The sequence below is a fragment of the Oncorhynchus mykiss genome, chromosome 5, assembly GCF_057628025.1.
Source record: "Oncorhynchus mykiss isolate SJ-2025 chromosome 5, ASM5762802v1, whole genome shotgun sequence".
NCBI classification, from domain to species: Eukaryota; Metazoa; Chordata; class Actinopteri; order Salmoniformes; family Salmonidae; genus Oncorhynchus; species Oncorhynchus mykiss.
Genome location: NC_143026.1, coordinates 68,599,955 through 68,883,516, shown reverse-complemented (window position 1 = coordinate 68,883,516; position 283,562 = coordinate 68,599,955). Strand labels below are relative to the sequence as shown.

At 41.7% G+C, this 283,562-nt stretch overlaps 2 protein-coding genes across 3 annotated transcripts; one reads left to right on the top strand and one right to left on the bottom strand.

Annotated features, from left to right (window-relative positions):
* Positions 1–72,212: 72,212 nt before the first annotated feature.
* On the bottom strand, positions 72,213–281,200 carry LOC110524404 (ephrin type-B receptor 1). 2 transcript variants are annotated; one of them, XM_021604004.3, is made up of 16 exons: positions 280,903–281,200; positions 234,875–234,939; positions 213,478–214,162; positions 168,847–169,002; positions 149,244–149,579; positions 132,811–132,935; positions 126,376–126,538; positions 123,091–123,199; positions 122,869–122,933; positions 112,242–112,430; positions 111,386–111,633; positions 100,960–101,175; positions 80,433–80,582; positions 77,830–78,023; positions 77,520–77,675; positions 72,213–75,243 (listed from the first exon to the last, which is right to left on the bottom strand). In XM_021604004.3, the coding sequence occupies exons 1-16, from the start codon at positions 280,958–280,960 to the stop codon at positions 75,135–75,137; spliced, it is 3,024 nt and encodes a 1,007-aa protein (XP_021459679.2). In that variant the 5' UTR covers positions 280,961–281,200; the 3' UTR covers positions 72,213–75,134. The 2 variants fall into 2 exon arrangements, with proteins under 2 accessions (XP_021459679.2, XP_090091797.1); XM_090235671.1 differs by lacking the exons at positions 149,244–149,579; positions 168,847–169,002; positions 213,478–214,162; positions 234,875–234,939; positions 280,903–281,200 and adding an exon at positions 140,492–140,631.
* LOC149983559 (uncharacterized) lies at positions 200,209–202,941 on the top strand. Its single transcript, XM_090236575.1, has 3 exons — positions 200,209–200,322; positions 201,091–201,250; positions 202,420–202,941. Exons 1-3 carry the CDS (start codon positions 200,209–200,211, stop codon positions 202,830–202,832), a joined length of 687 nt encoding a protein of 228 aa, XP_090092701.1. The 3' UTR covers positions 202,833–202,941.
* Positions 281,201–283,562: the final 2,362 nt, after the last annotated feature.

Genomic DNA, 283,562 nt, shown 5'->3' with positions numbered 1-283,562 from the left:
ATTTGTAGAGATCCAAATTTTGCAGCTCTTTCAGAACATCAGCTGTCTGGATTTGGGTGAAAGAGAAGCGGGTGGGGCTTGGGCAAGAAGCTGCAGAGGTGCTGAGATGTTGGCCAGGGTAGGGGTAGCCAGGTGGAAAGCATGGCCAGCCGTAGAAAAATGCTTATTGAAACTCTCGATTATCGTAGATTTATCGGTGGTGACAGTGTTTCCTATCCTCAGTGCAGTGGGCAGCTGGGAGGAGGTGCTCTTATTCTCCATGGACTTTACAGTGTCCCAAACCTTTTTGGAATTAGTGCTACAGGATGCAAATTTATTTTTGAAAAAGCTAGCCTTAGCTTTCCTAACTGACCCATTGGTTCCTGACTTCCATGAAAAGTTGCATATCACGGGGGCTATTCGATGCTAATGCTGAACACCACAGGATGTTTTTGTGCTGGTCAAGGGCAGCCAAGTCTGCAGTGAACCAAGGGCTATATCTGTACTTTGTGAGGAAAGCAGTTTTGAAGAGTAACCAGGCATTCTCTACTAACTGGTCAATATCCTTCCTGTCACGCCCTGACCGTAGAGAGCTTTATATGTCTCTATTTTGGTTTGGTCAGGGTGTGATTTGGGTGGGCATTCTATGTCCCTTTTTCTATGATTTGTATTTCTGTGTGTTTGGCCAGGTGTGGTTCCTAATCAGAGGCAGCTGTCTGTCGTTGTCTCTGATTGAGATCCATACTTAGGTAGCCTTTTTTCCCACCTGTATTTGTGGGTAGTTTTCCATGTATAGTTGCTTGAGAGCACTACTTTGGCGTCACGTTTTTGTTTGATGTTTATTGTTTTGTTGGCGTCATCTTATATTAAAGAAGTATGTACACTCACCACGCTGCACCTTGGTCCTCTCCTTTCATCAGTCGTGACACTTCCAGGACACCCGGGCCAGGTCGATTAGTAAGGCCTGCTTGCAGAAGTGTTTTGGGGAGCGTTTGACAGTGATGAGGGGTGGTTTGACCACGGACCCAGTACACAAGTAGGCAATGAGGCAGTAATCACTGAGATCCTGGTTGAAGACAGCAGATGTGTATTTAGAGGGCAAGTTGGTCAGGAGGATTTCTAAGAGGGTGCCCATGGTTATGGATTTAGGGTTGTACCTGGTAGGTTCCTTGATAATTTGTCTGAGTTTGAGGGCACCCTAGATTGTAGGACGGCCAGGGTGTTAAGTATGCCCCAGTTTAGGTCACCTAACAGTATGAACTCTGAAGATAGATGGGGGGGCAATCAATTCACATGTGGTGTCCAGGGCATAGCTGGGGGCTGAGGGGGTCTATAACGAGTGGCAACAGTGAGACTTTTTGTGGAAAGGTGGATTTTTTAAAGTAGAAGCTCGAACTGTTTGGGCACAGACCTGCATAGTAAGAGAAATCTCTGCAGTAGATTGCAACTCCACCCCCTTTGGCAGTTCTGTCTTGACGGAAGATGTTGTAGTTGGGGATGGACATTTCAGAATATTTGGTGGCCTTCCTAAGCCAGGATTCAGACAAGGCTAGGACACCAGGGTTGGCAGAGTGTGCTAAAACAGTGAATAAAACAAACTTAGGGAGGAGTCTTCTGATGTTAACATGCATGAAACCAATGATTTTACGGTTACAGAAGTCAACAAATGAGAGCGCCTGGGGGATAGGTGCAGAACTGGGGGCTACAGGGCCTGGGTTAACCTCTACGTCACCAGAGGAACAGAGGAGGAGTAGGATAAGGGTATGGCTAAAGGCTATAAGAACTTGTCGTCTAGTACGTTCGGAACAGAGAGTAAAAGTAGCATATTTCTGGGCACGGAAGAATATATTTAAGGCATAATGTACAGACAAGGGTATGGTAGGATGTGTGTACAGTGGAAATAAACCTAGGCATTAAGTGATGATGAGAGAGGTTTTGTCTCTAGAGGCACCATTTATGCCAGGTGAGGTCACCTTATGTGTGGGGTGTGTAACCAGAGGGCTAGCTAAGGCATGTTGAGCAGGGCTGGAGGCTCTACAGTGAAATAAGACAATAATCAGTAACCAAAACAGCAGAAGACAAGACAATATTGACAATAAGGAGAGGCGTGTGTAGCTGAGTGATCATAGGGTCCAGTGAGTAGCTAGGCAAGCTGAAGACACGACGATTCAGACAGCTAGCAGGCATGGGCTAGCAGATGGGCCTCGGGGGACGTCACAACGGAAGAGCCTGTAGAAACCCTCTCAGATGGTCACATCAGCAGACCAATCATGATGGATCGGTGGGGCTCTGTGTTGGCAGTAAAGGGGTCCAGGCCAATTGGCAAAAGAGGTATTGTAGCCCAGGAATTGGCTGATGGATCTCTTCGGCTAGCCGGGAGATAGGCCTAGCTCCAAGCCAGCTCCAGGCTAACTGGTGCTTGCTTTGGGACAGACATTAGCCAGGAGTAGGCACTTGGATAACAGCTAGCTAGCTGCGATGATCCGGTGTAAAGGTTCAGAGCTTGCGGTAGGAATCCGGAGATGTGGTAGAGAAAAAGCAGTCCGATATGCTCTGGGTTGATATTGCGCTGTGCAGACTGGCAGGAATTGCCCGGGCTGAGGCTGGCTGATGTCCGAGTTAACGGTGATGACCGCTAGCAGTGTCTAACTTAGCTGGCTAGCTACTGATGGAGGTTCCCGGTCATAATGTATAAAAAATAGCAGATCCGTACCACAATGGGTGAGGCGGGTTTCAGGAGAATATGTTCAGTCCATAGAAAGAAATTGAGATAAAAAATATATACGAAATATATACGAAGAAAACAATATATACACAGGATGGGACAAGACAAGACAAAAACAGACGTCCGACTGCTATGCCATCTTGGAAAAACCAAGCTATGATGCAAATGTATGCAAATTATGATATTTCCAGACCGTATGCATGGTGGATTGAATAGAAATACATAGGAACATTTATTTAGGGTACATTTCCCCTTTAAGCTTGTCCAGCTTGAAAGACAAAGGCCCCTGTGACACCCAAGGAGTTGTTCGGGCCCTCTGTCCTGCCATGCGGCAGTTGTGTGACATGCTTTAGAAAGTAGGTAAAGCCTTCAACTTCTGCCTGCCTCACAAACCCGGGCCCCATGGCAACCTGTTGGTTCCTGCAGTTAATCACAGCTTTACGGCTGGGAGGGGGCAACAAGCTGGTTTTAGGTGACCTAAACCCCCGGCAGACTACCAATGCCAGGTTAGACCCCTGAACCAGGGCAAACCTGGAGGTGAACAGTCTTTGCTGCTACTGCAGCTGTAGTTAAGTTACCCCCTGGGGGTAAGAGGTGTCGGCCAACCTAGAGCTCAGCCTGGCGGCAGGGAAGGATAGTGTACACAGCCTACAGTGCACACACCTTACCCACTCTCTCAGGTTAAACGTAAGCCATTCAAAACGCTCTGCTCATATGCCTTGGATTCATTACGAGATATCCCAGTTTCTCGGACATACTCTCTGTTCCCTCTGCAGAGTTGTCAGACCCTGGGGTACACATGACACACTTGCACTGTTTCCAAACTCCAGGGGGGCCTCTTTGCTTCAATAGAGACTGTTAGTAATGACAGAAATCTTCCTCTTCAGGAGTCATGGTTGGGATAATGCCTGGATAGTGCCGGGATAGTGCCTGACAGACCATTGATTGAGTGCTTTGAAGTGAGCCTTCCCTATAATCTCTGCTATGCTGCATCAGCACAATGGACATTGTATCTCACTTGAGAAAGCATCTGAGCGAGCAAAACAGCGTCCCTCTGTCTATATATGTGTAGGCCATCTATCTAAGAGTATGACATTGTAGGCCATCTAAGAGTATGACATTGTTGCCGCCTGTAGCACTGAATGCAAGGGAAGGCAGAGAGCATTTGGCCTCCGATTATAAAAAAAGTATATAAACAATAGCCAATCAGCGTTGAGCTAAACTGAGTGAGCTCAACTGTGAATGGTCCTGGCACACCAAAACATTTTGTCAAGGGAAGCCAGTTTGAATTTGGCTTCTCTCCTATCAAGATAACTACATCATTGACAGAAACAACTTGAATTGTTGCATCTCGTTGTGTTGTTGTTCTCTGGTGATTAGCTAGCTAGCTAAAATTGGCCCTTTACTACATTAGCCATGGATTGAGCTAGGGATTTGGACTGATTTTACTTAATTCTCCGTAAGGCCAATGATTGTAATGGTGATTCTACACCAACCATAAATTCATACATTGTGCCCCTGGACTGAGAGGATGGACGTTCAATATGTAGTTAGATGTTAACTACACACACAAATCAGAACCATGGACAGCCACATCATATTTAGCTTACTTTGATTGGACTAAATTGTTTTTGGTATTTTTTAGATTTCATTAGACTAGCATAGGTATTTTGATGATGTTGAAATGTTGAAGTTGAAATGGTGCTGGAATAGTGGAGGGAGCTCCTGTTTTCTTTTCGACTTGTGGTAACTCTTTGTGGTTCTAAATCAATAGCTGTTAAGTAGTCAGAAAATGTTGGAAACGTTTGTTGACCATGCTGTAGGTCATGTGGTTGTTTGTTACATGCAATATGCTTTGTGGACTTTTGTTTCTCTCCGGTTTTGTGATATGGCAAAGGTGGGGTTTAATTGATTCTTTCCTCTGTCTTCATATTGTCTCCACCTTAGGCCTATATATCACTGTCACAAGGTATATGAACTAACAGGTTATAGAGCAAACAATGCAACTATCATAACACATAGATTGTAATAAATGATGGATTTTTTTTTATGGCTCGCCTTCCCCGGTGATTTTACCCCCTCAAACACTAAAGCAAGGATGGTTTGGTAATGAATATACGCTACAAGATACAGTAGATAGGGCGCCTATTACAAACAGCCTATGTGAATGCAGCCGTACACACAGCTGTCAAACCAAAATAATGCAAACTTAATGCTGAAAGTAGTAGCTTAGTTATTCATGCATGCAAACAAAAATAATGAATAGCAGTTTGGCTTAGAATACCGACACTGTGAACTGTGAATGCGAACAAAGGAATGCGAACAGAACACAACAGCGGTATCAAGTAGGCCTAGTAAACAAAATATCAGATCAATAAAGACATGACACAATCTATATTTAGGCTAGTTATATTAACAGTAAACAAATGTGGTAAACAAAAGGCAACTGGAGATCCAAATAGATAAAACATTATTTTGTATTTCACCTTTATTTAACCAGGTAGGTGAGATGTAGCATTGCACAGCTGTCTTGCCAAATGTAACAGTATAGCTTCCGTCCCTCTCCTCGCCCCAACCCGGGCTCGAACCAGGGACCCTCTGCACACATCAACAGTCACCCTCGAAGCATCGTTACCCATCACGCCACAAAAGCCAAAGCCTTGCAGAGCAAAGGGAACAACTACTTCAAGGTCTCAGAGCAAGTGACGTCACAGATTGAAACGCTATTAGCGTGCACCACCGCTAACTATATAGCCATTTCACATCGGTTACTAAAACAAATAGGCCTATAGGCCCGCTTCAAACATGGAAAACCATACTGCTATCCTGTGGAGCCATTATCCTGGCGGCGTGGAAGGGTGGGTAGGCTCTGCATGCCGAGAAAACCGGAGCTCGGCAGCATCATCGCTGCTGGGCTTGGCTGGGGCCACGGTGGTTTGATGCTGCTGCTGGTGGTCATCGTTCTCCTTTAGGCTTTGTTTGGGTACTTTGGCGAAGCCAATTTCTGTTATCTATCATGGCAGTGGCAGATTAACTGGTTTGAGCTACATAGGCTAAGGCTAATAGCACTAAATAGCAGTTTGCGCCAACCTGTCACTCAATCATTTGAACTTTTTTGCTATTTTTATATAGGGACATAACACTTTAAGTTTCACCTTGAGGTTTACCACCTCTGGAGGGCTTATGGGCCATTTTCTCCACAAGAGAGGTGGCTACTTCATGGGCATCTATTCAGAGATTGGTTTGCGATGGTTGTATACTCCTCAAGGTATAGGTATTTTACGGATGGTGCTGTGCTGTCTCATAGCTTACTGCCTTTTTCTCTCTAGGCCTCTGTGGATGAATCTGTCAGGTAACCCTGGCTTCGGAGAGCATTTCTGCCATACAGGACTTGGCTATATGTGTATCCCATAGTTACACATCGAAACGAGTACTTGAAAGAGAACTCAAAGTTTCTCTTGAGTGAGATTTCTCACTGCATTTCCCTGCTCGCAAGAGCTAAAGAAGTAGAGACATGCTTGAGAATAACCAGAGGGTGGGGAGAGTGGTGCCGCAAAAAGAGGGATGGCCTCACCTCATTTGGCACTCGACCTGTCTGTCTCCGACAGACGTTGTGTGATTGGTTCTTCTGTAGTCATCAGCCTATCCAGCAAATCCCATAGTGAGACATCTCACTCATATACTTTTAGAGAACTGGGGTTATGCAAGTAACCTTGAGTTCTGGGAGCGGAGCTCCTATCTGCAGTGCTGTCTTGTCCTCATCCAAAAAGTAACAGCGCTTTGATGGATGGACCACAGTTTTAGTTTAACAAGCTGAAGGTTGAGGCTGCAACAAGACTCACTTTCTACTGCCACCAAAGCAGCATCAGAGGTGCAAATGAAAGAAATTGCTTTTGCCTAAAAAATATTTCACACCACTTTTGGTGACTTTCACTCTAAGAGTATCTGATTATTACACACAGTGATTAGACCATGAGTGCTTTTTATTTGCAGGACATGCACAAATGTAGATACAAATGTAACTAATGTAGGGTTTTATAGCAGATGCAAGGATACAAGCAAAAATTAAAATGCATTGGAAGTTCTGTAAATCACTGGATTAACAACAGTCAGATATATTGTATATCTCTAAACTGTCAACATGAAAGCAACTAAGTGCACCATTACCACTGTGTGCATGCTTCAATGTATTTAGGAAACCCCTTTTTAATTGGGGCTTTGAGAAAACAATAAAAATGAAATACTGTCTTATAGATGAGCTGCATTAAACCAGCTCATTCTTCACTTGGACAATATGTAATTACTCTGAGCTAATAACATTTGCCAAAGCTTTTTCATGGGTTTATTTATCTTAACATTTGAAAAGTGTTCTAGGGGTTCATGTCAAGGGTCCATTTGCGGTTTCCAAAAGCTGTTATTCATATGGATTGATAATATAATAAGATTTTCATATTGGCATCTCTTCCCCTCATTTTCATGCCTTTGATGAATAACTTCTTTAGTTCTTCCCTGATCAAATCAAATCAAATGTTATCGGTCGCAGATATTATTGCGGGTGTAGCGAAAAGCTTGTAATCATAAGGTACTTAAACAAATCAGCAGTCATCAGTGGTCATTAAGTGCAGTCTCCGTCATGCAACCTTCATCAACAGAGATCCTTATTATGCATACAGATACAGCCCATATATTTGTATGACCTTGGATGTTGATGTTGCTATTATTTTCTTGTTTTTTTTTTTAAATGTCAAATGGTTATGCATACTAAATCATCATAAGGAATATGTCAGATTTGCAGTATGCTGTTGGTGTGAACTAGTTTTGATTTGCATCAACCAAACTTAACCATAGTCAGCCATAATGAATTCAAAAAAAAATAGACAGAAGATAGAAAGAGCACAGTTTTAAGTTGTTTCTTATACTTCTTCTTATCTTCCCAGACCCTTTTTTTACTGGCTCAAACGTTGTTGTGCCTTTTTGTGCACTAGAACCTACACTGAATCAAGAAAAAGATAAACATAACAGAAAATTAAGAGAAAGTGCTCCAGGCTGTTTACTCCATTCCAACTACACTACCATTCAAAAGTTTGGGGTCACTTAGAAATGTCCTTGTTTTTGAAAGAAAAACACAAAAAATTGCCAATTAAAATAACATCAAATTGATCAGAAATACAGTGTAGACATTGGCAGCTTCATTAAATGGTAACCGCAAAACACCAGTTTCAACGTCAAAAGTGAAGAGGCGAAACCGGGATGTTGGCAGAGTTGCAAAGAAAAAGACATATCTCAGACTGGCCAATAAAAATAAACGATTTAGATGGGCAAAAGAACACAGACACTGGACAGAGGAACTCTGCCTAGAAGGCCAGCATCCCAGAGTTGCCTCTTCACTGTTGACGTTGAGACTGGTGTTTTGTGGGTACTATTTAATGAAGCTGCCAGTTGAGAACTTGTTCTCTTGCTCAGTTGTGCACCGGGCCTCCCACTCCTCTTTCTATTCTGGTTAGAGACAGTTTGCTCTGTTCTGTGAAGGGAGTAGCACACAGCGTTGTACGAGATCTTCAGTTTCTTGGCAATTTCTCGCATGGAATAGTCTTAATTTCTCAGAACAAGAATAGACTGACGAGTTTCAGTAGAAAGTTCTTTGTTTCTGGCCATTTTGAGCCTGTAATCAAACCCACAAATGATGATGCTCCAGATTCTCAACTAGTCTAAAGAAGGCCCGTTTTAAATGCTTCTTTCATCATCAGTTCTCAGCTGTGCTAACATAAATGCAAAATGGTTTTGTAATGATCAATTAGCCTTTTAAAATGATAAACTTGGATTAGCTAGCACAACATACCATTGGAACACAGGAGTGATGGATGCTGATAATTGGCCACTGTACGCCTATGTACTGTATATATTCTATTAAAAATTAGCCGTTTCCAGCTACAATAGTGATTTACAACATTAACAATGTCTACACTGTATTTCTGATCAATTTGATGTTATTTTAATGGACAAAAATGTGCTTTTCTTTCAAAAACAAGGACATTTCTAAGTGACCCCAAACTTTTGAACGGTAGTGTATGTTGTCTAAAATGTATTACCCATGACATTTGACTCAATCTGAAATTGAAAAGTAGACTGTGCTAATTAGAACAACAATAATATCAACAACTCCAGAAAAGCACGGGGCACAAAACTGTAATGTGAGAGTTGATTTTGAACAGTATATTGTTGACAGGGGTCATGGTAAACAACATCAGCAGATAAATACACAAGGTGCTGTATTATGGCCATGTTTTAGAACTCATCATAAAAGCTCATGTGAAAATGTAATGTTCTCTAGGCTACAATGTGTGCTGTACATTGCTCTGAGATCACCCTCACACTAAAGTAGGCTATACTGTTACTGACACAGACTGCTATATTCCTGTCAAAAAGCTACTGGATTTGTACTAAATAGGATGTATTTGATCTGTCAGATCTCCAGTGAGAAAACATCCAGGTCTTTTAAAATATCTTTACATTGTCTAATGATTCAAGACAAGAGAAAAATATTTTGTAAAGCTTCAACAAGAGATTAAAGAATTCGTAACTATTTCAAACATATTCCTTTGCAGGTTTTATGGATTTAAAGGTTTTGTCATGGATGTGGTCATAGCATTGAGTTTGTGCTTCAACCCACTTAGTTTTAAAGGCTGAATGTATTTTTATTTAATGTAACCCTTATTTTACCAGGTAAATTGACTGAGAACACATTCTTAACATGTGGCTTAAACGTCACTAGAGACATTATCTCTCTCATCATCATTCAATGCCTAAGTTTACCTCCAATGTACTCAAATCCAACCATAATACCCCTGTCTGTACATTAGGCCTTGAATCTATTCTCTCATGCCCAGAAACCTGCTCCTTTTACTCTCTGCTCTGAGAGCACTAAACGACCATTCCTGTTAGCCTTTAGCCGTACCCTCATCCCACTCCTCCTCTGTTCCTCTGGTGATGTAGAGGTTAATCCAGGCCCCGCAGTGCCTAGCTCCGCACCTACACCACAGGTGGTCTCATTTGTTGACTTCTGTAACCGTAAAAGCCTTGGTTTCATGCATGTTAACATTTGAAGCCTCCTCCCTAAGTTTGTTTTATTCACTGCTTTAGCACACTCTGCCAAGCCGGATGTCCTAGCCATGTCTGAATCCTGGCTAAGGAAGTCCCAACAAAAAACTGAAATTTCCATCCCTAACTATAACATTTTCCGACAAGATAGAACTGCCAAAGTGGGCGGTGTTGCAATCTACTGCAGAGATAGCCTACAGAGTTCTGTCTTACTATCCAGATCTGTCTTACTATCCAAACAATTGGAACTTCTACTTTTAAAAATCTGTCACGACTTCCGCCGAAGTCGTTCTCTCTCCTTGTTCGGGCGACGTTCGGCTGTCGACGTCACCGGCTTTCTAGCCACTGCGATCCACTTTTAATTTTCCATTTGTTTTGTCTTTGTCTTACACACCTGGTATCACTCACCCAATTACTTGTTTATTATTTAACCCTCTGTTCCCCATGTTTGTTTGTGAGTGATTGTTCGTTGTACATCGGTCCGTTATTGTGGGCTTGCTATATTGCTTTGCATTCTGTATATTTTGAGTAAAGTACGTTGATTACTCAATCTGCTGTCCTGCGCCTGACTCTCTACACCAGCTACACACAGGACCAGTACAAAATCCATCTTTCCAGAAACAAGTCTCTCACTGTTATCGCTTGCTATAGACCACCCTCTGCCCTGGACACCATATGTGAATTGATTGCTCCCAATCTATCTTCAGAGCTCGTGCTGTTAGGTGACCTAAACTGTGACATGCTTAAGACCCTGGCCATCCTACAATCTAAGCTTGATGCCCTCAATCTCACACAAATGATCAATGAACCCACCAGGTACAACCCAAAATCCGTAAACACGGGCACCCTCATAGATATCATCCTGACCAACTTGCCCTCCAAATACACCTCTGCTGTTTTCAACCAATATCTCAGCGATCACTGCCTCATTGCCTGCATCTGTAATGGGACAGATATAGCCCTTGGTTCTATCCAGACCTGACTGCCCTTGACCAGCACAAAAACATCCTGTGGCATTCTGCATTAGCATCGAATAGCCCCCGTGATATGCAACTTTTCAGGGAAGTTAGGAACAAATATACACAGGCAGTTAGGAAAGGCCAGCTTTTTTTCAAAAATAAATTTGCTTCCTGTAGCACAAACTCCAAAAAGTTCTGGGACACTGTAAAGTCCATGGAGAATATGAGCACCTCCTCCAAGCTGCCCACTGCACTGAGGCTAGGAAACACTGTTACCACCGATAAATCGGCAATAATTGAGAATTTCAATAAGCATTTTTCTACCCATACCTCGGTCAACAGCCCTGCGCTCCCCACAGCATCTTGCCCAAACCTCCCCCACTTCTCCTTCACCCAAATCCAGATAGCTGATGTTCTGAAAGAGCTGCAATATCTGGACCCCTACAAATCAGCCGGGTTAGACAATCTGGACCCGCCCTTTCTAAAATTATCTGCCGAAATTGTTGCAACCCCTATTACTAGCCTGTTCAATCTCTCTTTCATATCGTCTGAGATTCCTAAAGATAGAAAGCTGCTGCGGTCATCCCCCTCTTTAAAGGGGGAGACACTCTAGACCCAAACTGCTACAGACCTACCCTGCCTTTCTAAGGTCTTTGAAAGACAAGTTAACAAACAGATTACCGACCATTTAGAATCTCACCATACCTTCTCCGCTATGCAATTTGGTTTCTGAGCTGGTCATGGAGGGCCTGTTGTCCGGACCTCTGGCAGTCTCTATGGGGGTGCCTCAGGGTTCAGTTCTTGGGCCAACTCTCTTCTCTGTATACATCAGTGATGTCGCTCTCGCTGCTGGTGATTCTCTGATCCATCTCTACGCAGACAACACCATTCTGTATACCTCTGGCCCTACTTTGGACGCTGTGTTAACTAAACTCCAGATGAGCTTCAATGCCATACAACTCTCCTTCCGCGGCCTCCAACTGATCCAAATGCAAGTAAAACTAAATGCATGCTCTTCAACCGATCGCTGCCCGCTCCTGCCCGCCCGACCAGCATCACTACTCTGGACAGTTCGAACTTAGAATATGTGGACAACTACACATACCTAGGTGTCTGGTTAGACTGTAAACTCTCCTTCCAGACTCACAATAAACTTCTCCAATCCAAAATCAAATCTAGAATTGGCTTCCTATTTCGCAACAAAGCATCCTTCACTCATGCTGCCAGACATACCGTAAAACTGACCATCCTACCGATCCTCGAATTCGATGTAATTTCAATGTAATTTACAAAATAGCCTCCAACACTCTACTCAACAAATTGGATGCAGTCTATCACCGTTTTGTCACCAAAGCCCCATATACTACCCACCACTGCGACCTGAATGCTCTCGTTGGCTGGCACTCACTTCATACTCATCGCCAAACCCACTGGCTCCAGGTCATCTACAAGTCTCTGCTTGGTAAAGCCCCGCCTTATCTCAGCTCACTGGTCACAATTGCAGCACCCACCCATAGCACGCGCTCCAACAGGTATATCTCACTGGTCACCCCCAAAGCCAATTCCTCCTTTGGCCGCCTCTCCTTCCAGTTCTCTGCTGCCAATGACTGGAACGAACTGCAAAAATCTCTTACCTCCTTCACTAGCTTTAAGCACCAGCTGTCAGAGCAGCTCACAGATCAATGCACCTGTACATAGCTCATCTGTAAATAGCCCCTCCAATTTACCTCATCCCCATACTGTGTTTATTTATCTTGCTCCTTTGCACCCCAGTATCTCTACTTGCACATTCATCTTCTGCACATCCTACCATTCCAGTCCAATTGCTTTATTGTAATTACTTCGCCCCCATGGCCTATTTATTGCCTTACCTCTCTTATCCTACCTCATTTGCACATGCTGTAGATCTTTCTACTGTATTATTGATTGAATGTTTGTTTATTCCATGTGTAACTCTGTGTTGTTGTATGTGTCGAACTGCTTTGCTTTATCTTGGCCAGGTCGCAGTTGCAAATGAGAACTCGTTCTCAACTACCCTACCTGGTTAAATAAAGGTGAAATAAATCAATCAAATAAATAAAACAATTACAGCAACAACCTGAGGAATAGTTACAGGGGGATGAATGAGCCAATTGGAAGCTGGGGATGATTAGATGGCCATGAGGGCCAGATTGGAAATTTAGCCAGAACACCTGGGTTAACACCCCAACTCTTACGATAAGTGCCATCGGATCTTTAGTGACCACAGAGAGTCAGGATACCCGTTTAACATCCGATCCAAAAGACAGCACCCTACACATGGCAATGTCCCCAATCACTGTCCTGGGTCAATTTTTTAAGTCAGAAGGAATAATGTGGATATCAGTTTCAACAGCCATAGAAATCCTCATGTAAATCACTAAAACAACAAACAAAAAATTATTGGAAATAGTCAAACACCATTACAGTAAATTTCTCCAGAGTAAAACATCCAATGAGCTTTTTAATATGCCCACTTGAGAGGAAAGAGTTTTCTAAAACCCGTTTCCACTTATAGATTCCTTAAGGATCAGTAAGTAAGTCCACACTGACAACACAGCTATCATTCCATGGGATCTCCAGGCCCGAATACAATATCATTGGCAGAGATCCTCCGAGCCAACTCTCATTAAATGTTCATTCCCAGCGTGTTGTAATGATTCCCTTAAATGAAAATCTTCTCATTGATAATTTAGAGGACACTAATGCATTTCTGGCTCCTGCAAATCAGATAGAAATCTGAATTCTTTAATATTTCATTATTTTCTGTTCAAGTTATGGATGTGATTGGATTTTAATGATGATCCACCTTTCTGCACACCTGTAAATAGTTCCTGTGGAGCTTGTTTTACTTTATGTGAAGTGAGTGAATAGATCAACCTATCTCAACATCATCATTAAGTCTACATGTACCGAATCCATACAGAGATCACCTAAATCATACACTGATGTCAATGGGAGATTTGCAAAGAAAGTTCAGTTACTGTGACATTCACGTGCTGTCAGAGTTATGGGAAGTTCCGAGTTCTGACTGGGAAGTTGCACTTGAACGACTCTTCAAATCGCAATTATAAATGGGAAACTACGAGAAAATGTTATTACCTGAGTTGAAACGTTTCACCACTGACATGTCGTTTCAACCAAAGGATGAGGGTGACAATTACAAACTTATCAATGTGGATAATGTAGCTAGTTTGACCATATTGTCAATGTTAAAGAGTAACTAAATGCGCCAATTCCACGTGTTTCTCTGTTGCTCACAAACAAGATTTCAGTCTTGGTGGTGTGGTTCGAAGTGGCAGCTAACGACGTTTGTTCCCCATGAGACACCATTGGAACGAAGACAGTATAACTTCCTCAAAATAGGTTCTGACGAGTGAGAGTAGGCCTACAGCTATGACCAGAAGTGACGTTTTCGTAGAAGGTTAGGACAATTAACATGGTAGGTTAAAAAGTCACTTTCGATCATAGCTATACTCTAACAACCCTCAAAATAGTCTGAATCTAAGATAAGTTGAGTTGACATTTTTGCAAGATGGTTATATTCATGCAATTGTATATCTAGCTAAAGCTGTTTGGTGCCATATTTCTCAAGTAAAATATTTGCACATTCGGATCCGCTGCACTGCTGGGCAGGTCTCTCTCACTGTCTGTGTTCTGCGTGCAATCACTGCAGCTTGTGTTAGTGGGCAAGTCAACACTGTCGAAATCAAAAACCAACCTCACAAACTCCATTTTGGACGGACTTTATGACCATAATTCTCCTATTTACACGTTGTAGTCAATTTTGACACCAGCATAAATGTTTCAGTTGCGCTTTAAGCAAGCTAGCTTTAATATTAGCAAGGTTATTATATTATCTAAAATCTTATTGGTTGAAGAATTGTTCTGACTTCAAAAGCACTTGAACACAATCATGTTGGACTATAAGGGCACAAGACGAGACCCAAATGCAGACACAGGAGGCAGATGGTTTGAGTCTCTGATGTTTATTATAATAAAAAGGGTAGGCAAGAGAATGGCCATGGACAGGCATAAGATCAAAACCAGGTCAGAGTCCAGGAGGTACAGAGTGGCAGGCAGGCTCGAGGTCAGGGCAGGCAAAATGGTCAGGCAGGTAGGTTCAGAGTCCAGACAGGCAAGGGTCACAACCAGGAGGACTAGCAGAAGCAGAGCAAAGGGAAAAAAACAGGAGAATGGGGGAGAACCCACACTGGTTGACTTGACAAACTAACAACAGACAAGCAGGGAACACAGGAATAAGTACCCAGGGACTAATGAGGAAAACAGGTGACACCTGGAGGTGGGTGGAGACAATGACAAAGACAGGTGAAACAGATCAGAGCGTGACACGGACTTCCCTATGGGGAAGTTTCCCACTTCCGACAAGCACATGAATGCCCCATAAGTAGGAGTTAGCCTTATATAACTCATTCAAAGTATTACCTGTTCAGTAAAAAACTTTCAGAACTGTCATGCCCTGACCTTAGATATCTCTGTTTTCTATATGTTTTGGTTAGGTCAGGGTGTGACTAGGGTGGGTACTCTAGGTTTTTGTATGTCTAGGGGTTTTGTATGTCTATGTTGTCCTGATATGGTTCCCAATCAGAGACAGCAGTTTATCATTGTCTCTGATTGGGGATCATATTTAGGAAGCCCTTTTTCCCACTTTCTGGTGTGGGATCTTGTCTACAATTAGGTGCCTGTGTGCACACCAGTAGCGTCACTGGTCGTTTCAGTGAGTTTCAGTTCATTCAAAATATGTGGAACTCTATTCACGCTGCACCTTGGTCTCATCATTATGACGATCGTGACAAGAACAATCAAAAGATTATGAAAATAAGTACCATTGCTTATTGAAAATGCAGATGCATATAATATAATCGAAAATATCACACTGCATATTATATGATGTGGCGTAAAGGGAGGAAAGAAGAGTCTGAGAGGAATGTGTTAATGATTATGCTTCAAATGAAATGACATGCATTTTTGGAAAATCTCTATAAAAGATGATTGGACAGAATATCTGTGTGGTGGAGAATCAAGTCTTGAAGAATATGGTGCTATATTAATTACAATCTGTAAACTAAAGAATCTGCAGAACCTTAAACTTCCCCCTGTACTTAGTAATGAAATATACTGAATGAGGTAGAATGCCAGTTTGATTAAGAATATGGTGCCAACATGGAGCTAAGTCTCTATTGGATGAAGTACTACCTTATACTGGACAGTGTTTTCAATCATTTGAAATGCTAACTAATATGGACCTAGAGGGCCAAAGGGACTGTATGAGAAAATATAATTGGTAATATTGTGCATATACTGTACTTTGTAGGAATACATGAAATGTTAGTACAGTATAGGAAATCCATAATACTACATATTTGATTATGAAACCGGCTAACTGTCAGTGTTTATCCTCCATTCTCATATTGTCTAGACTAGAGCATCTGTCTCTGTGTTGATTTATTAGAGTAACAACAGATAACACCTACTTTACCCCTGCTTGACAGATCTAAAGACACTGTAAGTTACTGTCATGTTTGTCTCCAGAAAATATCAACTTTGACAGAGAAAAAAGGCTCCCTGTAATGAATATGGATGTGTTTCATAAAGGACTCTGGGAATCTTGCAAAACAGACTCATTAGCTCCCACAGAAGTTCATTTTTCTCAAGATGCAGTGGAGAGCTCCATCACATGTCCCTAGCCATTACTCTGGAATGGCTGCTGTGTTCTCTATGCCAACTAGGAGATGGGAATCATTGTCTGTGTATAGGCTTATCACTCACATGGCTTCAGTGGCCACTTTGACACGGATGAGCAGACATGAGCAGATGCCAACCGGAAAAAAGTAAAGTATGTGTGCGTGTATTTTGTGTATTTCAGGCATCAAATAACAACTGTACACATTAAACCTACACCTCATGCAGGTAGTACTGCTATAAATGACACAAGTTGTGGATTTAATTGTATCACGCAAGGTGGGAGGTCTGAATCTGTGATTTAATACAGAAGAGTTACACACACTGAGGTCACAGTAGGCTCCACTGTTAGTGATGTCACTGCATGTTTATGTTTATGTCGTCATTATCGAGTGCTTGCTACAGTATGTGCGCCTGTTTGTGCTCCCCTGTAACATTTGACCATATGGTCCATGACATCTCCGTGCTGGGTTGTGGAAGGGGATGGATTCCTCATGGCCAGGATGATGCAGAGCTCTCTGGGGTTAGCAAGTGAAGCTACTGTCAGAGAAACAGAAAAGAGAGAGGAAATGACGAGTGGGGAGAACATACTAGATAAAGTGAAGATGCACTGACCAGTATGTTGGTATGATGATGGATCACACCATACGAGGCTCATACTTTGAGATACACTGAATAATAAGTACTCTATTGTCACTACCTATGCATACTGGGTTGCTTAAATGGCTTGTTAAAGCCTGTAAATTCAGGCAAATGGATAAAGAGGTATACCAGTTCTAACTGGCCCCTCTTCAGCTATAAAGCTTTCAAATCCAGCAGAGAAATCAGCAACTCTCTCTACCTGATGAGCTATTCAGTCACCTCCTACAGCCTAAGTGCATTGTGCCACTGTGCTAATGCCCACTTACTCCTCAGTTAGACAACTAAAGCAGATGAAACCTGGAGCCATTCTATTACATCTCTAACCAGACAGACACAGATACTGTGCAAGAAACCTTCCATCCCGCTAACATGCATTAAGAAACGTTATTTCAATCTTTTATTGTTCAAATGTCCTTGAATTGAATTGGTTTAAATCAGTACTTTGGTTAGGAAAAGATGAAAGATATATTAAATAGCGATTTAACTATTCAATCTTAAAATCACTTGATTTTTAAAAATGAATCGTTCATAGCAGTCCTGTTCTGTACAAGTTCACAATTTATAATAAGTAGGGTTAGTATAAGAGTAGGAGATCTGAGTGACCTGTGCTAGGTAGATGTTTTTACTCATCGTCTGTCTGAGAGCCAGAGCTATTGACCCTGTGACCTCAACATTCACTTACCGTACAGTGTCTTTCTGCTGATGCCCAAGGGGATACGTGGAGGGAAGGTGGGGCATGGCGTGTCAGTAAATAAACATGCCACTCAGTCAGACAGAGAGTGTGTTGTTGACAGCTGGTGAGTGCTAGGTTGTGTTCAGGGCAGCTCTAGTGTGACAGCAGAACACACCATCTGTCATACAGAAGTGAGCAGGCATGTGGTTAGGGGCTATGAACTCTCTTCTGTCTCCCCAGGTGTGATGAAAAACAGTCATGAACTGAAGTAAGAGGAAGTGAGGATGATATATAAAAAGACCAGAGGTCTTGTTTCTCACTTTACTGTACGTGACCAGAGAGACAAGGTAACATCTACAAACAAACTTTCTCTAGGCTAGACTGGATGGGGACGTATAGGCTAGGTCCATTATTTTATGTTTTTTTAACGCTTGTTTCACTGCACAGTTGTGTAACCTTTTTTTATTCTATCAGTCAACTTTGAAGGACCCCCCCCCCCCCCCCGTACCTCATTGGATCATTAAACTTATTTCATGAGTTCTAAGATGTAATTGCACTCCTTTATGTAGTGGGTAAAGAGCTCTCTGGCTTTTTGGATGTGAAGGGCAGTCCATTATTATTGTTATAACTCAGACGGGGCCCGTGCCATCGGCTACAAAGGTAAGACACAAGTCATTAAATCTAAATGAAGCAATATTTCCGTTGAGCGCATGAAGGGCTCTCACTGTGGTAGATTGATGTTGCAGCATTAACCCAGCTCTCTGTTGCCTCTTTCAGTCGAGGGTGAATAGAGTAAACTTGTAGAGCTTTCATACTAAAGAAAAAGGGCCTAGTAAATTAGTATTCCACTGAAGAAGGAAGATACAGTAAGAGGGGGAAACCTTTACTTTTGGCCCACAGCAGATGTTGTCTTTTGACCCATTATCCTCTATCTCCTCTAGGCTTAAAACAATGAGGCCACTTATTAGTCTTCTCTCATAGAGAGGGGTGGTAGAGAAAGAGAGTGACCTTGTATATTTTATATGGTCAGAGATTAGCCCCTGTCCCGTCCTTATTGTAGACCGTTTAAAATCCTATGTTGTCGGGTCAGCATTGCTCTCAGCACAGTACCATCGACCCGACTATTGATTGGTCTGTTATTGATTGGAGGGAGGTGTTCAACCAGCTGCTTTGATGTGTGTTTTAAATTTCCCTCCATCCGTCGGGTCACACAACACTGTTATCGTCATATAAAAAGCTTCCTCATCATGCATGTCAATTCATTCCAAAAGACTGCAACAAACTGGGACTACCTAGCAGGCAAAGCTGGTTGCAATGACTTCATCTTCCACCACAGACCTAGAAAGAGTAGAACAGACATCCTTATTCAAGTCAATAATACCACAATGGGTGGTTACAACTTATTGTGCTGGCTAGGTACTTTTGTTTTAGACTGGTTGAGTTGGTACTGCCTCTACACTTTGTAGAGGTGTGTGATTTGTGACAGACGTAGACAACAGCACTGAGTAAGACCTCATAGTTGAATGGTGTTTAGGTGGTTCACGTCATAAACCTGCTGATTGTGCAGAAGCTGTCTTCATCTGTTGTGGTGCACAGAAATTATGTAATTTTTACAACTCTTCTCTTTTATGTGACATCATATATTATATTTCATGGCACGGCACAGTGGCACATTTCCTGAAATATTAATGATCTGACTACTTTTAAGGCATGGCATGGCACGCCACTTAGTTTGACGAAGTAGTGTCTCCTATTTTAATTAGATTTATAATAATAATAATGCCCAGAATATCATGTGGATCATGGGCAAAGACATCCATCACCAGACAATGCTTTGTTATTGGTTGATTACGAATGCAAGTGGCATCAGTGTTGTGTATCTAAACATCTTATTTATTTGACATAATGACCTTCAGTCCGGAATGCATGCATTTTTGGAAAGTCCTCATCTCAGGCCAGACATTTTATATAAAAAGCCTGTGCAGTATAAATGATGTCTGTTGGAAATGAGATCAGATTGCTTTCTACGGAGCACTTACTGTATGTGCAAACAGTCCTCAGTGTGCTAAGATCTTAGCCCTATGTGGCCAGATAAACCACTTCACATCTACAGCTCCACATCTCTAGGAAATGAAAATGTAATGTTATATGGCTTCGAAACCTCAGGGCTATAAACACAGGATACAGAGGCTCAGAGTGTCATATAGTACATACATACCATCTTAACATTAATATTTCATAGATGGAAGAAAAAAAAGGCATATTTTTCACAAGAAAACATTGCAGCCTTCTTGAAATACTCACCAGACAATGCTTTTTACCAAAACATACATCAGGTACTGCCTTGACAAAATAATTGTACTAGATTTATGGACAGAGAAACTACCCAGACCAACTCTGACACTTCTGAATATCTGAACTCATTGGTCTCTCTTCAAACAGGAGTAAAATCAGTGGCATCCCAACAGATCTGAGGCCAGTCTTTATCAATATCCCCTTGAGGGTGTTCATTTAACCTTGAATAGAAGTTAATAGAAATTAAATTTACTGGCTTTAGCCACTGGAGGCCTTCACTTTTGATATGCACTTCCTCAGCAGATAACAGATGAAAACCACTTAAAACATCATTACGTAAAGGAGATGCTGCTTTTTGTTCTTTTTGTTCTCTGTCACTAATTTGTCTGCCTTTGTGCTGGACAAGTTATTACAGGAGTCACCATTGTAAATTATGAGCACAAAGCAGCACGGTTGCTGTAATTCTTGTCTACTGTGGGCTTTAACCAACGTAATCAGTTTTTGAGAGCTCGCACTATTCCAAAGAGTAGATAGAGGCTGCTCACTGCGCATCTGATCAAAATCCCATTTTGGTTAGTATTTGACTGATTTGTCAAGAAACATGAAAGCAAAGATTTGGGCACTGCCCAATATGCTGATTACTTAGATCGTATGTTGGTGCTGAATGGACAGCTAAGCTCAAATTTTTGTTGGCTACACTTTATCCCTTACCCAACATTTTCAAAATATGACTTTTAAAGTGTCTAAAAACTTCACCCTAAAGGAAACACAATACCATGGAACAATGCCTGGTAATAAGATACTGTATACTTGAAACTCTTCTCTTGCAGAGTTCTGACTTTACAGTTCACACCACTCAGACACACACACATCTCTCTCTCTCTCTCTCTATATATATATATATATATATATATAAATATATATATATATATATATATATATATATATATAGACCGACAGACAGTAGTCTGGAAGATCTGTTCTGTTGACTCCTGGGGGCTGTGTGTGGAGGCTGCAGGAGCACAGTGATGTGGGAGTCGTTCTTTATCTCTCCCTTCTCTCCATGTCCGGTGGACGTCTCTCTGATCTCTCTCTATCCATCTACCTGGGCCTGCAGCTAGCTATATATCTGTGTCACTGGGGCTTAGGCTGCTGCTGGAATGGAGCAACACAGAACAACCTGCATCAGAAGACCCAGAAGAGAGAAAATATGGCAGAATAGAGAAAAAAAATACAAAATAACACAGAGCAGTACCTTAGTAATGGAAACAGGCTCTGCATGTCTGAATTATTTTGCTTTCTAATAAGAATGAATTATGTTTATTTGTGATCCTGTTACTGGTTCATGGCATGCGCTGTTTTATAACAAACAGAATGCATGTGTTTAAGTATATATTGTCCAGAATGTGAGGAATAGCGGAGTGAGTCAGTGAGTGAAAGAGAATCAGAGAGGAGTGTCTGTGGAGGGTGGCGGAAGAGAACATATGCTGCTTGCGCCTCATTGGCCTTGACATTGAGTCTGAAACCTCATGGATAAGAACAGACTGAATAAAAAGACGTTCGCTCATAAGGTGGAGACGGGAGCGGGGCAAATGGAAGATAATTACACCTATCGAGAGCAATGTCCTTATGTCCTTATGCCTTCTGCCAAAATAATGAAATAAAATATGTCTTCACCAGACAAGTTGGGCAGAGTGGAAAATCCATACCTGCCCACTGTAGAAGAACGGGATCATGTTAGCATTGAATCTGTCACGTTCTGACCTTAGTTCCTTTGTTTTGTCTTTGTTTTAGTATGGTCAGGGCATGAGTTGGGGTGGGCAGTCTATGTTCTTTTTTCTATCATTTGGGATCTCTGTGTATGGCCTGGTATGGTTCTCAATCGGAGGCAGCTGTCAATCGTTGTCCCTGATTGAGAACCATACTTAGGTAGCCTGGGTGATTTATTTCCTTTTCAAGTGTTTGCACCATTCGGGACTGTTTCGGTTTTCATTTTGATTCTCTTGTTGTTGATTCTCTTCTGTATTTTGTATTCATTTTCCTTTAAATGACATTGTGGATACATACCACACTGCATTTTGGTCCTCCAGTTCCTTCCTACTCCTCCTCAGAGGAAGAAGAAACCCGTTACAGAATCCTCATTCAGAAATCAAAATAGGTTAAGGCAGACGGCTTTCCATTCTTCCATTATCTGAGAGCCACGTGATTGTTGACTGGTACTGTATCTGGCTTCATAGATGGTCCATTGTTGTTGATGGTGCAGAGTGGGGGTTCTTCAGGATATGTTGGTCTGGTAACCTACAGCAGCTCAATTCTTATTTTTCAAATAGAGCAGCTCACTCAATACATGCTTTGAAGGAGTATTGATCTTTTGAGACCACTCTCTATTTCAAATGAATTCTCATGTCTCATTTAACCATCCATCCACAGAATGTTCCGCACCCATGCTGAACAAGTCTGTCTTCCTCTATCTCTATTTCCCACTATGTGTTTCTCTCTTTATCTATGGGCACATTTTTTCTTCCTGTTCTGCCCCAGCTTTCTATCTGATAAACCTAACCTTGACAAGTCTAAAGCGGTGACAGTTGGTGGGGGTTATGGGATATGTAGCTGAACAGTTACTTTGTATCCATTAGCGATATAAATCCAGTAGCTGCCTCTTCAACTAACTAGAGCAAAATAAGCTGCCAACGAGAGGCTGGTATCGCAGCGTTCAATGTTCTGCCCCAGGGTCAGTTTAGCGTCTCCCAGCTCATATCCCTCTGTGCCCTCTCTCTGTGCAGGTAGATATGAGAGTTTCAAGTCAGAGAACAGGGAGGAAGAACTGTAACACCTCTCAAAGGTAGCCTGGGGACATTGCAATAGTTGCTTCCAGCAGATTCATACTGCTCAGAAAATTCATCATACTGTAAATGCTAAATAAATGTTTTTCACCCGCTCTACTAATTCATTATTCCCTCTCTCTTCCTCAGTGATTAGCATTTTCTTCCATTTCTTTCCCTCCCGCGCTGTAGACTCCATGCACAAAGAGCAGATTTTATTTGTTATAATGTCGCTCGCCAATATCTCCCTTTTCATTTATTTTCTTTCAAAAGAGACGGTGGTTGTTCCTTTTGTTCAAAGAAGTGATAGAGAGCGGGGATATCCCTAGGCAACGCCTTTGACTGACTGCTAGATCTGTGGGGTGAGGGTAGAGAGATATGTCGTCTCACATGCAAAGCAGCATATTCTACATGCCTTGTAGGTACACAGGGCGGGATGAGGGAGGTGGGGGGGATGTTAAACACTTTTGCTCAAGTGAGTCAAAATGAACACCCTGAAACGACAAGGCCTACTGCTAGTCCATTACTCAGGAGACTTGCTGTTTTAATTTACTACAGGCTCCGAGAAGACAGCTAGGACGAAGGACCTGACCAGGGGGCTATGGTCATCCATATGCAACAAAGGCTTTGCCTAGCTGCTGCTTTCTACTATTTATTCTGTCTTACAAACTTTCCTTATCCTCAGGGATATCAGAAACCACTTCAAGAGAAAGATGGAAAGAGGGACACAATAATTGTGAGGCAATGTTTTAATGTTCTCAGTTTTTGGTAGTCGCTGGGATTTAATGCAAAATTGTTGTGAGTGGATTGTAGGCAGTCAAAATTTATTGGGATATGACTGAGAAGCAATGACGGTAATGTTGAGGAAAAGTTGATTGTAAACATGTAGGCTAATTATGTGTTTTTATTTGCTTGCCAACATGCTAATTAGAAGCCAATCTGAGCAATCAGTGAGGTTAGGGGTAATTCTTTCCTGATTACTGTGCCACTCAGAGGTGTCAGCTGTGGAATAAACAAAACCTGATTGAAATTACACCCTACCTTCTATCTAATTAGAAATTCAGAAACAATTTACCTTTGTCACTAATGTCTTGATCCAATAACAAAATCATGTGCTGCACATACAGTAAAGGAGACCACCCACTGGGCACACCATGTCATTTCAATGTGGATAATTGAGTAATATTTGGTTGAGACAATCAATGAGATTACAACCTACATGGAGTGTACAAAACATTAAGAACACCTTCCTAATATTAAGTTGCACCTCATTTTTCCCACAGAACAGCCTCAATTCATTGGGGCATAGACTACAAGGTGTCGAAAGCATTCCATAGGGATGCTTGTCCATGTTGACTCCAATGCTTCTCACAGTTGTGTCAAGTTGGCTGGATATCCTTTGGGTGGTAGAACATTCTTGATACACATGAGAAACTGTTGAGCGTGAAAAACCTAGCAGTGTTGTACAGGAGTTCTTGACACACTCAAACCGGAGCGCCTGGCACTTACTACCATATTCCATTTTAAGTCAATTAAATCTTTTGTCTTGCCCATTTACCCTCTGAATGGCACACACACAATCCATGTCTTAATTGACTTAATGCTTAAAAATCCTTCTTTAACCTCTCCTCCCCTTCATCTACACTGATTGAAGTGGATTTAACAGGTGACATCAATAAGGGATCATATCTTTATCCTGGATTCACCTGGTCAGTCTACAGTATGTCATGGATAGAAGAGGTGTTTCTAATGTTCTGTACACTCAGTGTATATCCACCCACTCAAAAAGACAGTCAAAAGTCAATTCAATTATCGCCTATGCTTTCAACCATCTAAAAGCACAACAAAATTCCAATGGAAAAACAATGTCTGATTTTTGGTTTATTTATGTAACAGATTATTGTGTTATCACTGTGTGTTTCATCTAATAGCAGAACCAAATGACCTGGATTGCAGTTGAAATTACATTAAAAGTAGGCCTACATGGTGCAAGTGATCAATGCCATTCCAGATTCTGTACAGATTATTACAGGAATTGTGAAGATCTCCACAGACCTGCGGTGACCTATGCATGCTATCTTGGACATGCACGCGTTATATGATTACATAAGAAGAAATGTATAGTTACAGAAACCTCAATGTGTCAATGCAACCAAATCTCAACATTTAAAGGATATGTGTCTTCTGCTTGGATAGTTCCATCTGTACCACTTACATAGTCTGGCTTTATTTTCAGTTTGTTAACAAATTTGTAATTGTTGGATTCATATGTCTCAACCAAAAATCTACTTTAAAGAATAGGTCTAAATCAAATCAAATAAACTTGTAATGCACTTTTAAAAAATAATTATTTGATTTAGTAATATTATTTAAATTCGATTTTTGTTTGAGATGGAGACGTGAATCCAACATATCAATTGTTCATTTGTCGACAAGCTGGAATTAAAGCCAGACTAAGTCAGTGGCACAGATGGAACTATAAGTAGAAGATACAGTACATCTCCTCCAAAAGTTGATATTTGGTTGCTTTGATAACTAAACATAATTCAATATCACAAAATAGAATTAAATCAGAAATCAACCAGAGCTTGAAAACCTAGGCCTTTTACTTGTCTTTCACTGCCATGGCATTTTTGTGCAAATGTTTCTAAAAGAAAATGTTATCTAGAATTAAACATATCAATAATTCCCTCTGGGCAGGTCTGGAAAATAGATCTAAGGATAACCACACAAAATGTGATGAATGCAGATGCATCTGACGCTGATTTCTTTTGTTGTTGATGTGTGGGAATTCAGGAAATGTTAAAGACTAAATTTAGACTACCAAACTACAAATGCCTATTTAGACCTAATCATCATCTCTAAGTTACTAAAGTAAGTTATTAAATATAGTCCAGTTTGTAACACTCTCTATGAAATGGGCTTTTAAATTGTGTCTAATTTAATGTAGTGATATTTGAAATGATTGATGTAAGTCCATTTTAAAGTGGTTAAAATTCATTAAAATGTTGATGACAGTATTATGATAAATTAAAGAAAATATACATTTTCAGCACGTTTTTAACATTTTTATGTTAACTTTTTGAAAATTCTAATATTAATGGACCAAAAAAAGATGAGAGAGGCCTGTAATTTTCATCATAGGTACACTTCAACTATGATAGACAAAATGAGGAAAAAAAATCCAGAAAATCACATTGTAGGATTTTAATGAATTTATTTGCAATAACCTTGACCTTGAAATGCTTCTTACGAAGCCACTCCTTCGTTGCCCGGGCGGTGTGTTTGGGATCATTGTCATGCTGAAAGACACAGCCACGTTACATCTTCAATGCCCTTGCTGATGGAAGGAGGTTTTCACTCAAAATCTCACGATACATGGCCCCATTCATTCTTTATTTTACACGGATCAGTCGTCCTGGTCCCTTTGCAGTAAAACAGCCCCAAAGCATGATGTTTCCAACCCCATGCTTCACAGTAGGTATGGTGTTCTTTGGATGCAACTCAGCATTCTTTGTCCTTCAAACACGACGAGTTGAGGAGCCTCTTAAAGACAAAGTTACAGGTCTGTGAGAGCCAGAAATCTTGCTTGTTTGTAGGTGACCAAATACTTATTTTCCACCATAATTTGCAAATAAATTCATAAAAAATCCTACAATGTGATTTTCTGGATTTTTTTCTCTCATTTTGTCTGTCAAAGTTGAAGTGTACCTATGATGAAAATTACAGGCCTCTCTCATCTATTTAAGTGGGAGAACTTGCACAATTGGTGGCTGACTAAATACTTTTTTGCCCCACTGTAGGTAGATGCAAAAATGTATCTTAACACTCCCTCTCAGAATAGCACATTGGCAATAGCCAGTGACAAATATCATAGCTAAGCAGAGCTAGGCATTAAACCCCTAGATGGGAGACCGAAGTGTAGCTGTAGATATTCTCCAGTAGGAGGTGCTGCCCAGCCTATTGTTTTCTTCTTCTTCTGATAGTGGATATAACATTGAAGATCTGACATTGTTTTAAAGGTACAAATTCAACATATTTTATACAAGGATTGTGTATGTTGAAATTTGGTTTCCATGATGACACAACCCTGTGGTTGACATTTCACCCTCAAAACAACATTTTACGTTGATTACTTTTTTCAAATCCAATATACTACATCTTCCACGTGACAATAAGTTTACAATTGATGATGAAACAATGTAAATTCAACCAGTTTTAGGCATTGCAGCTTTTAAATGCAATTAGCAGCGTTTACCATGAATGGGAGCTCCGCGAATGCGGGAACATTCTCTTTAAAAGCCGCAATGCCTATAACCCGCTATCAAATTTAATTCCGGCCTAACTCTTGATTGAAAGTTTATGCCTCATGAAAATTATGGCTTAAGTAGGCTACTGATGATCCCTCACATACTGTGTATGTATTGATAAGACATCGATACTGTAAAGTAATTGTGTTATTGTGTGCCTCCAAATTTTACTCATGTTCGTGTCTGTCTTGTTTTTAAAATTGTCAAATTAATAAACTAAACTATATGCAGATATAGGCAGGGGTAAAAGTGACTGGGCAGCAGGATAAATAATAATAATAATAGTAGTAGCAGCAGCATACAGTATTTAGGTGAACGTGTGTGTGCATGTATTATGGTGTGTGTGTGTGTGTGTGTGTGTGTGTGTGTGTGTGTGTGTGTGTGTGTGTGTGTGTGTGTGTGTGTGTGTGTGTGTGTGTGTGTGTGTGTGTGTGTGTGTGTGTGTATGAGAGAATGTCAGTATATGGGCTGTATTCAAGCAGATCCGCTTTAGATGACATCCACATAGAGGTTGTTTTGTTGGTGTCGGAGGTGGAACTGAGTTACAGCTGTCAAATCCACAAGCAGCCCCTGGCACCATACCTAGAGGATACATTACCATTGGCTGCACGGAGTCCCATTAAGATAAATCCCATGTTTACATGTTCAAACACTGGAATGTGAGACATGATCTACACCTTGATTAGACTGATCGAAATCCTCATTATTTTGTTTAATGATTTTCTATTTGAGCTTCATTATTTCTATATCCTACACTTTCTAGTTCTGAACTTCTAACGCGAGGGGGAGGTGTGGCTTCATGACAATGATCAGCTGCTCACCGATTTGATGGCTCCAATGCAGTTACACCTCCGACACCGCCAAAACATCAGCTATGCAGGTGTCGACTATCGTCGGTTAACGCTTATATGATTTCATTTAAAGTGTGTGTGAGTGTGTGGATAGAGACCTGAGAGTCAGTGCAGATAGAGTCAAGTAAGTACTTTTTCATAGCATATACTGTAAGTCATGTTTGATTATAAAAATACATGCATTCATCTGTAGAAAACCCCCATTAGGTTTTTTAAGTATGGCAGTTGTGACAGGTCAACGGGAAGCTAGAGCATAAATGCAGTAGATTAATGACCATGCAGTTGATGACATCTGATCTCCAATGTGTCGTATGAACACAGTTAAATCAGACCTGAATATTCAGTGAGCGTTATAAATCAGAGCAGGCCTGTTAGATACTGTGAGTGGTTGTTTCTCAGAGTGAGTATTCTGCAATGTTTCATCAACCAAAGAGGGAATGTTATCACCACAGATAAAAGTGACCTTGAACATTCACTGTACTCTCTCTTTTTCTCTTTGCTGTTAGCACACCCACTCTAACAACTCTGTTGAGAAACAACAACAAAGTAGGCTCTCATTTTCATTTGCCAAATTCTAATCCTCTGTAATCAACTTTGTATGAAATCAAAGCATACAGAAAGACAACAACACAATTCATTCCTTTGATTACAAGAACATGGCTTTGCCTTACAACTTCCTGCCTGCTCCCAGATCCCGGACTCTCAAGAGGCCTGTACACTTCTCTTTCAGAAGAGCTGTGAGAGGAGAAAATGTCATCACTTTAACCTCCTTCACCATCCACCTCTACTCTTTGCCGTGTCCTTATGTTTCATTAGTTGGTATTGTAATTTGTATCAAAGCAGTGGCGTCAGTTAGGGTATGGCAAAGTGGGGGAGGATTTTCACCATAAAATTGCACCATTTATAATAAAGGATTGCATGCATTTATCATCACATTTGCAGACTCATGTAAGATAGGCTACTATGTGATGAGTAGATTGCACAGTCATAATTTAGGCTAATAAAATAACTCAATCACTGTTAACAAAACAGACAGTTCTGAGCAATGCACGCCTGAGCACGTAATGACATAGAGTAGGCCTAATCAGAGACGTTTCTTCTCCTTTCTTTGCACAGGAAAAAAGGTGACCTTTATGAACGGATTTCATACAATTCTACTGCACTTTATATGAATGAAGACATAAGCAACATCTTTTTTAATACGACACAAATGAGTAGCCTACTATGCTGACACTGACAAACAGATCAGTGAAAATGACCTTGTCTTGAATGCAACCATCTAATCTAGGCCTATGAAAAGGGGAGACACAAATTTTACAATATGACTTCCATCTAGCCTGGAGGAGGAAATTATTGTCCCCAAAAACTTTCCAATGGTACTGATCCAATAATAAATGCAGTGAATATGCATGCACACAACGGGGATGTGGCCAATGCTCTCTGCTGGTGCCAATAAGATAGGCTACTGTTCGCTCAATTGGGAGTTGAGAATTTAGATAACTAAAGACAGATTAGGACTACAGAGTGGCGCAGTGTTCTAAGGCACTGCATTGCAGTGCTTGAGGCCATATCAAAACCGGCCGTGATTGGGAGTCCCATTGGGCGGCGGACAATTGGCCCAGTGTCGTCCGGGTTTGGCCGGTGTAGGCCGTCATTGTAAATAAGAATTTGTTCTTAACTGACTTGCCTAGTTAAATAAAGGTTACATTAAATATATATATATTAGAGTACTTTCTTTGTCTTCTCTTTTCAGCAATCGCCATATTCTTTCTAAACTATGTTTTTCCTATGAACCTTTTTGGAAATATTGCGATAGGCCTGTTTAACTGCTTTTCACTGACCGCCGCAACCCAACAATCAGCTATTTGTCACATGCCCTGTCCAAATTGTGCTTAAAACAATCCACAGCTAATTTTTTAAATAAATAAATGATGGTATGTGGCCAAATCAAGCTCTCTAGAGTAGTATTTTGTATTTATTTCTCTATAGGTACAAATATTTATAGCACATTTTATTAAATTTAATTTAGGGGAAGCACCTGGCCAATTGGACCCGCCGCCTATGCTGACATCAATGTGAAAGAGACCGGTACATAAAACAGCTGGCAGTGAGACTTACAAGTCCCAGTTCTAATGCTGACATCAAATTCAAACGGCTGACAGGCAAAGCAAACTGTCTGGCACTGTCTCTGCTCTCTGCTTTTTTAAAGAGAGGAACGCAGCCTGGCAGCTTCTCTCCGAGCGATGCTCCTCATGGTCCTAAAGCCAGCCTTCCAATACACTAAACAGCCATTGCATTTAAATCAAGATTGTAATGATTTTAGTAACCTACTTTAAAATGTTTGGTCTTGAGCTAGGTTCTTGGCCCTCTGTTTCCTGTAGTCCACGATCAGCTCCTTTGTCTTGCTGATGTTGAGGGAAAGGTTGTTGTCCTGTCATCACACTGCCAGGCCACTGACCTCCTGCCTATAGGCTGTCTCATTGTTGTTGGTGATCAGGTCTACCTCTGTAGTCAGCATCAAACTTAATAATGGTGTTGGAGTCATGGAAGTCCAGGATCCAGTTTCAGAGGGAGGTGTTCAGTTCCAGGGTCCTGAGCTTAGTGATGAGCTTGGAGGGAACTAAGGTGTTTAACGCTGCGCTGTAGTCAATGAGCAACATTCCAACATAGGTGTTCCTCTTATCCAGGTGGTGGAGGGCAGGGTGGAGTGTAATAGAGATGGCATCACCTGTGGATCTGTTGAGGCGGTATGCGAATTGGAGTGGGTCCAAGGTGTCTGAGATGATGTTGTTGATGTGAGCCAGGACCAGCCTTCCAAAGCATTTCATGGCTACAGATGTGAATGCTATGGGATCATAGTCATTTAGATAGGTTAACTTGCCGTTCTTGGGCACAGGGACTATGGTGGTCTGCTTGAAACATGTTGGTATTGCAGACATGGATGCCCATGCAGATGCTTTGTCTTTCACTTCCTGCCTCTGACATTGAGTGCTAATCATGGCCATAGAGATGGATTTGCTCACTGTCATTGTGCTGTGGGATACATGTACATAGATTTCCAGACCACTGAGAGAGATTAGCTATTCCTGCCAAAGGCCTGGAATGTGTTTTGATAATTGATGAAGAAGAGGGCTAGCAAAACTAATTTCTCTCCTCAGTTATACACTTCATATGTAATGAAATACGATGAGAAGATTGAGCAACCACAATCAAGGGACATTGTCATTGAAGTCTTGAGTTTGATTGGTTCATTCTGGAAACATTTCTTTTGACTTTATTGATTAAACTAATTTGGTAAGGAAAAAAAGGAAAGCACTCATGCTAATTAAACTCTTCCTCTTTAGGATTTATTACAACAAGCACAGTGTGTACTTATTGTGCTAAAGAGAAGTGGAATATGCAGAATAGAAATAATGTCAAAGTGCAGAGATAATCCATTTTCTGCAATAATGTATTTAATATATTTTTAAATCATGACTGGCATAATCTATAGTTAATTTGTAAACAGCCTACATACAGTAAAGATTTGCTCATATACTTTGCCCTTTACCAATCACTGTTGCGTGATTGTAGCAGTATCTCCTATTTTCTAATTAGATACATTTATTTTTAAAGCTTTTGTGATTTATCATCTCTAAGGCTCTATTAATTCCACTGAAATTGAATGTCTGTTTGAAATAAGGCAAATTATATTCTAAAACCAAAGGCATGATACCACCCCTATAAAAGCAAGTCATAAATCTGTAGTGCCTTGTGGGAGATGGGGTAGGGAAAATAATTCAATTTGATATGAGATGTGTCATTCTCTGCGCCAAATTGCATTTAGCCTACCTTACTGAATTAATGGTAAGCGTTCTACAATGAAATGTTGAGTCAGAATTTTTTCTTCCATGAGAGCAACCTTTCCTTTACCCACAATGCATTTCTAGTACCCACAGTCCATCTCTATTTTGCTGCATGAACAGTGTTTGTCCCAGGAAGACAAATGTTCTAGTATCTCCACGAAATAGTGTGTCGTTTCTCTACCCTGATGTCTAGGTCTGTCCTTTCCTCTCTCTCCTCCCTCCCTCAATCCTGTCATTCACCCCTATCCTCTTTTCACATCCACCGCTCCCTCCTTATAAGGCACTGGCAGTGTCACTAAAGACATTTTTTAAGATATATATTTATACATGTGAAAAGTGTAGTGAAATCTTTCTTCCATGAGCATACAGTATATCATGTGTGAGTTAATGAATAAGATAACAGGTCTGTTTTTAATGGCACTGCTAGAGTTCCAGAGCGTCATGATGAATAGGGCTGATTCTGCCCGGCTATAATTACACTCACATGACGGCACTCATAATTGATTTTTAATCTCTTAAAAGTGAATATATATGAGCACATGCTAACCCCATCAGCTGGGCAACGACAGATAACAGAGTAGGAGAGGAGAAGTTACATGACTTCTGAAAGTGGGCGTGAAAGTCAGAGAGATGTGTGGACTAAGCTGTGTGATACAGAGTCGCTCTACACTTGTATGGACTATACAATGAACTCCTTTACTCCTACGTACCCAATGCAAGAATAGGAGCAAAGATAATTTCATTCCATCAGCCACCAGGCTGCTGAACAGTGGGACAAAGGACAGATTGAGGCCCAATACATGGTCGGACAGTAAGCTGCAGAGGCTTTGAATGTGTGAAAATGTAATTGTGTGACGTGTGTACAATACCCTTCCGGTTTTCTGTACTACATGTAATACAGTATATTGTGTTGTGTTTGTGTATTTGTATGCTGACGTCACAAAATGAATTTACATGTAAATGGACAATAAAGTATATCATATCGTATCGTATCTTACCGCTAAACCCCTATATGTCCCAATCTGTTAGCCATCAAGTCTACATGAACAGTAGAGTAACCGACTGCAGCTGCTCAATGTCTCGATGTGCTTGTACAAAGTGTATCATTCTCCACTGAATCTAACTCTGATCGAGAGGGGCGTTTCCCTCAAGGCTTCAGAGGCTGCGGTACGCCTCAGAGAATGTTTCCTTAGAAGCTCTGACACTACCTCCCTGTATCTACATAAGAATAAAGCATGGATAGGGTGTTCTTTCAGTGAACTGAAAGTCTCGTTATACACCTTTACTGACACATCTCCCAGAACAAGCTTATTTTATGTGAATATTATTCCTAAGAGTAGAGGTTCACTCTTGGGGTAGAGGAAGCTTTTCCTGTGTGACTATGGTTACAGTATCTATTTGTTGCTATCATGAATAATGCATTGTCCTCTCTCAAAGCATTTGAATATCGCTATAGTCTGCTACACATCAAAGAAAGCCACCTGCAACATATTATGCAGTAGTCCTGGTTTGAAGCACCAAATTTAGAGCAGCACTTTGAATTAAACCCCCAAATTTGAGCATTACAACATAAAAACAATCTTACAGAACAGCAACATCAAAAAGCATGAAATCACACTATCCTCAAAATAAAACCTCATAGAGTAATGCTATTGCTGTATTCCATTATGATTATTTTTCTTTCTAAATGCTATTTTAATTTCAATGAGACTTTTCCCGGTAAAACCAAATAAAAAATGTACACAACCGGTCAAAAGTTTCATAACACCTACTCATTCAAGGGTTTTTCTTTATTTTCACTATTTTCTACATTGTAGAAATTGTACATCAAAACTATGAAATAATACATATGGAATCATGTCTTATGGATCCTTGACTTCGGCGATGTCATTTACAAAATGGCCTCCAACACTCTACCCAGCAAATTGGATGCAGTCTATAGATACAGCCCTCAATCTCACACAAATTATCAAGGAAACCACCAGGTACAACCCTAAATCCGTAAACATGGGCACCCTCATTGATGTTATCCTGACCAACTTGCCCTCCAAATATACCTCTGCTATTTTCAATCAGGATCTCAGCGATCACTGCCTCATTGCCTGCATCCGCTATGGGTCCGCGGTCAAACGACCACCCCTCATCACTGTCAAACGCTCCCTAAAATCTTCTTCGAGCAGGCCTTTCTAATCGACCTGGCCCGGGTATCCTGGAAGGATATTGACCTCATCCCGTCAGTCGAGGATGCCTGGTTGTTCTTTAAAAGTGTTTCCCTCACCATCTTAAATAAGCATGCCCTTTTCAAAAAATGTAGAACTAAGAACAGAATTAGCCCTTGGTTCACTCCAGACCTGACTGCCATTGACCAGCACAAAAAAACATCCTTTGTTGGACTGCACTAGCATCGAATAGTCCCAGCGATATGCAAATGTTCAGGGAAGTCAGGAACCAATACACGCAGTCTGGAAAGTGAAGGCTAGCTTTTTCAAGCAGAAATTTGCATCCTGTAGCTCTAACTCCAAAACGTTTAGGGACACTGTAAAGTCCATGGAGAATAAGAGCACCTCCTCCCAGCTGCCCACTGCACTGAGGCTAGGTAACATGGTAACCACTGTCATGCCGTTGGCCTGGGGAGTAGGTTTATGACAGTCATAAATACCTCTTCCCTCCTTTTTCCTCTCTCTACCCTACTGAGGTTACATTTGCAAAACCCTTGGTTAACATAGAGATTCTGGGAACATCAGTAGGTGGGGGGAAATGAACTATATTCTGGTAATCCGAACAATTGAACATATGCAGTGGTACTTAATGAATATGATGTCAGTTCGGTTGTCATCTGAGACATTCTCATCAATGATAAGATGACATAAACTGTGGAAAGTCTACACATCAGAGTTATCGGATTCACATGGAATTGTTGTTCAATTTAAATGTATGAATATGAAATTATTTGTGATAGGATGAAATGTGATTTTAGCTTCTAAAATGTGAGATGTGGGTTTTCATAAGATAGGGCTGCTCAATCAGTGGCCCGCCCTGTGAAGGGACATGGGCTATAAAGCTTTTCAAATACGCCCTCCTCTCCCTTCCTATATAAGCCCTTGACGACAATAGAACTTCCTGTTCCAAGGATGTAGGACGACGGTCCTATGTCAGAATGGTTCAGATAATAACTACAGAACGAAGCCAACATCAGCGTGAGCTTTGGTTGCGAATGGTATGAACTTTGAACTCTTATTCACTACAGAAGTGATACCTCCTAGCCGTTGAGTTAGCAACCGCAGCTGCAAACGCAGGTTAGGAAAGAACAGACAGAGTATCACGTCTACCACACAACAATGTTACTACAACGTATCCAATTGACCACCTGAGACATTCTTCAAAGGACTCGGTTGGGCAACACGGCCTTCCATCTACCACCAACCTACCGAAGCGCAGCTCAGAGTAAATATTTATTGCATTTTCCTTTTCCAAATGGGCGGAAATTTAGAATGCATAAGATACTGTATTAACGATAGCACAGCTTCTTCCCTTTGTTCCTCAGTCTTCCAGCTCTTACATTCAAACCCAGCCCCTTTTCTTTTGTGTAACAAGCTTTTCTTTTGTGTAAAAACGCCCGCTAGGGACGTTTTCCTTTATGATGTAATTGGTAATCAAGTTATGATTAATTGTGTGTATGTGTAATTCTGTGTGATTACAGTGCCTTGCGAAAGTATTCGGCCCCCTTGAACTTTGCGACCTTTTGCCACATTTCAGGCTTCAAACATAAAGATATAAAACTGTATTTTTTTGTGAAGAATCAACAACAAGTGGGACACAATCATGAAGTGGAACGACATTTATTGGATATTTCAAACTTTTTTAACAAATCAAAAACTGAAAAATTGGGCGTGCAAAATTATTCAGCCCCCTTAAGTTAATACTTTGTAGCGTCACCTTTTGCTGCGATTACAGCTGTAAGTCGCTTGGGGTATGTCTCTATCAGTTTTGCACATCGAGAGACTGAATTTTTTTCCCATTCCTCCTTGCAAAACAGCTCGAGCTCAGTGATGTTGGATGGAGAGCATTTGTGAACAGCAGTTTTCAGTTCTTTCCACAGATTCTCGATTGGATTCAGGTCTGGACTTTGACTTGGCCATTCTAACACCTGGATATGTTTATTTTTGAACCATTCCATTGTAGATTTTGCTTTATGTTTTGGATCATTGTCTTGTTGGAAGACAAATCTCCGTCCCAGTCTCAGGTCTTTTGCAGACTCTTCCAGAATGGTCCTGTATTTGGCTCCATCCATCTTCCCTTCAATTTGAATCATCTTCCCTGTCCCTGCTGAAGAAAAGCAGGCCCAAACCATGATGCTGCCACCACCATGTTTGACAGTGGGGATGGTGTGTTCAGCTGTGTTGCTTTTACGCCAAACATAACGTTTTGCATTGTTGCCAAAAAGTTCAATTTTGGTTTCATCTGACCAGAGCACCTTCTTCCACATGTTTGGTGTGTCTCCCAGGTGCCTTGTGGCATACTTTAAACTACACTTTTTATGGATATCTTTAAGAAATGGCTTTCTTCTTGCTACTCTTCCATAAAGGCCAGATTTGTGTAATATATGACTGATTGTTGTCCTATGGACAGAGTCTCCCACCTCAGCTGTAGATCTCTGCAGTTCATCCAGAGTGATCATGGGCCTCTTGGCTGCATCTCTGATCAGTCTTCTCCTTGTATGAGCTGAAAGTTTAGAGGGACGGCCAGGTCTTGGTAGATTTGCAGTGGTCTGATACTCCTTCCATTTCAATATTATCGCTTGCACAGTGCTCCTTGGGATGTTTAAAGCTTGGGAAATCTTTTTGTATCCAAATCCGGCTTTAAACTTCTTCACAACAGCATCTCGGACCTGCCTGGTGTGTTCCTTGTTCTTCATGATGCTCTCTGCGCTTTTAACGGACCTCTGAGACTATCACAGTGCAGGTGCATTTATACGGAGACTTGATTACACACAGGTGGATTGTATTTATCATCATTAGTCATTTAGGTCAACATTGGATCATTCAGAGATCCTCACTGAACTTCTGGAGAGAGTTTGCTGCACTGAAAGTAAAGGGGCTGAATAATTTTGCACGCCCAATTTTTCAGTTTTTGATTTGTTAGAAAAGTTTGAAATATCCAATAAATGTCGTTCCACTTCATGATTGTGTCCCACTTGTTGATTCTTCACAAAAAAATACAGTTTTATATCTTTATGTTTGAAGCCTGAAATGTGGCAAAAGGTCGCAAAGTTCAAGGGGGCCGAATACTTTCGCAAGGCACTGTAGTTAGGTATTTAGTAAATAAATAATTAAACCCAATTTTGTATTGCTGATTCAACTTGTTAGCCAGGGTTCGTGCAGATAAAATAATTTACAACTTTCAGATGAGACTGAATTGAGATGACGATTGATATTGACTGCTATTGATGTAAAATATTACTAGGTCTTTAAGAGTTTATTCAGAAGATAACAGCTCTATAAATATTATTTTGTGGTGCTCTATAAATATTATTTTGTCTCGAGTTAATTACATTTACATGATTAGCTCAATCAGGTGATATTAATTATGGAGAAATTATTTTATAGACTAGCATGTCATATCACTTAATCCGGCATAACCAAAGACACAACACCACCGATAAATCCATGATAATCAAACATTTCAATAAGCATTTCTCTACAGTTGGCCATGCTTTCTTCCTGGCTACCCCTACCCCGGCCAACAGCTCCGCACCCCCCGCAGCTACTTGCCCGAGCCCCCCCAGCTTCTCTTTCACCCAAATCCAGATAGCAGATGTTCTGAAAGAGCTGCAAAACCTGGACCCATACAAATCAGCTGGGCTAGACAATCTGGATCCTCTCTTTCTAAAAGTATCAGGCGCCATTGTTGCAACCCCTATTACCAGTCTGTTCAACCTCTCTTTCGTATCGTCCGAGATCCCTAAAGATTGGAAAGCTGCCGCGGTCATCTGCCTCTTTCAAGCGGGTGACACTCTAGACCCAAACTGTTATAGACCTATATCCATCCTGCCCTGTCCTTCTAAAGTCTTTGAAAGCCAAGTTGGCTGCAGGTGATCACGCTACATCGCTTGGCCTATCTGTGCTGCAGGGAATTTGGTGCTCTCAGTAGTCGACTTGTGACTGTCGTGATGGTACGTCTTGTGATTTCTTTCTTAATATTTTAATCCCTTCATACTTACTATGTCGAGCGAAAAAAGAAAGTGGTTGGACGAATATGTACAATATGGATTCACATGTATAACGGAACGTGATGGGAGTCAGCGTCCTAACTGTATGATTTGCAATGCCAAGTTGAGCAATTCTAGTCTAGCACCGGCAAAACTAAGAGAACACTTCCTTAAGCTGCACGGAGATGGAAAATACAAGAACACAACGCTCGCTGAATTCAAGGTGAAGAGAGACAGATTCGATGAAAAGGCTACTCAGCCTGTTCTCGGCTTTGTACCCATCAACAAACCGATCCTCACAGCATCGTACGAAGTTGCTTACCTGATCGCAAAGCAGGGCAAACCACACACCATTGGTGAAACACTCATAAAACCAGCCGTGTTGAAGATGGTGAATATCATGCTGGGAAAAGAGGCTGAAGTTAAGTTATCCCAAATTCCTCTTTCAAGTGACACCATCAGTGACAGAACAGAGGACATGAGCAAAGACATCTTGGCTCAAGTAGTTGCAGATCTGATTTCAAGCCAGGCAAAATTCAGCCTTCAACTCGACGAGACCACAGACGTTTCCAATCTAAGACAGCTTGCTGTATTCGTGCGCTATGTGAAAGACGACGTGATTAAGGAAGATTTTTTATTTTGTAAGCCTCTTACAACAACAACTAAGGCAGCCGATGTGAAGAAACTTGTGGATGACTTCTTCAAAGACAACAATCTTTCGTGGGACATGGTTTCTGCAGTTTGTTCGGACGGAGCTTCAGTCATGCTGGTAAGAAAGTCTGGTTTTGGTGCGCTAGTGAAAGCTGATGCACCACACGTCATTGTTACGCATTGTATTCTGCACAGGCATGCGTTGGCAACAAAAACCTTGCCTCCAAAACTGGCAGAAGTATTAAAAATTGTAGTGGAATGCGTGAACTATGTGCGAACTAGTGCTTTGAGGCACCGCATCTTCTGTGAGCTGTGTAAAGAAATGGGCTCTGAATTCGAGGTACCTTTGTACCATTCTAACGTTCGGTGGTTATCCCGGGGACAGGTGCTGAATCGTGTTTTTGCCGTGCGTGTGGAATTAGCCCTGTTTTTGCAAGAGCACCAACATTGTCATGCAGATTGCTTCAAAAACTGAGTTAATTCTCATTTTAGCGTACATGGCTGATATCTTCGCAGCTCTCAATCATCTCAATCAAAAGATGCAGGGCGTTGGAGTCAACATCATCGAAGCGGAGGAAAACCTGAAGGCTTTTCAAAAAAAGCTACCATTATGGAAATGACGAACAGAGAACGATAACTTCGCAAACTTTCCCCTGCTGGACGACTGTGTAAGTAAGATCGAAGATGTATCTGGAATCGGAGACATTTCTGTACCCGCGGAACTGAAGCAAGCAATTGCCACGCACTTAGATGAGCTTGCAAAGTCTCTCGACGGATACTTCCCTACAAGAGAGTCATATCCAGCATGGGTGAGACAGCCGTTCACGTTTAGTGTTGAGACAACAGATGTCAATGATGAATACCTCGATGAAATCATTGAAATTCAGCAGAGCCAGGTTCAACAGCAACTCTTCAGAACAACACGCTTTCAATGTTTTGGTGTCAACAAATGGTAACGTACCCTGTTATTGCTAAGAAAGTTCTGGAGATTTTCATACCGTTTGTTACAACATATCTTTGCGAGCAATCCTTTTCGAGGATGCTGGACATAAAAATGAAGAAAAGGAACAGACTTTGTTGCGAAAATGACATGAGAGTGGCACTTGCTAAGGTGAAGCCGCGCAATTCTGAACTGGTCTCTGAAAGGTAACAGCAGAAGTCACACTGATTTGCAGTAAATATTCAATATTATGTTTTGATGATTTTGTTCTTTGAACACAGTGATGTTGATGCACGGTTCATTTTGTGCACCAGTAAAATATATACCTATGTTTAGAATTCGAAAAAATCATATTTTATTTTTCCAATTAAGAAGGGTTCGGTGAATGCGCATATGAAACTGGTGGGGTTCAGTACCTCCAACAAGGTTAAGAACCACTGCTCTATGGGGGTACCACAGCTGACTCTTTTCTCTGTATATATCAATGATGTCGCTCCTGCTGCGGGTGATTCCCTGATCCACCTCTACGCAGACGACACCATTCTGTATACATCTGGCCCTTCTTTGTACACTGTGGCAAATAACCTCCAAACGAGCTTCAATGCCATACAACACTCCTTCCGTGGACTCCAACTGCTCTTAAACGCTAGTAAAACCAAATGCATGCTTTTCAACCGTTCGCTGCCCGCACCCGCCCGCCAAACTAGCATCACTACTCTGGATGGTTCTGACGTAGAATATGTGGACAACTACAAATACCTAGGTGTCTGGCTAGACTGTAAACTCTCCTTCCAGACTCATATCATCTCCAATCCAAAATCAAATCTAGAATCGGCTTTCTATTTCGCAACAAAGCCTCCTTCACTCACGTTGCCAAATTTACCCTAGTAAAACTGACTACCGATCCTCGACTTCGGCAATGTCATCTACAAAATAGCTTCCAATACTCTACTCAGCAAACTGGATGCAGTCTATCACAGTGCCATCCGTTTTGTTACCAAAGCCCCTTATACCACCCACCACTGCGACCTGTATGCTCTAGTCGGCTGGCCCTCGCTACATATTCGTCGCCAGACCCACTGGCTCCAGGTCATCTATAAGTCTATGCTATGTAAAGCTCCGCCTTACCTCAGCTCACTGGTCATGATAATAACACCCACCCGTAGCACGCGCTCCAGCAGGTATATCTCACTGGTCATCCCCAAAGCCAGCACCTCCCTTGGCCGCCTTTCCTTCCAGATCTCTGCTGCCAGTGACTGGAACGAATTGCAAAAATCGCTGAAGCTGGAGACTTACATTTCCCTCACTAACTTTAAACATCAGCTATCTGAGCAGCTAACCGATCGCTGCAGCTGTACAGAGTCCATATGTAAATAGCCCACCCAATCTACCTACCTCATCCACGTATTGTTTACTTTTCTGCTCTTTTGCACTCCAGTATCATTACTTGCACATCATCATCTGCTCATCTATCACTCCAGTGTTAATCTGCTAAATTGTAATTACTTCGCTACTATGGCCTATTTTTCCCTTACCTCCTCATGCCATTTGCACACACTGTATATGGACTTTCTTTTTTTCTATTGTGTTATTGATGGTACGCTTGTTTATTCCATGTGTAACTCTGTGTTGTTGTTTGTGTTGCACTGCTTTGCTTTATCTTGGCCAGGTCGCAGTTGTAACTAGCTTACCTGGTTAAATAAAGGTTAAATTAAAAAAATGAGAGCCAGTTTCATCATAGTGCTTGACGGTTTTTGCGACTGCCCTTTTCAAAATTTCTGGATTGACTGACCTTCATATCTTAAAGTAATGATGGACTGTCATTTCTCTTCGCTTATTTGAGCTGTTGCCATAATATGAACTTGGTGTTTTACCAAATAGGGCTATCTTCTGTATACCCCCTACTTTGTCACAACACAACTGATTGGCTCAAATGCATTAAGAAGGACAGAAATTCCACAAATTAACTTTTAAGAAGCCAAACCTGTTAATTGAAAGGCATTCCAGGTGACTACCTCATATTTTAATTATTTAACTAGGCAAGTCAGTTAACAACAAATTCTTATTTTCAATAACAGCCTAGGAACAGTGGGCTAACTGCCTTGTTCAAGGGCAAAACAACAGATTTCTACCTTGTCAGTTCGGGATTCTATCTTGCAACCTTTCAGTTACTAGTCCAACGCTCTAACCACAAGGTTACCTGCTGCCCCCTCATGAAGCTGGTTGAGAGAGTGCCAAGAATGTGCGAAGCTGTCATCAAGGCAAAGGGTGGCTTTTTGAAGAATCTCAAATATAAAATAGAATTAGATTTGTTTAACACTTTTTTGGTTACTACATTTAAAAAAAATGTTTTATTTCACCTTTATTTAACCAGGTAGGCTAGTTGAGAACAAGTTCTCATTTACAACTGCGGCCTGGCCAAGATAAAGCAAAGCAGTGTGACACAAACGACAATACAGTGTTACACATGGAATAAACAAAACATACAGTCAATAACACAATAGAAAAAAAAGTGTATGTACAGTGTGCGCAAATGAGGTAAGATAAGGGAGGTAAGATAATAAATAGGCCATAGTGGTGAAATAATTACAATCTGGCAAATAAACACTGGAGTGATAGAGACTGGAGTGATAGATGTACAGAAGATGAATGTACAAGCAGAGATACTGTGGTGCAAAGGAGTAAAAAATAATAATAACAGTATGGGGATGAGGTAGGTAGATGGGCTATTTACAGATGGGCTATGTATAGGTGCAGTGATCTGTGAGCTGCTCTGACAGCTGGTGCTTAAAGTTAGAGAGGGAGATGAGTCTCCATCTTCAGTGATTTCTGAAATTCGTTCCAGTCATTGGCAGCAGAGAACTGGAAGGAAAGGAGGCCAAAGGAGGAATTGGCTCTGGGAGTGACCAGTGAAATATACCTGCGGGAGCGCATGCTACAGGAGGGTGCTGCTATGGTGACCAGTGAGCTGAGGTAAGGGGAGCCTTTACATAGCAAAGACTTCTAGATGACCTGGAGCCAGTGAGTTTGGCGATGAGTATGAAGCGAGGGCCAGCCAATGAGAGCATACAGTCCACAGTGGTGGGTAGTATATGGGATTTGGTAACAAAACGGATGGCACTGTGATTTGTTTTTTTCACCTTTATTTAACTAGGCAGTCAGCTAAGAACAAATTCTTATTTACAATGACAGTGGGTTAACTGCCTTGTTCAGGGGCAGAACGACAGATTTTTACCTTGACAGTTCAGGGATACAATCTCAACCTTTCAGTTACTGGCCCAATGCTCTGACCACTAGGCTACCTGAGGACCACCACAGGACTGGAAGACCCAGAGTTACCTGTGCTGCAGAGGATAAGTTCATTAGAGTTACCAGCTTCAGAAATTGCAGCCCAAGTAAATGCTTCACAAAATTCAAGTAACAGACATATTTCAACATCAACTGTTCAGAGGAGATAGCGTGAATCAACTCTGAATCAAATCAGTTTTTTTTACAAAAGTATAGATTTAGAGTAACATAAACTTGGATTTTTTGGCAGGGACATATGCAGGATGCTACCCTCCACACGCACTGTTGGGGTGAGTGACTCTGAACTTACAATGGCTAGCCCCAAGTAATTAAAAAAAAAATCCCAGCCCCCATCCCCGCATGAGGCCTTTGGCCTTTTGGTAGGCCGTCATTGTAAGACTTTGTTCTTAACTGACTTCCTAGTTAAATAAATTTAAAAAGCATTCTGCAGTGATACGCCATCCCACCTGGTTTGGGCCTAGTGGGACTATCATTTGTTTTTCAACAGGACAATGACCCAACACACCTCCAGGCTGTGTAAGGGCTATTTTACCAAGAAGGAGCATGATGGAGTGGTGCATTAGATGACCTGGCCTTCACAATCCCCCGACCTCAACCAAATTGAGATGGTTTGGGATGAGTTGGAGCCCAGAATGAAGGAACAGCAGCCAACAAGTGCTCAACATTTGTGGGAACTCCTTTAAGACTGTTGGAAAAACATTCCAGGTGAAGCTGATGAAGTGAATTCTAAGAGTGTGCAAAGCTGTCATCAAGACAAAGGGTGGCTATTTGAAGAATCTCAAATATAAAATATATTCTTGGGTTACTACATGATTGCGTATATATTATTTCACAGTTATGATGTCTTCACTATTATTTTACAATATAGAAAATAGTAAAAATCTCCTACATTATTTTTTATGATTTGCCTCGTGGTGTAATGTAGACCTGTTATTAATGAAAGGAGATCTTAACATACTAGAATTACTTAAGAATTATAGTGAAAGAGATATTTGTAAGCATGATAGAACGCCTTGTCAATTACCCACTAAATTCAACCAAGACCACGCAGGCTGCAATTCATGTAGGCAAAAGCACATATTGTCCCTACTTCTTTATCTCTCTTTTTCTTCCCCTATCTGATCATCTGAGAGTGAGTCTTATCCTGGGGCTGCTCAATCGAGCTCTGGCCTCGTCAGCAATAAGGCAGCTAAAGAGAGTGAGGAAGATGAATGTTCTTTTAAGGAGAGAGAGAGAGAGAGAGAGATGAGGAAGAGCTGGTAAAGTGGGTTGGCTGCTGGTTGACTTACAGACAGACAGGTCTCTGGGGTGCTGGCTAATTGTCTCCAGAGAGGGGCAGGGAATGAACATGGACTTATTCTAATGATATCCTTGGGAGTGTGTCCGCCTAAGAAAGTTTAAGGTCTGCTTGCTTGTCTGAATGCCTTCAAGTCCCTTCGGGTGAGGCCTTTAGAATCCCCAAAATACACACAAACAAAAGCATGAGCAGAAAGACAATCAGATACTTCTCACGATTTGTTAAGGGCTTTTCAGCAACTTTAATTCAATGTGAAATCAACAAAAAATGTCACCATGTCATTGGATTTAGGTTAACAGTTGGGTGAAAAGAATATGAAATGCCTTTAAGTTGATGACTTTTAGAAAATCCATTCTATTTCCCATGTTGATTCAACATCATCACATAGATTTTTGGGGATGAAATGACGTGGAAACAATGTTGATTCAACCAGTTCTTGCCCAGTGGGTTGTATCACAAAGCCTTTCGTTTATGAACTAGATTATTTAAAAGCAGTATTCTGAGAACTCATCATTCATCTGGCACAAGTATTAGCTCCCTTTTGTGTCAATTGTAACTCACCCCCTTTTCATTTAACCCAATTAAATAGGGAATGTGAATAAAAAGCAGCGCTGATTGGTAGTTACTGTAGGGTACAATACAGTTGATCTAATTGCTTTCCATAAATGTAATTCCGTGGTTAATTTACCCCAGCAGTTCACTAATTCATTCATTCACAGTAGATCAAATATTCTTTTAAGATAAGGGAAAAATCTAATGCAAAACTGAATAGAAAATAAGTCTGTTTTTCTACAGTATGTACTGTTACACATTAAAGCAGATTTGACCATGACATAATCACAGTCTTCTTTGCTGATCTCAATGTCAAATATAAGGTACAGTTGAAGTCGGAAGTTTACATACACCTTAGCCAAATACATTTAAACTCTGTTTTTCCTGACATTTAATCCTAGTAACATTCCCTGTCTTAGGTCAGTTAGGATCACCACTTAATTTTAAGAATGTGAAATGTCAGAATAATAGTAGAGAGAATGATTTATTTCAGCTTTTATTTATTTCATCACACTCCCAGTGGGTCAGACATACACTTAATTTAGTTTACATACACTTAATTTAGTATTTGGTAGCATTGACTTTAAACTGTTTAACTTGGGTCAAACGTTTTGGTTAGCCTTCCACAAGCTTCCCACAATAAGTTGGGGGAATTTTTGCCCATTCCTCCTGACAGAGCTGGGGTAACCTAATCAGGTTTGTAGGCCTCCTTGCTCGCACACACTTTTTCAGTTCTGTCCACAACTTTTCTATAGGATTGGGCGTATGCTTGTGGTCATTGTCCATTTGGAAGACTCATCTGCGACCAAGCTTTAACTTCCTGACTGATGTCTTCAGATGTTGCTTCAATATATCCACATCATTTTTCTGCCTCATGATGCCATCTATTTTGTGAAGTGCACACGATGGTCATTATGGCCAAACAGCTCTATTATTGTTTCATCAGACCAGAGGACATTTCTCCAAAAAGTCCCCATGTGCAGTTGCAAATGGTAGTCTGGCTTTTTTATGGCGATTTTGGAGCAGTGGCTTCTTCCCTGCTGAATGGCCTTTCAGGTTATGTTGATATAGGACACATTTTACTGTGAATATAGATACTTTTGTACCTGTTTCCTCCAGCATCTTCACAGGGTCCTTTGCTGTTGTTATGGGATTCATTTGCACTTTTCGCTCCAAAGTATGTTCATCTCTAGGAGACAGAACACGTATCCTTCCTGAGCAGTATGACGGCTACGTGGTCCTGTGGTGTTTATACTTGCATACTATTGTTTGTACAGATAAACACGGTACCTTCAGGCATTTGGAAATAGCTCCCAAGGATGAACCAGATTTGTGGAGGTCTACAATTTTTTTTCTGAGGTCTTGGCTGATTTCTTTTGATTTTCCCATGATGTCAAGCAAAGAGGCACTAAGTTTGAAGGTAGGCCTTGAAATATATCCACAGGTACACCTCCAATTGATTCAAATTATGTCAATTAGCCTATCAATCAGAAGCTTCTAAAAGCCATGACAACATTTTCTGGAATTTTCCAAGCTGTTTAAAGGCACAGTCAACTGTAAACTTCTGACCCACTGGAATTGTGATATAGTGAATTATAATTGAACTAATCTGTCTGTAAACAATTGTTGGAAAAATTACTTGTGTCATGCACAAAGTAGATGTCCTAACCGACTTGCCAAAACTATAGTTTGTTAACAAGAAATTTGTGGAGTGGTTGAAAAACGAGTGAAAAACCTAAGTGTATGTAAACTTCCGACTTCAACTGTACCTACATAGTGGAACTGATGGCATTAAGTACAGTATGATATGGGTCACACAGCAACAGCATGAAGAATAAAGAGAGGGAGTTATACAAATCTGAGAGGCAGAGTTCAACAGAATACTAGGTGGAGAAGACAAGTGTAGCAAAACATTTTAATTCAAGACGGATCACCCTAAATGAAAATCACCTCATTAAATGCATTCTGAGGAAGACATTGACTTCTCACAACCTCATTGCTCGAATGGGATTTAATTGAGCCACTAATTGGGATGTCAGCGAAAGATGAAAATTGGAACAGACCAGAGGAGCTGAGCTCAGCACGGTTTTGCATACCTCAGGGTTTGGGGGTAACAAATGTTTTTAAGGTACACCGTGCCCTCAATAAGTAAAGTGTCATGGGAGACATGGTGTGATTTTCAAGCATGGCTCACTCCCTTTCCTCTTAATTGGTATAGATGTGTCTAATTGCCAGGCACCTCTCCCTCTGCCAGTTTGCCCTGCGCCCTGCTCTGAGTGAGGCCTCGGCAGGACACTTCCTACCTGCCTGCCGAGATATTCAGGCTGGAGTTAGAGGTCCTCAGGGTGACCACTGACAGCTAGCTGCCTGCTCCCAGCAACTAACATCCTCCCTCTGTTCTGCTGCGAACGTTTCTTTGTTTTCTTACGACCGTATTTTTCTTTCTGCTTGCATTTTGTATTTAGGTTAAATAAATAAAACATCTGAAGGAGATGATGTCAGTAGAATGGATGATGAGAATCCTAATTCTCATCATTATGTTTTCAGCTGTTCTGTTAATATCCCAGTCTGAATCAGCTTATGTCCATGCTTTATTCATCTCTGTCAATAGGTAAGGGTTATTATCTCTCTCTAAAGCTCTTTGCCACTCAAAAAAACAGAAGCCTGCGTTTCTTATGCCGATTCATGACACTCCTGCCTCACTTCTCCATTTCTTCAAGCAAATGCTGCTCTTTAATTTACATTCTGCTCATGACCAATCTATGAAACAACATTGCATTGTTTAGTAGTTTGGAATGTTTAGCGTTGTTTTGGTTGTTTGTGTTGTTTAGTGCACTGATGCAGGCTGTCTGTGTCTCCGTCGAGGCCCTCTGAGTTCCCTATTTTCCGGATGGTTTGAGTGTGTCTCAGCCATGACTGTGTACTACACACCTGAGTGCTAATTGAAATGAGGAGAGTGGCTCACTAATTGAGCTGCTCTAGCGCTAATGCGCTGACAAATAATCAGCACCTGCCGCAGCAAGTCTCCTGTGCCAGACGTGGCTGCCAGCCGACAAGGGGGGGGGGGGGGGGTTAGGACAGACAACACAAGACACTATAACAATCACAAGAACACAGAACAGAAGTGAAACATGGACTATACAAGGGCACAGAGGAAGGACAAATGAACAGGGTACAAAGAGAATTTTCAGAAAACAACTGAAAAGCATTGTCAATTCAACCAGTGCCTGCTGTGCCTGTTAAATATGTGTAATGAAATTTTAATTAGAAAATTTTGAAAGCGATGATGTACAGAACAGAAAGTCTCCCAGCAAAATGGGAGGGCTCTTTCTAAATGTTGCAAAGCATTTAAAATCATATCAAATTCGTACAAACAATTATTATACAGCTTACAGTTTAATGTTAATGTGGTATATAGATGAATAATTATTATTGGAGTGTTCCTAGCCTATATCCAGGGGCATCATGCATGACCTTGTGTTAACCAGGGCCCATGGCAGCCTCGTCTGTCTGTCTGTCTGTCTGTCTGTCTGGATGAGAAACAGCAATCAGCACTCCCTGATTTAGCTAAATCTGATTTAGCTAAATCTGATTTAGCTAGGCCTTCATGCTGTTTCCCATTAGAATGACTGTTCATTCTCTCTCTGACTACCCAGAAAGAGTCTCCTTCTACCTCTCTACATCCCTCTCTGTACTAGGTCAGGAAATCATCTAGGATCACAACCTGGTCTCAGAGCATTTTGTATTATTCTGTACGTTAATCCGAGAGACTCCATTTAGTATGATATGTTACAAATTCTAACTAGATGGCTAACGTCAGCTAACTAGCTAATGTTAGCTAGGCTAGGAGTCAGGGTTAGGGATTATGGTTAGGTTTAGGAGTTAGGTTAAAGGGTTAAGGTTGGAGAAGGGTTAGCTAACATGCTAAGTAGTAGCATGAAAAGTTACTAATTAGCTAAGATGTAATGTCCATGTTTATTTTCAATGACAGCCTAGGAACAGTGGGTTAAGTGCCTTGTTCAGGGGCAGAACGACAGACCTTGTCAGTTCGGGGATTTAATCTTGCAACCTTTTGGTTACTAGTCCAACGCTCTAACCACTAGGCTACTTGCCGCCCCAATGCCATATACAGTACAGTCTATTTTTCTCATTAGGTGGAAGATCAAGAATTAAATACATTTTAACATAGTTTAAAAAAATTCTTATTAAACCCAATAATGGATGCTGTTTGAGGCTTGAGCCTATGCTTATGCATATATATATATATCACTAGCTAGGTTGCCATCCAAATGGTGACAGATTTCCACGCGGAATAATCTAAAATACACATAAAAACAATATGCACATTTTCCCACCAGAGATGTTTTTCAATCAAACTGACTTGTTGCGGATAAAAGGGTTGTGTGTGATTACTTAGTGCAGAAAAACATTTTGCTATTAAATTCGCATGTTTTGAATAAAAATATCTAAGTTAAACGGGTTTTCATTGCATTTACAACTCTATAGATGGTTTAGTCACAAAAACTGTTGAGTTATGTAGCAAATGTGCCCACTCTCATCTTGGAATGTGCGCTCCAGACAACAGCTCACATATACAGCGCGGGTAGGCAGATTATTCTGGATAAAAACTAGATTATTTGTATTTGTCAAACGGCAGCCAAGCATCAATCATGTCACCAGAAGAAGACACTCAATATTTATTGGAAAGGAGCATCAAGCTCATAACTGTATGCCTTCACCAAGTTTACCATAAATATTTTCATCTGTAGCCTAATAAACTGCATACTTTCCCGAGTTGTAGTAGCCTACCCCGACCGCTTGTAGGCGTCTGCATGGTCCTAAAGTACATTGTTTTCATCGTTTTGTATCACATTGCTATTTCAGACATGTTGTTGCACCCTGATGCTATCAATATATACGCATAAAGACAGTGTCGAACTCACCTCTCTCTCTTTCTCTCTCTCTCTCGCTCTCTCTCTCTCTCACACTCTCTCTCTCACACTCTCTCTCTCTCTCTCTCACTCTCTCTCTCTCTCTCTCTCACACTCTCTCTCTCTGACTGTACATAGAAAGCTTTGGAAGCTCCAAATGAAATTGGAGTTAAATGTCAACTTTGTAATGAGAAAATTGGGTGAAGTTGTCCACAAGGCATTCAGCTTAAATGCAAAAATGAAATTCTACAATCTGTTTTTGTCAGAATTGAGTTTCAACTCTTTTAAGAGTAAATGTAAAATACGATAGAAATAACAAGGAGAAGGGGAAGAGAAGAGGTGTTTTTTGCTGAGAGACATGTGGAATACAAATGGTGTTTGGCCAGGCAGGCAGTATTTTGAATGCCAGTGGTGCATGCATGCATTCATCATCTAATTTCTGGTGAATATGGCTCCTCTTCACACTCACATGACAACCTGCTGTCACTTGAAGTCCTTCATCAGATTCAATGATGACCTATGTATCATACAGAGGGGGAGATGGACAAAGAAAGAGGTGTGATGGTAGCATTTGGAATGACCCTCATTGACTGGGAAGGACACACTTTGGGAGTAAGAGCGTAGAGAGAAGAGGAAATGGTGACTGGCTCCCAAAGGTACTAGTAGCTTCATTAGGAAGGCCATAATGAGTCCCAACACAAGTGTGCATCTGAACTGATAACGCCATCCAGCATGAGCAGGTAATTAGACAAATATTGTTAGTGTGGCACAACTGACAGAAACACAGTGTGCAGCGTGAGATAACAAAACTCAACCTGAAAACAGGTTTTCAAACTAAGCTTGCAATACATCTCCATAGGAACTATGAATGTTAGTTTTCATCCATTGATGTCTTGGCTTCAAATACGTAAGACCTTATATCGACTGGATCAACACAGAAGAATAATAATCTCTCTCCTTAGGACGATATATAGGTCAAGGGAGGATGTGTGGTGTTTGTAGTCAAATCAAATCAAATGTATTTATATAGCCCTTCGTACATCAGCTGATATCTAAAGTGCTGTACAGAAACCCAGCTTAAAACCCCAAACAGCAAGCAAAGCAGGTGTAGAAGCACGGTAGCTAGGCCAAAACCTAGGAAGAAACTTAAAGAGGAACCAGGCTATGAGGGGGGTCCTCTTATGGCTGTGCCGGGTGGAGATTATAACAGAACATGGCCAAAATGTTTATAAATGATAATAATCACAGGCAGAACAGTTGAAACTGGAGCAGCAGCACAGCCAGATGGACTGGGAACAGCAAGGAGTCATCATGCCAGGTAGTCCTGAGGCATGGTCCTAGGGCTCAGGTCCTCCGAGAGAGAGAAAGAAAGAGAGAAAGAGAGAATTAGAGAGAGCATACTTAAATTCACACAGGACACCGGATAGGACAGGAGAAGTACTCCAGATATAACAAACTGACCCTAGCCCCCCGACACAAACTACTGCAGCATAAATACTGGAGGCTGAGACAGGAGGGGTCAGGAGACACTGTGGCCCCATCCGATGACACCCCTGGACAGGGCCAAACAGGAAGGATATAACCCCACCCACTTTGCCAAATCACAGCCCACCGTGTTGTAGTTGTAGTGTCAGATGTTTCGAATATACACTGCTCAAAAAAATAAAGGGAACACTAAAATAACACATCCTAGATCTGAATGAATTAAATATTCAAAATTAAATATTCTTATTAAAAACTTTTTTCTTTACATAGTTGAATGTGCTGACAACAAAATCACACAAAAATTATCAACGGAAATCTAATTGATCAACCCATGGAAGTCTGGATTTGGAGTCACATTCGAAATTAAAGTGGAAAACCACACTACAGGCTGATCCAACTTTGATATAATGTCCGTAAAACTAGTCAAAATGAGGCTCAGTAGTGTATGTGGCCTCCACGTGCCTGTATGACCTCCCTACAACACCTGGGCATGCTCCTGATGAGGTGGCGGATGGTCTCTTGAGGGATCTCCTCCCAGACCTGGACTAAAGCATCCGCCAACTCCTGGACAGTCTGTGGTGGATGGAGCGAGACATGATGTCCCAGATGTGCTCAATTGGATTCAGGTCTGGGGAATGGGCGGGCCAGTCCATAGCATCAATGCCTTCCTCTTGCAGGAACTGCTGACACCCTCCAGCCACATGAGGTCTAAAATGTGACCACTCTAGACTTGTCTTGCATTAGGAGGAACCCAGGGCCAACCGCACCAGCATATGGTCTCACAAGGGGTCTGAGGATCTCATCTTGGTACCTAATGGCAGTCAGGCTACCTCTGGCAAGCACATGGAGGGCTGTGCTGCCCCCCAAAGAAATGGCACCCCACACCATGACTGACCCACCGCCAAACCGGTCATGCTGCAGGATGTTGCAGGCAGCAGAACATTATCCACGGCGTCTCCAGACTCTGTCACGTCTGTCACATGCTCAGTGTGAACCTGCTTTCATCTGTGTAGAGCACAGGGCGCCAGTGGCGAATTTGCCAATCTTGGTGTTCTCTGGCAAATGCCAAACGTCCTGCACGGTGTTGGGCTGTAAGCACAACCCCCACCTGTGGACGTCAGGCCCTCATACCATACTCATGGAGTCTGTTTCTGACCGTTTGAGCAGACACATGCACATTTGTGGCCTGCTGGAGGTCATTTTGCAGGGCTCTGGCAGTGCTCCTCCTGCTCCTCCTTGCACAAAGGCGGAGGTAGCGGTCCTGCTGCTGGGTTGTTGCCCTCCTACGGCCTCCTCCATGTCTCCTGATGTACTGGCCTGTCTCCTGGTAGTGCCTCCATGCTCTGGACACTACGCTGACAGACACAGCAAACCTTCTTGCCACAGCTCGTATTGATGTGCCATCCTGGATGAGCTGCACTACCTGAGCCACTTGTGTGGGTTGTAGACTCCGTCTCATGCTACCACTAGAGTGAAAGCACCGCCAGCATTCAAAAGTGACCAAAACATCAGCCAGGAAGCATAGGAACTGAGAAGTGGTCTGTGGTTACCACCTGCAGAACCACTCCTTTATTGGGGGTGTCTTGCTAATTGCCTATAATTTCCACCTGTTGTCTATTCCATTTGCACAACAGCATGTGAAATTGATTGTCAATCAGTGTTGCTTCCTAAGTGGACAGTTTGATTTCACAGAAGTGTGATTGACTTGGAGTTACATTGTGTTGTTTAAGTGTTCCCTTTATTTTTTTGAGCAGTGTATATATATATATATATATTTGTTAAACCTTTATTTAAGTAGGTAAGTCAGTTAAGAACAAATTCTTATTTATAATGACGGCCTATCCCAGTCAAACCCTCCCCATAACCCGGACGACGCTGAGCCAATTGTGTGCCGCCCTATGGGACTCCCGATCACGGCCGGTTGTAATACAGCCCGGGATCGAACCAGGGTCTGTAGTGACACCTCTAGCACTGAGATGCAGTGCATTAGACCAGATATGTATAGCTAAACTGCAGCAGCAGGGAAATTATTATTGTTCACCAATAGACTATAATTTAAAGGAGACAATTAATGAATGTGTATGATGGCTAAAGGCAATGTTATTATGCCTTTGTCACACCTGAGTGAGATCTAAATATAGCCAGGATGCTGCCTGGGAGAGTGGAGGGGATGATTACCTGGGATCAGTGTCACCAGTGGAAGAACGGACAGTCACATAAGCAAGGGACAGGGGGTTTAAATATAGGCCTGCCACAAACCCGTTATTCTCCTGGGCCTACAGGAAAACTTAGCAGTTCAACCAGAGTTCATTTCTACCATGGAAGAGGTGACATCACAGAAAAGAACACATAAGTGTTTCTCTGCTCTTCTCTTTTTAAAATACTAGTCTTGACTCTTTACATTTATACATTTGTAGGATGTTCTCCAAAATATAGAAGATTACTCCCTTCCCTCCAATATCAAACTCACTTTTAAAGGCAAAATGTTTTAGGAAACTCAGCAAATTTATATTGATAGAATTTCCACTAGAAATGAAAATGTGTTTCACAGTCAAAAAAACACATAAGTCAGTCTTGAGCACCTCCTACTCAATTTGAGGGCTTGTTCGTCAGTATTTAACAGCCATTGAAATCCATGGAATGACAACCTTTTTCCATATGCTATGTATGAAAAATAAAACATTTATGGAGGACCAGAAACCCTGCAGCCATCCACTTTTAGTCCATCACTGGTGTTCTATATGTTCTGCTTCAACATAAACTATTTCCCTGTTATCTGTCCATGTTTGTCAAAGATTAAAGGCCAAAAATGGACATGGCATACAATATATTGTACTCTATCAGTAATGACACTGAAGAAACCAAAAATACCACAGAAATAAATATTGACACCCAACTACAGCACATTAGCTACATACCCTGCACCCAAAAACATATCAATGCCTCTGTTCAGCCTGGCATGGAATGGTAGTCTTCAGAGATGGTAGTGAAAGAGAGGCCTGATGACTGAGATGGAAGCAGCGAAGTGTCAGTGCTCCAGTGATTTACAGTTTCATTAATGGACAATTAAGAGGCCTCCTATTAAAAACATTATAATACCAAACACCAACAAACGATTAGTACATAATCACGTCCTCATCTCAAACAGACTCCTTAATATTGACCAATCAGTCCCCGATTTATTCGGCTAATAAAAGTGTTTGCAAACATTTGATTGCTAATTTCAACATGAGCAGGTACTGTATGTAGTGGTGTACTGTAGACTTCATGGTTGTAATATAATTTCATTGAGCTAACTCAAAATATATCTTCAAAGCCATTTTGATTACATTACACTCATCTATTTTCCTTTTCATTCCCTTTATTCTCTGCCTAATAGTCAGTTATATCTGTATAAATCATCACTAAGGTCCACCAAAGAGCAAAAGTGACTTGAGGAAACAGAGAAAAGTTTGTCCCTCTACAGAAATGTTACTCATTTCTACAGTAAAGGGGTTATTTGGTGACAGTCACCCTCTCCTGAAAAACACACAACTGGCACTCAGATCTGCGACTGGCTCCCCTGACGGCCATAAAAAGCATTCATTAACATCAAAGCCTTCTTTTTCTTAATTACCCTTGCGCAGTGCTCACCCTGCCCTTCTCTGCAGCACTACACTGCTGCCTAATTAGATTAAAGCTATTTTTAGCCCCAGATATGGATTTACTCTGTGGTATAGTCCTGGCATTTTGTTTCAGATGTGTCCCCTTCTGTAATTCTTGTAACCTTTATTTAAATAGACAAGTTAGTCAACTTCTTATGGTATAGGGGACGCTTGCGTCCCACTTGGCCAAAAACCAGGGAAAATGCAGCGCGGAAAATTCAAATAAATTGATACAAAAAATCTAACTTTCATTAAATCACACATGGAAGATACTCAATTAAAGCTACACTCGTTGTGAATCCAGTCAATATGTCAGATTTTTAAGAGGCTTTTCGGCGAAAGCATAAGAAGCTATTATCTGATTTGAGGTCAACAGTAAACAAAGAGGGTAGCACATTTCAACCCTGCAGGCGCTACACAAAACGCATATAAAACATGCCTTACCTTTGATGAGCTTCTTTTGTTGGCACTCCAATATGTCCCCTAAACATCATGTTCGATTAATTCCGTACATATATATCCAAAATGTCAATTTATTAGACGCGTTTGATCCAGAAAAAAAACAGCTTCCAAAATGCGCAACGTCACTACAAAATATTTCAAAAGTTGATTATAAACGTTGCCAAAATATTTCAAACTACTTTTGTAATACAACTTTAGGTATTTTTAAACGTTAATAATAGATCAAATTGAATACGGGTCTATCTGTTTTCAATAGAGGACGAGAGGAAACTAACGCTACTTTTCAAGTCTTGGCCAACTCTCAACAGCGTTACCCTTTTCCAGGATGGCCCTACTTCTTCATTGCACAAATTAATAACCTCAACCAAATTCCAAAGACTGGTGACATCCAGTGGAAGCGGTAGGAACTGAAAACAAGTTCCTAAGAAATATAATTTGCCAATGAGAACTCAGTGAACAGACGCAGACCTAAAAAAAAAAAAAGACATTCTGAACGGTTAGTCCTCAGGGTTTTGCCTGCTACATAAGTTCTGTTATACTCACAGACATGATTCAAACAGTTTTAGAAACTATCCAAATCTAATAATAATATGCATATCTTATATTCTTGGCATGAGTAGCAGAAAGTTGAAATTGGGCACGCTATTTATCCAAAAGTGAAAATGCTGCCTCCTATACCTTAAGAAGTTAAGAACAAATTATTATTTACAATGACAGCCTAGGAACAGTGGGTTAACTGCCTTGTTCAGGGGCAGAACAACATACCTTGTCAGCTCAGGGATTCGATCTAGAAACCTTTCGGTTACTGGCCCAATGCTCTAACCACTAAGCTACCTGCCAACCCATATGACCTGTAGTATGACCTGTTGGTTATTATAACTGATTATTCTGATCACCATACCACAATACTAATCTCTCTGACTACATGAATGAAGGGACATAGTAATGATACAATACAATAAATACAGTATATCTGTCACATTTCTGAATGTCTTTAAAATATCGATGACATTGAGAAATGCATTCTAGCCTATAGTTCTAAGCCTACTGTATACTGGTTATGCCTGGACATTGAATTACCCCATCAATTCAATATACTTTTTACTTGTGTTTAATAACGTGTTATCACAGCAGGTTCAAGGATCCAATCATCGGATTACAAACCAGTACTTATATCAACACACAACCATTTATCCAATCATACAGCTATTCATCCAAGATCAACTGTAAGCGCCTTATGACTCAATCCCTAAAGGCTGGGGGATTTCTTGACCTTTGTGAAAGACATGAATGCTAAACTGCTGTACTATAGGGGTGAGTTTTCTGTGCCCTTTAAAGACTCATATCATTTCCTCTGGTGGGAGCATCTCTGTATCTCTGAGTAACCCTGTCCTTGGCTCTCTAGCATAGGTCATATAGATGGAATGGATGCAGAAAAACAGGATTAGAAATAGTGACCAATTTATATGATAATTTTGTCAATGATGCACTATCCTGAGCAACTGCTATTCCTTTCAGCTGCTTGTTTAGCAAGAGCAGAATAATTATGGAGATGAAAAGCGGTCTAATTACCGTAAGCAGCTTTAGCATTCAGAGTATCATCAGAGCAGAGCATCAGTCTTATCAGTGATACAAAAACATAAACATATGTATACACACAGATACACACAAACACATTCACGAACACACACACCTTTCTTTTTTTATCTACTCTAGCGTCTGTACCAATGATATACAGTGCCTTCAGAAAGTATTCATACCCGTTGACTTAGTCAGCATTTTATTGTGTTACTGTCCTTGTTCGGGCGGCGTTTGGCGGTCGACGTCACCGTTTTTCTAGCCTCCACCGATCCACTGTTCATTTTCCATTTGTTTTGTCTTCATTGTACACACCTGGTTTCCATTCCCATAATTAAGTTCTTTATAACGCTCTGTTTCCCCCATGGTTTTGTGCATGTTTGTTCATTGTAAGTTGGTCTCATTTGTTAGCTTGATTTATTTTCCTTCTTGGAATATTTGTTGTTATCAGTAAAGTTAAGTTTATTACTCATCTCTGTGTCCTGCACCTGACTCCACCTTACCTGCTACACCTAGACACCTTACAGAAAACACGCACCAAGAAATGGAGTAGGCAGGTGCACACAGTCCTCCTTTGCTAGTAAAGGAGCGCGTCCAGCAGCACGTGACAACGCTGCAAAGTCTCGGCACAGCTATGGATCGCATGCTGCAAACAATGGCGCGATGGGAGAGAGGAGGTTTTCCAGCGCCCCCATCATCATCACATCAACCCACACCGCTGTCCACCCCTCCTTCACCTGGTCCCAGTGGGATTCGGCTCGCACTTCTGAGGGAATATGATGGAACGGTTGCCGGGAGCTCCAGCCGGGTGCCTACTCCAGCTGGAGCTCTACCTGGCGACCGTCCACCTGGCTCCTTCGGGACGCGAGAGCGTGTCCGCCCTCGTCTCCTGTCTATCCGGGAAAGCTCTTGAGTGGTCCAACGCCATATGAGGAGTGAGCGACGCGGCGTCGCATAGTGGACCACTATGAGCATTTCACCCGCCGCTTCCAGGTGGTTTTCGACCATCCACCTGAGGGTAGAGCAGCGGGGGAACGATTGTTTTACCTAAGACAGGGGACGAGGAGTGCACAGGACTTTGCTTTGGACTTCCGAACCCTGGCCGCCGGCGCGGGATGGATTGACAGGGCCCTGATCGACCATTACTGGTGCAGTTTGCGCGAGGACGTCCGTCGGGAGCTGGCCTGCAGGGACACCACCTTAACATTCAACCAGCTGGTGGACCTGTCCATCCGGCAGGATAACCTGTTGGCCACCCACGTATGTACGGATCGGGGTCTGTCAGTTCCATCCCCCTGCACCTCCGCACAGACACCTATGGAGCTAGGAGGTGCTACTCTTAGGGTGAACGGAGAGGGGGCCATTCCCTGCACCATCTGTGGCCGCAGAGGGCACACTGCTGGTCGGTGCTGGGGAGGTTCCTCAGGGAGTCGAGGCAGCAGTGTCACCCCAGGTGAGTAAGCACCAGACTCACTCAGAGCTCCCTATTGCTCACATGTTTGTGTTTATAGAATTTCCCCCGCATTCCCAGCATAAGGCGCTAGTAGATTCAGGCGCAGCTGGGAACCATTAGGGTCGGGGCTGATTAGGGAGGCCACCGCTCCACTATGCATGGTTACGCAGGAGAGTCATGAGGAGAGAATTGAAATGGTAAAACCACACAGACATCGTGGTGAAGAAGGCACGACAGAGATTCTTCAACCTCAGGAGGCTGAAGAAATCTGTCCTGTCCCTGAGGGCCCTCACAGTTCTACAGGAGCACCATCAAGAGCATACTGTCAGGCTGCATCACAGCCTGGTACGGCAGCTCCTCCGCCCCTGACCACAAGGCAATCTGCACGACCCAATGTGTACCTATCACATCTTCCATAAGAACAAACAGGGCAGGAAGGGATATTGAGGGTGTGCAAATTGTATTTTCTGTTGAAAAAATAAAATTAAATGTTCACCAAAATGTGCATCTTTCCAGAAAGTATCTGATTGCAGTTCTGGATTTGCTATGTTGCATTTTTTAAAACAGAATTGGCAGAGATGCACATTTGGAAATATCAACTTGGACATGACAATGTTTGCCTTTCATTGCCTTGTATAGCTTACTACTGAATATGATGTAAATGTATGCTCAGATATGTCACCTTCATGTGAAGAAGCACAATGATTTTAGACGCCTGAACAGGTCAAATAACTCGGATTTAGCCCATTTTTGATCAGACTAAAATGTCTATGATTCACATATCATGTAATGATATCTATTGAAATTATCTTTTTTTTTTACGGATACATAAATTATCAGGTAATAACTACAGATATGATCGATTTTAGAAAATATGTGGATTCGTTCATGCCTGAGTGTAAAGACCATTTTACAAATATGTAGGCAGGTACACCAACATCAGGTGCGTGTCTTGAACTTATCTCCCCCGCAGATACAGTATTTCCCTGAACTCATATGGTACCAGGGAGGGCAAGGCAGCTCTAACCAACATCTCCAATCTCGTCTCATTGACTGGACTCCAGGTTAGCTGACTCCTGACTCCAATTAGCTTTTGGAGAAGTCATTAGCCTAGGGGTTCACATACTTTTTCCAACCTACACTGTGAATGTTTAAATGATGTATTCAATATAGAGAAGAAAAACACAATAATTTCTTTGTTATTAGTTTAAGCACACTATGTTTGTCTATTGTTGTGACATAGATGAAGATCAGATCAAATGTGATGAACAATTCATGCAGAAATCCAGGTAATTACAAAGGGTTCACATACTTTTTCTTGCCACTGTACGTCTCGTGTTTGAAAAGTTGAATTTCGACTCCACTTTGTCTCTATACATACGCTTTGCCTGTTTTATTGCCTGCAGAGGGAATAACTACTCTGTTTGTATTCTGCCATATTCCCAGTCACCTTGCCATGTTTAAATGCAGTGGTTCGTGCTTTCAGGTTTGCGCAAATTCTGCCATCTATCCACGGTTTCTGGTTAGGGTAGGTTTAAATAGTCACAGTGGGCACAACATCTCCTATACACTTCTTGATAAACTCAGTCACTGTATCAGTATATACGTCAATGTTATTCTCTGAAGCTACCCGGAACATATCCCAGTCAGCGTGATCAAAACAATCTTGAAGCGTGGATTCCGATTGGGCAGACCAGCGTTGAATAGTTCTTAACACGGGTATTTCCTGTTTGAGATTATGCCTATAGGAAAGCAGGAGCAAAATGGAGTCGTGGTCAGATTTGCCAAAAGGGGGAGGCTTGTAAGCATCCCGGATGTTGGAGTAGCAGTGGTCGAGTGTTTTAGCAGCGTGAGTACTACAGTCTATGTGTTGATAGAACTTTCTGCAGGCTTTTTCTCAAATTTGATTTGTAAAAATCCCCAGCTACAATAAATGTGGCCTCAGGATATGTGGTTTCTAGTTTGCATAAAGTCCAGTGAAGTTCTTTGAGAGCCGTTATGGTATCGGCTTGAGTGGGATATACACGGACGTGACTATAACCAAAGAAATTACCTTAGGAGATAATATGGTCGGCATTTGATTGTGAGGTATTCTAGGTCGGGTGAACAAAAGGACTTGAGTTCCTGTATGTTATCACAATTACACTATGAGTCATTAATCATGAAACATACACCTCCGCCCTTCTTCTTCCTGGAAATATATTTAATGTTGTCTGCACGAGGAACTGAGAATCCAGCTGGTTGGACCGACTCAGGCAGTATATCCCGAGAGAGCCATGTTTCCGTGAAACAGAGTATGTTACAATCCATGTCTCTCTGGAAAGAAACCCTCGACCTGAGCTCATCAAATGTATTATCCAGAGACTGAAAATTAGCGAGTAATATACTCGGAAGCGGTGGCTGGTGTGCACACCTCCTAAGTCGAACTAGAAGACCAGAACTAGAAGTACCTCTCCTTCGCCGCCGTTGTTTTGGGTCGGCCTCTGGAATCAGTTCAATTGCCCTGGTGGGTGTGAACAAAGGATCCGCTTCGGGAAAGTCATATTCCTGGTCATAATGCTAGTAATGCTGTTGAGTTACCACTGCTTTGATATCCAATAGTTCTTCCCGGCTGTATGTAATAACACAAAAAACATTCTGGGTTAATAACATAGGAAATAATACATAAAAAAACAAAGGATCAGAGAATGAATCTAGTACAGAAAGCATGAGCTACAGCTAGGTAGCACTGCATTGTATACAATGTGGTGAGTAGTTGACTCAAAAAGAGAGAAAGTCAATAGTTTAACAGTTTTGAACATATTAATTTCTTCCAAAATTAAGGAGAAGCAAAAGAGAAATATAGAGAAAGACACACTTTTTTTCATTCCACCGATTCTGTTGAAAAATATTTAGCAAATGGAAAAAACATACCTGAATTTGTCAATAGAAACTCTTGTTTGCAACTGTTGGACTAACGATTACACCCTATATCAGATGGATGTAGGCAAGAGTGTGCAAGGCAGTATTGAATGCCACTGTCTGTCCATGTGTCACTGTCTGTCACCTCAAATGTTGCTCTCGACTTGTGTGCACCTATGTTGTAAACTTTCATTCATGGGCTAGATTGTAGCAACCTCAAGATGGATATAGGAAAAATTTGAGTTTCATGTCATAGCCTAAACCTATCGCTGTTACATTGAACCGGGTGAATGGAAAATGAATGAGAGTCTTCTGATATGCTGTAATAGAAATAAGGCCATTCTCATGAAAATAAATCATCCAACCTCATCTTAAACGTATAAATGATTGGAGACAGGCGCAGGAGTTCATAATAGGGGGGTTTAATATTTCACCCAAAATATACAACATACCATGAAAAGGCACGGGGACGAAGCCCAAAACAAACACTTATACAAAAACACAGGGATGTAACCCAAACAAAAGAGCGAGATAAAACTTCTAATAAATACACGGGGACGAGACCCGTAATAACAAATGCACAACAATACACAGGACGAGGCCAGTAATAACAAGTGCACAGTACACGAAATAACAAAGCACAGGTATTCACAGACCAATGGACATCGGAACAATAACCGACAAGACAATGGTGAACAAAGGGCACATATACAATTACTAATCAGGGAATTGGAATCAGGTTTGCGTAATGAGACAGTTAAATGATGCCTAGAGGCGTGCTCAGCAGTACCAGGGGAATCCGTGACACATAGGCCTATTTAGGAAGTACATTTCCTTGGAATATAACTGCCCCGTGCTTCTCCGCCCATGCATAGGCTGTAGCCTACTCTATTTAATTGAGATTACACACTCACCTGATCTCATAGATATGTCTACTGAACAGGAAGCAGCAAGAATGATGACATCAACTTTGCATAGGCCTATAGGATATAGCCTACCTTTTCAGGGGACAATTTGCAAGAAGAAACAAATAAATAGGAAATCAATATTTATTGAAAATGAAAAGACTGTGCAGCTCACTGTTCGTAGTAGCCTAACAGATGTGCACATTGTTCCTTTTCAAGGATGATTACATTTTTTGAATGCACTTTGACTCACGTTGGTTGAGCACCTTCCACTTCTTTCCATTATAAATATTTATTTACAGACATTGTATTAAACTACAGTCTAATCATATGTAAGTTAATTTCATATTCAAGTTAACTGCCACGTGGTTCTCCGCCCATGTAGGCAGCCTACTCTATTTCAATGAGACCACACATACCAGGCGCACTTGAACTCACAACCAACTAAAAAAGGGTAGGCTACTGAAGTTGAAGCAGCGAAGTATGTGAATAATGCGAAAAAATATGTGCTTTTAATACAATAGGTAGGCTAACGCATACAAAGCAGAAAGAGGAACTTTTCCAAATAATCTGTGGGGCAACAAAAATATTTTAACCCAAAGTCGTCTGTCTGACCGCCCTCTCCCGCTGCAGCATGAACAATGCTGACCTCACCGCAATAATCTCTTTCGGGTCCGCAAGTCCCAAAGGCATCAGGCAGGAATGCAGCCCTCTAGTGCAGTCAGTACACAAAACTATGCTCATGTTTTAGGATGATCAGATAGTGACAGGGGTCCCAGCAGGGTCAGACCAGTCTACAGAGCTCAGGTGAATTTTGCAGTAGGACTGCAAAATTCACCTGAGAATGATACAAAGTTCCATCTTGAATTGATGGGTAGACCTACAGTAGTTACAGGACAGCAGTTTAAGCTTAAAGCTATAGTCTGTGATCTGGGAATAATGATCATTTCAATTATTGAACCACTGATTCTATTCTTGAATAATATAAAGTATAAAAGTACACCAAGGTAATTCTTTGTCATGCCTCATTTTAGGAGGATCAGATGGCGACAGGGGTCTCAGCAGGGTCAGGCATCCAGGGAAGAACAGTCTGTGGTGGAGTTTAGTTGAATTTTTGCAGAAACCACACTTTATTCTCTCTGTGCAGCAAACACTGGACAAGCCAGATGTTATTTTAAGGCAGTCTGACAAACCTCCAAAGTTTATTTCCAAACTGTATTAAAAATGTCAAACAAAAATGTGAGGAAGACTTGGTTGTCACACCCTGATCTGTTTCACCTGTCTTTGTGATTGTCTCCACCCCCCCGGGTGTCACCCATCGTCCCCATTATCCCCTGTGTATTTATACCTGTGCTCTCTGTTTGTCTGCCTGCCATCCTGCACCTTTGCCTCACCTATCTCGATTACTTACCTCTGCCTACCCTGACCCTGCCGTCCTGTACCTTTGCCACACCTATCTGCATTACTGACCCCTGCCTGTCCTTGACCTGTCTTTTGCCTGCCCCTGTTGGATTAATAAATAAATAGTTTCTCTGCTGGAGGTGTAAAACATGAAAATAATATAATTTGCATATGTTATGGTCTTGTGAAGGCTGGCTGAATTCTGGCAAACAGTATATTATTTTATCCCAGCATGTCTACAGATTCTACCTTCTCCCTTCTCCATGTTTTTGTTTGCTTGGTAATGTTGATGCTGGAGACTGTTATCTGAAGAAACTGAGTTACCAAGTATTTATAGCAGCTAACAAAGGCATTGCCATTAATTAGAAGGTTGGTTATGCTCCCACAATTTCAAGTTATGTATCACTAGATTTTATTTATTACAAGATTACGGGTACACTGGGCAACTTTCATAAGGTCTGGATTAACCTCTTAGAGCTCTAGGGGCGCTATTTCATTTTTGGATAAAAAACGTTCCCGTTTTAAGCGCGATATTTTGTCACGAAAAGATGCTCGACTATGCATATTCTTGACAGTTTTGGAAAGAAAACACTCTGAAGTTTCAGAATCTGCAAAGATTTTGTCTGTAAGTGCCCCAGAACTCATTCTACAGGCGAAACCAAGATGATGCATCACCCAGGAATTAGCAGAATTTCTGAAGCTCTGTTTTCCATTCTCTCCTTATATGGCTGTGATTGCGCAAGGAATGAGCCTACACTTTCTGTCGTTCGCCCAAGGTCTTAGCAGCATTGTGACGTATTTGTAGGCATATCATTGGAAGATTGGCCATAAGAGACTACATTTTCCAGAGGTCCGCCCGGTGTCCTTTGTCTAAATTTGTGCGTAATCTTCAGGTGCAGGCATTTTCTCCTGGGATTCAGGAGAGAAAGCATGTTTCCAAGAACGATGTATCAATGAAGAGATATGTGAAAAACACCTTGAGGATTGATTCTAAACAACGTTTGCCATGTTTTCAGTCGATATTATGGAGTTAATTTGGAAAAAAGTTTGCGTTTTGAGGACTGAATTTATGGATTTTTTTTGGTAGCCAAATGTGATGTATAAAACGGAGCTATTTCTAATACACAAGGAATCTTTTTGGAAAAACTGAGCATCTGCTATCTAACTGAGAGTATCCTCATTGAAAACATCAGAAGTTCTTCAAAGGTAAATGATTTTATTTGAAGGCTTTTATGTTTTTGTTAATGTTGCGTGCTGGATGCTAACGCTAATGCTAACGCTAAATGCTAACGCGAAATGCTAACTCTAGCTAGCTACTTTTACACAAATGATTGTTTTCCTATGGTTGAGAAGCATATTTTGAAAATCTGAGATGACAGTGTTGTTTACAAAAGGCTAAGCTTGAGAGATGGCATATTTATTTCATTTCATTTGCGATTTTCATAAATAGTTAACGTTGTGTTATGCTAATGAGCTTGCTGATAGATTTACACAATCCTGGATACAGGGGTTTTTTCATAGCTAAACGTGACGCAGAAAACGGAGCGATTTGTCCTAAACAAATAATCTTTCAGGAAAAACTGAACATTTGCTATCTGAGAGTCTCCTCAATGAAAACATCTGAAGTTCTTCAAAGGTAAATGATTTTTTTGAATGCTTTTCTGTTTTTTTGTGTAAATGTTGCCAGCTGAATGCTAATGCTAAATGCTACGTTAGCCATCAATACTGTTACACAAATGATTGTTTTGCAATGGTTGAGAAGCATATTTTGAAAATCTGAGATGACAGTGTTGTTAACAAAAGGCTAAGCTTGAGAGCTAGCATATTTATTTCATTTCATTTGCGATTTTCATGAATAGTTAACGTTGCGTTATGGTAATGAGCTTGAGTCTGTATTCACGAACCCGGATCCGGGATGGGGAGATCAGAAAGGTTAAGGCTGTGGTAGTCACAGAATTTTGTCAGCCGGTGATTGTCAAGCAAATATCTGTCGGTCTCACGGTAATTGATTGTTAATTAACATATACACATTTAGCATCTCCTGGCATCCACACATAGCGTACAAGCCACTGATGCTGACCTTGGCAACATCTCAATTTTAAAAAGTCTAATAAATCCATGTAATATAGCCTATACCTTCACAATAAATCCATTATTTATTTTAGAAAGGTCTAAAGAAGCATGACATGAAGAAAATGTAGTCTATTTCAGAAGAACAGAATAGCATACTCTGAGTTGTCCTTATGTTAGGTCCTGATATGGATATTCCAAAAGGCTGTGACAAGATTTGCTTAGAATTCCGTGGCATTATTTTATAATATGAAGAATAAAATTGAACGATGCTGAATACAATAGAAAGGATATTTTGAGGGAGTGTGCACATGAGGCTATTCAGTGTTGAGCGGTTTACAAAGAAATAGGTATTCATATATGCTTAATTTAGAGTTATTAAAGTAACTTTAGTACTTCTACAAATGTTGGGCTATATATTTAGATTTTTAATACATTGTAAGGCTGCATGTAAGGCTGCACTCTAATGATGATTTGAAATGTGGAGCTCGAAAGACATGAGCTCTGCTTAGTTTTCTTTGCGCAGGCTGTACACAGGACATCAGTCACTCAATCCTGAAACAAAAAAAACACAAAAAAACACATACACCTCAAATATACACTAACACACAGAAACAGAAAATCCTCCATATAATTAAACCCATAAGACTAATAGTACTGTAGAGATCTTTTTACTTTCACACAATGTAGCTGGGTCTCCCTGTCCTGTCCCTAGGAGTCCATCACCCTGCAACACCCCAACCCAACACACCCCACTCGGCTTTAGGTTCTTAGTGAAACATTCATTATTGGTTTCGGTTGTGTTAGGCCAAGGCCAGAGTGACAACCCACAGGATGGCAGACCACCAGGGCCAGCAAGGAGAGAGCTTTAGAGGCCCAGATCCCCAGCCAGGTAATGACCCCCCACTTCTAAAACCACCCCTGGTGGTGGTTATGATGCAAACGTTTTTTTTTGCCTGGTCACAGACAGCTGATGTGTTGTGCAGTGAAGTCCACAAGCAAAGGGAAGGTGAGAGAGGAGGAGAGCATGTAGATGTACGAAGGAATTACAACGAGCAAAGTGATCATGCTGTTTGTATGTGGCTGCTATGAAAGTGAACTGTGTTTGCATGTGATCATTCTGCCAATTCGGTTGAAAAACGTTTCTTAAACGGAAGCAAACGGAATGAAACGCGGATAAACATACCTGAATTTGTCCAATAGAAACTATAATTTGCAATTGTTGGACTAAGGATTACACCCTAGATCAGCTAGATGCAAGCAAGAGTGTGAAAGGCAATATTGAATGTGTCACTGTCTCTCAACTTGATTACAAAAAATTATCTTGACCTATGCACCTAAGTTGTAAACCTTCATTCATAGACTAGCTAGGTTGTAGCAACCTCATGATGGGGATAGAGAAATTAGAATGTCATATGGTTGGCTAAATCTACTGTCATAACTCTCCTGTGAAGATCTGAAGGATCAGGTTACAGTGGGTCAGCTCTACAGTGTGCTCTCTCTCGTAGAGGGGGAGAGTGGGAAGTAGGCTATTTTATGGCAGTCATAAAATACGCTGCCTTTATGCTATGTAGTGTTCGAGATTGGACTGTAAATTGTGGAACACAGAGAGACCCTTGGACATTAAACGTTTGAATAATTTAACAATATTTTTCTTTTTGAGAATGTGGGAGTGGTCCGTAGACACTTAAGGGACAGTCACGTCAAGTTTGTTTAATTTGGTGAGCTCATGAAGGACAGGAAACACACATTACTGTGTCTTTGGTTGTGTCCACATCTCAATTATGGGGTTGATGTATATGTATATGAGTACATATGAAACTATTTGTGAAAAGATGAAATGTGATGTTAGCCTTGTAAATGAGAGTATGTGTTTCCATATGAAGGTTTACCGACAACCGCGGAAGCACCTATTCTATGCAACGACCATCTGTACGCCTGACGTAGGCATTACAACAGACACTATCCAGAGCCACTGAGAAAGCTACAACCACAAAAGACATTGTGACTTCTGGGGAAGTTAACCAGAGACTCTGATGAACAAACTCTCCAGCAGATGGACCGGCGATTCCAACAGAGAAAACAACGACGACATACGGGCATACGGGCATAAATATATATTATTTTCAAATAAGCAGCCATTCATGTGCAAAGCATTAACATTTCAATGAATATAATTATCAACGGTGTGTAGTAAATCCGTTTTGTCTTTCCCACTCTTATCTGTCCCCACCCCTTTCCATTGTCTACCAAGCTGTCATATCGGTTTAGCCCACTAGGGACTTATCAATGCATTGTGTTAGTAACCAATAACTATATTGTTGTTTATGTGTTTCTGTGATTTGTTTAGTTGATTGGTAAATAAATAATTAGGCCAATTTGTATATCACTGATTCATTATGGAGACTAGGGTTCATACAGATATCCAAGGGTTTGCAACATTCAGAAATGAGACTGAGGTAATAATGATACATTAATAGAAGACAAATCGATAAGATATGAAAATATCTGAAGAGTTGGTTCGGGAAAGAGAGACTATAAACATTTTCCCGTGTTGCCCCGACTTCCTAGTTAATTAAAGTTTACATGATTAGTTTAATAATGTAATAATAATTACACATAGAGAATTGATTTGATAAAATAACAATCTTCACATTTAACGATAGTCACAGACACGACACTCTCAGTGTTACATTGAGCTGGGTGAATGGAATATGAATGAGAGTCATCCAATATACTGTAATTGTCATGCCCTGACCTTAGAGATGCCTATTATTCTCTATGTTTGGTTAGGTCAGGGTGTGACTCGGGTGGGAAAGTCTATGTTTTCTATTTCTTTGTTTTTGGCCGAGTGTGGTTCCCAATCAGAGGCAGCTGTCTATTGTTGGGATCATATATAAGTTGTCGTTTTCCTTTTGGGTTTTGTGGGATCTTGTTTTCTGTTTAGTGTTTCTGCCTGACAGAACTGTGCGCTTTCGTTTTTACGTTTGTTATTTTGTTTGAGTGTTTTTTGAAATAAAATAATAATGAACACTTTCCACGCTGCGCTTTGGTCCACTCTTCCTACCACCAACGAGAGTCGTTACAGTAATAGAAATAAGGCCATGAACATTAAAAAAATGATCGTCCTCCTTCATCTTAGACGACACCGACCGCCACTGATCCACAGAAATGAATTAAACGTATTACTTAAACTCAACAAAGACATAATAGCAGTGATGGGCAATTTTTAACACAGAGTTAAACACAGAGATAAAATGTCCTCGAAGCCCAGTCTTCTATAGACAGGAGGCCCATTGCTGTGTAAAAAGGGGCCACAATCTACTTCCAGAAAAGCTGCGGACTAGATGAAATAAAATATAAATGATAATTTCCCCACAATATTCCAACATTGGCACCACTGGCTTTTTTCTGCCAGTGGTTTTAGTCTTCCGTGACCACTGGAAGGAGAATCTCTCCCATCTCTAGGAATTTCAGTATGGAGTGCAAAACATATCGCCCTATTAAATCACTGTCTGGCCCCGGATCCTGAATAATGCAGAGCATGACTGGAGAGGAGCTCAGGGATCATGGAAGAGGGGGAGCTGTGTGGTGTTGTGAGTTTCCTGAATTTAACTCCCTCTCTGGGGATTTCATCAACCTTAACCATAATCCTTCCCCCCTCTCTCTTGCCCCCATTTCTCACTCTCTGCACTACATTGCACCTTATTTTCTGACATGTTATTAAAGTGGTCCATGTGTCTTTTTATGTATATTGACTAGGAAAATGCATTTACTAAATACAGTACAGTCATCTATTTCCTTAGCTCTTTTTTTTTAAAGATACCTTGCTCCAGCTCCTGCTGTGTGTGACGTATAAGCATGCTTCACCAAGCTTGACAATTTTTTAGGGAGGCCATTAACATATTAAACAGGAGGGTTCAACCACAGGCAAGACATCATACATATCACATGAAGACCATTTAGTGCATGGGTTCATATTATTGGCCCATTCTGAAAGAGCATTACATGTCATGTTCTTTAATAGACTCAGCATACTCATTCACTCACAGGAACTCTGTTACCGCACACACACACACCTCAACATCCTCAATCACCACCAATTCTAGAGCACCACTATAACATTAATTATTGTACAGTTCGTTAAATACTGTTGTGTGAAATGTATGGAGATCTCAGATTTTACAGTATGTTGCATATTTTGTATACGCAACAACATTTGATATTTACTCAGACTGTTTGACAGCTAAGTTTATCAGAGGGTTAAGTTGATTGATTCATTCTGGTTGCAGACATGACATTCTACAACTGTTCCTCTTTCCTGGAAGATCTGGTTTGAGATAGATTAGTTAAGATTATAGGAATGACAGCACATAGGGAGACGCAGGGTTGCCTCTGGTACATCGTTTTGGCTGCTTCATTGATGTTATTTTTTCATGTTTCTGCTATGCAGCCACGTGAGCTCGAGTAAAACATTTAATAAAAGCCCAGTACATTTAATGATTAAATTAAAATGTAAATGCAATGTGTCACAATGGACACTTCATGGGTAAACAGAAGCTAATGGTGCATTAACGTACACTCACCCACTATGACAAAATATGTATTGTATCTGTCGCTCTGAATTTCCAGATTTCAGCTTTTCCTGCTGGGAAGGCTGGGGATCAAATTCAGCATATTTGAGAAAACTGTGGTTATTTCTGCTGTGCACACATTGGGCTGTCTAAGGGAAGAACTACATAGCAGGTTGCAGTATTATGCTGTAATGCACATTTAAACCTATGTATGCTTATGAATTAGGGTTAGGTGTGGACATCAAGCTAGCCTCATCCTAGTTCAAGCCTAACCTTAGTTTCAACCCTAACCCTTACCCTGCAGCAACACTAACCCTAGCTTCATGTCCACACCACGGCTCAACCCTTACCCTTACCCTAACCGTAACCATAACCCTAACCCTAGTCTAGATCGTATGGTTAGGGTAACTGTCCAATCAGCACCATCTATTGCAGTGAAGAAGCACACATCCAATCTGTTGGATGACAGGTCCATTGTATGTTGCGAGGTCATTTCAATAGTGTAATTTTGTATTCAAGGTCTACAATATGACATTGTGGCCCCCATCATGTAACCAATCATTGTCAAGAGGGTTTTGTTAGCAACGGTTAGCTAATGGACAACTGAATAATCCTTTTGGATTTAACCAGTTCTCAAGGACATGTCCTCCTGTAGAATAATCGTAGCACGCTGCTCTCTCCCTTATTACTTGAACTAACTCTCTGGTTCCTGTTGAACGATAACTACTTGAAATATTGATTGTGAAGTTAAAAGACAGTAATAAACACATGCAATTAAAAAGCAATAGTGAGGGGTTTGTCAATTAACTGTGTACTGGAATTCCCCTGCAGGAGTTCTGAGGACAGATTAGAGAAACAGCCATTTGCCCACCTTGAATGTTGTTTTAAAAGTGGTTACCTAATTCATGTATAATGGCTCCTTCACCGGTAAATGATTAGCCAGCATTTTCATATGAAGTGATTAAAGTTAGCATATCAATTCACATTAAATGGATTTGTGCCACAGAAACTATAGCAACAAGATAATTACGACTATGAATAGTAATTAGAATGGGATAATTGACAATGGGTGTAGTTGTAGAAATGCAATTACAGTGAAGTGTAACCTCTCTTGTACGTCCTGACGCTGGGGATTCCATGTGAATTATAACGTGCCATGTTGATTAGGGCCGATATCCCAGCATGCTGTCCTTTAATGGGATTACTTTGATTAAGTACCTTGTTTAATTGAAGTGGGTGGGCAGAGCTGAGGGGGCAGCATATTCCTAGAAGGAGTCATACTATAATATAGAGTTATAATTATGTATTTTGTTGTGTGTGTTCCAAAGGCTTTTAGTTCAGGAGAATATTCAAGCACCAACCTAATATTGAAACATGGGTAAAAATGAAACGTAAAATCATTTTTTTGCATCCTGTGTCTTTGTGCTGTTGTTGAAGAAACATTTACATTCAGTCCCATTTGAGACAAGAAATATGCCAAGTTTGAAATCCTGCCTCGGTTCGTGATACATTAAAACAGGCATTCCACATACAGCAAGATTACATCTGTGGGTCCCTACACTCTCATTCCATCCCCCTTAAAATCCCATGTCAAATGTGTGATATGAAACTTCAAATAATGTGGTTTTCTTATTGCATTTGGCCATTGTTTATTACTCTATGTTGGATACTGAAGCGTAAAGTAATTTCAGGACCTCTATCGCTCCCACACACTTGATGCTGAGGGTGTCAGCATCAGCAATACTTCACGAAGGGGTTTATTGAAACATAAAAGGCAAAAGTTGTATTCTAACTTCTCAACGTAATGTTTTTTCAAGGGCATGTTAACACAGGCTTGTATTTTCAACTGCATTCACACTGTTCATTTGTTCTCCACAACTTACAAGATCTCACGCAGACTGACGACCTTCCAGGGGAATACATGGACTTGCTTGATTGATTTGTCTTTATTGAGTGCATTTAATACAATATTTCTTCTCAGAAAGTTACAACTACAAACTCTGACATACTCAGCACAATAAACAAATTTGTAACTGTACAATGACACCCCCGAACAAATGAAAAGATCCCTCCTGGTTGTGTCAAGTCTTATTTACAGTAGGTTGGATGAGTGTGTCCGTTCTCATGTCGCTATGTTGTTGCTTTCCAGCCTCAGTCCAGTGACATGGCCGGAGAAAAAAGCCACCAGTGAGATGTCTTTGAAAATGGAAAGGGGCGGTTTCACAATGGCGTACTCTGAAAATGTAGGGGAAATCTGTCTTGATCCAAGCAATCTACTTTTTTTTGACGAGCTGGAAGTATTACATTCCTCAAAATGTAGATAAATACTGGTTTTGAAAACAGACAAACAAACAAAAAAATCAGAGAGAAATTTCTCACAACACTCCAAAAACAGCAATATCCTGGGAGACAAGTTTGTTTAAGTGGCAGGAGAATAGGAGAGCAAGGGAGTGAAAGTTAGCGTTTGGGCCAGGAGGTTTCTTATCTGCTGGTGGATTACTTAAAGTGGCACAATTACAAGGGGAGATGAAGTCAATGTGACAATTAAACAGTCTAGAAAGTCAGCAATACCACCATAAAGTATGTCCACTTGAATAAGGAATGAATCCACTTATAGGAATCTCTAAGTTTGCCTCAATGAGTCTGGGAGTGTCTGCATTTGCTGTTGGACCTTGACTTTTAACGAGACTGTCTGAATTACAGAAAGGCACTTTAAATGCAGAACACAGATAAGAGACCTCACAATGTCAGACTACTTTCACATTCAGCGCAAGTTCTCCAACTTCTCCCAGCTTTCATCTTCAAAATAACAACACTTTTTCCAATTCCACCAGTCTATTACCCGAATCAGTGGAGTGAAGCTGAACACTAACGTCCAACCGTTACCAAATTACTATTATAAAAAGGAAAACTTGAATAAGGACAGCAACTTTTTATGTCCCCACAGAATGAACAGATGTCTAATTTAGAAAGACTTAAAATTCCATAATGACACTTTCTTCTTCAAAGTCTGCTTGAATGCAGGTGATACAATACTCTCAGTATGATGTTATGCATTAGGTACTGTTGAGACAGATTTGGCGAAAGTGTTTTTGTAACACTTAACCTGATGGGCCCTGACATACAGTACAGTCTGCTCTGCTCAATAATAACTCTTTGTTGCCACCAATAACTAACTGTGAGAGGTTACCATGACACTGCTGAAGACAGCTCCTACTGTGATAGTAGTTAGAGAGACAATGATTTGCAATGGCGATGGCAGTTACTCTGTACATAGCTTCACATGCAGTCTAAGGCCTGCTGAGCAAATATGCACACAAATGAACAGTAGACACTTTTTCAAAGGTATTATGTTAGAAGGCTCCCACTTGTTACCCTGTAATCCGTCATATTTGAGCTGGGTAATGAATTTGATGCTTCAGTTCCAGCGTCTAGGTCCCCAGGAGAACACAGCCACCCACTTCAAGCTATTAACCTGCACTGTTTCAACAGCCCCCATCATCACCACACATCATTATGGGCTGATCGCAAATAGATGATGTCTATCGTCAGTAGATATCAACGTAATTAAAAAAGGAGTGGAAGTACAAGGCAATGAAATGTCAGAATCTGATAGGAGAATGACCTGTCTGTAACAATCAGTATTCCCCCAGACGTTTTGAACCTCATTCCTGCCACTTAATGGCTTGGCGTGGGAGGAAGTCACCTGTGTTAATTAAAAGGTAGCTTTACAAAGTCCATCCCTATTACTTATATTCCGACTCTCTCTGTCATAATAACAACAACCTTCACTGACTTACATCGTGCTTTTGACACAGTTCTTTAACGCGCCTCGAGTAGCCCAGAATCAACACAGCATGGTCAACCCAACATGACAAACTGGGAAAGATGTTCTGTTGTCATGTTTGAAAAGGAACTGGAAATGGTAGGTAACGTTCTATTGTAGTAGTGTGGTGAAAGCACAAAGCACTTGAGACTGTCAATACAACTTTCAGATTTCATATAACCTTCACTGTCCCTGTAACATTATTTCTTAGCCTGGGTATTCGATGCACAACACTAGACACTTACTGACTCTTGTAGTTGTATGGGTTCAATGTCAATCTGGTCTCTGAAAGTCTAAAACATTACAAAGAGATATCTTATATGTATATATAAACAGTGTATCCTTTAATACAGAATCAGTCATGTCGGTCTTTACCCCATGGATCTGCCTCCTATTGGGAAGAACTTCCAAGTGCCTCCATAGAAAAGAACCCTTCATGACTACAACGATCCTAAACTATTCAGGTGAAACTAGCTGTTGTTGTTGCAAAAAATGCAAGCATACAATTAATATCCATATAGTATTTACAAATCATCTTCAATATGAAGATTCATTTAAATAAGTCAATCTACTTGTTTTGATTTTAATATCTTTTTTGTATTTTTTTTTAAATTTGGGTGACACCGTTTGATGCTGTTCTTTGGCTAAGTCATCCCATTGATCCTCACATAAAGTAGCACAGGTTTTTTATATTTTATTTTTCGCAATTTAAGACCATCTGTCAGAGCAGGCAAACAAACGCCCTTGCATTTCCACTTGCTCTATTCTTCAGCAAAAAATAAGCCAACTTGATAGACTGCTGTGATTGAACCAGTGAAGTTGTTCTGAGGCAGAATCTTATCTTCTATCCCTTTGTACCTTCAGTAGACTAGAGGGCAGGTATCTTTCCCTCTGGTCTTCAGAAAGTGTGTTGTGGGCGTGAATGTTGTTGTTAGATCAAGGCTAGTGTCTCCACCCTGGTGTATTCTTTAGGGTCATCAGGAGTTGTACTATGGGTTCCATGGTGGTGGTGGTGGCCCCCCTGCAGTCAGGCCATGGAGTTGGGAGACTGGGCCATCTGGTCCCTCATAGACTGGACACTGCTCAGGATCTTCTTCTGATGGCCGGCCAGGGTCACTCCTATCCTCAACAGGTCTCTGACAAACAGGACGAACAGTGTCAACAACATGGCTGAGAGATGGAGGTGTTCACAGTACAGTACCTCATGGCTGTGTGTTTTCTCTTGGATGGAATTATTGGGCTATGGATATTCTCATTGTGCGTGTACTAATACATAGACAAACAATCCCACCATGCACAAACACAATGGTACAATATTTTGTCTGCTTGAGGCAGAGCAGAAATATAAACATGTAGGGATGGTTTCCAGCGCAGTAAACAATGTGCCAGATACACTCCCTGCTAGAGATAAGCACAAAATATTTTTACTGTTCCCATTCATATGGTAATACACTGTTCTATTCACAATGGTAAGCCCAGAATGGACACTATTGGTTGAGGAGTGCTGGGAATTGTTGCTGACTTCTACAGTAGCAGTCAAATGGACAACACTAATCTCAAGGCCATCTATTTGATAACTTTTTTTCCCCCCCACATTTCTTTTAACCAGGTAGGCTAGTTGAGAACAAGTTCCCATTTGCAACTGCGACCTGGCCAAGATAAAGCAAAGCAGTGTGACACAGACAACAACACAGAGTTACACATGGAGTAAACAATAAACAAGCCAATAACACAATAAACAAGTCAATGACACAGTAGAAAAAAAGAATGTCTATATACAGTGTGTGCAAAAGGCATGAGGAGGTAGGCAATAAATAGGCCATAGGAGCGAAGTAATTACAATTCAGCAGATTAACACTGGAGTGATAAATGAGCAGATGATGTTGTTCAAGTAGAGATACTGGTGTGCAAAACAGCAGAAAAGTACATTTAAAAAAACAGTATGGGGATGCGGTAGGTAGATTGGGTGGGCTATTTACAGATGGACTATGTACAGCTGCAGCGATCGGCTAGCTGCTCAGATAGTTGATATTTAAAGTTGGTGAGGGAAATAAAAGTCTCCAACTTCAGCGATTTTTGCAATTTGTTCCAGTCACTGGCAGCAGAGATCTGGAAGGAAAGGCGGCCAAATGAGGTGTTGGCTTTGGGGATGATAAGTGAGATAGATATACCTGCTGGAATGTGTGCTACGGGTGGGTGTTTTTATCGTGACCAGTGAACTGAGATAAGGCGGAGCTTTACCTAGCATAGACTTATAGATGACCTGGAGCCAGTGGGTCTGGCGACGAATATGTAGCGAGGGCCAGCTGACTAGACCATACAGGTCACAGTGGTGGGTGGTATAAGGTAATTTGGTAATAAAACGGATGGTACTGTGATAGACTGCATCCAGTTTGCTGAGTAGAGTGTTGGAAGCTATTTTGTAGATGACATCGCCGAAGTCGAGGATCGGTAGGATTGTAATTTTTACGAGGGTAAGTTTGGCGGGGTGAGATAAGGAGGCTTTGTTGCGAAATAGAAAGCCGATTCTAGATTTGATTTTGGATTGGAGATGTGTCTTGTCATGGAGCCAGAACTGAGTGATTTCTCCTTAGATGAGCCAGCTGCAAAGTCAAAATGTCCTTTTTGGTCTGAATTTAAAATTAGGGTTAGGCATTAGGGTTAGCAGTGTGGCTAGGGTTAGGGTTAAAATCAGATGTTATGACTTTGTGGCTGTGCCAGCTAATGACCACTCTGCAGAGCTGCCTCCAGAACAAGATTCATGACAAAAAACGCTAACCGGCAAACAACCAAAGGAAAGCCAATCATTTGTCCTACTTTAAATAATTTGTATTCGTGCCACTATCAAATCAAAGTGATTAGTAAGACCTTGGCGACGTAGACCTATCCAGAGCTCTGAATGCCTGGTGGATTTGAAGCATGACAGTCCTGAGCTCCTATGGACATTTACTGAAGGGATTATTCCTGTGTCTGAGCCAGGAGCATGATTCCCATTATTCTGAGACAGCTTTTTGAAGGTGGATGTGTGACTGCAATGGCCTGTGTGGCTGGTTGGCTGTCTCAGTGAACCTGATTGAAAATTCATTCCAGCCTGCCCCATTACGCTACATCTAGAAGAGTGCAAATCTAATTATAGGGGGATAATACTTCTGAGACCTTCTGTAATCTGTGACAAATGAGTGTGTTGCGTTCACCCGTTTGCGTGTGTGTGCATGTGTGCAGGCAGGTGTGTGTTTTCCATGACTGCTAGTGTAACACTTCTCAAAAAAAGTAATATTGGGAAGCATCTACCTGATCAAGGGCTGATCAAATATTATATTGCTACAGTGGATAGTGATTGGAGGGTTTTACTATTTGGTGACTCCTCATAAGATGGGGAAATTAGGTGGGATATGACGACGTCAGGACTTACTCAGAGGTGATCTGAGCCACCAGGGGTAAGGAGGTGAAGCCGGACCCCAGAAAGGTGTCTCTGTACTGGCCCATCTTGATGGCACCTAGCCAGTCCTCCACAGAGGTGAAGGTGGTGAAGTCTGGAATGGAGCGGCCCAGCAGGGGCTGAGAAGGCCTATGGAGAAAAAGAGAGGAGAGGGATGAAACATTGAAGGGATGTGGTACAGGAGAGGGGAAACCTGGGACAAGTGTTTCAGTAATATGGTTTGTGTGCTATGAAGGTGATGTATGTGTTCTGTTGAGAGTCAAACCAGTTTTTACAGACGTACACTGCAGTGATGGTGGCCACAGCTTTGAGGCTGGTAGGGTTGCGCATCATCTTGTCCAGCGTATTGACGATGTCAGGGAATTTGGGCCGGGCGTTTCTGTCTTTCTGCCAGCAGTCCAGCATCAGCTGGTGTAGTGCTGTGGGGCAGTCCATGGGAGGGGGCAGACGGTAGTCCTGCTCTATGGCATTGATCACCTGTACCAGGAGGAGAGGAGAAAGAGATGTCACATTTAAAGAGAGGAAAGGAAGGAAAAAGAGAGGGACATAGTAGACTACACTGGGAGACTGAGAATCAAAAGGACACTCCATGAACCTAGACTACAGGGACGGACAAAGGTGTTGGTTTGAACACATTGTTTGACAGCGAAACATACATATGAAACACAAATCTAATATGGAAAATGTCCATTGTGGTTCTAAACAATGGAAGAGCTCATAACCAATTGACAAAGGTTTTTTGATTTCCTGTATGTTTCAAGACACCTGCAACTGAACTGCTTCCAAATTGGAGGTTTCAGAACACCATAACAGAGCAGTGGATGCCCGCTCTAATAGGATTTCATTGGCACACTTCCAATGATATCATCATATCCAATTTAAGCTTCCTTACAGCTTGTCACTGCTTGTATAAGACCTAGCTTTGTGTTTGTGTAAACACTAGCTGTAAGGAGGGGAAAGATACACCGAATACAATGTGCAAAGTTTTGTTCAACTTCACAGAAATTTGCACTCTTTGTGACCCAGGTATCTTCACTCTACATCCAAATCTGTCAATCAAAGTTTACAGTAACATCCCATTTGATTAATCTATTTTCTCTATCCATACGATCCTCAGCAGCTTTTCCCTGGTCTCTGTGCTGCAGCTGAACTTCAGGCAGAACAACGGATACCACAGCTGATAATTGCTTTCAAAAACAGGATGGTCTGAAGGGATTTTGATATATCTCCGTTCCCTGATTTCTCTTTTATCAGAGAGAGGGTGGTCTCTCCAGACAGCCGTCAATCACCACAGCATAAAAGAAGAGACAGCTTTGCTATAGAAACCGGCAGGAGCCAGCTTCCTTTTGGGGGCTGGGGCCTGATTGCTTGTAAAATTGAAAAAAAGGAGAGAGTGGGAATTTAATGAACTATATACCGAGAGCTGGTCTGTGTTAAGAAATCTTCCCCCGCCCCTGACTATTCAACCTTGATTGCAGGAGAGTGGCAGGCGAGAGAGTTGCTGTCTGGGAATTCACTACGGGAGATCTCGTTAGTGTCTGAGGTAGGACTGTTGCAAATGGGAAGCCGTGCATTCACAATAATCTTCTTTACCTATAATCCTCCGTCATCTCTAGGTGGGTTACTCCAAGGATTTACAGAGTGCTGCACTGGTGGAGACTGCAGTGCCACTACACAGGCTCTGAATAAAAACTGCACACAACTACAGAGTCTGGCAGACAGACAGATCCACAACAATTCAGCAGTGTAATATTTGTGATGGAGATTTGAGGAGACCAGTGTTAAGTGTTAGTTTGACATAAAACGAGTATGAATATGAAACTCAGTGTCAATACAGACAAAAGCTCACTAGTAGACACCCGTAATGACATCCTTAAATGAAATAATGAGCCCTGTATCATGGTATTCTCAATTTATTTAATGCAGTCACATACAGTGCACTCAGAAAGTATTCACACCCCTTGACTTTTTCCACATTTTGTTGTGTTACAGCCTGAATTAAAAATAGTATAAATTGAGATTTTGTGTCACTGGCCTACACACAAAACCCCATGATGTCAAAGTGGAATTATTTTTCTTATTGTTTGCAATAAGGCACTACAGTAAAACTGCAAAAAAACGTGACAAAGAAATGTACTATGTCCTGAATACAAAGCGTTATGTTTGGGGCAAATGCAAAAAACACATCACCTCGTACTACTCTTCATATTTTCAAGCATAGTGGTGGCTGCATCATGTTATGGGTATGCTTGTCATTGTCAAGGACAGGGTTGTTTTTTACATAAAAAGAAACGGACTAAAGCCAAGTACAGGAAAAATCCTAGAGGAAAACCTGTTTCAGTCTGCTTTGAAACAGACACTGGGAGACAAATTCACCTTTCAGCAGGACAATAACCTAAAACACAAGGCCACATATACACTGGAGTTGTTTACCAAAATGACATTGAATCTTTCTGAGTGGCTTAGTTACAGTTTTGACTTAAATCATCTTGAAAATATATGGCAAGACTTTAAAATGGCTGTCAAGCAATGATCAAGAACCAACTTGACAGAGATTGAAGAATTGTTAAAAGAATAATGTGCAAAGCTGTTAGAGACATACCCAGAAAGAATAGCAGCTGTAATCACTGCATATGTATTGACTCAGGGTTGTGAATACTTATGTAAATTAGATATTTCTGTATGTCATTTTCAATAAATTTGCAAAAGTGTCAAAAAACATGCTTTCACATGGTACTGTGTGTAGATTGGTGAGAAAAAACAAATATTTAATCCCTTTTGAATTCAGGCTGTAACACAACAAAATGTGGAATAAGGAAAGGGATATGAATACTTTCTGAAGGCACTGTATCTGTTAATACTGCAAGGAAGTTGTATAATACTCACGTCCTGGTTGCTCATGTCCCAGTACGGCCGCTCGCCAAATGACATCACCTCCCACATGACGATGCCGTAGCTCCACACGTCACTGGCTGAGGTGAACTTCCTGTAAGCGATGGCCTCAGGGGCTGTCCATCTCACCGGGATCTTCCCTCCCTGGGGGGAGAGACAGAGACAAGGAAGAAAGAGAGGGAGATGTTTTAGACTGTAATCTTGTGTCTCTTTACACTGGCTGGTTAGACATGACATTTGACCGTTTCCTGCTTTTTAAGGGCAAGGCCCAAATGTAATAGCCAAAGACGAATGGAGAACCATATCTGTGAGCTTCCTCTTATAAATACACTGAAATCACCCCAGCAATCAGAGTATTTATTCAAAACATACCATCTCCATATCAAAAACATATGCAATGGACTTAAAACCACTCTATTTATATAGCATTATAAACATTCTTTTGGAAAACCTTTTTTTTAATCACAAGCTGACTATATTTATTTTGAAAAAATATATTAGTTATGAGTGTACCAACAACACTGGCTCACCATGCAATTATTTTCATTAACATTGATGAACGATGCTCATTACATATTTCCCACCATGCATACAGGACACCCTGGGTGATTTCTCTTACAACTCCTGGAAGAGTGTACTCTTAACAGCACCAAAAGGCCTTGACGTGTATGCTTTTGGATAAGCCTGACTCCAAAAGAACTGCAGGCTTACACAGCCCTCCTCTGGATCTAGCTACATGCTCTACAGGGAACATATTTATGAGTGTGTGCTGTTAGAGAATCACATTGGGCTGATGGTGGATCCCATCTATTGGAGACAGTTGAATTAGAGACCTCTGTAAGCTGGACTGAAAGTCATGAAGCTCAAGTCCTGTTCTGATTGTTCTGGGCAGAGAGTATTGGGGTTGAAAAGCCTGTGCTGTGAATTCACAGGACTGAGAGAAAACCGCTGATGAGTGTTGAGCAGGGAAACCACCAGCAATAATATTCACATGCCATCAACAGCTAAATGGACCTGATGCTTACAAGTCAGTTGTTGATTCAATAATAACACATGTATTACTAAGGATCTATTTTAGAAGGAAGGTTTTTGATGTGGAAGTGTATTCAGTGTGACATCATGAGAAATGAACCATTGTTCAGAAGCATGCTTTGAATCAAACTCTCAGTTCTTGTGCATTTCATTTACAGCGCTTGAGATACTTTCCCTCTGTGTGTTCTTTGGCTCCTGGAGGCGAGCTCAGATGTCTCTTCCACAACAGGATAAAGGAATGCTACAGCAAATACTACAAATCCCAGTATTTCCTGCTGAATGTATTATGCTTCAATGGTTAGCTCGTTTGAGGCTGCATTGCAGATCCCCTATAATTAACGCTATGGGGGAGGCAGCCGAACCGCAGGTTTTTAATAAAGCAAATTTTTGAAATGCAGAGGAAAACAAAAGGCTTGGCTCACACTGTATATTTATAATGAATAGAGTCGACTTTCTCTCTCTACCCAATAAAAACTGTGAGAAGAGAGAATTCCCTCAGGGAAACAAGGAAATTATGAAACTTAAAAGTGTTGACAGTATTACTGTAAGGTCTATAGTCAACAAAGCTTCAGAGCTCCAGACACTGTGTGATGTCTAGTGTAAGGAGTGGAGAAGGCATAATGAATGGAGAGAGATAGTGAAGGGAGTGGAGAAAGGCATAAGGAATGGAGAGAGATAGTGTAGGGAGTGGAGAAAGGCATAAGGAATGGAGAGAGATAGTGTAGGGAGTGGAGAAAGGCATAATGAATGGAGAGAGAGTGTAAGGAGTGGAGAAGGCATAATGAATGGAGAGATAGTGTAGGGAGTGGAGAAAGGCATAAGGTTGGAGAGAGATAGTGTAGGGAGTGGAGAAGGGCATAAGGAATGGAGAGATATAGTGTAGGGAGTGGAGAAAGGCATAAGGAATGGAGAGAGATAGTGTAGGGAGTGGAGAAAGGCATAAGGTTGGAGAGAGATAGTGTAGGGAGTGGAGAAGGGCATAAGGAATGGAGAGATATAGTGTAGGGAGTGGAGAAAGGCATAAGGAATGGAGAGATATAGTGTAGGGAGTGGAGAAAGGCATAAGGAATGGAGAGATATAGTGTAGGGAGTGGAGAAAGGCATAAGGAATGGAGAGATATAGTGTAGGGAGTGGAGAAATGCATAAGGAATGGAGAGAGAGTGTAAGTGGAAAAAGGCATACTGAATGGAAAGAGATAGGAGCCTTTATTAATTCATATAGGAGCCTTTATTAATATCATTAAAAGCTGCTTCGTTTTGGTACTGCGTGTTGGTTACACCATGACTGTTACTTAAATGAATGACAAGAATTACATGTCATAATTTATTGAAGTATTTGAAATGGGTGTCTTCTTTTTGAGGGGTATGCTAACCTACATACAACACATACAGAAATTACCGCTCTCCTGTATCTCTCCATAGCACAAATACAGGCAACCCTCTCTCCTGTATCTCTCCCTAGAACAAACACAGGCAAACCTCTCTCCTGTATCTCTCCATAGAACAAACACAGGCGAAACTCTCTCCTGTATCTCTCCCTAGAGCAAACACAGGCAAACCTCTCTCCTGTATCTCTCCCTAGCACAAACACAGGCAAACCTTTCTCCTGTATCTCTCCCTAGCACAAATACAGGCAACCCTCTCTCCTGTATCTCTCCCTAGAACAAACACAGGCAAACCTCTCTCCTGTATCTCTCCCTAGCACAAACACAGGCAAACCTCTCTCCTGTATCTCTCCCTAGCACAAACACAGGCAAACCTCTTTCCTGTATCTCTCCCTAGCACAAACACAGGCAAATCTCTCTCCTGTATCTCTCCTTAGAACAAACACAGGCAAACCTCTCTCCTGTATATCTCCCTAGCACAAACACAGGCAACCCTCTCTCCCTCTGTTTCCTTTCCTCTCCCTCCCTCTCATGCACGCACACACACACACTCACACAATCTTCATGTAGTATACATTTACACACATATAACGTAAGCTCATAAATCTGCCACAGCAAATCATAAATAGTAATGTGAAGCCTAACCAGATTACTTTGTTTTTCCAATCTTCAAGGATAAATTAGACTATTAATATGGCAGAGGGGTGATGAAAAATGCATTTCATGCCAGCCGGCATAATTTGGTTTATGATCCCATTGGGTGAAGAGAATGGCACTTATTCTGTAAAAAAATACAACTCCAGGGGTATCGAGGGCTGGCTTTTCCCATCTCACATTCTTGCTTTTATAGTACAGTTAAACCCAAATCAATATGGCCCTACTCCAGATATGTATCATTGGGACATTTCAGCAAAGCAGGCTTTTCCCCTCCGTCTCCAGTGACTGTCATCCCTTCTTAAAGCCAAGTGGGTTTCACACTGTCAAAACCATGAGGATATGTATCTACATGACAGGAAGCAGGGAAACCCTGCATTAATGGAAATTTAGAGAGCAGTACAAGTTATATTGATATTTTCTGGAAAAACAGTTTGTGGAAACCGACTGGGTAGATATGGATTGATACATTACAAACAGGAATAGGAACTAATTATCAAGTATTCCTCCCTAACATAAAGCATTCCCATGATTCCTGCATTACGTATGCTCTAACTTCTTTAAATATTGACAAACTTACTTTATATTTGTGTCAATATTGAGATGTTGAAGTCACATACTGCACAAGGGACCAGGAGCTTGGCTTAGATAGGTCAAAGATGATGCGTTAAATGACCTCTATGAAGGACTGGACATAAATTATTAGATGAGAAAATGTAAATGGTGAGCCACCCACTGTGCAGTTCTGGTGCTCTTTGATAGCTTGTTCTGTACAGCTTTGGGCCTCTACATTCTTCTGTCTCAACTCTCACTCCCCATGATGTGTGTGACATTTACAAAGGCCTACAAGTCACTGCACACACTCACACTACAAATCTCCCCTACAAAGGTGAGTAAAAGAGCCCCTCATGGCCAAAGCCATTATATCAGGTTTGTTATAATATGTGTGATATATGTGAAATAAACAATTAGCAATTAGATTGTATGTATGTATAGTGCAATTCATCAGTGAAATCGAACATGCTTTTCAATTAGTAATCTTACTGCCAATGGGTTGCAGTCAGCAACTAAAAGACTGGTTGGAAGTAGGAGAAATGCTTTACCTCTGCAATGTTTTTTTATTTATTTTTTTAATCAGGTGCGGTTAAGAAATAACCTTTTCACCTCAAAAAGCCCTTTCAGAGCCAACCAACAGAACATTGGCTGGAGAACTGGAATTAAAAGGGCAAGCAAACAGAAAGAAATCAATGATGTTGTTTAGCAGTGCAGTCTGAGGTGCTAAGGGTAGAGCTCGTTAGGTGAAAAGGCCGACCCCAGCCCAGATAGCTCTGTTTCCCATTTCAAACAGCAGTGGAGCAGCACAGCCCTGTAATGGAAACAGCTAGCCTGTTGGCCAGGTTCGTTCCTCATGTTGAGTTGGGATATGATGAGAAACTGAAGCATTGGAGCTACCTCTGCCATATTTATCACAGCAAACCCATGTTATAGGAGAAAATATGGCTCTGTACAACGTGACGATCGGGAGTAGGCTACAGTACTAAGAGCTTAACATTTCCACACCCTACATGTATAATTGTAGTCTAACCAACACCCAAATGGAGATTCAGTGAAAATAAAAATCTCATTGATTTGTCAAGACCAGTCCCCATGCTTGTCTCAGAGGAGCACGAAAGGGTGCTGAAATAGTGACCACAGCGGGTAGGCTATTGCTTCAAATCCTATTGCTTCTAACTTCAATATGCTCTTTAAATCATTAAGACCTACACCACTTTTAACCTTTTTGGGATAGGGTGCAGCATTTTCACTTTTGGATGAATAGCGTACCCAGAGTGAACTGCCTCCTACTCTGTCCCAGATACTAATATATGCATAATATTATTAGTATTGGATAGAAAACACTCCAAAGTTTCTAAAACTGTTTGGATGATATCTGTGAATATAACAGAACTCACATGGCAGGCGAAAACCTGAGAAAAATCCAACCAGGAAATGGTACATCTGACATTTGTAGTTTTTCAAAGCTTGGCCTACCGAATACACATTGAGATATGGATGAGGTTGCACTTCCTAGGGCTTCCACTATATGTCAACCGTCTTTAGAAACTGGTTTGAGGATTCTACTATAAAGGAGGGGCTCATGAGACCTCTTTGAGTCAGTGGTCTGGCAGAGAGCGTTGGTCTCATGACGCGCGCTCCCGACAGAGTTACTTCTCGTTCCAGTGCTTTTCTGAAGACAAAGGAATTCTCCGGTTGGAAAATTATTGATGTTTTATGTTAAAAATATCCTAACGATTGATTCCATACATCGTTTGACATGTTTCTAAAGGACTGTAACGGAACTTTTTGAGTTTTTGTCTGGATGAAGTGCCTGCGCCTCGAAGATGGATTACTGGGCTGAACATGATGACAACAAGTGGCTATTTGGACATAAATGAAGGAACTTTATGGAACAAATCAGTCATTTATTGTCGAACTGGGATTCCTGGGAGTGCCTTCTGATGAAGGTCATCAAAGGTAAGTGAATATTTATGGTGTTGTTTCTAACTTTGTTGATTCCAAAATGGTGGATATTCCTCTGGCTGTTTTGTGTTCTGAGCGCCGTTCTCAGATTATGCTTTTTCAGTAAAGTTTTTTGCAAATCTGACACAGCAGTTGCATTAACCTGTTGAGTCTATGGGGGCGCTATTTCATTATTGGATAAAAAAACGTGCCCGTTTTAAGCGCAATATTTTGTCACGAAAAGATGCTCGACTATGCATATAATTGACAGCTTTGGAAAGAAAACAGTCTAACGTTTCCAAAACTGCAAAGATATTATCTGTGAGCGCCACAGAACTCATGCTACAGGCGAAACCAAGATGAAACTTCAAACAGGAAATGAGCAGAATTTCTGAAGCTCTGTTTTCCAATGTCTCCTTATATGGCTGTGAATGCACCAGGAACGAGCCTGCGCTTTCTGTCGTTTCTTCAAGATGTCTGCAGCATTGTGACGTATTTGTAGGCATATCATTGGAAGATTGGCCATAAGAGACTACATTTTTCAGGGGTCCGCCCGGTGTCCTTTGTCTAAATTGGTGCGATTTCTCCTAAACAAATAATCTTTCAGGAAAAACTGAACATTTGCTATCTAACAGAGTCTCCTCATTGAAAACATCTGAAGTTCTTCAAAGGTAAATGATTTTATTTGAATGCTTTTCTGGTTTTTGTGAAAATGTTGCCTGCTGAATGCTAACGCTAATGCTAACGCTAACGCTAAATGCTACGCTAGCTAGCTACTGTTACACAAATGTTTGTTTTCCTATAGTTGAGAAGCATATTTTGAAAATCTGAGATGACAGTGTTGTTAACAAAAGGCTAAGCTTGAGAACTAGCATATTTATTTCATTTCATTTGCGATTTTCATGAATAGTTAACGTTGCGTTATGGTAATGAGCTTGAGTCTGTATTCACGATCCTGGATCCGGGATGGCTAAGTGCAACTGGTTTAAGGAGAAGTCTATCTTTAATTCTGTGAATAACACTAGTATCTTTTATCAATGTTTGTTATTAATTAGTATTTCTGCAAAATCACCGGATGTTTTGGAATCAAAACATTACTGCACGTATAAGGTGCCAATGTAAACTGAGATTTCTGGATATAAATATGCACATTATCGAACAAAACATACATGTATTGTGTAACATGATGTCCTATGAGTGTCATCTGATGAAGATCATCAAAGGTTAGTGATTAATTTTATCTATAATTCTGCTTTTTGTGACTCCTATCTTTGGCTGGAAAAATGGCTGTGTTTTTTTCGACTTGGCTATGACCTAACATAATCATATGTTGTGCTTTAGCTCTAAAGCATTTTAAAATCAGACACGACGGGTAGATTAACAATATGTTTATCTTTCATTTGCTGTATTGGACTTGGTAATGTGTGAAAGTTACATATAAAAAAAATTAAAAAATGAATTTCGCGGGTGGCCTTTTCAGTGTAAGGGAATACCCCCCTGATTTGGACAAAAACAAATGGCGGTATATTGGCATTGGACAAACCATATACACGATGGTCAATACCACCCAATTTGGCGTTGATTCATGCAAAGTATATTGCAAATGCCATATGGCAATTGCCAATTGTAACACTTCAAAATTCCAATAGGGGGCGTGTGCGTTCCACCGGGGCATTTCATATTGCAAATGGCACCCAAGTCAACATCCAAAAGCCAAATTTTGAAAAATGACATTTTTTAAAAAAAACTTAAAACCCCTTAAAAAAGTGCTTTCTGGACCTTTTTTCGAAATTCTTTCGAGTTTTTTGTCAATTACACATGGGTAAGTACTGTATGAGTATACTTTTGTCATCATATATATATATTTTTTAAGTACATGCGCATAAGGCATATGTTTTGTCCATTTGCAATATGATTTCATAGGAAGTCAAAAGTCAAAAGTCAAAAATGTCAAAATTTGGTAAAAAACTTCACACATCCTTAAAAAAGTGCTTTCTGGACCTTTTTTCAAAATTCTTTCGATTTTTGTGTCAATTACACATGTATAAGAACTTTATCAACATACTTTAGTCATACTTTATTATCATATATATATATTTTTTTTTACTTGTGCATAAGGCATATGTTTTCTCCATTTGGAATATGATTTCATAGGAAGTCAAAAGTCAAAAGTCAAAAATGTCAAAATTTGGTAAAAAACTTCATACATCCTTAAAAAAGTGCTTTCTTGACCTTTTTTCAAAATTCTTTCGATTTTTGTGTCAATAACACATGTATAAGAACTTTATCAACATACTTTAGTCATGCTTTATTATCATATTTTTTTTACTTGTGCATAAGGCATATGTTTTCTCCATTTGCAATATGATGTCATAGGAAGTCAAAAGTCAAAGTCAAAAGTAACGATTTTCCTCCGTGCAACTGATGATCTAAAATGTGCAACAAAATTTTTTTGATTTTTTTTGTTTATGTTTCCTTACTTTTTCAAAGTCACTGTGCATTTGCAATATGTTTTAATGGGCAGATACCATCACGAATTTGTCATGCTCAAAATTCAAACTTTACTTTGCTCAAACTATACCTTGGTCAACTTGTATTACATATTTCTTTTTGTTTTACTTGTGCATAAGGCATATGTTTTCTCCATTTGCAATATGATGTCATAGGAAGTCAAAAGTCAAAGTCAAAAGTAAATATTTTCCTCCGTGCACCTGGTGATCTGAAATGTGCACCTGGTGACCTGAAATGTGCACCTGGTGATCTAAAATATGCAACTGGTAACCCAAAAAAGAAATTTTGGGATGTTTTTTTGTTTATGTTTCCTTACTTTTTCAAAGTCACTGTACATTTGCAATATGTTTTAATGGGCAGGTACCATCACGAATTTGTCATGCTCAAAATTCAAACTTTACTTTGCTCAAACTATACCTTGGTCAACTTGTATTACATATTTCTTTTTGTTTTACTTGTGCATAAGGCATATGTTTTCTCCATTTGCAATATGATGTCATAGGAAGTCAAAAGTCAAAGTCAAAAGTAAATATTTTCCTCCGTGCACCTGGTGATCTGAAATGTGCACCTGGTGACCTGAAATGTGCACCTGGTGATCTAAAATATGCAACTGGTAACCCAAAAAAAAATTTTTGGGATGTTTTTTTGTTTATGTTTCCTTACTTTTTCAAAGTCACTGTGCATTTGCAATATGTTTTAATGGGCAGGTACCATCACGAATTTGTCATGCTCAAAATTCAAGCTTGTGATCTAAAATATGCAGCTGGTTACCCAACATTTTTTGGGATGTTTTTTTGTTTATGTTTCCTTACTTTTTCAAAGTCACTGTGCATTTGCAATATGTTTTAATGGGCAGGTACCATCACGAATTTGTTTATCGAATTTGTTTATGTTTCCTTACTTTTTCAAAGTCACTGTGCATTTGCAATATGTTTCAATGGGCAGGTACCATCACGAATTTGTCATGCTCAAAATTTTTTAGATGTATTTTTTTTTGTTTCCTTACTTTTTCAAAGTCACTGTGCATTTGGAATATGTTTTAATGGGCAGGTACCATCACGAATTTGTTTATCGAATTTGTTTATGTTTCCTTACTTTTTCAAAGTCACTGTGCATTTGCAATATGTTTCAATGGGCAGGTACCATCACGAATTTGTCATGCTCAAAATTTTTTAGATGTATTTTTTTTGTTTCCTTACTTTTTCAAAGTCACTGTGCATTTGGAATATGTTTTAATGGGCAGGTACCATCACGAATTTGTTTATCGAATTTGTTTATGTTTCCTTACTTTTTCAAAGTCACTGTGCATTTGCAATATGTTTCAATGGGCAGGTACCATCACGAATTTGTCATGCTCAAAATTTTTTAGATGTATTTTTTTTTGTTTCTTACTTTTTCAAAGTCACTGTGCATTTGGAATATGTTTTAATGGGCAGGTACCATCACGAATTTGTTTATCGAATTTGTTTATGTTTCCTTACTTTTTCAAAGTCACTGTGCATTTGCAATATGTTTCAATGGGCAGGTACCATCACAAATTTGTCATGCTCAAAATTTTTTAGATGTATTTTTTTTTGTTTCTTACTTTTTCAAAGTCACTGTGCATTTGGAATATGTTTTAATGGGCAGGTACCATCACAAATTTGTTTATCGAATTTGTTTATGTTTCCTTACTTTTTCAAAGTCACTGTGCATTTGCAATATGTTTCAATGGGCAGGTACCATCACGAATTTGTCATGCTCAAAATTTTTTAGATGTATTTTTTTTTGTTTCTTACTTTTTCAAAGTCACTGTGCATTTGGAATATGTTTTAATGGGCAGGTACCATCACGAATTTGTTTATCGAATTTGTTTATGTTTCCTTACTTTTTCAAAGTCACTGTGCATTTGCAATATGTTTCAATGGGCAGGTACCATCACGAATTTGTCATGCTCAAAATTTTTTAGATGTATTTTTTTTGTTTCTTACTTTTTCAAAGTCACTGTGCATTTGGAATATGTTTTAATGGGCAGGTACCATCACGAATTTGTTTATCGAATTTGTTTATGTTTCCTTACTTTTTCAAAGTCACTGTGCATTTGCAATATGTTTCAATGGGCAGGTACCATCACGAATTTGTCATGCTCAAAATTTTTTAGATGTATTTTTTTTTGTTTCTTACTTTTTCAAAGTCACTGTGCATTTGGAATATGTTTTAATGGGCAGGTACCATCACGAATTTGTTTATCGAATTTGTTTATGTTTCCTTACTTTTTCAAAGTCACTGTGCATTTGCAATATGTTTCAATGGGCAGGTACCATCACGAATTTGTCATGCTCAAAATTTTTTAGATGTATTTTTTTTTGTTTTCTTACTTTTTCAAAGTCACTGTGCATTTGGAATATGTTTTAATGGGCAGGTACCATCACGAATTTGTTTATCGAATTTGTTTATGTTTCCTTACTTTTTCAAAGTCACTGTGCATTTGCAATATGTTTCAATGGGCAGGTACCATCACGAATTTGTCATGCTCAAAATTTTTTAGATGTATTTTTTTTTGTTTCTTACTTTTTCAAAGTCACTGTGCATTTGGAATATGTTTTAATGGGCAGGTACCATCACGAATTTGTTTATCGAATTTGTTTATGTTTCCTTACTTTTTCAAAGTCACTGTGCATTTGCAATATGTTTCAATGGGCAGGTACCATCACGAATTTGTCATGCTCAAAATTTTTTAGATGTATTTTTTTTTTGTTTCTTACTTTTTCAAAGTCACTGTGCATTTGGAATATGTTTTAATGGGCAGGTACCATCACGAATTTGTTTATCGAATTTGTTTATGTTTCCTTACTTTTTCAAAGTCACTGTGCATTTGCAATATGTTTCAATGGGCAGGTACCATCACGAATTTGTTTATCGAATTTGTTTATGTTTCCTTACTTTTTCAAAGTCACTGTGCATTTGCAATATGTTTCAATGGGCAGGTACCATCACGAATTTGTCATGCTCAAAATTTTTTAGATGTATTTTTTTTTGTTTCCTTACTTTTTCAAAGTCACTGTGCATTTGGAATATGTTTCAATGGGCAGGTACCATCACGAATTTGTTTATCGAATTTGTTTATGTTTCCTTACTTTTTCAAAGTCACTGTGCATTTGCAATATGTTTCAATGGGCAGGTACCATCACGAATTTGTTTATCGAATTTGTTTATGTTTCCTTACTTTTTCAAAGTCACTGTGCATTTGCAATATGTTTCAATGGGCAGGTACCATCACGAATTTGTCATGCTCAAAATTTTTTAGATGTATTTTTTTTTGTTTCTTACTTTTTCAAAGTCACTGTGCATTTGGAATATGTTTTAATGGGCAGGTACCATCACGAATTTGTTTATCGAATTTGTTTATGTTTCCTTACTTTTTCAAAGTCACTGTGCATTTGCAATATGTTTCAATGGGCAGGTACCATCACAAATTTGTCATGCTCAAAATTTTTTAGATGTATTTTTTTTTGTTTCTTACTTTTTCAAAGTCACTGTGCATTTGGAATATGTTTTAATGGGCAGGTACCATCACGAATTTGTTTATCGAATTTGTTTATGTTTCCTTACTTTTTCAAAGTCACTGTGCATTTGCAATATGTTTCAATGGGCAGGTACCATCACGAATTTGTCATGCTCAAAATTTTTTAGATGTATTTTTTTTTGTTTCTTACTTTTTCAAAGTCACTGTGCATTTGGAATATGTTTTAATGGGCAGGTACCATCACGAATTTGTTTATCGAATTTGTTTATGTTTCCTTACTTTTTCAAAGTCACTGTGCATTTGCAATATGTTTCAATGGGCAGGTACCATCACGAATTTGTCATGCTCAAAATTTTTTAGATGTATTTTTTTTGTTTCTTACTTTTTCAAAGTCACTGTGCATTTGGAATATGTTTTAATGGGCAGGTACCATCACGAATTTGTTTATCGAATTTGTTTATGTTTCCTTACTTTTTCAAAGTCACTGTGCATTTGCAATATGTTTCAATGGGCAGGTACCATCACGAATTTGTCATGCTCAAAATTTTTTAGATGTATTTTTTTTTGTTTCTTACTTTTTCAAAGTCACTGTGCATTTGGAATATGTTTTAATGGGCAGGTACCATCACGAATTTGTTTATCGAATTTGTTTATGTTTCCTTACTTTTTCAAAGTCACTGTGCATTTGCAATATGTTTCAATGGGCAGGTACCATCACGAATTTGTCATGCTCAAAATTTTTTAGATGTATTTTTTTTTGTTTTCTTACTTTTTCAAAGTCACTGTGCATTTGGAATATGTTTTAATGGGCAGGTACCATCACGAATTTGTTTATCGAATTTGTTTATGTTTCCTTACTTTTTCAAAGTCACTGTGCATTTGCAATATGTTTCAATGGGCAGGTACCATCACGAATTTGTCATGCTCAAAATTTTTTAGATGTATTTTTTTTTGTTTCTTACTTTTTCAAAGTCACTGTGCATTTGGAATATGTTTTAATGGGCAGGTACCATCACGAATTTGTTTATCGAATTTGTTTATGTTTCCTTACTTTTTCAAAGTCACTGTGCATTTGCAATATGTTTCAATGGGCAGGTACCATCACGAATTTGTCATGCTCAAAATTTTTTAGATGTATTTTTTTTTTGTTTCTTACTTTTTCAAAGTCACTGTGCATTTGGAATATGTTTTAATGGGCAGGTACCATCACGAATTTGTTTATCGAATTTGTTTATGTTTCCTTACTTTTTCAAAGTCACTGTGCATTTGCAATATGTTTCAATGGGCAGGTACCATCACGAATTTGTTTATCGAATTTGTTTATGTTTCCTTACTTTTTCAAAGTCACTGTGCATTTGCAATATGTTTCAATGGGCAGGTACCATCACGAATTTGTCATGCTCAAAATTTTTTAGATGTATTTTTTTTTGTTTCCTTACTTTTTCAAAGTCACTGTGCATTTGGAATATGTTTCAATGGGCAGGTACCATCACGAATTTGTTTATCGAATTTGTTTATGTTTCCTTACTTTTTCAAAGTCACTGTGCATTTGCAATATGTTTCAATGGGCAGGTACCATCACGAATTTGTTTATCGAATTTGTTTATGTTTCCTTACTTTTTCAAAGTCACTGTGCATTTGCAATATGTTTCAATGGGCAGGTACCATCACGAATTTGTCATGCTCAAAATTTTTTAGATGTCTTTTTTTTTGTTTCTTACTTTTTCAAAGTCACTGTGCATTTGGAATATGTTTTAATGGGCAGGTACCATCACGAATTTGTTCATCGAATTTGTTTATGTTTCCTTACTTTTTCAAAGTCACTGTGCATTTGCAATATGTTTCAATGGGCAGGTACCATCACGAATTTGTTTATCGAATTTGTTTATGTTTCCTTACTTTTTCAAAGTCACTGTGCATTTGCAATATGTTTCAATGGGCAGGTACCATCACAAATTTGTTTATCGAATTTGTTTATGTTTCCTTACTTTTTCAAAGTCACTGTGCATTTGCAATATGTTTCAATGGGCAGGTACCATCACGAATTTGTCATGCTCAAAATTTTTTAGATGTATTTTTTTTTGTTTCCTTACTTTTTCAAAGTCACTGTGCATTTGGAATATGTTTCAATGGGCAGGTACCATCACGAATTTGTCATGCTCAAAAAATTTTAGATGTATTTTTTTTTGTTTCTTACTTTTTCAAAGTCACTGTGCATTTGCAATATGTTTTAATGGGCAGGTACCATCACGAATTTGTCATGCTATAAAAATCCTGCAGGAATGTGAAATTGACTGGCCCGATGAACTCGGGATGGCTTTGCAGTGATTCTGGGTCATCTCAATCGCTCGTTTGGGTTGATTTCAGAATGTCGCTTTTGGTGATGTTTTTTCACTATAGAATCATATTGCAAATGTACAAGAGTCAAGTGGACAAGAGTCCATCAGTCAATTAGATATCATTCTGACCACCAAACTGATACAAACTGACACCAAACCCACTTTTTCCAACTCGTTTAGTAGCCAACTATTACATACTTCAGAGCTGGCCCAAAATTCACAACGCCTTCGGTACAAACCATAAAAAAACCATAAAACACGTAGTTACGTTCTAGCTGCGGGTCCATTTCTTATGTTATGTGTTGGCCTAGCTGAGGCGACCCCGAATCCCAAGTTTCGGCTCGATAGGTCATTTGGTGTCCGAGAAAAACCCTAATTGGTGCTGAAAATCCACTATTTTCCATGACTTGCTACGGGGTCCTTGAATGAGATATCGGACAGAAACGTTGGGGTCTGTCTATATGGGCCGAGACGTTCGCAATGCACCTAGTCTTGCGACTCTGGGACATTTCTAAATGTCGTCATTTTCGTGATGCAAAAATGAATTGAAGTTATTTCAAATGTACGAGGCTGTTTCTCGGTCCGAGAACCTTCTAGAGCCACGTAACTCACCACGCACCATCTACGGGAGGTCTAGAACAGGTTTCTAAAGTTTCGGAACTCTAGGTCCGACGGTTCTTTTTTAGCTCCAACAAAGCTAACTATTGGAGCCACTGTCTGTCTCTACGCACCCCAATACGTCCCTCCATCCAAGTTGTGTTTTAGTGCAATTTTTTTTTCCTTTGATTTTTTTGGGGAAAAATGACTGATTTACAGTTCATGGGGGTTGCCTAATCACACATATGAAGTTTTGGAAAGATCAGACTTTTTTAACCCTTCGAAACAGCCCCTGAGACACCAATTATGGCACTTCCGGTTGGCACAGGAAGTTATAAATCAACACATATCCTCATTGGGGTATGCTGTTACAGAATCCTGAGTTTTAAGTCCTTACGTTAAGAATTGACTGATCTACACAGGGTTGAATGCACTATGTCTATCAAACTGCATGCAGTGTATGGGTAAACACTTTTAGGGGCATTTTAACCACTTCCGGTTGGTCCAGGAAGCTTAGAATCAACACAGGTAGACCTCATAGTGGCCTGATGGACTGGTACCGAAGACAGGTTCATACGGCATTCATAACCCACATAGGCCTCAGGTTGAAATTAGGGGTGCAGGCAATGTATTCCTATGGGGAGAGATGACACTGTAATCTGTGAGATCAAAAAACACTGTTTTACTGTGAAGGGTTAATGCCACACGGTCAAGGTTAGGCTTGTTGAGATCGGGAGGACCTTAGGAACATTCAAGTGGTGGAATTTTTCTTCTCACCCTAACGGTTCTCTCACTGTCACTCAAAAGCAAATTACATTGTGGTGCAGGCTTCATTTTGGGCCTTCTATTCTAATGGTTGCTGCGCCTAGACCGAGCGAGCTACGGTCAAGCGGGATAGCTCGTTGAACTCAGAACAGTCTGGAGACTATGGTGATGCCATTTTTTGTGTTGATTTCAGAATGCCATTTTGGTGATGGTCCCTCTCCGTTTAAACATATTGCAAATGTACAAAAGTCAACTAGCAAGTCAGTGTCCATCAGTCAATTAGATGTCATTATGACACCAAATGGATATCAATTGACACCAAACCCACTTTTTCCTACTCATTTAGTAGCCAACTATCACATATGTCAGAGCAGTCCCATAATTCACAGCGCCTCTAGTTTAAAACATAATAAAAAGGTAAAACACATAGTTACGTTCTAGCTGCGGGTCCAGTTCGGACATTATGTGAAGTCCTATGTGAGGCGACCCCGAATCCCGAGTTTCGGCTCGATAGGTCATTTGGTGTCCGAGAAAAACCCTAATTGGTGCTGAAAATCCACTTATTTCCATGCCTTGCTACGGGGTTCTTGAACGAGCTATCGGACAGAAACTTTGGGGTCCGTCTCTATGGGCCAAGCCGGTTTCAACGCACCTAGCCTTGCGTCTCTGAGACTTTTCTAAACGTCGTCATTTTCGTGATGCAAAAATGAATTGAAGTTATTGCGAATGTACGAGGCTGTTTCTCGGTCCGAGAACCATCTAGAGCCACGTAACTCGTCACGCACCATGGCCCGGAGGTCTAGAACAGGTTTCTAAAGTTTCGGAACTCTAGGTCCGACCGTTCTTTTTTAGCTCGAACAAAGCTAACTATTGCAGCCACTGTCTGTCTCTACGCACCCCAATACGTCCCTCCATCCAAGTTGTGTTTTAGTGCAATTTTTTTTTCCTTTGATTTTTTTTGGGAAAAATGACTGATTTACAGTTCATGGGGGTTGCCTAATCACATATATGAAGTTTTGGACAGATCTGAATTTTTTAACCCTTCGAAACAGCCCCTGAGACACCAATTATGGCACTTCCGGTTGGCACAGGAAGCTATAAGTCACCACATATCCTCATTGGGGTATGCTGTTACAGAATCCTGAGTTTTAAGTCCTTACGTTAAGAATTGACTGATCTACACAGGGTTGAATGCACTATGTCTATCAAACTGCATGCAGTGTATGGGTAAACACTTTTAGGGGCATTTTAACCACTTCCGGTTGGTCCAGGAAGCTTAGAATCGACACAGGTAGACCTCATAGTGGCCTGATGGACTGGTACCGAAGACAGGTTCATACGGCATTCATAACCCACATAGGCCTCAGGTTGAAATTAGGGGTGCAGGCAATGTATTCCTATGGGGAGAGATGACACTGTAATCTGTGAGATCAAAAAACCCTGTTTTACTGTGAAGGGTTAATGCCACACGGTCAAGGTTAGGCTTGTTGAGATCGGGAGGACCTTAGGAACATTCATGTGGTGGAATTTTTCTTCTCACCCTAACGGTTCTCTCACTGTCACTCAAAAGCAAATGACATTGTGGGGCAGGCTTCATTTTGGGCCTACTGTTCTAATGGTCGGTTATTGTGTTATTTCAGAAAATCATAGAAAATCACAGAAATGTCGCAGAGCTCCGCAGCACACTTTAAAAAGATTCGTATGAACACCCTGCAACTGGATCTGTAACCGTTGAAAAAAAAACCCGCCTATTTGTGACCATCACCAATTTGTCATTGTTCCGTTTCTCTTAAATGACGATAGATAAATGGCTGGTTCTTTTTTTATTGACACCGGAGGCTCCTTGGCTTTGACCTGAAGTGGAAAAATAATTTCTCTACTTCCATTTTAAGCCTTTAATCCCAGAAAAATGGCCGTAGCTCAAAAACCGTCGAGGCCTAGACGCCATCCCGTTCGGGGCCAACTGCCCCTTGAGCCAAACCTACGCTCGCCAAGTTTCGGCTTCGAAATATTTTCAGTTTTTGAGATAAGGCCCCGTCGCGATTCGTGATGTTTTGCCAAATTGCCATATGATTCCGTATGCCATCTGGTGGGAGTGTCCGGGACGGCGGAAAAACGGTCCGAAACTTGTTTTTTTTTTTAAACGGGAACCGAAAGTCCGACAAAGTTCATTCGACGACTTCCCGGTAGGTCCGGCCCTACCGCACGGCCCGACGCCGACCGCGAATTTTACAAACGATTTCGGACGTCGGGTAAGGGACCGTACATTTGCAATATGGACTTTCTCACTGATCATACACGAAATGCCGAAATGTTCCCTTAAGGTATGGAATGTTGTCGAGGGGTTCCACTAGCACTAGAAAGGTTAACAGCACATTACTCAACACCTATGGTAGGCCTGCAGTATATCAGATTTTTATTTTTTATGACGTGACCGACAATAATTACATATGGGTCTCCCGGGGGCAGCCGGCACAGTTATCGAACCTACATCTGTAGCAACGCATTTTGCACTGCGATGCAGTGTCTCATACTGCTGCGCCAATCAGGAGGGCTATTATAATACTCTACATGGTGATTTTCAGAATGTTTTTCTCATTTTGTCTGTCATAGTTGAAGTGCACCTATGATGAAAATTACAGGCCTCTCATCTTTTTCAGTGGGAGAACTTGCACAATTGGTGGCTGACTAAATACTTTTTTTGCCCCACTGTACATGTAGGTATGGTAGTGACTATGCATATATGATAAACAGAGAGTAGCAGTAGCGTAAACGAGGGGTTGGCGGGTGGTGGGTGGTGGGTGGCGGTACACAATGCAGATAGTCCAGGTAGCCAATGTGCGGGGGCACCGGTTAGTCGGGCTAACTGAAGTAGTATGTATATGTAGGTAAGGTTAAAGTGACTATGCATATATGATTAACAGAGAGTAGCAGCAGTATAAAAGAGGGGTTGGGGGTTGAGGGGACACACAACGCAAATAGTCTGGGTAGCCATTTGATTACCTGTTCAGGAGTCTTATGGCCAGGAGGTAAAAGCTGTTGAGAAGCCTTTTGGTCCTAGACTTGGCGCTCCTGTACCGCTTTCCATGCGGTAGTAGAGAGAACAGTCTATGACTGGGGTGGCTGGGGTCTTTGACAATTTTTAGGGCCTTCCTCTGACACCGCCTGGTGTAGAGGTCCTGGATGGCATGCAGCTTAGCCCCAGTGATGTACTGGGCCGTACGCACTAACCTCTGTAGTGCCTTGCAGTCGGAGGCCAAGCAGTTGCCGTACCAGGCAGTGATGCAACCAGTCAGGTTGCATGCTCTCAATGTTACAGCTGTAGAACCTTTTGAGGATCTGAGGACCCATGCCAAATCTTTTTAATTTCCTGAGGGGGAATAGGCTTTGTCGTGCCCTCTTCACGACTGTCTTGGTGTGTTTGGACCATTCTAGTTTGTTGGTGATGTGGACACCAAGGAACGTGAAACTCTCAACCTGCTCCACTACAGCCCCGTCGATGAGAATGGGGGCGTGCTCGGTCCTCCTTTTCCTGTAGTCCACAATCATCTCCTTAGTCTTGGTTAAATTGAGGGATAGGTTGTTATTCTGGCACCACCCGGCCAGGTCTCTGGTGTTGGAGTCGTGCCTGGCCACGCAGTCGTGGGTGAACAGGGAGTACAGGAAGGGACTGAGCACACACCCCTGGGATACTCCAGTGTTGAGGATCAGCGTGGCAGATGTGTTGCTACCTACCCTCACCACCTGGGGGCAGCCCATCTGGAAGTCCAGGATCCAGTTGCAGAGGGAGGTGTTTAGTCCCAGGATTCTTAGCTTAGTGATGAGCTTTGAGGGTACTATGGTGTTGAACGCTGAGCTGGACTCAATGAATAGCATTCTCACGTAGGTGTTCCTTTTGTCCAGGTGGGAAAGGCCAGTGTGGAGTGCAATAGAGATTGCATGATCTGTGGATCTGTTTGGGTGGTATGCAAATTGGAGTGGGTCTAGGGTTTCTGGGATAATGGTGTTGATGTGAGCAATCATGGTTGGATGTATATCACGGTTGGAATAATAATAATAATAATATGTTTTGTTGTATTATTTGTTTTGTCTTTTCTGGTGGATTAAACTGTAATTGCAACCAATCACGGTCGGTTGTGATACAGTCAACTCAACTTAGAAATACAGATGTCCTAACCTCACGCTAGTAAGCCTGCAGCAAATAAGAGTGGAGCACAGAGAGTGGAGCGGGGAAGTGGGGCAGACCAGGAGTGGTTAAGACTGTCTTAATTAGCATGCAGCAAACAAAGCATGGCCATAGCCCCCAAGCTTCTCCAGCCCCCCTCAGCCATCCACCCAGAACCACAGGGTCAGCCATCTGGGCCAACCATGACAGGAACAATACACACTGCCTCTCCGACATACTCACCCACATCCACACAGTCAGGCACACTCTCACTTACTATATACCCTCAAACATCCAGACACCAATGGTTTCTTCAGGAGATGATGATTCTAACGGAGGAAATACGAAGTGGGAAATCTACAATATAGAGTATAACTTAAGAGCTTATCATCAAACCCATATGAAATCTAACTACTCTCTGAGGTATAACCTAGCATAAATCTTAGATGATACTTGCAGGGTTGCCTACTACAATGCTCCTGCAAGCACCAATCAATAATTTGCTATAATCTATGACTGTGTGAGAGAGTGTCTTTGCATAGGCAGACATGTACACTCATCTCAGACATGGGTTGATATTCCATTCACAATGCCAATGTCTAGTGTTCCACATTGTGTGATAACTGTCCATATTGCTAACGGGAAAGAGAAAAATGTACTGTTTCCTTTCAAAATGTTGATGTTCTGATTGGAGCTGTTGTGGAGGCTGCCCTATGGGAAACTCATTATAAAGTTATGCCTCCTGCACACAGCCAGACAGACACCCAGAATTGTGGAAAAGTTTTTTTCTATTGAATTTCAGTTTTAACCAAAGAATTGTGAGAAGAGTCAGAACTCATCAAGACTGCAATTCATCAACTTGTGCATTTTGCTTCAGTAGTGCAATATAGCATACTGTAGTTATAGCAAGTTATACTCATACATACTGTAGACTTTGTTATAAGATATGATTCTGGTGAAAGAAGAGTGACATTTGACATCATATAATCCTTATTCACCATAGACACAAATAAATAACCATGGTCAACTATTGAATCACCCAACTCTCTTGACAGACACGGGTACTCACCAGGGAGCTAGTATAGGTGGGGTCTGATGTGTCATCCTGCAGGTAACGGGACAGGCCGAAGTCGGACACCTTGCAGACCAGGTTGCTGTTGACCAGGATGTTGCGGGCAGCCAGGTCTCTGTGGACGTAGTTCATCTCTGCCAGGTACTTCATTCCTGCGGCGATGCCACGCATCATCCCCACTAGCTGGATCACTGTGAACTGCCCATCGTTTTGCTGCAGTGCAGGGGCCAGGGGGCATAGAGGAAATTATGTCACTTTAGAGGTAATAACATAGTAAAGATTCTTGGGAAAATAATACTCCCACTATGTATCTAGAATGTCCTTGTGTTGGAGATGCAAAGGTAAAGTTTCAAAAATTAGTGGAGCGGTTTCTTTGTGCTAATAAAGCTTATTAGGTATACCACCCCATTCACGAAAATGGTTCGCTCCTACAGACAGTGAGCCACATGGCCTGCTATATAAAGCAGGCAGACAGGCATTGAGGCATTCAGTTACTGGTCGATTGAACGTGAGAATGGGCAAATAGAGTGATCTAAGCGGCTTTGAGTGTGGTATGGGCTTTTCAAGCAGTACAGTGGGCTTTTCAGGCATGACAGTGGGCTTTTCAGGCATGACAGTGGGCTTTTCAGGCATGACAGTGGGCTTTTCAGGCATGACAGTGGGCTTTTCAGGCTTGACAGTGGGCTTTTCATGCACGACAGTATCTAAAGTTTATAGAGAATGGTGCATTTTTTTTTTTTAAGTCCAGTCAACGGCAGTCCTGTGGGCAAAAACAGCTCGTTTGTGAGAGGTCGTAGGAGACCGGAAAGAATCATTGAAGCTAACAGGCGGGCCACAAACAGAATGGCGTCTCGGAAGTCACAACTCGTTTGTCCTTTTCACGGATGGGGTATTGCAGCAGAAAACCACACAGGGTTCCACTCCTATCAGATAAAAAGAAAAAGAAGCGGCTCCAGTGGACACGCAATCACATACACTGGTTAATTGAGGAGTGGAAAAACATTGCCTGGTCTAGAGAATCCTGGTTCCTGTTGCATCATACTGACGGCAGAGTCAGGATTTGGCAAAAGCAGTCCATGGCCCGATCCTGCCTGGTGTCAACAGTAAAGGTCGGTGGTGGTGGTGTAATGCTGTGGGGAATGTTTTCCATTAACACGCTAGGTCCCGTGATACCAATTGAGCAACGTTTCCATGCCCCAAAGAATTCAGGCTGTTCTGGTGGCAAAGGGAGGTCGACCCGTTAGTAGACGGGTGTACCTAATAAACTGAAAAATAAGTGTATATACAAACAGTACTAGTCATAACTTTTGACACACCAACTCATTCCAGTGTTTTTCTATATTTTTACTATTTTCTACATTGTGGAGTGTACAGCTTAAAGTGGTCCTATGGACAGATACTCCAATCTCCCCTGTTGAGCTTTGCAGCTCCTCCTCTTTGTTGCCTCACTGATTAATGCCCTCCTTGCCTGGTCCGTAAGTTTTGGTGGGCTGCCCTCTCTTGGCAGGTTTATTGTGGTGGCATATTCTTTCCATTTTTTAATAATGGATTTAATGGTGCTCACTGGGATGTTCAAAGTTTTGGATATTTATTAATAACCCAACCCTGATCTGTACTTCTCCACAACATTGTCCCTGACCTGTTTGGATAGCTCTTTGGTGTTCATGGTGCTGCTTGCTTGGTGGTGCCCCTTGCTTAGTGGTGTTGCAAACTCTGGGTCCTTTCAGAACAGGTTTATATCTAATGAGATCATGTGACACTTAAATAAAGTCCACCTGTGTGCAAACTAATTATGTGACTTCTGAAGGTAATTGGTTGCACCAGATCTTATTTAGGGGCTTCATAGCAAAGGGGGTGAATACATATGCACGCACCACTTTTCAGTTTTATATTTAACACGTTTTTTTTTTCATTTCACCTCACCAATTTGGACTATTTTGTGTATGTCCATTACATGAAATAAAAATACATTTAAATGACAGGTTGTAATGCAACAAAATAGGAAAAATGCCAAGGGGGTGAATACTTTTGCAAGGTACTGTATACACACACACACACACACGCACGCACACACACACACACACACACACACACACACACACACACACACACAGACACAGACACAGACACAGAGTTGAAGTCGGTAGTCGGATATATTTCAACTCAGTTTTTCACAATTCCTGACATTTAATCCTAGTAAGAATTCCCTGTCTTCGGTCAGTTAGGATCACCACTATACTTAAGAATGTGAAATGTCAGAATAATAGTAGAAATAATAATTTATTTCAGTTTTTATTCCTTTCGTCACATGCCCAGGGGGTCAGAAGTTTACATACACTCAATTAGTATTTGGTAGCATTGCTTTGAAATTGTTTAACTTGGGTCAAATGTTTCGGGTAGCCTTCCACAAGCTTCCCACAATAAATTGGGTGAATTTTGGCCCATTCATCCTGACAAAGCTGGTGTAACTGAATCAAGTTGGTAGGCCTCCTTGCTTGCATATACTTTTTCAGTTCTGCCCACAAATTAGGATAGGGTTGAGGTCAGGGCTTTGTGATGGCCACTCCAATATCTTGACGTTTTTTTGTTGTCCTTAAGCCATTTTGCCACAACTTCGGAAGTGTGCTTGGGGTCATTGTCCACATAGGAAGACCCATTTGCAACCAAGCTTAAACTTCCTGACTGATGTCTTGAGATGTTGCTTCAATTTATCCACATAATGTTCCTTCCTCATGAAGCCATCTATTTTGTGAAGTGCACCAGTCCCTCCTGCAGCAAAGCACCCCCACAAAATGACGCTGCCACCCCCGTGATTCACAGTTAGGATGGTGTTCTTCAGCTTCCAAGCCTCCCCCTTTTTCCTCCAAACATAACGATGGTCATTATGGCTAAACAGTTATATTTTTGTTTCATCAGAGCAGAGGACATTTCTCCAAAAAGTAAGATCTTTGTCCCCATCTGCAGTTGCAAACCATAGTCTGGCTTTTTTATGGCAGTTTTGGAGCAGTGGCTTCTTCCTTGCTCATTAGCATTTCAGGTTATGTCGATATAGAACTCATTATACTGTGGATAAAGATACTTCCACAGGTACACCTCCAATTGACTCAAATGATGTAAATTAGCCTATCAGAAGCTTCTAAAGCCATGACATCATTTTCTGGAATTTTCCAGGCTGTTTAAAGGCACAGTCAACATAGCGTATGTAAACTTCTGACACACTGGAATTGTGATACAGTTACTGGCCCAAGTGAAATAATCTGCCTGTAAACAAATGTTGGAAAAATGACTTGTCATGCACAATGTAGATTTCCTAACCGACTTTACAAAAGTATAGTTTGTTAAAAACTATAGTTTGTGGAGTAGTTGAAAAACAAGTTTTAATGACTCCAACCTAAGTGTATGTAAACTTCCGACTTCAACTGTATATATACACATATACAGTTGAAGTCTGAAGTTTTTTTAATGTAAAAAAAATATATAAATAATATTTAGGTTTTCAATCAATTTTATTTGTGGAGTGCCTTTGTCACAACTATGCAACAGAAAACATGTTTTCGAATGTGGTAATAAAAAAAATACCCCAACCACCAATACGCACAGACAGCAAGACGTGTAATTACAGTGCCTTGCGAAAGTATTTGGCCCCCTTGAACTTTGCGACCTTTTGCCACATTTCAGGCTTCAAACATAAAGATATAAAACTGTATTTTTTTGTGAAGAATCAACAACAAGTGGGACACAATCATGAAGTGGAACGACATTTATTGGATATTTCTAACTTTTTTAACAAATCAAAAACTGAAAAATTGGGCGTGCAAAATTATTCAGCCCCCTTAAGTTAATACTTTGTAGCGCCACCTTTTGCTGCGATTACAGCTGTAAGTCGCTTGGGGTATATCTCTATCAGTTTTGCACATCGAGAGACTGACATTTTTTCACATTCCTCCTTGCAAAACAGCTCGAGCTCAGTGAGGTTGGATGGAGAGCATTTGTGAACAGCAGTTTTCAGTTCTTTCCACAGATTCTCGATTGGATTCAGGTCTGGACTTTGACTTGGCCATTCTAACACCTGGATATGTTTATTTTTGAACCATTCCATTGTAGATTTTGCTTTATGTTTTGGATCATTGTCTTGTTGGAAGACAAATCTCCGTCCCAGTCTCAGGTCTTTTGCAGACTCCATCAGGTTTTCTTCCAGAATGGTCCTGTATTTGGCTACATCCATCTTCCCATCAATTTTAACCATCTTCCCTGTCCCTGCTGAAGAAAAGCAGGCCCAAACCATGATGCTGCCACCACCATGTTTGACAGTGGGGATGGTGTGTTCAGTGTGATGAGCTGTGTTGCTTTTACGCCAAACATAACGTTTTGCATTGTTGCCAAAAAGTTCAATTTTGGTTTCATCTGACCAGAGCACCTTCTTCCACATGTTTGGTGTGTCTCCCAGGTGGCTTGTGGCAAACTTTAAACGACACTTTTTATGGATATCTTTAAGAAATGGCTTTCTTCTTGCCACTCTTCCATAAAGGCCAGATTTGTGCAATATACGACTGATTGTTGTCCTATGGACAGAGTCTCCCACCTCAGCTGTAGATCTCTGCAGTTCATCCAGAGTGATCATGGGCCTCTTGGCTGCATCTCTGATCAGTCTTCTCCTTGTATGAGCTGAAAGTTTAGAGGGACGGCCAGGTCTTGGTAGATTTGCAGTGGTCTGATACTCCTTCCATTTCAATATTATCGCTTGCACAGTGCTCCTTGGGATGTTTAAAGCTTGGGAAATCTTTTTGTATCCAAATCCAGCTTTAAACTTCTTCACAACAGTATCTCGGACCTGCCTGGTGTGTTCCTTGTTCTTCATGATGCTCTCTGCGCTTTTAACGGACCTCTGAGACTATCACAGTGCAGGTGCATTTATACGGAGACTTGATTACACACAGGTGGATTGTATTTATCATCATTAGTCATTTAGGTCAACATTGGATCATTCAGAGATCCTCACTGAACTTCTGGAGAGAGTTTGCTGCACTGAAAGTAAAGGGGCTGAATAATTTTGCACGCCCAATTTTTCAGTTTTTGATTTGTTAAAAAAGTTTGAAATATCCAATAAATGTTGTTCCACTTCATGATTGTGTCCCACTTGTTGTTGATTCTTCACAAAAAAATACAGTTTTATATCTTTATGTTTGAAGCCTGAAATGTGGCAAAAGGTCGCAAAGTTCAAGGGGGCCGAATACTTTCGCAAGGCACTGTATAAGTGCCAAGTGTGACAACAGTAAAATAAATATATATATTGTCAGCTCGTGCTTAAAAGGTGTGCATCTTAACACAATGGCATCAGCATGTCCATGTCACATAAACAACAAAAGCATTGCTGATGTATTTTTTAGCTTGAGATGTTGGGTCCCCTCTCTCAGTGGTGACATTTTGTGCTGATAATCATCCCGTAGCATTGTAATGTTTATGTTCTATCCAAATGGTGCCATCCCTTCCTCTCTCCTGTTTCACCATTTCATTTGATGGTGGCATGGGCAACTGCTCAACGCGCAGACCGTTCTGGCTTTTTTTGTGCTTTGCCCTGTAGGTTCTGGCTGAAGCTCAGAATCAGAAGAACAATCATCAGAGATTATTCATTTCTTCCCCACTATCTGAGTCGTTTTCATTCAGATTTTGTAGCAATGCTGATGCAGAATGTGCATTCATTTGTCTTGGTCTTCGTGCCATTGTAAATGACGCCAGAGGCGAGAGTAGAGTAGGCCAGAGTAGACTGATAAGACTGCTTGGATTCAGGGACAGAAGGACAGTTTTTTACCTTGTCAGCTCAGGGATTCGATCTAGCAACCATTCGGTTACTGGCCCAACGCTCTAACCACTAGGCTACCTGCCGCCCTAAGTATATAGGGTACATACCATTTAGAGATCATAATTAGATAAATACAATAGAATGGCCCACCTTGTTCTTCATTCACAATTGGGGATTACATAATACTGTATTTCACCTGTTGTTAGACGTGTGAAATTAGTTTAGATATAGTTTAGGTTCAGTTTCGAGGCAATTATCGGAGTGCTTGTCAATTGGGCACGGCACCTTAGGGGTGATTACCAACTGGGCACAATACCAAGAGAAGGAGGGGATCAGGCCCTACAGTCGGAGGAGGGGGAACCACAGAAAACAATTCAAAAATTACATATCTCCAGTTCTGTTTGTGATATTAAGATTCTAACAATGACAGAATGTTATATAGACTTATGACTTTAAACATTCCAGAGTAATAAAATGTAATTCATGAGCAGTCCAAATGACTGCTTTAGCGGTTCTAGTGGTACTGTGGCATGAGCACAACCAGTCATGATGTTTTCATCACTTCAAAAAGTAGGTTACATTCATCCAAAATACCTCGAGCATCTGAACAAGTGGCTGAAAATATCTTACCGGAGAAAGCAAAGCAAAACAGCACCCCTGTCTTACTATATGTAGCCAATGAATCTGATGCGGTCTGGCCAAAAAGAGTATGACATACCATACTATTTTTGGCCAGACAGCATCAGATACATAGGCTATACATACCGTGACAGAGGGGCGCTGTTTAACTCGTGCAAATGCTTTATCTGAGATTGATGCGTCTTTCTGTCGACGCCTGTCTCGGGCAAATAAATTATAAATATTTAAATATTTATTTGCATGGGCAAGGAGCTATGGTAGGGCGGACCAGGCACCCTAAGGCCAGCCCATAACACCGGCCAGGCGTAAAACTATTGCTGTCCCTGTAAAACTACACATTCCACTGCACCTATCCGGTGTATGTGACAATAAATAAAACATATATGTTAAGCCCCAGTGGCTCCATGTCTTTAATATTTCTCACTCTGCCTCCTTATTCTCATCTTGGCTGTTTATTAGTGGCCCCTACCAAGGTGGATAACCCCCTCCCATGAGTCACTGCAAGTCTGACCCTCCGGTGTGGCCTCAGTGGGCACCTCCAACACTCAGAGCGGGGTGCTCATTCAACTGTGGCTCCCTTCGCCAGCAACATGGGCATGCCAGAAGAAAAACAACCCAGAAATCGATGGCTGCGGGAGTCAAGTGCGGTGGCTCGGAAGAGGGGCCTGGTGAGGGAGCGGACATCAAAGGGGTGTTCAAAGCCCCGCTTCAAACGAGCCCAGGATCAAAGAGAGGAGGAAACAGGTTGAGGGGATTAGAAAACTAGGCCACGTATTGATTGGGTTCCATGTTCTCTGTTTCCAAGGAGTTAGAAGAAGCACTAAACTGTGCCAGGCTGGCACTTTGAATCAGGGCACTGTGAATATATTAGCTACATTGCCTCAGAGCTCTGGGTGGAACAATTGCATTTACGTTAATCTCATGAATTACATTAGGATAAATCAAATGTTATTGATAAATAGAAATCATGCTTACACACACAAGCTTTAGATTCTTTTTCCAATTCATGCCAAGGTTGTTTATCAGATCTCAATTCCCTGCTATATTGAAAAACCTTTATCCTCCAGATAGCTTTAAATCTCTATTGTCATAATCCTTGTCCCAACTATTCTCAACAATCATACTTCACTGTTTGTGTAAGACTGTCAAATTAACTATAAAAGCTTCAGCTGATCGATCAATATGATTCATATAAAGTGCCTTTTTTTTAAATACTTATAAGTGATATGCTTATAAGTACAGTGGGGAGAACAAGTATTTGTTACACTGATGATTTTGCAGGTTTTCCTACTTACAAAGCATGTAGAGGTCAGTCATTTTTATCATAGGTACACTTCAACTGTGAGAGACAGAATCTAAAATCCAGAAAATCACATTGTATGATTTTTAAGTAATTAATTTGCATTTTATTGCATGACATAAGTATTTGATCACCTACCAACCAGTAAGAATTCCGGCTCTCACAGACCTGTTAGTTTTTCTTCAAGAAGCCCTCCTGTTCTCCACTCATTACCTGTATTAACTGCACCTGTCCACACACTCAATCAAACAGGCTCCAACCTCTCCACAATGGCCAAGACCAGAGAGCTGTGTAAGGACATCAGGGATAAATTGTAGACCTGCAAGGGGCTGGGATGGGCTACAGGACAATTGGCAAGCAGCTTGGTGAGACGGCAACAGCTGTTGGCGCAATTATTAGAAAATGGAAGAAGTTCAAGATGATGGTCAATCACCCTCGGTCTGGGGCTCCATGCAAGATCTCACCTCGTGGGGCATCAATGATCACGAGGAAGGTGAGGGATCAGCCCAGAACTACACGGCAGGACCTGGTCAATGACCTGAAGAGAGATGGGACCACAGTCTCAAAGAAAACCATTAGTAACACACTACGCCATCATGGATTAAAATCCTGCAGCGCACGCATGGTCCCACTGCTCAAGCCAGCGCATGTCCAGGCCCGTCTGAAGTTTGCCAATGACCATCTGGATGATCCAGAGGAGGAATGGTAGAAGGTCATGTGGTCTGATGAGACAAAAATAGAGCTTTTTGGTCTAAACTCCACTTGCCATGTTTGGAGGAAGAAGAAGGATGACTACAACCCCAAGAACACCATCCCAACCGTGAAACATGGAGGTGGAAACATCATTCTTTGGGGATGCTTTTCTGCAAAGGGGACAGGACGACTGCACCGTATTGAGGGGAGGATGGATGGGGCCATGTGTCGCGAGATCTTGGCCAACAACCTCCATCCCTCAGTAAGAGCATTGAAGATGGGTCGTGGCTGGGTCTTCCAGCATGACAACGACCCGAAACACACAGCCAGGGCAACAAAGGAGTGGCTCCGTAAGAAGCATCTCAAGGTCCAGGAGTGGCCTAGCCAGTCTCCAGACCTGAACCCAATAGAAAATCTTTGGAGGGAGCTAAAAGTCCGTATTGCCCAGCGACAGCCCTGAAACCTGAAGGATCTGGAGAAGGTCTGTATGGAGGAGTGGGCCAAAATCCCTGCTGCAGTGTGTGAAAACCTGGTCAAGAACTACAGGAAGCGTATGATCTCTGTAATTGCAAACAAAGGTTTCTGTCCCAAATATTAAGTTCTGCTTTTCTGATGTATCAAATACTTATGTCATGCAATAAAATGCTAATTAATTACTTTTTTTAGATTCCGTCTCTCACAGTTGAAGTATGATAAAAATTACAGACCTCTGCAAGCTTTGTAAGTAGGAAAACCTGCAAAATCGGCAGTGTATCAAATACTTGTTCTCCCCACTGTTTGTCAGCTGTGAATCTTTCTTACAAATATAAGTATATTTGGGGAAAATCTAACACATCACTGAGTACCACTCACTCAAACTATCAAGAATTGTGGTGGCTGCATGTTAGGGGTATGTTTGTCATCAGCAAGAACTAGGGAGTTTTTAGGATAAAAAGAAACGGAATAGAGCTAAGCACAGGCAAAATCCTAGAGTAAAACCTGGTTCAGTCTGACAGACACTCTGAGACAAATTCACCTTTCAGCAAGACAATAACCTAAAACACAAGGCCTGATATACACAAGGTATTTACCAAGACACAATGGAATGTTCCTGAGTGGATTAGTTACAGTTTTGACTTAAAATCTGCTTGAAAATCAATGGCAAGACATGAAAATGGCTCTCTAGCAATGACCAACAACCAACTTGATAGAGCTTGACACATTTTTTAAGAATAATGGGCATATATTGTACAGAGATTTACCCAGAAAGACTTACAGCTGTAATTGCTGCCAAACGTGATTATAACATTTATTGACTCAGGGGGTTGAATACTTATCTAATCAAGATATATTAGTGTTTTATTTTCCATCAATTGAAACAATTTATAATAATTTTCTTCCACTTTGACATTACTGTCACGCCCTGACCATAGAGAGCTTTTTATGTCTCTATTTTGGTTTGGTCAGGGTTTGATTTGGGTGGGCATTCTATGTCCTTATTCTATGTTTTGTATTGTTTTGTTTTGGCCGGGTATGGTTCTCAATCAGGGACAGCTGTCTATCGTTGTCTCTGATTGGGAACCATACTTAGGTTGCTTTTTCCCACATGGGTTTTGTGGGTAGTTATTTTCTGTTTCGTGTTTGCACCTTACGGGACTGTTTCCGTTTCATTTATTCTCTGGTTATTTTGTATTAGTGTTCAGTTCAATAAACAAACATGAACACTTACCACGCTGCGCTTTGGTCCAACTACTCTTCCTCATCCGACGACGAAAGCCGTTACAATTACAGATAATTTTGTGTGTATTGTTGACAAAAAAATAACAATTAAATCCATTTTAATCCCACTTTGTAACACAACAAAATGTGGAAAAAGTCAATGGCTGTGAATACTTTCTGAAGGCACTGTATGAAACCACACAGTGGCCCTATTAAGTGAAAGCTGTGCCCGGGGTGGTGTTCTGAACAGAGGAGGTTAAAACATAATAACAAAGCAGTGTTCCCTTTCTCACCCTCAGGAAGGAGTCCAGGGCCCCGTTCTCCATAAACTCTGTGATGATCATGACTGGCCGGCTCTTAGTGACCACGCCCTCCAGTCGGATGATGTTGGGGTGGTCAAACTGGCCCATGATGCTGGCCTCAGACAGGAAGTCCCGCCTCTGCTTCTCCACGTAGCCCGCCTTCAGGGTCTTAATGGCCACGTACAGCTCCCTCTTCCCAGCCGGCTTCAGACGACCCTTATACACCTCCCCAAACTCGCCTGGAGGGAAAGACATGGGATTACTGATTGATTACCTTATTATTATCTTATTACCTTATTACCTTATACCTTATTACGAAGCCAGCTACATGTATGCAAGCTGATGCCATATATTTTAACTTCCTATTCTAATACATATAGCACATGTACAATCAAAAGTCCCCATAAAGATAGAACACTGTATGTGTGACAGACGCAGAGATAATAGAGCCCAGCTTCAGGGTCATAAGACAAGTGCTGTGCTGACAAGTCCGCAGATGTCAAACATCAGCCAGTGAGAGGACCGTTCTTTTGCTGAATGCATGAATATGTCAAGTCAAGTAAAAAATAAATGTCCCCAACAGATAAAATCAGCATGAATTATAGATGAATGGAGGTGGTCCGGTTACTGAGATAGCGGCTAAATTTGCTCTCTGTCAAGAGAGGAGCTCTGTGAAGTGGATATGGTTCTCTATCTAAAAGCAAAACAAATTAGATGGAAAAAGTTTTTTTTTAAAAAATGAATAGATGTGCTAACACCTGGATACTGTACAGGTAAAGAGAAAGTGGAGGAGAAAATTATATAGATTCATGGATGCCGCAGAGGTACTCCATTTCCACCATGTCACCTGCACCAATGACCTCCTCGATCTTCACACAAGACACGTCGATCTCCTTGGCAAACTCTCGGACGGCCTCGTTGGGGTCCTCGTAGGTGAAGGGATCGATGTAGATCTTAATCCCTGGTGAGCCAGAGAAGTGGGTGGGGCATCCCATGGGGGAAGGGCAGTTGGACATGTCCGGTCTCAGAGAGAGTTCTGGAACAAAGGCGGAGGAGGATGAGAGGTTAGGATGAGCACGGGGAAGCTCAAACAAATATATCATCAGTGTTTGTCCGTGTGTGACTATATGTATGTACAGTATGTGTGTGCGTGTCATCTCCATGTTTTTCTTTCCAGACTCTCTCTCTTGCTCTCACACGCACAGAGATGTAAACTATTTCCCGTAATTGCTGTGGAAGGCAATTTCCTTGGCTCCTCTCTCCCACCTTCAGGAACTGAGCATAAACTGATAAAAATGACACAATATCACATTACCCTCTGTACAGATGATACGGGTGAGTCACTGACAATAGTAGCTTGGAATCTGAGTGCTCCTGTCATCCGGAGCAATGACCAAATGAGAAATACAGAACACAGAGACCTTACAAAAATATGTGTGTGATTTGGCAAGTGTGTATGTGTGTGAGTGGACATAAATGTGTTTTTTTAGACTGAAGAGTCGATCCTGACTGTTGTCCTGGAACCGATAAAATCAAACGTTATTGGTTGGGTACACATATTTTGCAGATGTTATGCAGGTGCAGTGAAATGCTTATGTTTCTAGCTCCAACAGTGCAGTAATACCTAAAAATACAAAACAATACACACAACCTCCCCCGTTGCCCTCAGAACAACCTCAATTCGTTGGGGCATGGACTCTACAAGGTGTTGAAAGCATTCCACAGTAATTATATAGGATGAGCCTTGACTAGAATACAGTATATACAGTGCATTCGGAAAGTATTCAGACCCTTTGACTATTTCCAACATTTTGTTACAGCCTTATTCTAAAATGGATTTTTTTTTAAAGATCCTCATCAATCTACACACAATACCCCATAATGATGAAACAAAAACAGGTTTTAAGAAATGTTTGCAAATGTATTAAAAATAAAAACTTAAATATCACATTTACATAAGTAGTCAGACCCTTTACTCAGTACTTTGTTGAAGCACCTTTGGCAGCGATTACAGACTCATGTCAAGTAAAATAAAATGTTATTGGTCACATACGCATGTATAGCAGATGTTACTGCGGGTGTAGCAAAATGCTTGTGTTTCTAGCACCAACAGTGCAGTAATATTTAACAAAGGAATGGAATTTAGAATATATGTGGACGAGCAATGTCAGAGCAGCATAGACCAAGATACAGTTGAATAGCATAGAATACAGTATATAAGAGATGAGTAAAGCAAGATATGAAAACATCATTAAAGTGACTAGTGTTCCATTTATATAAGTGGCCAGTAATTTCAAGTCTATGTATATAGACAGATAGTGATAGTGATTACTATTTAACTGTCTGGTGGCCTTGAGATAGAAGCTGTTTTCAGTCGTTTAGTCCCAGCTTTGATGCACCTGTACTGACCTCGCCTTCTGGATGATAACGGGGTGAACAGGCAGTGGCTCGGGTGGTTGTATTCCTTGATGATATTTTTGGCCTTCCTGTGACATCGGGTGCGTAGGTGTCCTGGGGGGAAGGTAGTTTGCCCCCGGTGATGTGTTGGGCAGACCGCACCACCCTCTGGAGAGCCCTGTGGTTGCGGGGGGTGCAGTTGCCGTACCAGGCTGTGATACAGCCGGACAGGATGCTCTCAATTGTGTCTTCTTGGGTATCACGCTACAAGCTTGGAAGACCTGTATTTGGGGAGTTTCTCCCAATCTTTTCTGCAGATCCTCTCAAGCTCTGTCAGGTTGGATGGGGAGTATCGATGCACAGCTATTTTCAGGTCTCTCCAGAGATGTTCAATCGGGTTCAAGTCTGGGCTCTGTTTGAGCCACTTAAGGACATTCAGACACTTGTCCCGAAGCCACTCCTGGGTTGCCTTGGCTGTGTGCTTAGGGTCATTGTCGTGTTGGAAGGTGAACCTTCGCCCCAGTGTGAGGTCCTGAGCGCTCTGGAGCAGGTTTTCATCAAGGATCTCTCTGTACTTTGTTCCGTTCATCTTTCCCTCAATCCTGACTAGTCTCCCAGTCCCTGCCGCTGAAAAACATATCCACAACATGATGCTGCCACCACCATGTTTCACCGTAGGGATAGCGCCAGGTTTCCTCCAGATGTGATGTTTGACAGAGGGTTCAATCTTGGTTTCATAAGACCAGAGAATCTTGTTTCTGATGGTCTGAGAATCCTTTAGGTTACTTTTGGAAAACTCCAAACGGGCTGTTATGTGCCTTTTAGGAGGAGTGGCTTACGTCTGGCCACTCTACAATAAAGGCCTGATTTGTGGAGTGCTACAGAGATGATTGTCCTTCTGGAAGGTTCTCTCAACTCCACAGAGGAACTCTGGAGCTCTGTCAGAGTGACCATTGGGTTCTTGGTCACCTCCCTGACCAAGGCCCTTCTCCCCCGAATGCTCAGTCTGGCTGGGCGGCCAGCTCTAGCAAGAGTCTTGGTGGTTCCAAACTTCTTTCATTTAAGAATGATGGAGGCCACTGTGTTCTTGGGGACCTTCAATGCTGCAGAAATGTTTTGGTACCCTTCCCCAGATCTGTGACTCCACAAAAAAATCCTGTCTCGAAGCTCTATGGACATTTCCTTCAACCTCATGGCTTGATTTTCACTCTGACATGCACTGTTAATTGAGGGACCTCATATAGACAGGTGTGTGTCTTTCCAAATCATGTCCAATCAATTTAATTTAGCACAGATGGACTCCAATCAAGGATGATGAATCGAAACAGGATGCACCTGAGCTCAATTCCGAGTCTCATAGCAAAGGGTCTGAATACTTATATAGGTATTTCTGTTTTTTTATTTGTAATACATTTGCAAAAAAATAAAAAAACCTGTTTTTGCTTTGTCATTATGGTGTATTATGTGTAGATTGATGAGGATTTTTTTTTATTTAATTAATTTTAAAATAAGGCTGTAACGTATCGAAATGTGGAAAAAGTGAAGGGGTCTGAACACTTTCCGAATACACTGTATATATGAAGCATGTAAAACAGTATGTAAACATAATTAGTGACCAGTGTTCAATGATTATGTACATAGGCCAGCAGTCTCTAAGGCGCAGGGTAGAATGCCAGACGGTAGCCGGCTAGTGACAGTGACTAAGTTCAGGACAGGGTACTGGGCGGAGGCCGGCCAGCGGTGACTATTTAACAGTCTGATGGCCTGGAGATGAAAGTAGTTTTTTCAGTCTCTCTGCCCAGCTTTGATGGACCTGTATTGTCTCCGCCTTCTAGATGAACAGGCCGTGGCTCAGACTGCTGAGGTCCTTGAAGATCTTCTTCGGACTTCCTGTGAAACTGGATGCTGTAGATGTCCTTGAGGGCAGGCAGTGTGCCCCTGGTGATGCGTTGGTCTGAATCCGCTAAAACCCTCATACATGCATTAACATTTTATGGCTGCAGGGGCAGTATTGAGTAGCTTGGATGAAAAGTTGCCCATTGTAAACGGCCAGCTCCTCAGTCTCAGTTGCTAATAGATGCATATTATTATTAGTATTGGATAGAAAACACTCTAAAGTTTCCAAAAACTGTCAAAATATTGTCTGTGAGTATAACAGAACTGATTTAGAGGCGAAACCCTGAGGAAAATCAAAATAGGAAGTGGCTTCTATTTTGAAAACTCCATGTTCCATAGCTTCCCTTTGCTGGATTTAAAGGGATATGAACGAGATTCCTTTTCCTATCGCTTCCTTAAGGTGTCAACAGTCTTCAGACATGGTTTCAGGCTTTTATTTTGACAAATGAGCCAGAACAATAACATCGTATCAAGTGGTCACATGAGTTTTGCTCGCGCAACAGAGTTTGGATAGGTATTGCTTTTCCCTCTCCTACTGTGAAAGACATTTGCAGTTGATATATTATCAATTATATATTTTAAAAACAACCTGAGGATTGATTATAAAAAACGTTTGACATGTTTCTTGTGGACATTATGGAAACTATTTGGAATTTTCGTCTGCGTTGTTGTGACCGCTCTTTCCTGTGGATTTCTGAACATAACGCGCCAAAAAAATGGAGGTATTTTGGATCTTTATGGATCAAAAGGAACATTTGTTGTGTAACTGGGAGTCTCGTGAGTGAAAACATGTGAAGATCATCGAAGGTAAACGATTAATTTGATTGCTTTTCTGATTTTCGTGACCAAGCTACCTGATGGTAAGTGTACTTAATGTTTTGTCGTGCGATCGATAAACGTACACAAATGCTTGGATTGCTTTCGCTGTAAAGCATCATTTCAAAATCTGACACAACAGGTGGATTAACAAAAGGCTAAGCTGTGTTTTCCTATATTGCACTTGTGATTTCATGAATATAACTATTTTTAGTAATATTTATTGAATGTTTAGGAGCTATGCTATTCAGCGGTTGTTGATGACACTGCAGCCATAACAAGTTAATCTCCTTCCATCTTGACTACTGCAACTCACTTCTCTCCTGCATCAACTCAAGCTCCCACCATAATCTCCAAATGGATGGTTACAATTCTGCAATTCGACTCCTCATCCACACTAAGACCTGGCAGCACATCACCCCTGTCCTCCGTGAACTCCACTGTCTCCCAACGCATTGATTACAAGATCCTCCTTCTAAACTACAAAGCCTTCACCACCTTGCCCCCCACTTACCTCTCAGACCTCTTTCTCCCCTACCAACCAATACGCACACTCCATTCCACCTTATTATCCCCAGGTCGAAGCTCCAGAGCTTCAGCGACAGGGCCTTCTCCACGGTTGCTCCTAGGCTCTGAATCTCCCTCCAGCCATCCATGACTCAGAGGCCATCACTGCCTTTCAGTCCCTCCTAAAGCCCAACCTCTTTGACAAGGCCTGACAATTGTGCCGCCTGGTTTGCTAAATATAAGGAATTTGATGTATAGTATTTACTTTAACTTTTAACTTTTACTCAAGTATGAAAATGTAGTACTTTTTCCACCACTGTATTTAAGTACATTTAAAATCTGATAATCTGACTTTTACTGAAGTAGTATTTTACTGGACTACTTTCACTTTTACTTGAGTCATTTTGTATTACAGTATCTTTACTTTTACATAGAGTATTTCTTTGCATTTCTACAATTATAAAGCCACTATGGTTCCTTGAAAAGTGGTACATGCAGTAAGTCCCATGAAGGCGGCTCTATGCTTTCCCCGAAGTAGGCAAAGAAGGTGTTTAGCTTGTCAGGGAGTGAGGCATCGGTGTGGCACCGATTTATAATCGCTGATTGTCTGGAGTCCCTGCCACATACAGTGGGGCAAAAAAGTATTTAGTCAGCCACCAATTGTGCAAGTTCTCCCACTTAAAAAGATGAGAGAGGCCTGTAATTTACATCATAGGTACACTTTAACTATGACAGACAAAAAAACAAAAGTTTATCGCAATACTTATAGACCCTTTGTTGTTAATGACAGAGGTCAAACGTTTTCTGTAAGTCTTCACAAGGTTTTCACACACTGTTGCTTGTATTTTGGCCCATTCCTCCAAGCAGATCTCCTCTAAAGCAGTGACGTTTTGGGGCTGTTGCTGGGCAGCACGGACTTTGGCCTTTGTCATTAACAACAAAGGGTATATAAGTATTGCGATAAACTTTTGTTATTGACCAAATACTTATTTTCCACCATATTTTGCAAATAAATTCATTAAAAATCCTACAATGTGATTTTCTGGATTTTTTTCCCATTTTGTCTGTCATAGTTGAAGTGTACCTATGATGAAAATTACAGGCCTTACTCATCTTTTTAAGTGGGAGAACTTGCACAATTGGTGGCTGACTAAATACTTTTTTGCCCCACTGTACATCTCATATCTCAGCCGTTGAATTGCGACTCCACTTCGTTCCTGTACTGTTGTTTTGCCTCTTTGATTGCCTTATGGAGGGCATAGCTGGTCTGTTCATACACGTCCATGTTTCCAGTCACCTTGCCATGGTTAAATGCGGTTGTTCATGCTTTCAGTTTTGCGCAAATGCAACCATTTATCCAGGGTTTTTGGTTTGTATAAGTTCTAATCATCAGAGTGGGAAAACATCCTTTATGCACTTCCTGATGAACTCAGTCACTGAGTCAGTGTATACGTCAATACCATTCTCAGAGGCAGCCCGGAACAATTCCCAGTACTCGCAATCAAAATAATCTTGAAGATTCTCATTGGTCAGACCAACATTGAACAGTCCTTACCACAGGTACTTCCTATTTAAGTTTCTGGCTATAGGAGGGGAGGAGCAAAATGGAGGCGTGATCTGATTTGCCAAAGGAAAATCAAGCCTAACAGTGCATCAAAATCACAAATAGATTTAGCTTGAATGTTGGTGCTTACACACTGGTGCCTCCATTTGAACTGTGATGATACGTTTTTCTGTAATCAAAACTGTCCTCAGACATCCCCTTGCTATTTTGCTGACCAAATTATTAGATTGGTTTATTTTACCTCCAAGCAAGTTGGACAAAGTCCCTGGTAACCAAGCAGAAGACGAGCAGACCAAACAATGTTTTTGATCCCAGGGACATATAAGATGATCAGAGTGACTCACAAAGTCCTAGCAAACATTGCAACGTAAGAGAGGGAAAAGCATCATAACACACACTAAGATGAAAAATTCCAGGAAATATCACCTCCTGCAGTAGACATCCTATTTTAAGATTCAGAGAAAAATAAATTAGATCCCACACACTGCACTTGCACAGTATCAGTATTTTGTGCCAACATTTTGGCCTCACAGCCTTCGTCATAGCTTCTATGTTTCTTCAAACTGTTATTTAACATTTCCTATGCACCTGCAAAGCAATCCCTAAATGTGTGTGTGCATTTCACTTTTATGATTGAGAAAAAAAATGAAGTAAACTTAATTATGAAAACCCAGCCAAAGTTTCCAGTTTAAGATCAAGGTTAACTATAGATTTTTCTGATATCTGCCTCTTTCTACATATATTCTACACTACAAAAATGGAAGAATAATGGAACTATTGAAAGTAAAGGACAATCAGACGTGTTGACTTGAGAATATCTATTCTGTGGCTCTTGTGGGGATCAAGGCTTGGTTCTCAATGGAACAGGATCGGCTCATTCTGACATAGTCCTAATTGCTTTGAACCAATAGGATACTCAGATTTAATAGACAATTAAGTGAATCCAAACACACTCAAATGAGAGGATTTACTCAGGCGCCGGGGGAAGAGAAACAGCTCACCATCCCATAATGGGTTTCTTGGCAACCTGCACTGACTGTACTATTATAAGGGTATATCTGCACAGCGTCCAAATCTTTTCACACCACATGTGCAGAATCTATTCAATTTATGATCAGCAACATATCATTTTATGTCTTGTTTAAACAGCAAACAGTTTATATATTTTATCTTCACCTGTGCTGTGGCACCATCTTTTTATGGATTTCAGAGAGAAATAATAGATACTAAATGTAAACATTCTCTTTCTCTCTGATCTGAGTGTCCATCAAACAGAATGACTGTTAATCCTGAGAGAGAGACAGAGAGAGACAGAGACAGAGAGACAGAGAGACAGAGACAGAGACAGAGACAGAGAGAGAGAGAGAGAGAGAGAGAGGAGTAACTGAACAGGGCAACAAGACTCTTGGGAAATCCACCCTTAATTAGGCCGGATTCAGAATCCATTGTAACAGGTTGATCTGTGAAAGGTCAGGGCCCTGTAGGCACTCGATTGGCAGCATGTTATCCAATATTGATCATTTTAGCTGTAAAACACTGAAACTTGTACATACATTAGACGCTATTCCCTGACCATGCCCTGGTCCAGAACCCACTGTATGTAGGAGATGTGTGTGTGTGTGTGTGTGTGTGTGTGTGTGTGTGTGTGTGTGTGTGTGTGTGTGTGTATACATGTGTGTGCGAGAGAGAGAGAGAGAGAGAGAGTGAAAGAGAGAAAGAAAGAGAGAGAGCGCATGATACAAATTCATAATGAGTACATTTACAAGGTGTATCTCATCCTAAAGCACTGTGTTGGGATATCTCAACTCATCCGACACCATTGTATAGCATCTAAAGTGAGGGAAACAAGTATTTGATCCCATGCTGGTTTTGTACGTTTGCCCACTGACAAAGAAATGATCAGTCTATAATTTTAATGGTAGGTTTATTTGAACAGTGAGAGTCAGAATAACAACAAAAAAATCCAGAAAAACGCATGTCAAAAAAGTTATGAATTGATTTGCATTTTAATGAGAGAAATAAGTATTTGACCCCTCTGCAAAACATGACTTGCCCCAAGGTGGCAAAACGCTTGTTGGCAATCACAGAGGTCAGACGTTTCTTGTAGTTGGCCACCAGATTTGCACACATCTCAGGAGGGATTTTGTCCCACTCCTCTGTGCAGATCTTCTCCAAGTCATTAAGGTTTTGAGGCTGACCTTTGGCAACTCGAACCTTCAGCTCACTCCACAGATTTTCTATGGGATTAAGGTCTGGTGACTGGCTAGGCACTCCAGGACCTTAACCTCTTGGTGTTAGGGGGCAGTATTTTCATTTTTGGAAAAAATAAGTTCCCGTTTTAAACAGGATATTTTGTCAGGAAAAGATGCTAGAATATGCATATAATTGACAGCTTTGGATAGAAAACACTAACGTTTCCAAAACTGTAAAGATATTGTCTGTGAGTATAACAGAACTGATGTTGCAGGCGAAAGCCTGAGAAAAATCCAATCCGGAAGTGCCCCAGGTTTTGAAAGCGCTGCGTTCCAATGACTCCCTATATGGCTGTGAATGTACCATCAACGAGCTTACGCTTTCTACGTATTCCCCAAGGTGTCTACAGCATTGTGACGTAGTTTTACGCATTTCTGTTGAAGAATAGCCGTATTGGGCACATTGCGTATGTGGTCACATGGTGGCTCCGAGAGAGATTCTCGCGTAAAGTGCAGAGGTAGCCATTACTCCAATCGGTCCTAGAGAAAAAGGAATTGTCCAGACGGATATATTATCGAATAGATATTAGAAAAACACCTTGAGGAAGGATTCTAAACAACGTTTGCCATGTTTCTGTCGATATTAGGTTGCTAATTTGGAATATTTTTTGGCGTTGTGGTGACCGCAATTTCCGGGCGATTTCTCAGCCAAACGTGAAGAACAAACGGAGCTATTTCGCCTACAAAAATAATATTTTGGGAAAAAATCAACTTTGGCTGTCTACCTGGGAGTCTCGTGAGTGAAAACATCCGAAGTTCATCAAAGGTAAACGATTTAATTTGATTGCTTTTCTGATTTCCGTGACAAGTTTGCCTGCTGCTAGCAAGGCATAATGCTATGCTAGGCTATGATAAACTTACACAAATGCTTGTCTAGCGTTGGCTGTAAAGCATATTTTGAAAATCTGAGATGACAGGGTGATTAACAAAAGGCTACGCTGTGTTCCAATATATTTCACTTGAGATTTTCATGTATAGGAATATTTTCTAGGAAGATTTATGTCCGTTGCGTTATGCTAATTAGTGTCAGATGATGATAACGGTCCCGTTCACGGGCTGGGCGTCACTACAGTTTAATGTGCTTCTTCTTGAGCCACTCCTTTGTTGCCTTGGCCGTGCGTTTTGGGTCATTGTCATGCTGGAATACCCATCCACGACCCATTTTCAATGCTCTGGATAAGGGAAGGAGGTTCTCACCCAAGATTTGACGGTACATGGCCCCGTCCATCGTCCCTTTGATGCGGTGAAGTTGTCCTGTCCCCTTAGCACAAAAACACCCCCAAAGCATAATGTTTCCACCTCCATGTTTGACGGTGGGGATGATGTTCTTGGGGTCATAGGCAGCATTCCTCCTCCAAACACGGCGAGTTGAGTTGATGCCAAAGAGCTCCATTTTGGTCTCATCTGACCACAACACTTTCACCTAGTTGTCCTCTGAATCATTCAGATGTTCATTGGCAAACTTCAGACTGGCATGTATATGTGCTTTCTTGAGCAGGGGGACCTTGCAGGCACTGCAGGATTTCAGTCCTTCACGGTGTAGCGTGTTACCAATTGTTTTCTTGGTGACTATGTCCCAGCTGCCTTGAGATCATTGACAAGATCCTCCCGTGTAGTTCTGGGCTGATTCCTCACCGTTCTCATGATCATTGCAACTCCATGAGGTGAGATCTTGCATGGAGCCCCAGGCCGAGAGAGATGGGCAGTTCTTTTGTGTTTCTTCCATTTGCGAATAATCGCACCAACTGTTATCACCTTCTCATGGGTGCAGGGGATCAAATACTTTTTTCCCTCACTGTATGTACCGGAGAGGAATAAGGAGGCAGGGATGAAGGAGGATAGGTAACGAGCTGTGTCTTAAATAGATAATCTATCAAAATAGCCAGGATGTTATATAAGGGCCCAACTGGGATGATGGGAGTCAGATGTTGTGTGGTGGAGTCACTGGTGGAGTCACTGGTAGAAGAGTGTGTGAGTGGGAGGGTCCGTGGGGGTGTGTATTGTGTGTGTGGGATGGGATGGGATGAGAGCTTTATGCTTACCTCTGCCTGTACTGTAGTGCTGAAGTTTGTCACTGTATATAGTCTCCTTCATGTATGATCTCTTCCTGCAACAAAGAATCAGCAAAAGATGGTTATGTAACCATATTTGACAATATTAAGGCACTGTATTAAACATTTATAATATTAACATTTAATTCCTGGGAGGCATAACCGTTGATCATATTCCCGGTAACACCAGGTATGTGACTAAGTGGTTGTTACCTGCTGCAGACGATGGAGATGGCCACCAATGATACAAGGAAGACCACTCCTGCAGCCGCTGAGCCTGCAATCAAAGGCAGCTGCTCCCTCAGCTCCGATTTATACTCATCTGCAACAACAGAGAGAGAGAGAGAGAGAAAGAGCGAGAGAGAGACAGAGAGAGAGAGAGAGAGAGAGAGAGAGAGAGAGAGACAGAGAGAGAGAGAGAGAGAGAGAGAGAGAGAGAGAGACAGAGAGAGAAATGGAGAGAAATAGAGATAGTTGAAGGGAAGGTAAAAGAGGAGGTCAGAGAAGAGGTGTGAAAAGTAAAGTGGTGAGAGAAGAGAGGAAAGGATGGGAGAGAAGAGAAATATGAGTATTGGAACAGTTAAATGGTATTGGGACAGTGTCAAAAGTGTCTCTACTGTGATACACATAGACATGTGGGCTAGTATCTGTGCAGACAGACAGTCCCTCAGAGTGACACATTGCTTCCTGACACAGCTAATCCCCTTACACACTCAATAGGAGTCAGAAGAACGCCTGCTAATCTCAACACAAATGCTTTATCACGTGTCAGAGGGAGAGTTAAGAAAGTAAACAGAAACACCATACCTTCATATGTATAGATCGGATTAAAAGGATGTGTTGCTGTTCTGTCATTTCCAAGTGAATCACACATTCTCCAGTATTTATCTATATCATGTACAGTGGGGCAAAAAAGTATTTAGTCAGCCACCAATTGTGCAAGTTCTCCCACTTAAAAAGATGAGAGAGGCCTGTAATTTTCATCATAGGTACACTTCAACTATGACAGACAAAATGAGAAGAAAAAAAATCCAGAAAATCACTGTAGGATTTTTCATGAATTTATTTGCAAATCATGGTGGAGAATAAGTATTTGGTCACCTACAAACAAGCAAGATTTCTGGCTCTCACAGACCTGTAACTTCTTCTTTAAGAGGCTCCTCTGTCCTCCCCTCGTTACCTGTATTAATGGCACCTGTGTGAACTTGTTATCAGTATGAACGACACCTGTCCACAACCTCAAACAGTCACACTCCAAACTCCACTATGGCCAAGACCAAAGAGCTGGAGGACAGATGAGCCTCTTAAAGAAGTTGTTACAGGCCTGTGAGAGCAGGAAATCTTGCTTGTTTGTAGGTGACCAAATACTTATTTTCCACCATATTTTGCAAATACATTCATTAAAAATCCTACAATGTGATTTTCTGGATTTTTTTTTCTAATTTTGTCTCTCATAGTTGAAGTGTACCTATGATGTAAATTACAGGCCTCTCTCATCTTTTTAAGTGGGAGAACTTGCACAATTGGTGGCTGACTAAATACTTTTTTGCCCCACTGTATATAACCATTCATATTGTGTTTTGAATGAACAGCACCCTTTTTCATATTCTGTGGTTTTCATATGGTTTATAATTGCTTATACCATTTTGTGGAAGCTTTCAAAATAGCTCCTAGTGATAACAAATATTTTTGACTTATTTTGGTGTAACATTTGCATAAAAGCTTTATTTTTCCAACTTTTTATTGGGTTCAGAGTTTTATAGTCTCATGACCAGACAACTTTTCTAAAACTGATGACTCAACTGTTTTGGGGGGGAATGGATGCTGCTGCAACCCCAAGTCTTCAGCAGGCGCTGCTGCTAGAGATCCCTTAACGAGCTACACCACACTGCAGGGGCTCTCTGTTGGCTGCTTTCCTCCACTACGCCATGCAGCTGTGCCACCTGCAGACTCACTATGGCTAACACCTCCAATGTGCAATTTCCCCGAACAAATGGAATTAGTCAGAGCCATATATTTATTTTCTACAGTGCCTTCATAATTTATTCACACCCCTTGACTTTTCCACATTTCGTTGTGTTACAGCCTGAATTTAAAATGGATTCAATTTAGATTTTGGCACTGATCTACACTAAATTCCCCATAATGTCAAAGTGGAATTATGTTTTTAGAAATGTTTACAAATTAATCAAAATGAAAAGCTAAATTGTCTTGAATCACTAAGTAGTCAATCCCTTTGTTATGGCAAGCCTAAATAACTTCATGAGTAAAAATGTGCTTAACAAGACAGCTAATAAGTTGCATCGACTATACAAAAGCAGACATTGAATATCCCTTTGAGCATGGAGAATTTATTCAACTTTGGATGGTGTATCAATACACCCAGTCACTACAAAGATACAGGAGTCCTTCCTAACTCAGTTGACAGAGAGGATGGAATCTGCTCCAGGATTTCACCATGAGGTCAAAAGTGATTTTAAACCAGTTACAGAGTTTAATGGCTGTGATAGGATAAAACAACAACATTGTAGTTACTCCACAATACTAACCTAAATGACAGAGTGAAAAGAAGGCCTGTACAAAAAAAATATATATTCCAAAACATGCATCCTGTTTGCAATAAGTAAAACTGCATAATATGTGGCAAAGAAATTAACTTTTTGTCCTGAACACAATGCATTATGTTTGGAGCAAATCCAACACAACACATAACTGAGTACCACTTTTCATATTTTTAAGAATGGTGGTGGCTGCATCATGTTATGGGTATGCTTGTCATCAGCAAGGACTAGTGAGTTTTTTTTTAATAAAAAGAAAAGGTTTAGATCTAAGCACAGGCAAAATCCTAGAGGTAAACTTGGTTCAGTCTGCTTTCTAACAGACACTGGGAGACAAATTCACATTTCAGCAGGACAATAAGCTAAAACTCAAATCTACACTGGAGTTACTTACCAAGATGACATTAAATGTTCCTGAATGGCCTACAGTAGTTACAGTTTTGACTTAAATCTGCTTGAAAAGACTTGAAAATGGCTGTCTAGCAAAGCTCAACAACCAACTTGACACCTTTTTAAAAAAATGATGAAATATTATTCCACTTTGACATTAAAGTATTTTGTGTAGACCGTTGACCAAAAAAATTACAATTAAATCCATTTTAATCCCACTTTATAACACAACTATATGTGGAAAAATTCAAGGGGTGTGAATAATTTCTGAAGGCACTGCGGATACATGGCTCTAGTAGGAACTACTTTAATCCAGACAATGGGATATGTATATTAAAAATAAATCCTAATATCAAGGGAATATCTGTTTAATTTAAAAAAATCACCACCTGCTCTGCGTCGAAATATACAAATGTATTGCAGTAATGATAGTTAATGTTTGAAGTTATTACTATAGCCAAACTCCCACACCCAGTCCACAGACACAAAGACCCGCATGGTGGACACACACACACACACACACACACACACACACACACACAGAGCATACCATCTGTCAGGGTTTGGAAGCACTGCTTGCTGCTGTATTTGCCGAAGCCTGCCACCGTCCTGGCACGGACCTGTACCACATACATGATGCTTGGCCTCAGGCCCTCCACACGGGCAGTGTTGGTCTGGCTCCGCACCATGGTTGAATTCAACTCAGTGTGGTCCTGTAACAATAACGGAGAGATTGAAAAATAGGAGAAAGAGAGTTAGAGGATATTACATCTGTTCATCACACTGGGCCTGCAGCCTTTAGGCAGTGGAGTAACAACTCGAGTCAACCCCTAATCCTAATACACACTACATACTGCCCTGTGGGCTTAGATAACAAAATGGCCCTTATTCCTCTTTATGTTTGTGTATGAGATTATTCTGGATGGTGGATATCCACATTGGCCTCCACTGTTGTAATCTTTATACAGCCATAGAGGGGAATTAGGCTTTTCACATACACACAGTATATAATTTTAGAACTCTTTTAATTTGGCCACATAAAATCAGAAATAGGGACATCGAGCAATGAGTGGGGTGTTGAGAAAAAAAGAGTTCCAAACAACATCCCCATATTAGATATTTCACCATGTGCAGCATATTGGTAGCTGATCCGGGTTTTAGAATCCATCATCAATCATCAACACATCTCTCCTTTCAGATCGTTGGCTCATCACAACACACCTTTTCACTGGCATTGTGTGTACTTAGAGGGCTCATGGCATTTGCTTTTCTTTCTCTGTTTGCTTTAATCCCTCTCTGTCTCTCTCCTTCCAGACTCTTTCCTCTGTGGAGGGATGAGAGCAAACAAGAGCAGGAGGTGGAAAAACCGTGAGACGTGTTCAGTTTCGCCTCAGACCAGAGTGAAGGGATACAGGGAGAACATATATTGTTTGAGAGGTGGATTGTATGCTGATGTTTTTACTGAACACGTGAGTGTATGTACATGTTCAGCATGTGTTTAGTAAGTGTTTAGTGAGAATGTGTGACTTGGTATGTGGCAGGTTAGGTCTTCTGGTTTGTATAAAGACTGGACACATTTTTAGTATCTGGACCATACAAACTGTAAGTATCCTCCATGGTGGTAATTTATAAAAGGAAAAGTGTGTGCATACACAGCAGACACACAAAAACAGCCAACCCACAGAGACAGAGAGAGACAGAGGAAGGAAGGTAACACTCCTCAGCTAATGGAGGCTCTGACCTTCCTTTATCAGAAGAAAAACACTGAGCAGAAATTAGATGCAACTTCACCCCTGAAATATAGCTGCTTCCTCGCTCAGCACATGCACTGCCTAAATGACAAGGTCCTGTGCAGAATTAGATATGGGGACTTTGTATAATGCCTGGAATTCCTTAAATGCCCAAGGCCACTTATCTCTCTTCCCCAGAAATACCCAGTGAACCGCCCTTTACAACCACTCCCAATTCCATCCCTCTGAAGCCCCAACCCATCCTCCTCTGGCCTTATCCCCGCCTGGCCTTCTTAAAGATTTGTGAGGGGTGGAGACTCCCAGAGCTGCGGAGGGGGACTGTGAATTTAACTCTCAACAGCCTAGCAGTGTTCAGCCTGGCAATGTTCAGCCTGGCAGTGTTCCGTGGCACTTCAGTCAAAGCTGACGGATGAAATATGCCTCGTTGGCCCTTGCCATTTCAATTTCAATTGCAGACTCCACCTTGCCATCACGCCAATATTCTCACTGCTTATCATCACACCAGCTTTGATGCTCAGCAAGAAGGCCAAGATGAAATCCACTACCTCAGCAAAGGCTAGCAAATGGAATTCTCCTCACACATGCAGAAAATGCGGAATGGGGTTTGTACTCGGACCGAGTAGAGCATTACATAATAGGATATTGTGACAGGGAGTGCTGACATTATCAGTGTGCTGTCCCATCGGGAGCCCACCTCTTCTTCATTGTCTGCACAGAGCAGGAGGAAGAAAAAGACCTTCGCTAGAATAGAGATTTTATATCAGTTTTCATTGGCCAATGGTGCAATCCAGACCCGATCCCAAATCTAAACCAACCCCATGGCTCCAGACATTCCCTGGAGAGTGCAGCTGAGTAACTGGCATTAAACACAGAAATACCCGATGGGGGGGGGGGGGACTAGGAAGAGAGTGGCAGGACAGGAAACAGCGTGTTATACTGGCCCTCCATACATAATTATCCATTTCATGAAGCATGAACCCTATTCGTGGGCTGTGTTTTTTTTGTATGAAAGATATGTTGTAAACCGCAAAGCATCATACACTGCGGTGTGACTCTGATGAGTTCATGATTTCAAAAAGAACTTTAAATCATCTTTACTTTTAGCTCTGACACATTTTCCTGTTTCCCAGACAGAGGTGATAAAGCCATCATATTAGGCAGACCAGGTAGATAAAACAAGTATGGAAATAGAACAAAGCGTTCAGACTCGTATTCCTGCAATTTGATCCAGAATTCTCTCCATTATTTTCTGTGTGGGAGTGTAACCTGGTCCTGGGGTAATAGTAGAATGTATTATTCTCCTTCCGTTGTGTGTGTGGGGCCATCTTTTCTGACTCTCCACCCTGAGGACTCTGATTCTCCTCATCTCTTCTTTGCAATACAGCTGCGATCCAGGTAAATATCCCTATCCCTATCTCCACGATAATACTATTATCTCTCTGAGGAAATGAGTTTGTTCAACACTATGTTGTGTCTATGGAACCACTGTGGGAGTCCTGAAATGAAACACAGTACAGAACCACCTCAAACAAACCTGTGACTTCCGCTGTGATGAAAAAAGGTATGTCTTTATATTGAAATATGTGACTCGTTTCAGAAAACTAGGTGTATGTTGTGCATAACTAAACTCAGCAAAAAAAGAAACAGCACTTTCAGGACCCTATCTTCCAAAGATAATTAATAAAAATCCCAAATAACCCCACAGTTCTTCATTGTAAAGGGTTTAAGCACTGATACCCATGCTTGTTCAATGAACCATAAACAATTATTGAACATGCACCTGTGGAATGGTCGTTAGAAACTAACAGCTTACAGACGGTAGGCAATTAAGGTCACAGTTGTGAAAACTTAGGACACTAAAGTACCTTTCTACTGACTCTGAAAAACACCAAAAGAAAGATGCCCAGGTCCCTGCTCATCTGCGTGAACATGCCTTAGGCATGCAACAAGGAGTCATGAGGACTGCAGATGTGGCCAGGGCAATAAATTGCAATGTCCGTACTGTGAGATGCCTAAGACAGCACTACAGGGAGACAGGATGGACAATTGATCATCCTCGCAGTGGCAGACCACGTGTAACAACACCTGCACAGGATCGGTACATCCGAACATCACACCTGCGGGACAGGTACAGGATGGCAACAACAACTGCCCGAGTTACACCAGGATCACACAATCCCTCCATCAGTGTTCAGACTGTACGCAATAGGCCGAGAGAGGCTGGACTGAGGGCTTGTAGGCCTGTTGTAAGGCATGTCCTCACCAGACATCACCGGAAACATCGCCGCCTATGGGCACAAACCCACTGTCGCTGGACCAGACAGGACTGGCAAAAAGTGCTCTTCACTGAGGAGTCGCGGTTTTGTCACACCAGGGGTGACGGTCGGATTTGTGTTTATTGTCAAAGGAATGAGCGTTACACCGAAGCCTGTACTCTGGAGCGGGATTGACTTGGAGGTGAAGGGTCCATCATGGTCTGGGGCGGTGTGTCACAGCATCATCGGACTGAGCTTGTTGTCATTGCAGGCAATCTCAACGCTGTGCATTACAGGGAAGACATCCTCCTCCCTCATGTGGAACCCTTCCTGCAGGCTCATCCTGACATGACCATCCAGCATGACAATGCCACCAGCCATACTGCTCGTTCCGTGCGTGATTTCCTGCAAGACAGGAATGTCAGTGTTCCGCCATGGCCAGCGAAGAAACTTACAGGTGCCTTGGTGGAAGAGTGGGGTAACATCTCACAGCAATAACTGATGAATCTGGTGCAGTCCATGAGGAGAAGATGCACTGCAGTACTTAATGCAGCTGGTGGCCAAACCCCTCCCCTTTGTTCAGGGACACATTATTCAATTTCTGCTAGTCACATGTCTGTGGAAATTGTTCAGTTAATGTCTCAGTTGTTGAATCTTGTTATGTTCATACAAATATTTACACGTTAAGTTTGCTGAAAATAAACGCAGTTGACAGTGAGAGGACGTTTCTATTTTTGCACCATTTGAACGTAAACTTTATTTTTTTATCAAAATGTTTTTTTGGGGATGTGAACTTTCATGTGCCTTAATAACAAACGTATATGTCATTTGTAAATACAAATAAAATTACGAGCCTAGCTGGTTTAGCCATGGGAAAAGGCCGCTTCCCACTAGCCATGATTGGACATGCCGAGAGATGAGTTAGGATTGGTCTGCCATGTAGAGTATGATAGCTAAGGAGATTGAGAAAATTCTGGCGTTTGATTGCAAATATGCAGACGGAGTCGACAAGAGAACACAGAAGGCTCCGAATTACATCTTCAAACTAAGAGCAACCATGGCATCCGTGACAGAGAGGGAGAAATGTCCATCCATGTATACGGGTAAGAGAGTCTAGCTAGCAACATTTTCAGATATTACATGTTTCTAGTTTGTCAGAAAGTGTACTGTTAGCTATCTAGCTAACGTTAGCTAGCTATCTTATGTTACGTGTATGATCGGTGAAGTAATATTATTTGTATCTCAGAGCCATTTGCATTGCTAGTTATAGCCTAATGTTAGCTAGCTAACATTGAACCTGATTGGTTAGCTACCTGCGGGTTCATGCAGGGTAGTAACATTATGAGTTGGGATTATGGTTCATTGTTTAGCTAGCTAGCTACATGTCTAAACAAAATACTCCACTATGCAAGTAACTATTATACTATTTCAATATAATGTTTATGATGTCTCTGCAACAACTGTCGATAGAGGTAGTTGGTAAATTCACAGACTTTGGTCTTGAAATCTTTGGTTGTTTAGTACATGTGAATCCTTAAAGAGATGGGTGGCGCTCAAGCTTAAAAGAGTGTGAATGATGCTGAATGGGTGTAGAAGAGCTCTCCAGTAGGTACCAAAAACATTCAAGGGCCATTTTCTCAAAAGTGAGGTTACAAATGTATCAACTTTCAAAGCAGAATTACTTTTGCATTGTTCCTGCTGATTGTCCGCAGGCCTACAAAAGGGTTATCCCAGTTGCCCATCCCTGGCTTGGGGGATGGGGGCAGGCACACAAATATAGACACAGACTGATGAAAACAACCCCGTCCATTAAAAGTAAGAATGCTAAAATTGCTAGTTGTCTTTGACATACAGAACACTCAATATCTTTAATGCAACTTAGCCTGTTTAAATAGGCCAGCTAGCCTCCATCTTCTCATGCTCTCAGAACTGGACATATGAAGTTCTTATTAATAACAACCTTTCACTGATTGACCAGGAAAACAACTAAGTCATCAGAGGACAGAGAGGGTTTTGACCAAACTCTCTGAAAGAGCACATTTGACTGCATTATGTTGGATAATATACAGTAAATGCAGGCTTTATGAGTGTACAGTGCTGTCAACACAGCCTTTTCAATAGAAACCACAAGTGACATCGTATCCATGAACTCCATAGGTATGACCATACTATATCAGAGAGAAAAAGACGAGAGCCAGAGAAGGATACTGACAGAAGACTGTAGAGGTGCAGCAGGCAGAGAGAGACAATGAAAAGGAAATGGAAACAACAATGAAAAAACAGTGTAAAACAGAGTGAGAGAAAGAGGAAGTAGGGAGATATAGAGGAAGCTGAGAGAGACAGAGGGAGGTTAGGGCAATGGAGTGGATATAAGGTTAGCGAGACCACAGGGCAGCCCTCTCTAAGCATGGGGGAAGCTGCATATTTACTACCTAATGATATAGAGTTGAAAGGCTATGTGTGCTGCCTCTACTCAGGGGGGGAAAGGCTGTGTGGAGGAGCCACAGGTCAGACAGGGTTGGCGAAAGACCCAGACTGAGAGGACACCTTTCACACAAAATAGGTCCAAGCACGCCAGTATCCTAGCAACCCAGTGCTCTGTGCTCATCCAAAGAAGACGCCGGTTAAACGCAATTAATGGATAATTATCAAGGTTGCAAATGCATTCTCGGATGCACACTCTCCAAGGTAACGAGGGGAATGACTCAAAAATCAGAGGGTACAATAAAATTAGAGTAAACGTGTCAAGTATAATAACACATGAATATTGAGTCCCATGGTTGAAAGGATAATGGCATAAAGGCTAATATTCCTAGCAAGCTTGGTAGACCAATACCCGCCCAGAAGATTCACCCAATAGAGACAACCTTCTGGGTGTCTTTCCATTGAACGTAAAAGAGATGCCTCTGGTGGACATAATGATCTGCTCGTGTATTTTAGTTCTTATTACAGACATTAATTATTAAAATGTTGTCTTACCTTTTCATAGTACCTCAGTTCATAGTCCAGGATGATTCCATTGGGCTGCTCAGGTTGTGGCCATGACAATGTGAAGCTCTTCATGGTGGAGCTGACCTGGTGCATGATGGGAACCATGGAAGGAGCTAAGGGAACAGACAGATGGGGCAATGTCACCTGTATGGATGCTTCCTTACTCTTTGGTATTGCAAACATCCTACATGTTTGATCAATGTTATGAAATAAAGGCCTTCTGTGCTGAAACTGTATGAAAAAGCATGCTTGACTGAAGAGTCTCATTTAATTGAATGGCTTTCAAATCTCTTAGGAAACACTACAGACGTATGATGTCGTCATACCATTCCGTTAAGTAGTACTGAGGTATCCTTGGTCATAGTATTTCTATTACAACAATTCTATGGCATCGAACTGAGCTCACTTTATAGCACATTTGATTTGCAGCCCTCCTTTCCCCTTACAGACAGCAATAAAGTTGAAATGCCCATAACATGTTTTATGAATTAAACCCATTCAGCCCATTCAATTTCCTCTCTCTCTCTCTGCTACCACCACAATCCCCCAGGCCACCATCTCCAACAACCCATCATCTTAACCCAGGGAGGGTGGAGGGCACCACAGCAAGCCCTCGACCAGGGATGGAGGGAGGAGTGTAGGATATTACCCCCATAGCATCTAATGGTGTATCTGTTTGTATGAATGTCTTACATCCCGGCAATTCTATGTGACTGAGCATCCTTACTGTAGCAGCAGCAGGGAGAGATGTTGGTCATGTTAAGCGGTTGTCTGTGCACTGCTGCTCTGGCTAAAAGAGGGGGGGATAGTCATCAGTCAGCGAGAGGAGGCTCTCTGGCTCTCTTTCACGCACCACTGCTCCAGCTTTGCACCGCGTTATCAATACGCTGAGCCTGGCTAGCGGTGAGGCAGCAGTCTACAGGCCCCCAGCACTTCCTATCATTCAGACTGTTTCAAATGTGCTGCTTTCCTTGCCTCAAAGGGCCTGCTTTTTAATCTATTCAATTCATTTTTTATTTAATTTCATTTGCGGATTTGGTTTTTGGACTATGAGATATGAAGCTATGTTTAAGTGAGTGAAACTCTAGCTAAGTGGAATGGAATCTCCCTAACACAAATGTTATATATTTTTGGAGCCCACAGGGTTTATGGTGAGGGGTGAACGAATCAGGCCAAACCCTATTATTTTGACAAGTGTGAGTGAGTGAGTGAGTGAGTGAGTGAGTGAGTGAGTGAGTGAGTGAGTGAGTGAGTGAGTGCCCACAAGGAAAAATGCTATTTTAGGCTTAGGGGTTAGAATTGGTTAGGTTACAATTAGGGTTTGAGGTTTAGGGTCAAGGTAGGGTTAGGTTTAGGTTAAGGAAAATAGGATTTTGAATGGAAGTCAATTGTTTGGTCCCCACAAGGATAATAAAACAAATGTGTGTGTGTGTGTGTGTGTGTGTGTGTGTATCTGTGTGTTCCCCATCCTCTCTAACTGTGGCTGGCACTAGGCTGAGTGAATTAGGAGCCAAATCAGAGAGGAAGAAAAAACATTGTTAGTTCTCTAAGAAAATAAATCTGCCACGCTAGACTAGACTTCATGCTCAGCTCAGAATTATGGCTGTCTGAGTTACATATTTAAAAACTCTACAAAAAAGCCATCCGACATTTCCTCTACTAAGTGTGATGACGCATCCCTCACATAAAAAGACATGCGTCTGGGTTGTTGCTCTTACAACTGCTGTTAACTGCCTCAACCTCCACTGGCAAGCCGTGAAATTCAATAGTTTGCTGCTATTATTGATAATGCATGTTATTTTTCTGATTGTCATGCTGAAACTATCAATACGATGATGCCCTGGATTTTTTTTTAAAGGACTCCAAAATCTCCATAAACAATGACACTGAGTGAGGCCGATGCTAAGTTACTACACTGACATTGATGTCTTCATCATAATTTTTGAAATATTGGGCTTCCTGTAACCGATCAATTTTTATTGGCTGAAGTAAACTAGCAGAGCTCTCAAAAGGCTTGCCTCAGCGTGTTGTTCTTTTTATGTCTCCAAGATGTGTGTGGATTTACAAGGAGAGAAAAGTGTAGAGGAGGATTTGAACAAGCAAGATAAGGGTGGTAAAACTGTCAGTGTTCCAATCTCCTGAACACCCGCATTCCTCACAAGGTAAGAATGTCCCACAGGACACCTAAAGGATGAAGCAGGATCTCCATATTCCAACACTGTTTCCCACAAGAATAAGGCAGAGCTTGTTGGAGGAAAGGTACAGTGATTCTTCACATATCAGATAAAGCAATGTTACCTTTTTGTCAGAGACTTCATCATTAGGAAAGTCTCATTACAGCCAACGTTTAATGTAATGTTGATGATGACCCTGTTTCCTTCACCAATTTGGATTCAAGCTACATGAAATAAAAGTATTTCGGTTGTACTACAAAAAATATTTTCTCCTTCTTTCTCTGCCTTTTCTTTCTGTATGCATTGCTCTGTCTGTCCCTCTCTCTCACTTGTTCTCACTCGTTTTCTCGCTCTGGGTGAATGTTTTATTGCTCTAGATAATGCCTCTACTCAGAGTGGAGCATCAGGGATCCCTCACACAGAGACAGATACCCTGTTATCTCACCTAGTGCAATATTTCCATCTGTTTCTTGTTTTCTTATTTACCAGATGTTGGTTCAGATGCAATTTCCAAATGTCCTTATAGGGCACAGGAGACAAACTGACCAAAACACAAGAGCATGGCTTTCTGTGCTTTCTGTGCATTTTTCCATTTGGTTCAGAGGAGAAACCAAACTGCCACGAATGATTTATCATCGAATAGATATGTGAAAAAAACCTTGAGGATTGATTCTAAACAACGTTTGTCATGTTTCTGTCGATATTATGGAGTTAATTTGGAAAAAGGTTTGGCGTTGTAATGACTGAATTTTCAGGGTTTTTTCTTAGCCAAACGTGATGAACAAAACGGAGCGATTTCTCCTACACAAATAATATTTTTGGAAAAACTGAACATTTGCTATCTAACTGAGAGTCTCCTCATTGAAAACATCCGAAGTTCTTCAAAGGTAAATTATTTTATTTGAATGCTTTTCTTGTTTTTGTGAAAATGTTGCCTGCTGAATGCTAGGCTTAATGCTATGCTAGCTATCAATACTCTTACACAAATGCTTGTGTAGCTATGGTTGAAAAGCATATTTTGAAAATCTGAGATGACAGTGTTGTTAACAAAAGGCTAAGCTTGTGAGCCAATGTATTTATTTCATTTCATTTGCGATTTTCATGTATAGTTAACGTTGCGTTATGCTAATGAGCTTGAGGCTATGATTACGCTCCCGGATACGGGATTGCTCGACACTAGAGGTTAATATTCACAGATTCAAAACGGCAGGAAAATATATTCCATGAGAAATTTAAATGCAGTCTTACTACTGCAGCAAGCCGTGTCTATGAGTAAGCGTCTGAAGCTGTTCAACGATTAGTACAGTTTGTGAAAGAGTGTCATGACGTTGGCCTGTGGGTAAGGTTTATGACCCCCCCATAAATACCTTTCTCCCTTCCCTCTCTCTTGACTCTACAGAGGGAATAGCCTTTGTTAAACAGAGAGTTAAACAGAGAGTCTGGGAACATCAAACAAGTGGAGGGAAAGGAACCATATTTCGGTAATAGAACCAGATGAAAATATGCGTTGGTACGAATATGATGTCAGTTCGGTTGTCATCTGAGACATTATGACTGATGACAGGACGACCTAAACTGTATCTGGGAAAGTCTACACATTATAGTTATCAGATTCACAAGGAATTGTTGTGCAATTCAAATGTTTAAATATAAAATTATTGGTGAAAAGATGAAATGTTATTTTAGCTTCCAAATGAGAGATTTGGGTTTTCAAAGGTTAGAGGTCTGCTCAATCAGTGGCCCGCCCCTGTGAAGAGACATGGGCTGTAAACTAACAAACACACCCTTCTCCCTCCACTATATAAGCCCTTGATGAAAATGTTACCTCCTGTTCCGGGTACATTAGGATGACGGTCCGATGTCACAAGGATTCAGATAATAACTACAGAACTACAGCCTCAGCGTGAGCTTTGGTTGAGAATGGTATGAACTTTGAACTCTTATTCACTACAGAAGTGATACCTCCTAGCAGTTGAGTTAGCAACAGCAGCTGCAAACGTGGGCTAGGAAAGAACAGACAGAGTATCCCATCTACCACCAACAACGTTACTACAACGTATCCAATTTACCACCAGAGACATTCTTACAAGGACAGGAAGATCTGTTGGCCAACACGACCAGCATCTACGACCAACCTACCAGCTCAGAGTAAATATTTATTGCATTTTCCTTTTCCAAATGGGCGGTAATTTAGAATGCATAAGATTCTGTATTTACGATAGAGTAGCTGCCTATGGCCCGATAGAGACATAGCTTCTCCCTTTGTTCTTCAGTCTTCCCGCTCTTTCACTCAAACCCAGACCCCTTTTCTTTTTGTAACCAGCTGTCATATCTGTTCCGTATGTTAGGGACCTTTTCCTTTATGACTTAATTTGTAATCAAGGTATGATTCATTGTGTGTATATGTAATTCTGTGTGATTAGTTAGGAATTTAGTAAATAAATAATTAAACCCAATTTTGTATTGGTGATTCAACTTGTTAGCCAAGAATTTACAACTTTCAGATGAGACTGAAATAAGGTGACGATTAATATTGACTTCTATTGATGTAAAATATTACTAGGTCTTTAAGAGTTTATTCGGAAGATAACAGCTCTATAAATATTATTCCATGGTGCCCCGACTTTCTAGTTAATTACATTTACATGATTAGCTCAATCAGGTAATATTAATTACAGAGAAAGGATTTTATAGAATAGCATGTCATATCACTTAATCCGGCATAGCCAAAGACACGGCAAGAGCTATGACAAATTTCCGGTTTGGGAATTCAATAGTCTGTCTGATGGATCCAAATACTTTCAAAGTGTCCACTGATGGAACAAAGAACCAAGTATCTCTCTACAAATTGACACGGTTTACTGGTCTTTATGAGAGGCTCAAGTTAACATGGATCCCTTTATGTGGACTAAAGCAACTTCTGGCCAGACATATCCTACTACCCATGGAACAGTAGACATGTTTTACATGTGTGTGTAAGAACCATTCCCCTGAGCACACACTGTCATGGGCTGGAGAGAAGCCTCGAGAGTCTTGCCAGAGTAGAAGGTTTGGCACTGTTCTCTGTGAGCTTCTATCATCCGCTAATGTCAGTTACTCTGCCACAGTTCTGGAAGAGTATGCAGACATTGGAGTGTACATGTTAATATGTTGCCCACATTAGCTGATTTATTTCATGCCATTGAATCTGCACCTCTGCTTTAATTCATTGAATTCATGGCTCCCACTGACCCACTCTCCTAAAGACTTCCTCAGACTACAGTTGAGAATGCATAAACCGTTAAAGGCAATGGTAAAATAATATGTAATATCATCTTTTACATTTAACTGAATGGTTCTAATAAGTAAGCTGGTCTTTGGTTGGTGGTAAATCGGGTATGCATGAGAACACACACCACTGTGTCTGAGAGGAGAGGAGTTACAGAGCGGTGCATCAATCAGGGTTCCTGTCAGCTCTGTCACTCCAGCCTGAATAAGGTCTAATGGCCCCTTCACTGAACCACAACTAACTCTCTCCTCAACAGAGATTTCCTTTACTCTGAACTGTCGGGGGGGCACTATTTGAACCAACCTCCCATCCCCTGTGACTCCGTTAAAAGGACAGTGGTGTACACTCACACCATTACCCTTTCAATATAGCCCAGGGGTCTTCCAACCTTTTCTTGCCCCCTCCCAGGCAAACCGGTGACCCAGGGACCCCCATCAAAAAATCCACGTCTTGTCTTATCAAGTATTTTATTTTTTTGCTGACCCCCAGCAGTAGTGCTAGGGGTCCACAGACCCCCGGTTTAATAACGCTGATCTAGCCAACTCATTCAGCTAGAATCCTTAATTGAAACAGTAACAAAGTGTTTGCCCCGCGGTCCCTCCCGCTGTTTCGCTAAAAAGCTAAGGGATGGGGCTGGAGAAAGGCTATATATACAGTGTTTGTTTACACTTAAGATATTTACACTTTGTAGTAAAACAAGCTTATATTTTCAGTTCTGATGGGGTATGGCAGTTAAACTAAGCTCATGAGGCATTTCTAAGTTATATTCTTCAAGAATCAATGGGTTTATATCATAAATATTTACATCCAAAAATGGATGTAGCAACGAAGGATTCTAGCTTTAAGGTAACTAGCTAAAAATCCCATCTCCTCCATTGCCTCTCAACTCCTTCTTTTATTCTAAACATGACATATTTTTCCCTACAGAGCCATGACATAAACTCCTTCTCAGGGACAGCTGAAATGGCCCAATTACCTGGCAACAACACAATGGTTCTGACCACTTTTCTGAAGTGAAATTAAAAGCTACTTACGCATTACCACTGCAGCCGTTTTTACAAAAGACAATGGCATTGGCTATTTGGTGTATCTATTTAGTTCTTTATTAATCTATATCCATCTGTCAAGTCGAGCACTTACCTTGTCAAGCAAGATGATGGGGTCTATTAACTCTACTAGGTAATAAAGGCCATTTACGTTCTCATTTCCCCCGCTTTCCTCTAATGTGAAGCTATCAAACGAGAACTTTCCATTTTGGCCAGGCATTAAATCTGTCTACTTGAATATTGTTTCTACAAGCCAATGTTCAGAAAGTATTCATTCCCCTTAACTTATTGTACATTGTGTTGTGTTACAGCCTGAATTCAAAATGGATAAATAGATTTTCTTTCTCACCGATCTACACATAATACCCCATAATGACAAAGTGAAAACATATTTGACATTTTTGCTCATTTATTGAAAATTAAATATCTAATTTATATAAGTATTCACACCCCTGAGTCAATAGAATCACATTTGGCAGCGATTACATCTGTCTCTCTAAGTAAGAGCTTTTCACACCTGGATACTTCAATGTTGGCACATTATTCTTTAAAAGATTCTGTTAGTTGGTTGTTGACCATTGTATGACAGCCATTTTCAAGTTTTGACATATATTTTCAAGATGATTTAAGTCAAAACTGTAACTAGGCCACTCAGGAATATTCTATGTTGTCTTGGTAAGCAACTTGTATATATTTGACCTTGCATTTGAGGGTTTTCTCCTGCTGAAAGGTGAATTTGTCTGCCAGTGTCTGGTGGAAAGCAAACTGAACCAGGGTTTACTCTAGGATTCTGCCTGTACTTAGCTCTGTTCCGTTTAGTTTTATCCTAATTAACTCTCTAGTATTTGCCGATGACAAGCAGCCACCACCATGCTTGAAAATATGAAGAGTGGTACTCAGTGATATGTTGTGTTGGATTTGCCCCAAACATAACACTTTGAATTCAGGACATAGAGTTAATTTCTTTGCCACATTTTTTGCAGTTTTACTTTCGTGCCTTATTGCAAACAAGATGCATGTTTTGGAATATTTTTATTCTGTACAAGCTTCCTTATTTTACAGGTTCCTGACAAATTATGCTATTTTGTGTGTTTTTGGGGAGCTTTCTTTTTAATTTTTTTGTACATAATGTTTCCTATGACCGAAAAGAGCTTCAGGACATCAGAACAGCGATTACTCACCTTGAACTGGACAAGTATTTTTTCTTTAATGTGTTGGACGCGAAGGATATACAGTACTGCTCCTCCCGGACCAGGTCCAATACCCCGTCATTCGTATGAAGAGGAGACGTCGTTACAGAGGTCGAAGATCCAGATGTATGGTGAGACTGCATCAGCAAGTGGATAGTCCGCCTTTACCCTCCGTTCTACTGGCAAACGTGCAATCACTGGAGAATAAACTGGATGAGCTCCGTTCAAGACTATCCTATCAATGGGACATTAAAAACTGTAATTTCCCATATTTCATTGAGTAGTGGCAGAACAAGGACATGGATAATATACAGTTAGCTGGGTTTTCCATGCATCGGCAAGAAATAACAGCAGCCTCCAGTAAGATCAGGGGGGTGGTGTATGTTTCTTTGTCAACAACAGCTGGTGCACAATCTCTAATATTAAAGAAGTCTTGAGGTTTTGTTCGCCTGAGATAGAGTACCTCAAGATAAGCTGTAGACCACACTATTTACAGTGCCTTGCGAAAGTATTCGGCCCCCTTGAACTTTGCGACCTTTTGCCACATTTCAGGCTTCAAACATAAAGATATAAAACTGTATTTTTTTGTGAAGAATCAAAAACAAGTGGGACACAATCATGAAGTGGAACGACATTTATTGGATATTTCAAACTTTTTTAACAAATCAAAAACTGAAAAATTGGGCGTGCAAAATTATTCAGCCCCCTTAAGTTAATACTTTGTAGCGCCACCTTTTGCTGCGATTACAGCTGTAAGTCGCTTGTGGTATGTCTCTATCAGTTTTGCACATCGAGAGACTGACATTTTTTCCCATTCCTCCTTGCAAAACAGCTCGAGCTCAGTGAGGTTGGATGGAGAGCATTTGTGAACAGCAGTTTTCAGTTCTTTCCACAGATTCTCGATTGGATTCAGGTCTGGACTTTGACTTGGCCATTCTAACACCTGGATATGTTTATTTTTGAACCATTCCATTGTAGATTTTGCTTTATGTTTTGGATCATTGTCTTGTTGGAAGACAAATCTCCGTCCCAGTCTCAGGTCTTTTGCAGACTCCATCAGGAGTCTTTTGCAGACTCCATCCAGAATGGTCCTGTATTTGGCTCCATCCATCTTCCCATCCATTTTAACCATCTTCCCTGTCCCTGCTGAAGAAAAGCAGGCCCAAACCATGATGCTGCCACCACCATGTTTGACAGTGGGGATGGTGTGTTCAGGGTGATGAGCTGTGTTGCTTTTACGCCAAACATAACGTTTTGCATTGTTGCCAAAAAGTTCAATTTTGGTTTCATCTGACCAGAGCACCTTCTACCACATGTTTGGTGTGTCTCCCAGGTGGCTTGTGGCAAACTTTAAACAACACTTTTTATGGATATCTTTAAGAAATGGCTTTCTTCTTGCCACTCTTCCATAAAGGCCAGATTTGTGCAATATACGACTGATTGTTGTCCTATGGACAGAGTCTTCCACCTCAGCTGTAGATCTCTGCAGTTCATCCAGAGTGATCATGGGCCTCTTGGCTGCATCTCTGATCAGACTACTCCTTGTATGAGCTGAAAGTTTAGAGGGACGGCCAGGTCTTGGTAGATTTGCAGTGGTCTGATACTCCTTCCATTTCAATATTATCGCTTGCACAGTGCTCCTTGGGATGTTTAAAGCTTGGGAAATTTTTTTGTATCCAAATTCGGCTTTAAACTTCTTCACAACAGTATCTCGGACCTGCCTGGTGTGTTCCTTGTTCTTCATGATGCTCTCTGCGCTTTTAACGGACCTCTGAGACTATCACAGTGCAGGTGCATTTATACGGAGACTTGATTACACACAGGTGGATTGTATTTATCATCATTAGTCATTTAGGTCAACATTGGATCATTCAGAGATCCTCACTGAACTTCTGGAGAGAGTTTGCTGCACTGAAAGTAAAGGGGCTGAATAATTTTGCACGCCCAATTTTTCAGTTTTTGATTTGTTAAAAAAGTTTGAAATATCCAATAAATGTCGTTCCACTTCACGATTGTGTCCCACTTGTTGTTGATTCTTCACAAAAAAATACAGTTTTATATCTTTATGTTTGAAGCCTGAAATGTGGCAAAAGGTCGCAAAGTTCAAGGGGACCGAATACTTTCGCAAGGCACTGTATCAAGAGCGTTTTCATCTATATTCTCCGTAGATGTCTATTTACCACCACAAATCGATTCTGGCACTAAGGCCGCACCCAACGAGCTGTATAAGGCCATAAGTTAACAAGAAAATGCACATCCAGAGGCGGCACTCCTAATGGCCAGGGACTTTAATGCAGGAAAACTGAAATCTGTTTTAACTCATTTTTAGCAGCATGTCACATGTGCAACTAGAGGGGAAAAAAACTATAGATCACCTTTACTCCACACACAGCGTCGCATACAAAGGCCTCCATTTGGCAAATCTGACCATAACTATATCGCCCTGATTCCTGCTTACAAGCAAAAACTGAAACAGGAAGTGCCAGTGATGTACTCAATGCAGAAGTGGTCCGATGAAGTGAATCCTAAACTACAGGACTGCTTCGCTAGCACACACTGGAATATGTTCCGGGACTCAGCTGATGGCATTGAGGAGAATATCAGTCACCGGCTTCATTAATAAGTGTCTCTACGACTTCGTACCCACAGTGATCGTACATACATATCCCAACCAGAAGCCATGGATTACAGGCAACATCTGCACTGAGTTAAAGGCTAGAGCCGCTGCTTTCAAGGAGCGGGACACTAATCCGGACGCTAATAAGAAATCCAGCTTCACACTCTGACAAAGCATCAAACAGGCAAAGCATCAATACAGGACTAAAATCGAATCCTACTACAACGACTGTGATTATTCTTGGATGTGGCAGGGCTTGCAAACTATCATGGATTACAAAGGGAAATCCAGCCATGAGCTGCCCAGTAACGTGGGCATACCAGACAAGCTAAATACAGTCTATGCTCGCTTCGAGGCAAGCAACACTGAACCATGCATGAGAGCACTAGCTGTTCCGGACGACTGTGTGTTCACGCTCTCCTTAGCCGATGTGAGTAAGACCTTTAAACAGGTTAACATTCACAAGGCCACAAGGCCAGATGGATTACCAGGATGTGTACACAGAGCATGCTCTAACCAGCTGGCAAGTGTCTTTACTGACATTTTCAACTTCTCCCTGACCCAATCTGTAATACCTACAGTTGAAGTCGGAGGTTTACATACACCTTAGCCAAATAAATTCAAACTAGTTTTTCACAATTCCTGACATTTAATCCTAGTAAATATTCCCTGTCTTAGGTCAGTTAGGAGCACCACTTTATTTTAAGAATGTGAAATGTCAGTGGGTCTGAAGTTTACATACACTCAATTAGTATTTGGTAGCATAGCCTATAAATTGTTTAACTTGGGTCAAACGTTTCACGTAGCCTTCCACAAGCTTCCCACAATAAGTTGGGTGAATTTCGGCCCATTCCTCCTGACAGAGCTGGTGTAACTGAGTCAGGTTTGTAGGCCTCCTTGCTCGCACACACTTTTTCAGTTCTGACCACAAATGTTCTAAAGGATTGAGGTCAGGGCTTTGTGATGGCCACTCCAATACCTTGACTTTGTTGTCCTTAAGCCATTTTGCCACAACTTTGGAAGTATGTTTGGGGTCATTGTCCATTTGGAAGACCCATTTGTGACCAAGCTTTAACTTCCTGGCTGATGTTTTGAGATGTTGCTTCAATATATCCACATCATTTTCCTGCCTTATGATGCCATCTAGTTTGTGAAATGCCTCAGTCCCTCCTGCAGCAAAGCACCCCCACAACATGATGCTGCCACCCCCGTGCTTCACGGTTGGGATGGTGTTCTTCGGCTTGCAAGCATCCCCCTTTTTCCTCCAAATATAATAAAGGTCATTATGGCAAAATAGTTATATTTTTGTTTCATCAGACCAGAAGACATTTCTCCAAAAAGTACGATCTTTGTCCCCATGTGCAGTTGCAAACCGTAGTCTGGCTTTTTTATGGAGGTCTTGGAGCAGTGGCTTCTTCCTTGCTGAGTAACCTTTCAGGTTACGTCAAAATATAACTAATTTTACTGTGGATATAGATACTTTTGTACCCGTTACCTCCAGCATCTTCACAAGGTCCTTTGCTGTTGTTCTGGAATCGATTTGCACTTTTCGCACCAAAGTACGTTCATCTCTAGGAGCGGTTTGGCGGCTGCATGGTCCCATGGTGTTTATACTTGCGTACCATTGTTTGTACAGATGAACGTGGTACCCTCAGGCATTTGGAAATTGCTCCCAAGGATGAACCAGACTTGTGGAGGTCTACAATTTTTTTTCTGAGGTAATGGCTGATTTCTTTTGATTTTCCCATGATGTCAAGCAAATAAGTACTGAGTTTGAAGGTAGGCCTTGAAATACATCCACAGGTACACCGCCAATTAACTCAAATGATGTCAAGAAGCTTCTAAAGCAATGACATTATTTTCTGGAAGTTTCCAAACTGTTTAAAGGCACAGTCAACTTAGTGTATCTAAAGTCCTGACACACTGGAATTGTGATACGGTGAGTTATAAGTGAAATAATCTGTCTGTAAACAATTGTTGGAAAAATTACTTGTGTCATGACAAAATAGATATCATAACCGACTTGCCAAAACTATAGTTTGTTAACAAGACATTTGTTGAGTGGTTGAAAAGCAAGTTTTAATGTTTCCAACCTAATTGTATGTAAACTTCTGACTTCAACTGTATATGTTTCAAGCAGACCACCATAGTCCCTGTGCTCAACGCCAAGGTAGCCTGCCTAAATGACTAACGCCCTGCAGCACTCACATCTGTAGCCATTAAATGCTTTGAAAGGCTGGTCATGTTTCACATCAACACCATCATCCCAGAATCCCTGGACCCATTCCAAATCACATACCGCACCAAACGATCCACAGGTGACACAATCTCTATTGCCCTCCACACTGCCCTTTCCTACCTGGACAAAAGGAACACCTACGTGAGAATGCTGTTCATTGACTACAGCTCAGCATTCAACACCATAGTGCCCTCCAAGCTCATCACTAAGCTGAGGGTCCTTGGACTGAACACCTCCCTCTGCAACTGGATCTTGGACTTCCTTACAGGCTGCCCCCAGGTGGTGAGGGTAGGCAACAACACATCCGCCATGCTGACCCTCCTGTACTCCCTGTTCACCCATGACTGCGTGGACACACATGACTCCAACTCCATTAAGTTTGCCGACGACACGAAGGTGGTATGCCTGATCACAAATGATGAGACCACCTATAGAGAGACCTGACCTCAATGTGAGCAAGACAAAGGAGCTGATTGTGGACTACAGGAAAATGCGGGCCAAGCATGCCCCCATTGACATCTACAGGGCTGTAGTGGAGCGGGTTGAGAACTTGAAGTTCCTTGGTGTCCACATCACGAAGGACCTATCATGATCCAAACACACCAAGACAGTCATGAAGAGGTCACGACAATGCCTATTCCCCCTCAGGAGGCTGAAAAGATTTGGTATGAGACCTCAGATCCTCAAAAGGTTCTACAGCTGCACTGTTGAGAGCATTCTGACTGGTTGCATCACCGCTTGGTATGGCAACTGCTCGGCATCCGACTGCTCTTCATCCGACCCCAAGGCGCTACAGAGGGCTTCCTGCCATCCAGGACCTCTATGCCAGGTGGTGTTAGAGGAAGGCCCTAAACAATATCAAAGACTAGAGCCACTCAAGTCAGACTGTTCTCTCAGCTCCGCACAGCAAGCGGTACTGGAGCGCCAAGTCTGGGACCAAAAGGCTCCTTAACAGCTTCTACCCCAAAGCCGTAAGACTGCTGTACACTTTATCAAATGGCTACCTGGACTATTTGCATTGACTAATACAATTTGATTTGAATTAACTTCACCATAACAAAGGGGTTGAATACTTATTGGCTCAAGACATTTCAGCTTTTCATTTTTATTTAATTTGTAAAAATGTCTAAAAACATAATTCCCCCTTGACATTATGGGGTATTGTGTTTAGGCCACTGACAAGATATCTCAATTTAATCCACTTTAAATTCAGGCAGTTACACAACAAAATGTGGAAATGGTCAAGGGGTATGAATACTTTCTGAAGGCACTGTAGACTCCAGGTGTTCTCTATAGCCTGTTGTTTGGTTCAACACATGGTTATAATTGAATGCAACTGAACACGGTGTTAGCTCAGTAACCATAGTTCCATTTAATTGAAAGTAATATAGCAGTGTAAGATACAATCTTGATGTTCCTCCAAGAACATTCACAGTGGAGCACTGAAGAGAGTCATGTCAAGAAGACATTTTCAAGTCTTCCTAACAACGAGTCCTATGCCTGGAGGGAGAGGTGTCGTTGGCTGGCCTGGTGTTGCCCATGGGTATACCGTATGACAGGACCACTGAGTACTAGAATGGCTTACCAATGAAACAATGTCTCCTTCATGTTGTCATGACATTGGCCTGGGGGATAAGTTTATGACAGTCATAAATACCTCTTCCCCCATTTTTCCTCTCTCTACCCTACTGAGGTTACATTTGCAAAACCCTTGGTTAACATAGAGATTCGGGGAACATCAGAAGGTGGGGGGAAATGAACTATATTCTGGTAATCCGAACAATTGAACATATGCAGTAGTACTTAATGAATATGATGTCAGTTCGGTTGTCATCTCAGACATTCTCATCAATGATAAGATGACATAAACTCTACAGTGGAAAGTCTACACATCAGAGTTATCGGATTCACATGGAATTGTTGTTCAATTTAAATGTTTGAATATGAAATTATTTGTGATGGGATGAAATGTGATTTTAGCTTCTAAAATGTGAGATGTGGGTTTTTATAAGATAGGGCTGCTCACTCAGTGGCCCGCCCACGTGAAGAGACAGAGGTTGTAAACTATGAAACACACCCCTTTTCTCCCTTCCTATATAAAGCCTTGACGATAACATAACTTCCTGTTCCGATGATGTGAGGACGACGGTCCTATGTCAGAATGGTGCAGATATTAACTACAGAATGAATCCAACATCAGCGTGAGCTTTGGTTGTGAATGGTATGAACTTTGAACTCTTATTCACTACAGAAGTGATACCTCCTAGCCGTTGAGTTAGCAACCGCAGCTGCAAACGCAAGTTAGGAAGGAACAGACAGAGTATCCTGTCTATCACACAACGACGTTACTACAACTTATCCAATTGACCACCAGAGACATTCTTCAAAGGACAGAGGACTCGGTTTGGCAACACGGTCTTCCATCTACCACCAACCTACTGAAGCGCAGCTCAGAGTAAATATTTATTGCATTTTCCTTTTCCAAATGGGCGGTAATTTAGAATGCATAAGACACTGTATTTACGATAGAACAGCTTTTTCCCTTTGTTCCTCAGTCTCCCGCTCTTCCACTCAACCCAGGCCCTTTTCCTTTGTGTAACAAGCTGTCATATCTGTTCCGCCCGCTAGAGACGTTTTCTTTTATGACGTAATTTGTAATCAAGTTATGATTAATTGTGTGTATGTGTAATTCTGTGTGATTAGTTAGGTATTTAGTAAATAAATAATGAAACCCAATTTGTATTGCTGATTCAACTTGTTACCCAGGGTTTGTGCAGATAAAATAATTTACAACTTTCAGATGAGACTGAATTGAGGTGACGATTGATATTGACTGCTATGGATGTAAAATATTACTAGGTCTTTAAGAGTTTATTCGGAAGATAACAGCTCTATAAATATTATTTTGTGGTGCCCGACTCTCTAGTTAATTACATTTACATTAGCTCAATCAGGTAATAGTAATTACGGATAAATTATTTTATAGAATAGCATGTCATCTCACTTAATCCGGCATAGCCAAAGACACGACAATGTATTACACCTCATTACACCAACCTACAGAAGTTTGATAGATTCTATATGATTCACGCCATATTTAAAAGTGGAAGGACTTATTATCAATTATCAAGTCCATATGATTTTTCAATACCAAAAGAAAGCGATAGAAAGATACATTGTATGACTTACATTGAACTATACCTCCTGAATGGTGTTGTCTGTATTGTGATGCTTGAATATTGAAAACGTTATGAAAAATCCAAAACAGCCGAAGTGAATTCTTGACAAAAGATCAAAAGCCTTGCCTTTGGTTCTAGAATGTTCTAGAATGTCTCCGGTTTAAAAAACAAGAAATGCCAGTAGCGCTGATGTGTTGTTGTGCAATAGCATTCATCATTTAGACGATAAATATAAGCCTTAAGGCATTGATTTCCAGAACAAAACTCTATAATGGTTGCCAGGGGAGGCTGTTCAATAGAAACTCACCTAACAGCAACAAGTGAAACAGCTTCACTTATTGACAAATAGGAACATGAAAAAAAATCACAAGAATGTAACCTTGGGATTTAATTGCTGCCGATCAATAGCAATGTACAGGACTGTGTTGAGTCTGTTGACTCATTCTGTTGATGAGTGAGGAAGGCTTTCAGTCAAGAATACAAGACGGCTATCAATAGCATCCATCTTATTAAAGGACAGAGAAAATCGATTGTATACAGTATAGGGCTAAAGCTTGACTGTAGACCATTAGACTGCCTCAGACCTTTTTGTTGCAGTTACCTTGAAACGTGTACCACTGAAATGTACTTGTTGTGAATGTCTGTACATTAACATGTATTTTAAAGCATGGTGTGAGACAAAGCATGGTGCTGTACATTGCCACTGACCAGCCTGGTTGGTAGTGATGTTGATGGACACGTGCTGGGCAGGGTAGGGGCTCTTGTTGGTGACTCCATTGATAGCGTGTATCTCAAAGGCGTAGGGGGTGTGGGCCCACAGGTTACTGATGAACACCCTGGTCTCAGTCAGGCCCTGCTGCCTGGGCACATACTCCACGTTGTCATCACAGTGGGAGCACAACGGCCGATCCGCACGGCACTTCCTGCACACGATGTTGTAGGTGACGTCATCGCGGGCGCCAGTCTCCCTAGGCGGGTGCCACTCCAGGATCACCGAGGTCTCGTTGACGATGGAGATGACATTCCTGGGACCAGAGGGGACACCTTTAAAAGGACAGGGAATGCAATGTAGACATTAATGTACTGAACAATATGTAGCACTGTTTCCACAACCTGCAAAAACTGTAATATGACACTGCAACAAGACACTGCACTCTGATGTGAAAGAGATATTAGGATCAACCATAGTGATCAACAAAAATTGTAATTCAGATGTAAATGTTTAGGATGATTCCTCATGAAAAAATAACAAAAAATAACAACAAAAAATACCATTAAAGGCCCTTTGGAGTCTTAAAGGAAGCCTGGGTAAGGCCAAAATGTCACAAATATTCCAACTTCAATTAATTATTTCTCAATTATGCTTTAAGTTACAAATGTCAAATGCATGGCAACAATCCTTCCTCAAAATGACCCTTCTATGGATTAAATGTCTTGAAAATCTAGTTTTGTGAGGAATTACCTTATAGCACTGATGCCACCTACTCATTTCAGTTCCACCTGCTCATTTCAGTCCCACCTGCTCATTTCAATCACAAGATGTACACACAGACATACATAATGTAACTCCCCCTGTTTTACTAGTCATCTGTAATGTGGGCAAATACATAATGTGCATTACATTTAGTCAGAGATACAGTATGTAGTATGTATCTATGTATGGCTCTGTATTTAGCTGAAATGATTCCCTACTGATGGTTATTACACATCATGCAGCTGCCATTTAGCCCATGTGTTTTTGATGTGCACGTGTTGCAACAATACCATTAACATGACAGAGCACATCATGGGAGCAGAAATTACACCACTCAATCACCCCCTTCAACCAACCTCATACACAATCTCATCCTGCTCACCCACATTCACACATACTGGTCTCTATCTCTCCTCCACTAAAATAGTTTTCCCTACATTTAACATTTACCTTTCATCTGGCACTGGGATCCCTGCCAGGGAATTTTGGTTTTGTTGTGCACCTTTTCTATCTCTGTGTTTAAGTCAATATTTTGTGACGATAATAGATTTTCTGAGTTTTTTGCCATTCATGTTTCTATGCACATATTTCCCTATAGTGGCTGTATGCTTCTCAAACCTTGTACTCACAAAGGCCCAACAATCACTGTGGTGCTCCAATCTTCAGAAGTGATTTGACCATTCGACAAGTGAATCAAGAGGTGACAGATGATTGGGTTGGTTGACCAATTTAACATATGCCTTTCTGGTAGCAGTTTCCCACGGGGTGGAAGGTAGCCTAGTGGTTAGAGCGTTGGACTAGTAACTGAAGGGCTGCAAGATTGAATCCCCGAGCTGACAAGGTCAAAATCTGTTGTTCTGCCCCTGAACAAGGCAGGTAGTCCACTGTTCCTAAGCCATAATTGTAAATAAGAATTTGTTCTTAACTGACTTGCCTAATTAAAAATATATAAATGTACTGTACACACAGGGGTCTGACCATGCTTTAGCAGCCTGAGCTTTCTCTCCTCTACTTTTCCTCTCCCTAAGTCACAGCTGTGATCTGATTGGTCAATATTCCGGCTTTTATATTAGTCTCTCTTTCTGATCCACCTCCTCACACTCTCTCTCTCACTGTGAAGGGCAAAACCAGCAGTGTGAGTCTGAGGACTCCTCCAGTAGTCTAATTGTCAGCTGCTGGGGAGAAGAGTGGCCGGGCTCTACACAGCAACTCTACAGTAGCCAGCAGTAGACTAGCCAAGGGAGGGAAGACGAGCAAGATTCAGGAGATCTTGTACACAACAACAGTTGTTGTGTACAACAATCACAGTGAAGCAGAGCCATATGTAGAGATCTCTTGTGAACACTGCAATGTATGAGCATACTGTTTGTTCAAACATGTAATTATGTAGATGTGGAAGTATCTTGATATGACTGTAAGTCGGTGTTGATGGCCATGTGTGGCCATCTCTAATTTGAGACTCTTAGCTAGGATGACTCGGTTCACACAACACAGGGTCACTGGTCCTTTGTCAAAAGCCTGTCTGTGCTTAATAGGGCCCAATGTCTTTGACCTGCTTCTCAGCTTTGACAAAAAAACTATGGAGGGGTTGAGAAGACTGATGTGATCACCACTTAACAGCTAATTTTACCTGCCATTATGGCCACTCTCTCCTTCCCTCTTTCATTTGTGAGAGGATCTAATTTGTCCACAGCGTTAGTTACCGTTCTCTGCCTCTCTCCCCCATTGTCCATCAGCTGCAGGAGTCAAGGTTGATTTGGCTCAGTGGCACAGGGCCGCCATACACCAAGCTGAGTTATCGACACCCAGACCCACAGACCGGTCTGTAGATCCATGCTAATTACATTTACATTTTAGTATTTTAGCAGACACTCTAATGAACTTGAGAGTAATTGAAACTGCACCTTGTCCCCCTGCCCTCAGGCACGCGACAAGGGGATAATCGTTTTGCCATTGGCTAGCCTTTGATGGATAACCAGCCTTCTGCACAAAACTAGCAGGAGGCCTCAGAGTGAAAGAGCCAAAGGGTTAGCTAACATTCTGTAGCTAACATGCAATTAAAAGTGTATAATTAACTTTTTTCTCCTCAATACATATTTACATACTGTAACTAGTTACAATAACAGTTCACATATGGAGAAACCATAATTCAGTCCATACAAGAAGTCTCCGTAGATTCATCGAAAGCCAAAAAAGTTTGCATTCATTTCTGTGAGCAAACAGTGAGCAAAAAAAATAAGTTAAAAAAAAATAATCTTGTGCATTGACTGTCCAAACTATTCTGCAGTAACTAGATAGGCCCCTCACATGAAAGACAACCCCAGCAAGACCAAGAGCTAAAGGATAAACCCAACAGCACACCAAGACTCCATCTGGAAGTCTGTCGGCACGCGACTCCACACGCTAACAATCACACCTCAGTTTACACAGCTAGGCCTCACATCCACATCCAGGATCACTTCTTCCTTGGCCAGACCAGTTCTTTTTCTCTCCTTCTACGCTTTTGCCACTCTGGAATGTGCCCAGAGGGAAATAACAGTCCAGACTGTGACTGTATCAGGCATTCCTGACACCCTGTGGAGAGGCCCATGACAAAACTGCCCTTTAGTGTTCAGAAAAGGGAATTACATGAATCAATTAAAAGTTATTTCACAGGGACATTTGTTTAAGTTTTATTATAGTATCTACAGGTAACTGCCAAAATAAAAGGAAACAACAAGATAATGTGTCTTAATAGGGCGTTGGGCCACGAACCAGAATAGCTTCAATGCACCTTGGCATAGATTCTAAGTGTCTGGAACTCAATTGGAGGGACGCGACAGCATTCTTCCACAATAAATTCCATAATTTGGTGTTTTGTTGATTGTGGTGGAAAATGCCATCTCAGGCACCAATCCAGAATCTCCCATAAGTTTCCAATTGGGTTGAGATCTGGTGGCATATGGTTAACATAGTTTTCATGCTCATCAAACTATTCAGTGACCACTCGTGCCCTGCGGATTGGGGGCATTGTCAACCTATGGTGGCATAGCAATGATAGCCAAAATAATGGCAATTTTTATACATGACGGGATGTTAATTGCTTACTTAATTCCGGAAAGACACCTGTGTGGAAGCACCTGCTAAAAATATACTTTGTGTCCCTCATTTACTCAAGTGTTTCCATTATTCTGGCAGTTACTTGCAGCTAGTAATTCCGGTAGTATACCATTAGTGTTGGCCCTTGAATTTAAACAGGAGTCTGTGACTTGACATCCTAACAAAGAACAGCCAAAGGAGGTTTTAATGGGTATGTCTCAGAGACAAATTGGTTTTTGCATGTCAATCTATTCTAGACTACAGTACTCAGTGCTTCTGCCATGTGCTATATCAATACCCAAGGGGCACAGCAGTCTGAAACTGTCTGCTCTAAAGATGCCAAGGCGGCTTTAACATTCAAACATGCCTTTCAAGGAAAAACCCATGAGAGGCCATTTCAATTCCAATCCGAGCAACAGCTTATTTTTATGTTTTCATGACGACCTTTTGTAGCTGTCAATGTCTGCGTGTGAAAGCAAAGGGAAGAGGGTGTGTGTCGGTACACAACCTGCATATTTCATGAAACTGAGTGATGATTCTGGGTTAGAGATGACCATGTGTAAGGACCGACACTGCAGATGAGAAGCAGGAACGAGGAGTGAACATTTTAATATAGCACAAACAGTAAACAGGACAGGAACAATGTCAGCACCGGGTAACATAACGGCATACGAACATTAATACAGCAGCGGGGAACAGAGCTGGGGAACTGACAAATATAGGGGAGGTAATAAAACAGGTGATTGAGTCCAGGTGAGTCCAATAATTCGCTGATGCGTGTGATGAGGGAACCAGGTGTGCGATATGGTGGCAGGAGTGCGCAGTGCTGGGCAGCCTGGCACCCAAAGAGCGCCAGGGAGAGAGAGCAGGAACCGACATCCCACCTGGACGAGCCTGACGGGCCGGCCGAAGCATGGGTGCTGGACCAGCCGGCTTGGGTGTAAGAGCCTGGCGAACAGGCTGAGGCGTTGGAGCCTGCACAAACCGGCTGAGGCGTGGTAGCCTGACGATCTGGTTGAGGTGTGACAGTCTGACGATCCCATAGGGACGTGGGAGCCTGGTGAGCCAGCTGAGGCGTAAAAACCTGACAATCCGGCTGAGGCCTGACGTGGGATGGGAGCCTGCCGAGCCAACCAGGGAAACGAAATCTCGAGCCAACTAGGGCATGGAAGCCCGACGATCCAGCTAAGGCATCCCTGGTTCCATCGGCGGCAGCCCCCGGACCCGACGTCACCACCAACTGAAAAGCCATCAGTGCCCGATGCTTCATTTGAAGGCTGCTACATTCTGTAAGAACCGACGCTGGAGATGAGAAGCAGGTATGGGGAGTCAACATTTAATTTGGAACCGACATAGAACAGGAACGACAATTAATACTGCATCCGTGGATCGCTGGGGAACATGATGTTTCCACCTCCATGCTTCACGGTTAGGATGGTGTTCTTGGGGTTGTACTCATCCTTCTTCTTCCAAACACGGCGAGTGGAGTTTAGACCAAAAAGCTTGATTTTTGTCTCATCAGACCACATGACCTTCTCCCATTCCTCCTCTGGATCATCCAGATGGTCATTGGCAAACTTCAGACGGGCCTGGACATGCGCTGGCTTGAGCAGGGGGACCTTGCGTGCACTGCAGGATTTTAATCCATGATGGCGTAGTGTGTTACTAATGGTTCACTTTGAGACTGTAGTCCCAGCTCTCTTCAGGTCATTGACCAGGTCCTGCTGTGTAGTTCTGGGCTGATCCCTCACCATCCTCATGATCATTGATGCCCCACAAGGTGAGATCTTGCATGGAGCCCCAGACCGAGGGTGATTGACCATCATCTTGAACTTTTTCCATTTTCTAATAATTGCGCCAACAGTTGTTGCCTTCTCACCAAGCTGCTTGCCTATTGTCCTGTAGCCCATCCCAGCTTTGTGCAGGTCTACAATTTAGCCCTGATGTCCTTACACAGCTCTCTGGTCTTGGCCATTGTGGAGAGGTTGGAGTCTGTTTGATTGAGTGTGTGGACAGGTGTCTTTTATACAGGTAATGAGTTCAAACAGGTGCAGTTAATACAGGTAATGAGTGGAGAACAGGAGGGCTTCTTAAAGAAAAACTAACAGGTCTGTGAGAGCCGGAAATCGTATTGGTTGGTAGGTGATCAAATACTTATGTCATGCAATAAAATGCTAATTAATTACTTAAAAATCATACAATGTGACTTTCTGCATTTTTGTTTTAGATTCCGTCTCTCACAGTTAAAGTGTACCTATGATAAAAATTACTGACCTCTACATGCATTGTAAGTAGGAAAACCTGCAAAATCGCAGTGTATCAAATACTTGTTCTCCCCACTGTATATGTGTATGTGTGTACATATGTGTGCATAATGCGTCTGTGTGTGTGAGCACAATGACCACAGACTTAATATGAGGAGTTAATCTCACAGCTACAGACATTAACATGCTTGCCTCTGCGTAAGGCAGAGCTGATATGTGAATGTAGGATGGGTCTCATCACTCCTTTCCCAGGTGGAGTAATAGCTACTGTCTCTATCTGACTCCAGGTAATTAGCATTGATGTTTTGCCAGGTCCACACGCTGTGCAACACTGCTGGCTTGCCGTAAGGGTGCTGCTTCAATTACAATAATTGAAACATCAACCTTCTCCTCTTCACCAGTATGGCAAGGCCCAGGATAGGGCCGGATGAAGGCTTCCAGGAGGGGATACATAGGGGTACAGGGAGTTCCAACAGGGAGGTATGGAGGGGGGCCTGATGTTTAATAGGTGTAGTAGTGATAGGTCTTTGAAGGAGCAGGGGGCTCAGCGGTGAGGCTCCATGGTTAAAGTGTAGTGTTGCTCTCCTGCTGACAGAGCGGAGAGCGTATCAATCCATCACCCTGCTAATCTGACAGAGGGAGCAGCAGAATACCACCCCACTCTACACACCTTGGTTTGCCTGATGCCTACTGATACTCCTACACAGCCTAAAAACTGTTCTACTGCACAGTCTGTGAGCAGGGGGAAACAGTAGAGACAGTGTGTGTGTGTCCTCACAAGGATATTAAAACAAAAAATTCAGACAAGTGGGGACATTTCGCCGGTCCCCACATGGAAAAATGTAATTTTAGGTTTAGGGGTACAATTAGGATTAGAATTATGGTTAGGGGTTAGGTTTAGGGTTAGCGTGCGTGTGTGTACGTTCTGTGTGTGTGTGTGTGTGTGTGTGTGTGTTTGTGTTTCTGAAATCCCCCTTCATCTGTAAGATAAATTGGTGAATAGTAAGTAGAATAAATATGTGAGTTAATAACATGCAAACGATAACAAGGATGCTTAGATGTACACCCCCTACGAGGCTGGCTTCAAGGGAGCTCTGCTCCATACTGTTTCCTCAGAGATCTGCCTTCCACAACTGTGCAGAGCTTTCAAGTGAACTGTTCTCAATTAAGCACTCAATCAGTGGGGGGGGGGGGGGGGGGGGGTAATTATTTAAGCTGATACATCCTGTTTTACATCAACTGTGAGAGGTTAAGGACACGGGTGGGCCCTGCGGTTCAACCATGCATTCATTACATTGATTACAGCTGCAGAATCATATATGAATGCACACTTCACCACTGTAAACATACACTATGCAGCTGCTGTCTCTGTCTGTGTCTTTTGAGTACTTTTAACAGTAAAAGTGGTGAGTGGGAGTAGTTAAAAAAACAGGGTGGCGGTTGGTTTCTGAATCAAATTCCAAACAACTACCCTAAAATCTACTCACATTGGCTAAATGTATAAAATGGTATGAAGACTGTTAGTCATTGTAGGGAGGTAAGCGGAGAAACTCTGATATCGTCATCTGTTCCTCTCTCACCTCTTTTCATTTTTAGTCCTTCTCGTTCCATAAAATTGAGAGGAAGACATTTTGTGTGAGTGTGGATGGTTTATGACTTGCTAATGGTTACAGGGACATGGTCCCACGTGGCGTGGCGGCTGTGGTGGAACAAAGCGTGTTTGAGAGAAAAAGCCTATATGAGGCCTGCAGTCAGGAGCACTGTTCAATTACACCCACACACAACAGCTGTAAACTAACTAAATGCTTACCTACGGGTCCTTGAAATAGTGACATGAGGAATAAATACACGGTGAATAACTAATAACAATGACAAGTAAAAAATAAGATGGCTATATACAGGGAGTACCAGTACCAAGTCGATGTGCAAGGGCACGAGGTAATTGAGGTAGTTATGTACAGTGTATTTGGAAAGTTGTCAGACCCCTTAAATTTTTCCACATTTTGATACGTTACAGCCTTTTTTAAATGGAATTAAACAATGCTTTCCCTCAATCTACAAACAATAGGCCATAATAACAAAGCGAAAACAGGTTTTTAGAAATGTTAGCAAATGTATTAATAATAAAAAACAGAAATACCTTAATTACATAAGTATTCAGACCCTTTGCTATGAGACTCGAAATTGAGCTCCTTGAGATGTTTCTAGAACTTGAATGGAGTCCACTTGCGGTAAATTCAATTGATTGGACATGATTTGGAAAGGCACACACCTGTCTATATAAGGTCCACAGTTGACAGTGCATGTCAGAGCAAAAACCAAGCCATGAGGTCGAAGGAATTGGCCGTAGAGCTCCGAGACAGGATTGTATCGAGGCACAGATCTAGGGAAGGGTACAAAAACATTTCTGCAGCATTGAATGTCCCCAATACCACAGTGGCCTCCACTATTCTTAAATGGAAGAAGTTTGGAATCAGCAAAACTCTTCCTAGAGCTGGCCACCCGGCCAAACTGAGTAATCAGGGGAGAAGGGCGGTGACCAAGAACTCGATGATCACGCTGACAGAGCTCCTCTGTGGAGATGGGAGAACCTTCCAGAAGGACAACCATCTCTGCAACACTCCACCAATCAGGGCTTTATGTTAGAGTGGCCAGACAGAAGCCACTCCTCAGTAAAAGGCGCATGACAGTCCGCTTGGAGTTTGCCAAAAGGCACATAAAGGACTCTCAGACCATGAGAAACAAGCTTCTCTGGCTGATGAAACTAAGATTGAACTATTTGGCCTGATTGCCAAGCGTCACGTAAGGAAGAAACCTGTCACCATCCCTACTGAAAGATTATTGGAATCTGTGTGGGTAGCTGGATAGGTAGGATGACTGACAGTGAAGGTGAACAGGTGGTCACGTGTCAGGTGACAGAGGAATGGATGAGACTGAGTCAGGAATTCCTTTAACCATAAAGTGGCATATTTACTGAGTAGTCTGTGCTGCATCATAAAGGAAACAAATAACATATATCCAATCAGATTCATAATCAAAGATCAAATCATTTCATTCATTATTAACACAAGTTAGGGAGGTCAACAGTTCAGTTCATTAAGTCAATAGTAATCATCTGCGAGTCATTTAGGCTCGTAACTATTTATCATAAATCATGAAAGAATACAAACAGTGAATGGTTATACAATCTATAATCCCCATCAAAGTCAATCAGTTAGCAAATAATGACGTTTCTCATTTCACTCTTTCAATTGTCTTCATGTGTACATATAATTCATTTCAATACATATGAACCATATCGATTGCATAATTGGCCTATGAGGATCCGTAGGGCCGTGATCATTGACAATTCACATTACACAATATGTTTGAAGCGTGCGCTCCAAGCCGCGCTCCGCTGTAAAACCTATAAACAATAACTGAATGGCCCACTCTCCCGATCGCCACAGATAATTCAGATGAGAGGTAACATAGTCGGTGGACTTACGTGGATTCATGGACGCACAGAACTTCTGGATCAGATGGAGTTAAGGAAGAGAAAGCAGCGAGACCAGGCGATGGCAATTTCCTCCTTTTATGGAGTTGAGATCTGTCGGACATTTCCACCTGACCTAATTAGAGCGCCCCTGGTCCAGCTGAGTAAATGACAATGAATTAAAGGAGTATTCCACCAACTCCATGGGCCTTTTCTACACCTACGGTGAAGCATGGTGGTGTCAGGCTAATTCTGTTGGGATGTATTTCAGTGGCAGGGACCGGGAGACTAGTCAGGATCGAGGGAAAGATGAACGGAGGAAAGTACAGAGAGATCCTTGATGAAAACCTGCTGACGAGCGCTCAGGACCTCAGACTGGTACGAATGTTCACCTTCCAACAGGATAATGACCCTAAGCACACCATCAAGACAATGCAGGAGTGGCTTCTGGACAGATGTCTGAATGTCCTTGGGTGGCCCAACCAGAGCCCGGACTTGAACCCGATCTAACATCTCGGGAGAGACCTGAAAATAGCTGAGCAGCAACCCTCCCCATCCAACCGGACAGAGCTTGAGATGATCTGCAGAGAAGAATGGGAGAAACTCCCCAAATACTGTTGTGCCAACCTTGTAGCATCATACCCTAAAAGACTTGAGGCTGTAATCGCTGCCAAAGGTGCTTCAACAAAGTACTGAGTAAGGGTCTGAATACTTGTGATACTTCAGTTGTGTATGTTGTGGGTGAACAGTACAGGAGGGGACTAAGCACACACCCCTGAGGGGCCCTGCGTTGATGGTCAGCGTTGCGGATGTTGTTGCCTACCCTCACTACCTGGGGGGCGGCCCATCAGGAAATCCAGGATCCAGTTACAGTGGAAGGTGTTCAATGCCAGGGTCCTAAGCTTGGTGGTGAGCTTGGAAGGCACCATGTTGTTGAATGCTGAGCTGTAGTCAATGAACAGCATTTTGAATTTAACTTTGTCCAGGTTGGTAAGGGCAGTGTGGTGTGCAATAGAGATTGCATCATCTGTGCATCTGTTGGGGCAGTACGCAAATTGGAGCGGGTCCAGGGTGTCTGGGATGATGGTGTTGATGTGAGCCATGAGCAGATTTTCAACACATCTCAGCACAGGGACTATGGTGGTTTTCTTGAAACATATACAGTGGGGCAAAAAAGTATTTAGTCAGCCACCAATTGTGCAAGTTCTCCCACTTAAAAAGATGAGAGAGGCCTGTAATTTTCATCATAGGTACACTTCAACTATGACAGACAAAATTAGAAAAAAAATCCAGAAAATCACATTGTAGGATTTTTTATGAATTAATTTGCAAATTATGGTGGAAAATAAGTATTTGGTCACCTACAAACAAGCAAGATTTCTGGCTCTCACAGACCTGTAACTTCTTCTTTAAGAGGCTCCTCTGTCCTCCACTCGTTACCTGTATTAATGGCACTTGTTTGAACTTGTTATAAGTATAAAAGACACCTGTCCACAACCTCAAAAGGTCACACTTCAAACTCCAATATGGCCAAGACCAAAGAGCTGTCAAAGGACACCAGAAACAAAATTGTAGAGCTGCACCAGGCTGGGAAGACTGAATCTGCAATAGGTAAGCAGCTTGGTTTGAAGAAATCAACTGTGGGAGCAATTATTAGGAAATGGAAGACATACAAGACCACTGACAATCTCCCTCGATTTGGGGCTCCACGCAAGATCTCACCCCGTGGGGTCAAAATGATCACAAGAACGGTGAGCAAAAATCCCAGAACCACACGGGGGGACCTAGTGAATGACCTGCAGAGAGCTGGGAACAAAGTAACAAAGCCTACCATCAGTAACACACTACGCCGCCAGGGACTCAAATCCTGCAGTGCCAGACTTGTCGCCCTGCTTAAGCCAGTACATGTCCAGGCCCGTCTGAAGTTTGCTAGAGAGCATTTGGTTGATCCAGAAGAAGATTGGGAGAATGTCATATGGTCAGATGAAACCAAAATATAACTTTTTGGTAAAAACTCAACTCGTCGTGTTTGGAGGACAAAGAATGCTGAGTTACATCCAAAGAACACCATACCTACTGTGAAGCATGGGGGTGGAAACATCATGCTTTGGGGCTGTTTTTTTTTTTTCCTGCTTTGGGGCTGCAAAGGGACCAGGACGACTGATCCGTGTAAAGGAAAGAATGAATGGGGCCATGTATCGTGAGATTTTGAGTGAAAACCTCCTTCCATCAGCAAGGGCATTGAAGATGAAACGTGGCTGGGTCTTTCAGCATGACAATGATCCCAAACACACCGCCCAGGCAACGAAGGAGTGGCTTCGTAAGAAGCATTTCAAGGTCCTGGAGTGGCCTAGCCAGTCTCCAGATCTCAACCCCATAGAAAATCTTTGGAGGGAGTTGAAAGTCCGTGTTTCCCAGCAACAGCCCCAAAACATCACTGCTCTAGAGGATATCTCCATGGAGGATTGGGCCAAAATACCAGCAACAGTGTGTGAAAACCTTGTGAAGACTTACAGAAAACGTTTGACCTCTGTCATTGTCAACAAAGGGTATATAACAAAGTATTGAGAAACTTTTGTTATTGACCAAATACTTATTTTCCACCATCATTTGCAAATAAATTAATAAAAAATCCTACAATGTGATTTTCTTCTCATTTTGTCTGTCATAGTTGAAGTGTACCTATGATGAAAATTACAGGCTTCTCTCATCTTTTTAAGTGGGAGAACTTGCACAATTGGTGGCTGACTAAATGCTTTTTTGCCCCACTGTAGGTATTACAGACCGGGTCGGGGGGGGGGGTAGAAAATGTCAGTGAAGACACTTGCCAGCTGGTCAGTGCATTCTCTGAGTACATGTCCTGGTATTATGTCTGGCCATGCGGGCTTTCGAATGTTAACCTGCTTAAGAAAGGTCTTACTCACAGCTCGTCTGTTAGGCTTGCGTCACTGGGCAGCTCGCGGATGGGTTTCCCTTTGTAATCCGTGATAGTTTGCAAGCCCTGCCACATTTGTGGCGTATCAGAGCCGGCATAGGATTCAGTCTTAGTCCTGTATTGATACTTTTCTTATTTGATGGCTCGTTGGTGGTCGTAGATGTATTTCTTATAAGGATTAGTGTTATGCTCCTTGAAAGTGGCAGCTCTAGCCTTTAGTTTAGTGCAGATGTTGCCTGTAATACATGGATTCTGGTTAGGGTATACACTGTGAGGACGAAGTTGTCAATGCACTTGTTAATGAAGCCGGTGACTGATGTGATAAACTCCTCAATGTTGTTGGATGAATCCTGGAACATATTCCAGAATGTGCTAGCGAAACAGTCCTGTAGCTTAGCATCTGCTTCATCGGACCACTTAAGTTTTGAGCGCGTCACTGGTTCTTCCTGTTTGAGTTTTTGCTTGTAAGAAGGAACTAGGAAAGCTGATCTAGAGTTTGGTGGCCTCCAGTTGCACAGGTGACATGATGGTAAATGGATTTCAGTTCCCCTGCAGTAAAATCACAGGCCATGAGAAACACAGCCTCTGAATGTGCACTTTCTTGTTTGCTTTTGGCACTATACAGCTCGTTGAGTTCGGTCTTAGTGCCAGCATCAGTTTGCTGTGGTAAAAAGACAGCTATGAAAAAAGAAATAGGTGAAAACTCTCTTGATAAATAGTATGGTCTGCAGCTTAACATGAAGTAATCTAACTCAGGCGAGTTCTGCTAAGTTGTCGCACCATCTGTTGTTAACAAAACAAAACACCCCTCTAGTCTTGACAATGCATAGAAAAACCAGCAAGATGCATATTCATGTCCAACTCTGAGAAACATAGGATATTAACTTTTTTCAGGTCATGTTGATAGGATAGTCTCAAACAGAGCTCATCCAGTTTGTTCTCCAGTGACTGCACGTTCGCCAACAGATCCGAGGGCAATGGTGGTGTTCTACCTTCTGTGTAATGTGTAAGCTACAAAGCTTGGAAGACAGCTTATACTATTCCAATAAAGAATCAGTAGGCATTGGTACCGTTAACAATCTTTAGTAGAATATATTTTGTTTGTAAAACTGTAACAGATACGGAAAGAAGAAAATGTATGAGAAAAAGTCACTATATACACTACCGTTTGGGGTCACTTAGAAATGTCCTTGTTTTTGAAAGAAAAGCACGTTTTTTGTCCATTAAAATTACATCAAATTGATCAGGAATAAAGTGTAGACATGGTTGATGTTGTAAATGACTATCGTAGCTGGAAACGGCAGATTTTTTATAGGTGTACAGTGGCCCATTATCAGCAACCATCACTCCTGTGTTCCAATTGCACGTTATGTTAGCTAATCCCAGTTTATCATTTTAAAAGTCTAATTGATCATTACAAAACCCTTTTGCAATTATGTTAGCGCCGCTGAAAACTGTTGTCCTGATTAAGGAAGCAATAAAACTGTCCTTCTTTAGACTAGTTGAGTATCTGGAGCATCAGCATGTTTTGGTTCGATTACAGGATCAAAATGGCTAGAAACAAAGCAATTTCTTCTGAAACTCATCAGTTTATTCTTGTTCTGAGAAATTAAGGCTATTCCAAGAAATTGCAGAGAAACTGAAGATCTCATACAATGCTGTGTACTACTTCCTTCACAGAACTGGGCAAACTGGCGCTAACCAGAATAGAAAGAGGAGTGGGAGGCCCCGGTGCACAACTGAGCAAGAGGACAAGTACAGTTTGAGAAACAGATGCCTCACAAGTCCTCAACTGGCAGCTTCATTAAATAGTACCCGCAAAACACCAGTCTCAACGTCAACAGTGAAGAGGCGACTCCGGGATGCTGGCCTTCTAGGCAGAGTTGCAAAGAAAAAGCAATCTCTCAGACTGGCAAATAAAAATAAAATATTAAGATGTGCAAAAGAACACAGACACTGGACAGAGGAACTCTGCCTAGAAGGGCCAGCATCCCGAAGTCGCTTCTTCACTGTTGACGTTGAGACTGGTGTTTTGCGGGTGCTATATAGCCAATGTAGTCTCGCCAGGATTCCGCCTCGCCTCGCCTCGTAAGACTGCTGCTATCCACTGCAGCACCATATCAACTAACCTGTCTCTGGAGTTAATAGCTAGTGGATTAGAGAGGAAACACAGAGAGAGAGAGAACGTGTATCGGGGCAGAAGAGAGGGATTGGGAGCAAGAGGGAGAGTGTGCACACTGATGGGTGGGGAACATAAGAATGTGTATAACTGATGTGAGCAAGGAACATGAATAATAACAATGATGTTTGTGCTGTAGGTCCAATACATTATCACTGCATATTGAATATGCTTGAATTGCCCAGCCAATGCTGTTCTTCTCAGACCATTTTAAAATTATATTTCCAAATCTGAGGTGTATAATTACTAGTAATAGATCATTTGTTGAATTACTTGTGAGGCCCAGCTGAGTATAGTAATTAGGTTTTTATTTTATTTGATTGGACTGATGGTCTGCATCTGGTCAATTTGAGAGGAGGGAGGGATTGAGGGAGGGAGAGCAGCGGGGAGGCTGCCTCTCACCCGATTCTCCGCCCATTTGCTCTCCCTCCCTTCGGTGAGAAAGGGGACAGTCTTCCAGCTGATGGCAAAACTCAAGTCGCACTGCATTATTTCTGCCTCATGCACTAATTCATGTTGTTACTCCTATGACCAGAAATATTCCTCAATGTTAAAAGACATAAGCCGCTAATAATAACAACCCAAGCTTATTGAAATACTTTGTAATACTCATTCATTGCAGCTGCAGTGCTGGTTGTAGTGTGACTGGAAGTGGAAATAGGGAGAACGCGCATTCTATGACTTATAAAAGTGTTGACAGTGCTGAACTTAAACATGAGCTTACTCATTTTAAACAGCAACTCTTTGCTGTATTTGTTGAGTTTATCTCCAGTCATGGTTTTAAAAGTTTTTAAATCTCACAGTATCAACTTTGCTGTGTGTTCGAGGCTTAAGGCTCTGGGAAACTGTGCCGATAAGTAGATCTGAGCGATCTGATTGGCCAGCGGTAGGCCTATAGGTGCACTTGATTTGCTATCTGGGCCTGTCGGGTAGGTGGAGTTCTACCTTCAAAATGGGAACACTTTGCCTTTCCAGTGCTATGGCTGCTGAATCAAGTGCACCTATCGCCAACAGCACAAAACAAATAAAAAAATAGGAACGCAAGGCTTTGTCGTTGGGTATTTTACAGAGATGTTTGGTGATCAACTACGAAAGCTTGGAGATCTCTCGCTCTCTCTCTCTCCTATTGGGACCTAAAGATGCTTCGAAGACCCAACTCTACAACCCGAGAAGTACCTTCATCCTGCTAATCACGTTAACACAGGAGCTGGGAATGGAGGGATGGAGAGAGAGAGAAGTGAGGGATTAAGGCCTTTCTGAAGCACTTCTCCAGGGTTTCACAGCGGGGCCCCACTACTCTGGCTGGAGAAGCCCGAGGGTAGGGGGGGTAATGAGGATTGTAACAGCACTGAAGGTCCAGGCTCAGCAGGAGGCCAGGCCTCAACACTGAGCCATCGCTAAGTCACATGAAAGGAGGGAGAAAAGCCCCTCAACAACGCCTCATCACCATCAAGTATAAGAGGCCAGAGAAAGAAAAGACAAGTCACACCACACAGCTCTTAATGCTTTAGCCCTGGGCTTAGCAGCTCCAATGTGTCTCCAAAATGTCTCTCTAAGAAGCATCGATTGCATGGAGTTTGAAGGCAACTAAATAGTTAGAAGAACCATTTATATTACCAGTTATAATAAATCAGCTCCAAGTGATTTTAATTTTGGAAATCTGTTCCCAAGTATTCTCCACATTATAGAGACAAGTGATCATACAAATGTAAGCAAAGTTTGAAATTATTATGTTTAAGTCAAATCTTATATCTACAGTGCCTTGCGAAAGTATTCGGCCCCCTTGAACTTTGCGACCTTTTGCCACATTTCAGGCTTCAAACATAAAGATATAAAACTGTTTTTTTTTTGTGAAGAATCAACAACAAGTGGGACACAATCATGAAGTGGAACGACATTTATTGGATATTTCAAACTTTTTTAACAAATCAAAAACTGAAAAATTGGGCGTGCAAAATTATTCAGCCCCTTTACTTTCAGTGCAGCAAACTCTCTCCAGAAGTTCAGTGAGGATCTCTGAATGATCCAATGTTGACCTAAATGACTAATGATGATAAATACAATCCACCTGTGTCTAATCAAGTCTCCGTCTAAATGCACCTGCACTGTGATAGTCTCAGAGGTCCGTTAAAAGCGCAGAGAGCATCATGAAGAACAAGGAACACACCAGGCAGGTCCGAGATACTGTTGTGAAGAAGTTTAAAGCCGGATTTGGATACAAAAAGATTTCCCAAGCTTTAAACATCCCAAGGAGCAGTGTGCAAGCGATAATATTGAAATGGAAGGAGTATCAGACCACTGCAAATCTACCAAGACCTGGCCGTCCCTCTAAACTTTCAGCTCATACAAGGAGAAGACTGATCAGAGATGCAGCCAAGAGGCCCATGATCACTCTGGATGAACTGCAGAGATCTACAGCTGAGGTGGGAGACTCTGTCCATAGGACAACAATCAGTCGTATACTGCACAAATCTGGCCTTCATGGAAGAGTGGCAAGAAGAAAAGAGATAAAGATATCCATAAAAAGTGTCGTTTAAAGTTTGCCACAAGCCACCTGGGAGACACACCAAACATGTGGAAGAAGGTGCTCTGGTCAGATGAAACCAAAATTGAACTTTTTGGCAACAATGCAAAACGTTATGTTTGGCGTAAAAGCAACACAGCTGAACACACCATCCTCACTGTCAAACATGGTGGTGGCAGCATCATGGTTTGGGCCTGCTTTTCTTCAGCAGGGACAGGGAAGATGGTTAAAATTGATGGGAAGATGGATGGAGCCACATACAGGACCATTCTGGAAGAAAACCTGATGGAGTCTGCAAAAGACCTGAGACTGGGACGGAGATTTGTCTTCCAACAAGACAATGATCCAAAACATAAAGCAAAATCTACAATGGAATGGTTCAAAAATAAACATATCCAGGTGTTAGAATGGCCAAGTCAAAGTCCAGACCTGAATCCAATCGAGAATCTGTGGAAAGAACTGAAAACTGCTGTTCACAAATGCTCTCCATCCAACCTCACTGAGCTCGAGCTGTTTTGCAAGGAGGAATGGGAAAAATGTCAGTCTCTCGATGTGCAAAACTGATAGAGACATACCACGAGCGACTTACAGCTGTAATCGCAGCAAAAGGTGGCGCTACAAAGTATTAACTTAAGGGGGCTGAATAATTTTGCACGCCCAATTTTTCAGTTTTTGATTTGTTAAAAAAGTTAGAAATATCCAATAAATGTCGTTCCACTTCATGATTGTGTCCCACTTGTTGTTGATTCTTCACAAAAAAAGTTTTATATCTTTATGTTTGAAGCCTGAAATGTGGCAAAAGGTCGCAAAGTTCAAGGGGGCCGAATACTTTCGCAAGGCACTGTATTTGGGCTTCTTGCTGTCAATTTCAGCCTACAAATTATTTTTAATTATGTTCTGGCCCCCCGACCAGCCGTTCAAGAAAAAATTGGCCCGTGACTGAATCTACAATATGTTGGTCTAAGGGTTCTATATAGAATAATAATGGTTTAAAAGGCAGTGACTTTCTGACTCAAAAACATTTCATTCACAAAATAGTTTTATATTAAACTATTTATGAATGGGGTGACCATATCTTATTTTCCCCTAGTACTTGTCTATCCAGGTCACCTACATAGTGCAGTGTCCCACTTTCTCTGTCCCTGTAGGTTTGAGGGGAAATGAATCAGGGAGTTTTAGGGCAATGGTTGGAGTGGCTGGCTCAACTTCAGGGACATTAGTTAAATCTTATTCATGTATCGACCTACATTGATATGATCTGGGGCAATGGAGTAGACAGACAGAGACATAGAACAGCTGCTACACTACATACGTACACATCCCTGTCCCAGTCTCTCATTTGGAGAAAAGACAACAGGAGACTATTGGTAGTGTGTCAGTAAGGTGATGAAAAAGTAAGACAGACACCTAGTTTTATAAGCTTGTCATATAGGTCTCTTTAGCAGCTACTGTCATGTCCATGGTGAATATGGCCAGTCAAACCCAACGATATAAGAGAAATTCATAGGTATGACCCAAATTAATCATAATTTTCACTCAGCTGCTTAATAAATGTTGCATGCATTGGATGAGTCATCCATCGATGGGATCATAAAGTCTTCTTGTCCTGCAGTTCTTTATACGAGAGTACTTTCTCTATCTCACACTTCATTGACTGGAGTGCGTTACAGTGTGAGAAATTAAAACTCAACTGGTAGAGGGGGTGGCCCACCACACATCCCTCAGGTTCCTCATGTCCTATTAATAGGTTGCATCTCCGTCACTCAGTTGAGTCATGCCATTATTATGAACTTTCTCAAGCCGCCCGGAGGCTAACTACTGTTGAGTCTAAATTACACTGTAGAGTCTGGAAATACGATGACATTGCTAAAGTAGTCATATACTTAGTAGGAAACAAATTTTCCAGCATTATCATGTCGTCAAATTTACTTTAGGCAGATGTCAATGTTGTCATTAGCTAGCAAAAGTTTGGCAAAAATAGCTAGGAATGCTAACATTAGGTAGCTAAAATCTGGTTGCCTCCCCTCAATCTTGGATAGCTAGCTAACAGTATACTGCATCTAAAGTCAATCTGGTGACATCAAAATGATGACGAAAGGTTTTCCTAATAATTATCTGACTCTTTTGTAATGTCATTTTATTTCCAAGCCCACTGTATTGCACTTTTGCTGAGAAGTGCAATACAGCGCTCATTGACAATGCATTGAGTAGAATGCACTCAGCAGCACAGGTAGAGCAAGGGATGATAGCCAACCTTGAAATATATAGTATCTACAAAGGTTAAAAAACGTACTCAGTAGCTAAAACAGTTGATATTGAACACACCCTTTCCAAATTAACATTAATTTTCCCATTGATGAGTAGTAGGAATGTAAGACTTACTGGTGCAGGAGGCCTCGGGCAGGTCCATGTCTCCTCTGTAGTATCCGTTACGGCAGCCGCAGATGGTGGCAGCCTCCACAGTGGAGCGGCTGTTGGGGGGGCACTGCAGACACAGCCCTGGCCCCTGGTTGGACTTGAAAGTCCCCTGAGGACACGCTGCAGGGAAGACAAAAAGAAAAAACAGAGAAAATTGCATTTAGACTCTTCATCAACATCCACAGTGTACTGTATGCAGGGCCCAACATGTAGGCTACCATTACTCCACCCAAAAGTCAGTCTCACACACAAGACATTTCCTCCTGCGCAATAGCCTGGAGATGAGGTTACCCAAAGGTTGACTAAAAGAATATAAGTTGCTTCACTATAACCATCAGTAAGCGTTGACTCACCCTTCAACAACTTTAACTATGGCTCTCTATGCCTTAGTGGACCTACAGTACATATTCTACTGTCATAAAACATAACTCCAAAAAGAACAACAGATCTGATAAGTTAATAGATGCCTCGCTTCATTTCAGTCTGAGTACACAGCAATAACAATGGCGTGTAATTGGTCCCTTAATTACAGTAAGAAAATAATGTGTTTGTTCACAATAATCTGTCTGAAGAATCACCGCTATGGAGGCTAGATTGCATAATCACACTGATCCAGGATAACATAAACAGCCATTACAGAGAATGCTAACTGCTCATCTGCCGCTCCGAGTGTGAATTGGCATGTGAATGTGGCGGCTAAATGAGTGAATTTCTATTTTCTCTCATCCAGGCGACCTTGACTCGATACAAGTCTGCTCGGGGGCTCAAATGGAACGGATTTTCTTCATATTCCTGATCTGATTCTGGGAACCCTCCAGCCAACATTTAAACGGATTGCACAAGCCGACCGAGAAGCACGGCTACAGCTGGATTTGTTCAAAGATGAATCCAAGGCAGAAGAAAGGGATTCCAAACTACAGTTGTTACACAGATATAGTAATACCCCCTGGTTTACAGTTATATGAAGTGGTGCATAATGGTGGCATTAAATCATCACTTGTTTAAGTATTCAGCTGTGTGTAAAGTGATCTTCTTATCTCATGACTTAGGAATGGTCCCAGTGTGGAGCTGTCACTCTGAAATCAGTTGCCTGAACAACATTCACATTTCCATAATCCCTCTTCAGTAGCATTGCACCATGACTCAACAGTCTATCCTCCACTATCCGCCTCTCTCACTCTCAGCAGATAAGAGTAAAGACGTTTTTTTGCTAAGGTGCAAAAAGTGAGAGAATCCTTGGGGAATGGGGGACACATGGAACTTTAATACATTCTTCAATCTTTTATTTACTCCAGAAAATGTGGGTTGTTCCAAAAACAGGAATTGTGACATGTTGTATGACAGAAATAAGGACCAGATTCAATATGAGGAAAAGTAGATCCCAAGGGGAAACTATCAAACTTACCTAAGCATATCTTATGTACTGCTACAGCAATTAAAACACAGAACACCAGCTCTCTTACTAAGCCAAATGTTTTAAGGATCATTTTCTGTACAAGCCATTACCTCAGCACAGGCTTTCAAACGACCTTCCCAGCGATCACAGAAGTGGGATAATGTAATTAAACGATTGGAAGCGAGTGCATCGCTACAAACAATATGAAGATATGGTATTGATTTACTTATTAAGAAGTTTGGGAAGCCAGATCAGATGGCCTATCCAGTTCTTGGAAATTATTATCCCAGGCAGGAAGCAGGTACCCTCAGATCTGTGTGATAGCCCTTGTTCACTGTGCAGCTCCTACCATCTATCGTCTCATGTCATTTCAACCTCCAAATTAAAACCCTGACTATGGAACTGAGAACAGCACTAAATTAAATGCCACTTTTTTTCTCTCTCAGATAAGTACCCGATCCTGCTGCACTGTTTTGAGCACACCTATTGTATACACCTCTGATACTGTTGCCTGTGCTCAGCCGCTGCTCTTTTCTCTCTCTCTCTAGAACTGTTTGTCGGAGCCCTGCTGAGTCCTGCCCCGCCCTGCCACTCACACAGAGCCTGCAGGCCTATGACAGCGGGGGGCATGGTAAATAGCGCTAAGTAGCGGGCACACAAGGCTTCCACATTACCCACACAAACAAGTGCTAACGTCCAGCCTAATGCCCACCCGCAGAGCAGAGTGGGGCCAGAAAGAAGGAATAAGCAGCACACTTCTAAAACAACATAATGACAAGACACTATTTTATTTTCCTTTCTTCTCTTTGAGTCTTATTTTGCAATGGTTAATCCATCCCTGGGAACCTATACATTTCTTTAAGCATAGACTGTATGACAAGCATATACAGATAGCTAAGCTGTCATAAACGGCATTTATTTCTAATCTTAAAGTATTATGATGAAAAAGGCAGGCTGTCATTGAAAGAATAAAGGTTGGAAATAAAGCTTTGGACCCACAGACACACCGAACTGTCTTGCAGCAGTGGATTCAGGCCACTCACTGATATTATGTTTTTAAACCCATCTGGCCAGGGCAGTCACTTAAAACAGATACAACCCAGAGTCCATATGCTCTGTAGTTGCCGCTAAAGTTATGATATCACCACTATTGCAATGACATGTGCAGGGCCTGGAAGACAACACTTGGTTCTGCACTTGTCCAATAGCGCCATTGGTGCACCTGTAATGATGGGGCGGTGAGTCGGAAGCAGGTGCAGGTGAAGAGGATGAATCAGGAGCTGGGAAGGTTCCTGAGGAGTCACTGTCAGGACCGGCAGGGTGAGTGGGCACGTTTCCTTCCTTGGGCAGAGTATGCCCAGAACTCTCTACGTCACTCCTCCACTGGGTTGACACCCTTCCAGTGTGTGTTGGGTTTCCAGCCAGCCCTGGCTCCGTGGACCCCGGGCCAGACCGCGGCTCCTGTGGTAGATGAGTTGTTCCGGCGCGTGGAGGAGGTGTGGAACAATGCGCACGTGAGACTTCAGCGCGCCATCCATCGTGTAGAAGGAGCAGGCAGACCATCATTGCAGTGAGACCCCTGTATTCCATCCTGGGGATCGCATCTGGCTCTCTACCAGGAACCTGCCACTCCGCCTGTCCGGCCAGAAACTGGGCTCCCGGTTTGTGGGGCCGTTCAAGGTTCTCCGGAGGGTCAATGAGATGACATACAGGTTACAATTACCCAGTCACTACCGTATGTCACCCTCTTTTCATGTCTCCCTTCCCAGGCCGGTGGTTCCTGGTCCCCTAGCTGATGCTGTCCCCCACGACACACCTCCATCCCCCCGGACATTGAGGGGAACCCGGTGTACTCTGTCAGATCCCTACTGGACTACAGGCGTCGTGGGGGCCGGTTCCAGTATCTGGTGGACTGGGAGGGTTTATGGCCCAGAGTAGCGTGTTGGGTTCCGGCGGAGGACATTCTGGACTCCAACATCATCCATGGAACCGCACGTCAGAGGGGGGGGGGTGGGGGGGTGGTACTGTCACGTCTGCTTCAGCTCCTCCCCTCCGGCGTCGACGTCGCCAGAATACTAACCACCGGTCCTGGGATTCATCATTATTATTACACCTGGCGCTCATCATTACGTGCACCTGTGAATCATCATGATTCACACCTGGACTCCATTACCTTCATAATTTCATCCCCTTTATATGTCACTCAACAGTTGGTATTGTTCTTGTGTATTGGGGTACTTACTGCCTTATGTTAGTGTTGTGTTCTTGGTTTTGTTGTTTTATTAAAACGTTTCACCAGCAAAAAATAATAATAAAATAAATAAATAAACACCCTGATGCTTCCCATTGGTGAGGCGTCATTCTGTAACGAGTGGGCTGAGAGTCAGGAAGCAAGTTCAGGGGGTGTGTTCTAATAAATAAATGTAACATAATAACAACAACAACAACATAATACAAACATAATACAAAACACAAACAATGCAGACAAGCAACAGAAAAAATTACGCATGGGAAAGAAACCAAGTGGAGTGTCATATATAGGGCAGGTAATCAAGGAGGTGATGGAGTCCAAGTGAGTGTCATTATCAAATCAAATTTATTTATAAAGCCCTTCTTACATCAGCATGTCACAAAGTGCCAGCCTAAAACCCCAAACAGCAAGCAAGCACAGTGGCTAGGAAAAACTCCCTAGAAAGGCCAGAACCTAGGAAGAAAGATAAAAGGAGAGAAAAAGAGAAAGAAAGAGAAAAAGAGAGAGAGAGAGAGAATTAGAGAGAGCATACTTAAATTCACACAGGACAGCGGATAAGACAGGAGAAATACTTCAGATATAACAGACTGACCCTAGCCCCCCGACACAAACTACTGCAGCATATATACTGGAGGCTGAGACAGGAGGGGTCAGGAGATGCTGTTGCCCCATCCAACGATGTAACCCCACCCACTTTTCCAAAGCACAGCCCCCACACTACTAGAGGGATATCTTCAACCACCAACTTACCATCCTGAGACAAGGCAGAGTATAGCCCACAAAGATTGCCGCCACGGCACAACCCAAGGGGGGGGGGGGGCGCCAATCCGAACAGGAAGATCACGTCAGTGACTCAACCCACTCAAGTGACGCACCCCTCCTAGGGACAGCATGGAAGAGCACACGTAAGCCAGTGACTCAGCCCCTGTAATAGGGTTAGACAGAGAATGCCAGTGGAGAGAGGGGAACCGGCCAGGCAGAGACAGCAAGGTTGGTTCGATGTTCCAGGGCCTTTCCGTTCACCTTCACACTCCTGGGCCAGACTACACTCAATCATAGGACCTACTGAAGAGATGAGTCTTCAATAAAGACTTAACGGTTGAGACCGAGTCTGCGTCTCTCACATGGGTAGGCAGACCATTCCATAAAAATTGAGCTCTATATGAGAAAGCCCTGCCTCCAGCTGTTTGCTTAGAAATTATAGGGACAGTAAGGATGCCTGCGTCTTGTGACCGTAGCGTACGTGTAGGTATGTACGGCAGGACAAAATTGGAAAGATAGGTAGGAGCAAGCCCATGTAATGCTTTGTAGGTTAGCAGTAAAACCTTAAAATCAGCCATTGCCTTAACAGGAAGCCAGTGTAGAGAGGCTAGCACTGGAGTAATATGATCACATTTTTTGGTTCTCGTCAAAATTCTAGCAGCCGTGTTTAGCACTAACTGAAGTTTATTTAGTGCTTTATCCGGGTAGCTGGAAAGTATAGCATTGCAGTAGTCTAACCTAGAAGTGACAAAAGCATGGATTAATTTTTCTGCCTCATTTTTGGACAGAAAGTTTCAGATTTGTGCAATGGTACGTAGATGGAAAAAAGCGGTCCTTGAAATAGTCTTGATATGTTAGTCAAAAGAGAGATCAGGGTCCAGAGTGACGCCAAGGTCCTTCACAGTTTTATTTGAGACGACTGTAAAACCATCAAGATTAATTGTCAGACTCAACAGAAGATCTCTTTGTTTCTTGGGACCTAGAACAAGCATCTCTGTTTTGTCTCGAGTTTAAAAGTAGAACATTTGCAGCCATCCACTTCCTTATGTCTGAAACACAGGCTTCCAGGTAGGGCAATTTTGGGGCTTCACCATGTTTCATTGAAATGTACAGGAACAGGTGTGTCGTGTACAGGTGTGTCGTCCGCATAGCAGTGAAAGTTAACAGTATGTTTCCGAATGACATCACCAAGAGGTAAAATATATAGTGAAAACAATAGTGGTCCTCTAACGGAACCTTCAGGAACACCAGAATGTACAGTTGATTGGTCAGAGGACAAACCATCCACAGAGACAAACTGATATCTTTCCGACAGATAAGATCTAAACCAGGTCAGAACTTGTCTGTGTAGACCAATTTGGGTTTCCAATCTCTCCAAAAGAATGTGGTGATCGATGGTATCAAAAGCAGCACTAAGGTCTAGGAGCACGAGGACAGATGCAGTACCTCGGTCTGACGCCATTAAAAGGTCATTTGCCACCTTCACAAGTGCTATGATAGGATCTAAAACCAGACTGAAGAGTTTTGTATACATTGTTTGTCTTCAGGAAGGCAGTGAGTTATTGCGCAAGAGCTTTTTATAAACATTTTGAGAGGAATGGGAGATTCAATATAGGCCGATAGTTTTTCATATTTTTTGGGTCAATGTTTGGCTTTTTCAAGAGAGGCCTTATTACTGCCATTTTTAGTGAGTCTGGTACACATCCGGTGGATAGAGAGACGTTTATTATGTTCAACATAGAAGGGCCAGGCACAGGAAGCAGCTCCAGGCACAGGAAGCAGCTCTTTCAGTAGTTTAGTTGGAATAGGGTCCAGTATGCAGCTTGAAGGTTTAGAGGCCATGAATATTTTCATCCATGTGTCAAGAGACATAGTACTAAAAAACTTGAGTGTCTCCCTCGATCCTAGGTCCTGGCAGAGTTGTGCAGACTCAGGACAACTGAGCTTTGGAGGGATACGCAGATTTAAAAGGAGTCCGTAATTTGCTTTCTAATGATCATGATCTTTTCCTCAGAGAAGTTCATGAATTTATCACTGCTGAAGTGAAAGCCATCCTCTCTTGGGGAATGCTGCTTTTTAGTTAGCTTTGCGACGGTATCAAAAATACATTTTGGATTGTTCTTATTTTCCTCAATTAAGTTGGAAAAATAGGATGATTGAGCAGCAGTGGGGGCTCTTCGATACTGCACGGTACTGTCTTTCCAAGCTAGTCAGAAGACTTCCAGTTTGGTGTGGCGCCATTACCGTTGCAATTTTCTGGAAGCTTGCTTCAGAGCTTGGGTATTTTCTGTATACCAGGGAGCTAGTTTCTTATGACAAATGTTTTTTTTTTTAGGGGTGCGACTGCATCTCGGGTATTGCGCAAGGTTAAATTGAGTTCAGTGCAGTGGCCTTAGACCACTGCGCCACCCGGGTGGCCCGAATATAAAACATTTTAGCATAAGTATAATACAGCAAGGCACAATTTATAGTCCAATAATTATACATGTTTTGGGGAATGGTCAAGCAAACATAGCACTTGTCTATACGTTGGTATTTAGTGGTTGACCAGCCCATTTGCAGAGTGGCGGGCTGATGAGAGGGCCCAGAAGACTCTGGGTAGAGGGGTCAGGATATGGACACAGTGCTGACGGACACAAAGATCAAAGACCTCCATACAGAACAACAGCTGTGGAGCGCTGAAGAGAGAGAATAGAGATAGGACCAGTGGGACGGTGAGGAGCAACAATGAGAGTATATCAGCTGGCCCTGCCACCGTGGGACACGGACAGTGATACAGTGTCTAGCCTATACATGGGCCATGGCATGGGGGCCAGCCTGACGGCTATATTCACCATCTTCTCTTGAAAAGATACTGAATTAAATATCATCCATTACACCAAAATGTTCTAAATAGAGTAAGGAAGGGAAGGGTATACAGTCATAGTGTTTTCACTCTGCTGTCTGTTGAAGAGAGAACAGGCCCTCGTCTCTTTGTTCTCCTCAGGCAAAGGCAGAACTCAACAGAAGCTCAGGGTCACTCTTTGTTCTGGTATCTGTTAGCTAGGGATTAGAAATAAAGGAAGTGCTGATGGAGGGATGAGGAGAAAGAGAGAGATGCAAACAGAGATGAGGGATGCTGTGGTGCGTGAGAGGGACTGTAAGTGGGAGTGGGGGGGAAAGGTTTTTATGTAAAACATTGGATCTGGCCTTCAATCTTGTGAAAATAGGAAATCTCTTTCTTTCTCTCAAGACACACACACACACACACACAAACACAAACACAGAAGAAAAGAAAAACCTTTTTCAGGACCCTGTCTTTCAAAGACTTTTAAAAATCTACAGTGCCTTGCGAAGGTATTCGGCCCCCTTGAACTTTGCGACCTTTTGCCACATTTCAGGCTTCAAACATAAAGATATAAAACTGTATTTTTTTGTGAAGAATCAACAACAAGTGGGACACAATCATGAAGTGGAACGACATTTATTGGATATTTCAAACTTTTTTAACAAATCAAAAACTGAAAAATTGGGCGTGCAAAATTATTCAGCCCCTTTACTTTCAGTGCAGCAAACTCTCTCCAGAAGTTCAGTGAGGATCTCTGAATGATCCAATGTTGACCTAAATGACTAATGATGATAAATACAATCCACCTGTGTGTAATCAAGTCTCCGTATAAATGCACCTGCACTGTGATAGTCTCAGAGGTCCGTTAAAAGCGCAGAGAGCATCATGAAGAACAAGGAACACACCAGGCAGGTCCGAGATACTGTTGTCAAGAAGTTTAAAGCAGGATTTGGATACAAAAAGATTTCCCAAGCTTTAAACATCCCAAGGAGCACTGTGCAAGCGATAATATTGAAATGGAAGGAGTATCAGACCACTGCAAATCTACCAAGACCTGGCCGTCCCTCTAAACTTTCAGCTCATACAAGGAGAAGACTGATCAGAGATGCAGCCAAGAGGCCCATGATCACTCTGGATGAACTGCAGAGATCTACAGCTGAGGTGGGAGACTCTGTCCATAGGACAACAATCAGTCGTATATTGCACAAATCTGGCCGTTATGGAAGAGTGGCAAGAAGAAAGCCATTTCTTAAAGATATCCATAAAAAGTGTCGTTTAAAGTTTGCCACAAGCCACCTGGGAGACACACCAAACATGTGGAAGAAGGTGCTCTGGTCAGATGAAACCAAAATTGAACTTTTTGGCAACAATGCAAAACGTTATGTTTGGCGTAAAAGCAACACAGCTCCCCACCCTGAACACACCATCCCCACTGTCAAACATTGTGGTGGCAGCATCATGGTTTGGGCCTGCTTTTCTTCAGCAGGGACAGGGAAGATGGTTAAAATTGATGGGAAGATGGATGGAGCCAAATACAGGACCATTCTGGAAGAAAACCTGATGGAGTCTGCAAAAGACCTGAGACTGGGACGGTCTTCCAACAAGACAATGATCCAAAACATAAAGCAAAATCTACATGGAATGGTTCAAAAATAAACATATCCAGGTGTTAGAATGGCCAAGTCAAAGTCCAGACCTGAATCTAATCGAGAATCTGTGGAAAGAACTGAAAACTGCTGTTCACAAATGCTCTCCATCCAACCTCACTGAGCTCGAGCTGTTTTGCAAGGAGGAATGGGAAAAAATTTCAGTCTCTCGATGTGCAAAACTGATAGAGACATACCCCAAGCGACTTACAGCTGTAATTGTAGCAAAAGGTAAAAGGTATAATACAAAGTATTAACGTAAGGGGGCTGAATAATTTTGCACGCCCAATTTTTCTGTTTTTGATTTGTTAAAAAGGTTTGAAATATCCAATAAATGTCATTCCACTTCATGATTGTGTCCCACTTGTTGTTGATTCTTCACAAAAAAATACAGTTTTATATCTTCATGTTTGAAGCCTGAAATGTGGCAAAAAGTCGCAAAGTTCAAGGGGGCCGAATACTTTCGCAAGGCACTGTAAATAACTTCACAGATCTTCATTGTAAAGGGTTTGAACTGTTTCCCATGCTTGTTCAATGAACATTAAACAATTAATGAACATTCACCTGTGGAACGGTCGTTAAGACACTAACAGCTTAACAGACGGTAGGTCTTTAAGGTCACAGTTATGAAAACTTAGGACACTAAAGAGGTCTTTCTACTGACTCTGAAAAACATCAAAAGAAAGATGCCCACGGTCCCTGCTCATGCCCAGGGTCCCAGCTTAGGCATGCTGCAAGGAGGCATGATTAATACAGATGTGGCCATGGCAATAAATTGCAATGTCCGTACTGTGAGATGCCTAAGACAACGCTACAGGGAGACAGGACGGAGAGCTGATCGTCCTTGCAGTGACAGACCACATGTAACAACCTGCACAGGATCGGTACATCCGAACATCACACCTGCGGGACAGGTACAGGATGGCAACAACAACTGCCCGAGTTACACCAGGAATGCACAATCCCTCCATCAGGGATCAGACTGTCTGCAAAAGTCTGAGAGAGGCTGGACTGAGGGCTTGTAGGCCTGTTGTAAGGCAGGTCCTCACCAGACATCACCAGCAACAACGTCGCCACAAACCCACCGTCGCTGGACAAGACAAGACTGGCAAAAAGTGCTCCTGACAGACGAGTCAGGGTTTTGTCTCACCAGGGGTAATGGTCGGATTCGCGATTACCGTCGAAGGAATGAGTGTTGCACCGAGGCCTGTACTCTGAAGCGGGAACAATTTGGAGGTGGAGGGTCCGTCATGGTCTGGGGCGGTGTGTCACAGCATCATCGGACTGAGCTTGTTGTCATTGCAGGCAATCTCAACGCTGTGCATTACAGGGAAGACATCCTCCTCCCTCATATGGTACCCTTCCTGCAGGCTCATCCAGCATGACAATGCCACCAGCCATACTGCTCGTTCTGTGTGTGATTTCCTGCAAGACAGGGATGTCAGTGTTCTGCCATGGCTAGCGAAGTTGAGTTTGCTGAAAATAAACGCAGTTGACAGTGAGGACGTTTATATATAAATATATATTTTTAAATATACGACTGATTGTTGTCCTATGGACAGTCTCCCACCTCAGCTGTAGATCTCTGCAGTTCATCCTGAGTGATCATGGGCCTCTTGGCTGCATCTCTGATCAGTCTTCTCCTTGTATGAGCTGAAAGTTTAGAGGGACGGCCAGGTCTTGGTAGATTTGCAGTGGTCTGATACTCCTTCCATTTCAATATTATCGCTTGCACAGTGCTCCTTGGGATGTTTAAAGCTTGGGAAATCTTTTTGTATCCAAATCCGGCTTTAAACTTCTTCACAACAGTATCTCGGACCTGCCTGGTGTGTTCCTTGTTCTTCATGATGCTCTCTGCGCTTTTAACGGACCTCTGAGACTATCACAGTGCAGGTGCATTCATACGGAGAGTATTTATCATCATTAGTCATTTAGGTCAACATTGGATCATTCAGAGATCCTCACTGAACTTATGGAGAGAGTTTGCTGCACTGAAAGTAAAGGGGCTGAATAATTTTGCACGCCCAATTTTTCAGTTTTTGATTTGTTAAAAAAGTTTGAAATATCCAATAAATGTCGTTCCACTTCATGACTGTGTCCCACTTGTTGTTGATTCTTCACAAAAAAATACAGTTTTATATCTTTATGTCTGAAGCCTGAAATGTGGCAAAAGGTCGCAAAGTTCAAGGGGGCCGAATACTTTCGCAAGGCACTGTATATATATACATTTACACTGCTCAAAAAAATAAAGGGAACACTAAAATATAACAACCTAGATCTGAATGAATGAAATATTCTTATTAAATACCTTTTTCTTTACATAGCTGAATGTGCTGACAACAAAATCACACAAAAATTATCAATAGAAATCAAATTTATCAACCCATGGAGGTTTGGATTTGGAGTCACTCTCAAAATTAAAGTGGAAAACCACACTACAGGCTGATCCAACTTTGATGTAATGTTCTTAAAACAAGTCAAAATGAGGCTCAGTAGTGTGTGTGACCTCCACGTGCCTGTATTGCCTCCCTACAATGCCTGGGCATGCTCCTGATGAGGTGGCGGATGGTTTCCTGAGGGATCTCCTCCCAGACCTGGACTAAAGCATCCGCCAACTCCTGGACAGTCTGTGGTGCAACGTGGCATTGGTGGATGGAGCGAGACATGATGTCCCAGATGTGCTCAGTTGGATTCAGGTCTGGGGAACGGGCGGGCCAGTCCATAGCATCAATGCCTTCCTCTTGCAGGAACTGCTGACACACTCCAGCCACATGAGGTCTAGCATTGTCTTGCATTAGGAGGAACCCAGGGCCAACCGCACCAGCATATGGTCTCACAAGGGGTCTGAGGATCTCATCTCGGTACCTAATGGCAGTCAGGCTACCTCTGGCGAGCACATGGAGGGCTGTGCGGCCCCCCAAAGAAATGCCACCCCACACCATGACTGACCCACCGCCAAACCGGTCATGCTGGAGGATGTTGCAGGCAGCAGAACGTTCTCCACAGCGTCTCCAGACTCTGTCACATGTGCTCAGTGTGAACCTGCTTTCATCTGTGAAGAGCACAGGGCGCCAGTGGCGAATTTGCCAATCTTGGTGTTCTCTGGCAAATGCCAAACGTCCTGCACGTTGTTGGGCTGTAAGCACAACCCCCACCTGTGTACATCGGGCCCTCATACCACCCTCATGGAGTCTGTTTCTGACCGTTTGAGCAGACACATGCACATTTGTGGCCTGCTGGAGGTCATTTTGCAGGGCTCTGGCAGTGCTCCTCCTGCTCCTCCTTGCACAAAGGCGGAGGTAGCGGTCCTGCTGCTGGGTTGTTGCCCTCCTACACGTCTCCTGATTTACTGGCCTGTCTCCTGGTAGCGCCTCCATGCTCTGGACACTACGCTGACAGACACAGCAAACCTTCTTGCCACAGCTCGCATTGATGTGCCATCCTGGATGAGCTGCACTACCTGAGCCACTTGTGTGGGTTGTAGACTCCGTCGCATGCTACCACTAGAGTGAAAGCACCGCCAGCATTCAAAAGTGACCAAAACATCAGCCAGGAAGCATAGGAACTGAGAAGTGGTCTGTGGTCACCACCTGCAGAACCACTCCTTTATTGGGGGTGTCTTGCTAATTGCCTATAATTTCCACCTGTTGTCTATTCCATTTGCACAACAGCATGTGAAATGTGTTGTCAATCAGTGTTGCTTCCTAAGTGGACAGTTTGATTTCACAGAAGTGTGATTGACTTGGAGTTACATTGTGTTGTTTAAGTGTTCCCTTTATTTGTTTGAGCAGTGTATATACATACAAACATACACATTAATATACTCTGAATGTGTATTTTCTGCTCAGGTCTGACCCTACAAGATGGGATTCTTGTTTGACATTTTCATTCCCATTGTCTCCTGTCTGCCAAGAACACATTTTAACTGCAGCTCTTGCTCATGCAAACCATTGTGAATGTACTCAGCCAGGAACAAAAGCCCCCAATCCAGTCAGCCAAAGAAATGTTAGAGTGTAAATCTTACAGCAGAACATTTTCAGATGTGCCTGCACAGAAACTTGATCAAGACTAAGATAATATTTTCCTCTCTGCATATAACTTCCTTCAGGTTGGGGCGAATCCACCTTCAGCTTGTGCCAGGCAGGGGAGAGAATCCTGGATCAGTGAGGAACCAGAGGTCATCCCTCTCCACATACCTCACTCCTAAGAGTGGCAAGGCCATCGATACAATAGCCATCTACTACAGTATGCATGCAGCTCCTGTATCAAAGACTGAGAGGGACATCATTACTCAAAGTATAGGACAGGACCCTTACAGACAAGGCTAATATTAACCAAAGCCCATGGCTAAACATGGGAGAAAGTGAAGGCTTAGAAATGAATTATTCCAATGACTTCAGAAGGGTTCTCTTACTCACTCACTCACTCACTCACTCACTCACTCACTCACTCACTCACTCACTCACTCACTCACTCACTCACTCACTCACTCACTCACTCAGCAAACAGATTGGATTCAAATGAATGGGGGTGTACAGACCTGGTCGATCAGAGGGTGAGAGCTGTAAATCCACAGGCCTGAGATCAGGCTGTAGACCTGAGAGATCAGACAGATGAAAATCCAGAGCTGACCATAAATCAGTGAGATCACACATGACCCATGCATCGAACAGCCGCATACATGTCTAAAATTGATGGAAGCTGTATGAAGCTTTCTTGAATCTATATGGGCTACCAAATAATTGCCTTTCATTTTATAATTGAAAATGGTAGAGATAGTAGGGTCATGTATGTGGCATGTTGTAGATAGTTTACTGCATCAGAGCAGAGCAACAGATTAGCCAAAGTGTCTGTGATATAATGCATGAAAAGAAGATGGTTTCCTTGTGCAAAAGATACCAAAATGGGAATTTATTAATTACCGCAAAGTACTCCAAAGGGCAATATTCACATCAGAAAGAATCCAACTGAATGTTAATCAGTCCCAATGAGGGTACAGGTTAATAGCCAGTAGCATCATAAACAGGAAATGTGAAAAAGGGGTCATGTAATGTCTGGTTTATTGGAAGGACAGTAGTCACCCAAGGACCCCCAGAGAGGTTGTTTCTCTACTTAGACACGAGAGTACCTCAGTCTGGGAGCCGGGGCAGACCAGGGTCATGGCCCAACTTGACCAACTGGATGATTTGTTGTGCTGAACTACAGTTAAAGCAGCATGGGCTCGCTGACCGGATCCTCAGGGTCACAGAATGTTATTGCGTTTCTCCTCAGAACCCTGCTGAGGGCCCCGCCTGGCACTGATGGATCACTACACGTTTCCTCCAACTCCAGCCGACTCATTCATGGTGACACACACACCAACATAAACACACACAGACACACACAAACCATTTCCATTCAGGCTGTCACTAAAATTCATGTCGGCATGGTCTTCCATTTCTCTCTCCTATCTGTCTCAATCATGGCTTTTCTCCAGTCTCTCAGTAGATATGATCTCAGTGGTCATAAGGCTGCTGTTTATCTGACCTCTCATCTGGAGACTGAGGACTCCCAGCAGCCTCTCCTTCTGAGATGACAGAGCAGAAGGCACTGCAGCAGGAGATGAAACACTCAGCATAAACTGAGAGATGCAGTCCAGGGGCAAAAGAGCTTTGAAAGCGTATCATATTATTCATTTATATATATCTGCGCTGTTATCATAGTACACCAACCTGCTTGCAGGGTGTGTGCGTGTGTGTGTGTGTGTGTGTGTGTGTGTGTGTGTGTGTGTGTGTGTGTGTGTGTGTGTGTGTGTTGATATCCTCCACACAAACAACCAAATAAATAAACAAACACAGTCAGTTATAAAGTGAGAAATATGAGATGAACAACCTCTGATACAACCAGTGTTGAAAAGGCCCATGGAGTTGGTGGAATCACCCTTTAATTCATGCTCGCTTGCGCTTGGGCCAGAGCACTATAATTAGGTTGGGTGGAAATGTCCGACAGAGCTCAACTCATTAAATGGAGGAAATCGCCACGGCCCGACCTCGCTGCTCTGTCTCCCCCAACTCGGTCAAATCCAGGCAAAAAAACTATCCAGTAAATAAACCACTATGTGGTTAAAGGAGTTTCCGCCTCAGTCTCCTCCTTTCCTCAGTCACCTAACCCATGACCACCTCTTCACGTTCACTACCTGTCCCAGCTACACACATAGATTTCAAGAATCTTTCAACCAGCGAATGGCTTTAAATATTCTCACCACGTTACACAAAATAGCTTTATAGAAAGCCATGTGTGACATCATGCCATCACAACTTCCTCTCTCTCATGGGTCACAACATTTGTTTTCTTGATATTTGGCTCATGCTATTCTATTCTGTTAACTAGTTTCCTCCAGTGTTTTTCCAGCCTTTTGTTTAACCAGTAGAAGGTCAGAGAGCAGATGAACACAGCAGCCATCTCTCTACCACTGATGGGTTTTTCCAAGTAAATCCCCAGAAGACCAAACGGCATGAGTTACTGGTCAAAGAAAACACGGGTAGACACAAGGACCCACTACGGTGTTTTCTTTACTATTATTTTCCATTGTGTTAATTGAATAGAAGCTGACTGATCCCCTGTCTGTATTTGCCAAACTGTCTGAGGCCAGAGCAGATCAATAGCAAAGCGAAGACCTATCTCACTAGTGACCTTCTACCATCATCTTTCATGACATACTGTACAGAGCCGGTTATTCTGCGTTATCGATTCAACTATGCCACATCACTTTGCACCCAAGGACCTATAAGCGGGGTGAGTTGTAGAAAATATAGTGGTATTATATTGTTTTTCAGTCTGATCTACAAGTAATGTTTCAGTAGGGACTACCATGAACTGTGCAATACACGAGGATGAAACATTAGATGACCATACCTACAGTATAGCACATTAAACTAGGCTTAACGGTAAATTCACACAGTAACTGGGGATGCCAGCTAATTTTGTAAACAACACAGTGTTCTTTTTTTATGTGACCTGTATCTCCAACTGTCCTCTTTCCCCATGCACCTGGTCTGAGAGGTTATTTTGTATTGCTTATACAGTTTCCAATGCGTGTGTAGTACATTTTTTGCGAGAAAGGGAAGTGTGTGTCTGTATGATGGGAAAACTGTGTCGTGACTTGGCAACAGGGTTGGGGTCAATTTGAATTGAAGGCAGTCAATTCGAATTGAAGGCAGTCAATTCAGGAAGTAAACTGACATTTTTATTCAGTAACTGAACAAAGTCATTTATTTTCGATGACTTCTCAATAAACTGAAAAGTAGAAGCTATTTCTTTCAAAAGTCTTTCCAGTTTTGAATTTCAAATTCAAATCACTTCCTGACTGCCTTCAATTTGAATTGACCCCAGGTCCCCAACCCTGCTTGGAAGGCACCATCCCTTCCCCTGCTCAGACAGTGTATGCATCAACCAATGGTTGTGTGCCACGTCATCGACTGTGTCATCGACTGACAGATTGCTATGCATCAGATTGTTAGGGTTCGTTTCCTTGTTCCTTGTCAATCTTTGGTGAAATTAGCATTATAACAATATCTTGAATTAAATCATTCAAAAACCTTTAATTCAATTGCAGACAGAAGTTGACAATCAGGAACATAGCATGCATGTTTCCGAGTAAGTTCTGCATCAAAGAAAAGGTCCCATGTTATTTTATCACACCCGAAGTCCAGCGCTTGTGATGTCACTATCTTTTACTCATGAGACCAAAACCATGCCTACACAGCTATATAAACAAGGCTTTTAGTGTGTTATCTAAAATCTTAGCAGTAAATGTCCAAGTTGATTTATAGTGGAATGTCTGACTAGTCTTCTACACCTGCAGAGTTCTGTCTTCACAGTCACACATTTCTCAGACAGTTTCTTCATAAGAGGCAAAGAGCCTAGAAAAGTACTGTGGAACAATATTAAACCTCATAATGTATATATATATATATATATATATATATATATATATATATATATATATATATATATATTGTTAATCTGTAGTCTAGGACCTTATAACCCCTAGGTTAGGGTCTTATAACCCCTCCCCTTCTATTAATACAACATAAGCATAATCAATTATTCTAATACATCAATCATTTGGTACAGCCCCAATCATGACCCCTAGGTGAACTCCTGACAAGATCTGGCAAACATCGGCAACGCCTGGGCATAGGAACATGCCCCGTTTATTGATCATTCACTGCCCATGCTCTCTTTCCAGGACCTCCCTGGTGATGCTGCCTACAAATAATGCCTGCTTGAAAATATGCTGCTTGAGAACGCCAAAGGTTTCTGCAAACAGGAGGGAGTTCTAAGCAGAGAAAGAAAAACCTCCAAGGAGTACAGCTTCATACTTAACTCAAACTTGAATTTGCACCTTGGCTAGAAACAATGTTCTATTCTGAAACCCTGCTGTTAAGGGTTTGTCTATATCAACTGATGTGCTTTCTTTATGAGTGAAGAGCTGTGATGTTGTGTAAAGCTGTTATGGAGGGCCCTTCATAGGGCCATAGCAGTTCATGAAATAACATTCAGTTAAACTAGGGTTATTATAGCCCTTCCACATCTCTATCCAACTCTCTATCCAAACATTGTACAATTGTGTATGGGCCCATGTTCTTGGAGAGCAGGCCTTTTTTACAAAAGCCCATTCACCATGGTTACGCCGCAGCTGGTGCTGTGCTGGCACGTCCCTGGTCTCCATATTGAACAACAGTGGGGTCCAACAACAGACGGTATCGCCTGTGAAATCTGGAGGACAGGACGCAGCGCCAGCCCTAAACTTCGGGGATTTGTTCGGTATCAGGGAAAGCTGGCAGGACCCGATGTCTCCAGCCTGGCCAGTGATCAAAGGTTTGGGAGAGAGTGGGGATTGGGGGGTGACATGCCAGCAGCACACAGCATAGCCCGAACAGATGAGACTGCTAACAGAAACACATTAACATTCAGAGAGCAGAGAAACCTCAGCCAGACTCAGCCACAGTGCTCTCAGCAACGCTGCACAATCACACTGTGACTCTGTTTCTCTCTGACTGAGACACGCCACAACAGATCGAGAGATACCAGGGAGAGAATGCCATGAGAGAGAGTTCCAAAGCAGAGATAGATAAATAACTTAAATTCCAATTAATAATTTCCATTACTGCCCATGGTCATTATCATCCCTGCTGTGTTGCTTTGTTTTATTGGCCGCATAAAATGCTCAAATTACAGTATCATACTATAACTGGATTGAAGATGTATGTTTTATATCCACCCACCCACACACTCTCTCTCTCTCTTTCTCCTATTTAAGTGTGTTCTACTGCATAGTATGTCCAATGAAATGACATTGGCGCCTGACACTGGCTTTGATCAGGGCTCAGGCCAGAACCGGTAGGTGAGCAGGATTAGAGTGGCATGCCACTGCCACCTGACCTGTGAGCCACCAGTGGATGGAGGGATGGAGGAAGAGAGAAAGCAGGAAAAATGAACAGAGATGAAGGGATAGATGGCCGGCCTCCATTAGCTCAGCAGATGGAGGGGATCAGGAGTTCAGGGCTCTGCCTTCCCCTCTGCGCCCTGCAGAGAGCTGCTCATCAGAGGGATAGATACAGCCCAAATGAAGGGGGCAAAGGGTCACACAGTCGTCTGGATCCTGAGATGAGGTACACCATGTTACTGCTATTACAGTCTATATAGGGAGCTCTCTGTCATAACAGTGACTGAGACCACGATGAGAATCAGAGAAAGAGCCAGAGAACGATAGATAGGGAGAAAGAGAGAAAGAGAGTCCCATTGGGCACACATTGGTTGAATCAACATTGTTTCCATGTCATTTCAATGAAATTTGGTTGAACCAACGTGAAATAGACATTGAATTGTGCCCAGTGGGGTGGGTGTGTATGTACAGTACCTTCAGGAAGTATTCATACCCCTTGACCGTTTCCACATTTTGTTGTGTTACAGACTGAATTTTAAATGGATTTAACTGAGATGTTGGGTCAACAATACCCCATACACCAAACATTTCTAAAAACATGTTTTCACTTTGTCATTATGGGGTATTGTGTGTGGATGGGTGAGAATTTTTTGACATTTGATATATTTTGAAATCAGGCTGTAATGCAACAAAATGTGGAATATATCAAGGGATATGAATACTTTCTGAAGGCACTGTACATGCTTGAATGAGTGTGTCAGTGTGGTTGTGTGGCATCGCTTAATCCAGTTGCTTTCAGTCAGAGCTACCTGCCAAATATATTTCCTTGCAGATGAGGCCAGATGGTACCTAATTTGTCAAAAGAAAAGTATGCAATTGATACCGCCACAAACAAGGGAGCAGACAAGCAAATGTCTGTCCTATAATGAGAAATAAAAAGAAAATGATTTGTATGTAAACACACCACACGTAAATTAAGCTTGTTTATCTAATTACAAATGACATTTGAACTTTTTGTGAACTAAAATAAGGGAAAGAACATGGTTATGTTACTGAACCCATTAGTATCAAAGGAATTCTGTCTCTCTTGCCTTACGACCCATTTACAGTAAACCCCTGTACAAATACTCACCACACAACTAGCACCCCTCCACCCCCATCAGCCCAGGGAAACTGGTCCAGCTTTTAGAGGCTATACAATTCAGTGCTCCATTTGACACTACAGCTGGCCCATGAATAATTACTGTAGTGCAAGGCTATGACACATGGCAACAGAAGGAATAAGCAAATGCATTTTGTAGAGACAACATTCCTCCCCCAAAAAACTCCACTCTGCTGCTCATTGGCTAAATAAGTGCCCAAGCTAGGGAGGTAGGAATCTTTAATGGACTGTCTCTCCGTCCACAAACCCCAGGAGGGCCCCAGTCTTGTTGATGTCCACAGCAGGGATGCCCAGGGGCCCAAACTGAATCACAAACAAACAAAAACACGTGCCTGCACTTCAAAAACATGCCTCGCGGATATTAGTACCCGCTAGCACGCTCCGAGACATACAGGCACGTTCCATTACACTACACGCTATCTACTAGTCTCCTAGACTACACGCAATCACACTCTCAGCTGGGTGCCACACACAACTTCAATTATTCAACACTAGCCCAGTTTGAGCCCAGTGTGGGTCATCATTTTCAGTGTTTCATCACATCCTTACCTTTCACATATACTCATTACACATCAAACTGAATGTAGGGAAGTGGGTCAAATTTTCTAATTGTATCTACTTCCTCTATGCTAATGACAGGGTGGCAGATCACAGAATCATAAAATAGTTCATGAAGGTTTCAATGATGCTATTGTTAAATTAAGCCCACCAGGTGCAATGAATGGACACCAACTTCACCACGCATCCAACTTACCTCTAAGTTGTTTTATTTCACCTTAATTTAACCAGGTAGGCCAGTTAAGAACAAGTTCTCATTCACAACTGCGCCCTGGCCAAGATAAAGCAAAGCAGTGCAACACAAACAACAACACAGAGTTAGACATGGAATAAACAAACGCGCAGTCAATAACACAATAGAAAAAGTCTATATAGGGTGTGTGCAAATGTTGTGAGGAGGTAAGGCAATAAATAGGCCATAGTAGCGAAGTAATTACAATTTAGCAAATGAACACGAGTGATAGATGTGCAGATGATGATGTGCAAGTAGAAATACTGATGTGCAAAAGAGCAAAACAGTCAATAAAAACAATATGGGGATGAGGTAGGTAGATTGGATGGGCTATTTACAGATGGGCTGTGTACAGCTGCAGCGATAGGTAAGCTGCTCAGATAGCTGATGCTTAAAGTTATTGAGGGAGATATAAGTCTCCAACTTCAGCGATTTTTGCAATTCGTTCTAGTCATTAGCAGCAGAGAACTGGAAGTAAAGGTAGCCAAAGGAGGTGTTGGCTTTGGGGATGACCAGTAAGATATACCTGCTGGGGCGGGTGCTACGGTGGGTGTTGTTATGGTTACCAGTGAGCTGAGATAAGGGGGAGCTTTAACTTATAGATGACCTGGAGCCAGTGGGTCTGGCGACGAGAGAATACAGGTCGCAGTGATGGGTGGTATATGGGGCTTTGGTGACTAAATGGATGGCACTGTGATAGGCTGCATCCAGTTTGCTGAGTAAAGTGTTGGAGGCTATTTTTTAAATGACATCGCTGAAGTCGAGGATCGGTAGGATAGTCAGTTTTACGAGGGTATGTTTGGCAGCTTAATTGAAGGAGGCTTTGTTGCGAAATTGGAAGCAAATTCTAGATTTCATATTGGATTGGAGATGTTTGATAAGAGTCTGGAAGGAGAGTTTACAGTCTAGCCAGACACCTAGGTATTTGTAGTTGTCCACACATTAAGTCAGAACGGTCCAGAGTAGTGATGCTGGTCGGGCGGGCTGGTACAGGCAGCGATCGGTTGAAAAGCATGCATTTAGTTTTACTAGCAGTTGGAGGCCACGGAAGGAGTGTTGTATGGCATTGAAGCTTGTTTGGAGGTTTGTTAACACAGTGTCCAAAGAAGGGCCATATGTATACAGAATTGTGTCGTCTGCGTAGAGGTGGATCAGGGAATTACCCGCAGCAAGAGCGGCATCGTTGATATATACAGAGAAAAGAGTCGTCCCGAAAATTGAACCCTGTGGCAACCCCATAGAGACTGCCAGAGGTCCGGACAACAGGCCCTCCGATTTGACACACTGAACTCTATCTGACAAGTAGTTGGGGAACCAGGCAAGGCAGTTATTTGAGAAACAAAGGCTGATGAGTCTGTCGATAAGAATAGGGTGATTGACAGAGATGAAGACGGCTGCACAGTACTGTCTTATATTAATGGCGGTGATGATATCGTTTATTACCTTGAGCGTGGCTGAGGTGCACCCATCACCAGCTCAGAAACCGGATTGCACAGCGGAGAAGGTACGGTGGGATTCGAAATGGTCAGTGATCTGTTTGTTAACTTGGCTTTTGAGGACTTTAGAAAGACAGGGCAGGATGGATATAGGTCTGTAACAGTTTGGCTCTAGAGTGTCACCCCCTTTGAAGAGGGGGATGACCGTGGCAGCTTTCCAATCTTTAGGGATCTCGGACAATATGAAAGAGAGGTTGAACAGACTGGTAATAGGGGTTGCAACAATGGCAGCGGAGAATTTTAGAAAGAGAGGGTCCAGATTGTCTAGCCCAGCTGATTTGTACGGGTCCAGGTTTTGCAGCTCTTTCAGAACATCTGCTATCTGGATTTGTTCGAAGGAGAAGCTGGGGAGGCTTGGGCAAGTAGCTGTGGGGGGCGCGGAGCTGTGGCCGCGGTAAGGGTAGCCAGGAGGAAAGCATGGCCAGCCGTAGAGAAATGCTTCTTGAAATTCTCGATTATTGTGGATTTATCGGTGGTGACAGTGTTTCCTAGCCTCAGTGCAATGGGCAGCTGGGAGGAGGTGCTCTTATTCTCCATGGACTTTACAGTGTCCCAAAACTTTTTGGAGTTAGAGCTACAGGATGCAAATTTCTGTTTGAAAAAGCTAGCCTTTGCTTTCCTGACTGACTGTGTGTATTGGTTCCTGACTTCCCTGAACAGTTGCATATCGCAGGGACTATTCGATGCTAGTGCAGTCCGCCACAGGATGTTTTTGTGCTGGTCGAGGGCAGTCAGGTCTGGAGTGAACCAAGGGCTATTTCTGTTCTTAGTTCTAAAAGGGGCATGCTTATTTAAGATGGTGAGGAAATTACATTTAAAGAATGACAAGGCATCCTCTACTGACAGAATGTCAATATCCTTCCAGGATACCCGGGCCAGGATGATTGGAAATACCTGCTTGTAGAAGTGTTTTTGGGAGCGTTTGACAGTGATGAGGGGTGGTCGTTTGACCGCGGACCCATAGCAGATTCAGGCAATGAGGCAGTGATCGCTGAGATCCTGATTGAAAACAGCAGAGGTGTATTTGGAGGGCAAGTTGGTCAGGCTAATATCTATGAGGGTGCCCATGTTTACGGATTTAGAGTTGTACCTGGTGAGTTCCTTGATAATTTTTGTGAGATTGAGGGCATCTAGCTTAGATTGTAGGACTGCCGGGGTGTTAAGCATAACCCAGTTTAAGTCACCTAACAGAATGAACTCTGAAGATAGATGGCTATCTCTGCAGTAGATTGCAATTCCTACCCCTTTGGTAGTTCTATCTTGATGGAAAATGCTGTAGTTGGGAATGGAAATCTCAGAATTTTTGGTGGCCTTCCTAAGCCAGGATTCAGACACGGCAAGGACATCAGGGTTGGCGGGGGTGTGCTAAAGCAGTGAGTAAAACAAACTTAGGGAGGAGGCTTCTGATGTTAACATGCATGAAACCAAGGCTTTCACGGTTACAGAAGTCAACAAATGAGAGTGCCTGGGGACACGCAGGACCTTGGGTGAACCTCCATATCACCCGAGGCACAGAGGAGGAGTAGGATGAGGGTACGGCTAAAGGCTATCAAAACTGGTTGTCTAGTGCTTTGGGGACAAAGAATAAAAGGAGCAGATTTCTGGGCGTGGTAGGAAAGATTCTGGGAATAATGCACAGACAGGGGTATGGTAGGCTGCGGGTACAGTGGAGTTAAACCTAGGTATTGAGTGACGATAAGAGGGGTTGCATCTCGGGATGCACTATTTATGCTGGGTGAGGTCACTGCATGTGTTTGAGGTGGGACAAAAGAGGTATCTGAGGCATGTTGAGTGGGACTAGGGGCTCCGCAGTGAACTAAAAGAATGATAACTCTCCTAAACAACAGTATACAAGGCATATTGACATTGGCAGCAGGGTAGCCTAGTGGTTAGAGCGTTGGACTAGTGACCGGAAGGTTGCAAGTTCAAACCCCCGAGCTGACAAGGTACAAATCTGTTGTTCTGCCCCTGAACAGGCAGTTAACTAGGCCGTCATTGAAAATAAGAATTTGTTCTTAACTGACTTGCCTGGTAAAATAAAAAATGTAAAAATTAGAGAGACATAAAGCGAGGCATAAATCAAAGGTGTTGATTGGGAGAGCTAGCTAAGGCAACAATAGGTAAAACAACAACATCTAATTAAGGTCAAGTAGCCCTTTTATAAGAGTTTTTGCATTGAAAAGCTATGAAAACCCAATCTGCACCAGCATGACGAGCAAGACAATCTGTACTGGGCTCCTGACGGGAAGGAAGGCGGGGAGAGTAGTGTGGTGCCTGGAGCGCTCTATCTCGCCTGGTAGGTGGAGTGGAAAAACACTCACACTGAGATGGATGGCCCAGAGAGACATAGTGCATTCATCCACTCCTCCCAGGTCCAACAGAGGGACGTGTGGATCCACTCATCCCAGACTGGGAGCCTCCTCTGAGGCCTACAGCCCACCAGAGCCGGCCCCTGAGAGACGGAGCTCCGCATCACCACCATACTACAGCCCCTGTCGAGCTCTGTCTTTCAGTCATTAGGCGGCTCATACTAACTCTCCATCAGTCAGTCCCTGAGTCCTAGACGCACACCGCACACTGAATGAACACATTTGCTTTGCACAGAAAGACACATGCAAATGCAAACAAACAGTGACGAGAGAGGTTTGAAGAGGAATCCTTGACAGTTGTACAGAAGAACAGTGGGTGAAGGTAGAGAGAAACTGAGAGCAAGCGAGACAGAGACATGAAGGAGAGGGAGGGTGGGGGGCAGAGAGCAAGACTGTTGCCATGGTGAAACAGCAGTCTATGTGCTGGCAGATTGAATAAATGACCTTGACCTTGTCATCTCATTTAAATACAAAATCTCTGTTTTGTCTGAAGGCCCCCCCAGATCTCATTTCAATTACCCGTCCTTGCCGTTCTGCGAATGCTACGCACGCACCTGTCTGCTTTTTCCAACCCTTGTGATCCGACAGCACATTCACAATTTAAAACAGCCCTATCAAAGAAGAGAGAGAGAGAAAAAAAAATCTGTTAGAATAGAAGAGCAGAGCGAAGGCGGTTTTAAAGTCAGGGCCACGCTCTCTGTGGAGCAGACAGCCAAGGCCACAGAATGACACTGAGGAGGACATCCACAGAACAGAACCGAGGCTGCCAGGGTCTTCGAAGCTGAGCTGCCCGGAACTTCACACGTCTCAGTTCCATGTCTCCCTGGGCCAGGCTCCGATTTCACTCTGTAGTAGCCCCACTGTTCACCAGATTTGCTAGAGCCTTCAGAAGTCACAGCTAGATTAGAAACCATCTTGTGTCACCCGCGGACAAATTGTGTAACAAAACAATGTTTGGCATTCTTCTTTTACTTAAAAAAAATAATAATACTACCCACCCACCCGAGCATCTCATCCCCTTCGTTTCTCTCATCCCCTCTCTCCCCAGGCCACTCCCTGAACTGAAACATTGGAGCATTCGCTTGTTCAAAGAGAATCTTTTCAAACAGGTGACGTTTGTGGGCAGCCTCACCAGGTGGTCTTGGATGCAAAGCAAGGCAGTGGGGGATCAATAATTTGTCTCTCTCAGTGAGAGGGATGTTCTGTGCCAAGTCACACAGACACAGTCTGCACGCAAGACACACAGACAAACACTCACGCCAGACCTGGGTTCAAATGCATGTGAATTTGGTTATTTATTATATAAATACTTTTATTTATATTTGAGTATTTTCAAAAAAAATTGCCCAAATTAACTACGTATATTGGCAGTATATGAAAGTATTTTCTAATAATTTCCTAAAAAGCAGACTTTTCAAACAGACCTGGGTTCAAATGCATGGGAGTATTTATTTGCATTTGAAAATACACAGTATTTGAGTGTTTTCAAATACATGCCAATACTTTCCAAATATATGGCAAAATAGAATCAAACCGGATGGTCTTCAGAGATAGATGGGAGGGGTTGATGGTAGCTGAAGGATGGGATTAAAAACAAACAAAATATAACTATAGTAAAATACATTGTGTCCATAAAATGTATATTATACACAATTAGGGCTGCGGTGGTAGGGTTATGCAAAAGTTTGGACACACCTACTCATTCCAAGGTTTTCTTTTTTTTTTACTATTTTATACATTGTTGAATAATAGTGAAGACATCAAAACTATGTGGAATCATGTAGTAACCAAAATAGTGTTAAAACAAATCAAAATACATTTTATATTTTATAATAGCCACCCTTTGCCTTGATGACAGCTTTGCATACTCTTGGCATCCTCTCAACCAGCTTCGTGACGTAGTCACCTGGAATGCATTTCAATTAGCCCTATATAGCCCTATTTGGTACAAGACCAAGTCCATATTATGGCAAGAACAGTTCAAATAAGTAAAGAGAAACGACAGTCCATCATTACTTTAAGACATGAAGGTCAGTCAATCAGGAAAATTTCAACAACTTTTAAAGTTTCTTCAAGTGCAGTTTTAAAAACCATCAAGCTCTATGATGAAACTGGCTCTCATGAGGACCGCCACAGGAAAGGAACATGTTACAGAGGATAAGTTCATTAGAAATTGCAGCCCAAATAAATGCTTCACAGAGTTCAAGTAACAGACACATCTCAACATCAACTGTTCAGAGGAGACTGCTTAAATCAGGCCTTCGTGGTCGAATTGCTGCAAAGAAAGCACTACTATAGGACAACAATAAGAAGAAGAGACTTGCTTGGGCCAAGAAACAAGAGCAATGGACATTGGACAGGTGAAAATCTGTAGTTTGATCTGATGAGTCCAAATTTGAGATAGTTGGTTCCAGCCGCCGTGTCTTTGTGAGATGCAGAGTAGGTGAACGGATGATCTCTGCATGTGTGGTTCCCACCATAAAGCATGGAGGAGGTGTGATTGCGTGGGGGTGATTTTCTGGTGACATTGTCAGTGATTTATTTAGAATTCAAGGCACACTTAACCAGCATGGCTACCACAGCATTCTGCAGTGATATGCCTTCCCATCTGGTTTGCGTTTAGTGGGACTATCATTTGTTTTTCAACAGGACAATGACCCAAAACACACCTCCAGGCTGTGTAAGGGCTATTTGACCAACACTGGAAAATACGTTTGGGGATTAAGTCAAAATAACTTATTTCATCTATTCAAGTCAACTAAATGTGCAAAATGTGTTGATTTGAAAAATCATGTTAAGTTGACTTCAACTCAATAAAAGCTGTAAACACAAAAAATAAATGTCAGTTAACAAAGACCAAAATGCACAGTCAACTTTCAAATCAGAACTAATAAGTCAAATAAACTAAAACAAGATCCAGTGTTAATTTATAGGCGGCGGCATCATTTCAGGAAGTGGCTTGATCAAGTCCATGCTTCGGCAACTCCTATACTGCATTCAACAGTTTTCTAAGTTGGAGTGAGTAGCTTGGCAAAAGGTGAGTATTTCCTATTAAACAATACAACTACTAGCATGCTATTTACCTACTTGGTAACCTACACTGTATAAATATTTATTGGGAAAGTTAACAAGTGCCCTTTATAAAAATGATGATAACTTTTCAACACAATAATAGCAAGGACATTAGCCAGTATGTCACATGCTAGCTAGCTGGTTAGCACCACACCCACACACTACATGTTAAAATTGTAATTTTGGTTAAATTTAGAAAGAAAAACTGATATTTGGCTACGTTTGGCAAATAGTATTTTACTATCAGTTTAAATTGGATTACTTGTGCAATTCTATGAGTTAGTGATGGGCATTCAGGCTCTTTTCAGTGAGCCAGCTTGTTTGGCTCAACTCACTAAAAAGAGACGGCTCTATTGGCTCCCAAAAGGCACTTTAAAAAATATATGTTTTGTATTTTTTCAAGTCAAACAGTTTGTGATAATTTGACTATGACTGGTGTTAAAATAATTCAAATTAAATTATGAAATGAAATCATACTCTACCTTAACCACCATGTATTTAACAATCCATTGGTTTGTTATGAAAAAGAATGCTATTAAATATTTGCATTTAAAGTATAACTTTTAATGTATATAAACAAAGCGCATAGAAATCTAACCATTCAAAATTAATACAATCTGAACAGCATAATAGAATATTGCACCATATCAAATAAAAATAAATAACAATTGCAAAACTCCAGCATCCCACAAATGGAAATAAATGTAAAAAATAAGGTTGCTATTACACATGTGCATTTAAAGTCTAACTTTTTAAATATATATAAACAAAGTGCATATAAATGTAACAAATCAAAACGAATACAATCTGAACAACATAATAATAGCATATTGCACCATATCAAAGAAAAATAAATAACAATGTGCAAAACTGCAGCATCCCACTTAAAACATTAAACTGGTCCCTCTTTTCTCTCTCTTCTTTATTGCCATGTTATTACCAGCAGCACACAGCAATGCTGACGATATTTTGCTTTTATGCGAGATTTGAGGGGCTCCTCCAAATAGGATCGGACCTCCAGTATGGCATCTGCTGAGGGATTCCTTCGCACTGTTACTGTGCTCTCTCGTCAAATAGCATCCAAACAGCAGATGTTTGTGGCACTCCTGCTGGTACTTCTGCTCCACCTGATCCCTCTTCTTCCTGTTGCCCTGGTGCCTGAGCCAGCTGACTGCTGGGGCTGTCCCTCCCTGCTGCTGAGGTTATTCTTTGAAGAGCCTCATCAATCGCTCTTGCATCACTGACGGCTAACTTCTTAAACCTGGGGTCAAGTGCAGCGGTTTCTGATAGCACGTGATTGTATTCCATTCTGTGGAACTTTCTGTCCATTCATGAACATCGGGTGTCCATCAACTCTGTCACATGTACTGTGGTTACATTTGCTTCTCTCTGGCGGCTGGCTGTGATTCGCTGCAGACCCTTACACAGGAGTATCATTTTTGAGGCTGTCACATAGCTGAAAAGAGAGAACAGTAACTTATTAGTTCAGGTTCATGTTCATGTTTTGTCTACTGATACTACATTCTCATCTACTGCTCATATACATATATAATGACAATGGCCAGGGTAGAGATGATGGTATCCTTTGACTCAAGAAACCGCTTCAACATATAAAATATTGAATTCCACCTTGTACTGCAGTCTTGTTTAGGCCTCAGCTCAGGCATCCCCATCTGGCGTTGTGTAGACTTAGTTTTTCAGCACCTACTGTGCTCCTGTGGAAGTATTCCTCAGCGGCTTTCACTTTGTCCACAGTGGGCTTCCTCACCTTTAGAGCATCTCGAACAATCAGGTTGATTGTTAACACAACAGACCACTTTTCCATCTACTTGCCATTCTCTGGCCACTCTCAACAGTTCCTCTAGCAAGTTCTCTGAGGTGTGTCTGACGCTGAACTCAAAGCAGTCCAGAAGATAGCTAGACATCGAAAAATCTACAATGAAGTGACATGTAACCGAGCATGTAAGAAGTGGTTACCCTTGATGTCCAACAGTCAGTGGTAAGACAAACTGCAGTAGCTTGTTGGAATCTTTCCCACACTGACGCCTGTGTTTTCTCGTACAGTTGTGGAATAAGTGATTTTGAAAGGGTTTTCCTGCTTGGAATTGTGTACATTGGTTTTAGACTATTGCTATAATTTCTAAAACCTCTGTCCTCCACGAAGACTGCATTGCTGTGGGTCGCGGAGTAGGCCTACTTGACTGAGTGGATACATCTCCACGTGTGGAGGTGCTTGCTCCACCACTATCACTAGCAGGACCGCTAGTTTCTCGAAGCTCCGCTACAGCTAGCTTCACAGTTGGGTGGACAGTTTGCATATGCCGATGTAGGTTGTGCGTAGAACCGGATTTATATGAGATTTTGTTTTGGCAAATTCTACACTGTGTGCTAACATTGTCTACATTATTAAAATGCATCCAAATGCTACTGTGCTTCCAACTCATTTTCCAGCTGTTGTTTTCACACCTGTCCTTCCTCTCTCTCCTCGGCTGCTAAGTGACTGTGAGTGAGTTGGCTAGGCATCTTTGGTTCATTGGTTGACAATGTGTGTCTGTCTGAACAACAGGTGAGGCTGTTTGTCTGCTCAGACTGTCAGAACTAATTTGTGCACTTGAGCATTTAGGCCTATCTTATTTTATTATTATTTTTGTTCTTTGAATTAGCTAATTCTATTAATTTAAATATTTTGATTATTCATATCTTCATTTTTTAAATGTTTTTATAAATAGATTTGGCTCTTCTGGTATGTGAGCCGGCTCCCAACGTTCACCTACAAGAGCCCACTCTTAGAGCCGACTCGCTCGCGAATGACCCCTCACTACTATGTGTACTGTAGTATAATTGCAGCAAAGCTTGCTGTAATCATGCTGTTAAATAGTACCGCTCTAGCCAGCAGCACACATGGCGCCAAATTGCACCCATGCTGACTAACTTGTCATTTGTTTGATAGTTTATTTTAGTTTATTTTAGTTCAGTTTATTTTACTACTTGTATAACAGTAGCTAGCTACAAAAGCCAACTGTAGCTATGCTTGTAGTTACAATTACTATTAGATTGGGTGGTAATGAGCTGTTATCAGTTTATTTTACTATTGTGGTTGTATTCAGTGACTTGCTAGCCAAACATCAGATATGGGTTATGTAGCTAACTAAATTCTCCATGGTATGTTGTGGCATTTAGCTAATATGCTGTTAGCTAGCATCGCGCTATTTAGCATGGTGTTAGCTAGCATAGTGTTAGTTAGGACACGTGGCCGAATTTGCACATGTGCTGGTTAGTTAGTGTGTTTAGTTAGCATGGCGCTAGATAGCCTGTGGTCGGAATTGCAAATGTGCTGATAAAAGCTGCTTGTTGGCTATTTTGGAAATAGTTTGACAACCTGCATAACAGTACAACGGAAAGATGTTTGCTAGCCATGCTTCTAGTTAGTATTAGGTTTAAAACCCTTATTTTTTCCAAAATGTTAGATTTAAAAACCTAGCTAAGAATATTCTAATGATTAAATATCCTAATCTTGCAAGTAGTAATGTTAGCATATATTTTGTTATTTTACAATTGTTAGTTTGGGTGTAATGAAATGTTATTAAACAAACCATGTTATAAAAATGAACTTTGCAGTTAGTAAACAGGTTTACCTAGACAGCACTTAAATCTTGAATTCATCAATTTCAGAATAATGTTAATAATTAACACATTAACTAAAGTGAATAAAAATGTTTACGTAAACATTATTTTTTAGATTCTTGGAAATCCAAAAGCATTCATCCGTCAATGGATGAAGTGGAACCATAAGTACTGCAGATTTGACACATCAAATCAATGCATCCTTATTAGACATTACAAATTGAAGCTTGGACATTATGCAATACCTGCCCATTACCATGAATCCATCAAGACTGTCCGTGCACCTTGTAAAACAGAAATAGCACTCAAGAAGCATTTGACTCAACATCGAAGAAATGTTCATGAAACAGTTACTGCTTGCATAAAATGTGACCTTTGTCATTTTTCTGAGCCCTGTAATGTTAAGCAGTACTTTTCTCATTTGAGAAGAAATTTCAACAATAAGGATTATATGCAAGAAGAGATTCAGAAAATAACTGGGTAACTGTTGATGCAGAAATGATGACTACTTTCTCATTAAGAAGAAAGGAGATTGTGGAAGATGAGCCCCTTGTGATTGACATCAAATCTAGATGGCCCGCGCTGTTCAGACAGATAACTGCTTATTTAAAATCTGCAAATGGTCCAATAAGATTTTCTGTGATTGTTGAAATTAATAATATACACAGTTTCTCATACTTCAAGAGCTTGACTCTCAGACTTTTGTGCATTTTGAGATGAAGGTGATTAGAGGACACAAGAAACTACATAAGTTATTAATGTAATATTCTTTCCAAAAACGTATTCCTTTTATCTGTAGTGCTCTAAGGCTGGGTGTAAAAATCATAACTCTGACTGCTTATAGGTCACACAAATGCAGGGTTCTATACAGTGTAAGTGTATCACTCATTTTTTAAAGTAAATTATGGCTATAAACCTTTGTTGTTTTCAAAGTATTTCTGTCATTTAGTTTCATAGATTGACTTGAATCTCTTAACTTTATTTAACAATGAGGGCAGTGGCAGTCACAGGCTGTCATAGATACATTTGAAATTATCCCAACTGAGACTTTGCTAGTTTATGTTTCCATGTTTCCTAGCTATGTATATTTTAAATCACATGCTTCTGGGTTTTCAGTTTTAGTTTCAGTTTAAACTGCAATATATATTTCCCCCAAATCAGTATAAGTACTGTACTCCATTACCATGGTAACCATTTGGTCTGAAAGTAGCAGCGGATAATTTTAATCACTTTCCTACATTAAATGTTATGTTTTGTAGCAATGTAATTGGCTATTTTGCTTGATGGCCTTAGTGCCCTGGCTGATTGTTTTGGTGCGCTGGCAGATTGGGCACTCCCTTGTCCCTAAAATTCCTTCCCTGGTATGTTATGCTCTTCAAACAGGTTGCTCTGGAGTTCATGAGACTGGTGTCTGTGGACCTCAAGAAGACATGTTATGAAGGCCTGGACAGTCATCTTTCCAAGCTCCTTGAATTCTACCGGGCCAAGAGTGGTGGAGGGATGGAGCTAAAACACCTGATGGACAGTCTTGATAAAGACGTAGGTTCGATTATATTGATATTAAAGTATTCTGTACAGTTATTACCTTCATTCTGGTGTATTGATAATTGCTACTTTTTTAAATACACATCAATATTGGGGATGAGACCTTATCATTGAAAACCACATGAATAATGTCGTAAAACAGTAAATTGTGCTTTTGTTGTTAGAGTTCCAATCAAAGGAAGAGAGCGGCTGTGCTCCATGGCTTGCCATACTTACTGCGAGAAGACCTAACATATTTTTTGAAGACATATGAGGTATGCAACCTTTCACCATAACCTTATGCTTTCTCCCAGAGAGGGACATTTCCTATGAATCATGATGCACTGTAACGTTCAATGGAGTCAAGTTGAATGTCTGTCACCATGGGGCGGCAGGGTAGCCTAGTGGTTAGAGCATTGGACTAGTAACTGAAAGGTTGCAAGTTCAAATCCCCGAGCTGACAAGGTCGTTCTGCCCCTGAACAGGCAGTTAAACCCACTGTTCCTAGGCCGTCATTGAAAATAAGAATTTGTTCTTAACTGACTTGCCTAGTTAAATAAATAAAAATCTGAGGTGATTATAACACACAGGCCCAATCAAATGTGAACAACTACAGTATATAAGGACATCTCTTTCAGAAATGAAATGTTTTATATGTTTTACTTTGGCATTTGAACAGGAATTGCAATCAGTTTTGCTTCAACATTGCTCGTCAGTGGGCTTGTGCCGGTCCGTCTTCATACAAACTTTGCATTTTAGGCTGTGCTTTTGTCTAACAAATGAATTGCTTATTGTTGGGAATCATTGTTCTATCGAAATAACTTTTTATATTTTTTAAATATCCAGAAATATAGTTTACAGCTTTTGCAAGCTGGTCATTTAAAAAGAAAGTAGTAGAGGTGGAATTCTACACAGTGCACCTGTAATATAAAGAATGTTGTAGAAAGAGCTGATTGCCAAGCACTAAATGATAGATGAGGCTTTACATGGTTTTCCCCCTCATTTTCAGTGTTGAATGACCATGGACCTTCGCAGCGCTATAGTGGACAATCAATTGTTTTTACAAATGGAAAAAGAACAGACCATGTTTTACCTCAACTAAGAATGCATTCTATCTACACCAGTCATGGTTGACTGACGTGCTTAAGGACCATGCTTGTTTACTGGCACAATGCTCTTGACCACTAGTCTACCTGCCACATCACTTGCCTGCATCAATAAGCAACAGTCCATTTGCAGACAGTGTCACAGAAAATTTGTATTGGAGGATGTTTTGTAGGGCAATGCCTCTAATCTTTGCCTATTTTTGTTCTGATTTTCAGAAGACAACGGATTCTGAAGAAGTCCCCCGCGGAGTGAAAATCGGTATCCTTGTCGTTGTGGATGGAGTTGCAGCAGATGACCCAATACTAGCTGACAATGTGGATGTTGCCCTTGTGATTGAAGAGCAGGTGATCACACATGAACTTCACAATGTCCCAAATGCCTTTGCCACTTTGATTGGGCTTCTTTATTGTCTGAACATGGATTACCCAAAATGTTTGAGGTACACTTTTGAGGTGGTTCAGAAAATGTTATTGAAGATTGGTGCAGAAAACTGAACAGCAAAAGTGCATGGGCTGAAGAACCGTCTTCTTTGTTAAGACAACTATTTGCTGTGTTTTTGTTTTACTCGCAGTAGGTGAGTTAATTCCTCAGACAATGATGCTGTTTTTTGCCTAAATCAGTTTTGGGAAGTCTTAAGTTACCCTATTTTAACGTGTGACCTTCAGTCTACAAAACTACAACCGTCTTTTGTTAGAGACCATTGATTTGCCATCATCTCTTCCCATTAACTACAGTGCATTCTGAAAATGTTTACAGCATGTTAGAAAAAAAAAATCACACTCGACACCAACTTGTCTTAGAAACCATTCTGAAGGTTGTCTATGATCAGTGTTTGAAGTTTTATTTACCGTGCCATAAAACCATGTTTCAATGGTGCCATTTACAAATATGTATGGGTTTATTGGACAGAGGATTTTTTTTAAATGGACAAAACATTTTTTTTTTTTTCTTCTAAATCTTAGCTGAATGGTTAAAAGACCAATTAGTGACAGCAGAATTTGGCTGCCCGTTTAAATGGACCCAAAGACATGCATCTAAAAATATGCATTGTTAGATATTTTTTTTCATGACAATCAAAATGCATTCTAGGGAACAATACAATGTTGCAAATGTATTTGTTTGTTAATACATAGTGTAATAAATGTTCTGAAATACACGATAGGACTATTAAGTTGTCATTACAAGCTAGATGGAATTCATTGATTTCAATGTAAGTTGTTGAATCGATCAATGTACTCTTGATAGTAAATCAATCATTGTAAATATAGTCATTTTAAAATGAAGATAAGCTTTACTAAATCTGAACTTTGTTCAACTGTACATACTGGTTTACATGGTTTATTCGTCAATGTCATTTTGTTGAGTTAGAACAGTGGTTCTCAACTTGCAGGCTGTGGCAAGCTTGTCTGTTATGTCATTAATAGTTTAGTTATTTATGTGTGGCCTGCTTGACTTGCTTGTAGCCACAGTGTAGCACCACCCGCCAAACAGGATGAGAACTCTGTTACAATAATTCAATATGAAGTAGGCTTGACTTAAGTGCATGCTGAATGAACAATAATTGTAAACGGTTAACTCTTAAAATGTGGCTTTAGACAATTCACACTTTAATGTTGTTCAACTTTTATTTCCAGTTATCTAGTTACATGGCCTTGTTCAAGCTCAGAGTACATTACATGTCACAATTTTGTTATGTAGACTTTAAATGTAGTTATGATAACTTTATTAAAAGTTGACATAACAATATAGGGAAAAGATTCAACTCAGAATAGTAAGTTATAGTGGCAAATGGTTAACTCTTTTATACATTGAAGTAACTGGCTTTAGTTCAGATAACTCTAGCTTTAAGTTTGTTTCAACTTGTTATTTCCAGTCATCCAGTTGCGTGGCCTTTTTCAAGCTCAGAGCACTTAACAAAATGGTCTAAGCAAGGATAACGTGACATGTTATGTAAACTTTAAATGTAGTTATGATAACTGTATTACTAGTTACAATAACTTAACTGAAAATTGACTTAACAAAATCTGAAATTATTTCAACTAAAAATGGTTGGTTATACTGAAATGAAGTGGATTTCTATTATTTGTCTATTTTTGTATACTGTCTACTGTCTATTATTTGTCAACAATAAATGTAGCTTTAGTTATTAGAACTCCACATTTATTGTTAACATAAAAGGTTTAAAATGATTCAAATAATATCAAATGAAATTAACAATTTACAAACATCAAATTAACCGCCTATTGTTAGTCAAAATAAATGTAATAAAAGCTAGGATAACGTGAAATGTAAAGTACTCTGAGCTTGAAAAAGCCCATGCAACTAGATCACTGGAAATAATAAGTTGAAACAATAAATCATTTTTTACAGTGACGTAGGGAAGTGATGCATCAGATGACCTGGCCTCCACAATCACCCGACCTCAACCCAATTGAGATGGCTTGGGATGAGTTGGACCGCAGAGGGAAGGAAAAGCAGCCAACCACATAAAAATGTATATAAAATCAATAACAATATATATTTTCCAGGTGTATTTCCAAATACATTCCAATATTCAACTACGTTTCCAAATCAGAAATATCCAAATACTTACTTACAAATGTCTTTGAAAGTAATTGAAATACCCTAAATAGCATTTGATCCCAGGTCTGATTCATGCAAATACCAAGTCGCTCTTTATCACATGCAAACTGAAACAAAGGTACACTTACAATACCTTCAAAAAGTATTCACACCCCTTTTTTTACAGCCTGAATTTAAAATGGATTTCATTCAGATGTTATTGTCATTGGCCTAAACACAATACCCCATAATGTCAAAGTGGAATTGTTCTTCAAAATTTGAGTCAATAAATGTTCAACCTCTGTCATGGCAAGCCTGAATGAGTTTAGGAGTAAACGTTTGCTTAACAAGTCACATAAGTGGCATGGACTCACTCTGTATGCAATAAGTGTTTAACAATTGTTTAATGACTACCTCATCTCTGTACCCCACACATACAATTATCTGTAAGGTCTCTCAGTCGACCAGTACATTTCAAAACACAGACTCAACCACAAAGACCATGGAGGTTTTACAATGCCTCGTAAAGAGGGGCATCTATTACTAGATTGGTAAAAAACAGACATTGAATATCCCTTTGAGCATGGTAAAGTTATTAATTACACTTTGGATAGTGTACCAATACACCCAGTACCTACAAAGATACAGACATCCTTCCTAACTCAGTTGATGGAGAGGAAGGAAACCACTCAGGGACTTCACCATGAGGCCAATGGTGAACAGTTGAAGTTTATAGTTGAAGTTTAATTGAAGTTTAAGTTTAATGGCTGTGATAGGAGAAAACGGGGGATGGATCAACAACATTGTAGTTACTCCACAATACTAACCTCATTGACAGAGTGAAAAGAAGGAAGCCTGTGTGAGGGAAAATTGTATGTTTGTGTATCAGATCAATGCTGCTTTCATAATAACCAATAAGATAGGTTCATGGAAGTGACTAATTGATCGTGGATGGAGGAATCCTCACTATCAGTATAAGTAATTTGACAGTACGCCCAGAACATTGCTGTATGTGAACCAAAAAGGGTATCTCAGTTTCAAGGTCTCAGTTTGGAGAGAAGAAGCCTTGTGAGGTATAGGTCAGTCACGTGCAGAAACCAAAGTTAATGATGAATAAAGAATCATGTAAATCATGCTTTATGACTTTTTTGTATAGCCGTATATAAGAAAAGTAACGGGACTGCCCCGGGGGAGCTCCCGACCGACCTGTACTATGGTACATTAACCTGTCTGAGAACGGGGTTCGTTCCGCTAGCGGAACCCCTCGCCAACAGCCAGTGAAATTGCATGGCGCCAAATTCAAACAACAGAAATCTCATAAATCAAATTTGTCAAACATTCAAGTATTAGGCACCATTTTAAAGATACAATTCTCATTAATCCAGCCACAGTTTCTGATTTTAAAAAGGCTTTACAGCGAAAGCTCCACAAACGATTATGTTAGGTCACCAAGTCACAGAAAATCACAGCCAATTTTTCCAGCCAAAGAGAGTTGTCACAAAAAGCAGAAATGTATATTCAATTAATCACTAACCTTTGATGATCTTCATCAGATGATACTCATAGGACTTCATGTTACACAGCACATGTATGTTTTGTTCGATAAAGTTAATATTTATATCCAAAAATCTCATTTTACATTGGCGTGTTATGTTCAGTAGTTCCCAAACATGCTGTGATTTTGCAGAGAGCCACATCAATTCACAGAAATACTCATAATAAACATTGATAATAGATACAACTATTATACATGGACCTTTAGATAAACTTCTCCTTAATGCAACCGCTGTGTCACATTTCAAAAAATCTTTACGGAAAAAGCATACCATGCAATAATCTGAGTACGGCGCTCAGAGCCCAAAGCAATATCCGCCATGTTGTGTAATCAACATTAGTCAGAAATATCATTGTAAATATTCACTTACCTTTGATGATCTTCATCAGAATGCACTCCCAGGAATCCCAGTTCCACAATAAATGTTTGATTTGTTCGATAAAGTAAATTTATGTCCAAACACCTCCTTCTGTTAGCGCGTTTAGTAAACAAATCGAAACTCACGAGGCGCAGCGGAGTCCAGCGGAAAGGTCGGACAGAAATGCCAAAAAGTTGGTCGTAGAAACATATCAAACGCTGTATAGAATGAATCTTTAGGATGTTTTTATCAAAATCTGATGCGACAGGTGGATTAACAAAAGGCTAAAGGCTGTGTTTTGCAATATTGCACTTGTGATTTCATGAATATGAATATTTTCTAGTAATATTATTTGACCACCGAATAGCATAGCGCCCCAAGTCAAATAATATTACTACAAATATTCATATTCATGAAATCACAAATGCAATATTGCAAAACACAGTTTAGCCTTTTGTTAATCCACCTGTCGTCTCAGATTTTGAAATTATGCTTTACAGCGAAAGCAATCCAAGCGTTTGTGTAAGTTTATCGATCGCACGACAAAACATTAAGTACACTTAGCATCAGGTAGCTTGGTCACGAAAATCAGAAAGGCAATCAAATTAATAGTTTACCTTTGATGATCTTCGGACGTTTTCACTCACGAGAGTTACACAGTTACACAACAAATGTTCCTTTTGTTCCATAAAGATTATTTTTATATCCAAAATACCTCCGTTTGTTTGGTGCATTATGTTCAGAAATCCACAGGAAAGAGCGCAGACAAATTCGCAGACAAAATGTTCCAGACAAAATGTTCCTTTTGTTCCATAAAGATGATTTTTATATCCAAAATACCTCCGTTTGTTTGGCGCGTTATGTTCAGAAATCCACAGGAAAGAACGCAGACAAATTCCAAATAATATCCGTAATATCCACAGAAACATGTCAAACATTTTTTATAATCAATCCTCAGGTTGTTTTTAAAATATATAATCGATAATATATCAACCGCAAATGTCTTTCACAGTAGGAGAGGGAAAAACAATGGCTGTCCAAATTCTGTAGCGTGAGCAAAACTCATGTGACCACTGTGTGAAACTATGTGAAACTATGTGAAACTATGTCTGAAGACGGTTGACACCTTGAGGAAACGATAGGGAAAGGAATCTGGTTGATATCCCTTTAAATGGAGCAATGGGAGGCTATGGAACATGGGAGTTTTCAAAATAGAAGCCACTTCCTGATTTGATTTTTCTCAGGGTTTCACCTGCAATATCAGTTCTGTTATACTCACAGACAATATGTTTACAGTTTTGGAAACTTTAGAGTGTTTTCTATCCCAATCTGTCAATTATATGCATATTCTAGCATCTGGTCCTGAGAAATAGGCCGTTTACTTTGGGAACATTATTTTTCCAAACATAAAAATTGTGCCCCCTAGCTTCAAGAGGTTAATTAATCCTGAAACACACCCTTCTTCCCGAAGAGATATTTATTTCGGTCTGTGCGATGAACTGAGAATCCAGCTGGCTGGACCGATTCGGACAGTATATCCCGAGAGAGCCATGTTTCCGTGAAGCAGTATGTTACAATCCCTGATGTCTCTCTGGAAAGAAACCCTTGCCCTGAGCTCGTCAACTTTATTATCCAGAGACTGAACATTAGCGAGTGATATACTCGGAAGAAGTGGGTAGTGTGTGCGCGCCTCCTAAATCGGACTAGAAGATCATTCCGAGTACTTCTCCATCGCCGTTGTTGTTTTGGGTCTGTCACGGATCCTTCCGGTACTGCTGCTCATTCCGTTCACCAGCTCCGGAGGTCTACGTCACCGGCCCTCTAGGTGTCACTGAACTGGATTCATTACCAACAACCTCGGACTGTCTTGTCTCATTACACACACCTGGTTCCCATTCCCCCTGATTAGTATGTGTATATATGTGCCCTCCGTTCCCCATTGTCCTTGTCGGTTATTGTTACCATGCCCGTTGGTCTTGTTGATCAACCTGTGCTGTTGTATCGGCTTCCATGCTACGTGTTATTGTGCTCTTGTTTTACGGGTCTCGTCCCGTGTATTATTTAGAGGTTTACACCTCGCATCTTGTTTGGGTGGAGAAAATAAAACCCTTATTACGTATTCCTGCACTTGTCTACTATCATTATACAACTTGACAGGGTCGTCTTCTGGAATCAGTTCAGTTGCCCTGGTGGGTGTGAACAAAGGATCTGCTTCGGGAAAGTCGTATTCCTGGTCGTGATGCTGGTAGTGCTGGTGAGTTACCGCCGCTCTGATATCCAATAGTTCTTTCTGGCTATATGTAATAACACAAAAACAATTCTGGGCTAACAATGTAAGGAATAATACATTTAAAAAAAATACTGCCAAGTTTCCTAAGAGGAAGAAGCGAGGCAGACCTCTGTCGGCGCCAATTTCACTTATGGGTATGCTTGTAATCGTTAAGGACTGGGGAGTTTTCAGAATAAATCATTTACAGAATGGAGCTAAGCACAGGCAGAATCCTAGAGGAAAAACAGGTTCAGTCTGCATTCCACCAGACAATGGGAATTCACCTTTCAGCAAAACAATAACCTAAAACATAAGGCCAAATCTACACTGGAATTGCTTACCAAGATGACAGTCAATTTACAGTTTTGACTTAAATCTACTTATAAATCTATGGAATGTCTTGAAAATGGTTGTTTATCAATGATGAATAACCAATTTGACAGAGCTTGAAGAATTTTGAAAAGAATCATAGGCAAATGTTACACAATTCAGGTGTGACTGGACTGACTCACATCGCTACCAGAGATGATTCTAACATGTATTGACGCAGGAGGTTGAATACTTGTCTAATCAAGATAGTGTTTAATGTTTCATGAATGTTTTACAAATGTAAGATTTTTTTTCCACTTTGACATTAAAGAGTATTTTGTATAAATCTTTGACAAAAAATGTAATCCATTTTAATCCCACTTTGTAACACAACTAAATGTGGAAAAAGTAAAGGGTTGTGAATACTTTCTGAAGGCACTGTATTTTCTCTCCCTTACACCCTCATCTCTCTCTCATTCTCTTGTCCCTATTTGACCTTAATCTTCCCTCAGGACTTATAAATGGCATAGCCCCATTCTCCACCAGACCTCCCAGACTATCACCTTCAGTGGTGCTATGCCTACAGATTCCCTCTCCATAGAGTAAGAGTGAGTGAGAGGAATATCGAGTGGCGCCATCCAATTCTGTGTTCCATTTGGAGACCAGGCTCTGAGGAGGTTGCTGCAGAATGCCAAATGAAGTATGTGTCTCTGTCTGTGACAGTGACAAACTGCCCTCAGCCCCTTGAGTGGCTTTGCCCTCTCTCTGTGTCCCCTGTCCTGTCCCCTCCACAGCAGGCAAGGGTGCCAGTGTGCCCACCTGTGCCAGCCCTGCCAGCTGATCAATCAGGCATCTTGCATAAATAACAACCCCTGATAAGTTTGAGTATGAGCAGTCAATCAAGTTGCCAGTGAATCAGGCATCATCTGCTTCAGCCTACTGCATGTTAAATAACGTTATTTGAATATTTGAAATATTAATGCTAATGTGTCTGGAAGCCAGAGAGACCTGGTGCACCTCTTCATTCTGTCCCTGCCTTGTATCTATATGCAGAAGCAGTAGTATGGTGCCTCTGGTGCAAGAGAGAGGTGCATTCTGGGATGGCTTAAAAAGGGGCTATGGAGTGAGTCAGACATCAAGGGAACTGGCCATTGAAATAGTGCACAGTAGTGAGAAGAGAGTTCGCTACCCATCTAATGAATAATGAATGTGTGCTGTCCCGATGAGGCAAACAGTCACACAGGATGTGGAACACTAGGTTACTTGACACTTTCAACTTGACAAATTCAACATTACAATAGTTTCTGCTAATGTCACCAGCCACTGTGTAGACCCTTTGGAACAATTTAAGAACACTTCCACAGCAAATAATCACCCATCAATATGAAACCTGACTGATTTATATAGAATTTCTACTCAGCAGAATCTATACTTCATAGTGCCCCTGTGGCGCAAAGTATCTACTGTCATTGAACAAAGGAACTGAATATAAGTCACCGCATTTATATTCTGAGCCTATGGCCTCTCTCATGATCTCTCCTGTGTAATATATTCAGTCAGACCAACCATAGCGGGCGGCCTTGACCACTCTTCTTTACTGTTTTCTTCTCCTTCTCTGCTCTCATTCTCTCTCCAATCGTGTGCATTGAATAGATATGAGGTGAATTTAAGCCTGTAGCGAAGTGATCTGGTTCGAACCTACTTGGCCAATTAACATGTAACAAGAACACTTAATATCATTCAAAGACATATACACATGTGCACCCCCCACCACCTCCACCCCCTCGCCCCAGCTGCATAGATAAAGGGAGGTGGGAGATGTAAAAGGGTGTGAGAACAAAATGGATTAAAGACTCGATCGAAATAAATGATTGGATACCTTGAGAAAATGGAGCAAAAGGACCTTTTAGGAAAAGGATAGAATAAGAAAAGAATATGGGAAAGAACGTAGGAGGACAAGAAAAAATAGATTCTAATATGATGTGACGAGGCAGAGGGCACTAGCCTTTTTAATCTGACAAGCAGAGCCAATTTCCATGATTAATTATGCTGCTGAGCGCTGAGCTGATCTATGAAATTCTTATTAAATACCTGACAGTTGCAAGCTTGGTGGAGGCCTCGTGTCAGCACAGGGCCAACACGCGTATTTACTGTAGCATTCACCATTAGCTTTCTCTCTGTGTGTCTTTCCCTGTCTTGTTCTCCTTCTTTCTCTCTGCTCCGCCCCTACTTCTCTCTCTCACTCTATCTCTGTCCCTTTTCTCCTCCCTCTCTTTCTATACTATTCTCCCCCTTCATCATCTCATTCCTCATACAATTTTTTATTCACACAGAGATTTTGTCAAGAGTGCCACTATGGTCCAATGATTGGCAGGTGTGGATACTGGTGGCAGGTGGCAGTTTCTTTTTGCACTCTGATGTGGGGGTTTCAACAGTAAGCCGGCAGTTATCACTACACCATCAGGAAGCCCCGAGGTTGGGCTGGGTTGGATCTTGTATGGAGAGCAACTGGATACCTAGACGGTCAGCCGGACTTCAACTCACCACATCTCTCCAGCAAGCAATAGCTCTCCTATCCTATTCTCTGGCCAGCCACAAGGTGTTGATGAGCTGTCATCACATCTTTATTAACACTTCTGGGGCTGGATTCACTTTTTTGTAATGATAAATGAGACTTTCATGAAGCACTCCAAGGCCTTTCCAATGTGTTGGACTACTCACAGTCGCATATCCCTAGCAGTAGGCAGTGACAAAAATCTAAAATGTCTCAACTTTCTGACAAATAACTAAACATCAGAGATATTTCATGTAGGTAATGCTAACATACTGATGCATGATTGAGCGTATGAGCAGATGGACTGAAAAAAGTATCCTTAGAACCAATCCCAGACATAAAGGGATCAGGCTGCTAATAAAACACTGCAGAGCAGGGCCAAGTCTTGCTTTTAGAGCAGCACCATGTCACAGTAACCCAAATAAACACCTTTAGAATCTGTCACTTAGAAATGTTCTGACAAGCTTATGAAAACATTCCAGTGGCTACACTTCTTTTTTCAATTATGAATCTGATCCTTTATTGTCACATACATCCACTCTCATAGACATAGTGACACTTTCATAAACATGTCTTCACTATTAGATGACACATACCTATGTTACCGTCAGTACAGTAATCAGCTCTTGCTGTACCACTCTTTGACTGATCTAAATGCTTACCTCAGAGGCAGAACGAAGTCAACGACTCCCCAGTCAAGGACTCCACTAGGTCATCTGTGAAACAGGCTCGACTCCATATTAGGAGGAAAGGTTTAATATCTATATTATTGATCAGCGCATATGCCGATCAATCTTATATGGTCTCTATACAGGCAGACTGACCATCAGTGAGAGAAGATACAGCAGGAGTCAAAAAGAGTGTGTGTGTGTCCTGAATGAGGTCACTACTGTAAGTAACATCAGAATGGAACACATCAGATGTCCTCCTTCTATGAGACAAAGATCAAATCTGAACATAGTGCTGGGGGAGGAAAACATTCCATGCAGGTAGCTCACCGTAGATACTGCAGTGGAAAATCTAAAGAGCTAAACTGATCAGAAAAAGTTTATGGAAAACCTAACTTAATAACTTTGTTGGCATGATAATCAAATTACTGTATAGAATAACCAACATTTAAAACCATTTTTCCAAAATAATATACAATCAGAGCTATCTCAGCATGAGAAATCCTTATAGTTGTTGGTTAGTTGTCCCCACGTGCATCTGACTGGTGCTAGACAAAACGTTCCCCTTTCGGTTCCTTGATGTGAAATAATTATTAAAATTATGAACTTTTCAAATTATATGCCTGCTGCTGGTCAAATCAGTCTTCCCTCAGTACAGTCTTTGATTGTCTGGCCGCCCACATAGCTATCCCCTGACAGCAGTGATTGCCAGACAAAACAAAATATTTTCTGCTCCTTACTTTGTCTATCATCACCACTGTTTCCACAGTGAGACACAATGCCTTCAAATTTCCAATAGGACAGTAAGACACAGTAACACAAAGCGTGATAGGGGTTATTATGAGTGAGGAGAACTGATCTCACCTCTACAGACATTGCCGTTATCCGGCTCAAAGCCAGCCTTGCAGGTGCAGCTCCCGATGGGAACCATCCACTCCCCATCTCCATTGCAGTACAGCTTGATGGGCACGTCCACCTCCTCTGAGTTAGCGATGCACGTGCCTCTGGCGATGACCAGTGAGGTGCTCTCGGCGCCCGTCATCGTCTCTGGGAAGATGGCGAAATTCTGCACCACGCTGGGGCATTTCTTATGGAAGACACGTACTGACAGCAGGGACATGCAGGCCCCGTAGTCCTGGAAGGCCAAGTAGAACCCATTACGGGAGAGAGGGCCAAAGCTCCGCACCTCCGTGTTGACCTTCATCAATCGTCCACCGAAGTCCACTTGGGAGAAACTCTCGTCGGCCGCGATGGTGTCCACCTTCAGGTAGGGAGCTTCCATCCAGAAGGAGGTTCCCTTGGTGGTGGCGATGACCGAGTCTGTCTCGTAGTAGTAGAGGTTGAAAGTCTCCTTACAGGAGCCGGGGACACTAGGGATGGAGCTGCAGTCACGTACGGTGAAACGCATCTCCACATAAACACGCTGAGCCCCTCGTCTGTCGATGAAGGTGGTGAGGAGCCAGTTGTTCTGGCTGGGCTCGAACACGTTACACACCTGGTATGTCCTGATGGTGTTGAGGTTCTCATCGTAGCCACTCACCTCCTCCCACTGTGGAGAACAGACACACAACAAGTTAGAGCAAGGCTTCAATCAATCAGCAAGTCCGTCCAAGTCATGGAGAGAGAGATTAGTGATAGTGAGAGAGACCGAGAGTATGGCCCTGCATATGTTTTCCCTCCATTTCCCAGTGTATTAATATACCTCTCTGAACGCTGGTATTGGCTGTTAGCGGCCCACAATCCACTCAGACACAGCCAGTCTACCACAGATAAGTGGCCCAACTGAAATCAATCTTGCGCAGGCATGACTGAGCAAGGCCTCACCACATTAGGACATTTGGTGCATTACAGACGCAGGATTATACAAGGTATTGAATTAAAGCCTTAGAGAAACGATGGCCCATCGCATCAGAACAAGCTGCCTAGCTAATGGAGTCAGCATTTAAAGCAGTACACACACACGTTAAGAAGCTGTGAGCCAGCCATAAAGCACTGATAGGCCTTAAACACAGTCAATGCTTTCCCTACACCATTAATTCACACATTACCATTTATGTGATGGACCAGGATCACTGCTACTGTGCATTAACACCACTGGTCAATTCTTTATAATCATAACATAAATGTTTGTGTGTTTTGTGTGTGTGTGTGTGTATATGTGTACTTGTTTGATGTATATGTGCAATATTATGATGTACTGTACCAACGGTATGATGTTGAAAGGCCACTTCTCCACAGGAGAATTACCATGGACCAAGAGAGGGTACACTGGATGTGGATTGGCCATAGCAGCCCACAGTCTGGCAGATGATGGAATGCATGAATACAGAAACACTAGTGGAGAGTACCCTACACACCATCATCCCTGAGAGCTATTGTTTTATCCAACTATCCAGGCCTTCTTTAGGGAGGTGAGATAGATACACTGTTGTGCGTGTGTGTGTGTGTGTGTGTGTGTGTGTGTGTGTGTGTGTGTATGAGCAATAGACGAGGGTTGTGTGAAACAGGACGTAACGTGGTGAGTTGTGGCTACTGGGGAGCACTGAAGCGGTGCATTGTGGGAGATCCTGTTGAAACAGCGGCCAGGAAGAGGACTAGATCACAGAGAGCTGAGATGATGAATGAGTTTACGGAGAGCCCTGACACAAATTAAACCGTATCTTTTTTCTCAGTGTCTCTCCTTCGCTCTGCCCCTCTTCCCTGGGATGACCATTCATCAGAATTAGAGCGACCTGTCCCTTTCAACACCAAGCAGACATTAATACAGCCAGATTCCAGCCATAGAGAGCGAGTGAGGGGTAGGGGTGCTCAGCGCAGCTAGAGCCAAGCTAAGGGGACCCTCCATGTCTCTACCATCCACAGATGACCTATTTTCACAGCATTCCAGACTAATGTCTGACTATGTGTCTGACAGCAACATTAATTTCAAGTGCTGTGCCGCAACAACTGTGCCAAGCATCCACTGTCCTGACAATGTTCCACACACAGGTGTTCGGAGATGCTAGATAGCTAATTAGAACAGGTGTTTGCATCTCTTCCTTAAGCTGTATCATTGAAATATAGCCATGTGGGAATCGTGTTATAAAGGTGTGTAATAATGAGACTGTTTTGATTGAGTGATGTTTTTTTGTTTCTTAATGCATCTTCATGGGTCATACCCTGTGTGGAGATACTGATGGTTTGTCGGGACGGATGGTTTGTTACGTACCGGGTTAGGAGAACTAACATAGCAGGTTAGGAGAATGAACGTAGTAGGATAGGAGAATTAACGTAGCAGGTTAGGATAATTAACTGTGAAAGGCCGTACCTATTCACTGACGAAATCCTAGGAATGAGACGCAGAGACGTGACAAAAAGAAGGAAACTGTATTGGGAGTTCTTCCTCCAACTCTCCCCAGGACCGTATAAAAGAAATAACCGTTGGTACCAAACGCCAATCAAACAGCTTGAGCCGAACCTCTCAGGGAATCCTACTGTCCTGGAATTCACCATAGTCTCAGGCTCATAACACCTATCGCTAGTCAAAGCAAACATTTTTTATTGCAACGTCCCTTATGAAAAAAGATTGCAGTCAGAGTGCGGTATAACTGTGATATACTGCAGTATACTGTAACTGCAGTTACAGTGCAATATAATTGCAGTTATAGTGCAGTATTACTGCATTTCAACTACAGTACACTGCAGTTATTCTGAAAATACTGCATCCAAAATACCAGTCGACAGCAATTACTGCACTTTTACTGTAGTTTCAAAACTACAATATTTTTTAGGATATAGATAAAAAATTATACGCCAGGACAGACGATTTTTTTCACGCTACATGCTTCAGCACTCGGTAGTCCCATTCTGTGAGCTTGTGTGGCCTACCACTTCACGACTGAGCCATTGTTGCTCCTAGACATTTCCACTTCACAATTACAGTTGACCGGGGTAACTGTAGCAGGACAGAAATTTGACAAACTGACTTGTTGGAAAGGTGGCATCCTACTGTATGACTGTGCCACATGGAAAGTCAGTGAGCTCTTCAGTAAGGCCATTCTACTGACAATGTTTGTCTATTGAGATTGCATGTCTGTGTGCTCGATATTATACACCTGTCAGCAACGGGTGTGGCTGAACTAGCTGAATCCACAAATTTTAAGGGGTGTCCACATATTTCTGTATATATAGTGTATATACCTCCATCACTCCAGTATCCCTGTCACCTTACCCCTATACATATCTACCCCCATCACTCCAGTATCCCTGCCACCATACACCTATACATATCTACCTCCATCACTGCAGTATCCCTGCACATTGTAAACATGATATTGGAACTGACCCTGTATATAGTATGCTTACTTACTTCCTGTGTTCATATTTCTTCTTATTTCTCGTGTTTTTTTCCAGTATTACATTGTTATTAATTATTGCATTGTTGGGATTTGAGTTAGCAAGAAAGGAATTTCACAGTACTTGTGCATGTGACATTAAAACTTGAAACAAAGTAAAATGGTTTATGCCAGGTTAGGGCAGGTCCTTTAAGAATGCCATTCTCCTCATTCATAAAGAGCTACTTGTGCAGGTATACAGCTCTGCCACTTAGAGGCGTGAAATTTATGGGTGATTTACCTTTGTCCTCTATAATATTTAGAGCTGAGCGATTAACCAAAATATCAGTTATTTTTCGTATTTTAAATAACTAATTAAATGATGTCAGTTCAATTATTTGAATTCCATTTTGTTCGTTTTTTTTCTTCTCCTGTGCGCTCGATGCTCAGTTTCTGTAGAGATAAATCAGATAAAGCCGAACAGTATGATGTATTAGGGACTTGTGGTTTCCAACAGGCCAATATTCTACATAGTTTAGCTCAGAAAACGGGGTAATTTACTACAATTACCATAACCCATTGCGCACCCGCTTACCTGTCTGGTCTGTGTGGAGCAGACATTGAGACTTCGTCCACAGAGACAAGAGAGAACGCGCAAGAGGGATAGAAAGCAGATGCTTTGCGAGGCATCTCTACCTGAAAATACATGATCTAAGTGACTGATAGTCATAAAAGTCATAAAAGTATGCCTTAGCAGCAGCTCTATAGAGAGGAGATGATGACTTGGAATGAAATAACAAAGTCATCAAGTAAAACAAATATTTTATTAAAGTAAAGTAATCTATCAGCACTAGTAATATTGCATGTTTTTTTAAATCGTCAACAACTATTTTTTATAATTTTTGCGATTTTATAAATAGGCTAAATCTCTGGATCCAGTCTTCTCCATTACCTGCACTGTAAATAAATACCACCTATTTTTGCACCTGATCTAGGCTATACAGATTGATTAAGTACTCCGGAACCTCCTTACTAGGCTGTCGGTTCCTCTATCTTTAACAGAAGCCCAAACAGAAAGCAGAGTGTCCATTGGGATTCTAACAACAGCCTGTCATGTCCTTGTCGTGAGCGTCCCAGCAAACCCAATCAGTGGTGATGATTAAGTTAGGCTGTTTCCCCTCTGGCTATATTATGTATTATACTTATGTAACACCCCCTTGCTATTTTATTATCCCCATCACCTCTTAGCCAAGCAGGCAGGTAGGTAAAGAGAGAATGGGGGTGGATGGATGAATGTTCTTCTGAGAGAGAATAAAGCAGCTCTGGGAACAGATGCAGTGTCTGTCTCTCTCTCTCTGTTTATGTTTGTGTGTGTGTTTCCATGTCATTTCAGCAAGCCATGACACCCACCATATCAGATTTCTTTTAAATCGTTTCTGTAGTTAGAACGAGATAAGATTAGCATTCCTGCAACATTATTTTGTTCAAACATAATTTGATCTCAGATTTTAATTGATAGGATTCATATAATGTTCAATTAATACAGTACCTAACATCCAATTTGGACAAAACGTTTTTTCTAACAATGAGTAAGACATGAGGAATCCAAAGATTTGGTCAAAAAACACCCACAGACCCCCACAATCTACACCAATCCCACCCTAACAACAAATATAAAGTAGCAGTTCTCTATCGTCCTCCATCAGCACCGGCCTGTACCCTACCTGCACTAAGCTCTCTCCTGGCCCCTTACACTAAGTCTGAATTTGTCCTGCTAGGTGACCTAAACTGGGACATGCTTAAACCACCTAAACAAGTCCCAAAGCAATGGGACTCCCTCAATCTTCCTCAGATTATTACCAATCCCACAAGGTACGACTCTAAACACCCAGAAAGGGCTACTCTCCTCGATGTTATCCTCACAAATAATACTGATAGGTATTAGACTGGTGTTTTCTGTAATGACCTGAGTAATCACTGTTTTACAACCTGTGTTCGTAATGGCTGCTCAATGAAATTACCTGTCCTGATTTGTCATAGATGCTTGCTAAAAAACTTTAATGAGCAAGCCTTCCTTCATGAACTGGCCTCTGTAAAATGGTCTAGAATCAGCTTGAGGTGGTGGATGTCAGAGACACTTGGACTTTAAAAAAAATATTTCCAGTGTATTGTTAACAAACATGTCCCCATAAAGTAAATGATAATTTAAAACAACTTCAGGCACTAGTTCGACCGTGATCTTGCATTTGGCGAAAGGCTCGGTACACGCACAGTCAGGCTGACTGGCCAAAGTTAGTTACTTTAAGGAGCAGTTCTCTCTCTGTGGATTGAATCCCAAGAAGTTCTGGAAAACGATTAACTTCTTATGGCTGGGGGGCAGTATAGAGTAGCTTGGATGAATACGGTGCCCAGAGTAAACTGCCTGCTACTCAGGCCCAGACGCTAAGATGCATATTATTAGTCGGTTTTGATAGAAAACACTCTGAAGTTTCTAAAACTGTTTGAATGATGTCTGTGAGTATAACAGATCTCATATGGCAGGCAAAAACCTGAGAAGAAATCCAACCAGGAAGTGGGAAATCTGAGGTTTTGTAGGTTTTCAAGTCTTTGCCTATTCAATATACAGTGTAAAATTTGGTCCGATTGCACTTCCTAAGGCTTCCACTAGATGTCAGCAGTCTTTATAACCTTGTTTCAGGCTTCTACTGTGAAAGGGGAGCGAATAAGAGCTGTTTGAGTCAGGTGTCTGGCAGAATGCCATGAGCTCAGTCTCACGTGCGGCCGTGAGCACGAGCTCTGTTCCTTTTCCTTTCTAAAGACAAAGGAATTGTCCGATTGGAATATTAGAAGATTTATGATAAAAACATCCTGACATGTTTCTACGAACTGTAATGGAACTGTCGTCTGAACTAAGTGCCTGCGCCTTGTGAATTTGGATTTGTGAACTAAACGCACTAACAAAAAGGAGGTATTTGGACATAAATGGACTTTATCGAACAAAACAAACATTTATTGTGGAACTGGGATTCCTGGGAGTGCATTCCGATGAAGATCATCAAAGGTAAGTGAATATTTATAACGCTATTTCTGACTTCTGTTGACTCCACAACATGGCGGGTATCTGTATGGCTTGTTTTGGTCTCTGAGCGCTGTACTCAGATTATTGCATGGTGTGCTTTTTCAGTAAAGCTTTTTTGAAATCTGACACAGTGGTTGCATTAAGGAGAAGTAGATATTTAATTCCATGTATAACACTTGTATTTTCATCAACATTTATGATGAGTATTTCTGTAAATGGATGTGGCTCTCTGCAAGTATCACTGGATGTTTTGGAAGCAAAACATTACTGAACATAAAGCGCCAATGTAAACTGAGATTTTTGGATATAAATATGAACCTTATCAAACAAAACATACATGTATTGTGTAACATGAAGTCCTATGAGTGTCATCTGATGAAGATCATGAAAGGTTAGTGATTCATTTTCTCTCTATTTCTGCTTTTTGTGACTCCTCTCTTTGGCTGGAAAAATTGCTGTTTTTTTCTGTGACTAGGTGCTGACCTAACATAATCATATGGTGTGCTTTTGCTGTAAAACCTTTTTGAAATCGGACACTGTGGTGGGATTAACAACAAGTTTATCTTTCAAATGGTGTATAATACTTGTATGTTTGAGGAATTTTAATTATGAGATTTCTGTTGTTTGAGTTTGGCGCCCTGCACTTTCACTGGCTGCTGTCAAATCGATCCCGTTAACGGGATTTCAGCCATAAGAAGTTTTAAAGACCTGGAGAATAAACCCTCCTCCCCACAGCTGCACATGTCCCTTAATGTGACAAGAAGCACATGGCAGAGCTCTTTAAATCACCACTTCATTAAGTCAGGATTCCTATTTGACTCAACCATTCCTTCTTGCCCATCCAACATTTCCTCATCTCCCACCCCTTCTAATGCGACTAGCCCCGATGTTCCTCCCTCTTTTTTCCCCTGCCCCGCTACAAAGTTTCTCCCTACAGGCAGTCACTGAGTCCAATGTGCTAAAGGAGCTCCTTAAAACTTGACCCCCAAAAAACATCTGGTTCAGATCGTTTAGACCCTTTCTTCTTTAAGATTGCTACCCCTATCATCGCCAAGCCCATCTCTGAACTTTTTTAACCCGTCTCTCCTCTCTGGGGAGGTGCTCATTGCAGCCACGGTTCGTCCTTTATTTAAAGGAGGAGATCAAGCTGATCCTAACTGTTACAGGCCTTTTTCAATTTTGCCCAGTTTATCGAAAAACGTGTCAATAATCAACTGACTGCCTTTCTTGACGTCTATAGCATTATCTCTGGAATGCAATCTTAAAGGTCCTCAATGATGTCACCATTGCCCTTGATTCTACGCAATGTTGTGATGCTATTTTTATTGACTTGGCCAAAGCTTTTGATACAGTAGACAATTCCATTCAAGTGTTTCGGCTAAGGAGTATTGGTGTCTCTGAGGGGTCTTTGGGCTGGTTTGCTAACTACCTCTCTCAAAAAATGCAGTTTATAAAGTCAGAACATCTATCTCAGCCACTGCCTGTCACCAAGGAAGTACCCCAAGGCTCAATCCTAGGCCCCATGCTCTTCTCAATTTACATAAACAACATAGCTCAGGCAGTAGGAAGCTCTCTAATCCATTTATATGCAGATGATACAGTCTTATACTCAGCTGGCCCCTCCCCAGATTTTGTGTTTAAAAGTTCTACAACAAAGCTTTCTTAGTGTCCAACAAGCTTTCTCTGCCCTTAACCTTGTTCTGAACACCTCCAAAACAAAGGTCATGTGGTTTGGTAAGAAGAATGTCCCTCTCCTCACAGGTGTGATTACTACATCTGAGGGTTTAGAGCTTGAGTTAGTCACCTCATACAAGTACTTGGGAGCATTGCTAGACGGTACACTGTCCTTCTCTCAGCACATATAAAAGCTGCAGGCCAAAGTTACATCTAGTGGTTTCCTCTATTGTAATCGCTCCTCTTTCAACTCAGCTGCCAAACTACCCCTGATTCAGATGACCATCCTACCTATGCTAGATTACGGAGACGTAATTTATAGATCGGCAGGTAAGGGTGATCGAGCGGCTAGATGTTTTTCACCATTCACCATCAGATTTCCCACCAATGCTCCTTATAGGACACATCACTGCACTCTATACACCTCTGTAAACTGATCATCTCTGTATACCCATCGCAAGACCCACTGGTTGATGCATATTTATAAAAACCCTCTTAGGCCTCACTCCCCCGTCTGAGATATCTACTGCAGCCTTCATCCTCCACATACCATCCCCGTTCTGCCAGTTACATTCTGTTAAAGGTCCCCAAAGCACACACATCCCTGGGTAGCTCGTCTTTTCAGTTTGCAGCAGCTAGCGACTGGAACGAGCTGCAATAAACACTCAAACAGGACAATTTTTTATCTCAATCTCTTCATTCAAAGACTCAATCATGGACACTCTTACTGACAGTTGTGGCTGCTTTGCGTGATGTATTGTTGTGTCAACCTTCTTGCCCTTTGTGCTGTTGTCTGTGCCCAATAATGTTTGTACCATGTTTTGTGCTGCTACCATGTTGTGCTGCTGCCATGTTGTGTTGCTACCATGTTGTTGTCATGTGTTGCTGATGTTGTTGTCTTAGGTCTCTCTTGTCATGTGTGTTTAATCCTATATTTTCTATTCATTTTTTATTTTTTTATCCCAGCCCCCATCCCCGTGGGAGGCCTTTTGGTAGTCCATCATTGTAAATAAGAATTTGTTCTTAACTGACTTACCAAGTTAAATAAAGGTTCAATAAATAAAATAAACAAATATGTCTGACAAGTAGTATGGAACTGTGGCTTGGAGTATTGTTTCTTCATCCTATGTTATGTATTCTCAGTGAATTTGGTGATGTTTTTATCCCCCTGTTCAGAGAAATTAGTCATAGAAGTTGGTAGGTTTATGTCCCATTGTACATCCTGATATTACAAGGTTCTGACCACTAGATGGTGCTGTTCCTGCTATTAGGTGAACAATCTGAGAAAGAGGATTTCGACAACCACCTTCTTGAGCTCTTTAAAATGGAATGACCTGTGTGTGGTTGTATGTCATTTCCTCTCTGTGCTCCTCTCAGATAGATAGAGCATCGCATGGCACCTCATTGTCTCGGCCCAACCAGGTAAAAATAACAGAGCATTCAGCTGCACCTCATTGGTTCTGGTGCATAAGGGAAATAATGGGGCATCCTGACGCACCTCAGTGGTAATTCACTTATCTGGTCCCGCTGCTGTATGCACTTCTACAAAATATAAGACCCACACAGATATTATTTAGAGAACTAATGTGTAAAAGCATATGAGTGAATAATTGAAACATATTCAATTAAGAAGGGATACTATGGTATGTACATACATTTGAAGTCAGACATTTACATACACCTTAGCCAAATACATTTAAATTCAGTTTCACAATTCCTGACATTTAATCCTAGTAAAAATTCCCTGTCTTAGGTCAGTTAGGATCACCACTTTTGTGTCATAGAAGGGTGTTATGTCTGTGCAATATGTTTATCACACCATTACCGAACCTGTACAAGTTCTGAACCTTTCCTGATAAATGTCTTTACTTTGAATATCCAAACTTGCAACCTTTTGAAAGCACTCAAATCTGAGGAGACATACTGTACATAATAAAAACAGACCATATTTAGATCTCTAGCACAAAAAAATCTTCAGATCTTGTGTAAAAGAATGCCAGATATAGCTATACTTGAAACATTCCTCCATCCTGACAGGTATAGTTGAAGTCGGAAGTTTACATACACCTTAGCCAAATACATTTAAACTCAGTTTAAACTCTTCACAGGGTCTTTTGCTGTTGTTCTGGGATTGATTTGCACTTTTCGCACCAAAGTACGTTCATCTCTAGGAGACAGAACACGTCTCCTTCCTGAGTTGTATGACGGCTGCGTGGTCCCATGGTGTTTATACTTACGCACACTTGTTTGTACAGATGAACGTGGTACCTTCAGGCGTTTGGAAATTGCTCCCAAGAATGAACCAGACTTGTGGAGGTCTTCAATTTTGGCTTGGCTGTTTTGGCTTGGCTGATTTCTTTTGATTTTCCCATGATGTCAAGCAAAGAGGCACTGAGTTTGAAGGTAGGCCTTGAAATACATCCACAGGTACACCTCCAATTGACTCAAATTATGTCAATTAGCCTATCAGAAGCTTCTAAAGCAATGACATCATTTTCTGGAATTGTCCAAGCTGTTTAAAGGCACAGTCAACTTAGTGTATGTAAACTTCTGACCCACTGGAAATGTGATGCAGTGAATTTGAAGTGAAATCATCTTTCTGTAAACAATTGTTTTACACTCAGGTTGGAGTTTTAATGACTCCAATATGTATGTAAACTTCCGACTTCAACTGTATACTATAACAAAATCCATACATATACAGCATACCGTACGTACTATGGTGTGATATCAGTGGCGGTCTGTGCCTTTTTAAGATGAGGGATTTATATATTTTATTTATTTATTATACCACTTTTTGTGATGTCCAATTGGTAGTTACAGTCTTGTCCCATCGCTGCAACTCCAGTACGGACTCGGGAGAGGCGAAGGTCGAGAGCTATTCATCCTCCAAAACACGACCACTGCCAAGCCTCACTGCTTCTTGACACACTGCTCGCTTAATCCGGAAGCAAGCCGCACCAATGTGTCAGAGGAAACACCGTACAGCTGACGATCGATGTCAGCATGCATGCGCCCGGCCGCCACAGTGCGATACTAGAGTGCGGTGGGACAAGGACATCACAGCCAGCCAAACCTTCGCTAACTCGGACGATGCTGGGCCAATTGCGTTCCGCCTCATGGGTCTCCTGGTCGCGGCCGGCTGCAACATAGACCAGGAACAAAGTGACGCCTCCAGATCTCCGATGCAGTGCCTTAGACCGCTGTGCCACTCGGGAGGCCATATTTCTATTACAGCATATTGGATGACTGTCATTCATATTCCATTCACCCACTTCAATGCAACAGCGATAGGTTTAGGCTACTATATATGAGGATTCTACAATCTATGAATGAAAGTTGACAACGTAGGTGCACACAGGTCTAGAGAAAATGTTGAGGTGACAGACAGTAACACATGGATAGACAGTGACACATTCAATACCACCTTGCACACTCTTGCCTGCGTTTAGCTGATCTAGGGTATAATCACTAGTCCAACAGTTGCAAACGAGAATTTCTATTGGACAAATTCAGGTATGTTTATCCCCATTTCGATCTGTTTGCTTCTGTTTAAGAAACGCTTTTTCAACAGAATCGGTGGAATGAATACACCCCTGATCACACGTAAACATGGTTCACTTTCATAGCAGCCATGTTGTATTCCTTCTCGTATATATGCACTCTCCTCCTCTCACCTTTCCTTTTGCTTGACTTCAATGCACAACACATCAGCTGTTTGTTACCAGGCAAAAAAAAACTTTTCAAGCCAAACCATATCATAACAATTACACAGCCTACATCGCTGTCATCATATTAGCTAAAGTAATGTCATAGTAAACATAGCTAATATAACTAATGTCATGGCAATAAATTAGTAAAACCAAAAGCTTACATTGAGTTCCAGTGTTTTGTTGGATAGTCATAGCCAGCTAACTAAAATAGCATTCCTCTGTTTGAGCAGGGTTTTTAAGTAGGCAAACTAGCTATCTGTATTTGTTAGCTAAGTCCGTGAAACTCACTCTCTCACTTCTCCTTCATTTTGTAAGAAATTCATTTGTTCAAAACTATTGACTTTCTCTCTCTTTGAGCCAACAACTCACCACATGTTATGCACTGCAGTGCTAGATAGCTTATGCTTTCATTACTCTGATCCTTTTGTAGGTTGGAGGACGTCCTCAGGAATTTGTCATAATTACTGTGTACATCTATGGAAGGGTGAGAACCATGAGCCTCCTAGGTTTTGTATTGACGTCAATGTACCCAGAGGAGGACGGAGGCTAGCTGTCCTCTGACTACACCATGGTGCTACCCTACAGACTGCTGTTGAGGCTATTGTAGACCTTAATGGCAAAACAGTGTATTTTAATCAGTTACAGTGCCTTGCGAAAGTATTCGGCCCCCTTGAATTTTGCGACCTTTTGCCACATTTCAGGCTTCAAACATAAAGATATAAAACTGTATTTTTTTGTGAAGAATCAACAACAAGTGGGACACAATCATGAAGTGGAACGACATTTATTGGATATTTCAAACTTTCGCAAGGCACTGTATTTGGTGACGTGAATATCTTTTAGTATAGTTTTATCTAAAAATGATAACTTTTTAAAAATTAAATTCAGTGAGAAGGATGGTCCTCCCATTTCGCCCTCTGAGGAGCCTCCACTGTATGGTACTGTAAAAGCTGTGTGTTTCATAGTCAGTGAACATGAATGATCAGACTTGGACCCTGTCTTTCCTCTTGGCCTCTGTGTTCATCCTCGTTCCAGTCACAGTGCCCTCCCTCCCTAACGTTCTCTCTCCTCCTGCCCCACCTTCTCTCCCACGATTCCTCCGTCTGTGTGACTATGAGCGGAGGAGAAGCAGAGAATAGGAGAGACGTGATAATGAGACCGTCAGCGGCAGGCAGGCAGTGCCACACACTGAATCAACAGGCTTTCCTGAAACAGCAGGGGAAAATAGTCCAGACCTCCAATGCTCCCCAACCCAACCCAGCCAGACGCTGATTAAAAGCCAGGTGTCTATTTTAGACAGACAAAATAAAGGGAATATTCAGGAGAGCCCAGTAGTTTCAATTAGTGAACTCCGGGGTTCTGTTTGAGTGCTCTACCTCCTCATTACTGTAATCTGGGCCGTGGTTTAGGAGGTGGAAGGTGGTTACTGCTTTGAGCGACTTGAAGGGAATCCTAGTATAGATATTAATAGCTGCTTTAGACATGCTGGGATGGGGTAGGTGTGATTAGATAACTTTCCAGCTATTTCCAAACTATCTCTACTCTAGTGAGAAGACAGTATATGTTCCTCTCGATGCTCTGTCTTAAATAATAAATAGGAAGATTGCTGTATAAGGAATGATGAATGTAACACCAAAAAGACATTTGAACACAGCAGGGTTTTAGAACAGTTTGTTCCCACTCATACGGGCCAGCAGCATATCACAGCAGAGAGGTACTGTGTGGGCTCAAAGACAGAAAGGCAGGAGTTAGAGTTTAAAGTCACAAATATTCAAATTAGATAGCTCAAAAACAGAGTACTCAATATGCTCTGGTCTTTACAGATCTGAAAATCTGTAAAGATGTGCTGGATTTTCTGAAAAACATGTAAGGAACAGTAATTGCTGAGTATATCAAACATTATGAACACCTGCTCTTTTCATGACATAGACTGACCAGGTGAAAGCTATGATCCCATATTGATCCCATTTCAATCATTGTAGATGAAGGGGAAGAGACCAGTTAAAGAAGGATTTTTAAGCCTTGAGCCAATTCAGACACATCCATGTGTGCCATTTTGAGGGTGAATGGACAAGATAAAAGATTTAAGTGCCTTTGAAAGGGCTATGGTAGTAGGTGTCAGGCACACCGGTTTGTGTCAAGAATTTGAGGCTGTTCTGAGGGCAAAAGAGTGTGGAGGGGTGCAACTCAATATTAGAAAGGTGTTCTTAATGGTTTCAAATCAAATTTTTATTAGGTCACATGTGCCGAATACAACAGGTGTAGGTCGACCTTACAGTGAAATGCTTACTTACGAGCTCCTAACCAACAACGCAGTAAAAAAAAAAAAAGTATATATACACACTACCGTTCAAAAGTTTGGGGTCACTTAAAAATGTCATTGTTTTTGAAAGAAAAGCACATTTTTTTGCCCATTTAAAATTACTTCAAATTGATCAGAAATGCAGTGTAGACATTGTTAATGTTGCAAATGACTATTGTAGCTGGAAACGGCAGATTTTTAATGGAATATCTACACAGGCGTACAGAGGCCCATTATCATCAAACATCACTTCTGTTTCAATAGCACGTTGTGTTAGCTAATCCAAGATTATAATTTTAAAAGGCTAATTGATCATTAGAAAACCCTTTTGCAATCATGTTAGCACAGCTGAAAACGGTTGTGCTAATTAAATAAGCAATAAAACTGGCCTTCTTTATGTAACCGATGTGAAATGGCTAGCTAGTTAGCGGTGGTGCGCGCTAATAGCGTGTCAATCGGTGACGTCACTCGTTTTGAGACCTTGAAATAGTGGTTCCCTTTGCTCTGCAAGGGCCGCGGCTTTTGTGGAGTGACGATACTTCGTGGGTGTCAGTTGTTGATGTGTGCAGAGGGTCCCTGGTTTGAGCCCGGGTATGGGCGAGGGGAAAACACCAGTCTCAACGTCAACAGTGAAGAGGCGACTCCGGGATCCTGGCCTTCTAGACAGAGTTGCAAAGAAAAAGCACACATACATATCTAAGAAGGGCCAACAAAAAAAAAAGATTCAGATGGGCAAAAGAACACACTGGACAGAGGAAAATTGAAAAAAGTGTTATGGACAGACAAATCTAAGTTTGAGGTGGTCGGATTACAAAAGAAGAACATTCGTGAGATGTAGAAAAAATGAAAAGAGGCTGGAGGAGTGCTTTGGTGATGGTAATGTGGGAGATTTGTACAGGGTAAAAGGGATCTTGAAGAAGGACGGCTATTGCTCCATTTTGCAACACCATGCCATACCCTGTGGATGGCGTTAAATTGGAGCCAATTTCCTCCTACAACAGGACAATGACCCAAAGCACAGCTCCAAACTATACAATAACTATTTAGGAAAGAAGCAGTCAGCTGGTATTATGTCTATAATGGAGTAGCCAGCACAGTCAACGGATCTCAACCCTATTGAGCTGTTGTGGGAGCAGCTTGACCGTATGCGGTAAGAAGTGCCAATCTCTTCAGAATAACTCAACAAATTGACAACTAGAATGACAAAAGACTGCAAGGCTGTAATTGCTGCAAATGGAGGACACAATTATTGGAGGACACAATGACAAGCAAAGTTGGAAGGACAAAATTATTATTTCAATTAAAGATCATTATTTATAACCTTGTCGACGTCTTGACTATATTTCCTATTCATTTTGCAACTCACATTATGTATTTTTTCATGGAAAACAAGGACATTACTAAGTGACCCCAAACTTTTGAATGGTAGTATATATATATATATATATATATATATATATATATATATATATATATAAAAGATGAATAAGAATAAAAAATAAAAGTAACAAGTAATTAAAGAGCAGCAGTAAAATAATAATAGCGAGACTATATACAGGGAGTACCGGTACAGAGTCAATGTGCGGGGGCACCGTTTAGTCGAGGTAATTGAGGTAATATGTACATGTAGGTAGAGTTATTAAAGTCACTATGAATAGATCATAACAACAGAGAGTAGCAGCGGTGTAAAAGATGGGAGGGGGACAATACAAATAGTCTGGGAAGCCACTTGATTAGATGTTCAGGAGTCTTATGGCTTGAGGATAGAAGCTGTACACTCAGTGTGTATTATGTATGTAGTGGTAGAATATATTAGATACAATTACAATGGGTTCTTGACTAAAGTAAAACCAAGCTCTAAATGTTTGTGTAACGTAAGCAATAGCTACAAGAGGCTGGAAGTTCAGTCATATCTAACTTCTGATTTTATTACACGTCAACAGGTTAACCATGTAATGATCAATATCCATGTTGGGCATGTTTTTGGGGAGGCAGATAGCAGACTTCATAAGAAGAGCTAGGTGCAGAGGAGGAGAGTGTGGTGGGAATGTGAGCGAGGGATACACTCTTGACTCCATAGGGAGTCCTCCCGGTGGATCAGAGGATGGAGGGATGATGAAGGGATGATACAGGCTCTCCACAGGCGGTCTCCTCTGTTCCCACTCCTTTCTCACACTTACCTAAATCTCTGTACATCCAGTACACACCCAACAAGCCCGTATGCACGTGGACAGGTACATTAAACAGGTGCATGAGCAGTCCAGTATTTCCATGAGGAGGAATGGGCAGGGATTATCTGTCAGATTTTCATTGTTTCTGGAAGGGGAGGATAAGAATAGCAGCAGGCCTCTGACTCCATGTGGAACACAGCCCATTAAGGATCAGAGAAAAGACTATGTACCCAAGTAACCCCCAGATATATGTTGTGTCTAAAGAGCCTTGCCCTGACCAGGAGAATGTATTGGGCCTAATTCAGCCTCTTATATGGTCTTCTTTCACTGAAAACCCCAAACGGTTTGATATATTTCAGTCATGATACACCTATGAGCATCTACATAAAGATCAGCGATGCCCTCCCTTAACCCATGACCACCACAACCACCACCTGCCCTCTGCACAACCCCACACCTGGACTTTCAGTGCAGCTGAGTGCCCATGTAGCATCTGTGTGATATCCACTGTGAACCCCCTATCCCTATCCCATCTTCCCCCAATGCCTCCTGCTCCTAAAGTATCTCCGCCTACTCTCTCACACAAGAATACTTTAAGGTGGTTTTCCATTAGATTACCCCTCCTCACCTGCACTCACACTGACCTCAGCATACAACAATATACTGCTGTTAGTGTGAGCTTAGGGGCCTATGAAAAAAGAAAGATAATGATTAAAGATCCTCTCCTACCTATCATACCATAATAGCCTATCACTCCATATTACTACATTCTCTGCTCTCTTTTGTGAGGCCAGAGAGAGAGAAAAAAGCTCAGATAAAATAAATATGGAGCACAATTATAAGCTACATACTGTATATGTAGTATTGAGATACAGTACATTCGGAAAGTATTCAGACCCTTTGACTTTTTCCAAATTTTGTTACGTTACAGCCTTATTCTAAAATGGATTAAATTGTTTTTTTTTTCCCCTCATCAATCTACACACAATACCCCATAATGAAAAACATGTTTTTCGAAATTTTTGCTATGCATCTTTTGTTTTACTGAAATGTCACATTTGCATAAGTATTCAGATCCCTTTACTCAGCACTTTGTTGAAGTGGCAGTGATTACAGCATAGTCTTCTTGGGTATGATGCTACAAGCTTGGCACACCTGTATTTGGAGAGTTTCTTCCATTCTTCTCTGCAGATCCTTTCAAGCTCTGTCAGGTTGGATGGGGAGCATCGCTGCACAGCTATTTTCAGGTCTCTCCAGAGATGTTCGACCGGGTTCGAGACTTGTCCCGAAGCTACTCCAGCGTTGTCTTGGCTGTGTGCTTAGGGTTGTTATCATGTTGGAAGGTGAACCTTTGCCCCAATCTGAGGTCCTGAGTGGTCTGGAACAGGTTCTCATCTGAGATTTCTCTCTACTTTGCTCCATTCATCTTTCCCTCGATCCTGACTTGTCTCCCAGTCCCTGCCGCTGAAAAACATCCTCACAGCATGATGCTGCCACCACTATGCCTCACTGTAGGGATAACGCCAGGTTTCTTCCAGACGTGACGCTTGGCATTCAAGTCAAAGAGTTCAATCTTGGTTTCATCAGACCAGAGAATCTTATTTGTCATGGTCTGAGATTCCTTTAGGTGCCTTTTGGCAAATGGGCTGTCATGTGACTTATACTGAGGAGTGGTTTCCATCTGGCCACTCTACCATTAAGGCCTGATTGCTGGAGTGCTGCAGAGATGGTTGTCCTTCTGGAAGGTTCTCCCATCTACACAGAGGAACTCTGGAGCTTTGTCAGAGTGATAATTGAGTTGTTGGTCACCTCTCTGGCCAAGGCCCTTTTTCCCATGATTGGTCAGTTTGGCCAGGTGGCCAGCTCTAGGAAGAGTCTTGGTGGTTGTAAACTTCTTTCATTTAAGAATGATGGAGGCCACTGTGTTCTTGGGAACCTTCAAAAGCTGCTGACATCTTTTGGTACCCTTCCCCTGATCTGTACCTCGACACAATCCTGTCTTGGAGCTCTACGGACAATTCCCTTGACCTTATGGATTGGTTTATGCTCTGACATGCACTGTCAACTGTTGGACCTTATATAAACAGGTGTGTGCCTTTCCAAATCATGTCCAATCAATTGAATTTACCACAGGTGGTCTCCAATCAAGTTGTAGAAACATCTCAAGGATGATCAATGGAAACAGGACACACCTGAGCTCAATTTCGAATCTCATAGCAAAGGGTCTGAATACTTATGGAAATAAAGTATCTGTTTTTTATTTTAAATACATTTGCTAAAATTTCTAAAAACCTGTAATCACTTCGTCATTATGGGGTATTGTGTGTAGATTTATGGGGATTTATTTGACAAAAAACATTTCAGAATAAGGCTGTAACGTAAGAAAATGTGGAAAAAGTCAAGGAGTCGATACTTTCCGAATGCACTGTATACTACTATCTTAACGCGTCTCTTTTACTCATGTAGACATTAACAGGAGACTTTTCCCTTTGTGAGAGTGGTATGTACTGTATGTGGGAGTGTTCTCCTTTGAACTGAATGATTCATAATGTCACGGTGATTGCCAAGAAGTGTACAATTCAATTACAATGACAAGCCATCATGAAATTAATATGCTCTCTCAATTTGAAATGAGAAATCTGACTCCAACTCTGTAGGAACTTACAGTAATAGCATCATCAGACAACCAGGAGTCATTTACGGTATGCAATCAAATAGATACTCAGCAAAAGGTTAATTAATGGTCATGATGGAGTTTTATTTGCACAGAAGGACCAGTTTTGCATTAAACATGATCAGATACTTTGGCATGTCTTCCATAGCTCAACCATGTTAATGTTTTAACAACTATAACAGGGGTGAGCATTAAATTATAACCATTTGGGTAGGTGCACAATTTTCTCTCTCAAACTAGCAAATTAACTATGACCCTTGCGAGTCTCAGCTTCACATATATGGCTAGAAGAATCTGAACCTCTCCACCAAAACCCAGCTCTATTCATTGTTTCTCTCTGACCCACTAAATGTTTACTATAGTAAAGCATCTAGCTCTGGGAACCTGCCTATGTTTCACCACACACAATCTATCTAAAAGGAGGAAACATCACTGACCCTCCATTTTCTTGGTTTTGAAAGCCCTTGCTATCTCCTCATCTCCCTCTGTTATTGATAGTGACTCAGTGTCCATATGAGTAAGTGACTATAGAAAAACACATTTTTTTCTGTTAAAAACAGAGAGGGACCATTTCTAAACACTGTGTCTTCTATGCACAGAAATACAGTGCGTGTCTGTATGCAAGGTTCTGGTTGCAGCAGGATCAAAGCTAATGCAGAGCCAAACAGTGTGTACCTACCTATCTGTTAAATATACATTCTGCATGTACATATTCTACATTCAACCCCACATTCAACCATCTCTTAGAACCTCATTATTATATATTCTCTTTCTGTTGACAGTATAGTTGGCAGAGTTTCCAGTCATATTTCTAATGCCATTTTCTGCCTGTCAAATGAACATAATATCCTAATGAAATAATTGTGGTCATGACTAAGACCTGTGGCAGCTTTCAGAGAATTACTCATTATTTACAAATGACTCATTGACAGAGGGCGGCCTGAAACCATGCACAATTGCAATAGATTAAAACATTGCTGCATATAATCTACATTCATTTAAATTAATCTCATTAATCACATTACCATAAACAACAAACCTTAAGGGCCTAAATGTGTCTCATTTGGCAAAAAATTATACATTTTCCATTTTGTAAAACACACTGGTTGAAAATACTTTTAATCTAAAATAAAATAAAACTAAATTGGTTTCTGTAATCATCTGTCACGCCCTGACCTTTTTTTTAGCCTTTTTATTCTCTATTTGGTTAGGTCAGGGTGTGACTAGGGTGGGCAATCTATGTTGTATTTTCTATGTTGGCCTGGTATGGTTCCCAATCAGAGGCAGCTGTCTATCGTGGTCTCCGATTGGGGATTATACTTTGGCAGCCTTTTTCCCACCTTAGTTAGTGGGATCTTGATTTTGTATAGTTGCTGTGTAGCCTGCAGAACTTTAAGTTTGTTTTGTATTTTGTTGTTTTTTCGGTGATCATTTTAATAAAAGTAAGATGTTCGCCTACCACGCTGCACCTTGATCTCCTCATTCAAACGACAAACGTAACATCATCGAAGTACGAGACTTTTTATGTTTGAACTTTTTTAAATCACTATAAATGTCAATCTGTCTATATGAATATGGCATTGTCTTGTGAATTTGAATGAATCTTAATGGCATGCACATACATTCAACAGAATCTAATCTTGTGTGTAAATAATGACACATTAAAGCTCTCACAACTGTTCATGCAAACAAGGACCTCTGGCATTTATTTTCCTCATCTGGATTTGGCCAATTCTGGTGTTTAATGTTTCACTTATTGTAGCACATAAGTAGAACTTAATTGTTCAGAACGAGATATAAGTGTTTTAATTAAGCTGTTGGCAGGCTTGAAATTGGAATCTAAGTGTGCTCAAACTAAAGTATTCCCTTGGGGTACACACACTGACGGTGCAATACATTATTTCTCCTGATTGCATGAGACACAGGGGATGCACATTCTGTCTTTCCACTTAACGTGGCTCAGAAAACTACAGCTCAGAACCAATCTGCCAGCCAGCGCCTATGAATGACAAATATGTTTATAAGAGGAAGAAGAACATGGTCACAAATCACTACATCTCCCAGAGATGGCTGTCTGTGAGCCAGTCAGTCATAGGGCAGCAGAATGAAGTGAGCTCGTTAGCTGGTGAGTGTGTTGTTAGGCTCTGAGAGCAGACTATGGGTATCTGAACACTTTCTTTGGCCATTCATCTCACTGTGGCATCAACAATACACTCTACCACTCAACTTTCAGGGAAGCTTTTTGAGATTGTGGATAAGTGTAGATGTCAATGAGAGGGAAGGAGAGGATGGTTGGTGAGTGTTTAAATGAGGTCTAGATGAGGAGTGGTCTTACCCCAGAGGCAGGATAAGCTATCCAACCCAGCTCCGCTGTGGCCGTCCGCGTGTCCATCACTGTCTCTGTAGAAGAGACAAAGAGCAAGAAATGTAATACACATGTCTGCTACTACCAATGTAATGCAAACACCTGTTACAGTGAAACACCTCACCCCCTTCACTTTTTCCATAATGCACCTTTTTTTTTCTCAGTCCATTGAAAACCATTGATATGAGCTAAAGCTTCAATGTCTCATTACTGGAAATGTATATCAGCCATTTACCAATGGTCCAGACAGAATCAGACCAATGTTTGACAGTTCTTACTGGATGACACCTTCTCTACACATTTCACTACTGTCAAACTCTGACTCAGAGACATAGGGTGATCCATCACCTCTCCACTTCTAACAGGCTCTGGGTCTGAAGAGAGGCCACACTCTTGACACTCTTAGAGGAAAAGTGGGAGATAACCAACACTTTTGTTTGGGATAAGAGGTATGGTACAGTATATACAAACCATTCTCTGTGGACTTTCAGTTAGCACCATTCTCTGTGCAAACTGCTGCCCTTGGAAGTGTGTTGTTTTCACACAGTCTGGGCTGTGACTGATCAATAGGTAATGGTGGGTGATTTCTGCAGAGGAGTGTATTAAATATTGATGGCCCAGGAAATATTGATCACATCCGTGATAACGCATCAGCAGGTATACAAACACCGGTGCATGCCAACAGCCACACCTGGCTTGAAGGCAGAGGGGTTCAAATGCAACAACAACTAACACAGCTCACATAGACCAAAATGTGCTGTTTTGTGGCTATTGGTGTCATTTCCCCACAATTTATATATATTTTTCAAATGTGATCAGTCGATAACAGCAGCCATTTTACAGAGAGAGGGTCTGGTCCAATCAACTGCCAACCAATCAACCACCCTATGCAGAATCCCCCCAAAAAGCAATTGCCCTCACCCCAACTCACCTTCCTACAAGTGCCCTCAACCCATCCCCTCCAATGATGTATATAAACCGTGGATTTCTGATGCTATGTATTGGCCATTGAGAGGCTTTGTAGCCACTGGACGGCCATATTGGCACTCCCCAGTAGGAGCAGTCCTCCATAGGAATGAATGGAATTCTACAGTATTTCAATGACATTTATCAAGGACAAAAGGACAAGTATTTTTTGTAGTGGTGTAGTGGGGTCAGTAGCATTCTCTAAAAATGTTACTTTAAGGAAAAATGTAAATATTTTAACTAAATGTATTTGTATGTTTAGCTCATATAATTTAGAAGTATGCATTAAGGTGTTTGTAATATAATAAATGTGGACATTAATAAATCAATTTCTATAGCTTCCAAAATATTTTTTACGACGACGAGGGAGTGCCAAGTTGGAGGCACAGTGGCTTCAACCCAGGACCCCTATCAGTCATCTAGTGTATAAATAAATCACTGATCCCTTCCCACTCATCTGCAAACTGGTCAGGGTAAAACCATACTGTATTTTTTATATTTCTTTATTTCTCTGTATACAGCTACTTATTCCTAGTCTCGATGCAATACCCATAATGCTATACAATAACTATTGTGGTTTCTTTCAGGGTTACAGTTCATCATAGACCCATTGAGACACTGACCACTGGCTGGCAGAATAAGTGTTGAGCCCACTGAGGTCAGTGCCTGTGGAGGGTGTTCTCTGTAGTCAGCAGAGGAGAGCAGGGCAGAGGAGATGAGAGCAGGTCCAGGGCCAGGACCAACCACAGGGTGCCTGTCTGCCTTTCACTCCCACAGAGCTCAAAGCCACACATTAATCCTATTAGGGCTTCCTCAGTCTTAGTAGATCATCCGACAGAATATCTCAGAATTTTGCATGGAAATATAGGCTCTTTAGATTGACACCCATGATAGATGTTGTAGAAAAGACACTCCAAGACCAGCTACAGAACATGTAACAGCAGGATGTTTCTGTGGGAACAAGGGTGTGTGGGCCTAGCTGTATTTTCATGTTTATGTAATTTGCTGTTAGCTTAGGCGGGGGCAAAACAGAATGGAAATAGCCATTTTGATTAGCATGTCCTGTGAAGCAATGCATCCCTAGCCTGTACCTGGCATCTGTTTGTCATTCACCATGTGAAGCTGCTGCAGGCGTAGTAAAAACCCCTGGGACAAGAGACAACGGAAGCCTCCAGAACAGCACTAGCCAGTTGCCCAATCAGTCAGCCAAGCGTTCTGGGGGTTTAGCACGAAAGGAGCCATGCAGAGCCTACTGTATCCTTACAGAGACCCATAGAAAAAGCCACACCACAGTCACACTACCCCTCCTCTGCAGCTAGGCGAGGGAGGGTGACGAGAACGCAATGAGCCAGAACACGTTAACATCTGTGTTCAGTGTTGAAGTAAATCCATTGCATTTCCCAGCAGTGTGCCAGCTGTGCTTTCCAATGATGGCACACTTATTCAGCTACCAATACCTGGGGATAGGTATTCTCAGAGGTCGGTATTGTAGCAACTTTAAGATTACAAGTTCATTTTGTGGCATAATGGCATCACACAGTTTCACCAGAGAAACACCTTACTTTATTACATTATGACACAGCAACATCATGAGCCAACAACAATACCACAGAACAATATCACAACATAATGTATTCCTACTCTATAAAACATCCCTCTACCAACTAGTAAGTAATGCAATACAATGTATATTAATTCCACAATGCAACATCACAAAATGAGCTAGGATACATGACAGAAAAAGCAGTTGTATGGCAGGACAACCAATCTCAAGATGATTTTTATGACACTGGTCATTCCTTCTTATCTGTTTTAATATCCTGTTGTTATTGTCAAATCAAATTTTATTGGTCACATGCACCGAATACAACAAGTGTAGACTTTACAGTGAACTGCTTATTTATGAGCCCCTAACCAACAATGCAGAGTTAAAAAGTCTGAAAAATATTTGCTAAATAAAAAAGGAGACAGTAGCTATAACGAGGCTAAATACAAGTACAAGTGCCATAACTGAGTCAATTTGCAGGGGTATGAGGTAAGTGAGGTAATTGAGATAATACAGTACGTACATGTAGGTAGGGTTTAAAGTGTCTAGGCAATCAGGATAATAAACAGAGTAGCAGCAGCATCTGGGAAGAGTGTGAAAGTGTGTCTATGCGTGAGTGTGTGGCGTAAATATGCATGTGTGTGTGTTTTGTGTGATAGCTTATGTAGTGTGTGTGTGTTGGAGTGGCAGTGTAGTATGTGTGAGTGTGTGGGTAGAGTCAAGTGAGTGTGCATATATAGCCCAGTGCAAGAGAGTCAGCATAAAGAAAAACACTAAATAAATATGTCTTATGGCTTGGGGGGTCAAAGCTGTTTAGGAGCCGGTGACTGATGTGGTAAACTCCTCAATGCCATCAGATGAATCACGAAACATATTCCAGTTTGTACTAGCGAAACAGTCCTGCAGCTTAGCATCCGCTTCATTGGATCACTTCCGTATTGAGCGCATCACTGGTACTTACTGTTTGAGTTTTTGCTTGTAAGCAGGAATCATGAGGATAGAGTTATGGTCAGATTTGCCAAATGCAGGAGGAGGGAGAGCTTTGTATGCGTCTCTGTGTGTGGAGTAAAGGTGATCTAGAGTTTTTCCCCCCTCTAGTTGCAAAGATGACATGCTGGTAGAAATGATGTAAAACAGATTTCAGTTTTCCTGCATCACAATCACCGGCCACTAAGAGCGCAGCTTCTGGATGAGCATTTTCTTTTTTGCTTATGGCCCTATACAGCTCGTTGAGTGTGATCTTAGTGACAGCATCAGTTTGTAGAAGGCATATGCAGAATCTCTAGGAATTCTACTAACCAGATGTAAAGTGAAACGTGTCCCTCGCTATCAAATAAACATCTGAATCCAACTTTTGTCTGAACAGCACCGTATTCCTGTTGAGTTAGACAGCGGGCTGCCATTAGACCACACACCTCACATGAGGGTCACATTGTTTATTTGATATGTTTATTGGATATGTTTATTTGAAAGTGAATGTCACCTTTTACTTTACATCTGGTATGTTGAGTTCCTAGAGATTCTACATATGCGTTTGTTGACAGGAAAAGTTTTTGGGCTGAAGCCGGCTATATTGTTGTAGGGTTATATTCCATCGCCAGCCACCAGAATGATGCACAACTCAGGGAGTCCAACCAATACACAGACTTCTGATGTTGTGTCCCAAAGCTAGGCTACACTGAATGCTGTGTAGGAAAAATTCACACATGAAAAGTCTTGCGTGCCCGTGGATCTATTTTTAGAATCGCAAGCATGACCCAATTTATTTGTAGGCGTTCTTAGCCAAGCTTCTCTGGGTGACATGTTACACAATGAAAGTACCATCACTTTTAATCACAACAAGGTGATCATTCAGTGATTACCCTTGGACATACCTGTCAGGATGGAGGAATGTTTCAAGTATAGCTATATCTGGCATTCTTTTACACAAGATCTGAAGATTTTTTTGTGCTAGAGATCTAAATATGGTCTGTTTTTATTATGTACAGTATGTCTCCTCAGATTTGAGTGCCTTCAAAAAGGTTGCAAGTCTGGATATTCAAAGTAAAGACATTTATCAGGAAAGGTTCAAAACTTGTACAGGTTCGGTAATAGTGTGATAAACATATTGCACAGACATAACGCCCTTCTATGACACACTGTACTTGTTATGGTTGGCCAAAATGGCCAGCTACTGTGGCAGATCTAATGGTCCAATACAAATATAACCACAACCTTAGCCACTATGGAGCTTAAAATAGGAAAAAGAGAGATGGCAATAGAGAGAGCATAGATGATCTCTGGCCATGTATGCTTGGCCAAAGTATTTATAGAATGGACAATCAAGGCACGTTGCTGTACAACATGACAAATTAGTCAATAGTAGAGTTCATATTTCAATAGCCTGACCCACTGAAACACTGCGGCTAATATGAATACAATATCAATAATGTCAATAATAATAATGTTCAGCGACGGTTGGCCATTGTCCTCACTCACGGAGTTCAAATCTTAAGTTAAAAAGTTCTACACGATGGCATCACCAAAAGTTAAAAAAATTTAAAAACAGCAATCTTCAAACACTATGACATTTGCGGTGATGTGGAGAGCAAGAAAATACCCTCCCTCTGGCTAGAAACTTGTTGAAGGTTCTTTTAATCCTACCCTGTGATGTCACAGAGAAGTATTTTTTTAGGACCTTTCTGCTTATCTTTTTAACCACAGATCATAGAAACAAGTCGTTTCCACATACACTATATATACAGAAGTATGTGGATACCCCTTCAAATTAATGGATTCAGCTACTTCAGCCACACCCATTGCTGACAGGTGTATAAAATTGAGCACACAGACATGTAATCTCCATAGACAAAAATTGTCAGTAGAATGGCCTTACTGAAGAGCTCAGTGACTTTCAACATGGCACCGTCATAGAATGCCACCTTTCCAACAAGTCAGTTAATCAAATTTCTGCCCTGCTAGAACTGCCCCGCTTATCTGTAAGTGCTGTTATTGTGAAGTGGAAACGTATAGGAGAAACAACGGCTCAGCCGCGTAGTGGTAGTCCACACAAGCTCACAGAACTGGACCGCAGAGTGCTGAAGTGCATAGCAGGTAAAAATCGTCTGTCCTCGGTTGCAACACTCACTACCGAGTTCCAAACTGCCTCTAGCAGCAACGTCAGCACAATCACTGTTTGTCAGGAGCTTCATGAAATGGGTTTCCATGGCCGAGCAGCCGCACACAAGCCTATCACCAGCGCAATGCCAAGCGTAGGCTGGAGTGGTAAAAAGCTTCGGATTCTGGAACAGTGGAAACGTGTTTTCTGGAGTGATGAATCAGTCTTCACCATCTGGCAGTCCAACGGACAAATCTGGGTTTGGCGGATGCCAGGAGAACGCTACCTGCCCCAATGCATAGTGCCAACTATAAAGTTTGGTGGAGTTTGGATTAATGGTCTGGGGCTGTATTTCATGGTGTCCACATACTTTTGGTCATGTACTGTATGTAGACACTGGTATGGTGTTGGAGATGATGAATATGAGGTTGAAAGTGGCGGAATTGCCCTTTAACAACACATCACAGGTGCAACTATATCTGAAAGCATATCTTCCCAATAGATGTATCAACAGTTTATTTTTGGAGACTGCCCATGGATTCAGGGCAGAGATGGGGTTTCTTTAGACAGACTGTAGGCGAGAGTGCTAGAGGTCTTCACGGATCCACCTGTATCCGAAATACCCAAGACCTGAGCGGGTCTGGATCCAGAATTCTAAATAATGTCTTGGGTATGTGTAATAATCTGATCCAAACGAGACTGCAGTGTGTATAGAGAGACAGAGAGAGAGCGAGACAGAGAGAGAGAAATTGTATAAATTGTACGAGAGTGGCCCGTGTAGCTTGTTGTTGCCCGATCATAAATCTTCATTGCTGCCATAGGCTACAATCTCCATGTTTTTGCAAAAGTTAGGATATATCTAATCAATTGAAGATGGAATTAAAATTACAGAATTAAAAGTTAAAAGGATAGCTACAACGACCAAGAGCTAACAGGTAGGCCGTTACTTAATGTTCTGAATGGAGTTGTTGTTGTTCTTTGCAACTGTGTAGGACAAGAAGGCACATGCAGCCTCAATTAGACTAGCTAGCTAGCATCTCAATGTTTTTTAAACCTTTATTTAACTAGGCAAGTCAGTTAAGAACAAATTCTTTTTCACAATGACAACCTAGGAACAGTGAGTTAACTGCCTTGTTCAGGGACAGAACGGCAGATTTGAACCTTGTCAGCTCGGGGGTTCAATCTAGCAACCTTTCGGTTACTGGCCCAATGCTCTAACCACTAGGCTACCTGCGTCCGATGCAGTCAAGACAGGCACTACGTATATATATTGGATGATAAATAACCTAGATGATAAATAACCTAGCTATGGCAGCGGTTATTATACTATAGCGTGAGTCGGCTTGATTGTTTGCTGTCTCTCCCCCCCCCCCCTCCTCCCTGCTCCCCATGTCACTCGCTCACTCACAGTAGCCTACACACACAGCACGCACGGCCCCTGCTAGAGCGGCACCCTCTCTACCTCACGCTTTATCAGCTCCAGTTAATAAAGTATCTTAAAAATAGCCTTTTCTGCTGCTTCCCTCACTCGGATCGAGTCTGGATCCGACCAGATCTATACTAATCGAGTCTAGTTGTCATCGGGTCCATTTGGAACGGGTCTCTATATTATTATTTTTGTGCATATCGGGTCCCGGTGAAAAGCCCCAGGTTCATTTCGGAACTGAATGTCTCTAGAGAGCGCTCTTTATGCCCTGCGCCAATTATAACCTTATTTTTCCCCCAATAGGAAAACACAAGAGTATGGATTTGTGCAATTCAAACACAGAGGGGTACAGGCATTGATCATGAAGGGGAAATGTGAAAGAATACACACAGTGTCACCCCACGTACAAGCTGTGACTGTATAGCCCCAGACACTCGCAATCGATACAAATGGTTTAAACAACTCAATTATGCCCGTGATGGTCATGGGATTTTGGATGACGGTAATTGGTCAGCCAAATGGCCGCGGTCACCGTAATATAGACATACACTGAGTACACAAAACATTATGAAAACATGATCCCTTATGGATGTCACTTGTTAAATCCACTTCAATCTGTCACGCCCTGACCTTAGAGCCTTTTTATATGTCTCTATTTGGTTTGGTCAGGGTGTGATTTGTGGTGGGCATTCTATGTGTTGTTTTCTATGATTTTGTGTTTCTATGTGTCGCCGGGTATGGTTCTCAATCAGGGACAGCTGTCTATCGTTGTCTCTGACTGGGAACCATACTTGGGGAGCCCTTTTCCTTCCTTTCTGTGTGGGAAGTTAATTTTGTTTGTGGCCCTTAAGCGTCACGGTCGTTTTGGATTGTTTATTGTTTTCTTGGCGTCATTTTAAATAAAGGAAAATTGTACGCTCACCACGCTGCACTTTGGTCCAGTTCTTTCGAGGGCCGTGACATAATCGGTGTAGATGAAGGGGAGTAGGCAGGTTAAAGAAGGATTTTAAGACTGGATTGTGTACGTGTGCACAGTAGCGGTGCATGGGTAAGATCACTGGGGAAGACAAGCCAGGAAAAAAAGGCTATATTATAACCTACAGCATGTGCTGTGATAATTGCATTGTTTGCTCTTTAACCTGTTAGTAAAAACGTATGCCTTGCCACCGTGATCCTGTATATAGTCCTAACAGGCTGACTACACCGCTCACGTCACGTGCGCGAGCGTTGCAAAATACATTTACAAATCTATATTATTCAATTATTGCACCCACACTATTCGCGCGGGCCAATGAGAATCTGCGTTGCCAAGGAATACAATAGAAGTCAGTTCTATTTGTGACACAGATCGAGCTGCAAGTCCTGCCTCTCCCATCTCCTCATTGGATTATAGAAGCAGGTACCCACGTGCCATCTCCTTATTGGTTACACCCACGTAGGTCGAGACCCAAGGACGAGTTTGGAGGGTACTATGGTGTTAAATGCTGAGCTGTAGTCGATGAACAGCATTCTCACATAGGTATTCCTCTTGTCCAGGTGGGTTAGGGCAGTGTGCAGTGTGGTTTTGATTGCGTCGTCTGTGGACCGATTTGGGCGGTAAGCAAATTGGAGTGGGTCTAGGGTGTTAGGTAGGGTGGAGGTGATATGGTCCTTGACTAGTCTCTCAAAGCACTTCATGATGACGGAAGTGAGTGCTACGGGGCGGTAGTCGTACAGCTCAGTTACCTTAGTTTTCTTGGGAACAGGGACAATGGGGGCCCTCTTGAAACATGTGGGAACAGCATACTAGGATAAGGATTGATTGAATATGTCCGGAAACACACCAGACAGCTGGTCTGCGCATGCTCTGAGGACACGGCTGGGGATGCCGTCTGGGCCTGCAGCCTTGCGAGGGTTAACACGTTTAAATGTTTTCCTCACGTCGGCTGCAGTGAAGGAGAGTCCGCAGGTTTTGGTTGTGGGCCGTGTCAGTGGCACTGTATTGTCCTCAAAGCGGGCAAAAAAGTTATTTAGTCTGTCTGGGAGCAAGACATCCTGGTCCGAGACAGGGCTGGTTTTCTTTTTGTAATCTGTGATTGACTGTAGACCCTGCCACATACCTCTTGTGTCTGAGCCGTTGAGTTGCGACTCTACTTTTTTATTTTTATTTTACCTTTATTTAACCAGGCAAGTCAGTTAAGAACAAATTCTTATTTTCAATGACGGCCTGGGAACAGTGCATTAACTGCCTGTTCAGGGGCAGAACGACAGATTTGTACCTTGTCAGCTCGGGGGTTTGAACTCACAACCTTCCGGTTACTAGTCCAACGCTCTAACCACTAGGCTACCCTGTCGCCCCACTTTGTCTCTATACTGACGCTTAGCTTGTTTGATTGCCTTGCGGAGGGAATAGCTACACTGTTTGTATTCGGTCATGTTTCCAGTCACCTTGCCCTGGTTAAAAGCAGTGGTTCACGCTTTCAGTTTCACGTGAATGCCGCCATCAATCCACGGTTTCTGGTTTGGGAATGTTTTAAATCGTTGCTATGGGTACGACATCGTCAATGCACTTTCTAATGAACTCGCTCACCGAATCAGCGTATTCATCAATGTTGTTGTTTGACGCAATGCGGAACATGTCCCAATCCACGTGATTGAAGCAGTCTTGAAGCGTGGAATCAGATTGGTCGGACCAGCGTTGAACAAACCTGAGCACGGGAGCTTCTTGTTTTAGTTTCTGTCTGTAGGCTGGAAGCAACAAAATGGAGTCGTGGTCAGCTTTTCCGAAAGGAGGGCGGGGGAGGGCCTTATATGCGTTGCGGAAGTGAGAATAGCAATGATCCAGGGTTTTACCAGCCCTAGTTGCGCAATCGATATGCTGATACAATTTAGGGAGTCTTGTTTTCAGATTAGCCTTGTTAAAATCCCCAGCTACAATGAATGCAGCCTCAGGATATGTTGTTTCCAGTTTGCATAGAGTCAAATAAAGTTTGTTCAGGGCCATCGATATGTCTGCTTGGGGGGGAATATATATACGGCTGTGATTATAATCGAAGAGAATTCCCTTGGTAGATAATGCGGTCGACATTTGATTGTGAGGAATTCTGGAGGAAGTCAGGTGAACAGAAGGACTTGTGGTGTGATCATATAAACATACAGGAACTTGTCTCGTTAATCATAGGCATACCCCCCCGCCCCTCTTCTTACCAGAAAGATGGTTGTTTCGGTCGGCGCGATGCGTGAAGAAACCAGCAGGCTGCACCGACTCCGTTAGCGTCTCTCGAGTGAGCCATGTTTCCATGAAGCAAAGAACGTTACAGTCTCTGATGTCTCCCTGGAATGCTACCCTTGCTCGGATTTCATCAACCTTGTTGTCAAGAGACTGGACATTGGCGAGTAGTATGCTAGTGAGCGGTGCGCGAAGTGCCCGTCTCCGGAGCCTGACCAGAAGACCGCTTCGTTTGCCTCTTTTACGACGTCGTTGTTTTGGGTTATCGGCTGGGATCCAATCCATTGTCCTGGGTGGAAGGCAGAACACAGGATCCGCTTCGGGAAAGTAATTTTCCTGGTCGTACTGATGGTGAGTTGACGTTGCTCTTATATTCAGTAGTTGCTCTTATATTCAGTAGTTCCTCTTGACTGTATGTAATGAAACCTAAGATTACCTGGGGTACCAATGTAAGAAATAACACGTAAAAAAACTAAATACTGCATGTTTCCTAGGAACGCGAAGCGAGGCGGCCATCTCTATTGGCGCCGGAAGTCTATCAGTGTCATGGAAGCTGTATCACCACTGACTGGATAATTGTTTAATTAGCTCAGTCAGCCTTTCCACCATAACCCAGCTTCCCCAGTTCAGTGTACTGGTACAGAGTTACACAAAATGGTCCTACACACACACAATCACACATATGCACATGCACACACAGGATGTAGCAGCCTTGACTGCTGTTTTCCCTGCAGAGGACCTGGGGAGCGATGGAGTGCAATTCATTTCTGCTCTCCAGGCACTAATTAATTGCCTTCCTCTACGGTAGGTTGGCCATCAGCAGGCAGACCGAGAAAGACAGAGAGACATCTGCAAATAAAAACGCCAACATAGAGCACCACAGGAATCAGGAGTATAAGGATGATTAGGGTCAGCACCACATACAAGACAAGAGAAGTAAAACGTCTTGCCATAAAACCCTAAAATATGAATCATCATTGTGGAGAAAAGTGAAAAGTGATCTGAGGAGCTAGTCTTAGATATTGGCTCTCCTGTTGCACTGATTGATTGCTTGCCCAAGATGGCGGAGTGAAGAGGGGGTTACCCACTAAGTACCTCACACCCCCCATAGATGTCATCAGTGCGACTCCTGCTGCTGACAGAGTGATTGGAGGACTCGAGTGACTGGGCTCTGACTAAGTTGAACAGGCGGTAGATAGACATGCCATGAGAGAACATGGAGGACAGACCAGACTACCCAAAGCATGAGACAAAGCACCTTCTGAAAGACTCCATCCCTATGAATTTACAAAATAGTGTCCATTTTACAATGATTTCACTGAAAATGATGAAGGTGAACTCCTTAGATCTGCTTTCATCACATAATCACACATTCTAGTTATAGCTCTTTCTATTTTGGTCCATCCAATTACAGACTCATCATTGGGTAAATTGAGTCTTGCAGCAGATACTATGGCGGTTTGTACACAGCTGTGCCTCAGTACCTGGCTGCTGTACATTAGCTGAGGAGAGACCCTATTACTGCTTCATGTAGACTGGACTATAAACCAGTACAGAGCCCTGCGATACATACACAGCTTTTAGTTGCGACACATTATGTACTCCATTACAGGCTTTTTACTAGCTCCTTCACAACTCTGTGTAGTCTTCATTTTCTCACAGGACTCTGGAACAGTCTGGTATAGAATGCCAGGCAGTTCAATTCTGGATTCATTTGGATTTGACACCTTAGATTCCATTGTAATTGCTGTCAGTTCTCCAGACTTCCAACTCAGTATATTGTGTCTCGATATTCAACATGCTCCCACTGTGGAGACATGCATGAATTTCATACTGTCAGTCTGCCTGCCTAGTATTTGACTTGAGGAGATGACAGCTCAATTATCTGCTGATCCACTGAGCAGGGCTGAAGACTTTTGGGGAGCGCCTCAACAGGGGAGTCATTCTGAACAGATAGAAGTAATCCTATGTTACTGGTGAGAGAGATATATATAAACCAAAGGTCTCTATTGAGAGACAAAAACCTTTCATATCTTACACTTACTCCAAATATCAACAGAAGGGAGTATTACTCATGCGACTAAGTCCTCCCTTGTGCATGGGGTATATAACTCTGACTGGTCATTTTAAAAGCCTGGCTTCAGACTGGAGCTCACAGAAATGGGATTAAAGTTAATTGCAGGCATCCATCCTTGCTGAAATACCTCACATGGAAGCTGTGAGGAGGAAACTGTTAGCCAGGAATTAGTGAGACTCAGAACAATACCAGCCGCGAATGACTTCCCTCTCTGAGTGAAGGGATGAGACCCTTTCTCTTTGTCTCGCTCCCTCATTCCATCTTTTTCATATTCCCTCTGTGTCCAGAATGACTTGTATGGTCTTCTGCAGGAGACCATACTCAACCATACAGATATGTCTGGAGAATGTATTGATTCCTGAGGCACATGATGACACGGCCTTAAAGAACAGGAACAATTGGAGTCTGAAAGGTACTCCTAAGGTATGGAACAGTGAGAGGGACATAGGTATAGTTATACCCACATCAAACACAACACCGTGACCATGGAGAGAAGCATATTAAAGGAATCTGAAACAAAGGCTCTACAGAACATACACCCCCAGGGTGGCACTGGGTAAATATACTACAGAAATAAATTCAATACAGTATGCCTGACTGCTGTATGAGACACAATAGCTTTTGGCCGTAGGCACAGTTCTTAAGCTCCTATGAGGAATTATTCACAGAGTTACTGAGAGGGAAGGAATAAGAGTGATAAAATAGGAAAACGCAAAAAAACGAGAGAGAACAGTTTAGTTCTTCTCACTTTGGGAAGCCAGAAAATAAATCTGATCCAACTATCCAATAACCATTCCAGCTGACAAACCACATTCTCCAAGTCCTTGTATGTATTTTTGATACAGTGTGTTGACTAAGAGTGAAGGAGAGTGTTGACAGGCTGTTGAGTAGACGCCACTGAACAACATTGGCTCTCTGTCCTATCCAAAGCCCTGAGCAGAGCTCCCTCTACTGTGCTGACAGCTCTGCGTGATACCAATGCTACTGAAGAGAAGTGCTGACCAAATGTCACTGCCCAAACAGCCTGAAAAGTGACTGTCAGACATGCGCTAACCCTGTGTAAAAACATCTGGATTTTAAATACGATATGGCCAGGGGCCACTGAGACCACTTGAGTGGCAGCACAGAAGGGTAACCTGGGTCACTTGTGGAAAACGCCTCACGGACACTCCAGGTGAAGTGGCAGAGTGTTGAGGGTTTGGGGGGATTTGAAGCAAGGTGGTTAAGAGGGGGAAATATCCCTCATGTTCAAGAGAAACATAAAGGCAGTGTTTAATGATCTCCTTTAAGACTAAACTCAGCAGTGAAAGTGTTGAAACTCTAAGCTCAGTTTTAAGTATGTGTATAATGTGTGTGTGTGTGTGTGTGTGTGTGTGTGTGTGTGTGTGTGTGCGCATGTGTTACACGTGTGCATGTAATGTAAGTGACAGGTGGCTAAATTCCATAGGCATTTCATGTTACCCTATGGCTGTGGCTTGTTTACGTTACCTGTCATGTTGGGTTAACCTGGCTAAGGGCTGATAGGTGCAGATGGACAGAGACAGGTGTGTACGTGTGCATGCCTGTGCGTGTCATAGGTATTTGGACTGGGGAGCAGGTAAAAAGGTCACCAGTCATGTGGCATGTGAGAAGGAGGAGCTGAGGAAAATGATGATTGGGATGAAGATGTGATTCAAGAAATATGGAGGTAGAGGAAGGTGGAGATGTGGAGGACGTATGTTTGGTACCTTAAGGGTAGAGGAAAACTTGACTCAGAGCAGCTTCTTGAAGAATAAGAGGTCTATCACTACTGGGAAAGTCATACTTTCCTAAAAAGACAAGCTGGTATGGAGTGCTGATATAAGCCCTCTCAGAGAGAAATCTGATTCTGGGCAGCTGTTAGGTGAGGTAGGGGCCTGTCAATGGGCCCTATGACTGAGGGCCAATGGTGGGGGGGCCGTGACTCGAGGCCTGAACTCCCCTCTGACTCAGAGATGGGCTAGGCAACAGTACGTCTCTATCAGTATCCCTGGGGGAAACTTGACTCGGAGCAGCTGGCCGCCGTAGTCCCCCGGCGAGGGGTATATTTATTCCTCTGTAAACACTTCAAGTCCACTCAGGAAGAATGAGTCCCCTGGGACAATACTCCCGTATGCTCATTCAGTGGCTCACTCCAAAATCTAAGAAAATACTCCTCTCTATCTCTCCCTCTTATTTTACTTGGCCACTCTAAAATCATTCATCTCATCTTTCACTGAGAAAGAGGCATGTGCTCCTCAGTTCTCTCTTCTCGATTTAGATGCGATCTCCACGGGCACCTATCCAGTCAGCCGTCAATCAGACGTGACATACAGTTGTAAGTCAGAAGTTTACATACACCTTAGCCAAATACATTTAAACTCAGTTTCACAACTCCTGACATTTAATCCCAGCAAAATTCCCTGTTTTAGGTAAGTTAGGATCACCACTTTATTTTAAGAATGTAAAATGTCAGAATAATAGTAGAGAGAATGATTTATTTCAGATTTGATTTCTTTCGTCACATTCCCAGTGGGTCAGAAGTTTACATACACTCAATTAGTATTTGGTAGCATTGCCTTTAAAGTGTTTAACTTAGGTCAAACGTACCACGTAGCCTTCCAGAAGCTTCCCACAATAAATCCTCACAGACCTGGTGTAACTGAGTCAGGTTTGTAGGCCTCATTGCTCGCACACGCTTTTTCAGTTCTGCCCACAAATTTTCTATATGATTGAGGTCAGGGCTTTGTGATGGCCACTCCAATACCTTGACTTTGTTGTCCTTAAGCCATTTTGCCACAACTTTGGAAGTATGCTTGGGGTCATTGTCCATTTGGAAGACCCATTTGCAACCAAGCTTTAACTTCCTGACTGACGTCTTGAGATGTTGCTTCAATGTATCCACATAATTTTTCTGCCTCATGATGCCATCTATTTTGTGAAGTGCACCAGTCCCTCCTGCAGCAAAGCACCCCCACTACATGATGCTGCCACCCCCGTGCTTCACGGTTGGGATGGTGTTCTTCGGCTTGCAAGCCTCCCCTTTTTCCTCCAAATACAGATGGTAATTAAGGCCAAACAGTTCCATTTTTGTTTCATCAGACCAGAGGATATTTCTCCAAAAAGTACGATCTTTGTCCCCATGTGCAGTTGTAAACAGTCTGGCTTTTTTATGGCGGTTTTGGAGCAGTTGCTTCTTCCTTGCTGAGCGGCCTTTCAGGTTATGTCGATATAGGACTTGTTTTACTGTGGATATAGATACTTTTGTACCCATTTCCTCCAGCATCTTCACAAGGTCCTTTGCTGTTGTTCTGGGATTGATTTGCACTTTTCACACCAAAGTACGTTCATTTCTAGGAGACAGAACGCGTCTCCTTTCTGAGCGGTATGACGGATGCGTGGTCCCATAGTGTTTATTCTTGCGTACTATTGTTTGTACAGATGAACGTGGTACCTTCAGGCGTTTGGAAATTGCTCCCAAGGATGAACCAGACTTGTGGAGGCCTACAATTTTTTTCTGAGGTCTTGGCTAATTTCTTTTGATTTTCCCATGATGTCAAGCAGAGGCACTGAGTTTGAAGGTAGGCCTTGAAATATATCCACAGGTACACCTCCAATTGACTCGAACTATGTCAATTAGCCTATCAGAAACTTCTAAAGCCATGACATCAATTTCAGGAATTCTCCAAGCTGTTTAAAAGGCACAGTCAACTAAGTATATGTAAACTTCTAACACACTGGAATTGTGACAGTGAATTATAAGTGAAGTAATCTGTCTGTAAACAATTGTTGGAAAAATTACCGACTTGCAAAAACTACAGTTTGTTAACAAGAAATTTGTGGAGTGGTTGAAAAACGAGTTTTAATGACTGCAACCTAAGTGTATGTAAACTTCCGACTTCAACTGTAACTGGAGAAGGCAAGACACTGCTCTGTAAACACACCATCATCAATAAAGAGCTGGCTCTGATTACAATACACAGAGAGGACGAGAGAGATAATTAGTGTTAGGGTTAGAATTAGGGTTAGAAACTAGCGTTAGTTTTAGGGTTAGGTTTGGGGGTTAAGGTTAGGTTTTTGGGTTAGGGTATGGCTTAGGGGTTAGGGAAAATAGGATTTTGAGACTTGGGACTGAATTGTGTGTCCCCACAAGGTTAGTTGTACAAGACTGTGTGTGTGTGTGCTTGCATGTGTGTCAAATGCACACATGCACATACAGTATTTATTGTGCACTAGCACAAGATCACATGTGCACATCGTGATATATTTGTGCACAGGGCCACAATCATGCTCATGCATTTGTTTACACAGGAAATTTGAACTGTCAGTCAGAGTGAGTGACGCAATTAATCCACTGAGGTAAACAAGTTCTGAGGTTGACATCTGCCTCCAATCCCTCTTTTTATCTCAGGTGATAGGTTGCCAGCAGACATTTCACACAATACCATCACACACAGAGCTATGATTCATAGGGAAATATCCCTGTCTTCTCACTCCATTATGCACCAATAAAACAACATCTATTCAAAGCTGAATTAAAGAGTTGCTGTATTGCCAAAATGAGAAAGGCTTTAAAGCGCCAGCTGCAGCCGAAATCTGCTGTGATAAAGGTGTAATGACATTCCCTCGTGGCAAAATGGATTTTCTGGAAGGATATTAAAGGAGACTATTACCGTCAATCACTCATCCTACTAACTGATAATGTCTCTTTGATAAATAGACTTAAGGTCATAGATTCACGTTATCATAATATAGACCTACACTGTTGCTGTACGTCAGCCATCGTGTATTAGTTCTGCCACTCCCAAAAGATTTGTGTTTAGGTCACCATCACTTATACAATACACAGCAAATTAAGTGGTCAAGACACCCAGCAGGTTATTACTGTTGTGTTCAGTCCTTAGATCAGCCCCTTCCCAGTGTGAATGTGATGTGCATAGGGAGACATGTTTCATGAAGCCCGTAGTCTGCCCTGTGTGGACCAAGATGCAGGTGAAATTATGATACATAACAGAAAATCACTCTAATTTGTATTTCGCCATAGAAGGTAACATGAAAGTAAGCCAGCCTACTTACAGTAGAGATGGAAAACATCCACAGAGCATTGGTTTTCTTTTGATAACAGAGTCCGGTTTGCACACTTGCTGTAGGTAAACACATTTTGACTAAAACGTTTAAGGCAAACACTTTTAGCAGGTACAAAGACTCAAAATATACTGTAGCAGGATTTCCACTGTGTGCTACTGTATGAAATCATAGGGAATCCAGCTTGGTTCCAATGAATGAATGGCTCAAGAATGACAGAAACTGCTTATGATAAGGGCCAATTGTATCAGTTAATTAAAAATCAACAATCATGTGACAAAAGCCAGGGGGAAAGTACAGCCGGAAAACCTTTTTAATGCTTGGACTGCTCCGCCTTAACCTAAACCCGCGCAATGGCATTGTTTTACTGGGCGATTTCCTCAATGAATGATAACTGATACAGTGCATTCGGGAAAGTATCCAGGCTTTTTTCACATTTTGTTACGTTACATCCTTATTCTAACATGGATTAAATTGAAGAAAAAAATCCTTATCTACACACAATACCCCATAATGACAAAGTGAAAAAAGCTTTTTAGACATTTTAGCAAATGTAAAAAAACATAAAACAGAAATACCTTATTTACATAAGTATTCAGACCCTTTGCTATGAGACTTGAAAATGAGCTCAGGTGTTTCTGAGCTGTTTCCATTGATCATCCTTGAGATGTTTCTACAACTTGATTGAAGGCCAGCTATGGTAAATTAAATTGATTAGACATGATTTGGAATGGCACACCTGTCTATATATAGGTCCCACATTTGACAGTGCATATCAGTGCAAAAAACAAACCATGAGGTCGAAGGAATTGTCTGTAGCGCTCCGAGACAGGACTGTGTCGAGGTTCAGATCTGGGGCATTTCTGCGGCATTGAAGGTCCCAAGAACATAGAGGCCTGCTTGGGTGGCCCAGCCAGAGCCGGACTTGAACATCTCTGGAGATACCTGAAAATAGCTGTGCAGCGACACTCCCCATCCAACCTGACAGAGCTTGAGAGTGTCTGCAGAGAAGAATGGGAGAAACTCCCCAAACACAGGTGTGTCAAGCTTGTAGTGTCATTCCCAAGAAGACTCAAGGCTGTAATTGCTGTCAAAGGTGCTTCAACAAAGTACTCAGTAAAGGGTCTAAATACGTATGTAAATGTGATATTTAAGTAGTTTTTTAAATGTATTCTAAAAAACGCTTTTGGCTTTGTCATTGTGGGGTATTGTGTGTAGATTGATGAGGAAAAAAACAACAATTTTATATATTTTAGAATAAGGCTGTAATGTAACAAAATATGGGAAAAGTCAACGGGTCTGATTACTTTACGAATGCAGTGTATAATGGGTACATTTTCTTATTTTCTGAATATAGGGATATGACTCCATGCCAACAAGAGGGAGTCTACAGAATGTATATATGTGTGAGAGAGTGAGTGAGTGAGAGAGAGAAAGAGCAAGAGAGCGACAGAGAGAGAAAATTGAATATAAGTGGAAAGAACAAGGGGAAAAACATCCCCCAACATGCATTTACTGTCCATTTAAAATCCCCTCTTATCCTCTATTCGGACATGAAGTATATATTCATACCATTACTTCACACAAGACACTCTCCTCTCTACAGTCAGATGATCTCATGATACCCTCTCTCTAACCTCGTAGCAGTGAGGGGTAACCTGCACCCCAGAGAATCAAGGTGTGTCTTTAGCAGTGTTGGGCAGTAGTGAACTACATGTAGTTCAGCTAGAAATGCAACTACCTCTTGCAGTAGCTTGGTGGTAGTTGAACTAAATTAAATGTAAGGTACTGTTTTTAGTAGCGGTGTAGCTAACTACTGGAAGAACACTAGTTTTTTTTGCAAAAATAAAATATGGGTGAAGTACGCAATAATTTCCTTTATTTTTCAGCATTAGACCAGCCTAATTCTTACTTAAACCATAGTTTTGTGGTTAATAGGCTACATTACACATTCTGTTAACATCTGACTCCAGAGTGATCTGTCCTTGCAATTGGTAGTCTATGACAGTGGACAACTAAGTAACTTTAGTTGAGTAAACTATATTTTTCTTAAGGGTAGCTTTAGTGTATTTTAACTTCTTCCAGTGTAAAGTAATTGGTAGCTTGGTAAACTATATTTTCTGAGTAGCTTCCCCAACACTGGTTATAGCATTGTTAGGCCATGGCATGACTAGACTGTACCCGCTTCATTGTGACTTTGTCTAAGGTTGTCTGTCATAATGCAGCTGCACTAAACTATACTCAGAATCATCCTGACACTCATATTCCCCTCAGGTTGAGTTCCACTACAGTACATGTCCTGAGCAACAGACTATGTTTACCTACTGTAGCCCTGCCACTCTCTAGACGAAGGACTCTTCAAGGGCACGCAAGATGGAACTCAAACCCTGGAAACATTAACTGCTGGATAAGATAATACTTCCACGTGTAATTATTCTAATAGAATGAAGTGAAAGATCTAACATGTGTAAATGGGTCAGGTTGTAAATTCCATTCTATGCTTGTTTGTTAATTTCTTTGTTTTTATCCTCACAGGTATTATTCTCCCAACACAGTGGTTTATCTCCACCAAACATGACCTCAGCAAAAACAACATTATCTAACAGAGGCAGCCAGTGAAAATACATGTTTTGGGAAAAGCTTAGGAGATTAACTAACCACCTCTGCCCTTTACTGAGTAGAAGTCTGGTGCTGTAATTCCCCACCTGAATGTCAGTGGTATAACAGACATACATCACCTGCCTTAGCCAGGAGTTATTGGCACATTAACCTTTAGACGGTGTGAATATTCCAACCCCCCAAAATCTCAAATTCTCACTAAATCTGAATGCTACAGGAGTGTTTAACGTTTTTTTTTTTTTTTACAGTTTACTGACTTAAAGCAGAAGCAGGACTATTTACTTTGGAAGCAGGCCAAGCCAGAAGAGACAGGGATGTGGAGCAGAACATAACAGAGAACATCGTTCTAAACTAAACCAGGATAAGAACCTGGGGCGGGTGTGTGATCTTCTCTCTTATCATGACCCTGAAAGTTTGCTTCAGACTGCTTTCTAATATCTGTTCTATCTCCTTATGTACGGTTATGATAGGTTCCATGTGATTTTACTCAAGTATTATTTTTAATATACAGTGGAAATATATCCGGAAGAAATGGAAGCCATTGGAGCAAAAAGTGCAATTTGAGTATTTGGAATTCAATTTGAGCAAACTGACCCCTGTTTCTGTACAGCTATATTTTTGCTACAGTTATTTCTCTCGGTAGGGGTGACTGCCTTCTATTGCTGTTCAATTCACTGTACCAGTAACATGTCTATTGTTATTACATCAATGGCTATTTCATTGATTAAGCCATTTACCAACAGCAGTCCCCCTTCTCCTAGTATGACGGTGGTATTGAATGGAAAAATAATATAATTAACTGTGACAAAGACAGGTTTCCTGTACAGCAGTCATGAGCAAAGTTCCTTTAGAGTGCAGCAGCGCATGAAGGATTTTGCTGTGCTTTTCCTCACATGCTCCCCTGTGACCCCTCGCGTGGCGATTAATTCATTCTCCCTGAGCAACACCTTCTTGCTGATACAGCAATCTTTTCCCCCCACTTCAACAGCGATCTGCAGATGGTGTTTTAAATGACCTGCAAGTCCCGGTATCTTGTCTCTCGTTGTTAGGAGTGAAACTCGGGGCATTGAGGGAATGGTGGTAACTACCGGAATAAATTGGTGAACACACTTTGTCCCTTTAAACATTCACTGCACACGCAGCTCAGGTGCATCGAGCGTGCTACTTCTCACTAAAACAGAAATAATGAAGGGTTTTAAGTGCGGCCATACACTATTCATGACATACAAACTCCCTATTTCTCTCATCAGATCATCAACCAACCTGCACCACTCCTCACAGGAACACCTGTATGGCTAATTAGCCTGGTTTGGCATTGGCTTTTCAGTGTATTTCTATAGGCCAGGGGTATTCAACTCTTACCCTACGAGGTCCGGAGCCTGCTGGTTTTCTGTTCTACCTGATAATTAATTGCACCCACCTGATGTCCCGGGTCTAAATCAGTCCCTGATTAGAGGTGAACAATGAAAAAACACAGTGGAACTGGCTTCGAGGTCCAAGGTTGAGTTTGTGAGCTATAGGCTATGGTAACATTGAAACATTGTGTCAAGTAAAGTGATTCTCTTTATGTGTCCTGTGATCTATGTCTGACTTACCCTATGCTCTTATAAAAAAGATTTCCAAAAGGGTTCTTTGCGGAGAGATAGGTTTCTACTAAGAACCTTTTTGATCTGAAGAACCCCTTTTGGAAGACAAGGGTTATTTGTAAGGCAAAGGATTCTACCTAAAACCTTTAACATCCTAAGAACTGTTTTTGAAAGAAGGGGTCTGATGATTCTTTAGAGGGCAATAAAAATGATTTGGAAGGCAAGACGGGTTCTACATAGAATCATATCATATTTCCCAATTTTCAGAATTGTTTGTTTTAATATCTGTTTTTGCATGTTGAGTTGAAGTCGTAAGTTTACATACACCTTAGCCAAATACATTTAAACTCAGTTTCACAACTCCTGACATTTAATCCCAGTAAAAATTCCCTGTCTTAGGTCAGTTAGGATCACCACTTTATTTTAAAAATGTGAAATGTCAGAATAATAGTAGAGAGAATGATTTATTTCATATTTGATTTCTTTCATCACATTCCCAGTGGGTTAGACGTTTACATACACTCAATTAGTATTTGGTAGCATTGCCTTTATTTAAAGTGTTTAACTTGGATCAAACGTTTCGGGTAGCCTTTCACAAGCTTCCCAAAATAAATTGGGTGAATTTTGGCCCATTCCTCCTGACAGACCTGGTGTAACTGAGTCAGGTTTGTAGGCCTCCTTGCTCGCACACGCTTTTTCAGTTCTGCCCACAAATGTTCTATAGGATTGAGGTCAGGGCTTTGTGATGGCCACTCCAATACCTTGACTTTGTTGTCCTTAAGCCATTTTGCCACAACTTTGGAAGTATGCTTGGGGTCAATGTCCATTTGGAAGACCCATTTGCGACCAAGCTTTAACTTCCTGACTGATATCTTGAGATGTTACTTCAATATATCCACATAATATTTCTGCCTCAGGATGCCATCTATTTTGTGAAGTGCACCAGTCCCTCCTGCAGCAAAGCACCCCCACAACATGATGCTGCCACCCCTGTGCTTCATGGTTGGGATGGTGTTCTTCAGCTTGCAAGCCTCCCCTTTTTCCTCCAAATACAGATGGTAATTAAGGCCAAACAGTTCCATTTTTGTTTCATCAGACCAGAGGACATTTCTCCAAAAAGTACGATCTTTGTCCCCATGTGCAGTTGCAAACAGTCTGGCTTTTTTATGGCGGTTTTGGAGCCGTTCAGGTTATGTCAATATAGGACTCGTTTTACTGTGGATATAGATACTTTTGTACCTGTTTCCTCCAGCATCTTCACAAGGTCCTTTGCTGTTGTTCTGGGATTGATTTGCACTTTTCGCACCAAAGTACGTTCATCTCTAGGAGACAGAACACATCTCCTTCCGGAGCAGTATGACGGCTGCGTGGTCCCATGGGTTTTATACTTGCATACTATTGTTTGTACAGAGGAATGTGGTACCTTCAGGCGTTTGGAAATTGCTCCCAAGGATGACCCAGACTTGTGGAGGTCTACAATTTTTTCCCGGAGGTCTTGGCTGATTTCTTTTGATTTTCCCATGATGTCAAGCAAAGAGGCACTAAGTTTGAAGGTAGGCCTTGCAATACACCCACAGGTACACCTCCAATTGACTCTAATTATGTCAATTAGCCTACCAGAAGCTTCTAAAGCCATGACATTATTTTCTGGAATTGTCCAAGCTGTTTAAAGGCACAGTCAACTTAGTATAAGTAAACTTCTGACCCACTGGAATTGTGATATAGTGAAATAATCTGTCAGTATATAATTGTTGGAAAAATTACGGTAGATGTCCTAACCGACCTGCCAAAACTGTAGTTTGATAACAAGACATTTGTGGAGTGGTTGAAAAACTAGTTTTAATGACTCCAACCTAAGTGTATGTAAACTTCCGACTTCAACTGTACATTGATTGACTGATTGATTCATTCTTCGAAACAAATCCAATCTGTTAGTATTTGTACTTATTGCACCCGTTACTGAGATGGTTGTTCCAGTTTGAGGTCATCTCAGTATTCAATCTTCCATACCCTGGCAGTCATTCTGAATGCAGGTTGCAGGAGCAAAACAATCTACTTGTTGGATATCCTAACTCTGGCTGGATTCCAATAGGAATTAAATATCACTTTGCAAGCTAGCAGTGTGACTTGCAGGTCTGAATTGGCCTTTAAACCAAGAGTTTCCTAACATTACTGTGTTAGGGTATAACTGGGCTCTCAAAGAAAAGCCTTATGATGTATGTAAATAATTGAATTTTAAAGGCTAATAAGACTGGTGGAACTGTTCATAGAGATTTCTGGGAAGAACCTTTAGATGATGAAATGGTTCTTGGTAGAACTCTTCACAGGGGGTTCTAGGCAGAACCCTTCAGAATGGTTCTAGGTAGAATCATATACTGAGGGTTCTATGAAGAACCCTACATACAGTTTTTTTTGGAGAACCCTCTGCTACCCAGCACCAAAAAGGGTTCCCCTATGGGGACAAACTGATGAAACCTATATGGTTCTACTTAGCAACCTTTTTTTCTGAGAGTGTAGGCTACAAGTGGGCCTACTAGGTTTCCAAAGAACTAATGATGAAAAGCAATTCTAATGGAGAACAAGCCCTTACTATGGAAGTACTTCATCAAACAACACTCTATGCTCTAAGCACAGAAAGCAGAGAGTACTTCAACACCACATATGGAAAACCCCAAAGCTATAATTTCAGTGTTGTTTGAATAAGAAACAAAGAGAGAAAGAGAGAAAATGGTGTTTATGACAGATATGGGAATTGAGGTTGTTGGCAGACATGCATCTCTGTGGTCAGTGGGAGAATCTTAGTGGATGAGGGTACTGCTTATAGAGTGTTGTGTGAGGTGCTGGAGATAGAAGTGGTGAAATGGCCCCGGGCCTGTGGTACATTTTTCTCCTGGGCTCCCAAAGGCTCCGGCCCAGAAAGCTATAGCACACAGACAACCAGTCTCCCTGACTTTCTCTCTCTCCCTTTACTTACCCACTCTTTCTTTAGATCTCTCCTTCACTTTCTCTCCACACAGAAAGTCTGTGAAATAACTTGATGGAAGTAAGACAAGGTTGAATTCAACCACCGGGACAACAATGAGGTTAGTATTGTAAATGTGCCTCAAAAGAGAGCCTGACAAAAAAGTAATAAGCACTTGATTACACTAAAATGTGTGTGTTTTGGATAATGTGTTGCATGAATAATCTTTTCCTGAACTCAAGATAATTTGACTTTCCTTAAATGTAGGTTTGGTGCCCAAATGGTTTGGAAATCCTATGGAATCATTATTTAGTACACACTTTTGGGTGTTCCCAATTACATTTTGGGGCTCCCGAGAGGCACAGTGGTCTAAGGCACTGCATCTCAGTGCTAGAGCCAACACTACAGACCCTGGTTTGATTCCAGGCTATATCACAACCAGCCGTGATTGGGAGTCCCCTTGGGCGGCGCACAATTGGCCCAGCGTAGTCTGGGTTAGGGTTCGGCAGGCCGTCATTGTAAATAAGAATTTGTTCTTAACGGACTTGCCTAGTTAAATAAAAGGTAAAATAAAAACATTCCCAAAACATAATCCCTAGATTTCAGAACAACAGGAAAGAGGAGATTACCCTCTATGGGGGCCCCACACATATACGGCGTACTGAAATACAATATCTATTCTATCCGTCTGAGGCCAGGTACTGAGCATGCCTTTGTATTGCTTGAACTTCAGTGACTCAAATAGACTGAAACATCATTCCAGCTACTCCTAATAACAGGCCTGGTTGTGCTGGTGTGAAAGCTGTGAAACTTTATCTGGGAGCCATGGTAAACACAGGTTTATATGTTGTAATCCCTGATCATTTGGAACTCAGGGGCCTCCTTCTCACTCTCTCTGAACCCCTTTAGGGGTGGCTCTGGGCGACAGGGCCCATACGGATAGGTTCGCCCAGGGCCCTGGCCACAGCCCTGAGCCGATTACCTCTTAAGCTTCTTTTGGCAAGTTGGGACAATAGAGTTAAAGCTGTGGAGCCTTTAAACAGGCTCTGGATAACTGCTCTGACTGAGCTGATCCACTCTCACACATTCCAGGAGTGACCTTCCACCCTCAGAACATCAAGCCTCTTAAAACCACCACCATCAGGTGGCTGAAAGATGGCCAGTGGGTAGGCTGGGGAAAAGTCTCACTGGACTGTTAGCCATCAGCTGCTAGCCTGGCCAGTGTGTACTAATCCACTCACACCCTGGGACCTTGCTCTTTACTACATGGCTTGACTTCCCTTCCGTATGAATGGTGCAGTAATACAACACAATCATTAGGTGAGTCTGTTACAGGAGGTAGTAACGTTGGTGATATCTGGATTACTAGAGTGAAGGTTGGTATTTGTTGGGTGCCATTCTCTGTAGCTCTGCTTTTCAGAGAAGGGAACAATCAACACAGTCGATAAGTAACAAACTACTACAACAGACAAATTCAGAGACCAATTTGCAGCCCCAAAAAACAAATGTAAATTTCAAAAAAACACATGTAAATAGATTTTTCAATGCCACCTGCAATCAAGCACTTATTTATCCTGTGTGTGTACCTTCAAGATAACAAATAGAATCCCAATCAGGTACTCCAAAGATGATCATCCGACATCAGTAACATTCACAATTTAGTGCTTTGTGCAGCATATCTACAATAAAGTGATTGCACTCTTGTCTTTTTTGTCTGTCTGATAATGCGTTCATTTTCTCATTGGTCCGTAGGGTACATTCATTTGCTCGATTAGGTTTAATGAATAATAAATACATGATAATTATTTCAATGTTATTTCCAATCCTGGTAAACAGGCACACAAGCTATGCCACTTGAGAAGAGGTTAATCTGTACAAAGCCATACTCTCTCTAAATGGCACAGATGATGCTAGAATGCATTTAGCTGTTTGCTGTTTTCTGCTTTCTTGTTCCATTCTCTGGATGAATCGCATCCTGTTCATGCCTATATGGGGGAACTGATGCATTCCGCAAACATGCATTCTGGATTGTTCTACCAGGAATTGGAGTTTGGGTAAGGACAGCACTGTCTGTAAACCACACAAAGTGTCACTTTGACAGGAACAGAGCTCGTCACCCGTCCCCATGGGTACTCACTCAACCACAAACTGAGGCTGTGTGTGTGTGTGTGGCGGGGGGGGGGGGGGGGGGGGGGGGGGGGGGTAGCCAGCAACATAAATCTAACATGATTGAACAGGGGGAGTAGGAAAAAAGGAGGGCACCTCCCTCTGAGGGCAAGCAAGTCAAGCGAGGGTGACAGATTTTAGCAGCCTGTGTCTGCTTGCTCCGACACACACACTTGACTTCCTCCCACAAGAGTTCCTCTTTCATAAGGATCAGGCCACAGGGTAGAGTAGGAGGACTGCACTGCAGCAGCAGCCTCAGCGGCAGAGACACAACCGTAGAGTCCATGTGACAGTGCTCGGCGTCAGCCCACAGCCTCCACAACTAAACACACCGCACCATCTGATACACAGAGCACACAGCTTCTCTAATACCACAGTAGTCCAATAGTACTGCTATTGGAGAAATAATTCAAAGAATCCTATACTGCTTCTGTGGGAAGATGGACAGGAAGACGGGAGGCAGAAAGTCTGACTGGTCCAATGCTATATTATCTCTCCCTATCTACCTAGTCCTTTCACAGTCCACCACTCTCCCTTTCTCTCTCTGTCAACTCCACTCTCCAGTTCTGTCCATCTCCCTTCCTCCTGCCATGGGTTCCCGTCATCCCCACCTTAAACCCTTCCATGGTGAAAAGGGACACTCGTTTTAATAGCTTTTTGCTAAGATTCCATCTCTGTCCATTTTCCCCTCTTCTCCCCAAAACAGTGCCCTCCATTTCATTCAACAGCCTGGTGAGATGGCTGGAATTGCTTTCACTTACCAGGGGCTCCCCAAAGTTCAGCAGCATCTTAATGAAAGTCCAGGGAGGCCAGGTACTGAAGCAATCTGTGATGGGTTTTTGCCAGGCAAAGCAAATTGCTTTCCGTTGTCCCAGGTAATTGCCCTGATCTCAAATAATCCTCCTGGATTGAAAAGGGGAAAGAATCCTTGTATGTATGTTTGTGTTTTGGAAATTAGAAATTAAAGACAGATTAGGAAACTAGAGGAAAGTAAATAGAGAAAGCGGGAAAATATTGTGTAGTGTGTATGTACGCACACGTAATAAGCAAGCAAACAATTGAAACAATAATTTCAATAATCTAATTGAAACAATTAGAGAAGAACACAAGGGCACAACGTAACCCTCATTTTGTGCAAACAGTCCAGTAGTAAGAAAACGGGCACAATTACCTTCCATGTAGCCACTGGGCCTGAGACGTGTTTATCATCAGAATAGGTGCTGTAGATGTACAAACACAGCATCCCTTAACAGTGGGCTGAATGGAGTCATTTCCCCTCTGGCTTTTAGTTTCTGGTCGCTCTGCTTGCAGACACCATTGAGCTCCATGACCACAGGGGAAGGACTGCGCTGGCAGTTCAGCATGCTGGGACCGTGGCCAAGGAGCTATGTTTTATTGGCTGTAATAGCTTCCTCCCGGCAGACAGCTGGCTAAGGGAGTGTGTGTGTGTGTGTGTGTCATTAGTTACGTGTACAAGGGTTAGGGAGAAAAATTACAGTGGGTGTGTTTAGGGGAAAAATGTAATATATGTCACTGATGACTGGGAAGGCAAGACTCTTGTTGCCATAGATTTTGTAAATGGCCTTTCTGATTGAAGGGCCTATCCCCTCACATCTGTGTAAATCAGAAGGGTTGGGCATCCTGCCAGAGACGTGTCTGTCCAGTGATATAAACCTGACTGAGCTCTTCACAGAGACTACACAGCCACTGTCACTCACTGAGCTCCAACAAAATAGTCACAGATTTACAGATGCATACATCCATACAGCACAAACACATTGCCCAAAAGTACAAGCATACTGCACACCTACCCCAAACAAACTGCAAACACAATTGCTAATGCAAACACATTCATACTGTATCTCATACACAAACCAACACATTCAGAGAAAGTGAGTGAGTGAGTGAGTGAGTGAGTGAGTGAGTGAGTGTTTTAGGGGTTTCATAATTTTTGAAAAGATTGTTGAAATGAAATCCGTGTTGGTTTTTACTGCTTGTCTTGGGTCCAACAGCATAAAATGTGCTAGATATTTTAGGTCTGTGGAACTTAGCTCTTTTGCTCGTCTCCTGCTATACGCTATTCCAGTCAAAAAAATGAGAGCAGCACACTTCTTGCTACTTGCTAAGTTTTTTTTAAACATATTGATGGATTTTTTTAAACAACTTTTTAGTTTTTCTTCTCTTCTGATTAGACACACTAAAAGGTATTCTGAGTTATCACTCAATAAATGTGGAGAAAGTGTGAAACCAGATAAGGATATATTCAGTGACCTTTGACAATGAGGTTGAATTAGTCAAAATGTGCTTAACAGCGGTCATGGAGAAGGTTTTGTAAAAAGGTCACCATTGGTTTGATTTACGTGCTTGTTAAGAACCAATGAAGTGCTGAGGCTACATTAACAGAGCTTGTAGTTACTGGATACTTTGTCTGTCAATCACATCCTGGTAGGGGAGAAGACACTAGGTCAAATCTTATTCCTTTTTGCTGGAGTACAAAAATCTGATTTCTTTCATATCTAATACGTAATAGTAGCGACTGTAACTAAAAGTTGGTAAAGAAAGTAGAGTGTCAGTCAGTTGTCAGTTGATACATGGTCCTGTATGGCTCAGTTGGTAGAGCATGGCGCTTACAACGCCAGGGTTGTGGGTTTGACTCCCTGAGGCCACCCATATGTAAAATGGATGCACACATGACTAAGTCGCTTGGGATAAAAGCATATATTGTTTGTATTCTTTGATGTGTCCTGTCACAGAGAATTCACTCTCTCTGACTGTGAGGAGAAAGGAAATGATGGATGCTTGTCATCCCTGATCACAGCCTCACATAACTGGAAAGTTCCAAATTCAATACTTTTCTCCCTCGTCCATATCCATGGTAGTATGCTGGAAAATGTGCTAAAAAGCAACATAACAAACCTGGGGGCTGAAAACTGTCTGCACGTCCAGAATAAGCACCAAATCCACCGCAGCTAATGAGCAATGTAATAGCCATTTCTAAAAAATACTCAAACACTGGCCTGACCTCAATAAGGAGAGAGGGAACTGAAAAAAAGAGGGGTCGCAAAAATAAGCAGTTTAACGAGGAAAAGACAGAATACATTCTTGCTCCATGGACAGAGACAGGAGGACAGAGTCAGGTGTTGCAAAAACGTGTGAGACTGTCACGACTTCTGCCGAAGTCGATGCCTCTCCTTGTTCGGGCGGTGTTCGGCGGTCGACGTCGCCGGTCTTCCAGCCATTGCCGATCCATTTTTCATTTGTTTTGTCTCGTTTTCCCACACACCTGGTTCTCATTTCCCTCATTATGTGTTGTGTATTTAACACTCTGTTTCCCCCATGTCTTTGTGTGGTACTGTTATTTCGGGTTTTCATGTATGCGCACGTTAGGCTGGTTGCGCTGGGTTATGTTCAACCCGTATTTATATTTCGTGTTCGTTTGTGCAGTGTGTTTTTGGTTCGTCAAATAAAAGGCTCCAGTTTGCTACCAAATATCTGCTCTCCTGCACCTGACTTCCTACAGCCCTTCACGCATACCTTGACAGAGACTGCACACTCTTCGTGCCTCATCCTCTTTTAATCAACCTCTCTCTCTCCCTCCTTCCTTCCTTTTCTCTTAAACTTGATCTTTCTCTGCCTGCTTTCCAAGAAAGATTTGTCACCAGAGCTGGCCTTAGAACTGCTCCTGTGATGTAAGGCATGGGTTGCATTAGGGTGGGTGCTGTATAGTCAACCATTCACGCTGGGTTACAGAGAGTAGGCTACATACACACAGTTTCAATTACCAACGGTGTGGCACCAAGACCAGGCTTTGTGGAATCTAGCTCCGACTATGTCAATTCGCCCAAAGTCAATATTCAATTATGAAACGCTCATCTTGTACCTATGTTTTTCCTCTGTAGTTGCGTTTGATTAACGTATGGATTTTAGCTAACAAAGAACGGTATGCAACTACAGAGGCCAAACATACTGTCGGTACAAAGTGGGCGCTTCCTAATTAAAAACATTTTAAGTATTGACCTTCGAGAATCGGAGCTGGTTGGAGCTAGATTCCACAAAGCCTGGTCTTGGTTGGTGAAGTTATTCAGAAACTTCCTTCAACATGGAGTAGAGTTTAGTACGTTACCTAACCCCTAACCTAAACCTAACCTTAACCACAAACCCTAACTCCTATAACTCTAATTTTAACCCTAATTGTAACCCTAACCCTAAATTTAAAATAGCCTTTTTACTTGTGTCCCCACTTGTCCGAATTTTCCTTGTTTTACTATCCTTGTGAAGACATCTTAGAAGATTTCTTCAAAAACACACACACTAAACACCTCCATTATCACAGAGGGGCATCCACTTAAGTTATTTGCCATGCTTTTAGGTTTCCACAATCCTCCCCCTCTTTTTGGTTGCCTTTCACCATCTGTCTTCCCTGGTGGGATAATCCTCCTGAAACATCCGTTATACTTGCTTATGGAGCCATACGCCCAGAGAGAGAGACTCCTTAGGTGGCTGGCACACTGCCTGCCCTTAAATACAGTACCTGCTCTTCCACTAATAATTCCCCATTATGTCAGCTAATGCTCCTGTGTCAGTGACCAGGGAACAGATGAAGCAAGAACCTGGGAGGAGTAATGTCCCTTCTTGCTGCAAGGGAGAGGGTCCAGACCTTATACAGACCTCATTAAATGTGATTTGATATACAGTAGTACATGGGCAAATCTGAGGCCCATTTCCTCAACCAACTCACAGTGTTTAGTGGTTGTGAAAAGGCCCTTGATGTCTGGTGGTGCATTTGACATTCAGAAAAAGCAATGTCTGTCTTTGTCTCTGACTCTGTGGGAGAGCTATTTTGTTTTAAAATACTGTGTGAAATGAAGCGTAATTGAATTTTTTTTCATAAAATATAACGCATTAGTATTCTGTAATAAACACCACATTCAAACATTTCTAAAGGAGCCCACATCATGCCTGCTGTGTAGCATGCTGGTGGCAGTTGGCAATCACTGCTTACCCAGCATATTAATAAGTCTAAAAAATACCAAAAAGAAGAAAAAAAACTGACGTTGCCTTATGTTAGAAACAAAGAACCCTTTCTTCAAAATGCCCATTTGCCTTTTTTCTTCAAACACAATCATCTATTTCTAAAATTAAAGCCATCAAATTCTGTTCGTTATGTAAATTGCAAAGGGAGGTTGGGTGGTTCAGCTCTTCAGAATGCTTTTGTCTCTACTTGTGTTTTCAATTTTTCACTGCAGATAAACATCAGCTCCAAAGACACGTTCATGATCTCCTAGATGGTCTTTGTTTTGTATTGCTGTCAACTGCAGCAAAGCAAGGTGCACACTGACAAAAATAAGTCAGGGAAACAAAGTAGGCTTCCGTCTATAATTCCACACACTAACTTGGTGTCGTTTGCTCTTGGGCGTACAATCAAGACAGCTCAACTCTTCTAACCAGGTTTTTACACAACATCATGCAGTGGAGGTTTAAGTGATAGAGTAAGTGCTCAAACCCTTGGTTAAGTTACAGCCAGCACCATCTAGCCCAAGATCATGCTTTTGTAGCACAGACCTCTCCTCATCAATAATAACTAATGTCACACATGATTATAAGCAGGAAGCAGTGCCCATGATGAGGTCAGCTGTCAGGTAAATTAGTAATGACAGGACTATAATGAACATGTATTAAACATGAAATGACAAGTGATGTTGCACGTAGAGGGGCAGGGCGGTGTGCTTCTGCACGTCTGTCAATCCATTTTCAACATTGATGTGATATCTATCCTTGAGGGAATTTAATTGAATCTGATGTTGTTAAATCAACCTTGACAACAAGGTAATTGCGACCCCAATATCTTCCCTATTCCTCACTGATCACCTAGTGCCCAAACAGTCAAATCACCCTATTGCCTTGAGGATTTGCAGTAGGATAAGAAATGCATCAAAGATTGGGCTGTTAATTCATGTGTTTAATGTGCAGATGTCTGTCTTCTCCTGTGTTGTTCCATACACAGACTGATAAGAGACATCAACAACATGCCAGAATTCTCTCTCTCTCAAGTCAAAATAAGTACACTCCTGAGGTCATAAACACAAGACAAAGCGTATAAGGCTGTAACAGGGATCTAAAATGGCCGCTCAGGAAGATTCACGAGGTACGTAACAGCTTTATGGCATTGTTTCCTGGGTATAAAAAGGAAATAAGGGCTGCAACTTCGATGCACATATTAAAATAATGAGGCTGTGAATCAGGAGGGAAGGAACTGGGAGGCAGAGTGAGTCCATCTTTTCACACCCACAGGGTCCCTATCCTTACAAGACATGCATGCTGAAAATCTCATGATCAGCATAATTTGCCACCAAACAGTGATGAACAAGCATTTCATTCCTATTCATCTACATTATTAGACATCTGAATGAAACAGTCAAAGACAAAACTACAGAGTGGCCCTCCACTAGCACCTGGATAGACTCTCACCCGGATGGGAACACTTTGACACATTGATTCCATACATCACCTGCCAAAGGAAATCATTTCATAAATGTACAGTTCTATTTATGTCCCTTTTCTGCTTGTTCTATTGGGACGCAAGCATACGTGTATATCCAACAGGACTGAGCAGCGCCAGAAAGTTACTTCTCAAGGGGAACGTCTGACTTGGTCTACACCAGGCTTTGCATCACAAGTTGCTGAACCCTCTCTTTTCCCCACTAGGCTGGCCCTGCTGCCCAGATTGACAGCCAGTCTAACTATGCTGCTCACTCCAGTAAAAAGGACAGAAGGAAGGCACAGAAGGAGAGGGCTGTTGCCTTCTCTTTTTTTAAGTATTGCTGCATCTTAACAATCAATAGCTAATTACCTGAAAAAAGGGGAAGGGCAGGATCATTACCAACTGTGTCACGCCATCACCTGCCTGTCCACATTCCTACACTTTTTCCCCCTTGTTCAAACTTTTCCTCCCTCAGTTTCTACCTTAAACCTTCTGTCCCTTGCTTTCTCTCATTACTATGGGAGAGGAGATGGGCATGCAGAACAGAGAACACCACAGATAGAATATGAGAACAGAACAGTGCCTGAACAGTCCTGAAAAGCAGCCAAGCAAATTCTGCTGTATAATGTGCTCTGGAAGGCTCCTACTTTCTGTTTTATGGCACTTGCAGATACACACAGATAGTCACATGGACATCCACATAGCAAGGCATAATGTGACCTATGACCCTTGTGGACCAAGATTAGCGTGGCATTAGAGATGAGGTGCCCCTGTCTTGAAGGGTGCCTCTAGAGAAAGGACAGAAATAAGATGTTATGAAACACCGATGTATTTAGACAAGAGTGAGAGAGAGACAGCACTCGACCTCACCCTACTAGAATCAAGTCAAATGTCTACTGTTTGCAGATGATCTGGTGCTTCTGTCACTAACCAAGGAGGGCCAACAGCAGCACCTAGATCTTATGCACAGATTCTGGTCACAGTAAATCTCAGTAAGACAAAAAAGGTCCAGTCACCAGGATCACAAATACAAATTCAAAATTCCTAGAGCACACAAAAAAACTATACATACCTCGGCCTAAACATCAGCGCCACAGGTAACTTCCACAAAGCTGTGAACGAACTGAGAGACAAGGCAAGAAGGGCATTCTATACCATCAAAAAGAACATACAATTTGACAGACCAATTAGGATCTGGTTAAAAATACTTGAATCAGTTATAGAACCCATTGCCCTTTATGGTTGTGAGGTCTGGGGTCCGCTCGCCAACCAAGAATTTACAAAATGGGACAAACGTAAAACACCAAATAATGCATGCAGAGCAGAATTAGGCCGATAGCCGCTAATGATCAAAATCCAGAAAAGAGACGTTAAATTCTACAACCACCTAAAATGAAGCGATTACCAAACCTTCCATAACAAAGCCATCACCTATAGAGAGATAAACCTGGAGAACAGTCCCCTCAGCAAGCTGGTCCTGGGGCTCTGTTCACAAACACAAACACACCCCACAGAGCGCCCGGACAGCAACACAATTAGACCCAACCAAATCATGATAAAACAAAGAGATAATTATTTCCAGTGTGTCAAGTAATTAACAAAAAACAGAGCAAACTAGAATGCTATTTGGCCCGAAAACAGAGAGTGGCAGAATACCTGACCACTGTGACTGACCCACACTTTAAGGAAAGCTTCAACTATGTACAGACTCAGCGAACGTAGGTAGCCTTGCTATTGAGAAAGGCCACCATAGGCAGACCTGGCTCTCAAGAGAAGACAGGCTATGTGCACACTGCCCACAAAATGAGGTGGAATCTGAGATGCAAACTGAGCTGCACTTCCTAACCTCCTGCCAAATGTATTTTCATATTTCCCTCAGACTACACAGATCCACAAAGAATTCAAAAAACAAACCTAATTTTGATAAACTCCCATATTTACTGGGTGAAATACCACAGTGTGCCATCGCAGCAGCAAGATGTGTGACCTGTTGCCGCAAGAAAAGGACAACCAGTGAAGAACAAACACCATTGTCAATACAACCCATATTTATGTTTATTTATTTTCCCTTTTGTACTATTTGCATATTGTTTGCACACTGTATATAGACATAAGATGACATTTGAATTGTCTTTATTATTTTGGAAATTCTGTGAGTGTAATGTTAACTGTACATTTTTATTGTTTACTTCACTTTTGTTTATTATCTACTTCACTTGCTTTGACAATGTTAACATGTGTTTCCCATGCCAATAAAGCCCTTGAATTGAATTGAGAGAGAGAGAGAGCGAGCGAGCGAGCAAGAATAAATACACTTAGCTGACCCAGCAACTCACCTACCTACATAATCTGCTCCTGCCTTTTCTCCTTCCTCCTTTGGCCTAACACTCTGCTCTCTTGTCCCTTTGTAAACAAGGCTATTGACTCATAATCCATGTAATAACGGAATGCTTAAAAAACACAAAGCTAAGACCATAATCATATACATTCAAACTTCAAGCACAATATCAAAACCAATTAGTATTTTAGCTGGGGGGGCTGTGAGGCGCACAGAGAGCTCTGCTTCGCCTATCACCAGGAGCTGCTGCTGATGACTTTAATTACCAGGAGAGTGAATGAATGGCGCACACACAGAGAGACAGAGAGACTAATGCCTCACATAATAAGAGAAACAACCCCAATCGAAATGGCATCTGGAAAAACTACTTTGAAAAACTATATGAAAATCCAGAATACCAGAAATTAACCGAGACTCAGACCAAATTGGTTGAAAAAAAAAAATGGAAATGGAAAAACAAATTAAAATAAAGACCAACAAAACCCATGAAATACCCATCACACTAACAGAGCTGAAAGAGAAAATCAAACCCTTCAAGTGTGGTAAAGCCTGTGGGACAGACAGTATCTGCAGTGCCATGCTGAAGAAAAGCAGCCCTAAGCTGTAGGAAGCCATACTCTACAGTAGCTCTTAAATCTGGTGCTGAATGTAGGATACTTTCCACAAATATGGAATAAAGGCATAATAACACCCATATTCAAGGCAAATATATGACCATAATAATTATCACGGTATCTGCGTGACCAGTAATTTAGGGAAGGTTTTCTTGCAGCATAATAAAATACGAGAATACAGACTTTCCTCAACAAAAACAGTGTTTTACAAATGTTCATATTCATCCTCTCCAGCACCACCCCAACATCAACATGTGTGAAAATTAAGGGGTGATAAGTATTTCCAATGGCATCATCAATCAATTAGTAGACAATAATCACACTTTGCACACAGATGATGTCATTGGAAACATTTATCTTCCTCTTCAAAAAATAGATACGCGCAATTTTCACATACGTTGATGTTGGCGTGTTGCTGGAGATGATGAATATGGTGAAATGTCCCTTTAAGTCCAAGTCAAATTGGCTTCCTACCGAAATAAAGAACATCTGACCACATATACACCCTTATCAATCCACCAAGGGTAAAATAATTTCCTGCTTTATTGACTTCCATCTGGCATAAAGGACTCTTCCTGAAACTCATCCAAGTGAAATTGGAGGAAGAACCTGAGGTTATTAAATCAAAGTACAATGAAAATACATGTAAAAATCAAAGAGGCAAGGGGTCACCCAGGGCAGCAAATCTCAGCCCAACATCGTTAAATATCTTTATTGATGAATTTTCAAGACAGTTGGAGCTCCTGGGCTTCTCCTAGACAACAAGAAATTAAGCTCTTTCTCTATGCAAATGACCTGGTCTTGTTGTCTCCAACAGAACAGAGGTTACAGTATAGCCTGTCAGTGTTAGATGCCTACTGGCAAAACTGGGCACTGACAGTTAGCATTAGCAAAACAAAAATTATGATCTTCCAAAAGTATGTGGACACCTGCTCGTCAAAAATCTCATTCCAAAATCATGGGCATTAATATGGAGTTGGTCCCCTATAATAGCCTCCACTCTTCTGGGAAGTCTTTCCACTAGATGTTGTAAATTGCTGTGGGGACTTGCTTCCATTCAGCCAGAAAAGCATAAGTGAGGTTGGGCACTGATGTTGGGCGATTAGGCCTGGCTCGCAGTCAGCGTTTGTATTTATTAGGGATCCCCATTAGTTCCTGCCAAGGCAGCAGCTACTCTTCCTGGAGTCCAAACACACCAATGCACCCACATTACTTGTGTAACCGATGTGAAATGGCTAGCTAGTTAGCGGTGGTGCGGGCTAATAGCGTTTCAATCTGTGACGTCACTCGCTCTGAGACCTGAAGTAGTTGTTCCCTTTGCTCTGCAAGGGCCGTGGCTTTTGTGGAGCGATGGGTAACAATGCTTTGTGGGTGTGCAGAGGGTCCCTGGTTCGAGCCCGGTGAGGGGATGGACTAAAGTTATACTGTTACACTTGTAAAACAAGAGATAAAACCGTGAACTATGTTTGTACTGAATGAGCTAAAGATAAAACAGTACACCACCACATATCCACAACACAAAATGCTCAATACCACCATCCAACAATATCACAATGTGTGTGTATACATGTATCTGTACCTTTGTGTGCGTCTCTTCACAGTCCCGGTTGTTACATAAGGTTATTTTTCCCTGCATTTAAAATCTGATTCTACTGCTTGCAGTAGAAAGTTGTAAGCACAGAATCGTCTAGAATGTAATTGTATGCGGTAGCGTTAAGATTTCCCTTCACTGGAACTAAGGGGCCTAGCCCAAACCATGAAAAACAGCCCCAGACCATTATTCCTCCTCCACCCAACTTTACAGTTGGCACTAAGCATTGGGGCAGGTAGCATTCTCCTGGCATCCGCCAAGGCGGATTGTCCGTAGCGACTGCTAGGATGGTGAAGTGTGATTCATTACTGCAGAGAACGCGTTTCCACTGCTCCAGAGTCCAATGGCTGCGAGCTTTACACCACTCCACGCTTGGCATTGCGCATGGTGAACTTAGGCTTGTGTGCGGCTGCTCGGCCATGAAAATCCACTTCATGAAGCTCCCGATGAACAGTTCCTGTGTTGCTGTTGCTTCCAGAGGCAATTTTGAGCTCGGTAGTGTGAGTATTGCAACTGAGGACAGACGATTTTCAGAACTCTGCAGTCCCGTTCTGTGAGCTTGTGTGGCCTACCACTTCGCGGCTGAGCCGTTGTTGCTCCTCAACGTTTCCACTTCACAATAACATCACTTACAGTTGACCGGGGCAGCTCTAGCAGGGCAGAAATTTGATGAACTGACTTGTTGGAAAGGCAGCATCCTATGACAGTGCAATGTTGAAAGTCACTGAGCTCTTCAGCAAGACCATTCTACAGTCAATGTTTGTCTATGAAGATTGCATGGCGGTGTGCTCAATTTTATACATCTGTCAGCAACGAGTGTGGCTGAAAAAGCCAAATCCACTCATTTGAAGGGGTGTCCACTTTTGTATGTTTTTAGTGTATATTTTTTTCCATGAGCATTATATTTACTATTTTAATTGCTATCACTGTTGTTTTCATATTTTATGTGTATCACTTTACTTTGGCGACATTGACCTTGTCCTTCATGTCAATAAAGCATATTGAATATGAATTGAGTTTAATATTAATTGAATATGAGAGAGAGGAAACAGGCCCTGGAGCAGGTCCACGCAGACATAACAATGATTCTTTGTACGGACATGTACCCTTATGCTAACCACACTCTTTCCAATGGAAACCAGGCCTAGGGCCCTCTTTCATTAGGGGAGGAAGTGAGGGGCCCCCAATGCCACCCTAGCACCGCCACCACCCTTCACTCAGTAACTTACATACTCCACATCCTTCACTAACTCACTACCTCTTTCATTCTCTCCTCTCTATCCCTTTTCTAACAGCCAACACCACAATTATTTTTCTACCTAATCCTCTCGCTTCCCATATCCTTCTTCTTAGACCATTGGTGAAGGGTTTGAGTTTTTCAGAGAGAGTTAAGATAAGGCAGGCCTGGAAGTTAGAGGCTGCATTAACATGCTAGGGGATATGGTCAATTTATTTAAGGCTTGGCAATAATGAATGTCTTAAAACACAGGGTGATAGAGGGACCATGAGAGAAAAGGGGAAAATTAGTACAATAGAAACAGACAGTTAGTGGGAGAAATATGTGGATACAACGAAAGGGAAAAGGGTGGGGGGGGGGGGGGGGGGGTGAATAGAGCAAAATATGGAAAGAGAAATGAAGAAAGATGACAAGGAAAATACTCATTAAAACACAGTGCTGATTAGAACAGAGCAGTTGAATGTTTGGGATTTGGTCTCAGTCTGAATTCAGAGGACAGTTGAAATATTCACACAATTAGCTGTGCATAGAGAATGAAAGAAGAGCACGGAGGGAGAGAGAAGATAACTGAATACCTAATGGTATGGTAAGAAGAGAATGAAGTGAAGCAGAGAGCAGCACACCGGCTGTTGTAAGGTTGTGAGAGGAATGATCTGGACTCTAATCATCACTATAACGTTGTTTCCCTTAAACAGATTCTTGTTTAAATGACTTAATCGCCCATTTCATTAGGCAGCAATTTACCCGCAATAGACCCTGCTTTCAATTAGGGCACTGAGAGGCTGGGTTAGAGGAAGTCCTGCTGAAGGATTGGCCTGATTGGCCACACCATACCCAATGTAGGGCAAAGCCAAAGCATGGGGCAGCTCATTAATAAGGCCAAGGCAATTCACTAATTGGCATTGTTTATGGATAGCTGTGGATATTTCTTGACAATGCCTGCCTTAACATGGGTCATCTCATTCATGGGGCCTGGCCACTAATAGGCGAGCTAAGCAGTCCTCTATCGGGGCTGGCCTATAGATGAAGCGGATGCTAATCTACAGGACTGTTTAGCTAGAACAGACAAACATGTTCCGGGATTTTTCTGATGGCATTGAGGAGTTTATCACATCTATCACCGGCTTCATAAATCCCAGTTTTCTTGAACGCACTGAAGTCAGAAGTCTGAGATTTGAGTTCCCAGTTGTTTTGAACATGGCATTAATGCCCAGAGGGAGACAGCAGTGTATTATTCCATTTGAGTCAGGAACCAAAATTCCTCCGTAGGTGTTCGATTTCACTTACCGGCATGTCAACTGAGCCAGGATCACAGTCAAATGGATTGGGACGTAGGTCCCAAAGTGCCCTTCCAGGCGTTGGAGGTGAGTAGTCATCACTGTGTGGGACACTTACTGATGCACAGCTGAGGGAAGGGGGCATGGTTCACTTTTGAAAGACTCTCTCCAAAAATAATCATCTCCTCTGAATCCACTGATTTGGTCACAATGCTCTTGTATTTCCACTGCATGCTTGGGTTCAGTTCGTTCAGTTTCCAAAATATGCAAGGAGACATTTTCTTTTCATTACACAGAAACTCAACCAAGTCTGTTTTTTTTTTTTACATCCATTGTGAATGACAACAGTTCCTCTCTCAATGCGAAAAATCTTTCCAATACTCCCCCTCGATAACCACCAGGCCTCGGTGTGAAAAAGAACATTGTCATGCTCTGATCCCATATCTACACATAGTTTTGCGAACAGGTGTGCACAGTGGATGTGGTTTGATGTAATTTACAATCGAAGTTACCTGCTGCAGTATATTTCTGATTTCTGCGCTCAGCTCTTTTGCCGCGAGTTGCTCTCGGTGTATCATACAATGCGTCCATATGGCAGAGGGAGACCCATTCATAACTAGAGTGCAGAGACCTGCCCCATCTATGCAAAAGCCCACCATTTGATCCCATGGAATCTGTTCTTCATCAATATAGCCACGCAGCACACTGAACATCCCCTGTGCCGTTTCATGCTCGGGAATCCTGAGACAGAATAATATGTACTCGTGAATAGCATCCCCTGACATGTAAAGTGAACAAAAGTCAATGCATGGACATCTCGGCCCTCACAGCTAACGTCCATTTGGAGAGCATAAGCTGGAGAGTTTGAGTCGTTCAGTCAGAGTTCTCTCTTGATTGCTAGCAATAGCATGAATTCTTCATTTTACAGTGTTATCTGACAAAGCTATTGATGTGAGTTTGTGCGTCTTTCTCCCTACCCATTGTTTTCACCATATCAGTTGCATCCAGTAATATCAAAGTCTCTGCAATAGTGTGTGGTTTCATAGCGTAGCAGGCTTAGCCATTCACCGTGGGAATGATTCAAGTGCAACGGTCAAAGTGAGGCTTTTTCCCATAATATAAGGGCGCTCTCTAGTTGAATTGTATCTTTTAGATTTGAATTTTTTTTTATTTAGATTGTTAAGGTTAACCACATTACAATGATTGAGATATAATGGCGATATTATAATTTATACATTTTTTGTATATATCTATTTTCTCCAGGATTTTGTCAATTCTCCCAGGACCCCATTTTCACAACCCCTAGTTTGGGAACCGCTGTCCTTTAGCGAGGAGGTCAGAGACCTGTCAGTGTGGTGACATGACAACAAATTCTCCCTCAACATGATTAAGACAAAAGGAGCTGATCGTGGACTACAGGAATCGGAGGGCCAAGTACGCCCCCATCCACATCGACAGGGCTGTAGTGGAGCAGGTCGAGAGCTTCAAGCTCCTCTGTGTCCACGTCACATATGGTCCAAACCAGTGGGAGGCTCATCCGAGGAGGACCATCCTCAGTGAATTTCATAAAAATCTAAATAGTGAAACATTTTAAAAAGTTATATATTTAGATAAAACGATACTAAATATGTTCACATCCTTTTCAGATAAAACTATACTACATATATTCACGTCACCAAATAATTTATAAAAACACATTGTTTTGAAATGAAGGTCTACAGTAGCCTCCGCAGCACTCTAATGTAGTGCGATGGTATAGCACGAGGACAGCTAGCTTCTGTCCTCCTCTGCGTAAATTGACTTCAAACCAAAACCTAGGAGGCTCATGGTTCTCACCCTCTTCCATAGACTTACACAGTAATTATGACAACTTCTGGAGGACGTCCTCCAACTTATCAGTGCTCTTGCAGCATGAACTTACATGTTGTCCACCCAATCAAAGGATCAGAGAATGAATCTAGCACTGAAAGCACAAGCTACAGCTAGCTAGCACTACAGTGCCTAAAATGTGTTGAGTAGTTGACAAAGAAAAATAATCATTGAACCATTTTGAACAAATTAATATCTTCCAAAAGTAAGGAGCAGAAAAAGAGAGATATTTCTTAGCATATTTGTTTTCACTTACTTAGCTAGTGATGAATTCCGCTAGCTAGTTTAGCCTACTCAAACACCCAGCTCAAACAAACAGAGGGAAGCTATGTTAGATAGCTAGTTATGGCTTTCCAACACTGGAACTCTTCAGAGTCAAGGTAAGCTTTTGGTTTTATTAATTTATTGCTACTGGGGCTGCCGGTGTAACTGCTAAACTGATTGCTGCCGACTACACTGTAGCGGGTTTACTAATGTGTTAGTTCTAGTAACTATGCTGCCTATGACATGACAACAATGTAGACTGTGTGTAGAGGTTAGTGGCCATGATATGAAGGTTTGGCTTGGAAAGGTTTGTTCGCCTGGTCACAGACAGCTGATGTGTTGTGCACTGAAGTCCACAAGTGGAGGGAAAAGGTGAGAGGAGGAGAGCGCATAGATAGATGCAAGAAGGAATTAGAAATACAACAGGCTGTTTTTATGTGTTTGGCATAAAAGTGCTGTTTGCTTGTGATCAGGGGTGTATTCATTGCAGTGATTCTGTTGAAAAAAATGTATTGAATTGAGGCAAACGGAATGGGTATAAATGAATTTATCCAATAGAAACTATTGTTTGCAACTGTTGGACTAATGGTTACACCCTAGATCAGCTAGACACAGGCAAAAGTGTGCAAGACGATATTGAATGTGTCACTGTCTGATTACTCAAAATTCTCTAGACCTGTGCACCTACATTGTAAACTTTTATTCAAAAGCTAGGTTGTAGCAACCTCATGATGGGTACAGAATTTTTTTTTTGGATCATGTAGTAAGCCTAAACCTATCCATATTACATTGAGCTGAGTGACTGTAATATGACTGACAGTCATCCAATATGCTGTAATAGAAATAAGGCCATGTTAATTAAAAAACATTATCATCCTCCATCTTAAACGGTACAGACTGCCACTGGTCCAAACACATCAACACTAGGCTTGGGTGGTATCCAGATTTTCAAATCATCATACCGTTCTTCTCTTGTTATTAGGATTTACGTTATTACCAGCATAGCATACAGGGGCAGGCGAAAAACGCAAGACGCTCCCATTGGGCTTCTATAACCAGAATGCTAACAACATTTGCACAAACTAATAGCAAAATCACGTAGATGCTGTTAGCTAAATGCTAACGAGCGAAACTAACAAACTAATTGCAAAGACTCATACATTCAAGCATAGCTACAGTAGTAGCTACCGAATCTCATTTTCGGGGGTTGTGGACATTTCCAATCGAAAGTGAAAGACAGAAATTGTGCAAATGAAGAAAGTTGTGATGCATGCTTTTCTGAAGGAAGAGCAGCATGGGTTAATGGAGCACCGGATAGAAGAACAAACGCTAACAGAGAAATAATGTCAACTGTAGAAATATCTCATCCAGAGCTCTTTCACTTCTGGTAGAATACCGTTATAAGATATATGATGGCAAACATTTAGTAGTGAATTGCATACAAGTGTAACTTCATCACCTCATGTGCGCAGCACAACAGTGACTCGCCATGGACTCACAAACTCCCACTTTCTCCCGTTGTGCTATTTACAAACAAACGCGTGACTGGTTCAACTGTTCTGGGGAACTACGGTAAACTTCATAATGTAAAATGATGTGACAGGTGAAATGAAGAACGCAATCTGCTTGATCTTGTAGCGCTTTTTGGACTCATCACATAAGCTCTGCTACTGTTTATGATCTGTCACTTTAGTCCTAGTTATATGTACATATCTACCTACCTACCTCAATTACCTCGTACCCCTGCACATCGACTCGTTACTAGTACCCAGTGTATATAGAAAAGCTATCGTTACTCATTGTGTATTTATTATTACCACGTTCTTTACTTTTCTATTATTTCTCTATTTTCTTTCTCTCCGCATTGTTGGGAATGGACCATAAGTAACCATTTCACGGTTAGTCTACACCTGTTGTTTACGAAGCACGTGGCGAATAAAATGTAATTTGATTTTATTAGCCAGGTTATTGTCACGGCCAGGCAAAGGGTGAGGGTCCTCACTATATGACCAGTCACCCCTAGTCCACATATTATGGGGATTTGTAGCTTTATTCGTTTTTATTTTATACTTGTTTTCGTTTTTACTGTCTTGCTGTAAAGTGTCCTTGAGTTTCTTGAGAGCGCTTTAAATCCCATGTATTTTTATACCAAGTACAGGTTAAATAGGTAACCATTTTGCCTTTCCAAAACCTTGTTACCTGCCCTGACATATTGTATCTTATCATCACCAACAAGCTGGTCAAATCAAAGATGAAACATTTGATACAGTTTTTTTTTTTACATGGTGTATCTCAGTGCATTGATCTACAAGAAACCTCAGTAAGAAAACATGAAACAAGGGCATTCGATCAACTGACTGTCATTGCGTTCCCCACTGACGCACGTTGGCTAGGCTATTCATCGCAGCCATGGCGGAGGACGCGTTATGCATCGCGTCTGGGGATATGATAGCAATACACCTCGTGACACCAGCCAACCTGTGGATTCTGTCCGAGTAACCTATTCAAAAATATACATACAAACAAAATCCACCTTTTAAATATTTTGTCGAAACCGGAGAGAAAAATGGACATGAGAGGAACAAACCTCCCTACAGAACTTCTCATTATTATATCGAACAAACAGCATTTCGGAGAGACCTTGACCTTCTCTATAGCTTATATAGAGGGACAGTTTCACATCAAGTAAAAATAGATTCAATGAAGTCATAATGTATGGAGGTTTAGGAGGCAATGGCAAAATAAATTAGTATAGGTTCTCTACCTGTCACCTTATATCTAAAACATGACCTGAAAGGAATATTCTGTGGCGCACTGACTGACTGTATACACCAGGGTGCCGGGGACTGGGTGTCGCAGGCTTCCCTCATCTCCTCCACTAGCCTATATGTTTGGGAGGTAATGTCCTATCAAATAATATTGGTGTAAATAATTGGGGAATTAGGCCTATGTATAGTTGAATTTGTATTTAATTGTCCAGCGGCATTAAATGATTGGAAGAAATCGTGGAATATCTTAATTGAAGCAATTAACCTAATGCAGCGTTTAGGTATTGTCCGAAACTCGGGAATTTCGGACTTGCTAACCTAGAATAAAGAGCCGGAGCCCGAGTTCCACACATGGGAGGTATCAGAATCAACCAATAGGAAGCTCTACACAAATAACATACGTTCCTTTCAACTCGGAGGTCCCAAGTTTCGACGCGACATAAACGCGTCATAAAGCAACGATGATATATATATATATAATATTAATCAATAATACATTGATTCAATGCTCATCATGTAGTCTAATTATTGAAGGTATATTATTGAAGGGAATACATGACCCAAAACTGCACATCCACCATCGTAGTGGCAGTGGTACACCCACTCTCGACCCTGGGTACCTCTGCCTGAATCAATCAGACAGGCGCCACGGAACCAGTTCCAAAGTTATCCCATCCAAGATCCTAATTACTTTCCATACCTTTAGAAACGAATACATCCATGCGCTTACAATAACACTGTTAATGCACCATATTGCGTTCACATACGTGAACACATAGCAATAGAATATCACAGCTAAAAAGAGAGAAACTCAAATAATTTACCTTCCACTGCGTAAACCGTAGTAATCACGCATAAAACCGCTAACAAATCCGCTGGCATGGCAAAGGTGGTCTGCCTTTCCTCTCCCCTTTAAAAAGGTGTAAACACAAATCCTTTAGCTGCCACAGAATAGTATTCCAGCAGTGCGTATGTTGAATCACATTTCAAACCGTACTGTACGCAGTGTATGAAAACCTACTAGGTTACTTGGAGGATGAGGCATGTAAGGGATAAGTGAAGCGGGATGAGAGATAGACCTTGCCCCCCCCCCCCCCCCCCGTTCCCTCAACAGCACTTCTCACACCCCTTTAACACCTCGTGACCAATCACGAAAAGAAGATAGTGCATCTCAAACCAATCGCAACAGAGCACCCGCTCAGATTCCTACTAACATTTTTAAACTACTGAAAAGTCCCCTGCTTTGCCATCCAATCGTACTGCAGGGAAAGAGCAACGACTAGTGGTCCAGATAAAGCATTGCATGCACAGCTTCACCTAATAGGTGTTTCTCATCAGATGAATTTCACTACGGCGATAATGTGATTGCATTTTACCATTTATTTATCATGCTATTCCATAAACCTAAGCAGTCCATGGTGTTTTATGGCTATACATAGTCACGAAAGCTATTTCCATAGCCCATGGTGATATACTGAATTGTCACCTGTAATATCTCTATTTGATGGGAATTAAACCCATCACATGCAGGACAACGACAGAATTAAAAAACGTATATCTGCCATCATTTACGATCGACCACCTAGTTTATTAAGTAGGCTCGTAGATTTATGAATGGTTTATGTTCTGCAGGAGCATATGGCAGATTTAAGAGTCTATTCTAACAACAGACAATTACTGTGTCATCATGGCACTGCATAACAACTTTTAACATGTGCCTTGAAGTGACACGGTAAGCCTATGAAATGGTTTGGATTGATGTCCTCTATACTAACACCTTGAAAGTAGTTTGTTGTGAATATGAATATTCATCGTGTTGCACTTCATTCACTGTACTTGGTGCTGTGTTCTAGAATCAAATATGGTAATATGGAGTTAATTTCAGATAGAATTTATTCATACTACCCAAATCACTGTCTAAATGGATAGGCTACTAGTGTTAAAATTATGTTTACATAATGTGTATTCACTACTTAATATTATTTAACCAGGCAAGCCAGTTAAGAACAAATTCAAATTTACAATGACGGACTATCGGGGAACTAACTGCCTTGTTCAGGGGAAGAACAACAGATTGTTACCTTATCAGCTCGGGGAATCGATCCAGCAACCTTTCACTTACTATCCCAACGCGCTAACCACTAGGCTACCTGCCACACCAAATTAAATTGTGGCTCCATTTAGTTCCCATGTACAAAATGGTGTCTTCTATTACATGGAATATACAATAACTTCGCTATCCTCACTTATTAAATACTAATATTACAGTCTGCCTAAATGAGGGTGGAGAAGTCAACAGCCTGAGACTCAACAGCCCAGGCAGGCCCCAGACAGACAGGACACACAATAATGTAGGCAGGGTGTGTGCCAACAGTCGCGGCTCTGCCCCCTCAAACCCAACTAGGTAGCGAAACCCTCCCCCTCCAAACACACACACTGTGCTGTTATATTAGTTTGCCCACTTGTCTTCATTAGCACTCCTCACACATGCTCCCATTACATTTATACCTTAATTGGCAGTCAGATCTGCAGCTATTACATGTACGTGTATATATTTGCAGACTGCCTGCACCAACCCACCCCCATGCCTCCCTGCCTCCCCATAGTGAGGCGCCTGCTCCAACAGATGGCAGACTCACAGCTCCTCCTCCCCTCCCTAGGGAAGCGTGGCGGACACAGGGCCTGCTGACGGAGCCTGATACGCTCTTATCAATACAGCAGCTCCGCTCACTTGCTCTACTTCCAATTTCAGCCCTGTGTCGACTCTGTGGAGCTGGCTGAACTGCCGCGCAGACATCTTTGGATGGCAGAAATTAAAAATAATTATACGCCCAGTCCTACACAAAGCTACATGTAAATGCACAGGGATGCACCCCCTAAACAGAAATACACACACATGTACATACCACACCCCTGTGCGCACACACACACGATATAACTATCAGCCCAACATTTACACTTTAGTCATTTAGCAGACGCTCTTATCCAGAGCAACTTTTAGTTAGTGCATTCATCTTAAGATAATTAGGTGGGACAACCACACATCTCAGTCATAGAAAGTACATTTTATCAGCAAAGTCAGTGCAAGTTTGGGGGGGGGGGGGGTCAAGTGTTAGTGTAATTTCACAAAAGGCAATTTATGAGGGCCTCCGAGGGGTGCTAGTCAACCATTTAAGTCTTGCCATGAAATTTCAAGCAGATTTAAGTCAAAACACACAAGAAAATTAACTGTCTTCTTGGTAAGCAACCCAGTGTAGATTTGCCCTTGTTTTAGGTTGTCTTGCTAAAATGTGAATTCAGATTTTCCTCTAGATTTTTTTAATATATACACGCATACATATTACCAGTCAAAAGTTTTAGAACACCTACTCATTCAAGGGTTTTTCTTTATTTTTACTATTTCCTCATTGTAGAATAATAGCGAAAACATCAAAACTATAAAATAACACATATGGAATCATGTATTAATCAAAAAAGGGTTCAA

Bases quoted from the DNA above. Each gene is read 5' to 3' on its own strand.
- LOC149983559 (XM_090236575.1), top strand. From the start codon at position 200,209: ATGACTACTTTCTCATTAAGAAGAAAGGAGATTGTGGAAGATGAGCCC. The intron at 200,323-201,090 runs GCAAATGGTCCA...CTCTTCAAACAG, and splicing joins TAACTGCTTATTTAAAATCT to GTTGCTCTGGAGTTCATGAG. The intron at 201,251-202,419 runs GTTCGATTATAT...CTTGACCACTAG, and splicing joins CAGTCTTGATAAAGACGTAG to TCTACCTGCCACATCACTTG.
- LOC110524404 (XM_021604004.3), bottom strand. From the start codon at position 280,960: ATGCCAGCGGATTTGTTAGCGGTTTTATGCGTGATTACTACGGTTTAC. The intron at 214,163-234,874 runs GTAAGACCACTC...TGTTCTCCACAG, and splicing joins TAGCTTATCCTGCCTCTGGG to TGGGAGGAGGTGAGTGGCTA. The intron at 78,024-80,432 runs GTGAGTATTATA...CTCCTGGTACAG, and splicing joins GGGACATGAGCAACCAGGAC to GTGATCAATGCCATAGAGCA.